General features: G+C 38.3%; 2 protein-coding genes across 9 annotated transcripts in view; one reads left to right on the forward strand and one right to left on the reverse strand.

Annotated features, from left to right (window-relative positions):
* Positions 1-39,502: 39,502 nt before the first annotated feature.
* RAB3C (RAB3C, member RAS oncogene family) lies at positions 39,503-155,934 on the forward strand. Of its 2 annotated transcripts, none has more exons than XM_041414658.1 (5): positions 39,503-39,565; positions 47,251-47,478; positions 96,589-96,707; positions 146,174-146,298; positions 155,747-155,934. In XM_041414658.1, exons 1-5 carry the CDS (start codon positions 39,503-39,505, stop codon positions 155,932-155,934), a joined length of 723 nt encoding a protein of 240 aa, XP_041270592.1. The 2 variants fall into 2 exon arrangements, with proteins under 2 accessions (XP_041270592.1, XP_041270593.1); XM_041414659.1 differs by having other exon boundaries at positions 39,503-39,526.
* A 39,453-nt stretch (positions 155,935-195,387) lies between these two features.
* The window catches only part of PDE4D (phosphodiesterase 4D), a 309,694-nt gene continuing 216,723 nt past the window's right edge, over positions 195,388-288,358 (reverse strand). For all 7 annotated transcript variants that reach the window (XM_041414575.1, XM_041414580.1, XM_041414579.1 and 4 more), the window contains 13 exons: positions 278,273-278,309; positions 275,869-275,942; positions 275,020-275,069; positions 238,614-238,726; positions 208,405-208,498; positions 204,554-204,726; positions 203,503-203,601; positions 203,250-203,414; positions 201,475-201,574; positions 197,677-197,831; positions 197,047-197,169; positions 196,399-196,581; positions 195,388-195,838 (listed from right to left, as the gene is read on the reverse strand). In XM_041414575.1, the coding sequence (XP_041270509.1) occupies positions 195,425-195,838; positions 196,399-196,581; positions 197,047-197,169; positions 197,677-197,831; positions 201,475-201,574; positions 203,250-203,414; positions 203,503-203,601; positions 204,554-204,726; positions 208,405-208,498; positions 238,614-238,726; positions 275,020-275,069; positions 275,869-275,942; positions 278,273-278,309 (1,780 nt within the window). In that variant the 3' untranslated portion in view covers positions 195,388-195,424. The remainder of the gene's footprint in view (positions 195,839-196,398; positions 196,582-197,046; positions 197,170-197,676; positions 197,832-201,474; positions 201,575-203,249; positions 203,415-203,502; positions 203,602-204,553; positions 204,727-208,404; positions 208,499-238,613; positions 238,727-275,019; positions 275,070-275,868; positions 275,943-278,272; positions 278,310-288,358) is intronic.

A 288,358-nucleotide genomic window follows, 5' to 3' on the forward strand; every position in this document is an offset into this window, starting at 1 on the left:
TCTCAGCATTAACATTACCCTTAAGATGTAACTAAAAAGCCATTAAACCACACCACAAAACTCTACATTTGCATAAACTCACCCAGGCACAAGAATTTAATCTGTGCTCAGCTCCAAGGAACATACAAATTCTTTAGAAAACTATAACAGAAAATATGAGCCAGTATTTTCTCTCCCACCAATGTGATGAATATACTTCTTTATTTTTTTTTCCTCTGGGACTAAGTGCACAGAACAGAGCTACTAGTAATTTTCTAAAAACTGTCTTGCCATTATTTATTCTAAAGAGATGTTGAGCACCTCTGTTAGCCCACCCTCCCCTTCTGCAGCTCATCAGAATGCATAGGTACTTTCAAGGTGAGAACACCAGAAAATTCTCTTTCTCAGTACTTGCCTCTGAGCAAGAGAGCCAGACTTCATTCTCCCTCTCTGGCTCCAAGAAACAGTAAGGAAAGATATGCAGCTTAAGCAAAGCTTGAGTACTTTCAGGTGCCTATTTCCAAAATGGAGCCCAACCCATCTCTCCATGCTGTGAAGCACAGATACATGAACAACTGTCAGTCCAGGACTGGAGGAACACCTTATAGAATCCTCAAAATAAAAAAAATATTCCTATGATAGTGAAGTTGTGCTTCTTCTCCCCCACTCTGTGATGTCAGGACTGCTTGTGAGGCCTTCCCTGGTTAATAGCACCTGGACGGGTAGCTCCCCCTGAGCTCATCAGAAGCCATCTATTCCCTGGAACTTCTGTTGCCTGACAAGCTCCTGCTTACCAACAGATAGTCTTGTAATGTTATTTCTGTCTGAATGGTAGCCTGAGTTGGACAATGTTGCTGTTATTTGACTTCTGAGTAGAAGTTTTGGCTTGGATTGCAGCCAGGGCACAGATTGACTGATGATTAAAGCAGCCATCTCACAGCCTCGTAGGCACCTCCAGCTGTCTTGGGCCACAGAGGACTGTAGCCAGCAGTCCCACCCCTCTGGGGTGCCTCTCAGGGCTTACCAACCCTTAGTGATGTGATGCTCAGAGGACTGTTGCCAAAAGCTGATGATGAGGCCTGGTCTTACACCTCCCCAGTCTTCAAAGCTCAATCCTTGCCTATTGAGAAATGCACAGGTATTTCACTAAATTTGATGGGAATTTTTGACAGAAATATTTGATATTTTTACATATAGATATATACACACATCTCCCTGTGTCTGTGTGCGTGCTTGTGTGAATTGATTTAAATGCCAGATGGTGAGTCTAGTATGATTATCATCATCTAAGATTTTTATAATTACTGCTATGCTTATAGTAAATCCTGTTGAATCTTTTCATAAATGTTAAATTAGTCAATGATTAAGTGCTGCTAAATCCTTAGTTTACCCTCAGCCTTTTTATCCCTGGACTCTGTGAAAATTGTTCTAAATTGATTCTGCTCCTATTTTCACTGTGTTCTTCATCTGTGAAATAATATAGTGAACTTTTCTGTTGAACTTCATCACAGCTCTTAAATCTTTATTAAGCCTCCTTTTGCTGACACCTTTGCCAGCGATTCTTTAAGCTACCTCGATCACTCGTTCGTGACTGATGGTAGTCAAACTAACATCTTTAACTCCCTGAGTTCAAATCCATTTCAAGGCATGAAACGGCACCTTTTATTCTAGCTTTTTCTTAGTTCTGCCTCTATACATTCAAGTGGAACATTGCACTGAGAGGCAGAACATGTTGTGCTCCCCACAGGTAGTTCCCTTCCAGCTACTTGGTTGGTAGGGCTGAGGGATGGAACTATATTCTTACTCTAAATACGTGGCTCATTCTCATGTAATTAATAGTCCCAGTGCTCCTGGGTCTGATATGTCTCTAATTGTAATGCAGCTAAAGAGTTCAACTGATGTTATCCATCTCTTCACCTGAATTACGTAAACTGCGACTGATTATTGCCAAAGCAACGTAAGAGTTTACAGTCTTTTCTTAGTCAGTAATGATTATGCGGACAAAGCGGTACTAAAGGAAGTTTTTACAATCATCAGTATTAAAAGGTGTAGCTTAGTGTTACAGCTGTACTTTCGGCTCATAATTGATCACACTTACCTTTCTTAATACATGAAAGATAGTGGCAGGGCTAACTTCTAGTCCTGTTTTTAATATCTGTCTGTCTGAATATGTTTGGTGCTCCAATAGATCTCATATGGTTTGACATACACCAGGAGAAAAAAATACAGGCAAGATTTAGAGGACCTGACACAATATCTGAATATTGGCATCAGGAAGACATGGCACAGATGGAGAGGGACGGTGGACTAAGGGACCCCATGTTTTGGTCTTCATGTGAAACTGGAGTAGGTGGTATTAAAAGGGATTACCTTTTAATATGGGACCAAAACAATCACAGCAGTCACAACAATTATTCTTACATGTAATGACCTTAACAGCTTTTTTTCACCTGTGTTCTCAAGCACTTTGGAAAACATTGACTAACATGAATTCATTGCAATGTTCATGCAATGTCTCTTGTTTGTCAAAACAGAGAAGTTTCAATGCATATTATTAAAAAGATGTTATCTGAGAAGATAATCACAGTTTGACGTCTCCAGTCCTGTTTATTGAGGTAGATTATAAATGAGAATGAGAGCTGGAGCATAACCATCTGCTTTTGGGTGGCCAGTTTTGGTGAGCTATTGAATGTAATGTTTTGCCATATACAAATATTAGTCAAAGATCCAGTACCCCGATGTACTTTTGTGTTTTGTTTTGTTTTGGTTTTTTTTTTCTTTTTTTAATTGTTTCTTTATGTTCTGATAAAAAAATGGCAGCAAAAACTTGTGCCATTTTAGAGAAAATTCTACTTATCCCAGCATGACAGACCCACTAAGAAGTACATCTTCCCTGGTAGGGTGAGCTCAGTGATTCCCATTTGCTAGGACCTTCTGGGAACTGCCACCCCTATCTTTGCCTGCCTGAAGCAACCAGCATGGAGACAGTTGAGGTGGCATACCTGTGAAGGAAATTTGCTGCTCCATCAGTGGTAGGAGGGAAAAGTAAAGCTAAAGTAAGCATCCTTTTTTTTTAATAAGAAAGCTAAGGCAGAAGAGAGATTATTTTTATCAGGCAAACATTTGGACACTGACATAAGAACCTGTTGTTAGGAGAGATACACTAATATTCATCGTACAATGTTCCTTATCAGGCTTCACATTGTTTAACATCTGCATTTTAAAATAACACTTTCCATCATGTTTACTCAGCTCTTTCCTTCACAATTTTATCTGTTATCAATTACAATTGAAAGCGATAAAAGCCCAACAGCACAAAGAATACTTTTCAGTCGTCAACCACTCTCCTGGTAACAACATTCCCCCTATATTGCGTGGCAGTTAGTGATGTCCAGCAGATTGCTGCTCCAGAGAAATAAGAAATAAAGCAGCCTTCAATATGATCAATGTCTTATCACTGAAGACTACAGCTTGCTTTGTTAAGAAAGAAGGAATATAATACCTTTCTGATGTAATTTGCAGTAAGAAAAGGTGGTTTAAATGATGCTCCAGAAATACAGTATGCACAACATGGCTAATCTCTGTTCTCTCTGTACATGCTCACAGAAGGGGCAAGGTTGGAAGGGACTACTGCAGGTCATCTGGTCCAACCTCCCTTCTCAAATGGGGTCCCCCAGAGAACATGGCTCAGAAATGTATGCAAATGGCTTTTGAGTATCTACAGGGAATTCCCTTGGGGCAATCTGTCCCAGTGCTCAGTCACCCTCACAGTAAGGAAGGGCTCCCTCAAGTTCAGGTGAACTATTCCTGACCACCTTCTTGTCTTCCCTGAGCTTAGAAATGGCTGCTATGAACCATTCCATCACTTTCCAGAGACTTAGGTGAGACTGACTTGCCAGTACTACCATGGGTCCTCTGTCCTGCCATTTTTTAAGACTGGGGTGACAATTTCTTTCTTGTAGTCTTCAGGAACCTCTCCTGACTGCTATGACCTTTCAATGACGATTGAGTGTGGTCTAGCAATGACACCTCTGAATGCATTCCATTAGGGCCCGTGGACTTGTAGTTGTCAAGTTTGACTAAATGGTGTCTAACCCTATCCTCATCAACCAAACCAGATTTCCTCCTCTTGCTCCAAACTCCTTCCTGGTCTTCTGAAGCATGGATTACTAAGGGCTGGCCTTGGTAATGAAGACTGAAAGAAGGAAGATATTCAGTATCTCAGCCTTCTCTGCAATCTCTGTTGAGAGGGACCTTGTTGCATTCAACTTCCAGTCCACACTTTCCCTGGTATTCCTTATGTCATTGTTGGGTTGGTAAGGGAATCTAGAACACCAGATTATACTCTCTCCTGAATTTCCATTTGAAGGCAGCTACACAGAAAGAAACAGATGTTTTGAATCTATTAATAAATGACTCCATGGCTGGTGTCACTGGAACAATTTTGGTGCTTTTAACAATGGAATGGTCTATGTAGCACCATGCATGGTGCTTTTCAGACTGAACTCACTTTACTCACTAGGAGAGGAGAGTCTTTGCTCAGAAACTAACAGGGCTCACTGGCAGAACTTTAGATCAGGTGTGACAGGGGATGGGGGGCAATATCAGACTTGTCCCTGGCAGTCTGTGGGATGATATACAAATGTTAGAGAGACAGGGTGGTAGTGAGGTTCCTCTGTCAGTGACTCTGAAATTTGTTGGTCACACTGGAACACACTTATGGAGATGAGCAGAGGACTCCCAAGGTAACAGAAGCCAGCAGGGAAAGATCAGGGAAACTTATCAAAGGGATTAAGAGATGCTCCTCTAGGGAGGTTACATGGCTGACAGCCCAGCTGAGGTTGAGAAGCCCAGCTGAGGTGCAGTTTCCAATGCAAACTGGAAGACACCATGTTGCTAGAAAGCAACAGAAACCTTCCTGCCATTACTGAAACTGGTGGGATGAGTCCCATTGCTGGAGTGTCACTATCAATGAGTATAGGCTGTTCAGAAGAGAAGGGAGAGGAAGGAGAGTTTCAGAGACTGAAATACTTTGTGCCTCAAACATTGATATAAAGTTTTTCTCATTGTAACAAAAATTGTATAAAGAAGCTACAACCAAAGAAGCCTCCCTGAAGATACCTGACTGGGACTTTGGACTGAAAGTCAAAATGCTGAGCTTAGACAAAGGGTAAAAACCCATTCTTCAATCGCCTGAAACAAATAAGTAAACAAGGAAAAAGAAAGTGAGTGAAACCCAGCAGCCATGCTAAGAATCATCTTTGGCTTGCTTTGGGGTGGGGGAGGCCATAGCCCTCAGACCCCTTTTCTGGGAGCAGGTCTGCTCAGATTTCCACCCCAGCTGAGGTGGGGGGAGGAAGTTTTAGTGCATTGTAACCTCTCTTCAGGGGCAGGGAACCCATCCCCCATTACACAAACTGCTATGGAACTCCCAATCCTGGGAAAGCCACATCCATGGGACGTTGACATGAGCGGAAGATGAGGGAGTGCCTTAATCCATCAAAGGCTACCCTGAAGTGCCCCCAGAGTCATTCCTGAGGCCTTGCACCACAGTACTGCACATGATGCAACAAACCCAGTCTGTTGTAAGAGACAGTGGCAAACTCCCCTGTCCCCCAGGGAGGTGCCTGGATTTTCCTACCTGGCCTGAGCATATATTAACCCATAGGATTCTATGCTTTTTGAAGGGGGACCTCCACCACCAAGAAGACCAGCTGGAGAGAGCTAATGGAGCATTACTGGGATTCAAAGAGTGGTGATGTTTTCCTTATTCTGTCTCTGTCAATCCCTTTCTGTCTCCCCCCATTCCCTTCTCTCCCTCTTGTATTTACTATCAAATAAAATCCATACTATTGTCACTGTTATATGGTCTCATTTGCACCTTAATTGAGGCAGAGGCATTTCTAAGACCTTTAATAACCAGATCCTAACAGGGAAGCAGAAGGGTTGCCCTCTACATCAACAGTGGGATTGAGTTTGGAAAATTGTGTCTGAAGAACATCCATGAGCAGATTGAAAGCCTGTGGTAAGAATCAGAGACCAAGGTAGAAAAGGAACCTTGTGGTCATCATCCAGCAGTATGACCAGCAGGGCAAGAGAGGGAATTCTGTCCCTCTGCTCTGGTGAGACCCTACCTGCAGGGCTGCATCAGCACAGGAAGGTCCCCAGCACAGGAAGGACATGGAACTGCTGGAGCAAGTCTAGAGGAGGGTCTGAAAAAAACCAGAGAGATGGAACAAATCTCTTATGAGGAGAGACTGAGAGTTGTAATTGTCGTTCAGCTTGGAAAAGAGAAAGCTTCAGCATGGTCCAATTGTAACCTTCCAGTACTTGAAGGGAATCTACAACAAAGACGGAGAATGGTACTTTACCTACCAGGGCATGTAGTGACAGAACAAGGGGGGATGGCTTTAAACTGAAAGAGGTCAGCTTATATTGGATATTAGAAAGATGGTTTTTACTGCAAGGGTGGTGATGGACAGGAACAGCTTGCTGAGAGAAGGTGTGGATGTCCCATCCTTGGGAGTGTTCGGGCAGGGATGGATGGGACTTTCACCAGCCTGGTCTAGTGGAAGATATCCCTGCCCATAGCAGGAGGGTTAGAGCTAGATGTTAAGGTCCCATCCCAAACCTCACTATAATTCTATTTGAAAAAAACCCTACTTGTGACTGTTGACATTCTTCACCAGATTTAATTCCAGACTGGTCTGGGTCTTCTTCATTGCATTTCTGCATACTCTGAACATATCCCTATATTCATCACAGGTGGAACTGTCCCTGCTTCCCCTTCATATATATCCCATGCTTATGTCTGAGCTTTGACAGGAGCTCCTTTTTCATCGATGCAAGCCTCCTGCTCCTTTGAGTCTCTTAAATGCAGTACATCATTTAAGTCAAGGAATTCTCTCTGCAAGCATTAAAGGTTTAAATGCAAACATGCTTGGTCAGTTGCCACATGACACTGACCTGAGGAGACAGCTCAGGCAGGTGCTATTCCTGGCCTTGCTAAGCTCACCTGTGTTCTTCTACTGATTGCTGAAACATACGTACCTGTCTTTTGCAACTGCAGCTTTTAATAAAATAAGTTAATTTATTAATGGATAAATAGTCTTGATTAAATACAGAGCTGATATAATGTTTAACAGTAACATAACCTGCCAGGATGCCTCCAGTATAATAATTCTATGTGGAGCCTATTAAGGGAATTTTAGGTTTGTCAGTTAGCACAACTGATGTTTTTCAATTAACAACTTAATAATTAGTACATGCATGCAAAGTAGACCTATAGAGAAAGAGAGCTTGTGAGCAGGTAAGTTGGAAGATGGTGTCTGCTATAGAAAGAGAGTTGGGGGGTTGTTTTTTTTTTGCTGGGGGAATTTAGCAATGTACTGATGTGCATTCTCAGGTGGATTGGGTTACATTTATGATAAAAACTTTGAAGAAGAAAAGAAGGAGTGTAACATTTTCCTTGGGCAAGTGAACCTTGGAGAAAAAAAGAAAAAACTTCTGGTTACATCTAAATCCAAGTCTAAAAATTTCTGAAGTGCTGTGTTTCTCAGAATGTGCTAATACATGGGTTTTTTCTTCTTTTGACGCAGAAGTGACTCATAATCTTTAAGACAAGATGGTGTTTGCGTTCACAGTATTAGTGTGTACCCTGCATGGGAATAAACATGGTAAAATGAGCTTTCTATTTGTCTGCAGTATAGACTATGTGTAATGAAGGAAGCGCAGACAGAAAGCTACATGCTGCATCAGTGACTGTTCCAGAATAGCTTGATTGTTATTACTGTTGCAGCCCAAGTACATAAGTTGATTATCTTGATAATACTAAGAAAAATCAAAGACACAATGAGATTGTTTTTACCGTATTTCAAAGGAACTGGGTATAAGACTTTCTAGCATCTAAATGAGATTGTGGGAATTGGGAAACAGATTTTTTTAACTACCAGCAGCACCTAGCAGGAGGGTTATATGTATCAAAACTGGTTTATCTGTTGCCTTCTTCCAAAGCCTTGTTGCCAGAAGCCAAAAACTTTATAGCAGTCTGAAAGGTACTTATAACCAACAGCACTTTCTGTTCACAAGGATGAGCCTAGAGGTTTGAAATCGATGAATCTTGCTGTGAGGGAAATACAAACCTAGCTTTGAGCTTAAGCAATACTGGTTTTATTCTTGCATCAATATTGACGTGTTGGCTGTTGTGGAATACATCTAATGCAGGTAGCTTGGTGCACAGCTGCAGTATGGGCTGCAGATTGAGATCTGGGGGCCCGGAGCCTGAGGCAAGGGGTGGTGAACTGGTAATGACCCTTTGCAGAGCAAAGGGCATGGTGCCTTGTGGCACCAGCCAGGTGACTGGACACCCAGAGGCGCAGCAGGAGCCTAAACCTGATATTGTCACACACTTAGAGGGTGAGGGTGTAAAAGTTTAGGGTCTCCTTTTTTCTGGGCTCCTCCTTGGAAATACCAGCTTGAGATGTTATGCTGCTGTTGCACCATGGTTAAATTACTCTAAGGATCTTGACATATGAGACTCTGATATGGGAAAGCTGGGGTTGAGTGACAAAACTTTGTCTGACACAGTGAGAGCAGGGTGTGTAGGGAGCTAAAGTGGCTCCTGAATGGTCAGACAGAAAAGTTTCCTTAATACAGCATTAACATTCAGAGAGTTTTCCCAGACTGGCTGGGAGTTGCAAAAACAGTGTCTCTTTTTAACACTGTGCAACGCCATGATTTATTGTCTCTGCATAATGATGTTGAATCCAAGAGTATATTTTTTAATGGTGTATTGTGGCAGGGTAGAGGTTGGGCACAGAATCATAGAGCAATTTTTGTTGGAAGGGACCTTTAAAGGTTGTTTAGTCCAATGTCCCTGGAATGAGCAGGGGCATCTTCAGATAGATCAAGTTACTCAGAGCCTAGACCAACCTGATCCTTAACACTTCCAGGCATCTAACATCTTTCTGGGCAATGTACCATTGACGGTGGTACCATTTTCATCACTCTCATAATGAAAAATGTCTTCCTAATATCCTAGTCTGAATCTACCCTCTTTAGTTCAAAGCTATTACACTCTGTTGATACCTTGTGAAGGCTGACCTAGTACAGAGGCTGGATAGAGTTAAAGAATAAAGTAGGTATTTATTAGAAGGCCTCAATGGATACACATTGGGCAGTACAAGAGCCCAGCCAGGGCAACACACAAGATGAACCCAAAATGGTCAAAAAATATATGACATGAGGTCTCTCACTTTTACAAGTTCTGGTAAATTTGCATATTGGAGTTATGTGACATGAGGTCTCTCACTTTTACAAGTTCTGATCAATTTGTACAATTTGTATATTGGAGTTAATTGACCAGTTATAGCTTTAGGTTGTGAAGTCCCATCCTTCTTGGTTTTTTCTCTTCATTCTGCCATTGTTTATGCTCTTGGGCCTGAAATTTGGGTCAGTTGTCCTTGGTCCCAAGCTAGGAAAGGAATCATTTTTTCTGCCAACTCTGTGAAGAGAGTTTACCATCCTTTAATATGAAGCTCAGAACTACACATTAAAGCAGCACAAAATCTGAAACATATAAAAGGTAAAACTTAAGGCAACACTGCCCTACCACAGCAGGGTTTACTAAAAAGTGAGTCTCTATCTTTCTTAGCAGACCCCTGTGAGTAATGAGAGACTTCAAGAAGGTTTTCCTCAAGCCTTCTCTTTTCTAGGCTGAGTAATCCCAGCACTCTCAACCTTTCCTCCTGGGACAGATGCTTCTTCTCTCTAATCGTCTTTATGGCCTTCTCTGGACTTACTCCAGCAGTTCCATGTCCTTCCCGTGCTGGGGTCCTGGAGCTGATGCAGCAGTGCAGGTGCGGTTCCACCACAGCAGAACAGAGGGGCAGAATCACCAACTTCTCCCTGCTGGCCATGGTGCATTGGATGCAATCTAAGATACAGTTGACTTTCTGTGCTGTGAGCACACATTGCCAAGTCCTATTCAATTTTTTGTCTACCAGTGTCCTTCAAATCCTTTTCTGCAGGGCTGCTCTCATTCCCATCTTCCCCCAGTCTGTACTGATACCAGGGGTTGCCCTGACCCTGGTGGCAGCACCTTGCACTTGACCCTTCTCAATATAAATTGGTTCACATGGGCCTGTTTCTCAACCTTGCTCATGTCTCTCTGGATGGCAGGAAAAGCTGACTTAACCCAAATGACTTTGTTTAAGACAGCTTTCACTCACGTGAGGAGTCTTGGTTTGCTCAGTGCTTCAGAAGGTATCTGTGCTATAGACACTGATTCATTGCCTTTGAACCAGCTCATCTTTTCAGGGAAAAAACAGCATTACATTGAGGTTTCTGTGCTCACATTGGAGTGCTCACATTTCTGCCTCTTACCCTGGTCAGGGCTCCTTCACTCTATTGTTGCGTGTTGTTTTTCCAAGATGGTAGTCATGCTGTGAATTTTCAGTGCTCTCATAACAAGGTAACAAAGGGAGATCATATTTCTCCTACATGGACAATGAAATAAAGCATGAATATTGATACTTCTAGGCTGGAAACACTAAATTTATGTTTTGAACTGCATATTCTGTTGTTCTGAGCAGTTTGTGCATTTTGTTGTATTTTAATATTAAAAAAACAAACCCAACCCTCAAAACACAAAAAAAACCCAACACCAAAGATAGAGATATTATGTTAATTCTTTTTTCTTTTTGATACAAAGGCAAGGCTGTATGTGACTTATCAAACTGTAGGAAGGAGGTGCATAGCAAAATGAGAGAATAAATCTGTATGTCACAAGTGCCAGGCTAGCACTGTCTTTCTAATGTTCCTCCTGTGAATTACACAACTTATATTTTGAATAATTAACATAAAAATGTATTTTGTTATGTATTTTGTATGTAGTAGTTGAAGCTAGGCAAGAAAGACATACAAATTCAAAATATTTCCCTGATTTTCTGATACAAATACTCCTTGAGGAACTGTCTCTTATTTTAAGTAGACTTAGTAAAACCAGTCTCCAAATTGAGCTATTGCTTCTATCAAAGCATGTTATATACAATAGTTCAGGCATAACTTGAATGTCAGCTGTCACTACTATTGTGCCAATACATTGGCATGCTTATGTTGTCTTCACAAGTTAAGAAAGCAGCACATAACCTACAGCTGATTTTTTTTTCAGCAAGCCTTAAATGATTGAAATGTATTGATCACAAGCTGGGAGAGGACCCACCACATGTGCCTTCACTAGCTGGAAATCTTATTCAGAACTGCTCCAAACTCTCTCTTTTGCAGAACTAAACAATTGGTGGACAGCCAGATCTACCATTCAGGTAGGGTATGGTGCCTTGTTTGTATTCCACATGGTGCACGGGGATGCAGAAAGTAAATGCTGTGGGGAGTTTTCAGAGAATGCTGATTTTTAGTACAAAAGCTACAAGATGAAGGAGGCAGAGAGGGGAGCACTTGCCTCACAGATCACTTGCTGAAAGTGCCAAACACCTGAAGCAGCAGTTAGCAGGAGAGCACAAGGAAAAGAGAGGTTTTGAAGCCACATTACAGAGCAGAAGGAATGTAATCAAAGAAGGTCAATGTCTAACACTTCTAACACTCAGTTGTGTAGAGGTTTTTTTTGTTGTCATAATACAATGAATTTTCTCAATAGGATTTTATAGCTTGTGAGCATTCAGGGTCCTGTGGATGTAAGTTTACACTCCCATAACATTATAGAGGAAGGTTTGGCATTGATTTTTGCTATTCCAAGCACATCCTCACAAAAACAGCAGTTGTTGTATGACTGAGGACAACTTGAACAGGTTTGAGAGTGAAATGGAAGTTTGTGAAATAATGGATATATTCCCAAGAGGAGAGATTGGATATGTGCAGAGACCATCAAGGATCCAGTGACAGAAAGTGGGCCCCTTGCCACTTAGCCATGACAGGCTCTATGCCACATCTGGCTAGATGCCACATCTGGCTAGATGCCAGATCCTCCATTTTACGGATATTTACTCTATTTCTTCTAGATAGAAATGGTTTGAGTAGCAGCTTTCATGCCTGTCAGCATTTGTCTGATATCTTATTTCCAGCTGACCTCTGAAAAAGTCATAAATATGTATATTTATGTATAAATGTATAAATGTATAAATATTCCAGTGTTTCACACTGGATCCATATCTACAGCATGATTTGGTGTTTTCACCCCATGGAGGTGAAAGTCACTCAATTGAAGAATTTTAGGGTGAAATCATATGAAGTAGACCAATGTTTACTTCAAAAAAAGGGCAGCTGAGCCTGAAGGAAAGAAAAAGGAATTGTCTAAACAAACCTTGGATGTAGTAAAGCATGCTGTCTGCATGCAATAAACAGATCAGAGGAGAGAAGAAAGAACTGATAAATGAATCTGGAAACAGCTTTCACTATGATGCCATTATTTTTTTAGCTAGTTCAGTATTTTGCCTGAATTCTACAATGTCTAAAAATATAGGTCCCAGATCAAATCTCTGGATGTTGAGACATTGAAATCTTGTGTCTATAATGCATCCACCTCCCCTGCCGCGTGTGGAACAGAAGGTATCAGAACACAGAAAGAAATCTTTGGTTGGGAAAACCAGGCTATCTGGATGGTCTTAATTAGGTAGGAAATGAAGGTTTTATCATCTGATTATCACAGCAGATGCAGTGTATGTTAGGCATACATTGTTTCATTTAGCAGGATTAGTAAGTACCTTACTTAAAATTGTATTAATTAAATTAATAGGTAAATCATCAGGAAAGAGTTGCTAGAAGATTCTAAACTCCAATCTATTTCAAAATATGGTGTTAATTGGAAAATTAAAGAGTAGAATACATGTGTTTTTGTAATTTTCAAGTGCTACAGTTCTCCTGCATGCATTTTTTTGTTAATAATTGCAACACTTGGTACTTGAGAAGACTCTCAATAGCAACAGGTCTCTTAAGAGCACCATAACCTTTCCTGGGCCTTGGTTCCCTTCCAGTTCCTGTTTCTAACATTCCTCAGCACCCTAGTCTTGCCAAACACCAGCCCTTCACAGGCATTTCCACAGTGCCAATCAGTTTAAAAAAGAAGCTAGATCTTGTTTTACAGTGCATGGTGATTTAGCTATGTCCCCACATTATACAGGTGCAATCATCAGTGGTATCTTTATTGTTTGACCTGTTCTAATGGCAGAAATTCACTGTTTATCAGTCCCTGAGCTTCTTCCTAAAACATCCTGGGTGCCACCACCAAATCTACTTTCTGACATTGCACACTTGGGCTGTGTATTTAGGCTGATCTGCAGCTCTCAAGAAGAAATTTTCTTTTTTTTTTTTCTTAAAGAAGTTTGATAATTGTTGCAAATATTCATGTCTGAGCTTGCTTTGAAAGGAAAAGCTCTCTGCAGGGAAAACTCAGCTCAGACGTTTTGGTAGATTTGCTGGTACAAGATGGACCTCTGATGCAGAACTCTGTGACTTGCAATGGCTAAGTTGTTTATTCACAAGCAGCTTCCAAGTCTCTGATTACTTTGAAATCATTGGCAACTATGAAACACAATTAAGTATATGAATATTCAAGTCTTTTATTTCCATTGAGAATTTTTCATTTTTACCTAAACCCAGCAATGACCCAGATTCCTCATTGGATTTACGTTTGCTTTTGTTGCCTGAGAGGTGGAATAACAGCTACAACTGTGAGGTGCAGATCATGAGCCCTTTGCCCTGATTCTAGATGTTTAAAAAAATTCCAATCCCTTGTGGGAGCACTTTTAGGACAACTGTGCCAATTACATTCTTTGGTTTTGCTTGGCATATGGAGAAGAGCAAATGATATTAAAATGGGTTTTGATGAATTCACCCTGAATTAGACTTTGCATGTTCCCCAGACTTCCCTGCATTTACATCTACAGATGGTACATGTTTGTTTGATGCTGAAAGACATAAATAAGATATTCGTCTCCTCCTCTTTGGAAATTCACAAAGAAGTACTGGACAAAAGAGTGTTAGCTGCTTTTGTTGGATAGAAATTTCAATAGAGCATTTGAAGACAGCACCAAGTCTGTTTTTCTCAGTTTTTACTAAGGTTACAAAGTGACTCAGATATAAAAATTATGGCAAGGACACAACTGCTCATATTCTATGTCAAAATGTGATAAATAGTTTGACCTCTATCTTGGATAGTATACTTCAGCTGTGTGGCTCCAATTGTTCCTACTGTGTGTGCCTTCCTTTAGGGTAAGGGAAAAATTGAGTGAGTTTGTTAAAGTTTCAAAACATTGACAGTGATGAAGAACCACTTTAACAAGCAGTTTTCCAAGCTTTCAGATCATAGGCAAAGAGTACTGAGGCAAACTTCTCATTACAAGAGAGTAAAACAGGGTTAGAAAGGAAATTTTAAAAAAAATTGTTTGACCTTTTTGACTATTGACTAAAACAAATTTATGTTATTTTCCCTTTGTATATACTAATTTGAGACAAAATTAATAGACATCCACTAAAGCTTCATTTTCAGATTCCAGAAAAAGCATGGAAATCACAAACAAAGGGATTTTAACCTAAAGATCAGGGACTGAAAGGGTGGCCAGTTACTGCTGATCTTTCACAGAATCTTTCACTCCATGACAAGAGCAGTCCTGGTTGAACACTGCACCTTGAGGGCTCTTCCTTTCCAGTCTCAAATGGCAAGTCACCCTTTGGAGGAATACAGACATCTTTTCCCTTAGTCTACGGTGTGGAATACTGTAAATACCTCCTAAGGGTAAAAATAAGGTTGGAAGAGGCAAGTAGTGATGTTTTTAATGTGAGTGTGTCCAGGGTGCCATCTGTAGAGCACATTTCAAATTTGTGCCTTGTGGGAGAGCTGTAGTTGGTAACTCTGGACTAGAATCTGTTGCAATTAGGAAGAGAATCGGTGACACCAAGACTCTTCTTTGGAGGTTACTGTCCATCCTATTCATAGACAGGTATTGCTAATGCTTCATTAGCCTTCCATTAGAGCTTTTCTTGTGGTCAGAAGTTTGCTGCAGTATAAACCCATCATTCCAAAACCCGTTTCCTGTGAATACAGAGAAGTATTTCTAATTTTACTGCTTTTCAAATATTTTAAGAATGTTGCATTGTCTTCCACTCTCTTTTTGGTTAAATAAATCTATTTTTTTTTTTGTTGTTTTTCCTCACACAATTTCTACAGCCCTGCCAGTATTTGTTGTCTGGACCCCTTTGGACCAATTTAAAGATGCAATGTCAATTTCCCTGGAACCAAACTATTACAGAACATGATTTTTCTTGCATTTGCAAGGAAAACCCAGAGTGACTTGCTCTAAGAGTGCACTTAGCAGCCATTAACCATCTAAAATCCCAGAAATAGGTATAGGACTGTTAAATCCCCTATAGTCTGCCAATTACTGTCATTCCTACTAAGAGCCATGCTAGTAATTTAGTTTCTATAAAAGACACTGCTAATTCAGAACACATGCAGAAAAAAAGGACAGAAAAATGTCCACGCTGAAATGACAAAAATGTCACAACAACCAGCTACCAGATTAGAAAATGAGAATTTATTTTAACATGTAAGTCCATTATGTCATTTAGATTGTGCTTTTTGGAAAGAAACAGTAGTTATGGACAAGAAAATTTTACTGAAACCTTCAGGATTTCACATCATGGCTACCATAATACCTTATTCATCCGTAACATATATGCTGGTTTTTAACAGGTACTGCATTCAACAGGATTCTTTCTCTTTTTAAGAAGAAAAGTTCTGGACTGGAATGACCAAAACATTTGATTAGAAACAAGTAATAATTGTTAAACTTCCCTTGCCCTTTTGTAGTGGGTTGACTCTGGCTGGATGCCAGGCACCCACCAAAACCTATCACTCCCCTCTGCAACTGAACAGGGGAGAAAAAATATAACAAAGAGTTCATTATTTGAAATAAGGTTGGGGAGGGACTCACCAAATACTGTCACAGGCAAAACAGGCTAGAATTAGATATATTTATTGGATTTATTACTAACAAAATAGGACCAGGTTAATTAGAATAAAATAAGATCTTAAAAACACCTGCCTCCCACCCCTCCCTCCCTCCCTTCCAGCTCAACTTCTACCCAGTGGTGCAGGGAGATGGGGAATGGGGGTAGTGATCAGTTCATCACACAGTCCCTGCCTCTGCTCTGGGAGAGGAGTCCTTCCCCCGCTGCAACATGGGCTCCCTCCCACCAGAGACAGTTCTCCAAGAACTTCTTCCCTGTGAATCCTTCCCATGGACAACAGTTCTCTGCAAACTGCTGCAATGTGTGTTGTTCTTCCATGGGGTGCAGACCTTCAGCCACAGCCTGCCACAGTGTGGGTCCCTTGGGGTCACATGTTACCCAGTTCCTACTAGGAAGTGTCATATAATGTGGGCTCCTCTCTCCATGGCTCTGCCAGGACCCTGCTCCAGCACAGGCCTCCCACAGGGTCACAGCCTCCTCTCAGGCACCTGCCTGCTCCAGCATGGGTCTCCTTCATGGGCTGCAGGTGGATCTCTGCATCCCTGGGCTGCAGGCCCACAGCTGTCTCACCGTGTCTGCACCATGGGCTGCAGGGGAACCTCAGCTCTGGCCCCTGGAGCACCTCCCGCCCTTCCTTCTGCACTGACTTGGGTGTCTGTAGGGCTGTTCCTCTCACAGGTTCTCACTCTACTCTTCTTTGGTGGCAATTACATCTGTGAAATAAACTTTTTTAAAAATTCTTAAATATGTCATCATAGGGGCATTACCACCATTTGTGATGGCCAAGGCTTGGCCAGTGTCATCATGTCTGTCCTCGAGCGAGCTGGCTTTGAATCAGTGGGAAATGAAGGAAGTTTCTCACAGAAGCCACCCCTGTAGCCCCCCCAACCAAAACCTTGACCTACACAGCCAATACACATTTCAATTCAAATGCCTTTTGCAAATGAGGGAACAATTAAAACAAGTCTAACAGAGCCACTTGCTGCTTATGGTTTCTTCATACACTTTTTGGGTAACTCATTCAAAGACTGCCCCAGAGCAGCTGTCAAGTAAAATCATCATGTGTGAAAGGTTGAGCTTATCTCAACCTTTATCAACCTTATCTCTTATCTTAATGTCAATAATGGCAAAAGGTGAGTTCTATTTCTACACTTTGACCTACAAGACATTTACATCAGATTTGTTGACTTTTGTATCTTAGGGTGATGAGTCCTATAAGCTGTCTTGAAGTGAAGTAAATGCCCTTCCCTGCATAAAACAGTGTCTACCATCCAGTAATGACATCCTGAAGCCTTTCTCAGACAGATGGTCTTGTGTCCCCTGTGTTTTCATTTTCTTCCTCTTTTCTTACGATTGATCTCACCTCTCAAACAATACTAACCATTTCTTAAATGATTTTTTAGTCCAGAGGAAGTAATTTAGTCTCTTCTGTCCTAGAAATATGGATCAGAGAATTTCACCTAGTGATGATACATTTAGCCCTAACTAACTTCTGCTAGACCTGCTGGGTTTAATGTGGAAAGTCAACCAGTGTTGCTGCTTGTTTTCCACCACTTGGAATTCTCTGTATCCTGTTATCTCCTTAACTGTTTAATTGTTCTTTCTGTTAATCTTGCATTATTTTCAGTGTGAGCCTTGCTGACTTCAGCTTCAAACTTCTTACATCTTGCCTTTCTCTGCTACACTGAAATAAAGTGCTGTTCTCAGCTGTCCTTTAGCAATATCTGCATAGTGCAAGTAAAGCATTCTTACCCTTCTCACAAACTAACTCAATTAGGAATCTGTCAACTGTAAAAAGAAAAAGCCTCATTTTTTTTGACCTTTCTAAGAAGAAAGGTCTTCTAACTCTGTGTGATTGAAGGATGTTAAGGACACAGGAAGAATGTATAAAGGAGACACATATGTCACTGTGGTGACCTTAAGTGGCAAGGCTCAGTCTCTGACGTTAGATAGCACTCTGTCATACATGGAATAGCATCAGCATCCTATGGTTTAGTATCCTTTTACCTTTATTTATTAAAGCTGCATAAAAGATGATATACAAAGCATAATTTTAAAATGCCTGATGTTTTAATACCTTAAAAGCCTGAGTTATGAGTCAGTTTTAATAGAAGAAGAGCATCAGCCACTAGAGGCCCTTCATGTCTAGGAGACTGGCTGAACCAAGAAACCACAGAGCACATCTCTGGTTAGATTTAGTACACCTAGGAGGGAAATTATAAACCACCCAGCTGAGAAGCAATATACAGACTGTCAGTATTAGGTACCTCTGAGTGAATTTGGTCTCTTCTCAACTGGTGAGTACTCAAAAAACACTCTTGAAATTAAAATACTTTCACTCAGGCATATATTTTCTTTCCCTTCTCTTAATCTAATTTTCTCAGCTGCTTAAACTGAAATATGGACACTGATCTTTTATACTGGTTCTGGTCTTAATGCTGAAGGCACCTTGTCTAAAAAGCAGAAGGGGACCCTGGGACCCAGGTGAGAGAAGCTTCAGTAGGGCACAGAGGCCACAGTGCTGTATGTATGTGTCCCCCCAGTTCAAACAGACAAAGTAAATTAGGTTAGATCTGCCACTAAGAGGCAGAGGACTCGGAACTGCAAATATTTGTTGTTATCGCTTAGATGGAAGTGTTACAGCTCTTTCATGGCTCTTTTTATATCTTCCCAGGAAAGAGCATTCACAGTGAATTACAATTATTTATGTTACTACTTTGCCAGAACTCCAGGAGGAATTAGTTTTTGGTGGTTTTTTTGGTACTTTTTAAATAATGAGTCGTATTGTCAGCATATGATGCTGGTCCAGCTCGCAACTCTAGAAAGCAGGGCTTGGATATACTGATATATTGAGAAAAGTGGTTGCCAGAAGAAAAATGATCCTTTCCATTGTAAAAACTCATATATATTCTGCAGATCTGCTTCTTGAAGGTCAGTAGTGATGCCTGGCCCGTTGCCTCTTTCACAACACCACACAGAACAATTAGGATAACCTGGTACTGTCACCTGCAGAGTTTTTTAAAGTGTGTTTATCTCTATGGCAATTATTTACCACTGCTGTGGTCTTTGGTCACACAAAAATTAAAATAATAGCATCTCAACTGGAGAACTAATGACATTTCAAGACTGTAGTTAAGTGAGAATGGTGTTCTTTTAAACAACTCACACCTTGCTCAGGAACAAAATAACTCTTTGAAATAACCTAGCAAAACTTTGAAAGGCTGGTAAGATCAGAAGAGTTCTTGAGCTACTCAGATGATCAGTAAGGAGCAGAAGAGTTGTGTGCTATTTGGAATGTTGTAATGTATGAACGATAAAGCCAGTTCTCAGCGTGCTAACACCACCACAAAGGAAAGCAGATCTGTGTGAAATGAGGACACTAAGTTTCAGAAGGACAAGAAACACATTGTTCAGTAACACTCTAAGAAGTTGTAATGAATCAAGGACTCTGTCTAGAGTGTACAGACTGTGAGCTGTAAACAGAGTGATTAATATGGAGAGCCTCTTAGAGATTACCAGCTTTAGAGCTTTACAACAAACAAACGGTTCTGTGACTGTGATGTTCCCAGCTTTGTGTTTTTCCTTAGTCTAGATTCCTTATTTACACTTTTAAAAAGAGCGTACTTTAAAGAGAGTCTTTTCTTATACTTGCCTATTAATGTGATGCACCAGACGCTGGCTGATTAGAAAGGAAGACAAAATGTTTAATACTACTGCAGAGTAATGGGAAGAAAACAGAAGCCACAAAATGGACTATGACTTGCCGAAACATACTCACTGGCTGAACAGAAAGCAGTGTCAGAAAATGCATAACTGTGGGGAGAAAAGAAAGGCAGAGAAAAGGCTTTTGATACTTTAAAACTTCCTAATTGCACATGAACAAATCATGGTGGAGGATATCTATCGGTGTTTTGATTTCACTGCAATGTACATCTATGCAGTGCAGCTCTACCCTAATCTTTCTTTTTCCTTTCCTTTATTATGTTTCTCTTTGCATCTATGAATTTGCAAAAGCAGGGGGAAAAGTTTGTGAAATAGTGGGGCTGCTCTCCAGTTTTTCTCACAGATTACCATGGCAGGGCATAGTTGGAGGGAGGGCATGAAATAGTTGAAGGACTTCTAGCACTCCTGCTTCAGCCTTGGCAGTCAGCACAAAGCCCTTGGCCACTCAGTGCAGGAGCAAATGATTAGATGTGGCAAACCTGTGTGTGAAACTCGTCATGAGCTGAGAAGTGTTGGTGCCTGGAGGGCAGTCATCAGATCCCCAGAGAGTTCCTGAGGTTCATACCTCAATGAAGGCGGGGGCGGCTCTTGTGTTTTTTTTCTTTGCTTTATCACTCTGTGACCTTCTGAGGGACATTTTCCTGGAAAATCAAGTCGATGTGGCCTGATGAAAATTCAGGCCCTTAGGTGATGGAGTGGACTATTCATTCTTCCTGTATCATTATAAAATCCATCAGTGCCTTGTCTCTGCTGTGATTTTCCACTGCAGGCAGACATGGTGCTGTGAAAGAAAGCCTGAGATAATTTTCTCCAACCTTTTCTATCTAGGTGCTTTTCCTTGCCCTGAGTGTTTCTATGTAAGTCCAGCCTATGGAAAAATGAGCACAGCTTAAGGGTGTTTGAAATCTTGGACAAATTTCCTTTTATCCTTTGGACTATTTTTCAATGCAAGTTGAGGTGTGGGATGTTAATATTGGGCAGAAGAACTGGGAAAAATACATATATTGGCCTCACAAGATCTCCTAGAAGAGAGGTGACAATATCTCGTACAACATTTGCACAAAATAATTGTTACATGGTGCTCACTGTGGACAAGAGGAAAGGACCAAGATTCGCTCTCTGCAAATAAGTCTTTTTGAGGTTCTGGTATCTCAATGGATTTTATTTTTCCAAATTGGTTTGTACAAATGTATATATTTAGGAATATTTGCAATACCAAGTTGCATGGAATGAGTACCAGAAAACATTATTAGTAATAACATATAATGTACTCCAAAATGGCAAAATTAAGGCTGTCTATACAATATCATTCAATCTCTTTGTGAAGCTCTATTTATGATAATCTTCTGTTCTTGTGTTTCTGACTGCATGTTTATTTTCCACTCTCTTTGTATAGGATAGGTGTAGGCAGCATTCAGTTAATGATCTACCAAGTAGTAATTATAGCCCACAAGTCAGTCCGCCCTGAAGATAATAAGATAATATAGTGAATTTTCTCCTTGCTTTTCAATAGTTCTTGTCAAATTACATGAACCTGAGAAACGTAGCCGAAAAAAAAGAAAAAAAAGCTGGCAGAATTTAGCCATTCCATTCCCATTTTATAGCTGGTAGGACAAAAGCTCAGACAAGAACTTTTTTTTTTTTATTTTTTTTTTTTTTTTTTTTTGTATAACTAATTTCAGATCTTTTAGATGTAACCTAAAGAAAAGTAGCACTATTCAATTCTTGTGACCTAGATGGTTTCCTCCAGTTAGTGCTGCTGCTGAGCAGACTCTATATTCATGAACTTAACAGATAACTCTGTTATTCAATAGCATTCAGTTTTGACAGCATCACCGTGTTACTGGAGAACACCAGATTTTTAATACATTTCAACAGGGAAGCATAACTTCATTTTGAGATACTTTCTGCCCACAGAAACTGGAAAATTTAGCAGAATTTCCTGAAAATTAGAAGCTGCTGACAACTGTCCTAAAATGTGGGTGTCTGGCAGTACCAGAGTAAGCTGTCAGTCCTATTTCCTGTGAGTGCAAAACTTGCTGTGAAGCAGGGAGAGTAGCTTAACTTCCCTTATTATTATTTTTCTCTTTTTTTTTTCTTTTTTAAAATGGTTATTCTAAGTAAAAGAAACATTAGAAAAGGAGAAAAAATCAAGAGTGTGATCAAAAAATTGATTACCCTTTTATCATAATCTTGCTAGATGCTTTCTGGGTAAGTTGCACTTTAAAAAACTTGCTACCTGTTGTGAAATCCATGGTTGTTAGGAAGGAAAGAATAGAAAGATTTTTATTTGCAAGCTCCCAGTCCTTATCTCTTCAAATTACTGCAGCTGGTAGAACTGAACTTTGCTAACTCGTGTCAGACTCTTCCACTTATGTTGACATCTGATCTTTAAGGTATTTCTTTTAAAAACAATTTTCCTTCACATTCTTTCCCCAAGGGCTCAGATTTACATAAATTAACAATTACTGAGAATGGCTTCATACACATTTGTATTCTTGCATTCAGGAACAATATTGTTCCTACTGTTTGTTGATAAAGCTATCATTTAATTGAACAGTCTTTTAAGCAGCATATTTAATGACCAGTTAAAAAACCACATCAAACCCCAAATCATTTTGCAAAGTCCCTATGATCAACAATAGCTGTTAAGTAAATGAAGGTGTGTTTGTTGTTGCCAGCATGCAAACTGCAGACAGTGCTCTGAAAATTGTAGGAAATTAGATAGATTTAAATCCTTTATGATCAAATGAATATAAGGATCTTCTTAGCCTATCTTTTAATTGTCTAAGCCTTTTGACTTGCTAAAATGATAGATTCTGAAGAGTTAATGGTTTTCTATTGAAAACAAATTCCTTGTCTTATACTAAAATTCTTGATCAGCGTAAGAAAAGAAAAAAGGATTATCCCTAAAGAATAGAGCTGATCATCTTTACCTTTCAAATCTTTTATGTTTCAGACCATGTCAGCATTGTTTAATAGATGGTTAAACTGCCTTACAGGGAGTTAAAATCTGCTGTTAATTAACCTTTTTTAAAGAGATTCTCTTTTCCAAGAATTGTTGAGATACACTTCAGGTTGAAAAACATGCACTAAGTGTTTTCCTGGTAAATCTATTTTGAGCTAGCATGTGATACATGTCCTGCCGCATAATGGTTGTATTGAACTATTTTGTCTGAGCGTTTCCGAGAAAATGGTGTGCATAGTGTTTTGCCTGTTCCTCTGTAATTGACTTCCTGGATTTTCTTGCAGGGAGAAATGATTCAAAAGTTTCACTGTGTTACACACCTTTGGATAAAGTGGCTAATTCAGGCACAGGCCTGGAAGCTTACAAAGGGCACAAAGGAGGGGCAGAATCAAAGACTCAGATCTGAAGCTCAGCCAGGAGGGAAGAGAAGTTGTGTAAGGTCTGTGGTCAGAGGAAAGTCAAGGGAAGAAAGTAATAAGTATGGAGAGCAGAGAACTGTCTGTGTAGAAGGTCAAGGTGCAAGGGCAAGAATCAGTGTTTAAATTAAGAAAGCAAGTCAATAACTGAAAAAGAATAAAGATAGCATGGACTAGGTGAGATTGGCATTTTTAAAGTTATTGAATTAATTGTGATGAGGAAATTAGAATTAAAAAATTTAATAAAAGGTGTACAAAAGACAGTAGGAAGATGAGTTTGTCAAAGTTAACAGAACTAAAAAATAACTGGAATCAGTGTATGAAGAATTAGTGTATTAAGAACATATGAGGTCAACCATGAGAAATGAAAGGAGTGACAGCAGTCAATGTAATCTGGATTGGACTTCACAAAATCTTAAAAGAAAACTTAATTAAAAACACCTCAAAAAGAGCTGTGTTAAATGAAATTGTCTTCATGTCTGTAAAGAAATTATGGTGACAATAGGGGGAGCTGCTTGGATGAGAGTGCATGTGAATATGTGAGTGTATGAAAAACATTCTCTTCCAAAAGAGTGTTATGCCAAGCCAAACTTCACTTCTTTGTTAGTGATTGATCTAGGAGATGGAGTAATCTTTTAACAAGTATTGTACTGCCAAAACTCCCTCTGCACATTTAACTTCCAGTAAGAAATTAATAAACCCAGAAAACATTTACTAATGCATTTGTGAAAAATCAATTTCCTAACTAAGATTCACTAGAATGGTAATTACTCACAAAGGAGAAATGAGACACCACATCAACTGCAGGAGGAGAAATAGAAGAAAGGTACTGAGGTATTAGGTTGCTGCTAAACTAGTCAATTAAAGCATATGAAGAAAAGTGGAAACCCAGCCAGTAAAGCCTTGCATAATATGTTAATGTGTTTTCCCAGTTTGGAGTTTAATGCCATTGATTTTCCATAAACATCCTCTGTGTTGAGATTCGTATCTTGATCCCATTTTAACTACAGTAACATAGCTACTGGAAAGGAGAGCTGAGAAACACTGTTAAATTGGTCACAGGGCATAGATCTGCTCAAAAATCCAAGAACTCTTGGATTTTAAAATGTGATGTGGTGTCACAGTACTAATATTGATCTTTTAATAAATTCGAAACAAAGAACAATGAATAAGAAATAGGAAAATATTCTAAATTAAATAATGGGGATTATTCTGAAGAAGAGAGTAACATAAGTATTTGAAAGTAACATATGGCAACAGAAGGGTGTAAATAGCACTACTGAGGATCTTAATTGCCATGAAACCTGAGTATTTAAAGGGTATATTTTCAAGATGAAAACATTTGTTGTGTCGCTAAAATGCAGTGAATGTTAGCAGATATATTAAAATTGTGTTGGAGATTAGGCTTTGGTTTAGCAAGTGTTTAATTTGAAACAATGTAAACAGCTTGGATATTGACATAGAGTAAAATATAATGGCAGGCTGTGGGAAGCCCCAAGAGGCTGTGCATTTGGGGTCTTCTGTGCAGAAAATAACTTATAAAGCCACAAAATAAGTTAGATATGAAGCCCTAGTGAAAGAGATCTCTGTGGTTTCAAAGGGAAAAACAATATGAACAACAGGAATTCTGTAAAATTATGCAGTGCTGATTAGAAGTAAAAGAAAACAAGTCCTGAGTCCATTTAAAAATATGCTGTTCAGCAGCAAAAACATGGAGAGCTCATGGAAATTAGTGGAAAAACAATTTGCTTTTATATACTTGAAATTAGTTCAGCTGCCTACCTGAAGTAATTCTTGAACTAGTTCAAAAGCAGAATGCCATATGCTTTTTAACTCTCCTTGTTAAGACAACAATCTCTGCATAACAAGCAAACCAAGGGGACTGAGGCATATGAGAAGTCAAGGGGCCAATTGTGCCAAAGGCATCTTCACAGCCATTGACACTGATGATTAAGATTCTGACAAATCTTGTCCAAAAAGTATTTCTAGCCTGGAAGAGTCTCTAACCAAAGAAGGATCTAGTAGCTTGAGGAAGCAGTGCAAATCATTTTTAATGTCCAAAAAAGCTTAGTAGAAAAAGTGGAAAGTTTTTGCTTCATTTAAGTGCGTGCCACTAGCACAGGAGCTAGAGGGGATCATCGACAGAACACTAAACTAGCTTGGAAGGGAAAGGGAGAAAACCAGGCTTGCCAGTGGTGGTGTGCCAAATCTTGAGGAAATGAGCACTAACTGGAACCCTCAACTTGCTTCACTGTGTTTTGGCTACAAAGCACCACATGTGGAATTGTTTCTACACTAATGCATGCAGGAGATGAACAAAGAAGAGGAGCTTGAGGCTTTGTCAATCCCACTCCCAGGGATTCGGCAAAAGCAAAACCTGGTGGGATGAATCCTGTGACTGAAGTGCCCTGTTGGATGGTTACAGGCTCTTCAGGAGGGATAGGTAGGGCAGAAAAGGGACAGAGGTGGCACTGTATGTAATGGAGGGGGTAGAATGTACGGAGCTCACAGACGGTTTTAGCAATATTGAGAACCTCTGGGTAGGAATCAAAGTCCAAACAAGTAATCTGGATGTCATCAGGGGAGTCTACTATAGACCTCCTGGCCAGGACAATAGCACTGATTAATTATTCTTTGAGGAAATAAGAGATGCTTCCATGTTAAGGGTCCTTGTCCTTTTGGATCAATTTAGGGGAATTCAACTTGCCAGAAATCACCTAGGAGTGTTAAACAGCTGGTACAACCTGAGCCAAAATGTTCAAAAAAACCTGGATGATAACTTTATTTATGGAGCTAGTTCTAAAGGAGTTGACTCAGAAAGATGCTGTCCTTGATCTGCTTGTTGGGTGGATTTGTGAACAAAGTGGAGATCTTGTGCACAACAACCACAAAGAGATTAAAATCTCTGTTGACAGAAGGAAAAGTGCCAGCAAAACCTCAACTCTGGACATGAGGAAAGCAGACTTCAGGCTGCTCTGGGAGCTAATAAGTAAAGTCCTCCTGGGAAGAAGTTTCTGCAGGTGCAGGGGTCTGTCAGCACTGACCATTTTTTAAACATCACCTCCTTAATGCACAGGAGCAGGAAATTCCCTAAGGTCAGAAGTCAAGCAGGTGAGGCAGAAGTCCACCTTGGCTGAACAGGAATGTTCTCCTGGAAATAAGGCAATAAAGGAAGACTTCTGCCCAGTGGAAGCAAGGTCAGGTGACATAGGAATAATACAGAGATGCTCACCACTGTAGAGAGAAAATTCATGAGCCAAAGCTCAGCTGGAGTTGAATGGAAAAAGGCAGTGTAAAAATCATTGTAGGATGAGGATGGTCACCTCACAAACAGGGGCATGGATGAGGCAGAGGTGTTTGGCACATTCTTTGCCTATTTCTTCAACATGGATGAAGGAGCAACAGGGTCTCAGTGCCCTGAGCTGGAAGACCATGACTGTGAGAATGATCACCTGACCATGAAATTGTGCAAAATCTGCTGCTCTGGCTGGATCCTTACAAATTTGTGGGTTCTGATGGGAAAAATCCATGAATCCTTGAAGACCTAGCTGATGTCATTACTAAAACTCTCTTGATGATTTTTGCATGGTTTTGGGAATCCAGAGAGGTCCCAGATGACTGGAAGTGTGCAACCCGAGCTTGTCCCAGTTTTCAAGAAAGGCAAGAAAGAGGACCCTGGAAAGTACAGTTCTGTCAATCTCAGTTCAGTGCCATGTAAAATCACAGAAAAAGTCATCCTGGAAAAAACTCATCAAGTCTTAATTCCTTCTCTGACAATGTACTCCACCTACTTGATCAAGGGAAGCCAGTTTATGTGATCTTTCTGCATTTCAGTAAGGCTTTCAGTACTGTCTCTCACAGTGTCCTGTTCTGCTCTGCATTGGGATGGCCTCACCTGGAGTGCTGGAGGACTTTTGGGTACCACAACATGAGAAAGACCTTAAACTATTAGAGAATACCCAAGGGAGAGGCAGACACTAATCTATTCCCTGTGCTTACCGGTGACCAGTGCCAGGACCTGAGGGGATGGCCTGAACTTGTGTCAGGGGAGGTTTAGGTTGAATATCAGGAAAAGGTTCTTCACCCAGAGGGTGGCTGGGCACTGGAACAGGCCCTGGTTCCGAGGACAGTGGTCACAGCAGCAGCCTGACAAGAGTTCAAGAAACATTTGGACAATGCTCTCAGGCACATGGTGCGACTCTCTTGTAACCTGTGCAGGGCTGGGACTTGAAATCAATGATCCTTGTGAGTCCCTTCCAATTCAGCATATTCTGTTATTCTGTGATTCTAGGAGACATCCACCAGCTCTCTGGGCAACCTGTTCCACTGTTCCATCACTAGATAGCCAAGCCAATATAGTGTGGCCTATATAAACCAAGCATTCACTCAGCTCATACAGGCAGGATTCCTTGGGTAAAAAAGTGTAAACAAAGCAAACTGCCAAACTGGGATCTGAAAAATAGTGTTATACAACATTTGAACACCATGTTCAGGATCCTGGAAAGAAAAAGTCATCATTGAAGGATAATAAGATTAAAATACTCATGGATTTTTTTCCTCTAGCTATCTCAGTTTCTGGAGGAAAAATTTTCAGCAGAGAAAATTTTGTAGTGCCATAAATTATATTTGTTAGCACAAGCCAAGACTTCACTTGCCTGCTTAATATTTTCTTGTTCACTGCTCCAACTAATTCACCTTTGGCAGCGATGAGAGAGTCTGCTAAAGGAGATACAGCATTAGAGGTTGAGTTGCAGCCATCCAAGGCACACAACAGATAAACATATTTGCTGGACATAATCACATATGAGAAGTCAATTCTGATTGCATGGGGTGAATGATATGTGGATATATGAATGACCTGGCCTGCTAATTTGCTGAGAATTAAGGTAATGAATATAAAGAAAAATATTTAATTGCGTTCAAGAATACTAATATTAAGCTCCGTTTTAATTTCCTGCTGGGTGAGAACATTTAAAGAAGCAGCACACATGATCCAGCACTGTTTAATTCCATTTTTTTTAATACATGAGATCTATGCTGTTGACACTGTTTCCTCAGAAAAAGTAATTGAGAAAGGACCTCCCAGCTTTTCCAGCATCCATTTGAAAGTATACACAAATATTTTCTGTTAGCAAATGCAGAAAGAGATGGTAGAGAAAAAGGAAGTAGGAGTCTGTGAGCAATCTGAAAGAGCTGTATCATGATATCAGCCAGCTCAGATGTGGCATCACCCTTTACCAGAGCTCTGGGAAGAAGTGCACAGGAAGCAGGAATGTGGAGGATAAAGACTGTGGTTTAAAGTATCCTAAAGAAGATAAATTTTCCTGCAGTTGCTCCATGAGGCATAAATAACACCAGACTCTCTTTCCTTAAAACAATGAGGTTTTATGCGACAAAAAAAATACTGATACCACTCACATGTTTATCATAGTGTAATGGCTTGGCTCTGACCCAAAAAGAGAACCCCTTTTCCTTAGTCACCTATAATTTTAACCTTAATCAAAGTAATTCTAAGAGAAAGGAAACACAGACTTTATTTGTGTACCTAGTTGTCCCATCTTTAAGTGAAGTCAGTTTAAATGATACATAGTTAATAGAATTGCCTTTGTTCTACTAAAAATTTTAGAAAAAAAATTTGTGTGATGCCTACATATATATTTTGAAAGATATTGCTGTGAGCAATCTGAAAGATTTCATATGCTAATAGTAATCAACATTTTACTAATCTAGCATAAGCATTAATTTATTACCTTAAAACAGACTACTTTTATGGTTTTTTCTTGTGTGTACAAGGGACAATTTTTAATATTCTCTATAGTTTAATCTTGTCTTCAAGCAGTTGAGATTGTAATAGATATATAATACAACTACATTATTATATCATATAGAAAAATGAACTCTAAACAGTTAAATGTTGTAAATCCTCTTTTCAACTTCTTAGTGCAGATACTACAACATTCTGCAGCATAAATACAGCACAGATACAGTATTGTATAACATGGAGATGCCAACTCTGACTTCTGTCACTTAAACTTATAACTGCAGCAGTCAGATATAAAATATATATACAAATTAATACTGCTGCTGTATCTGGTGAAAACAAAATATGTGGTCTATATGCAATTCTGGTTAGCACAGAGAAAAATCTTCCATACGGAATACACCTTTAGAGTTTAATTCTGACTGTACTCGGTGCTTTTACCAAAGAATCACTGAAGGTGATTATGAGGGAGAGATGATCTGGTAGATTCATGAGAAAAGCCAATAGATCATGGCTGCAGTTCACCATTTAGGCCAAAGAGGCTGAGGGAAAGTAGTCACTCATTCTTCTCTTGTCAGTGCTAAGCATTCTTCCTGTGCTCCAATACTAAGTGTCTTTTATTGCTAAACATACTCAACAAGATCGTCTACACTGCCTAGGGCCTGAAATATTGGTATAGACTGCATGTTAAAACCCTGGAGAACAGAGCCAGGGAATTTGGGAAAGTGGACTACTTCAGGTAGGTGAAGTAGTCTGAAGTGGCTTTGCAGGAGCAAAGGCAATGCTGGGTAACTAGATTTGTTCTCTTATGGAAAAGTGTTATGAAGCATGGGGCACTAGTGTAAGTACTTGGATTTGAACCTGAGTTGGTTTTACTTATGATGTGTGGCACTTAAAACTATGTTTTTGTCAGCTTCAACTGGTATTATTTTGTTCCAGAAAGCATTAAAGATTCTTTAGATTCTAAAGTGCTCATCAGTCTCTGGGAAGGAAAGTTTCTGTCCTTTTTTCCTTGTTATTCCCCCACCCCGCATGCATATACACAAAGGCAAACAAAATCAACTTCTGCCTGAAGTCATTGCAGAAAATCAGTTTCCTGATTGTCCACTTTTAGATGAATTTCTAGTGCCTCAGTTGCTTGTGATGCTGAAGCATGTGCTTATCAGTCTTATTGTTATCCAGAGTCTGGGCACTGCACCACTGTACTTTCCTGAGCTGTGGAAGCAGGTCAAAGAGGTTTCTTGCAATTCTTCCCTGTGACCGCCCCCTCTTCAGTAAACATCATTGCTGCAAATCAAATAGGCTATATAGCAACTTTGTACTGAGGAATAGAAGCAGGTGCCATCTCTGTGATAAATCTTGACTCTAAAGACAGAAAAGCCAGCTTCTTGTATGCTTTTTGAAATGGCTGACTCAAGGGCTGCTACACACATGCAGTGTATTGACTGACCCACCTGCTTTTCCTCTGTATAAAAGGAGTTCCTGTTGGCTCTAATCTTCACTTCCTGATGCATTGGTTTTAGAAAGCAACCTTATGTTTGCTCCCTGGGAAAAACATACTGTTCATGCAGTGAAACTATTCCCATTTGAGAAGCACATGCTGCAAAAGTCATTAAGTACCCATGTGACCAGGGGTGACTTCATGATGTTTGTATCCCTATTCATCTGTTTAGCCCAGAAATAAGTTCTGCACCTTCAGGACTGGTTCTGAGAGCTGAGGGGGGAGAAGAAGCACAGAGTTTGTTCTCGGGGACTGCCCTTGCTCCCTGCATCTTCCTCACAGGCTGCACTGTCTGCAGCACGGACAGATGGGAGGACGGAGATCTTCTTTGCTTGAGTTAGTTTTTAGCTAGCTGAGGCAGAGAAGTTCTGGACTGTGTTTTTTGTGGGTTTTTTTGGATCTATTTAAACCTGCTCTGAACACCCAAAAGAGCCCTGGCAGCTCACACCTGGGGCCCACTGGGCCAGGCCAGGTCTGCAGCATTGCAGCACTGGAGGGGCTGAGCAACAGCCATCAAGGGACTTTCTGAATTTGTCATCTCTTTGGATTGGCAAGAGGTTTAATTGTTTAATATTGTTTGGTTTTTGTGTGTTTTTGTTTTTTTGTTTTTTTTTGTTTGTTTATTTGGTTGGTTTTTTTTTTTTTGGTGATTTTTTTTTGTTGTTTTTGGTTTGTTTTGTTTTTTTTGTGCTATGAATGCTTTACCTGTTAAATAAACAGTTTGTTCCCTCTTTTGTCAAGGAAATATTTTTTTCTGAACCAGCTGGGGGAGGAGCCACTTGAATCTGCTTTCTGGAGGGACCTCTTTGCAGGTTTTCTCCCAGATTTACCCTAAACCAGGACACCATGACAGAATTTACATGTATGTAGGTCTCAGGCAGAGTAATAGGTTCAGCCTTCTCATTATTTCCAGTAGAAATGAAATCAAAATGTTTAAAAATACATGGAAAAAATATTTCTGCACTCCGAGCTTTTTGATACTAGATATTCAAAATAAAATATATGTGGCTTTTTTGTCATACTTATTTAGATAAAAAATAACGACCATCTGGGTCTAACAGATTACTTTCTCCAGCTCCATTCAGAGGAACAATTTGCACTGTCTTCTTGCAAGTCATTAGAGTCAGAAGAATGGTGCCGAAAGACCAGTGCATGAAAGCATGTGTTTGTCCCATAAATGCATTTTTCCTTCCTCTTTACCAATGTCTGACACTGCACTCTGACCACTCTAAAAATACATATTTGAACATTAGAGCTCTTCCTATAATTCTTTGCCTGCATGTCCATAATCAGAGTGTTCATTGCTATTTTTGGTTGACTGAACTTCTTATATATTTAAGTACTTGTCATAGGGCTGGAATAATCTGGTACACAGGATGAATACAAAAAAGTTGTAATAGGAAAAAGTTGTAAGGGAAAACATTCCTTATGTTTTTGTTTTACAAGATTTATGGATGAGTAATTATGAAGGCAATCCTAGTGGCAAATTAAATTATCATGCACAAACCTGCACTTCATATTCTTGAAACTAGAGCCATATGACCTTGTTTTTTTGTTTCTAACCAGATGAGAATATACTATACTAAAATCTGAGGAAGCAGGTACTGCCTAAAGTAATCCTTCTTTCTGAATGTACCTAAACCAAGAACATAAAGGGTAGTTCTTAAGTTACGAAAAATTGTAAACACAAGCCATCAGGCCCTGCTAGAAGCTAACCAGAATAGCTCAGTGATAATTTTTGAACTGTGTATGCTATAGAGATTTTTGTTTTCCTTCTGCTATGCAGAGAAAATAGCTAGAATTAAAAAATATAATATTCTCTAGAATATTGAATTTTCTTGAAGTAATATTTTTACTTGTAGTTATTTGAACAGGCAAAATACTGTTTGAAAAACTACAACAGTGAATGCTAGAGAATCCAAAGCAAGATTAAAATTTATATTGCCAGCACAGCATTAATTGTCATTCCTCTGCATTTTGTTATGGTTACCAGAAATATGGGCAGACGCTTCTCAGAGAATATAGTTCCATCTGAATAATTAATTTCTCTTCTTCGTCATATATAGACATATGCTTCTTTAGGAGTCATTGTCCATTTATTTTTTCTGTTCTTACTTTTAAGTATCTCACTTTTGTTGGATCATAATATCCACAATTTTCAAAGAATAGAACTTAATTCTGTCATACTTTTTTATTCCAAATTTCAGGTTTTTTTCCCTGTTCCTATCATTCCTATCAGAGCAGCAACTATGATGAGATAACAATATTATTTTATGAGAAAAGAAACAGGGACCAAGGGACTTTCTTAAGCCAATGAGTCAGCGGGAAAGGCAGAATCCAGACCTACTTTCAAGCAAATCTGTGACCATGCTTACACTTCCATAACAAGCAGCTTGGTGTTTTGATTGCACTTGTGAGAATGTATGCAGATTAGATTTCAATTAGGAAGGTTAAAAATGAGAAACATGGAAGCTGACTGTAGTGAGAGTTTCTCTGCATTATGGCAGGGTAAGGGATCATTCCCTGAGGATTGTCTGTTACTTCTCCGTGCTAGAAAATGATACTGCAGAGGAACAGCTAATGAAATTACTTGTGACCTACATCGACTCTGGTTGGAAACTGGCCTCCTCCATGAAATGTCTTTAAATGACACACTGGTTCGACAATGAACATCCAGCTGTGCACTCTATGGCCAGCTGCCAGAATTTTGCTCAGTTCCTTATGCAGAGGTCATGATAACAGAAGGGGTTCACTTGCAAACATAAATCCAACACATCCTGTCTTTATCTACCTGCCTTTATGCTCTCATTTTCTGCACAATTTGCAAGTTCCAGAGCACTTGGGAGAGACTGTGCAAACAGACTGATTAATTCCCTTTCTGACTAATTCCTCTGCACTGTCAGCCCTGCATAAAAAGGCACATGCCCATAGGAGTGCCAGGCACAGTGAGCTAAACCAAAATACTATGGCTGAACTTTCCCTTATGGTTGTACTCAGTTTTTTGTTTTTTGTTTTTTTTTTCATTTTGGTGAGGTGTGTAAAATTTTGCCATATGTAAAAGTAAGAGAAGGAAATAGACATCCAAAATATGAATGCACCAAATAGATTAAGAGGCAGTTCCAGATATTTGAGATGGGATGTGATGATTTCACTGAAACAATGAAAATGTTCTACTTTAATGGAAATAATTGCGACTTAATGCTAGGGGCTACTGCCAGGTCCCTAGCATGGTAATGTACTGCATATATAACAAGGATGACAGGGAACTGTGGAAGCATTTAATTTGGAAATAAGGAGTAAAATTAAGATAGACAATATGTCATTAATCATGTATGGAATCTGCCAACCACTCAACATCTCTACTCTGGTGAACAAATTACTACCTGCTTTTAAAGACTCAAGAATAATCATGAAGTTGATCTGACATTAAAAGCCAAGTTGGAGCTCCTTTCTTGGTTTTGATTTTCAGCCTAAGTTTTCAGATCTGAGAGAGGATGAATGCCTCTAACTGAAAGCTAATGAGATCTACAGGGTATCAGCTTCTCATAAAATTACATCCTCACATTTGACCTCCAGAAGCTTATTCTTAATATCCCTGATGAAATAAGACTGATGTCTGAGTAGGTCTGATGATTGGTGTTTTAAGTACCTATGCAGAAGAGAAAATCAAGCAATAATTCTTTTTCTTCCTGAGTCATGCATAGCTAAGGGACCCAAAAATATCTATTAGGTTGTTTCCTGCCACAACAGCCACTTCTAACACAGCTGCAGAGTATTCATGGGAAGTACTTGATAAAATCACCATGATATCATTAGTAGCAACTGTGTTTCTGTCTTGAAATGCTTATCAGAGGAGAAGCAAGAAAAATTAATTATATTAGAGCTAGATATGAATATATTTATTTCCTCATTTATTTTTATATTTCTGGCTGAAAAATATACAAGCTGACTTGTATATTTTTTATACGTGTTTTTTTCAACTGTTTCTTCTTTTCACCTTTTTTTTTTTACTTAAGTCTATAGTTACTATAACAGAAACTTTCAAAATAAAACATAGGGAAGTGTAGAATTAATGAACTGTAGCTATTTCTGTAATTTCCATTAATTTCTGGGAGGTGTATGCTAACATCATATAGGGAAGACAGACAAGTCAGATGCAAAATGAATGAACACAGCATCCACACACCTCACTGACTGTGTGTATATCTGATAAAACTGGTCAGATTCTTTCTTTCTCATCAAGAGTAGAAAAAAAAATCAGACTGCTTGGTTTGAGAGCCTAAACCCCACTGTTTATGGCTGCTAGTTCTCTTGACCGTTCTGCAAAACCTTAAATATATTAATTCATTAGAGAGCATTTGTTACTATGCTGTTTTAATGATCCTTTTGGCAGGACAAACTGTGAAAATTCCTACCAGAGCAGTAGTCCTAGAACCCCCCTCTCTAGGCCATCTGATTGATCTGAGCTGTTGTCAGCACTGAGCCACCAATGCCATGTAGTAACCATTCAGATTGGTGATGTGGCATATCACAGACCTGACAAAACTTGGCCGTGTTTAAGAACTTCTCTGCTTTATACAAATTGATGTATGCTCTTTTCTGTTATCAGACCTTCCTCTTGTCTAGGCCAAATCTTGTAAATAATGGTATAGAAATGCATGGACAATACAAGAACCATTCATCTGACATACAGAAAGTTTATTTTGATGACATTTCACCATGAATAGAAGTCCTGTTGCAAAAGCATTACATGGGCAATACATTTGGCATGTAATTTAAGTGCATTTTCTAAATGCACTTAAAATGCACTTTTGACTATGCACGCACTGCTAGAAAACATCTCTACAGGTATATGCACAACTCCAAACATGGACTTTAGTTCCATAATTTCTATAAGCTTTAACTACAATCTGCCCATCATGATGAATACATCACTTTGAACTCCTATTGAATGGTTTGCAGACTCCAAGGGTTAAGTCCCTTTTTCATGAAAGAGCTGAGCAGATATTTTAAAGATTTTTGAAGTCGGAGTTGGTAACAAAATCTGTGCCAGAAGATGTGTTAGTGCCACCTTCAGCTCTAGGTGGCATTTTCTCCCTTGCCTGGACAGGTCACTGGACAGGCAGACGCATAGTGGTGTGAGTGCTCACTTTAGGTGGCGGTGAGTCAAGAGTTAGATGTTTCTGTTCTTCAGCCCAGGGACCCAGAGCATAGGGAAGTGCCTTCAAAGGGAGGAGTGTGAAATCTCCTGTTTGATCTCCACAGACCTGAGTGACCTTAATGCAGACAAGAGCATGGTGCTGTGCAATAGAAAGTGAAAATCACAAGTTCTCCCTTTTCTACACAGCAATGAAACAATTGCATGTAGACTATGAGGATGCATGAAATGTTATGGTGTATGTGGTGCTGTGACCCAGTAGCCATGACAACAAGAGTGCAAAGAGAGATTAACCCAATGCTCTTTTCCACCAACAGCAAAATTGTGGTGATTTGTGCTGGTCTTTATCCACAAGATGAAAAGCTGCTTTTCAGTTCTATGTTACAGGTCTTGTGGTTGCAAAGTTTAATAATGAATAGACCAACAGTATCTTCTGTTCTGAGAATCAGAAGAAGTAAAAAAAAAAAAAACCCTGACAGAACTGTTTGCTTGTCTTTCATTGTAATGCAGGCCTGTCAAGTCTCATGTGATGAGCATCAGACTTGGTCTTTTACCAGCTGCTTCCTCATTCCCTACTGTGGCATCTCCAGTTCATGTATCAGCAGTGTGCTGTCATGCAGCCTGACATGTGAGTCTGGTCTGTTGGGATTTTAAGGATTTGCAGAATCTGCCAAAGTCACAAACCCAAGTATCTATACAGCAGTGAAGAATCATCATCTGTTGCAAACACAACATGGTTTACCTCATGACAAGATTCTATGTACTTTATCTGTCTTCTAGCCTGCAAGAACTCCCCGCAGATTTTTTTTTTTCAATGGCTGTGTATTGGAGATCTGTGCTTGAGACAGATCTTGTCTCAGTGCCAAATCCACTATCAATCTCTAGCTTAATTACAGAACGTTATTTTGTTAATTTATGATTGCCTTCATGATGAAATGATGTTTAAAACTGGAAAGAAACGTTCCTGAGGTCTCTAATCACCATTTTCTTGCTCTCTACATTTCCTGTTTACCTAGTCAAAAGAACTCATACTTTTTTTTTTTTCTTTTTAAAGAAATATCAAAAGAAGGCATACCTCAACATTTACCTTTTACAGTCATAAGCCAGATTTGAAAACATGACAGGCTGAATGAGAGTGAATGACCTTTATTGCTTTGTGAAATACTCGTGACTCCCTTTTTTTTCTGTTCTCTGCATCCAAAGTCCAATCTCAGGATAAGCCAAATGGCATTCTGGAGTAAAAGAAACACTGTTTTCTAAAAGGCCAGCACAAAAAAAGAAAGCTATTTGACCTTGTGGAAGAGAACATGACAGAAAACTTTGTCTAGTGGTACTGATCTTTCATAACAGTTAAAAATATGTAAATAGTAAGAACATCTATTTTCTTAAATCAAAAATTGAAAGTAGTTGTATGTTGATCTAAGAATTACAAGAAAGGAGCTATGATCATTAGTTAACTTTCTTTGCCTTATTATGCTCATATTAACTCAGATTTCTTCTACTTCTGAATCTCACTTACTTGCTATTATTACAGCATGGCTGAAACTTTGAAAGTTTTGAAAGCACAGAGAATATTTGCTCCCAATGTATGCACTGAACTTGTGAAGTCAAATTGCATCTGTGTTATCTTTACTTATGTAGACCTCTAGTGCAAAACTGAGAAACAGCTTTGTTAATATTCTCCATCATTTCAGAGTCCATACATTCAAAACAACTCACTTGGTTACAAACCAGCTGCCTCCTGGTGCCTTTATTATTACACATTTTCTTACATTTCATATGCAGCTCTGAAAGTTATTGTTATCTTCTATGTGCTGTAGAATAATGTTTTGGGTTTTACATGTACATAAGTCTTATGTGCTATATACAAATATATTCACACCCAGCTATAACTATCTTACATGCAGCATGTTCATTCTGGGTTAGCCTTTGTGATGACTTATGTTATTTGAATGACTTTTTGCCATAACCTAAGGAAAACTAATACTTCTCTTACTTTCTTTAGTTTCAGTTAGCAAATAATAACCAGCTTGTTCTGTGAGACCCATTTGGTATGGGGAAAAAAATAATGTGATTGTAGGAAAAACAAATGAAAAGGAGGTAGTATAATCAATACACCTGAAAATCTGAATTGATATTCATGGCTATTCCTCTGGTGCTTCTACTACATCTGGTTAAAAGAATAAGGTACTTTATTAAACTGGATCCCCTTTAGGTTAACACCCGGTGAAAATACATAGTTCATAGAAATTAGGTTTAAAAGGGAGCTTCAAGTATACTCCGCTTCAAAGCTCTCTGTTTTTCCCTAACTGCAATTGATAACACAGACAATGTGCCCTGTTTTTAGAGGGAAATGGGTTGTTACTCATGATTTTTGGTAGGTATTCACCTAACATCAATAGTAAGACTGAATTGCACGCATTAAGAAAACCCAAAAGTGATTCTTAGCACCCATGCAGGTGGGTTTAAAATACTGAGCAAATTCAAGATATCTACAATGGCAGAAACTGCAACACTCTGTGTTTCCTGCTGGAAAGAAGGGTGAGCTCCAAAAAATGCACACCTTTGAAAAATACTTCCTGTCTTTTTGTTATAGTGGGGTAGGTATAAACAGCTGCAAATAAAATTTAAAACTTGCAAAGCTAGAATGAAATTTCTTCTGGTATGCACTTTAATCCATATTCACATCTCTATGACACAATTTGTTTGTATCACAGCTCTTATGGGTGCTTCATTCATGCAATATATACCACATATGTAAAGTGGATAACCCACAGGGCAAACTGCTGTTTCCAAGCTGCCTCAGCCAACACTGCTGCCTTCTCCTGCCCTTTCCTCTGCCTGGTATATGTCCACCTCTCAAAACTTGGGCAGACATCTCCAGAGTCACCCATGGCTCATCTTCACCCTTTCATTAGAGCAGAACTTGCCAAATCTTAAATCTGGCTCCAACACCCTTTATACATTTTTCTACCCTGTATGGACCTGTCCATTTTAACCTAAGGTAAGTGGACTCATCCAGTTAGAGGATGGGGTTAAGCAAAAGTGCTGAGACTGATATTTAAAACATTTTTGGATGATTAAGCACCACCGCATAATGACATCAAAAACGGTTGCCACCATCCAGAGGCGATGTCCATATGTCCACGCAGGGCTATGGCCATGGCTCAGCAGCACAAGCTGCCCAACCCTGTTTGTCAGCGATCGGACAAAAGCCAAGCGAGACAAGAGAAAGCAGGACAGAGGTATGCGATGAAAAGACAGCCCAGGGATAGTCACTGTGCACAGCAAGGTCATTGACCAGCAGTCCTACAGCTGAAGGGTGCTCGGTCGCCCAGCCCCAGTCCTGGAGGTGGGCCACGGGGCGCGGCCGTGAGAACGGGACCAGCCCGAAGGCGGGAGCGGCCCCGCGCAGCGGAGCCTGCGGACCCGCCCTCCCCCTGCCCGCAGAGGGCGCAGTGCAGCCCCGCGCCCGGGCCCCGGTGAGCGGCTTCCGCAGCCCCCCGAGCGCCACCCGCGCTCCCCCGGCCGTCGCTGCTCCTCCTGGCTGCGGGCGGTCGGGGCGGGAGGGCAGTGTATCCGCCGAGCCGGCGATGCCTGCTCCGCCCGCCCCGTCTCCGCTTTCCGCCTCAGCACTGGCACAGCGCGCCGCGCCCCCGCCCCACCACAGGACCCCCGCTCCTTGGCCCCGCCGCCCTCTGCGGCCTCGAGCCGGGATCGCGGAGCTCCGCGCTCGCCGCGCTGCCCGCCCCGGCCCCTCCCGCTCGCGGCCTGACGCCGAGCACCCCGGGAGCTGTAGTCCCTTCTCCTAGAGCCGAGGGCGGGGGACCCAGGCAACAGGACTACGACTCCCGGGAGGTCACAGGAGAGAGGGCGGGGCAGGTCGGGGGCGGAGCGGGGACAGCTCCGGTGCTGATCTCGACGCGGGTTTGCCGGCAGAGCCCGGGCGGGCGGCGGCGGCTGTTGGCGTGCGGGAGCGAGAGGCAGCGGGCGGGCGGCGGGGCCGCGCCCGGCGATGAGGCACGAAGCGCCCATGCAGGTCGGTCCCCGGGCCGGAGCCGAGCGACGGGTGCGGCGGGCGCGGTGCAGCCGAGAGCCGGGACGAGGCAGGAGCCCCTCCGGCCGGCCGCCGGGCCGGCTCTGCTACCGGGCAGAGGGTGACGACACCCCTTGCGTGTAGGGGGCCCGGGGCATGTGCGAGGGGTCGTGTCCCCGGGAAGGAGGGCCCGTCGCGGGGCAGCGGGCGGGTTTCGAGTCACACTCGGGCACATCGAACGGTGTTTTTCAGATACTGCCCCCGGAGCGCCGGTCGCAGCTCTCCTGGGACTGACTGGCTGTCAGGTGTTGGATGGTGAGCTGTACCGAGGTCCTGCCGAGGTGCGCAGGAAGTTGGCACGATGCCTTCACCTGTGTGTCATGGAGCAGTTGTCCATCTACACCGGGCAGAGGTGGCTCATGGCTGCAGCTGGGGGTAGCAAAGAGGGGCCCCTTCTCAGCAGTTTTTATGTATGGAAAGATTGTTTCAAAGGTGGCTGAGGGGAGAAAAAAAATTAGGAAGTGGGACATAATTTGTAAATTATCTCCTTTCCCAAGGAAAGAAAGGAAAACAATTTTCCTTAGTTTTTCATATCCTGTTGTCACTGGCAATAGGTATGTCTAGACAAGGTACATTTATAGCAGACACATCCAAACACAATGGAGAAGGGCAATAGCAAGCCAAAATGCTGCTTACAGATATTTAAGAAGCTATTATAAAATTATGATAAAAAAGGCCACAAACAAAGCTATTAAATACAGGAGTTCTCATGACAATTCAGCTCCTATCACTCAGCAAAATTATTAGATATGTCATTGTGAGTTCATTGTAGAAGCATTGGAGTACAAGAGCCTGCCAAGCCACTAAGTGCACAGAGAATCTCATATACACCTTTTAGTTAACTGATCTAGCTGCATCTGGAGTCTGTTGTCCTCCTTCTGCCACTCCCCCTTTTGGAAGTGTATACTGTGGAAGCATGTTCAGTTACTGGTTAGATACTCACTAACCTCCAGCTCAGAGGCACTCAGTTTATGCTATTGATAAGATCCAGTGTCTGCTCCAATATATATCAGTCTAAATAGCTCTTATTGCACCATGACCAGATTACTATCCAGAGAAACAAGCCATTGTTTTGTTTGCTGTTTTTTGTTTTGTTCAGTTTTGTTTTGTTTTTATTTCTGCCATAAGATAAGCTTATATTTCTTCTCATCTTCCTGTTAACCTTTCTGGGTGTTTTCCCATTTGAACTTGGCTTTCATAAACACACTTGAACAGAATTTTCACTAGTGCTGTCTCATCAGTGTCCTACACAGTGGCATTAGTATTTCACTTAGTCTCTTAGCCTGATGCAGCTTCTCTAGCAAACAAAAAGGTACACAGTCTTTCCTAGTCTCATGACCCTGAGTGCTGTACTAAATAGAGTAAATGGCAGAAAGCTTTAGCCATCTAATTTTCATTCGTTCATATTCCCTAGAAAATCTAAATGTATTTTTTCTGGACTACCTGGGCTGACACAGCTTTTATTTTTTCTTTTCATAGCAGCACTATTTTGTGGCCTCCTAATATCCTGTGTTATACTAACCCTCTTAGGACTGTATCTCATTTTGCCACTAATGCTACCTAGAGTGGGAATTAGAAATATGCTTTCTAAGGTACTCTTTTCATAGACAAAGTAAATTTAGGTTAAAGAAAGTGAAAATATGGATAATTTGTGAGCTCACCACAAGAATCCAGGTGCTAGAGCCTTGTAAATACTGTTTTTTACTACCTTACATTCTACTGTCCTGGGCTGCTCCTGGCAGTGTGGCCATATTCATGCTAGCTCTGCTGATATGAAGCAGGTAGAGCTTCTCTGAAGTATTTTAACATCTCAATTTCTTCTTGGTATTGCCCAACTTCGCCTTTCAGTGTTCTGCTTAAAAAAACCCTTGCATAACAACATGTTTCTAATTGTGCTGGGATACATTTACATATATACATGATTCTGACCCCATAATACCTTGAAGCAGATAGGCTTTTCCTGATGCTGCCAAGTACGTTAGTTTACAAGCTGTGCTCTGCAGATGGCTGGCAATCAGTAAATTCCAAATAAGTGGCTGGTGCATTGTCTACTGAACCTTGTTAATTCTTATTAGTTGGTTAAAAATAAATGATTAAGATTTGTGAGAATTGGCTGTGGTCTGCATCTGTGGATATCAATGTTAAGATCACATCAAAAATATAAGACAGTAAGCAGCTTGCCCAAGGTGTAGAAAAGAAGAAAAGTCATAGGATGCCTCTGAAAGAGTTAAGATCCAGTCACTCGATTAGTCTGATATTTCACCTCAAAAGTAATTAATTTATTCATGGCTGGGTTATTTGTCACAGTGTTCTTATACATAAGGATTTTGGTAATATTTTAACTACTCTGATGATGTAAGTTGATCTACACAGGAAAGACAACTATGTGCAATGAGTGCCACTCCGTTGCACATCCTACATCCCGTTTGGTAAGTTAGAGTAATTGAATTTTTCCATTGTATTCCATTGTTTCAATATCCATTGATTACGTTTGACTAGTTATGTTTTGCAAAAGACAGAAAGAATGCCTTGCAAAAGGCTGCATATGCAGGAAACTCTGTTTTTACTAAAATATCAACTAAAGTCAGCTGCTGTATAGAAAGAAATAGAAGTGTATATATTTCTACCCTGTATATGGGAAAGAACCATTTCTCTTTCCACTGCAACTATGTGTGTATAAACACTGATCAGTCAGTGCTGTTCCACTCTTGTCTGGCTGAAGTGATCTATTAAAAAGGACCTCAGTTACCCCACTTTCAGAGGCAGGCTGTACAACACTAGACAGGAAGAGAGTATTGCTCTTTTAAACAACTTTAAGTTCACTAATCAGTCTCTGTCCTCACTGTACATAGAAGGAAGACAATTTCTCTGGATTAATGATTTTTCCTTTAAGACATGGCTGTTATTAGAGTCTTTAAAAGGAAACAACTTATTTGCTAAAGGTGTGAAGGAATAAATCTCAGTGCTTTCAACGTCAGATTTCCATGCCTTTTGCACCATATTTTTCAGGGGTAAATCATCCTACACTAAGCATGCAGAGTGGGGTGCATATATAAGTGCAAACTAAAGTTGTGTGCAGACCAGGGACATCACAGCAGCCTGCGCTGCTCAAGTAAGAAATCTGTTCAAATTGCTTCTGCCAAAGAGTGAGGCCTGCCAACGCATAAAGAGTCACATAGCCAAATGTTTTGTTATGATCATGAAGGTGGCAGGTAAACACAGTTTTTTCTGACATTTGTTCTCAACCCTGCTCTATTTTCACCTCTTCTTTTGGGATCAAGGAAAATGCTGAACATGAGACTTGGAAAGCACCTGGGTCTGAACAGAAAACTCTGCTTAATGATTGAACTTGCCTATGCCCTTAAGTAATCCATGTTTAAGGAGATGAGAGATGTGCTGTAAGCAGGAAAGCACACAAACTATCCTTTATTTGTCCTTGCACCATATTCAAATTGGCAACATAACTCCTCCTGGCTTTGATAAGGAGCAAGCATCTCCTGTCTATAGGTTTTCTCTTCATTGTCTTGAGCTTAGACTTCTCAGTTGACTCTCAAGTCTGTCCCAAGTCCTGTAGGAAATGTCTTGAGACTGCTTTTGGTGCTAATGAATACAACCCTGTGCATTTTCTCTTCAATTTTACCAAATAAGGGCAAAATTGTACTGAAGAGAAAACTCAAGAGTGTTTTGTTGAAAGTCATGGTTAATATATCCATTTAACCTTTGAGAAAAGAACTTTGTCAAAATAAAGGGGTGCATTTTACTTTACTGGAAACAGAATATCATAACATTAGTGAGGTTTATTTGGTTCTCATCCATGTATGTAATAGTTAATTACAGGTGGGATCACTGCATTCCTAGTGACTGCTTCCAGCATAACTTCCAAAGGCAGAACATAGCATCATCACCATCTTCATATTTTACATATGCCTCCAACAGCAGGGAAAAGTACTGTCAGGAGTGAGCTGACATATTAGTACCTTGGGAAGTGGATTACATACTTAATTTTTAAGTCAGCAGCTTGCATTTAAGAAAGACAAATGCTACAGGCTTATTCAAAAAGTTCAAGAGGACCAAGCATTTATATTTCCCTTACAGTCAGCAGAAATACAGGTGTATTTCCTTAGGGTATCATTTAGATTGTGAGCACAATGTGGATTGCGCTTGGAAGAATTTGTCTGTTTGCTTACTACAGAAGGAGTGAGTTTAGGAAGTAATGGCAAAGTCTTAGCAACAGCACAGAGTTTGATGTTTCTTTACACTAGTGCAGGCTCATTTGGGTTTGGGACAGGAGAAAGGATCACTGTCAGTAGTCCAGGGAGACTGGTTCAGTAGCCTAAATTTAGAGTCTCCAAACAGTTTCAATTATTACCTCACTAATCCTCTTGAAGAAATTAGTCCTTTCCTATGCCTTTTGCATCCTGTAATAAGTGGACATACTCCTGCCCCTGAAATAGAAATAGCTTCAATTCTATATTCAACATGCCTGTAATTCTGCCTATGATAATGCAAGTAATGACTCTGTAAGTTTATGGCACAGTGAAAGTGTTGGGTTTTAATTTTTTTTTTCAGAAATGTTAAGGAAACTGCTGCATGAGTAATGCACATAACCACACTAATTTAGAGGGGCATTGAAATTTCTGTGGGTGAAATGTGTATTTAAAACTATCCACAGGAAACACACTATTACTCAGGAAGGCTACACAATGTACATGGTTTAGCAGGACTATTATTAGAATCCAGGTCTCCTGATTTCTCTGCTCACTGAATCATACTGTTTCTGAAGTGTTAGGCATTAAAATATGTGGGGATGAGTTGGAAGCTTCATAGGATTCAGGGCAGCAAATGGATGAAAGCTTAAACCTCTTTTTGTAAATCTGAAGCTGGTTGAAGAAGCTATGTGAAAGGCTTCCTAGGAGATAAAATCAGGAAAGAATATGATATTCCTCCTTGCTACAAGGGGTAACTACTGCTTTCAGCTGCAGCACAACAGAGGGGAGCCACAAGGGCAGTGGAACAGGCTGCTGTAGCAACACACAGTGGTCACAGATCTGGCACCCACAGCCACTGCAGTCTTTGATCTGATAGACCTTATTGACTTGTTGCGAACTCTACGCAACATCAGCATGCCCTGTGTTATACTGCTTTACAGCAACTTGGAAATCAATATTTGATTTCCTTTTGCTCTAAGCACAATATCCCCAAATAGTTATACAATACAGGACAGTAATGAAAGTTTCTCTTTTTTCTATAGAAGTAATAAAGCTGAAAGATTAGTCATGTGTATGCTTGACGATATTCAGGTTTTAATTCTGAATCTTCTTTGTTGCATAGCTGTGGAAGAAGTGAATAAATTTTAAGGCCAATGCAAATACTCAGGTTGCAAGCGTATAGGTACCCAATACTACGTTTAATGAAGAAGGAAATTCTGAAATCGAATTCTGAAATAAAATGTCCTCTAGTCTATAATTTATGAAATATATGTCTGACACTGAATTCTCTATTAAAAACTTGCTACTTCCAATGTTTTCTCAGAGATTTTTGTCCCCACCCCTTTATGCCTCTTCAGTAGCCCAAAGAAGCTGGCATCATGTTTTTGATGCTATGAGATAGCAGAATTATCTAAAACATTATACAGTAAAATACTAAACATTATACAGTAAAATACTAAAATACTAAAAATTTCCTGAGAGTGTGGGTTAGTGCACAGCTGTCATCCTGGTTCCAGTTGTCCTTTCTGATTGCCCAAATGCATTCTGAGATTCCTAAATTAGAAAGCTTTTACATGAGCTGCTTTTCTGTAAGCCTTTGTGTTACGTTATGGTGTCTGTCGTTCTGTCTCAAATCAGCATGCAAAAGTGTTGTTCTTAGAATAATCATAATCAAAGAACTTCCACAGGCTCTCAAAATTCTTGGTAATTTACTTGAAAACTCAGCCAAAACATTCTAAGTTCTTTATTTTTGCCATTTGTTTTTGAGCAACCTAGGTAGAACTTTGGTCACATTTTCCCTCTAATCTCTGCAATTTTTTGTGAAAGCCTAAGGTGTACTTTTTATAAATAGAATCCATGATCTTTGAAATCTCTAGAGCAAAATAGGTTGCTCTTTAACAGTATTCAGTAAACTGTGCTTATTCAGGTGTTTTATATGGGTTAAAACCTGTATTTTAAGGACTCAGATTTCAAAATGTTGATTCATCCAGCAGGACCTTGACACTGTTGGGAGTGCCACTGCAAACCTCAACAATGCCAAATACAAGGTCTTACACCTGGTTCATGGCAATTCCAGGTACACCCACAGGCTGGGCAGAGAAGTGCTTGAGAGCAGCCCTGTAGAAGAAGGTCTTATGGGTAGTGGCTGGTGGAAAACTCACCATTAGCCCACAGTGAGTGCTCCCAACCCAGAAAGCCAAGGAAATCCTGGGCTGTATCCAAAGCAGCGCTGCCAGCAGATTGAGAGAGGGGTTGTACCCCTCTGCTCTGCTCTGCTGAGACCCCACCTGGAGCACTGCATCCAGCTCTGGGGTCCCCAGCACGATGACAAGGAGTTGTTAAAACAAGTCCAGAGGAGGGCCAGGAGGTTGGTGAGAGGGCTGGAGCACCCCTGCTGTGAGGATAGGCTGAGCGACTGGGGCTGCTCAGCCTGGAGGAGAGAGGATTGTGCGGGACCTCACAGACACCTTCCAGTATCTGAAGGGGCCTACAGGGAAGCTGGAGAGGGATTCTCTGACAGGAACTGGAGTTCCTCCAGGGCAAGGAGGAATGGGTACACACTGAAAGGAGGGAAATTTAGATCAGATATTAGGAAAAAATTATTTACTGTGAGAGTACTGAAACGCTGGCGCAGGTTGCCTAGGGAAGTGCTGGATGCCCCAGGCCTGGTTCAAAGCCAAGTTCAATAAGGCCTTGAACAGCCTGGTCTGGTGGGAGGTGTCCCTGGTAGCAGGACTGGGACTAGATGACCTTCCAAATCTTAATATTCTATTAATCTAAGTGCCACTTATGATGATGTTGCATTAATATTACAAATTCAAAAAACTACAGAATATACTGGTACTGGAAAAATATCAAGACTTAATTTCTGAGGTGTATATACTCACTATTTAATGGTATGATAACTAAAAGCTGGTAAAGGAAAAACGCTTTGAGTAAATTTTTAGGGATGGTAATAGATAGCAACGTATTTACATAAAATGAATGGTTCAAGAATTTTATTAGATGTAAAAATTGCTAAGCTTCTGTTTGAAAATATACCTACTGTGTCAAAATGAAGCATTGATTTCTTATTTCTCTCTTATACAAATAAAGTGTCATTGCATTTTCACCATGTATTCATCACATTTTCTGAAAACAAGTATTTTTAATGATATACTCAAGAATTCTCCCAGATTTTTAGAATTATTTTTTTGTTTTTCTATCAGTCACCAGTCATTTTTACATCCTCTATTGCTAGCAGAACTACTACTAGATACCAGAATCACAAAAAATAATTTGATCTCTGTGCATTTCTTGAAGTTCACATTGAAGCATACACATGACTAACCTTTCAAGAAGATATTCTTCTTGTGCTTCATTGATACCTGGTATGAAAAATTCCAATAAAATCTAAATGTTTCAATTTTTTATGATAAAAGAGACAATAAAATATTTCTTTTTTATTTTGAATTACAGATGGCATCCGTTCAAGATTCCAGATATGGCCAGAAAGATACATCTGACCAGAACTTTGATTACATGTTCAAACTGCTCATTATCGGCAACAGCAGTGTTGGAAAAACCTCCTTTTTGTTCCGATATGCTGATGATTCCTTTACATCTGCATTTGTAAGCACGGTTGGGATCGATTTCAAAGTAAAAACGGTTTTCAAAAATGAAAAAAGAATTAAGCTACAGATTTGGGTAAGCTAAAAAATAATTCTGTGAATTAAGCAAACTTTAGTAGTTTTGATAGAATTTACACAACTGCAGGTTTGCATTGAGTGTCATAACCCTTATATATTTAGAGAGTGAGAGCATAGGAAAGAAATAGCAGTTAATTTTTTCTTGCATAGTTTTTCTGCCTTGAATATTAGAGTGCAAACAGCATTTTTAAGGTATTGAAGTACAGTTCTTTATCATTATTTGAATTCCTTTTAGAAATAATACAGGTTGACACATATTAATATCTGTGTAATGAGCTATAAACATCTGTACAATATGTAGTCTATTGAAAATGACAGATGTTATATCAAAGTACCTCGAAACACTAATTTTAAGATCGGGTGTCTTGCCTTAAAAAATTATGAATGCATGCGTGAGCTATAATAGTTGATGCATAACAGAAGGCATAATTTTTTGCACTGTCATCCTGATCACCTGAAACATCTTCCATCTTCTGCTGAGGAAGGAAACTTGTGCAAAGAGATAGTGTTACCCAGGCATACAAACCCCCTCATTCCTTGCCTATACCTTAGAGACAGTAGAAAGATACACGGTGGAGAAAAATGTGATGAGAGGGAATAAGTTTCCTTTTCCACCAGTTCTCATCAAAAATAAGTGATAGTCAAAACTTATTCCATAGAATCATAAAATATCCTGAGTTGGGAGGAACACCACTCCTGGCCCTGCACAGAACCAACAGAACAATCACTCCATATGTTGGATAGTCCTGTCAAAAACTTCTTGAATTCTGGCAGATTTGGTGCTGTGACCACCTCCCTGGACAGCCTGTTCCAACACCCAAGCACCCTCTGAAAAAGGTGAAAAACTTTTTCCTAATGTTCAACTTATATTTTCTAATATTCAGCTTAAAGCCCCCATAACACAGCTTCATGCCATTCCCTTGGGCTCTGTCACAGGTCATAGAGAGAAGAAGTGAGTGCCTGCCCCTCCTCTTCCCCTCACAAGGAAGTTGTAACTTCCTTGCATGAGGTCTCCCCTCAGTCTCCTCCAGGCTGAACAGACCAAGTGACCCCAGCTGCTCTCCATATGGCTTCCCCCCAATGCTTCTCACTATCTCTTTGGATGCTTTCTAATACCTTTGCGTCCTTTTTTGTATTATGGTGGCCAAAATCACACACAGGACTTGAGGTGAAGCTGCCCAGTGCACGATGCCTTGTAGTGGCTACCTGGAACAGAGGCTAGACCAGATTAAGAGAGTAAAAGCAAGTATTTATTAAAGGCCTTCAACAGGTACACCTTGGGCAGTCAGAAGCCTCCGAGAGGCTACACCCAAGATGGACAATGGTCGGATCTGTTTTTCAGACAGATATGTTTGGTCCATTTACGTATCACGGTTAATCCTCCAACTGCAGCTTCAGGTAATGAAGTCATATACCCCCAGTTTGCTCCTGCCCCCAACTCATTTTTGTTTGCACTTTTGGGGCCTGAGACAGTAAGGTGTCCTTCACCTTCAGGCCTAGGGGAATTGTTTTCTCTGACCAAAATCTGAAGATAGTAGCTAACACTCTATATAATGTTTTAGAGTTATACGTTAAAGTAGTACAGAATTTGAAAAATTTAAAAGCTAAAATCCTAAGGCATCATTCCCCTGAAAGCCACAATTCCTCTAGGCCAGAGGAATACAGAGCAAAGTAGGAGAATCCTTCCCTTGCCCAGCTATGCCTGGTGCACTCCAGGACATGGTTTGATTTAGGACAGATTCACTGATACATCCCCTCATTCTTGGGTGATAGGGTGATACTAAAAGGAGAGGGAGAAATAGCAAGACCTTTAGTAATATGGAGCAAGAGCTGCAGGTGTTCCTGGTGTGCTTGAGGACTTAGAGCAGTGTTTCCTTTATGAAATGTTAGTAAGAGCCTTAATCCCCAGATTTTCCCTTTTTAAAATGTTGTTTTTTTTTTTTTTATGGGTACGAATAATTTAAAATTCATTTAATGATGGGCAGCCATTAAATCTCAGAAAATCTTGGTTCAAATCTGACCAGTTCATCTAACATGATTTAAACAGCAGATAAACTGTATATTTTCTTAATATAGTACAATGGAGAATTTCCCAGGGTTCTCAAGAACATATCTCATTAGGCTTCAGCCCTTGGTATCTCAAATAATTTATTGTTTTGTCCCCTCTAGGAACTAGAACATAAACTTTTTGCCTCTCAATTTTTTATGCATATATATATAAAAACACTTCAATAACATGCTGATTTCATTTTAGTAGTTTAATGTTGAAGACCGCATTGACAGAACCTTATTATTTTTTATAATGGAGCAATAAAATTGTGTTCATATTACAGTTTTTACACAGTTCTTCTTTTAATTACCAAGTAACCGTTACAGTAGGTTTTATTGTTCATGTCTTTCCTAGCAAAAATAGCAATGTTGGTTTACAAGGTTGTCATGTCATTAGTTTGACACCAGTATATTTTTTGCCTCTCCATGTCACAAATATGTGCTTAGCTCAAAGGTGTCCAGTGATCTAGATGTGTTATGGTCTATCCCTGGCATAGATGGGTTGTAGCAGCTGTATTCTTCCCAGTTATAGCAAAATGTATTTTGTTGTTCTTTCCATGGCATTAACATCAGAGTCCAAAGAGGCTCTGACAGTTCTTGCCTGAAAAAACCAAAATGATTGAAACAAACCCAAGAGCTCTGTGTTCCTTGGGGAAGAGGAAACAGAGGGTCAGAGCATAGAAGAGACCTTCCTGTTTGCAGAGTCATGTGCTGGGACGTAGGGTTAGAGACAAGACTTCAGATCACACTTTCATAGGAAAGGGGTTTTGCCAAATTAACTCAAATTGCAACAGCTCACTTCTAGCTGTCTGTGCTTTTTAGGTGGAGTGTTCTGTGTTGGAGCACTGTGTTGCAGTTAAGCTTGCTAGTAAATCCTTTGATTGTTGCACCTCTGAGACCTTCAATAAAATTAGTAAGGGATCTCAGAAAGCTATTCTAGTGCACAAAATCTGAAATAGAGCACTATTATCCTGTCTCCTAATTTATATCCAGAGGAGAATTGTTCTTAGTAGGCATTGTCTATATATGTAGCTAGTGTCTATATTATATTATACTTTGTTTTTATTTGTTATGCAGATAACATTCTAAAATGAATAGTGCTCTTGTAATATCGATTTCCATTTTATTTATTTATTTGTTCCTTTATGAAAGACAATTTATATTAGAATATAAAATCAAATTAATCATAGCGAGTGTGAGTTGATGTTAAATCTGAGTAGAAGCATGAGGTTATAATACTTGCATGAAGTTTTAACACTTCCCTCAAAATCAGCAACAAACTATTTGGTGGCATCATGTGATAGCTGATATTCAGCATATATGAAATAAATTATTGAAAATCTCACAGTTTTGTAAACTCAGACGACTGCAGATGCAACTTTAAAATGTGTTTTGAATGACAAAATTAGAACTGAATTACTTTGCCATGTGCTTAAGTGAAGAAATACATGGAATGATGCTGCTCTGCTATTCTTGCTTGACAATAAAATGCAGAAATATATAAATAGTAAAGCTTTTAAGTAACTGAAATTCCCTACATAGACACACAATCAATCAAATCCAATTTTTCCTGTTACAATTTTGTACATATTCTTCGAGGTTAATGTTCCTGTTTAATAGTACATTCAACAAGATACTTTCTGTTTTACTTGAAACCTGTAGGAGCTTGCAGATTCCGTCAGAATAAGATTCTCATATGCTTACCAGTGAAGGTTACAGGTTTGTTTAAAGTCAGCTTGGGCACTCAAGGAAGCAGAGCCATTATTTACTAATAAAATTCACAGTGTATTATCATGGATCAGCTAGGAAGGGTTATCAGAATGAGGTAGGTGTTGTTTACATACTGAGATGCCCTGCAAGTCTTTTCTTTAAGGTTTTTTCTTGCTTGGAGGCAATAGTGTCTTATTCTTGAACTGTCTTCTTTCATTTTTCAAGTCAGGGAGAATGGGCTCCATCTAGTACTTGCTGTAATATAATTTTCAAAGGGTGAGAAAGAGCCTGCTGGGAGCACTGTAACATTTGCTTCTTTTCCTTCTGAGCAAAACATCTTCTTTCCACAGTATTTACTACTGGAATTGAAAGAAGCTCAGAGTTCAAGTGCTATATTGATTAGTGGTAGCACATTACTTTGTCACAGGACCACCATCTGGCCCGAAATTTTGTTTCACAGCACATTTTAAGTGTGACAATCTGCTATTGATATTAGGAAGACAGAATATTATCATGTTTCTTACCTTTTAGAGGACAGGAATCCAAAAAAATTGTGCTTTACCTAAAAAGGTATTGATTTCTCCATTGAAACTATACAAAAATTTTGTAAAGAAAAGTTGTCTGTATGCAGCACATATAGACACAGGATAAAAGTCCATTAAGGGCCTTTAGGGTGTTTTACAGTGTCAAATAATTAAAAGTAATATATTTTTCCTCCACTTGGTTTGAATTGGTAATATTAAAGGAAAAAGCTGAAACTAGTAGGCTATAAGATTTTCTCACTTTCAAACTTACACTGAATTTTAAAAAATGATTTCTCAATATTAATTCAGACAAAAATACATTATAACTAAAACTATTAAAAGCTCAAATGTGTGTAAATCAGAAAATAAAAATAAGAACCTTTTAAATCTATCTGTAGCTGTAGTGTTGTAAAACCTTGCATTGCTTTTGTGAACTGTCAATGATATAATACAAATAATAGCCTGCAATAGTTTATGGAGAAATTATAGGCTTATTTGGACTGTAGAATTTGTTAGCTAACATGTCAAAATAAACCATAGAATAGGGAGGAAAAAAAATAAGGAAATATAAAGTCCAGATATTGTCTCTTAGAAGAAAGCATAAAATTTTCAAAGAGAGGTATAACATATTTAACTGGCAGTTTATCCATATCTTGTCTTTGGCTCATTTTTAAAATTTACTTGATCAGAAGCCTCAGTGATTTCAAACTGATTTCAGTACAAGTTTTGATTGAGGAATAAAGTATCAAGTTTTCCCTCTGTGATCTGTGTATTGTACAAAGGAATTATAACTGTATTCATACAACAATATCTGATTGTAGCACTTTGGTGCAAATATAAGAACAATGCACTGCCTTTTGCTGCTTAGGTGGCTTTTCCCTGGGACTAGCTGTAGAATTCAAGAATTGGGTGCAATGAACACATAGAAAGATATCCTCCTAGAGAAGACAGGATAAATGATGCTTGTGTCAGCATTTCCTTCTCAGAAGTGTCTGTGACAGTTTCATTTGATACCCAAAATGTTGCTTCCTTCACATCAACAGCTTCTATAAATTATCATAAGGCTTAGGGACTAAGTGAGGACTAGGTTTGTAAGCTGACTGAGAAAATACAATGTCATCATTCAAAAACTAAAACTATTAGAACTATTAAAAAAATCTATAAATATTAGGCATCTGATTTTTCCTTTTTTTCTCTACAAGCTTCCTAACAGTCCTTTAGCAGTATATAGAATTCAAATTTAAAAAAAAAGAAAAAAGAAAAAGAAAAAAAGAAAAAAGTGTGAGAGAGTGTGTATGTGTGGTAGAATGGTCTGTAGAGTACCAATATGCATGAATATTGTCTTGATACTGAGGTCTTTGGGGGTATTCTGCAGTAACTTAAAAGTATGGAGGCAGTGCAGTGTTGCAGAAATACCCTGAAACACTGACTGGGGCTATAAGAATCAGTTCAAGAATCGCTAAATACACTGGTTCAGTAGAAAGATAGTGAAAGCTGAAGCAATACAAGTAAGAGGTAGAAATAGTATATGGAGAAAGAGGATAGCAAATGTAGCATGTATTTCATCAGGGATTTTCAGTCACATCTGTCTCTTCTGAGTGTTTTTAATTCCTATGATAGCCAGTGCAAACTGTATTTCATTATTCCTTCCTCAGCTGCTGGTGACAATGTCTAGCTGCTACTTTGAATACACAGTTTTTTTAGATGAGGATAGTAAATCTAATTTTGAAAATTATACTTCCTCATCTCAGCATGAAAATCAAATGTGTATACTGTAATACATCAGACAAAGTGATTTGAAGAGAGTAATGTAGAATCATAGAATGTGCTTAGGTGGAAGGGACCCATCAGGATTGTCAAGTCCAACTCCTGGCCCTGGACAGGACACCCCAAGAGTTACATCATGTGCTTGAAAGCATTGTCCAAACGGTGGAGTGACCACTTCCATGGGGACACTGTTCCAGTGCTGGAAATTGAGATTTCTCTGGATTCAGCTGTATTGGTAAACAAAACATTCTAAGACTGACCTTAGGCAGTGGTATTCAGCTGATATGGAATAGTTTTTGTCCATATGTTTAAACTCTTTCAGTCTCTGAAAGAGAATGGACACATCCCAATCTTGTATGGGAAAGATCTCTGTCCTTTGCTAAGTCCTGGACTCTGCCCAGGAACTGCTAGTGCTTGCAAGCCTGGGTCAAAGCAGTTTGACAAAACATGATGGCAGTTTCACAGCATAGACAAATTTGATAGCCTTGAAGTGCTTCTTGTTACAACTTAATTTGCTGTTACAGACCTGGTGTGAAAGAGCAGCACACACAAGCAGGGCTGACCGCTCCACTGTGATAAGCAGTGCAATATGTTTACAAATGCAATATGTTGATCTGTTAGAAGGTCCTAAAGGAACCATTCCCAAGAAAAGATGGTTAATGAGTAATGTAGTTTTGATAGATAGAATGCTATAGTCGTTATGGACTTTTTCAGAAAGATTAGCTGAAACAAAGGCAAATTCTAGAAAGCTTTTGTTTCATTTTGAAGATACCCTTCAACAGGTGAATGTTATCCAGTTGTAGTTGAATATGGTTTGCCTGAATTATTTAATTTCTCCTATTTTCCTTATTTTTACACAATATAAATCACTGAAGAGCCTGAAAGTTTTGGGGTGGGATCCTCTTTTCATACATATGCAGTATTATTTCATATGGTGCTTCATACATATTCATTGCACTTATGTGCAAGTCATATTTGGTAGACTTTATCTCTCAGAAATACTTGTGAAATTTATTAATGATTATTCTTGCTTAATTGTTTTTTGCCTTTATTTTTCATAGCATCTGGAGTTGTCAACAACAGATATTGAAAATTTGTACACTTAAAAGAAAGCCTATTATAGTACAGAGAGAACTGTATTCAGATCTAACAGAGAACCACCAGGAGTTTTTAATCTCTGTGTAGCTTTAAAGGAGTCTTAGTTAATTTCAGAAGTTGTATATTTCCTGAATTTAGGGATCATTAGTGGTCTCTTTATCTTGCCCTGTTTATTCTGTATTCTGTTTCCTGTATTTGTTTTTCTGTTTATATTAAAGTTGCACCCATGGATCCAATGCAGCTACAATTTTCCATCATCTTAGGTAGGTACCTAGAGAGAAATTGCTGGAATATTTCGTTTTCAACCATTCAAGTAGTAATGAACAGTAGGAAGGGGAGATACTGCTTACTTGAAAGGAGACAAGACAGTTTGTCTTTTCTCTAAATTTTAGTAACATACTGGTAATTTAAATAATCTATATAATCTATATAATAATCTATATAATCTATATATAATCTATATATCAATATAAATAACTACTGTAGCTTAAATGTTAAAGGCAGCAGAGCAGAGAGAAATATACGCAGAGACGGAAAAGATAATATGTGTGCTGCTATTGGAAATTCCACTGCAATTGCTGATACTATGAGGAGGCAGGATGTGAGAGAAAGCACCAAGAATCTGAGTGAAAATGGGACCAAGAGTTTATGATTAGAGCACCATAAGTGGTGTGGAAAATGAGATACTATATGTGATAGTTGGTATTATGTCTTTGCACACTACAAAACACTACAAAATCACACTATAAAAGTGCTAAAAGATGTGATACTACAGTCCTTTACTGGAAAACCCAGAACTGTACTCATTAAAAAATGTTTGCAAGAAATGCTGCCTTGGGAAGTATTCAATGTGTAAAAATATAGATGAATCCAATATAAACAATATACATCTAGTAAAACTAACTGCATTTCTTGTATGGAGCCAGGGTTCAATCTTCAGTACCAAAGACCCTGACGATGTGAAAGCCATGTTCCATTCAGACTTCAGTGCAAAGACCACATGTACACTTTGTGGGACAGGCCATGTTGGCCAGTGATTGTACTTTTAAAAATTCATATGCTATTTATTTAAAATGCAGCACTAGCTGTTCAAATATTTATGAGATATTACAATTTTATTGCTATTAAAAAGTGCCTGTCTTGAGGGTTTTAAACACTGTCTTACAACCCAACTCAAAAAAAAGGATGGTGACTGTAAGTTCAGCACCTTGTCTAGGCAGTCTTTTGTCCTGATGCTGCATGTTTGCTCTAAAATGCTCACCCAAGTGGTTGCAAATTCCTGACCTCAAATAGTTTGGAGAGGAAATGTGAGTCAGTTCTGTAATGTCACTTCTGCAACTGCAACCAGCATTAAATTCCACTATTTTTCTCAATATTCCAACCGTATTCTTGAAAAACTCCTGTAGAGTCTTGGGTCAAGGATTTCACTCTTCTATGAAATCCTGTGCTTTACAGAGCCCTCCAATGCTTACTTCACATTGCTGGGCTTTAAATATTCTTTGACAAAGACTCCTGTTATTAGAGAAATGATACATCTGTATTCAAAGGCATATATTAATTGGAAAGAAAAGGTTTATAGCATAATTGAGATTCCAAATAAGGATTATCTCACTGTTTAACTTCAAGCCTATGTGGGAATTCTTTAAGAGAAACTCAGCTAGTGTAAGATCCTTTCCAGAACAATTTCTGGATAGTGTGTCTTTGGAAGTTTTCTTAACTGGACTCCAGGGAAATGCATCCTGCCATGTTCTAGGCCAACAAATCATCAAACTGCACACTTTAAGTAATTGCAGCTCCCCCTGACCTGTGACCAGACTGCCTTCTGGTATAACATTTTTATAGCTGCCTTTGCCTGCCTCATAATGGTATACAAGTCACCATCTTGTGACTGTCTGAAAGCATATACCAGTGGAAGAACTGTCATGAACCAGCACTTGCACACATACAAATTTCATAAAAATGTTACATGGGCCCCATAAAAGCTGGTAATGAGAAAAAGAAAGAGAAGATAGAAGAGTATTCATAGATGTGTGTCTGAATATCAGGATTTTTGTTTTGTTGGGTTTTTTTTCAATAGAGGACTCAGAGTGGGAAAGAAATAATAAAAGGATTGATTTTGCTGTGGGATCTGGATCAAGAACAGTTATATTGGACTAAATTTGAAAAATAAATAAGCTATTTTATTTGTGCAAGCTCAACTGAATTCAGGGAATCTGACAGTGTACTTTTAAACTGTCAATGTAACATATACTTACTAAGTTATCATTTTAATAAGCAAAACTAAGCCTATTTTTAAAATGAAATTAATGTTGGCAGCTTTCCTAAAAGTGAAATCAACTGTGCTGTGAGATCCCATGAACCACTTTAGCAGCAAATTGATGACATCTATACAGTTGCAGTGAATCTACAAAGAGAAACAAAATAAAAGAAGCCCATACAGGCTCTTTGCTGAATTTTAATAAGATTCATGTTGTAGATTAGAGCAAAATGTTGCACTCTTGCTGTGCAGTTGTTGCTTTGAAATCACAGGACCAGAGCCTTGGACAGGGGCCATAATGTAAATACCATGAAAATGGGAGTGTAGAGATAATATTTAAAGCTTACTTTTGCCCTCTCCTGCTGCTCAATGCAAGCTGTTTCCCTGAGCTATGTTACAACATCTTGAAGTCATTCTGAAATTATTCTGGGTTAAAAGGGATGCAAGTGACTGAGGGAGGATATGGGGGTGACACAAAAGAAACTAATTTCTATTTAATGCTAGTCAATTTGCATTTTTTTCAGGAAGTAAGCTTAGGTGCATTTTGTAAGAGCACAGAGCTATCAGAGTCTCTGAGTCACATGAGGATGTTTGTAGTATCTTATATAGTAGCATATATAATAGGCAATACGTGTAGATTTTACGTGTGAAATTATGATATCAAACAAAACAGCATCTCTGAAGAATTTAGCTCTGTATTTACATTGATATCTGTTGTTCAGATAAGAAAAAATGGTTAGTATATTGGTTGCAATTTTTTTTTTTCTGTTAAGGAAACTGCTTTTTCCACTTTTCTTTCTTTTCAGTGTAGTTGAAGGCTAATCTCCTTCAATCTTTCATGAATAAACATATTGTTCTATTGTAATCATCTTGGTATTTTCTGGTTTAACCCAGATTGTTTTATTACTCACTCTTCATAAACAAATTCTTTCCCCAATTTTTACCTCTTATGACTTTGTATTCGTTAATTGCAGTTCGAGAAATACAGAGGAATTTTATCTCAATAAATTCAGTAAATAACTCAGATGGAAGTTGACAATGGTGCAATTTGCTGACTTCTTTACTCTAAAATTAGTATGGTATATATCTATATATGATGGTAGCTGTATATATATAAAGACAGTTCTTACTTTCTGGCCATCAGGTTATTATTTTGTGTATTTATAGAAAGAAAAAGGAATTTAGGTCTGCCACAGGAAGTCAGTTTTTCTCTTGTGATAGCAAGAATGATACTCGGTGGGTATAATTGTTGCCCATAATAGATTGGAAGCTATTGACTTTGGTTTATTTTATTTGGAAATGCAGGCCACTCTGCAAAAATTAATATGAAAAGAACTCTCATGGGGCTTTCTGTTTTTCCTTTATAGATGGTTTAGTTTGTGATGCTGACTACTAAGACCAATATTTGTTCATCTTCATGAAGCATTCCAGAATGAGCTGAGCTAAATAAAAAACACCTAGATATGTAATATCTCAGAATTCACCTAAAACTAGGACATGTACTTTCTGAAATGTTCTTAAATCTTTTGGGACTGATTATTTCTGACCTCTTCTCCAAAAGTTACTCAAATTCTAGTCATCTTACATGACTTCTTAACAGCCATTAGCGCAATTTACTTCAGGCGCTATTTCTTCAGAGAATTCTGCGATTAGGATGTCTAGATTTCAGTGGATATGATCACACATGATATAGTATCACATCTGCTAACAGTGAACTAAAAAGGTATGATCTGAAGTGTCACAGCATCTCAGCTGACTGGATGTAAATGTAAGGTTCTTCAACTGTATGAACAAAAGGAATCAAAGTAATTTCCTGGAGAGCAGTGATTTCAGTACTGGAAAGAAGAGTGGGTGAGAAACTAATGACAAGCTGTTTTGACAGGAGAGGACATCAGACTTCAAATGCATTGTGTAAAGGTTTTAGACTCAAATAGTTAGTAAACTTAACACATAGTAGATATATGCTAATAATTGTAAATTATGGACAGTTGGTAGGTGTTACCAGTATAGAAGAGGAGATCGGTATATAATACATTAAAAACCCTACTAGCTTTCAAATGTCAGGTAATAGAATTGGAATTTAATTTAATGATATCAAACAAGAATAAGAAAGTACTTTTTAAAGTGTAAGTTGTTTGGTTAACAACGACTGAATAAAGGTCTGATCTGGGTATATGAGAAAATTATAATGAATTACTACTAACCATCTAAGGAAAAACAGTTAATATGGTTTTTGCATGTGCTGTATGAAATATTTCCAGAGGAAATGGGACTATTTCATTATTTGTTGCACTGGAGATACTTCATATGTAGAAAGAAGTTCAAACTGACAACAAGTAAAGAAAAAACCCTACTGTACTACGTAGAGGAACTAAAGGAAATAGAAGGAGACAAATAATTTAAGCTTCTTTCTCCAGAAATAAAGGCAAGACTAGTAATTTAGTTTTTTATAAAGCTTGTGATTTGGTTTGGTTTGGTTTGGTTTAGTGTGTTTTTTTTTTTTCCCACACACAGTTTTTTCCAAAATGCACACTCCTCCATTGAGAAAAAAATGTGCAAGCAGGCCCATTATTTACATCATGTCAATGTGCTAAAGAAACCTGTAACAACTGAACAGGCTATGCACTGATCATCGGTATAACAGACAAAGACATTCATGGTTTGTCTTAGAAAGCTTCTGTGGATTTGGGCTGACGAGTGGAACTTGGACCTTTCTGAATGCTCACAATTGCTAGTTCCCCAATTGTATGCTTGTATGATATTTTAAATATGGTGGTAGTCTTGTGTAGAGTACCTAAAGGATTCAGGTATTTGTCTTGCTTCTCTGCTTCATGGGACAACAACATTTTTTCTGCTCTTGTTTCGACCAACTCCCTTTCAGCATGTCCATCTGTCAGATACTAATAATGCTTTCTTTTCTTAGCACTCTGCTTCTGGCAGTTTAATTTATTGAGTGGTTCAAAATAGTGTCAGTAGCTAGTTGCATCCTATAAGGTAGAGCTGGTGGCATGTAGCAGAATCACAACAAAAGCTAAAGTGTTCAATAGGAAATCAGTTTGGTCTTTGGACATGATGTGTCTGGTAGACAAAGAAGCTCACTAAACAGCTTCTGACATGTCTTTTGCCATGATGCAGGTAGTATGGAACCTGTCAAGGCAGAAGGACATTAAAAAGATCATATAATGGCAAGGGGGGTTATAGTGGCTTTAGCTGGGGAAATGGAAATGCTGGGATAGCCAGTATTGTGCTAATCAGAGGAGAAGAGAGAAAACAAAAAGAAAGATGCGATGGAAGCATATATGAGGAGTCCTGTGAAAATGAATGTCAAATCTTAAGCAAGATTGTAATTAGCAGCCTGAAGGATGAAAAGACGTTACAGAAAAGTCAGATAGTCCAGCACAAATTCCTCTATGGTGAAGGTGATGAATGCCTTTATGACTGTGCAGAAACAGGAACCTTAAACTAAGTAGAATAAGCAATGATAGAAGATGGCATTTGTACACAAAAGAAGCAATGATAGAAGGCATTTGTTCAGAACAGACTTAATTGGACTTCAGCTCTGGAGATTAAATTTACATATATTTAGAGCTAATTTTTTTTTCTTTCTGTAATTGGAAGGTGAAAGCACTCTAAAGAAATATCCTGTTTTAAACCAGCCATCTTAATAGCTGGTCTGCATGAGAAGAATGAGCCTGTGATTTTAAATAGATAGAAAGAATAAAACCTGGAATTCTTCATAAATTTTCAGTCCCATACATGTAGATTAGCAATGACAGTTCTTGGTAAAAAATTTGTGTGACTTAAGAGAAGTCTGGGCAAACTCATATTAAGAGGTACTCACTGAGAGTATTTATAGACACAGAAACTACTTTAGCTCAAGAAACTGGAGAGCTGTGTGTGGTTGGAGATTGAAAGCATATTAAAAAGGACTATCATATATGTCCATCTTGTTGCTATTTTCCCTAAATATTTAATAAACACTACTGGAGAGGATACTGACTACATGGTTTTCATTTGACCCAGCAAGACTGGCCATACATGTAGGTGTACTATCTACAAAACAAATCAGTTTTTTGCCTTCTTCCAGGCAAATGTTCCCTACTTTTTATGAAACTGTATTTCCTATCTAGACAAGTGCAAGACAATTCAGTCATGGACATTTTAGTGCTCAGGCCTTTGTTACAAATGAGGCAAGTACAAGTGAGTCTAAATACTTTGGAAACGATGGGATCCAGGGAAATCCCTGGCCTGTCCCTTACAACAAGGGAGCTGTGTGGTAGCAGTTCACAAGGCATAACAGAAGAGGTTGAAGGTAAGGCAGGGCAGGACTTTGGTCTTCTTTTTTCACTGTGGTGAAGGATGCAGAATGAGGAACTGGATGGATTCGAGGAAATTTTCTGGTAATACTTGTGCTTTGAGTCCCATTTTAAAATATTACCAAGAGCTAGATTTTTTATTTTGTAGTGTCTGATAGATTACATACTAGCTTTCTTTTGCTAAATTATATTTTTTTTCCTTCTTTTGAAGTGTCAGATATCACAGACTATTTCTATCTGAATTCTTGGCTCCGAGGCAGTGGTTCTTAGCCATTCCTGTTTGGGTCAGTGGTGTCCTCTAGGACAATCAGACAGGGTCTGTGTAAGGAACGCAGATATAAACTACATTCTCACACATGTAAGTAAGGAAGGAAACTGAGGGAAAAGTAGTAGTTTACATGATTAGCCCAGATAATACACAAATACACTAATACACTAGCCTAGTATATTTGACTAGAAATAAAGACTCTTGTGGGGGATCTTGGAAAAATAAGTTGAGTAACCTTGACTTGTAAAGCCCTATTTTCCCTGTGTAAACACAGGAGCACTACTCTATCCTATGCTATTTTGAATAAACTGTGGGGTTCACTCTGACCACTACACAGCCCTTGGGACCTCGTCCTGTAATAGTTTTCATTTTGTGTTGCTAGTTAGGAAGTTAAATAACATTGCATGACTTTTCTTCTCTGGGTACAAAATAATAAATGAATATATACACTTTCTTTAAGAGTAGGAGATATTCAGGCAAGACTGAGTTAAGTGTGGATCAGGAGACTGTCTCCTGAATATATTATTTTGAATATATTCTGGCAAGATGCTAGGGGCTGTCTCTGTTGATAATGATGAACTTGCATTCATCTTACACAATTTTGTCTCAATCACTGTTCAAAGCAGTGTTGCCATCACACAGTATGGTACCACACCAAGGGTCTCTAACATGAAGCAGTGACACGGGTACAGCATGACTGCATTTTTGAAGTTTGGGGAGTTTTTTATTTGACCTTTGGTTATTTTACCTGATTTACTTACATGTAAGTAAGTAAACAGGGTGAACATGCAGAGTACTCAGTGGTTTGCCCTAATTTAGATACCAATGCAGCTAAATTGCTGAATGTAAAAGTAAAGTTGGGGTTTTTTCCCCTTTGTGTACATAAGATCTTAGAAAATGGGGTTCTTTATGCTAGGAGAACTCACTTCCTTACAGATGTTTTTTTCTGATCATGTAGAAGAAAAACTGAGTTAGTGAGTTGCCCAAATATAACTTTCAACAGACCAAAATGAGTGTTTGTCTCTTGTGAGAACTTAAGTTTTCAAAAGTAGCACTCACCTTCTACTGTGGTATTTCTCTTGGAAGCACACAGTTAAATCCAGTGATACTGGAAAATCTTTAGTGTAGTTATAAACATGGCCTTTTAGAATGGAATTTTAAATGCTGGAAGTTTCTTTTATTTTACAAATTTTTATCCACATAAAATGTCCATTAGTGTATTTTCTATTGTTTTTTTGTCAGTGACTATAACTACAAACCTCAGTAATTGTTTTTTGTCAGTGACTATAACTACAAACCTCAGGGTTTTGTTTTTTTTTCTGAATGTCTTATGGATTTTGTCAGTACAAGGGTTTTAAATGTAGTTGACTGCTTCACAGGTTTTGATCACATATGGCTTTTAATCACAGAAAAAAATCTTCCTTTATGTCAAACATTTCCAAGACTGAGAGAACTAATGTTGGATCACTGTGATTGATCCCCTTGGTAATCCAAATTGTATCTCAAGGGCTGCCAGACTTTTAGCATTTAGGAGATTAATAGCCTCTATTTTCTGTTTCTGAAAGGGTTGTTGTAGTTGGTCTTTCAGTAGGTTAGGGAGAAACAAAATAAATTTAGTAGCTTTTAATGTCCTTGGAAGTCTTAATTCAAGTGATTGACTGTACTTCATCTAGAACCAAATCACCTGTAAACCTAACTTAGCAATTAGTGCAGGAACCATTGTGATTAAGTCAACAGCCAGCTTATATCAAAGATTGACTTCTAACTATTACATCAGAAAAAATTCTTACAAAACAAAATTATTTCCTGGACCTATGATGAGATTTCCACTCAGATTTCTAAATCTGATAAATTTATGGACAGAAGTTCTGACCTGACAATGTTCACTTTTGAGTAATTCAAACAAAAATGCCTTCAGAAAAGTGTACAGTAGCAACTACTTATTTAATGTGTTCTGAAGTTGTAAGTAACTCTTACACAAAGTGACAGGTTTTCAGTTGGCACACAGTTGGTTCTCAGTGTTCCCCCACGGGTGAAAAGAGCCAAGTTAACAAACAAGCTTCATTAGATGGAGATACAGGTGTAAGATTAGAAACTGGGGGAAAGGGAGGTAATTTAGAAGTGGAATCAGAAACTCAAGGACTTAATAAGCTAAAATTTAGGTATCTGTCTGAAGTTAGTAGTCTACCATGGCTCTATGACTGGTAGCCAGAAATATCTATATTCAGAAGATGCTTTATTTCTCTACTAAAAAGCGTCTCTGAAACAAAAGTTCCATCTAAAATTTTCCACTCTGGAAATATATATTCTATTAAGCAGAGAAAGAAGTGGGCATAAATATAGTAAAATAGATGCTTATATTTTTGATGTCTGAATCGCACCTTTATCAGCTAAAAAAAAAAAAACAAACCAAAAAAAGGATGCCTTTGACAACAAGAACAGCCAATGGATGAGAGAGTAATTTCAGTTTATTCATGGCTTTTCAGAATTTTGTAAAAAATCAGTGTGCTATAAATTGATGACCACCAGAGCACTTTGGGCAGATTATGAATAGCACAAATGATATTATGGAGACAGACATGATCCAATGAATCAGTGTTATGCATGTAGAAGCCTCCTTTAGCTGGATGCCATTGCTGAGATGATGCCAATAGTTAATAGTATTACAGCTTTTTGTTTTGTTTTGTTTATTAGAACCAGGTGCCTTTGTTCATATTCTGAATTTCACTGGTGAATAAAAAGGATTTTTTTAAGAAGGAATACAAGGATGTATGGTAATAGTTGTCAGTCAGGAAAGTTTAGAACTCAAAGATGTGAATATGCCAGCTTTGTTAATTTTTCAGAAATGCTTTGAGAAAAAAAAAACAACAACATAGCAATCAATGCAGAAATTTCAAGTGAAAGAATACATCCTAATCCCACTGTGTATGTATCCATTTTAGGGAAAAACAGTAGAGGTATATTGATTATTTGATCTGATGTCTCTGTGGAGATCAAATGATGTTTTGAATTTTATTTTATACATGGATATTTATCGGAAAAACTTTGCAGCAGAATCCAGAATATTCTAGGAAATCTATACTTTTTGGTCCAGGAAATGGTGCTGATGCTATATTTTTAAAAATACCCACCAATTTGTTTTGGTGTGAGGTTATATTTTCCTTTGAATTTAGGTCATAATACCTGTTTCAGACTGATAGGTTTAAAATCTTCTGTAGACCACGTATAGTTTCCAAAAGTGTTCATAGAACCATGGAATGTTTTGGGCTGAGTATTTGGGAAGAGACATTTAAGACCATCTAGTTTCAACACCTCTGCCATGGAGAGGAACACCTGCAACAACGCCAGGTTGCTCAAAGCACCATCCAGCCTGGTTTTGTTTTAAACAATTTCAGGACTTTTCTGAGCAAGCTGTTCCAGTGCCTCACCATCCTACTTCCAAAGTAAAGAATTTATTTCATATATCTAACCTAAATCTGCCCTTGTTCAGTTTAAAGCCAGTGTTCAATTTATAGTCCCCTTGTCCAATCACTACATTACCTTGTAAACATTCCCTTTTCAGCCTTCTTATAGACTCCCCTTTAGGTACTGGAAGGTGCAATAAGATCACCCCAAAGCCTTCTCCTCTCCAGGCTGAACAACACCACCTCTCACAGCCTTTCCTTAAGAACAGGTGCTCAAGACCCTTGATCATTTTGTCTCATTTATACTTGCTTCAACCAATCCAAATCCTTCTTATGTTGTGGCCCGAACTGGGACTTGCTGTCCACACTTCTTTGGATACAGCCCAGAACGTGTTTGGCTTTCGGGGCTGTGAGTGCCCGTGGCTGGGTCATGTCCAGCCTCTCAACCACTAGCACCCCCGAGTCCTTCTGCTCAGGGCAGCTCTTAATCCATTCACTGCCCAGCCTGTATTTGTTGGGGTTGCTGTGGCCCATGTGCAGGACTTTGCACTTGGCCTTATGGAACTTCATGAGATTCCCATGGGCTGTCCTGCCAAGCCTGTCCATGTGCCTTTGGAAGACATCCCATCCTTGGGTCTGTCAAAAGCACCACTCAGCTTGGTGCCATCTGCAGAGGGTCCACTTGATCCCAATGCCCATGCCACCACATGTTGTTTGTGATTGACCCTTTCTATGGAGAAAGAGGTTATGCTTCTTTAAATTTGATATTTTATAAACATTTCTGGTCATGATTTTTCGTAAGCAAAAGCTGCTTTATCATCTCTAACACAGTGCCTTATGAACAACTTGCTGTGGAATTTGCATTATTGCTTGAAGTCTTAGAATGTTTGATTGGTCACTTTTTACAATGCTTTTAAAATTTGTCTTCTTTTCTCAGTATATTCTAGAAATTTTTTTGCTTTCATGTATGGAAAAGGACTACACAGACCCTAATGGGATGTGGTCCAGACAGCAAAAGGTCTCCTGGGGCTATATTTTAGATCAGAAAAGAACTTCAGAGCAAACTGGCAAGAATGTCTTTGTTTTCTCCTGTTGTTTATGAGGGCAGGAATCTCTGCTTTATAACCATAGCTTAGGAAAAAGATACATAATTAGTTTTCTCAGTAGAAAGTTCTGCTCACCAATCCATTTTCTCATTTGTTTATATTTGTCAGAGAACACTGTGTAATGCTTGCTGCCATTCCTCTTACTGTTAATTATCTGGACTTTAATTTAATTGTTGTTTGTAGTGTTCTGTATTAGAAATCTTAAATAGTTTATTTCCTAAAAGCCAGGCATTTCCCTTGAACCCAAGCCAAGATTTTACAGCATATGACTTAAGTAAATGAGCTGCATGTGATACTAATCATTTTGGTTTTGTCTCTTTCAGTCTCTAACAGGCTTTGGCATAAATCTGTACTTTTTCATGTCTTTTCAAAATTATTTCTGGAGTTCTTGAAAAAGGGGAGTCATAAGTGATTTTTGTGATTTGGCTTCCATGCCAGTATGCTGCTTATGTGCATGAAAATAGCATTCTTTCCTTTACCATGCACAAGAACACATTCAGAAGAAACTCAGTTCTTTGTCTTTGTGCTCCTTCCTGTTGTCAGGAGCTTCCAGAATTGAAATCACTTGCAAGTGAAAATCTTAATTTTCAGCTTTAGATCTTAGTTCTGCATCCTCTATGAGAGTGATTCCTGCTCACCCAAATAGAGCTATTGCAAAATAGTTAACTTGGGCAAATAAAGACTGACAAACAGGACTATATTATTTACTCACTGAAGAGGGGTCCTCATTGAATGAAATCATTCAGCTTCAAATGTTACCATCAGTTTATCTCATGGCTAAATATATCTCTCTCTAGTAGCAACTAATTCCTAGTGGCAGCTGCCTGTTCTCAAATCACATTTTGTACCCATGTGCCTGTAACACATGTAGTTAATTATGACAAAGGACCTGGAAATGTTATTAGAGTCCAACCACTCAGAAACCCTCATTAATTGTGTGCAGGGCTACCTGTGATTGGTTGCATTGGACAATGAGCATCATCTGTGTACTGTTGAGTCTGCACAGAGAAAAAATAATGAGAACTAACATGTAGAAAGAAAGCATCTACATTTACTCTGATAAGGAGAATATTGCCTAAAGGATCTTCAAAAATGGGAGAAAAATTCATATTGATATTTCAGAAGTGTCTCATTTGTGGTGGATATCTGAAATACTGATGTTAGATGAGTGCGTATGTTCCTTTCTTCTTGTTATAAAAATTACCGTGTCATAAAAAAATTGCTGTTATTTCTGAGGAGCGTTAATGCTCTTTTGTTCCCGAGGGAGGAAGGAAGGAAGGAAGGAAGGAAGGAAGGAAGGAAGGAAGGAAGGAAGGAAGATGAATAACATTAGGTGAAGGGTGCACTTACAGGCTTAAGAAACCTCCTGCTTTTTACAGCTGAAGGCCATGTCTTCAGAACTTGTTAGTCTTCTTGTTTGTATACACATCACCTGTTCTTGTGGAGTAAGCTGAGGTAAGGGCTTTTTTCACAAAAAGAGGTAAATAAAGTGGAAATAGCAGCTAGGGTAGGATTATATAAGAGAGAAAAAATAAATTTCGGGTTAGAGGCTTACTATGAAAATTTTCCTCTCTTAAAATATCCTTGTGTATTGAAGTGTCTCCTCTCTTGTTACTATTTCTTCTATTAATGTAATGACATGTTACATTGGATAAGGAGAGATTATCCTTGTGGTTGCTGGGAATGTGCTTTTGGTAATAATGTGAATAGTGGTGTCTTCCCCACAACATTTACAAACAACAGAAGAGTGTCCATGACTTGCATCAGGATTACAGATCAAAGATGTAATTCTTCAGCTTTCCTTTTGCTTCTTGAGGTTTCTTGTCTCTTACCATAAGGTATCAGGAACATCTGTGAAGAAATCAGCATATATGGCCTTCCTGTATGCTTGCAAATAAATTTATTGAAAGCTGCCACACAAAATTACAGTTGTATCACATTTTTGCCTTACTTTACACTGGGATTTTAATTGCAATATATCAGAACTTAATAACTTTACAGTGTTATTTTCTAATGTTATTTTAAAATAGGGAATTCAGTGGGCAGGGTGTACTTAGCTTAACAAAAAAAGCTGGGTAACTTTTACTTAAAGTAGTGTTTCTCCTAGGATCTTTGCTGTAAAGAAATGCTGAATGACAATCCTAACAGTAAAACAATAGATTCTGTAGAAGTTAGGAGTAGCAAAACAGTGTCTAGGTTTTGGGCTAGCTTGTTGCATAGGGATAAATATCATTCTTGTATCTTAAAATGATGCCTTGATATCACAGCATATTAAGGGACTACTTAAATCATAAAGAAATTCTAGCAAAATTTCCAAAGATTTCCCATAGAAGAAGTCACTTAACTGTTTTCATAGTTTAAAAAAACGCACAAATACTATGTCTGTCACTACTTGTGAAAGAGGGCAGCTGGTAAACTGGAAAATCTTGGTCTTTCTAGAAAACAGTAATTTTGCATTCTTGTGTTTTGCTTTGTTTGAATTTGTTTCTTTCCCTTCTGGATTTCAAGACTTCTTAGTGTGTGATTCAATTTAGTTTGGCACTTCACTGTAAGCTAATCGTGATTGTTGTGCCTCATGTTTTTCCTTCTTAAGGGCCAAACTACACACTGGTAAGAATTAACTGGGACTAGCAGCAGTAATCATTCCCCTTGGATAGATACTAGGGGTAGCTGATTTAGTCTGCTCCATTTTCAGTAATTAGTTCCTTATGTTCTTCCTCCTGTCATTGTTCTGATAGCCATTACATCTCTGCATTTGCAGTGACTGGATTTTAATCAGGGAACTTAGCACAGGTGAAAGGTCACAGCTAGTCATTTTAAAATTATCTCAGTTTCTAAGCACAGCTTTCTTTGGTTTTTCTATGAAGACTGTCTGTCACTGGGGTATGGAATGATGGTTTCTGTGAACTGTGAATGACACAGGTACATTTTTGTATTCACTGTCTTCAAAGAGGCAGCAGCTGGAACAAACTTGGTGTGTGGATGCTTCAGTGGTACTGTTGCCTCAGGATGTTTCATGGCACTGTGGAACTTGGGACAGCAATGTACAGAGATTAGTTCAAGGCTGCTGACAACTGGGAAATAGCTGTTTTTATAATCTAAAATTAAAAAATCAAGGGATAGTATTGCTGAGTATGGTGCTGGATAAGCCTCATCCATCACCCATCCAGTATGGATTGCCTTTCAGTGGCTAGGAAAATCCTTTAGGTTCAAGTGGAACTTAATTCCTTAACTATCTTCAATTCATTATATCTTTTTAACAGCTAAAATTACTTTTATCTGTTGCTTAACTTAAATTGCTCTATATAAAGCCCTTCTATACACATACATGTTGTGTGATCTTTAATAATATACATATTATATTCACTCTTGATGCTGCTGGAAAATTTATAGAAGAATTCTGTAGCATTGGGGATTCTTATTAGCACAACCCTCTTCATTAAACTGCACACATGATGCTGTGTTTTCCCTGCCCTTCCTCCTTCCCCATGGATGACATACTGGAGCAAGTTCAGCAGAGGGTTTCCGGACTGCCCAGGAAGCTGGAGTTCTTGCATTGTAAGAAGAAACTGAGTGAGCTATCTGGAGTGTGGTAGGTTCAGAAGGACCTTAGAGCATCCTTCCCATACATATAAGGAGGTAACAGGCTGTATGTCACAGAATCATAAAATTGTTAAGGTTGGAAAGACCTTTATGTTCATTAAGTCCAGCCATCGACTGTCCACCAGGAAGAAATCTATGTCTCTGTATAAGGAAATAAGGAAAGGTTTTTTCCACAATAGCAACAGTAAAGTAGTAAAAGAGATTGCTCTGAGAGCTTATGCAATCTTTTTTTTTTTTTTTTTTTAAAAAGTTCTTCAATATCCAGTTGAATACAGCTCTAAGCAACCTGATCTGTTCTTGGAGATGACCCTGCATGGAGGTGGAGGCTGGGTTAGATGATCTTCCAAGGAGCCTTCCAATCTGAAATAGTTTATGGCTCTACAATTAAGTTATGTGTTTAAAGAAAAGGGGCCTGGTGAGAGGAACAGAAGAATATCCAAATACTTCAACAGTCAGGCATTCAACACAAGAGTTGTAAACGTGCAGGCAATAGCAGAGAAAGTTTAAACCACCTGCCCTGCTGATGAAGATCTCTGCTAAGTTTCCATTTACTTCCCTTTCTTCACTCCTTATTTAATGTGGATTATCTGTAGGCTTATTTCAGGTTAGGGTATTTTTAAAGGCATTAATGTTGTCTTTTGTAGTGGTTTATGCAGATGAAAATGCCATTATTTAATGTTTACAAATAAAAACATTCTTTCATATAAAATATTTTCCAAACTTCTCCCTCCCAGCGTGTGTTCTGAGGTAGCATGTATAAAGCAAGAAGCAATCAATGCAATCAGTCAAAATTATGTTCTAAATCTTTGATTGCATCATTGGCCCAGAAATAAAGAACACTTTATTTTTTGAATAAAGTAGTCATTCTGATTAAAAGACCTTTTTTTTTCTTCACACTACCTGAATAATTTTTAATGAATTGAAAGCAGTTAAAAATGGGCTTTGTCTTCCTTTTCTTTCCACAGGGATCCTTTGAATCAAAAGGGATCCTTTGAATCAAAAGTATTCAGCTTTCTTGTCTCATTTTTTTACTCTAGATGTTTTTCTAGATTATCTTTGTATTGGTGGAGAGTGATTGATTTTTCCTTTTATGAGACTTTTAAAATGTTTCCCCTTTTCTAGTATATGCAAAAAGTACTTTTCATCATGGCAGCTTCATTCATGCTGATTCATCTATGCTCTCTAGTCACTTTTGAGGCAGAGGCATTTATTGATGATAATGCTGCTAAAAAATGGTCTTTTGGGCACAGAAGGCAAATCCCCCATTTTATTGCATTGGTTCAGATGCCAAACATTCCCAAGAACACTAACAATACAGACCAGTGATGTCTGTCAAAAGCTACACTTTGTACATATTTTTTGGTCCAGAAATATATTGTGCACAAGCCCTGTTCATAAATAGATGGAATGCATTCTGGATAATTAGTGAAATTGATGTTCCTAATTCACTATGAGCAGAAATATGCTGTATGTATTAAATCTCTTTCCTTGACTGATGCTATCTGCTCTTCAAACAGTTCAGGTATATACTCAGTAACCTCCATTCTCTGTTTGGCAAACATTATTCCATGAGGCATCAGGACTGACAATAACTCAAAAATTGATTTGATTTATTAAATAACTGTTGGTGTCTTCTTGGCCACCTGGGCACTCCCTGGCTCATGTTCAGCCGCTGTCAGCAGCCCCCCCAGGTCCTTTCCAGCCACTCTGTCCCAGCCTGTGGCACTGCCTGGGGTTGTTGTGACCCAAGGGCAGGACCCAGCACTGGGCCTTGCTGAACCTCACACCATTGGCCTCAGCCCATGATCCAGCCTGTCCAGAACTTCTTCTCTTTCTGAGCATGTTCTTTTTTTTTTTTTAGCTTTTGGATTTTTTCTGGTGGAGTTTTTTGTGGGGTTTGTTTATTACGGTTTAGGTTTTGGGGTTTTTTGTTTTTTGTTTTTTTTTTTTTGGGGGGGGCATTCTTGTAATTTGATTTTGTTTGGTTTTGGGTTTTTTTTTTTTTAATTTGGTTTTGTTTTGTTGTGGATTTGGGCCTTTTGAGGGGGGTTTGTTTTGTTTTGCTAGCTTGTTTTTTGTTTTTGCTTTGCTGTTTTGTGTTTTTTGTTTTGTGATTTTGTTTTTTCCAGAGGTACTGATAAAATTCTGCTTTTCTCAAATGGTTATTTTGTAATCAGGACATGACTGAAGACACAAATGTAGCTAAGAGAACAGTGACATAGTTCATATATAAGCAATCTTTTCCCGCACATATTCCTATGTGTCCTGGTTCACGGTTGGGAGAGAACCTCCAAAAGGGGCCCCTCCAGAAAGCCAACCCATGCGTCCCCACCCCCCACCTGGTTCAGGAAAAAATTTCCTTGTAGAGAAGTGGAAAGAACCTGTTTATTTACCAGGCCAAGCACTCCCCAGCACAAAAAATGAACAATACCCAATGACAAAACTCATTCGCTGCTCTGAAGAGATGACAAATTCAGAAAGTCTCTCTCGGGGGTGGTCTCTCTGTTATCAGTGCCTCCGGCGCTGAGAAAGGCCGCTGCCCAGAGCCGGCCCCGGCAGGCTGCAAAGTGCGAGCTCCCGGTGCCCCCCAGTCCTAGTCCTCAGCAGGTTTGAACAGTTCCAAGAAAATGGAAAGAAAACCAGTCCAGGGAAAACTCAGACTGCCTCAGCTAGCTAAACTAACTAACTAACTAACAAGCAAAAGGGGCATGGTGTTCTGCCCTGTCTGCGCCCAGACAACAACAGTGTTTCAGCAGACTGTGGAGGAGTGAGTCTAGTTCTTGATAACAAAACCCCATGCTTCTTCTTCTCCCCGCCATCGCTCTCAGCAAGTCTTGAAGGCACAGAATAGAATATCTAGCATAAGCAGAAGACTTGATTGGGGATACAAGCATCGTAACATCACCCTAGGACACTATTATACTGCATTTTTTTTTCATAGCAATGACATTTCTTTTCCCCAGAAAAGTAGTTCAAGGTCGTGTGTGGAAGAAGCAGTAAAAGGAGAAAAGGAACAATTACATTCCAACCAAATTAAACGTAACTTGTTTTTGAGTAACTATTTTCACTATTGTTCCAGATCTGCTTGTCAGTAATTAAAAAACTGAGGAAATTCCTAATCTTTTAATTAATATTACAGAATTGAATACTAACACTGCATGTGCAGATGATCATCTTCGTTCTGAACTGTTACGCTTTAGTTTAAATGGAAAAATAGAGAATAATTCTCCTAGAATATAAATGTCTTTGTGGACACTGAGATTACAATAGTTGTCTTTCTGGCATAAAGGAAGGTAAAACTAATTATTCATGTCCTGTGAGTGACTGATATGAACAGGAAGCAGAAGATCCTGAAAATTCTTCTGATACCCAAGACTGAAAGTCTCAAAGATCAACTGATGTTTTTGTTTGCTTTACATTGCAGACCCACAAGGTGAACAAGAGCCCAAGTTTGGATTTCCTAACTTTGGATTTCCTAATTTAGTCCAACAGGTCTCATACTGGTGGGTTTGACCCTGCTGACATAAGTGCCAAGACCTCCTTCCTGGGTAACAGAGAGAAGGAAGGGTTTTTCTCGCAGTCATGGCTTCCTACAGGATTAAAGCCACAGAGTAATTACTGAGTTTTAATGAATCATAGGTTCCTATTGTTATATTTGTATCAGAATTTCCATATTCTGTTTTGTGTCTTCCCTTGAGTCCTAGGTGGAAAATAATTTGCCTTACTAAAGAATCCTCCAGATGATACTTTCATTCTGTTTCTATGTTAAATTTAGGTTTCTCTTCTTTAGAGTATATAAAGGAATATGACTTAGATCAGTTTTAAAAAAGCCTGTATTTTAGCAATGCAGTATTTATCAGATTTCTTCACTTCTTACAGTCCTACAGGACAAAAACAATGAGAATCTAGATTTATAAAACACTTTTTTATCTCTATACTTAGATAATTTCAGAATTGTAATGTCAAATCCTAAGTGGTACATGAAACAACATCATAAATAAGGAGTGTAATTCTCACAAGTAACTGTGTTTAATAGTTTATGATTTAAGACAAGTAACAGACTTTTTTAGCTGGGAGAAATCACATGAGAGTCATGACGATTTTTCCTTGTTTTTCTTCGTAATGAACTCTTTCCTAACTTAGCTGTTTTACATGTTATGGACTGAAGTATTGCTTCTCTATGCTACTGCTCACCTGCCATAGCTTTGACCCACTGAGAACCTGTTATGTACAATACTATCTGGACATTTTATGTCCACAAATTTTACAATAACATCATAATGTGCAACTCTTGCTGCACAGATGAGTTTATCAGCAAGGCATACGCTTAAACTTCAAAGTCAATGAAAACTTTGCCTTTATTTCTGTGGACTAAACTTCTCTGCAGAGTTTTTGCTGCCAGCTGTCTCAATGAACCAGGACCTTCTCTGCCCTTAATATTTTGCATATGATAGTCCAGCGGTCCTTTTGAATCACTAGTTAATATGGGGCATTCTTTTCCCATAAGAAAGCCAGTGTATGGACCTTAAGAGGAAACAGCATCATTCTTTGAAGTTAATGGAATAATAGGATATGATATTGTCTTTATAGAGCATCCTTGTTTTATTACAGTAATAAAAAGAAGCTCTCAGAATAATTTTACAACACTTGGTGGAACATGAAAGCTGTGTGTCATTTAAAGACTCTCCATCAGGCCTTAATTCAGCTGTCAGGCTTTCAGACAGCTTCAGCTGGCATCCTAAGCAGCTGACAGTCTAGCAAATATCTGGCCTATATTCCTGGCTTTTTTTCCCTACTAAGGGAACCTCAGCTGTTTTCTATTGTTATTCAGTCAGTTGATAGTCTTTTCAGATTTTATTTTATTGCCCCTGTCTTTGGCTCTGTCCTGATCTGTGTATCATCTTCTGCAGTGTGTTCTCTGGCTGACTTTGTAGCCTTTCTTCTGTCACACATGCTTCAATCTGGGAACATGTGTGATTCTGTGGTTGGCATTCCTCTTGTTTTACCTGTCTTCAAACTGTAACTTGCCTTGGAGAATGTGTTTACTTCTCCTTGTGAACCTAGCCAGACCTTTCTTAAATCTTTTGCTCGACCTTCTAGGTGTTCTTTCTGATCTAGCCACACTTTCACTCCTGCTTCTTCTCCTTACACCCTCTGTTAAAGTTGGAGAAAAATAAAACTCAAAGTTTCCCATTGCAAAGTGCTAACTGTGTTTTCAGCTAGCCTCCAAGACCCAACTCACAGTAACTGAGGATGAAAATCAGAGAATGTTAGTGTTTAAGAGGTAGACCAAGTGTATCAAATTTGTGTAGAGAAGGAGTGTTTACATTCATATGTCTGTGAATTTACTAGATATTCATGAGATCTTTTTCAGGCCTTTGTATTCTCATAGCAGCAAGTGCATAAGTGTTCTTAACATTTCTTCTACAGCTTTGTTTTTCAGGCCCAGCAGGACCTGGGCAAGACAGTCTTTTAATATGGATGAGCTCTTAAGCATTTTCAGTACACTCCAGAGCATATTTTAGATGAACTTCAAGTGAACATCTAATTCTGTTTCATTGGGAAAATGCTTCAGGCACTGTGAATTTCTGAGAATACAATTCTCTGTGTACAGCATGGAGTTTTGAATCACAGTCACGACCACACCACTGCATATAGAAAGCACTGATCTTGTATAAACTTTCACAGTATCAAATTTCCTTGATAAATGTTTGGGATCCCATTGCATGCAACAGCTTTATATCATATTTACCCAAGTTATTTTAATCTTAAACTAGATCAATAATGTCTGCCAACCTGCAAGTTACATACAACCATGATGTCAAATTAATTTCTATAAAGGTACATTCTGGGTAATTGAGTAAAAGATTGCCAAGGTGCCTGTTCTGGAACTGTATCAATTTTATACTCCCATGTGTTCTCTTATATTTATGGAAGCATAAATCTCATTAGCAAATAACTCAGAAGTTCCTAAAATAGAGCTGAAAAAGACAAAATTTCTAGCAGAATCCTGTTCTTCTGATAACTTAATGTATTTTCCACAAGTCTTCATTAGACATGCTTTATTTAAACACCAAGCTATAATACACTAAAAGACTACCTTTTTAGTATTTAAGTTGTTTCCACGGAAGGCAGTGGAAATGTGTTAATTTGTTATTATCCTTGAGACATGAACAAATACAGAGAGGATGAGTATTTTCCATGCTGAGGTATAATACAAGTTGTATCGCCTTCAGGAGTTTTGTCTAAAACAAAAACAGCAACAACAACGCCCCCATAAGCAAAACAAACAAACAAAGAAAAAATCCCAAAACCCTCAAAGCAAAAAAAAAAAAAAAAAAAAAAAAGGCTTCACATGCATATTGTTATCTTAAAATTCCTTAGATAGAGGTTTCATTCATAAAAGAGAAATATAACACTTTGATATTTCAGTTAAATAGCCATAATATTAAAGCTGAGAATTGTGTTGATGTGTTTTTCATGAAATTGAAGCAGTTTTCAGATTTTTACCTATGAGCTTTTGAGGAAGTACTGAATTTGAATAAATCATCTATATTGAAAGAAGACTGTCTAAATAAGTTTCCTTTTCCTTAGCAGGAATCTATGGGTAGATACCTTGTAGCATGAAGAAATCAGTCCTTGTCTCATTTTTGTAGCAGTTCAAGATACAGAGGTAGTAATTTCTTCCTGAAAAGGTGCTTTCTGTTTTTCTTGTCAGATGAATTTCTCAGGATAGATAATGTGGGAATATTACTACAAATGGTTGTAATTCTCTGATGTCTGACCTATCATATGTGGCTAGTCTAATGGACATGAAAGGCTCTTTCTTTAAATGTCTGGTGTTATGATAATTTCCTTAGTGATTTACACAACAAAGAGTAAATAAGTGATATTTGACAATTAAAAATACATAGTTGGACCTTGGTAATGCAAATGTTAATGCAAATGTTTTTATGCAGATCCCCCTTTACAAAAATTCATTAGGAAAGTAAAGAATTAAATGTGTGCTTTTCTACTAGAATTCACATTTATTTGATGTGTTGCTGGAGGAATTTGAATATTCTAAAAGAATAAAAGATGCAAAGCAGTTGGTGCTACTTCAGTTTGTCATCATTAAAATTATTCTGGAGGTACTGTAAGCCTAATTCTACAGCCCTTACAAAATGATCCATCTGTTGCAGCAGGCTTGAGGATCTTGCTAGAAATCCATATAAATATAAAACCTTGCAATAACTCATGACAAGATGGAAATTAAAAATGTGGAGAGAGAAAATTTTAAATAAGATAGTCTGTCTGTGCAGTGTTTAGAAACATAAATAATTAAAATTCACCGCTCTGAGTGCCTAGGGCCTCCACAAAGAGAAAAATAGTGGACTCTCAACTTAAAAAGCAGAGGTAAGTATTCTTTTTTTAATCCTGTAAATTGTAGCAGACTTGGTCAGTGCTTCTTAGATGTATGTTAGCTATATGGCTTAAATCACAAAATTTTCCCTTTTAACTAAATGGAAAATAAATCTCTTAGTAACTGTTAGAAGAACTATACAGACAAGAAACAAAGTGCCCACTTAATGTAAGTGATAAAAACCTGCTTGCTAACAGAATAGCAGCCGTGAGGGTCATGAACAAAACTAAGAACCAAGCTAATATTAGCAGCTTAGCTCAAGTTAGAAACATTTATTCATTATCTGGGTTCAAAGTGAAATTCCTATACAAAGTGTGGAATTGCAATTACATAAATTAAATATGTTACAATATTTACTTTTCACTCAGTTCTCTTCCTCAAGGCACAGTGAAAAGTATCTATTTGTAGTAGTTTAGAAGGAAAGATGTCAATCAAATGAATAATAATGATTGTCTTATGATAGTTTACATATATGTTGGAAAAAGTAACCTTCTTTATTTTAGTTCATTTACTGGACTCTACAAAATAGTGACTTACAGACCTCTTTAGCTCAGGGTAAACTTGCAACACAATATTTGGAGTGCTAGTGAAGTAAGTATCCACCATGGAAAACAATAAATATCCAAAACGAAACAGTACAAATCCAACACAAAATAATAAGAAAAAGGACCGATTTAAGAGTTCACCTTCCATACAGATTTTGGGGTTTTTTTTATCCCTAATGTTAAAAATCAAATAGGTATTTTATGAGCTCATATTTCTCTAATTTACAAAGAGGTTAAACTCAGAAGTTAGTCTATTTAAAGAATAAATAGTGAATTCCAATGCTTATCCAGAATTGGCAGCTCAAATTTCCTATTACAAAACAGAAGTTCCAGTAACACATGTCTTTGTAAACAGTCAAAATATTGGTCTCCTTTAATTTTATTTTTTGGGGTTTTTTTTGTAAGCTGGTGGTGCTGTCAAATATTCAAGATCTACTCTGCTTTTTTTTTCCTGATTAAATAATGGACTGGCTCCTTCTGCTTTTATTCAAAATTTAAATAACCATGGTACAGTAGCACATGTCAGATGTGGTGAAAACATTGACCATTTCATGAAGTGATTATGAAAGGACTCTGTGCAAAGCTCAGTGGCTATTCACCAGCATATAGATGACAAGACATGCTATTGGATTTTTGCTGTTAATCTGCAGCAGAGGTTTATCACTTTTTTATAGTGTTTGTATTTATATGAATTTTTTACACAAGTCATAGCATAGAAACATAGAACCCTTAAAAGATCATCTGGTCTAACCTTTCATGGTAAAGAGAGCCTAGATCTGGTAAAAAAAAAAGTATTAAATTGTTAAGAATAAATTGAGGGATTGGAAATATAATGGAATTTTATTATTGTTATTATTTTTAATTTTTCCCTAGAGTCCTAGAATTCTCTGTAGGACGTATAAAATAGTATTAGTATTGGGAACAGATTTTTTTAAAAGCAGATGTCAGCAAAGTCTAGCTCAGAAATCCATTCCTCTAACTCAATAAAATGCATTAAAATATTTCTAGATTTAAGGGACTTCTATGTTCTTTTTCTGTGTGTTGAATAACTGGCTTGTTCCTAATCTATGGGAGTCAAATTCAGTGCTTACTGCTGCCGGAGTCAGAGCCGCTGTTCTCTTCTTCATGCAAAAAGTCCAGCCTGTAGATAAGTCTTGTGTTTATCTGTAGAAGACATAAGTCTCCTTTAATGTCTGTCTGTGTTCCTAAGGCCAGAGATGAGAGAGGGCATTCACTAGGTGTGGAGAGTCAAGTGATGAGCACTTTCCTGAAAGGTGGATATTAATTAACAGTCTTCAGCCATTGGACTTGCTAGGCTTTGATCTCTTTTATGTCCTGCCTGGATCCAAGCTGTATCTGTGAGGTTACCATATAAAAATGGTGACTGACACCATAATCACCACAGAACTGAGGTTTTCATGAGAAAAGTGGCAGTAGCTGCAGTGTTTTGTGCTCAGCTCAATACTGTCAGCACATCAAAAGCTGTTGTTGAGGGAAACTCCTTGGGGTTTAATTACCTGCCTTTCTAGTTTGCAATTTCCAAATATATTTACCATAACAACAGTGCCTTAACCTAGACATTAGGGGCACGCTTTACACACATATAATTGCATCATTAAGAGGGCTATTAAAAGTGTTAAGGAGGGCACATGTATTGTTAGCCAGGCAAGAAAGACGTGGATTGTATAGGTGACATTTGAATTCTCTATCATACAGGTCCACACAGCAGTGGTACAACTGAAGAGATACTTGATGGTCCCTGGGTTTTAGGAGAGAGGTCACAACCATGTATTTGTGTGATGCATCTACAAAAAAGAAATGGGTAATAGCAAATACTGAAGTATTAACAAATAAATTACCACAAAACACATGAATGTGTATTTGAATATCCAAATAGATATCATCTGTATGCACAGCTGTTATTAAATGTGGGGAATTTCTTAAAATTAGGCCATCTTTTTTGTGTTCAGCTACACATTGTGTAGTTCAAATGACCTTATTTATGTTAATGTAATTTATAGATTGCCTTCTAGCAGTATTCATCAGGGGCTGGAAAGAGCATACAACTCACATTAGATCACTTTCAGAGCACCACTTCATATGACTCATGTTGCACACCTTTGCACAGAAAATATGAATCACGATTATAGTACTGCTCTTTATTTGCAGCACTCTCCAAACTGTGCTTCCTGTTTTTCAGGGGTGCCCGGCTCTGGCTCCAAGCAGTTCAGTGTGATAATAGAGGTGATAACGGGGCACTTCACAACAGGTGACTCTGGGAGGCCAATGGCTAACAGTAAGCAGTATAAAAGAAGGGTACAGCAAAAAAACCGAGGTGGGATAGGGCTAAAGGCAGAGCTAAGGAAGCTGCCTCATGCAAAGTACAAGAGACACAGAGAGAAGGAGATGAAAATAGAGTAGTGTGGATGAGGGAGTCGATGAAGTGCCTTAGCTAGTGAACAGAAGCTGGTTATGCAGTGGTGCTGTGCAATGCACAGCTCTTCTCAGTGCAGTGATGTGTGATGAACAGCCAGAGCGGAGCATCCAGCTGGCCATCCCCAAACTGACAAATGCTGTGTTGTCACGTGTGAGCAGTGGCTGCCAGCTGGGACAATAGATTCTGAAAATGAAGAGGGTAACTTTGAGCAGGCCAGAAGGCCTAAGATGCTGCAGTGGAGCTGAACCAGAAAGCCTCATCAACAAGATGTTTACAGTTTGCCCTTCTGCCAATAGGTCTTGGATTCACTCTGTAACACATCCTCATTATATGGCTGGCAATCACTTTTTGATGATACTAATTTTCGTGCTAAATTTTCAATTTTCAGCAACTTGGGTAAATGGTTCTTTTGATTTTCATTGAAACACATGAGAATCCCCCCAAAAATATGCAGCATTTATGATCCCTGTCCATGCTTAAGAAAAAAAGCTATTTGAATGTGATAGGTTTTTATTTGGAAAAGAAGTCATGATTGATTCTTAAAAGCTTTGAAATGTAATATAATCTAATCTTTATCTAAATTTTTGTTGAAGTTATAGATTGAATTTATATAGAGTGCATTTTTGTATACTAAATATCAGAGGACATTAACACTGTTGTGTCCTAATGACACAGACCCAATTTATAAGGTTATTCTGTATGGTATGTAACATACAGAACACAGATACTTATTAGATACAAAATACAAGATACTTATTAGAAAAAGTTATCTATATTTGCAGCAGTAAAAGCTTTTAACTGTATCTTTCATAAAATCCAGTCCTTACCCCTATGTCAATTAATTTTTAATAATGCTAGAAATTTTTCTTGAGTACTAATGAAATACCCATTACACATCTCTGAGAATTCAAGTAAGTAACATAATACTGTGAGCATCCTTTTTTTTTTTGCCGCAGTTAGACATTGTGTTGCAATTGTTTTCTTTATGAGGAAAGGCATGGAATGATACTATACAGCAGATTTTACTATTTTAGTGGCAAATGAATGGTGTACTAAGGATATAGTCATTTCTCAATAAAAAAAGGTTGGAAGGGAAGAGAAAAACTAGCACAGTTATAAGACAGCTTGGGTTTAATATTCTGTGTCACTCTACATGGATTATTCATTCAAGATATTCTGTGTTTCAAACACTCCACCTGGGAGGTATGCAGTTTGCCTATTTCTTTGTTCTTTACAGATGAACAGGTTATAAATGCACAAGGAGCTTTAAGAGTCAAAGAGAAGAGAGAGGGGAAAATGCATCATGTTTAAAAGCCAAGTATAGGAGTTGTGTTGAGCACGGAGAAAGAAAAAATGCAGCCTAAAATGATTTTTCTGGCTTTAGGCTTCAGCATTCTGTTATACAAATTAGAGAATTAAAATATAAACAAACAAACCAACCTCCAAACAATTCTGAACTTTCTCAATTAAGTGAAGTTTTGATGAGAGACCCACAATAAAGCATGAATGATCTTAGGTCATCAGTCAGGACCCCATTTATTGTCACTACTGCATCATGATCTCAGACCCTTACTCACACTTCCTGCCACACTTGAGTCAGATCAGACTTCACTAGCCCTGATCATGCCACCTGGATCCTGGGGTGATGCTCAGCAGAGAAGAGATATCTGTTTGGATATCATGGGTTGAAAGTGTATCACCCATCTTAAATACTGTATTTTAGCCCTATATGCTTTCTTTGGTAAGATTTAGTCTAAAATGTCCTATAAAAAATGGAATTTACATTTTTATACTTGAATCTGTATACATTTGGTTTTTTAAAGGAGAGTTTATATTTAATGTATAATTATATATAATAGATTTGTTATTAAACACTTTTGTGGTACACATTATTGAAATGGATTTAATGAGTTACTTTCATCAGTGTTTTCAAAGACTTATTAATTCACAAGATGTTCTGATAAAATACAGGGTGAGTCTGATGTTCCAGTTATTCTATTTTAGATAAGCATATGGCAAGTCTAATAAAATATTTGAGGGCAGAGAGTAATTTTTGTGGTTGGTAATTTTCCTCCAAGTCCAGTTAAAATGTTCTGTGCGATTAAGATCCTTCTTGGGTGTACGAAGTGACTAAATTGAGTGTATTTTGTTTGAATTTGTGATTTAAAAATATTAATTAACTGTTGATTGAATTTAATATTTCTATACATTACATAATAAAGTACATGTACTGCATTCTGAACCATCCATGCTGGAACCACCTGAACCTGTTCAATCGTCTTGACCACCTAATGATGACTTATGGAGCTGTCCTCATTCACAGTTTTGAAGACCAAGTACCTAAAGCACTCAGGAACTCCTGTACACTAGAGAAGTTTGGTTTCATAATTTTGGAGAACATATACTTCCTGCAGCATCTAGTAACTTTGATGGCAGCTGGCATCAAAGAAAATTTCATATGAAACCAAAAGATTGTAGTATATCCATTTAGACAAAATTATGTGTCACAAAGAATACATTTTCATCACATTGAAGATTACAAGGGAAAGAATGGGAAAAAATGTCATGTGTTCTTCATATTCATTTGTTGCTTCTGCTCATCTGTAAATGTGACTGTGAAATCCACAGCGGTTAGATTTAGGAAAATTAATAACTTCTGTTTGAGCTGTGTGCTGTGGGCTGAAACAGAGACCCCTGGGATCCTATATGGAGCCTCCTAATAAACAACCCTGGTAAATTATCTTCAAAGCAGCAATCTTTGAGCATGCTTACATGTGAAATGAACAGACTTTTTCTTCCCATCACAGTATGGTAGAAACTATATATTAAGAAAAAGCTCCAACCCTCCTTTCTGGGATCAGTTCTCACTTTGATCTTTATTCAAGTCTCTCCTTTGGCTGTCAGTCTGCCTTTTCAGTCACAGAAGCATTTTGTCAGCTGATGGATGATAATTCAGTTATGTCTGCACAATGAAATAACATGTCCCACAATTTAATCAAATCAGGGTAGAAAAGATCTCTAGTTTTTATCTAGGATCAAAGAACACGTGGCTTAATGTCTAATAATGCAATTTCCAGTTAATATGCTGATCAGTCCTATATTCAGTGAACAGATTGCTGGGCTTTCTATTCAGATTGCAGCAAAGGCAGAGTTTGCATCAAGGGAAAATACAAGTCCACTAAAAGGTGTCTTCTGCAGTGAAAAAAGCCTGGAGAGGCATTGTTAAGGAACCTTTATTGTTCTCTGCTCTGTGCTGAAAAGCTGCTCTATCAGGGCATTTATTGGCATGGCTTTTCAAATATTTTTAGTCTAATCTGTATTTGAAAAAGTCATTTAATTTGCTATCATTTACACTTAACTTTGAATTTATTTGGTAAATAATATATGAATCCAAAATAATTCCAATGTCTTAGTATGCTTGCAGATCTGATTCACACTCCTGAATTTAGCTCTCCTGTTAGGTAATTCCTCTCTTTGTGATTAATGAAATGCAAATGTATAAAGGAACAATTACGGAGAAGTGTATTTCCTTTTCCTCATGCTTTGAGGAGGTCGGTTAGAATTCTGGAACTGTAGACACAAATTTGCAATCTGAAAAATTTGCTTTCTTCTTCCCTAACACAAAGGCATAATATATGGGGCATGTTTACAAAAAACCATACCTCTTTATATCACAATAGGAATAGTGAATATTTATGATTTGTGTTATATACATTTTGTCATGTTATATGTATATATACTTATGAATTGCTGTATGTACACAGGAAGACTCACCTCTGGGGCTATATTGTTGACAAATCAGGAAATCCTACTACTACTCCTACTACTACTACTACTCTAAAACCACTGTTATGTGAGAGTTATAAGAGTTTTTTCTGAGAAGGAATGGGATAGAGATGTAGTAGAATATGGTGATTTTCAGGAAGCTGTCTCTTAATTTTACCGATATTTTAAATTTCAGAAAAAATATCACAGTGTATAAATTAAAGTAGAATTCTTGTGATCAGACATCCACTACTTCAGTGTAGTCAGTGGTGCACTCTAGGCAGCAAAGCCCTTTGAAAGTTATTTACACTCAATTTGCTTTTAGACTGTTCTTTGACTGTATATAAGCCCGATGTCTGGTTTTGAAGTAGCTAGTGCTTTAATGTAGCTCTGATTATAATTATACTTGCTACAGATTTCACAGCTGGTCATTTTTCTGCTTCCATTAGACAGTAATTTCCTATTCCTTTATGGTGCATTAAGACAGAATAATTCTGATTTCTGAAAGAACACCTGTCGTTCAAGAATCTCAGCTGAAGAATAACACTAATTATAGTTCATCATATATGATCTAAATTCTACCTCTAGAAATTATTTATACCAGCACATTTTATTTTATTGAAATGTTTGCATTCAAAACTTCAAATAAACTGTGGCAATCATTCTGCCTGCTAATAAATACAAGAATTATATAATATTTAGGAGGGAATTATGCATTTCACTCAGGCCTTCTACCCTGACAAGTCTGTCTCTTCATTGTTTTGATTTGGTATTTGATTTGTTAGCTCTTGTAAGGATGGATAGGATTCTAACCCTTTACTTATATCAGCATAAATGCCTTTGGATTTTTCTAAAAGGTTAATTAATTTACTATTAAGGATCCAGTTTTTCTCTCTTTAAATATACATTTTGTTACCAAAAATAAAATTAAGAATGGTGCAACTGTGTATTTACAAAAGCAAGGAGACTTTTTTCTCTTACTGTGTTCTGCTTGAAAATTTCATGTTAATTGGTCTCATAATTTACTGTTTTGCTTGCTTAAAAAATAAGGCAAAAGAAGATAAAATTAGATTTGAGTAGTCCAGCATTTTCCAGTGAAATAACCTTGCATCAATAATCCCAAGTGCTAATATTATTTCTTCAGTTAATTTAGAAGTAAAATAATGAACTTTTAATATGATCTTTTTCATGTCATAGGGTCTTATTATTTACTGTCTGTGAGTCACAGCAAACTGTTATTCATATGTAAAAGGTAAATGTGTTAATCACTTTTAAATGATAAAGAATTAGCAAGTTCATATTTCTTTTTTCTGAAATTCTAAATGCAAAATATTAGTTTTACAAATTTTGTTAACTGTGATCTCTGTTTTTTTAATTATGTCTAATTAGACATAAATTAGACTTTCTTAAAAATCCAAGGAGTAATGTTAGCTCATCTAATATTTCATTCCAAAATATGATTACTGTTCTAGCCATCATCCAGCAAAGCACCTGAAGGCTTGAATTCCTTACAAAAATTACTTCTCTTCATCAAGATTTCTGGAAATGTCTCTTTATCAAAATGCATCAGGCTACCTATGCATTCATAAAGTTTGTAACATGCTTTTTTGTTAGGAATTAGTCCATATTCTCTTGCCAGGTTCCATGGACGCTTCTAAAACTTCACTTCTTCCTTGAAGTGTAGAGGTCTTGCTGCTGTTTGGTTTGCCTGGTGCTTTTTGAAATATAAATATAGAAAGAAAATTTCCTAGTTAAGAAACTTCATCTTTGATACCTTTTATTTGCTTCACTTATTGCCCAGTTTATTGAAGAAACTCTTGAATAATATTTCTTTCTCTCCTAGAGATGAGGTCCATACCCCCAAACCTGTCCGTGTTTAAGAGTCATTTGTACAATGCTCATAAGATCATGCTGTAGCTTTTGGTCAGCTCTAAAGTGGTCAGACAGTTGTACAGCCTCTTCCCACTGAAATTTTATTGGGACAGTCCCTTCCAAATGAAATTTCCTTTGCCTCTGCCTTTGCCTTTTCCCTTTCCCTTTCCCTTTCCCTTTCCCTTTCCCTTTCCCTTTCCCTTTCCCTTTCCTTTTTGTTTCCCTTTCCCTTTCCCTTCCCTTTCCTTTTTCTTTCCCTTTCCTTTCCTTCCATTCCTAGGCTTGGCAGTTATGCTTTCTGGTAAGATTGGTTTTTTCTCCAAAGTTAGATTTTAAAATTACAAAGTCATTAGAATTGCTAAATATGCTTATGCATATGCTAGGCACACAGCTCTCAAACAGTCTGACCTAAAAGAAAAAGAGAGACCAAGGGCCAAATTAAACTGCAATTTAGATGATATTTGATTTAATTATGCCACTTTATGGCAGAATTCCCTACAAAGAGAATGCAAATATAAGGGCACTGTACTTGAAATAATTCAAGATTCATAGATTAATCACACCTGATATATTTAACTTATTTTTACAACTCACTCTTTAATAACTTACTGTTTTAAACCATAACAAAATAACAGACATGATTGGTGGGTATGCATTAAACAGTGTCAGCTGCTGACACATTTTCATGCTAAATAACTATTTTCTGGTTAGAATAACCTGTGTTCTCTTCAATTACATGTCTCTCATCAAAGACGAGGACAGTAGAGAAGTGTTCTAAACATGACCTCTTGATGTGCAGCCATAGTTCAGAGGTATTTATGACAAGCAAGAGAACACAATGTTCTTTTGCTTTGGATGAAATGTATATATTTTTGAACAAAACCCCACTCTCATATAATGTAGTAGATTAAATTGTTGGATCTAATGGGCATCTTTAAACTTTCTTTTCTTAGTGAAGAGATTTTAGGAGTGCTTATAGTGTATCTAAGACTTCCATCTTTCTTTGATGAGACTTTTTTTTTTTTGTGACTTCGATCCAATTTAGAGTTTCCCCAAATTAGCAGATAAATCTTACATGTAGATAATTCTAGCAGCATATTGATATCAAAAGTATCTTTATGTTATATGTTATCTTTATGTATATCTTTATGTAATATCTTTATGTTATGTGTCCTCTTAATTCTAGCACAAGGAAACTAAAATAATTAAGGGTAAGGAAAAACTGTTTTCCAGCATCTTGCAAGATTTGATAAAGATTGGCTTTGAAAGAACTAGAGTAGTCATTCTAAGTCTAAAAGACTTGGAGCCAGATTCTTGGTCTTGAATCACCTTTGTGTCAATAACTGTCTGAAAGCCATGGTGGACTCCTGTGCAGTAAAAAAGGGATAACAAACTGTTGGAAAACAAATGATTCAAAAGTGGAAGCGAGAGGTTGGTGGAGAGTGTCCTGAAAACAGAGCTCTCAATCGTTCTGTGTCAGTGGAGGGAACAGTCCCAGGAAAGACGTGAAGGAACTGTATTGCTGGAGGAAAGAATGGTGCACTCTGTGCTTTGGATAAATCACTGGTGAGGTTCTCCAGAAAATAACAAGTGCTTTTTCTGCTGAGCCTTAGAATATAAAATACCTGCCTAAGTTGTGATAAACAAAGAACTTCCAGAATTTCCTTTGGTATCTTTATGCTTTCCTCAGGAAACAGTTGACACAGACACAGAAAGAGCATAGAGGAGTTATCTATAGATCCTCCTACAAGGAATCTTCCAGATAGCTCTAAAGCAGCATTTTGTTCTCAAGGTGGAAAGAAGCTGTTGTAGCACTAGCACTGTAGCCCAGTGTTTTTATTTACGAGGTATTCTAAAGCACAAAGTTCTGCACCTTTTACCAGCCCTTATGTAAGTTCTGGATGGATTGGACTGCTACCATTCCTGAACCCTTCAAGAAATAAGGCATTTTTAGTTTCTTACTTCAAGTGGGTAAAATGTGTCTAGTTCTGTGTTGGAAGTTGTGTTCTTTTTTGTTTTATGGATTTTAAATTTTAAAGAAAATATGGTAAAAGTACAAGACTAGTAATTCCAATGAGCCTTTAAACATGTTTTTAAACGTAATATTCTGACTAGAAGTGCATTCATTTACTCCTGGGGAAGTTTGGAAGGTTATTAATATTTAATATGAGTGTTTCTGTAATTTGTTGCAAATGAGAGAATCTTCACTGCAGATTTAAACACAGAGGCTTATCACCTCTGTGTTTAAATCTGCAGAAAATGTAGAGGTGGGGAGAGAGTTTCTGGCAAGATTGCTTGGTTTATGGTTTTAAAATGTTCTTTTTACTATGAGGTCATTTCTCTCTTAGAGTTGGAGTGTTATAAGGCTTTGCATCTAAAAAAGACCCAGAACAAAATGTGCTAAGCTCACTGTTGTCATGAGGAAAGAGTTATTTTCTTAGCTTTCAATAGCCAAGAGATGCTGTTAGCTAATCAGTGGATGAAGATTTGCATAATATTGTAATATGATGGCACTATTATGGAAATTTTTTCAGTGCAATGAGCCACTAACATAGAACTGTTATCAAAATGGCTGGTCAAACTTTTTGCTATCAGTGGATCCCAATTCATCCTGAATAATAAGTGTAAGTTAATTAAATATGAATAATGAATATTAATAGAGAAAGCTGTTAGAGATGCAGAATAGGAATGAATAACAAGGGGAAGAGAAAGACGAAAGGTTATTATTTTGTGAACAAAAAGTTCTAGAGAGAAGCAGTTAATTAAAAAGATTTGTAAGTATATAATCAAAATACAGAAATGGGAAGAGCAGTATACTCTGACATTCCAATAACTCTCAGTATTGTTCTTTGTTTTTATGATAGTTGTCAACTTGCCTCTAAGTCTGTTAACTTCCAATATAGATCAGTGGTATTTTTCTACTCACTGCTAAATGAAAGGCATCTATGCTGCTGTATGTTTCATCTGTGGATGAAACAGCTCTACTTTTTATTTTTCTAATAGGAATAGGCATAGGTCTCACAGCATTAGGAATGACCTTTCCAGCTATACCCATCCCACTGTAAGTGTGACAGCCACTGTTTAGTGTCCAAATTACCAAGTACAGTCCTGGAGCTTGAGGACACTTCCGCTGAAGTCTGAAGGTTGTCTCTAGTTGAGTATGAGGTTTTGAAGATTACTGTTCCTTGTAATGTTATCATAGATCTTATATTTCTTCTTCTTTTCATTAAAATGCAGCTTGTTCTGATCCTCTCAGGTTTTTCCAGAATTCAGTGGAATTTCAGCATTCCAAAATTATTTTGGCTTTAGTAAAAATTTTATGGCTAATACATTAATTTCAGTTTATATTAAAAGTTTTGTTGGGTTTTTTTTTTGGCTTTTTTTTTTTTTTTTTTCATTATGCACCAGGATACATTTTTGGTCTCTGAATATAAAAATTAAAAAGAAGAAAAAAAGCCATTGCTGTTCTCCTACAATCTCAGGACTAGGAACAAGAGCTGTAAAAAACAAAAAATGACAAAACTAGGAATATCACATTTTTTTCATGTGCTGCTTCCCGAATGGTAATAACTGCCTGTAAAACAAAGATACTTGTCACAGCTTTGCTGGTTTTGATTGTATAGAACTGGGGGTTTTTTTCAGAATGGGTCTCTGTTGCTTCATTATTTTCCTGAAAAATGTGAGGAAATTTTTACATTTTGATTTACAAGTATTTCAAAATAATACAAATAGAAAGTTATCTCTTTTTCTTTCTGTAGATGTGGTGACAAACTGCACTTCAATATTAATTTACTTTTTAATGTGACTCCTAAAATGTATTTGCAATATATACATGAAGTGAGAATTAGATTTTATAAGGTCATTATTTCCACTATGTGGTTTCTTCCTGAAAGAAATTCTGCTTAAGACTTTAAAGGAAGTTTGGTAAAAATATAAAGGAGTTTTTAAATTTGTTTTACTTTTATGGATAATTCCAAGTTCTGCTGATCCAATGCATGTCCAAAGATGAGGAAGAAGGGCAAGAAGAATTAATCTTCATATCCAGCAAATTAAGACAGATGACATTCAAGGAGAAGACAGGACCAGGAGAAAGCTACAGCCTGTGGTGGGAAAAGAGGGGACATGCATGAAATGGCAGCAGAGTTCAAAAACTGAGCCAGAACTGATGGCAACTGAGATCAAGTTCCACTGGGCTGGAAAGGAGACAGTGCTACACTGCTTTCCTAAATTTTGTGTGTTAGGAAGGCATGATAGTTGAACTGCAGAGAATGGACGTATTATGTGAGTCTTAAAAATAAGGAGAGAGAAGAAAGAACAGGAAAGGAGAAATATATATATATATATATATATATATATATATATATATATATATACACACATATATATATTTCAGGTGCAATGAGCAGCTCCATAGATGGAGTGAGAGAAAGTTAATCTGTCAGTAAAATACTTTTCCAGTGCTAGCCCGACCTTTCTAGGAGCCAGTGTCTCAGTGCAGGCTCTGCTGTACCTTTGTCCTGCCAGGACAGCCCCCCCAGGCCCCTTTTTGCCAGCTACATTGGAATAATGTCTCTCTCCTCTGCTCTGACCCCAGATATTTTCAGCTAGCCCCGCCATGCTCCTGCATGCCTCCTGTTTGAGGAAGTAAGTGTCAGCTGTGATTCTGAGGCAAATTATAAGGATTAGCACATAAGGTTAGCAGGTATGTATTGGCAAGATCAGTAGCTGTCTTTTCAAGCTCCAAATGCCTATATGTATTTCTACAAACACATGCATGCATTCACAGATACACTCATATATTTTTACATGTATAAATATTTATGTGTATATATATACACACATGAATATTAGAGACAGACTTCCAGGGAGACCAAAGCCGTGAGAAATTTGGAAAGAGCTGCTGACGGAAAATAGGTGCATAAGCGAAGACTGAATTGGCAATATATTGTGTTACATCTTTTTTATTGTATGTTAGCTAAAGTAAGTGTTTCAAACTGTGTTTTCCTTTCAAGTGCTTGTCTGTCTGTGTGCCTAACACTTTCTGTTGAAAGTACTGTTTGCTGAGAAACAGTGCTCCTGGGATAATCAGCTCCTCCTGCTCCAGCGGTGTTTCTACCTGTCCTCCTTGTCTGTACCCTGCCCAGCTGCTTCTGATATAAACCCACAGCTGCTCTTCCTAGGTGTTATCTCAATAAGATTTTTGCAGACATCCTCTCTTGCTCCTCCTTGAATAACGTCTTCAGGTTTTGGTGGTTTTTTTTGTTTTGTTTTTTTGGGTTTTTTTTTTGGGGGGGGGGATTTTTTGTTTGTTTGTTGGGGGGGGTTTTTTTGTTTTGGTTTTTTGTTTGTTTGTTTGGTTTGGTTTGTTTGTTTGTTTGTTCTGAGGGCGGTGAATATTTGGCTTTTGGGGTTTTTCTGATGGTTTTTGGTTGTTTGGTTGGCTGGTTGGGGGGGGGGGGGGGGGGTGGGGGGGGGGTTTTGGGGGGGTCCTGGGAGGAATTTTAATTTTTATCCTTTTTTTTCTGAGACCCCAGAAATACCTGAGGAGAGATTGGAAAAATTGAAGAAATACATAATCTCTTTGGTTCAGTATATAAATAACCTTAGGGTAGCAACAGCAGGAAAGAAAATGAAACTCATTAGGGAGCTGAGATTCTTCATTGCTGTGGCAGTTTTCTTTACCTTAACAGAAAAATTTGGCCTGCAATTGAGGATTCACCCCACTCACATTTCTAATTTACCTTTCTATTTGCCTTGCCATCAAATGGTGTGGATGTGAAGCAGAGGTATAAACACCATTCAAGAAATCCTCCTCTACTCTTGCCAGGTTTATGTAGGCACATGGAATAAGCTGTATTATGATATGAGTAATACTTGTAGTGAGAAAGTGGATCTAAAATATATATTTGTATGTTTGGCATACAGAACAGAAATGCAGAGGCACAGAGTCATTTAAGCACGCCAAAAAATACATTTGTGTTTTGCAGGCTGAACTCTCATGATAGGCTCATTAAAAGTTCTTGCTGCCAAATGATGTTTGTTTCCACCTTCAGAACTGCCTATGTTGATAATGAGCAGCTCCCCTTGCAAGTTATTTGCATAACGTATTGTTCCTGTCAGTGGTGCAGTGCTAGGTGAGGGTGAGAGGGAGGGCAGACAGCAGATTAATTCAAGTGTCTGATTTAACCCATTGCAAAAAAATAGCATAGTCTAAGCTGGTATGGTCACATTCTCGATGAAGTCTAGCTTAGCAGGATTTAACAGTAGGAGGGGTTTACTTCTGTTGAGTTGGATAACTGTACTTTGCAAGTAAGATACAAAGTAGTATCTCCAGGATTGCCTTCAGGACCTTGGTTTGTTTTGAAACTTTCCAGCCCCCTAAACTCTTAACTTCACGTGAAACACATTATTTCCTCTTGAGTTAGCCAGCTTCCTGTCCTCAAGTGTTTCTACTTTCACAGATGGCTATTACATGATATCTCTCCATTCTTCTGGGAGCACTGTTGTCAGCAGCTTGTGCATTCGCCATACAATAAAGCCTCCAATTATATAGTAGTTCCACAGTAACAATCAGATCTTTCCATGACATTATTAGAGAGGAACACAGGACAAACACTGATTCAGGTAGTTACTCTACAAACATCTAACATATCTTTGCTTATTGTTTTATTCTGTGTCAAATTTCACAGCTTTAAGTCTAACTCAAAGGAAGAGACAAGGTAACACGGTAATTATTTGTCTGCCTATCATTTGATATATATGTGATCAGGAAGAATGAAAGGAGAGTTGGCCAAAAGCATACTAGATTGCTATCTTCATCAAGAGGCAGAACCAAATATTGTGCATTCAGTCTATACCTCTATCATTCTTCTTTCCCAGTCTACAGATGTATGTGCCCTCTTCAAGACCTTCACTGATAGAAAAACTTTACTGATCCTTTTAGCTGTTGAATCACTCACAAAAACCAATGAATTTTTCTAATATGAAATAATACATATCAGGATCTGGAACACAAAAATATTTGCAGATGACTAATTTCTATTATACATGAAAAAAATCAGTTAAGAAAAGAAACCCAACAAAGCATACTAGAGGCATCAAAACATGAAAAGGAAATCTGTGCAAGTATCAGAGTCTTCAAATACTCAAGACTGTGGGCTATTAGCTGTTGTGCTGTATACAATGCTCAGAAATTGTAGAAATACAATTTCTAAAGTACTGTGACCACTAAACCTTATAATAATGTGATTTAATAATTAAAATCTGATGCCACAGATCCACAAAGATAGGATCAGCTAACCAGAAGTGAATAGAAGAGTGTAGCTGTATTAAAAATTGAATTTGTGGAAGTGAATGTAATATTTGAAAATATTTCTTGTAGCTGCTGAGATTTCTCTGTGTGTGTTTTGTCTAAGATTTCTAAAATACCTCTTTTTGTCTACTGTGTGTGGTAGTTTTCATAAAACATTTCCTTCTGCATTTCCAATCTAGACAATCATCTGTTCTTACCAGACATTAACTACATGAATGAAGAAGTCACCAACAGCATCTATGTGTCTTGTTTTCTGCTCATCAAAGATAAAAATGAACTGCCTTGTTTAAAAGGCCAGTCAATAACAGGCCAAATTTTATTCTTCCTCGGGCTTATTTTATTTCATTTGATTAGAAATTAAACATCAGTCAGTGCAAGTACAGATATTATATTTTAGAATTTAAATCTAAGAAGACAGTCATCAGATCAGTTCTGTGGTCTTGCCAAATAGACTAAGAAAACAGCAACTACCTGAATTGGAAAAGGTTTTCTTCAAGTACAAGTATATAACAATACCTGAGGATACAATCATAGTGATTTACAACTATAAATATGATAACATTTGGAAATCAATCATTTTCTCCTTAGTTCTTCCATAAGAATAAAAGATAATAAACAAAAAGATCATGTACATAGTATTATCTGTTTGAAATAAATGAGTGTAGTAAAATATAATATTTAATATTAAAGTTCATTATTTTTCTAGTATGCTATCTCTCCTATCAAATGGTATTTAAGTTCCTTGATGGTCATATGAAAGGACCTATCCTTAGGGCAGTTATAAAGATATTCTTGTCTGAATATAAAGAACATGCTTATGAATGTGTGGGACACAAAAGTTTTGAAACATTGGTTATTTATATTTGGGTTCATTTCTTACAGGATCATAAAAACTTTACTGCATAAATTTGGCATTAGGCCTATTAAAATTTTAATTGCTTCTTCATAGGAAGTGAATATAAAATAATAGAGAGAAGAATGTTATTATCTGTATTTGTAACTAATGTACTGCCCTTTATCAATGGTCATCCATCTATGTCGTGTACTGAAATATCACTTTAGGAAATCTTTTTTTTATCACCCTATTAACATATCATTACCTGTGAATTTAGAATTATGAATTAGAATTTGAGAACAACTCCAAATACCTAGTTCCTTCCCAGACTGACAAATTTGGGTCTAGAAAAACATCTTCTATCCCAAAGTCAGTCAGTGTTTGCATCTTTATCTGCAGCTTCCTGCCTCTTTGTAAAAATCATTTAAGGATTGTCATATTGATTTGTCATCCTTTAAACCCATTTTTTATCAAGAGTTTCGAAGCCCACCCTATGTGGCTTTACACTGAACGGAAAATAGTCAGTGTCTGGGACAGAAAGCATCATTGACTAATGGCTTTATTGCTAGGGCTTTTCACTCTTATCTGTAGGTGGGACTCAGTGGAAACCACTGAGCAAAATAAAATTGTCTTCGGTAAGAGCGTCATCTTGCTTGTCATACTATCATACATTCTAATCAAACATGTCTCTAACTAAAAACCAAGCAGATAGACACTGATAAAATTTGTTTGAAAATCCTCTCCTGGACAGGCTGAATGTTTGCTGTGGGTCATATTTTGCTTCTGTCCCTCCCAGAAGTTTTTTCTAATAAAAAAATCAAATAAATGAAACCAACAACAACAACAACAACAAACCCCCTCAAACCCAAACAACAAACCAACAAACAAAAAAAGAAAAAGAAAAAAAAAAAAAGCTTTTTTCATAAATGAAATATGTACAGGTTTAGTGCACTTCTTAATACCTTAATATTCAGGAACACCAGAACACCAGAAAATCTGGGAGCAGCTATCCAAGCTCCAGACCACAGCTGGTAGAGGCTCAGCCACTTCAGAGCATAAACAGAAACAGCTTAGGTCTGTCTGGCCTTTCCCACAAAGATGTAAACTAACTTCATGTGAGACCTGCTAAAGTCTAACTACTACTTTAGCTTTCCATCTTGAATCACTGAAAATGCATCAAAGCAGCAGGCAGGATGAACAGGAATCATATATTCTACCTAATGTTGTTAGTTGCAGTGATGACCTTGGAAAATTTTTTTAATCTAAAAGTGTTTTCTATTGCAGGTAAATTTCCTTTTCTTATTTTATTAGTTTATGAAATAGGAGGTATATATGCAGAAATGGAGGCCCATCTAATCTATTTTCCTTTTGTTCACAAGGGACTACTTCTAGACTAGAAACTATTTCAAAAAACATACCAAATATGTTTGTTACTGGTTAGTCTTCTTTGTAAGAATTTAATTTTCATGTTTAATTTTCTAGATATTGAAAAACCATTGGAAATAATGATATTAATTTTCAAAGTTTGTTAAAATTAAATGTGCACAGATGATCTGTTAATTACAGGATTGCACTGAAATATGTGTCCTGTAATGCTGTTAATATTAATGGTTTAAAATATTAAATAGGTACGCTGAAACATGAAATAGTTATGCATTTCCTATATTTCAGTTATTTCTGTTGTGTCTCAATTTTAGTGCAGACAGAGGTAGTTGTATTACAGAATCAGAGAATATTTAGTGTTGGGAAAGACATCTGGAGATCACCCTGTCCAACCCCTGGGCCAGTGTGGGGTCACCCAGAGAAGGTGACACAGGAACACATCCAGGTGGGGGTTGAGCATCTCCAGAGAGGGACACTGCACAACCACCCTGGGCAGCCTGCTCCAGTGCCACCCTCAATGTGAAGAAGTTCTTCATCAAGCTGAGGTGAAACTTTTTGTGCTTAGTTTATGGCCATTGTTCCTTGTCCTGTCACTGGGCACCACTGAAAAGAGTCTGGTACCATCCTCTTGGCCTTTAAATATTGGTTTATATTAATAAAAGCATTAATGAGACCTGCTGCCAGGCTTCTTTTCTCTACACCAAACACTATTCTGGATATTACATTAAATATATTAAAAGCTAATTGCTACTCTGAAAAGTTTTTAATGGAAATAAGGAAAGCAAGAAGTAGGAGATAAGACATTTCTACATTCTTGCTTTAAAGACAGTTGATTAAGATTATGGAGAAAACTGGGTTGAGGTAAGGGACTGATAGCAAATTTTTTTTTCCAGATATCATCCTTGTTTTATGAGCACTGCCATACAGGTTTTTTTTGTTTGTTTGTTTGTTTGTTTTGGTTTTTTTTTTTTTGGTCAGCAAAAAGCTGTATTTGTGCTCATTGACATGAGGACCTGTGGATTAAAATCATAAGAACAGAACAATTAGGCATTGCCTTTTTGTTCCAGATGTTTTCTGACTTCAGGAACCATCCTGTTCTTGTAATGAAGGTCCTAAGGATGCTATTATGTTCCAGCATTTTACTGAGAATTTACTTCTGTCTTACTGGAAAGGTACAAGACAGGATCAGAAGAGGAAGTTCTTACCCAACTCAGGATGAATAAAATGAATCACTAATGACTCAGAATCTATGGGTTGACAGGGGACCATGCCTTTCTGCTGCTCTCCACTCTCCCCTCATATGTCCCTCCTGTTATGATCCAATGCAGAGTTCTCCCATTTCTACTTATCTCAGGATTACAGAGTTGTACAATAACTCTTTGTTTTCTAGAAAAGAAAAGGAAAAAAGTTTTCAATTTATGTGCAATGTAAAAATTTTGTTTGTTACTGTTTCAGGACACAGCAGGCCAGGAGAGGTACAGAACAATTACCACAGCTTACTACCGGGGTGCAATGGGCTTCATTTTAATGTATGACATCACAAATGAAGACTCTTTCAATGCTGTGCAAGACTGGTAAGTAAAAATTGGAATTTGTATTAAATAAATAGTCAGAGAGTATTGTGTGATATCACTTATTTGCTGTGACAGTATAAATTGTTTTGGAAAACTTCCAGTTAAATGCTAAAGCATTCCTATATCTGAGTATATGGTGGTGGGGTTCTTTTCAGTCAGGAAAGACAATGAATATTTTAAAATGTTTTGCATATAATTAATTTGCAATGATTGTGTTTTCTGTAATTAAGGTTCATGTACATTATTGATACTACTGAAACCAGAAACATGCTGTGTTGGATGTGGAGACTAACTGCTGAGATACCAGAAAGTGTTCCCATACTTTACGGGAAAAATTAGATACCATGTTTGAGAGTAATTTTTTAATTTAATTTTTTTATCTGTAGGTGGATATACATTGTTCTGTCCATCCTATGAATCAAGTGTTAAAATGAGTGAGCTTTATCAGAATAGCAGAACCCCAGAATGCATTGAATTTGTATTACCTGGTATTATGTGAACATACAGATGTCTCCATGAAAGTGGAGATATCATTTTAATCACACGAGTCAGTCAGCATCCAGACAATCTAAAGCTTTTTTAAGTAAAGCTAATTTATGAAAATAATAAATTGAAAGCCAGAGTTTCCCTCTGTGATTTTTTTCCCCCTTTATGAGTTATTTTGATATCCAAGACCCTTTCAGCAGTTTTCTGAGTGATATGAATAACATTTGTCATGTGTGGTCCACATGCTCTCTTGCATGTAGTTCCCACGGGACAACTGTGTTTGAAAGAGGATTTTGTTTGGAGTTTGTGTGGTTTGTTCAGTATATTTCTTTGGCTTTTTAAAATTCATTTTAAGGTATGTTCTAGTGTGTACTTCTTTCAGGACAGACAGGGTCGGAAGCATGTTTCACGCTTGAAAACTAATGATGCTGTGATGCCTTTTTTTAACAGAAATTGCTATAAACATTAAACCATCCAAGAAAAATAATTTTCTCTCTTTCATACTCTTCTACTTATTATTGTGGCAGAAGGTGCCACTGTACTCATGGAACACTTTCCCTCTCAACACCTGGAGTTTTTCTTGGTCTCTGTAAAATGAGATTGGTCATTTATCACTCTGAAAATAATAACTGAAAACCTTAGCTTGACTCTGCTGCAGTGAAATGGGACCTTGGGTTGCCTAAAATTTCCCATATAATCACCAAGGATGTAGTCATTTACAGTTCTCCAGAGGAAAGGGGCAACTTCAGACTGTGTCCCACTATTCCTCCATCAAGTTGTCTATATGCCTCTACACCAAATTGCTCTTATGAGCAACTCCTTCAATTTTTGAGAGAATCTATAAGCTTGCATGAGTATAGTTTAAATATCTTTGGGCAATTGAATGTATCTGAGTGGAGTCTCTGTTTGATACTCCAAGAGGAAGGAACCTTTGCTCCCTGTGAGTTGTGACAAAGGGATGTTTTGCCGATGGTTTACAATCTGGAAACATAGTATAAGTACTTGCTATTACACATTTGCGACTACTGCTCTGTTCAACAGCATGAGACACAATCTCCTACCTAACAAGAGGTAGCTGAAAGTGTTAATTCACAGGGCCTGCAAAAGTTTAACAAAGACAGGAAATCAAGAAGTACACCAATCTCCCATCTGAACCTGCAGATGTGGCTGCCAATGGCACTGCTTCCTGCCACTGTCAGATAAAGCACTTTTTTATTTTGTCCTGTTTTTCATTGTCCATGGGCTGATTCTATTCTAGCACTGAGTTGATAATGTCTTGTCTAAGACCAGCTGTGATCTGAAAATTTCATTGTCCCATCTCCAGGCAAACCAGATGGCATACCATATATTATCTCTCTCCCTCTACACAAAGACTCCTTTTATAGCAAGTGTAAATATGAGTGCTTATTATTAATTTTCCCACCTGTTTTTTTTTCCAGTCTCCTAGATCTGTTATGTTTGGCACTCTTTGTCCCCTGGTAAAAAGTAACTAAGTTTCATGCTAATTAAAAAGAAAAAAGTCACTGTAAATTGAAGCAAGAACATATTTTAAAGCTATGGAGCTCTTAAATAGATTAATTATGAAATATGATTTTTCAACGTTTTTTATCTAGAAGTTTCACAAAGAGTTGATAGCTCTTGGTAGAAATTTGGTAGAAAGAAGGCATTGCAGTATTATGTGTCGAGAGCTACTGAGAAGTAATCTGCATGATGAAAGGAATGACAGATATGCTGAGTGCCTCACTTGTCAGGATGAGACATAGATTTGCCTGTTATTTGTATTTTTAATGTTGTAAGCCCAGTTACTGTTCTTTTTTCCACTACTCCCATCTCACAGCTCATAATTAATTTTGATCAGCCCTGGCTTCAATTTTGATAGTAATTGCACAGCTTGCTTCTGAATGTGAGAAAAGTTAAAGAAAACTAGCAATTACCAATGCTACAGAAAAGCAAGCATGGCTATCTGCAGGTGTCTGTGTCTTTCTGAAAGTTACAGGAGGAGAGAACAGGGGATTTTAAGTCCTTTTGGGGCTGAAAATGATTTTCTCTGTGATAAATGTGCCTCTCTAAGCAGTAGTGCCTTTTCATATGCATGGACAACAGGTCAAGTCCAAGTTCAAATCACATCACATCAGCTTCAAGACTTGATCTAGAAACTGCCCTGCAGTCAAGACAATGGATCCTTTTAGGTTTGGATAAAGGACTTTGGTTTAAAATATGTGATGGGATGATTTTTTGTATTAAAAAATATTTTTTGCAGCCTGAAATATGATTGACATTTCTCCTATTTAACTACAGATATAGATAAATAATAGTTGTACCTCTAGATAACATATCTAAGTCAGCATATATCTAGTCAACTGTGAAAAATTCTATAGCCAATGTATTAACATTTTACATTTAAAAAATCAGTATTCATAATTTTATCTAACTCTATTAGCACTTATATATGTAATATGTAGCCAAGAATTCACAGAGAGTGGATTGAAAGTCTGTCTGCTAGCAATAAGAGCAAATCAAACATGCTTTGACTCAGCAGTTCTTCTATGGAACTCTCCCCAGGGTCTGAAGCTGCCTTTACTAAGAGGCTTTTTCTTTCAGCAATGCAGCTAATGATGCAAGATGTATACCTTGAAATAGCTTGATGCACTTTGTTCATGTCATCCTAAAAAGATGAAGATTTTGGGAATGGATGTATTTCCTTTAAATAAGAAATCATTTGTAGGGCATCATGTCCTGTTTGCCTGAGTTTTAAAGGAGAAAAAGGGTATAGCCAAATAACCAGAACTTCCCATTTAGCTGAATTCTTAAGACAGCATCCACATGTTTCAAGAAAGTGGCCTAGTGGGATCTATTTTCTCTAGAAATTCTTTCTAATTAAATTTGAAGGAGAAATAGTTGAATGTTGAGAGTGGCTCAATGCCACCACAATGAGTAATTTTTAGTTCAGCTGTAATTTCACAGTGCTTGCACTGATTCCTGTTTTATACTAGCACCTGTAGCATCTACATTTGTTAACCTTTTCTCTCTATATGTTTCACTTGGAGGTGCTATGCCCCTTTTCATTTTAGTGTTTCAGTGCACGGAGGTTGTATCCTTAAGGGCAGTGGTCCCTTATGGTAGAAAGGAGAGGGTGAAGGGTATTATTTTTGCAACTGGTACCAACTCACTATGCTGAGCCCTGTAGAAGTTCCCAAGAAATAAATGTCTCTGAGCTGAAGTTAAAACCTGTTTTTACAAATACTTTTCTAGACATCTAATGAATGAATTGGAAGGAATTGAAATATCCTCGTACTCAGCATGTTTCTATTGCAATATCTTACCTAGGTCAGAAACAGCAGGTGTGTAAAACATGATCTAAATAGCTGAAATTTTATGTTCTAGTTTGAAACCCTCTGTGTGAAACTTCTGTAGGTCTGAAGGATGAATGGGTGTAGAGCACATGGTATATAGTTTTTTACAGTCACTCTAAGTTTCTCCTTTGCACCTGAAAATGTTCTCCCAACTACAAATATTTGTCTAGCAATATTTTTATCACAGTCTGATGACTGCTGAAGACACCGATGTGGAGGGCTCCCTTGTGCATGAATTCAAAAACTGAGAATTTCAAATTGCTGAAATCTCAGATTCAGGGGTGCTTCCTCAGGAAACACATAAGGTTGAAGGAGTCTAAGAGACTTTGAGATACTGATGATCTGTTTTGTAAACCTGTCAAGGCGTAAATAAATCAATTTTTCCTACATTTTTTGCTGAGATCTATGGGAGCAGGGAAGAAAGTATGCTAGGAAACATACTCTCACACTTTTCAAAGGCTGATTACCCACACCCTTTAAAAAATATAGCATTTGTGAAAAATCATATGATGGACGTTTTTTAATGTCCCTATTGGAAAGATAATTGTTACACATCTTAAAGAATTCAGAGGGTCTTCCATGAAAGATATTTCTCTTTCCTTTTCTTCTTTGCTTTTTCTGAGATGTCATTTTAATTGCCTCCTTCTCCCCTGCTGCAGACTACTCAAGCTAATGATCTTTGAGAAGAAATCAACTGGCAGAAGATATTATTTCATGAGGTGACAGAGCCTCAGGTCCCAGCAGACTGTTCATGGTTTTAAGAACTTTATCACACTCTGTTTACTTCTGTATTTAGACAGAAATTATTTGCAGAATTTAGTAATAACCCATATGCTTAGAACAACATGAAAACAAATTTAATTTCAAATTAAAACCAGAAGTAAATACTGATTTTGCATCCTTCATCTTTGCCCATAACACGTGGGATGTAGTTATTGGGAAGCAGGTCTAGGCAAAGACCATGGGAATGCTGTAAGATAACAACAGAGCATGTTCTGAGCTGTTCAATATTACTTTAGCCATTACTACAAATATATGGGGGGTATGGGGGGCTGGGTGTTCTTGTGATACACATATCCTGATTAAATTATTCAGGGTGCCATTTTAGATGGTTACAAAGTAGAACCTTAAAAAGAGTCTATGCTATTATCAATTCAAGATAACACAGAATTAAGGCATGAAAAATAAGAAAGTTTTCACTTTCACATGACATTTAGCTACTGGATTTACTAGATGTATCAGTAGTAGTTGTCATTCTGTAACAACATTGTGGAAAAAATTCTTCCATTTCTTTGAACTTTTTCTGTCCATTCAACACCTCAACTGAACTAAAAGTTGGCATCTACAGCTACAGTACACTAGAAATTGAGCATTTATGTATTCTTTTGTGTCTTGTAATGGAAGATATGATGGCATTTTTTAATAGTCATTGAGGGAAAAGAAAAAAAAAAAAACTGGAAAGGACTTTAGCATGTTGTGGGCCAATTTAAGAAGTCCTCAAAACAAACGAATCCATTAAATTACTGTCAGCACTGCTGCACACATTTCTAAAGGGCATATGTTCACACCTTCTTGCTTCCACATCTAAAATTTTAGTCTAATATTGCTTAACACAAGTCTGATATGCAGATAGGCTACTTTTCTTTTACCTCTTGATACTGTACCTAGTTCTATCATTTAAGAAAATTCATTATACCATGCTGTATACCGGGGAAAATAACTGGAAAATACCTCTAGGCAAATTTAGCCTCCACCTCTTTTTGCCAAAGCACATGAGCTGTCATGCAGCAGCTGATGGGGTCCTGCAGCACAGAGGACAGCCAGGTGCCATGTGTGTCAGAGCCCTGTCCCTGGGGACACTGTCTGGACAGAGTGGCACTGTGCCACTGGTGACCTCTGCACTGGCTGAGTGTCTGCCATGGGGCTGGCAGCAACCTCAGCTGGAGCAGACTGGTGTTAAATATGCATACAACTTCTACTGTATTATAGACACACACACACACACATATATATATATATATATACTTGTGCTTGATATCAACATACATTTAAACAGATGCCCTTCAGTTGCTTTTGACATATTCATAGTTTTCAGCCACTGAGGAGCAAGGAAATTCATGCTGGTCAATAATTTCATGTAATTTTCCTGCTTAAAACAAAAGACACACAAATTATGTGCTGTGGAAAAAAAGAGTGAAATTGATCACAGTTTGGTATTATCCTTTCATTTCTTTCTAAGTCTTTCATCTGCACACTGGATAAGGGGAAAGATAAATGGTGTTATTTATGGACTTAAATATAAGAAACAAAAATGCATTCTTCAGTTGGAAATATTGATAGTATTTGCAATTACATTAAATTTACCATTTTCTTTTTTAATACTTACTATTGAAAATGTACTTTTGTTATGCACAAAATGACTCTAAATTTTTTTTTTCACTTTTTATCTTCACACTTACTTTAAGGAGGACAAAGACCAGTGACAAACTGGATTTTTTTTTCTGAAAAAGAAATTTTCTAAGTTAAAATATTTTTAAAATAATTGCAAAAATTATATTCTTGGGGAACAAATGTGTTTTAAAACTCTGTATTCCAGACCAGTTTGCTTAGCTGTTTTTCATGAAGAGTTTGCTACAGAATTCCTGGGGTAGGAAAGTGCATACATGAAACAGTTCTCTGAGGTGACATCTTTTCCCGCAAAAGTCTATCATCAAACTTTGTTTCACAAATGCTAAATTGCTGCTAGCTCAAACTGCCTACATGCTTTCCAGTTTTAAGACCCATTCCAATGTCTTCCACAATGTTTCTCCCAACATGTAAAAAAAATTATCCCCACATTTCAAACTGAAGGGCAGGGTATAGCCCTGGATATTTGAGGAGTAATATATACTGCAACTGAGTTTTCCTAAAAGAGAAAAGAAGCATGTATTTGGTATGGAAAGAAGAGAAAATCTTGTAAATAAATAGTTTGGGTTTTTTTACAGTTCTATAATTTTCAGGAGATCACTCATGATAGACCAGCAAAAAGCATTATGTCATCCAGAGTATTTTCATAAAATATGTTGAGTTGGAAGAGACCCCTTGGGGTCATCAAATTCAGCTCCTGGCCCTGTGCAGGACACACCAAGAATAAAACCCTGTGCCTGACAGCATTGCCCACACACTTAAATTCTGTCAGGCTTGGTGCTGTGACCACTTCCCCAGAGATCCTGTTCCAAAGCCCAGCCACGCTCTGCGTGAAGAACCTGTTCCTGATAAACTAAACTTTCCCTGACTAAGTTTCATGACATTTCCTCGGATCCTGTTACTGGTGGCAGTGGTGAAGAGATCAGTGTCTGCCCTTCTGCTTCCCCTCATGAAGATGTTGAAACCACAATGTCTCCCTTCAGTCTCCTCCAGGCTGAACAAACCAAGTGACCTCATATGGCTTCAGTTCCAGACCCTTCACCATCCCCTTGTCTCTCCTTTGGATGTTCTCTAATAGCTTTTTATCTGCTTATACTGTGGGTCCCAGCACTCAAAGTGAGGCCGCCCCAGTGCAGAGCAGAGCAGGACAATCCCCTCCCTTGCCCGGCTGGCCATGCTGTCCCTGATGCCCCCAGGACACGCTTGGCCCTCCTGGCTGCCAGGGCATCGCTGACTCAAAGTTTTGTACATGCCATAAAATATTACCATTTCTTATTACTGACATTGCCAATGCATGGCTTTAGGAAAATTATCCATGAAAAAGGACAAACATAACCTGTTTTTCTAAAGGCTTTTCATGACAACATTTGATGTTAGGATCAATCTAGCCTGAACTATTTACTTTGATAAAGATACTTCTATTTTTCTTCCTACTAAAACCTGAATTTAAATATGTACATTACAAATAGGAATCTCTGCAAATCCTTATCAAAGTGGTGTCTTGAAAATAGTAAATCTTTGATTTAAAAGTACAAATGTCATGAGAAAATGTTTTCTGTGGGTTAGTTGTCCAAAAGCTAATTCATGCATTATCACAGTTAATCAGGAAAGACAGATGTTAAGTTTTCATGGCATTTTTCATTCTTTCCTGTCTTGATGCCCTTAAGTCATAGAGAGAAATATGTTTGTGGAACAGAATTTTTTTGTATGTGATCCTTGGTCCTATTGGCTCTTTCTCACACTTGCTCCTTTCATTTATTTTGTTGTGGGACTAAGTGCTTCTGTAGGTTTTAAACCACTCCCTTGAACCTCCTTCACTGTAAATGTGACATTTTCTTAGATTCTAGGCAGCTATTCAGTATCAGGGTGTCCATTCAGCTGTCCTCAGCTGCATCAAAACCTACTAATGCTGCCAGTGGGAAGTCTAATAAAAAAGAGGAGTAAATAGTGACAGAGTTCCCTCAGGGTGTACTATGTCTTTTTTTTTCCCTCTAATGTGAGCTCAGGCAGTACAGTCAGTAAGTCACTGACAGCAATCACACACCCAGGTCCTATTCAGTCACCAAATGATGAGTGCAGCTCCTCAGTGGAGCTTGTCTCAACAACATGCTTCAAGATTATGCCACTCTTGACTTCCACTGCACCTAATTGGCTTAAATAACTATTTATATATCTGTATCTGTATGTATCAGCTGGCATGCTTGTTGATTAGGACAGCTGTTGGCCATAACTGGACATGAGCTAGTACCACCACATTGCAGTCTCCTTGTTAGCATCAGCTGCAGACTGGCAGCTACATCGTAAGGGTGGCTGCAACTGCTAAAAGCTGCACCTTTCTCTACAGTTACCACCCCTGCAGATAAGGGCTGAAGTTCTGGGGATTGATTTCTTCTCTTCTTGTTATGCCTGGTCTGTGGTAAGGAAGGGTGCATCACTCCTTTCCTAAGACCCTTTTCCTCAGTCATAAAAATGTGGAGGTCTGTCTGATACGAAATGGCCAGGATCTTTTAACAGGGAAAACATGACAAGCTAGCAAATTATGCCTTGCTGCTACCTACATCTGGCAAGAGGAGAGCTCTGGCTTAACTTGCTTTGTTGGACTGGAAATTTCACAGTGAAGATTTATTGTGCAGTTGATGAGGTAATGCAAATACTCAGCCATTCAGAGAACTGTTGTTCAGTGTCTTCCAATCTGTACCACATCCTGCTCTTCTTCAGATATGATCACTGGGGGTTACACTGAGGTGGATAAAAGCAAACCAGATGATCAGATAAGTATCTGAATGCTGCTAGGCTGAACTTCTATCCATTAATTAGATCATGCTAAGGTACTCTTAATGAGATTTTCAGTTTTGTCTGGTTTTTCCTATGATAATGCTTTTATTTTTAAAAAGGTTAAAGTGGAAAATACGTCTGATAGGCTCATGGTAAGCTGCTGGAGATTATCAGAAAGATAAACAAACTTAGAAATGGTAAGATATAATAGTATGCTGAAGAAGGTACATGAAATGCTGAGTTTAATATTTAGCAAGTCTGTCCATTTTATAGTTACACACTGACAATAGTGAAAGAAACAAACATGGGTATATTATAATCAACTCACAATGATTATTTTTGTTAGTAATAAAAGTCTTACAGTCTTGTGACAATAATATTTTTTATTGGCTGAGCAGTAACTAATACACTCTTCTTATCTCCCTGTAACTGTATATTGACAGATTTACACAGTTGCTCAGCATTTCCAAATGAAAACTGCTGCCAGCCAACACAAGTCCAATCAGGGACTTAATAATGTTCCTGAACAGTTTCTACTCTCATCTGAAGCTGCAGATTATTCACTATTCTCAGTACTCTATTATTCTGAAGCTGTTACTCTTCAGAGGAATATCATGATCCCTGTACCACAGTCAAAGCTTGAAATTTGCTGATGGAGGTGTTCCTTTGGGGTTTCAACTTTCTGCATATATCTTCTGTGAGTTGGGATATCTCAGGAGCATTAAGACTGCAGTTTCTGTCATGCAGCCTGGATGACTTTTGTTCAAAATCTAAAGAAAAAAAAAAAAACAGACTGTGTGAGTCTTGCAGAGTACAGCTTTGTGGGCAGTGTGAAGTTTAACTGAGTCCTTCTTCCTCATGAGCTTTCTCACCTCTGTTCCCCTCTCCCCTCCTTTCCTCTGCACATGATTTCAAGATGCCGTGTTTTGAGTGTCAAGCCCTGGCAGCTGTGCAAGTATATTAGCAATGTGAGGTACAGTCTATATGTGGGGGAGTACAACAAGATTTATTGAAATTGATCCCTCTGGTCAAAAACTGCCATTAATGTTCTTGTATTGAAAGGCAAACTGCAATGTGACACAGCAATACGACCTGCTGGTAGTGGTTATTTTCAAAGCATATCCAAATGCTAGTTTGGTGATTTAGGTTGTCTTTCATCAGAACATTGCAAGGCCTTGACCATTAAACCAAGGCATTTATAGTAAATGCTTAATAATGGTGGTTTTCAGCCTTCTTTTTAAGTCAACTTCTTTCCTAATCTCTTTTGTTGTACTGTGTTGTGCGAATAATAAAATTCTTCATTAAGAATACATTAAGAAAATAAAGCCTTAATTGTAACTACAGCTTAGTACCATCATCATTCTGCCAAGGATCCCTAAAAGAATTTGTCTCTCCTCTTAGTGTCAGGTAGCAGCATGTTAAAGTCAAATAAACATTTCTGATTGGGTAGATTTATGAATATAAAGTCACTATAAAATAAGGAAAAGAAAGGGAAAAAATATTTTCATTCCAAATTAGTTTCTACTTTTACCTGGTGCTTGCTCTTATTTTCTACAATACAAGAGGCATTGCAGTCTCTTTAAGTAAGTCAAAAAACCTGCCTGCTATTTGGACCAAGATCTTGGATGTTTATTAAATATGCTTTAGCAGAAAACCTACTTTAAAAGCCCTGAATTTATCTAGATATTGTGAGAACAGGCAGTAAAAACTGCAGCTTCAAGGTCACAAACTGGTGTTAAAACTCCCCACAGGGACCAGAGGAGGGACTGTCTTTCATCTTTAATCCTTTCTATGCTGGCCACCAAGCAACTGAATGGCTTCTCAGTGGCTGAATATGTTAAAGTTGCCTTTGGCAAATAATGCAGCAGCACAGAAACCTGCAACCAAGCTGAGATGTCCCAGAGAGAGTCTGGGATAACAGTGTTTCCAATACAGAAATTAAATTGTCTCACCCATACTTGTGTATCATGATGCAGTGTTCAGTTCTGCATACATATTCTTGCAAAGTTACATAGTTGTCCCTAACATTAGACTCAGCACAGGTTGCTTTAGCAGTTTCGGACTGACCATCACAAGGGGTCAGGCACTGGCAGCTCAGTGATAACGTGTGAAATAATCTCTACAGCATTGTTTTAGCAGGAGATTGACAGCTATAGTTTTACTGGAGTCGGGGTATGGTTTTATTTAAGTTCGGGAGGTGGAAGTAGAAGGCATTGGTCTGTGCACAACTCTTGGAACTTGGGAAACAGCAAGGAAAGTGTGGAAAGGCAGACACTACTGCACAGCAGATTAGTTTTAACTCTTCCAAGGACAGCAGTGACTTTATCCTTTCTTCTTTCTTGATAGTATTGGCATTTTAAAAAATCAAACTAGAAGTCAATTCCCACATGAAAACATGAAGAAAATTGTACCTGTCCAATGTTCATAGCAGGGAAGGCTTTCCTAAGCTCTTCACTTCCCTCTCTACTTGTAGCAAACATGCTCTGCCATAAGTTCACATCATGAGGAACTCCAAGGAGAAAAATAAATCAATGTTTTTTATCTTCAATTGCCTTCTCCCACTCACATGATACATCTCTATTTACAGTGCTTTGTACACAGCAAGAGAAAAGAAAATGTTATATCAATTAAAAAGCAATTCATATGAAAGAGCTCCCTTGGAAAACCATAATACTGATAAAACTGATTTCAGGCCTAGTTTTGCAGACGAATCGTCATGATATTTTCAGTTTTTCTAGCTGCATGATATCCCTGGTTTTGTTTTTTAAAAGAGGCCATTTAGATAATTCCTGGAACAGGCTTATGTAGAGACAGAGGTGAAACAAAGTTAAAACATAACAACAGATATATTTAATGAAGGACCTTCAGGTACATTAAAGGCAGACAAAGCCTCCCCAAGGGGCTACACCCAAAATGGACAATGGTCATGAGTTTTTTCAGACAGATATAAGTTTGGTCTATTTTCGTATCAGGGGTTCGTTCTCCAATTATTGCTGCAGGTAATGAAGTCATGTATCCATAGTTCCCCCCCCCCCCCCGCCACCGCTATTCTCTTTTGTTTATACTTTTTAAGGCCTGGGGCAGAGGGTGTCCTTGGTTCTGAGGCTTGCAAGTGTTGTTTTGCTTGTCCAAAATGTGGAGATCTTGCTAACACTCTATGGAGTTCAGAGTTATATACTAATGCAGTACAGGATCTGAAAGATATAAAAGCTAAAATCTTAAGGTACACTGAGTAAGAAAATGATCATCTTTCACCACCTCATCTGTCATGAGGCATTTGTTTTTTCCTATTGTTCCTGGAAGGAAAAACTCTGTAACAAATCCATATTAATTGAACACATTAAATTCTTACTTAGATATGTGTGTAGATTAGCAGAGCCAAAGTGTGTTAAAGAAAGCAAAAATAAAGGAAAAGCATTACGTAATTTCTGCTTTGAAACAATTCTGAAGACAGGACAAGACTGTAGCAGTTTCTTTTGCTGGTCAGTGAGAGGAGCCTGTGTATTACAGCTCACTTGTTACAAGCCAGGGAGCAGCAGAACTGACTGTTACAGCCTCTGGGAGAAGGAGCAAAATATGAGCCAGGCAGAATGGACGGGAACGCAAACCCTCCTTTGATGTAATATTTAGCATTAGTCCTTTCAGTATAACAGAGCTGAGTGTTACAGCGTGTGGGAGAAAGGGAGAGAACAAAATACGAGCCAGGCAGAATGGATGGCAATGCAAGCCTTCCTTTGATGTAATATTTAGTATCAGTCCTTTTGGCTTTGATTGCTTGGAGAGAATCAGCAAACATACCATTAAGACTCAATGACTAGAAACCTGCACCTGCAATTAAAAAAAAAAAAAAAAAACTTTGGGAAGACAAAATAAACATTTTAGGGGAACATTACATAGATTAAAATTGTTTATGTAGGCTTGGGTAAAGTTGAGAGAAATAATACATATTTTACTTATTATATATATATTTATAAAATTTATATATATATATATATATATATATATTTATAATAGAAATTTTCATTATATTTTAGATGCATGAAATTTGCCATTTTAGCCTCTCTCCTTATTGAGTACATCCTTTTAAATCAACATATTTTCTGAGCTTTTAAACTACAAATACCCAGTTCTTTGCATAGAAGTTAAAGTTATAATTCTAAGCAGATTTATAGACATTTCCTTCATAGATCAAGGAAAATCAGTACTGGTAGTTCATCTGAACTACGAATGCTTATTCAGTTTTTATAATCTCAGAGTTTTGTTGTCTATGCATATTTGAGTGAGTAGAATACAAAAAATATAGAGAAGTAACTAAGAATTATTAGGAAATGTTGCCTCTAGCAACTCATATAATATCTGGTAATAGAGATTTATATTCTGAAAGTCATGGGTGTTTAAAATGACTTTCCAGTCTCCATGGAAACTCTACTGAGTTAGTTACTGCCGTTGCAGCTTAGATATATAAACAAAAGTGAGGGTATGATGGCTAGAGGGAAAGTCTGCATTTATCTGAGGTTTTTAAAGGGCTTTTCATAGCCTTACCTTCATAGCTATGTGTCTACCTTATGGTAGACACATAGCCCGTGTCTACCATAGCAAACCAGTCTTCTAATCCAGTGGAAGAAATCTAAAACCTAATCTTTTTCTCACATTTCAGTTAAGGTTTTATATTTTAAATAGTTAATTAGGTGTCTTCAATTTGCTTTCCCAAAAGAGAGACCTCTCAGGACTCATATTTTCAAGAATTTTGGGATATGTTACAAGCTGTTTTATGAGACTATCTAAACTGCAAGCTTTGAACTAAAGCTGAATTTATTTTAATGCCAGTTCTATTCTCTCCCAATAAAGTTATACAAAGAGATCTATTTAGAGATTACAAGAGCTGTCCTGCCAGTTGTATTTGAAGTATTCCAAGAGGAAGAAGGGAACTGGGGAAGAGAGTGACAAAACTGTGATTCTCCTTAAGATTCGAACAAGTGATGCTGATCTACTCAGCAAACAGGGAGTGGAGACAGAGAAAGTGAATCGTCTGAGGCCCTGTGTCCTTTCTGGAGAAGATGACAAAATCCCAAATGAACAGAAAGGAAATTTTTAAAGAAGGCATCTTGTCTCCGTCTCTCTGGGTGCCTCCCAGTGAACCCCGGCCAGCCCCGGGTCGGCAAACAGCGGGGGGCAGCCCCGAAGTGACCGACAGCGGGGGGACACTCTCTGGTGCCCCGAGGGTACTGAGGGCAGCTAGGCTAGTCACCTTTGCAGCAGAAGAGACGCTGGAGACATCGGTGGAGGGTAAAAGGCCGACTCTGAACAGGGGGCCAATCCAAGGTTTATTCGGAGCTCCCCAGAGAGCCCCACTCCTCAGGGGGCGCCGTGCTCAGAGCGAGACAAAGGAGTCTCGAGGTTACATTTAAAGGGGGGGAGGAAACCGAGGGGAGATACATTTGCTGACCAATAAAGACCCTCCAGGGATGCAGCCTTAGGGGATGGACATTTGGGATAGCGTATAACATCATCCTTGGGGGGCTGACCCCTGGCTTTGGGCTAATCACTCGACAGCTTTGACCGAAAGATCTAGATAGAAGGGATGGGATGCTGAGTGACTGACAGAGAGCCAGGGGGGGCTTTGGGGGATGATCTCAACACAGGAGAATGGTTACATAGGTAGAGGAAGGGGGTACAAAAAGGGGTACCTCATCTGGGGAGAATAAGGGGGTACAAAATCCAACTATTACAAAGTATAAAAGCACGCTGCAACAGCATCTGAAAAAATAAATAGGTCCTCTAAGTCAGCGAAAGGGAAGCAAAGACGTTTGTCCAGAGTGAGTTATGTTTAAGAGTAGTTTGATGGTTTTGGTTTTTGTTTGTTTGGTTTTTTTTTTTTGGTTTTGTTTTTGATGGTTTGGTTTTGTTTTGTTTTGTTTTGTTTTGTTTTGTTTTGTTTTGTTTTGTTTTGTTTTGTTTTGTAGGGAAGAACTGGAATGCAATCAGATATCCTTCTGAGCTTTCCTCAAGCCAGGTTCTGCAGCAGGTGGAGGGCAGAAACTCTTGCTGGGGGCCACAGTACTTGCAGAGGAATAGGGATCACAGATTGTGGGAGATATCGTGGGGACCTGTGGGAAGCAGAAAATGCCATTAGTCAGAGGGAGTTTAGTGAGAGCTGTGGAATGAGGCAGTCTGAGCACCCACTGTGACTGGGATGAAGCAGGTGGCCTCAGACAATAAAATCACTGAGGAATGGTTGCTGGAAGCTTGTCTTTGGTATTTTATGATTGATTTTTATTTAATTCATACGGCCCCTCATGCTGATTTCCCTCCTTAGTCTCTATTGCATCAATTTAAAAATAATTTTTCACTGTTTTCTGGCTGCCTTCCATATCCCCTGTTTTTGTTACTGCTAGTTTTTCTTCTGAGTCCAGAGCACCAACCTCTTCTAGAGAAGCATCTTCCAAAAAAGGAGTTTATCCCCTCCCCACTTAACTGGTGAAAGACGGTGGGAAGGCTCAAAGGCAGAAGGAAAAAGGCCTTTGCTATAAAGAAGAATACTGAGACTGTGAACACTTGATAAAGTAGAAATAGATTTGTAAAATACATTTAAACAAATAATGAAATTTTTCTGGTTTTACTTAGAGTCTGCCAGAGCCCACTTGTGAACACATGTATTGCTGGAAAGTTTCTGACACAGATTTTTTGCATTTCAGTCTGATTTTTTAAAATAATAAATTGCTGAAGTTTATTTTTCTAATTGCAAAGGTTATCTTGAAAACAATGCAACAAAATACCAAACTACAGTATTTCAGTATTGATCTGTTACATTCGTATCACAAATCAGAAGCTGATAATGACAGTCCTTTCTCCACAAAATTTTTTCCTGAGCACTGACAGCTAGCAAGCACTTTCAAAGAACACTCAGCTCCAAACTACAGAGAGCTGTGTTCTCCCAGAAATGCAGGAATGGCTTGGAAAAGCACAGCTATCCCCACTTCTATGGGCAGCTCCCTGCTGTAAGAACATTGTCAGCTCTTCTCCCCAGGCAATAATAACCCACACTGCTCTGAAGGAACACTTTCAAATACTAGTGTTCATCTCATGAGTTACTGAAAGGTGATGAACACAAAGGCTTGTGTTAAATAGCGTGTAGCTTAGTGCAGTTTATATTTCCATGAGGTTTGCTAAGTGACAGCTGGACACTGTCTTCTCTAGCCTATTGTCCTATGCAGAGGAAAAGTTTGCTTTTATGCATCTGGAGCTACCTTATTCCCTAGGCACAGATAGAGCTTGCTATTTTCTCTTGCAGCTCAGTGAGATGGAAAGAACTGAATGTGTTTTGAAATGTAAAGTTGCATTGTATGCACATGTTGGATTAAGATGCTCTTGTAGCACTCCACAGATTGCACAGATTCCTGTCGCTTCATTTCCTACAGGTGATTTTTGCCTTTGTAAAGGCAAAAGTCTCCTGGTGTGCAGCATTCTCACCAACATACAATATACTGAAACCAGCTTATAGATTTATTTAATAGAGATATTGGAGAAAATGAATAAAAATTAAGCTTTACAAACTGCAAGACCTGTCAAGGTGAATTAAAATGTAGACTGATTCTTGTTTCGTAGAATATTCAAATGATTACCTTATTCTATGATGTATATATATTGTTTTTCCCGGACCAGTTCATATAAGCCCTAGAAAAACACTTAATACACCCAAGGATAGCTCAGCTACTACTCTGGGGGCATAAAACAAGCAGGATGGATTCTGCTGCGGTGTTAGAAACAAAAAAGATTTAATAAAAGGCAAAATAACAAATAGGAAAACTCGAGCCAGGTACAGAGGTCTGCTCCTGGTAGAAACACTTCACACAAAAGCCCCTCTTCTCTTTTGTTCTGTTCTTTTCTACTTGATTGATCAGACGGGACTTTTTGGCTTCTATCCAATTAGATGTTCTCTAGTGTTTGATGAAGTCCCTGAGGCCCTATGAGGTGGCTTTTCACCTAATAGTTGAGAGAAGCTTCTGGGCTTCTTTCCTTTTTTGGGGGACAAAGGTTAGTTTTGCCACTCTGTCATTAGGGGGCACGTTCCTACATATATACGTGTACAATATATTTCTATATTTTCTATGCTTAATCACCTTTTTAATAGTCAAGCAGAGTGAACACTGATCTCTTCTAGACTTGGGTAGACATGGACTAATATCTTGACTTCAGTTTTGGAAAAAAAGAATAATATTCTAGCAGTAAAAGCCATAAGGATGTGAAAGGCATGATAAAGTAACTATTTTGATATTTGAATATATATAAGGTTTTTTATTAGGGATTACTCATATTACTATTAACTAAAACCTCCCAGAAAAGTGGAACTGCTTTCTTATGTGGTAATATTTCAACAGAAGAACAAGCTCTGTACATTCTTCATGAGAATCCTGAGAAGGGAAGAACTTAATAACAAAAATGTTTAGATTCACTTTTCAGCATTATTAAGTCAATCATTCAATACAGATTTCATAACCTTCATTTTTCATTGTATTGGTTTTTGGAGTTTTTTGTTTATGCTGAAGGCATTGTTGCACTTTCCTGGGTTGATTTAATTGAAAACTATTGATTCATTACATTGGTTGCTCTCCTTTTTTAATTTTTTCTTTTCCACAGTCATGGCCAGTTCCATACACAAAAACCTGGTGTAGAGAGAGCTGAAGTCCTCCACACTTAAAAAACAAGTCTTAAATATCTTTTGCTCTTACTTTTTCAGCTATAACTGAGGCCATCAAGGATGGAATCAGCCAATCCTTCTTACCTGAGTGCCTGAAAAATATGAATGCTTGGAGTATTACTTATTTAATAATTAGCATTTAATCAGCATTTTTTGAATTTCCTTTGATTGCCATTCATTATTTATTATTTTTAATTGAATTCTGCATTCATAAAAAACCTCAGGAACTAAGGAAATGAAAGGAGAGATTATTTTCATTTCTGTAAAGAACATGTACATACCTTACCATGAAGTATGTAATTTGTTTCTGAGCCTAAGCAATGAAGTCTGCTGTGAATGTCCTCTGGTTTTGTTTAGTATCTACAGCAGGGGGAAAATGGTGGTGGGGTGAGAGGAATCAAAAGACATGAAAAAATTGAGATAAATCTTTGCTGTTACATAAGGTGACTATTTTGTTGTGGGTTTTTTTCTGATTAATTTCTGTTCACATAAAAGTGTAAACAAGGATATTTGGTGTATGAAGATTGGTTGGTTGGGCTCTGGCTTTTGGGAAGATAGCTATATAATAAAGAAGAAAAAAGTCTGACTGCAAAATAAGAGGCCCAAAAGAAATGTCTAAAGAATGATGGTGGGGGGTGGCATGTGTGTTAAGAGTGAGAATAGTGAGAACTGTACTTAAGAAGGATAGGAGAAACATAGTAAGAATCACTCTTTTGAGGAAAGAGAATTAAGAAATAGAGTTGTTCTGGTGAGCTTTCATCAGGGCAGCAGCACTGCCTGTTCTCATTCCAGATACTCCCCATTTTGTGAAAATCCCGTGTCCCCATGGATGTCTGCACAAGCAGTGCACATTTTGTGAATTTGTGCACCCTTTGCTCACCATAATGCAAAAAGGCAGTGCTGCTCAGCCTGTAGGGCAGGGACAATTTTAAGCCAGAGCAAGCTGTCATATTTAGAAGCCATGAGAGTTTTTCTGTTCAGCCAGGGCAATGCCAGGACTGGTCAAGCTTCCTGGACTGGCAGCATCCTTGAGGCCACCCCCTCAAGAACTTTAGAACTCCATGGAATGAGGCTTAATAATAAATCAAGGTGTAGATGAATTCCAGAAAAATTATATGGAAAAATGTAATGTTCAGACAAAAAAAAAAAAAAAAAAAAAAAAAAAAAAAAAAAAAAAAAAAAAAAAAAAAAACAAAATATATGCCTCCTGACATATAAAACTGTGGAGATGAAAAAGAAAGATAAAATATAGTGGAGCTGAGCCTGTTTCTTTCTCCAGGTATTTTTTCCTCTTCTCCATGCATTAATTCATTGCAGCAGCAGCGAATATTCATTTATTTACCCACAATATGTAAACATGTGTCTGCAACTTAGTGAAAAGCTAGCAAATGTATTATAAGCTAGTAACACAACAAGCACTGGAGAATGTGTTGAGCAAAGCACATCCAAACATTTGGTGTCTTACACACATTAAAGAGAGAGACACTGGGTTTTAAAGCATCTAGAAAAACTGCAGCCAGCGTGTTACTTTTCATGGTAAACAAAAGGATGTGGCCACATTTCTTCCACATTCTTCGTAGGTCATTTGTAGTTCAGCATTAGTACTGTTCAGTTTTTTTGGCTATACCTCATTGTTGTGAAAGAGTGTGATGTGAATGATGCAAGGATTGCATCCAGAGTGCTTCACTGTTATTATGAAGTATCTATGACTGTTAGGAGTACTTGGAAAATTAGCAGTGGAACACCATTTTTCACTATCTAGAATTGAAGAAATAATTGTGCTTCATCTCTTCAGCTTAAGTAACTCTGCTTTAATGTGCAGTATGTGCACAATCACTTTTTCCTGATACATTTCAACATGATTTTTGGTGTTGCTGCTCTGTAGTGAGCTATGAAAAAAAAAAAAAGTACAGGGAAGAATGGGTTCAGAAGCATGAAAATAAAAATTATGTTTTACGTAAAATTCATACACCATTGACAGATGTTCTAGGAAAGAAAGTATTAATCTTCAGTGAGACAGATTTAATTAGACTAATAGAGGCATATGAGAATGAGGCTCTAAAATATAGTACTTGTGCTTATATGTCAATACATAACAGGAAAAGCAGATGAACTTTGGGACGCTATGAACTGCAAAGAGATTATAGCCTAATTGCTGACACTTTATCCATATGAATGATTTTTATTATGGATTTTCAGACCCTTTTGTAAGAGTGTCAACAATTATCTTGTCTAAACCCAGTACACAATGAAGAAGAGCAAAGAAATAAATGCTCTGATAATAACTTTAAGTTGTGCTCTGCCAGATACATGCCCAGTGTTTTAAAGACAGATAGGGAGCACATCCTATTAGACTAGCAGCTGGATACATCACTGGGCTGGGAAAGTTCTGATTATGACCAAACTTAAAAAAAAAAAATAGTCTTTCTGAGAATCTTTATACCTCCAAAAGAATATTTTTATCTGAGTAAGATCTGAAGGGAAGAGTGGGGAAGGGTTGGTGGGAAATACCAGAGTGAAATAAATATTTTGTTCTCTCTTAAAACTATAAATACTTTTTGATGAAAGGGATTGTGTGGCTTGCAAAGGACTCAATATTGTTTTGTTTCCACAGGCTGAGGTTCAGAAATACCTTTTTTTTTTTTTTTTTCATTTTAAATTTTTTCAGACCTATACCTTGACAGCCAAAAATATCCCCGTTTTAAAAAAAACACATGTAATGTCACAATCTCAGGAGCAAGTATTTAGAAGGAAATGCTGAGGTTTATAATATTCTTAAAGAGAATGTGCAAAAAAACCCCTTTAATATATTTCCTATTAAGAAACACACCCTACCACAAAAAATTTATCTATTCTCCCTTGAAAGTAATGAAAAATATATGGCTTCAGAAAATATGATATATACAATGACCTTAAAAATTACTCAAGATTATGTTATCATTAGACATGATGATATGAAGTAACTTTATGCAGTTTGCAATGATTTCCTTCCCTCTACAGGTCCAGATGAATTTAATTTGTGAGTTCCTTTGCCTTGTTTTCTTTCTGCTCCTTGCTTGCTTAGAAAGCTTGGGCTTTCAGTGATGCCAAGGAACACAGAATAAATACACCCAAAATAGTTTGGACCAGATAACTGATGTATGCACCAGGCAATCTGACTGTTCTGGGATTCAATGTCATGTCCCTTTGTGTGATGCTGTATTGCACTGTATTATTTAGACATCCAGACTATCTCAGAGGCTCCCTAAATCAGTAACACATGATGCTGTCCATCTCTATTTGTGTGTTTATCAACCATACAATAATGATCCTTTTTCCATTTTCCTATATCCTGACGTTTAGTAGAATGTGATGAGAAAGGTAGATTGATTTAGTTGCAGTTACCCAGTTACCCCTCTGCTGCTAATGCACTGCATTCAAGGTCTTCACAGATCTGACTGCTGGTTGTATTAGGCTTCATGAAAAAATGCTGTGTAAAATGTCAGTTCTCACAAAAATAAAACAAACTCTTGGAGCTGAGGTGATGGAAGACAAAATAAAGCTAAACATCTGCACTTATCTCAGGAACTCCATCTGTAGTTTAAAGTTGTGTAGTGGGATGGGGAGTGACTGTTTCCAGGTAACATTTTTTTACCTATATTAACTAAATAGTTATTTGAAAGAAGATAATATATTGACCAATATGTTTTTAGTGTTCACAAGTAGTTCATATATATATTGGAAACAAATTCTTGTTGAGGAGATGATGTCATTCTTCTTCCCTTTTTATTTTCTGTTCTCAACTATTTTTTTTTTCACTTGAAAGGCTTAGAGGTATAGAGGAAACAAAGTAATGCATTTAATTAGTAAATAAAGATTCAGTGTTTATAGGAAGACTTTTTTCTATAAACTTTGCATATATAGTTCCACCTTAAATCCATACAGCAGCTGGAAACAGGTCAACACTGAGCATCTTGTTGTTTGATGAAAGAATTCAAACCTGTTTCCAAGGTAACCAATCCCATCCTCTACAAATCTCTGTCGTGCTTCTACCTGTTTTGTAAAGCTGAATGCTTTTCTCATTTCCTGAGTTATAGCTTGAACTTTAACACACTCATGTGCACACACACCACATGCTGCTTTGTTTCCACTGTGATGAAAGAGACAATAAAAGTAAATAAGAGTTGGTTAATATTTAAACTGTTAATGCAGGTGTCTCAGTAGCACATTCATAGAGCTTTTGTAAGTGGTGCCAAGCAGCCCTTGAACAAACAGCTTTTACAGGAATGGCAGATTAATTTTGGACAAATTTCTGTGTACCTGGGCATGAGGTCAATATTGTCTCCTTTGTTCTCTGCTTTCTACACACACTAGGAAGGATACTCTATTCTGTGGAGAGTAATGATGATGTGTCAATAGAGGCAAATGATGTTCAGTAATACCATTTAGTGTATAGACTGCCATGTCTCTATCACATTAGGTAGTTGCTCCACACATCTGCATATAAAGACAGAACACTTATTTTAGCAAGTTTTCTTTGCACATTCCAAGTGCATCTACACACATTAAAATGTATTCTGCAGAAGTTCAGAAAGATAATTTTTTGTTTAAAGTTGCATTTTATTTTGAGACAGTAAGTCTTTGAGAGGATTGGAACACAAAATACGTGGCAGTAGAACATAGAAGAGTACAGAGTAAAGGAGATGTGTCAGGCACTAAAAAGCTCTTGCAAAAATATCTTTTATGTGGAAAAAACTGTGAACATGATACCTCACTGAGGATGTTCTGACTATTCCCACTATATTGAAGAAAGCATATTCGACTTTATTTTTCTTTTGCCTTATTTATTTATATATTGACCACACAGGCAGTTTATAGTTTCCTAAATGGTTGACAGAGTAAAGTAAAGCAAAGTAATTGCTGCAAGATGAAAACTACTCCTCCTCTCATCAATAGGATCAACTCTACAGCTGATTTTTAATGAAGAACTTAATAATTATATAGAACATTGTTGGTCTACTAATCTATTAATATAATAGTATTAATACTAGTATTAAATCAAAGAATTTCTGTCTGTCTTTAGTTATTGCTAATACACTTTCCTGAAGCATGATACACACTCTAGGTTTAGCTTTTGGAAATTTAATTTGTTATCTGAAATGTGACCAATTGTATCACCTAGACAAATAAACTTAGACTCCCTGTGACAGAGTGTCTCAAATGAAGGAAACAGGCAATCCACTAAATTCAATTCTACAACTACATGAGTGAACACACTGTTCTTCCATGCCTTGCATTTAGTTTGTAACACCAAGGATGATCTTAAGGTTTGAGAGTGTCCTGGTTCCAGCCAGGACAAGGGTTTTTTGTTTTTTTTTTTTTTTTTGCAGTAGCCAGGAGGGGCATAGCTGACACCTGGAATTTATTCTATACAAGCTCAGGTCATTGCTGGGGGCATCTCTTCTAGGGAGAAGAGATTCCCTCTGGTAAAGAAAACACAATGGAGGTAGCTGACCAGTGTTGTTTATTATTGGTTGGTTTTGTTTGGTTTTTTTTCCCCCCCACGGACTTTGTTTATTTTCTTATACCCTCTGTCATTAGTATTGTTGTTCTTGTTCATTTTCTCATCTCATTTCTGTTTCCAGTAAATTGCTCTTATCTCACCCTGTAACCTTTGCCTTTTGTGTCTCCAGTTCCCAACTCCATCCCACTGCAGCAGGAAGCAGGAGGTGAAGGGATGACAGAGACAGTGATGTGTGGTTTTGGTGAGTCTCACTGAGAGCACTGAACCTAAACCACAGCAGGGAGGAAGTTATGATTAGTTTTCTATTGACAGAATCAGGAGCAGAAAGCCGCTGTCATAAGTAAACATCAAGACCTGATATTGCTCTGGGTAACTCTAATGAACATGACCTTCAGAAGCATTTACTCTGGAATTGAAGCTGTGCACAGTTCAAGGAGAAGCAGTGAAGTTAATTCATGTTAATTTTGTAAAAAACATATTTCTCTCCCTCTTCTGAAAAATGTGTTTTACCAATTAGCATGAAACACATGTGCCTATATCATTGGGAATGCAAAATCCAACATTCTACATAGGCATATTTATTTTAACATTATTTATTTTGCAATTTTATTTAATTAAAGCTGTTCACCATGGCCTCTTTATGTCTTGTATAATAGCCTTACACATTTTGGCCACAGGACACATTGTGTTATTTTTAAAAACTGCTCATTATCTTGGTCATACAGAAAAATGCAATTTGTGTTCAGTAAATTCCTCTTTTAAAGAAGTTTCACTGCTTACCAGTAAACATTTCTCTTGGTAAGTACTCAGGTCACTACTGGATGGGGTTTTTTTCACTTTTGATCTCTATTTATATTTCTAGTCCAAAGTTAATTTTTGTCTCTGCTCATGTCTAGCACCTTCAAACCCATAAAAGTCTATTTACATTCTGTAGTTCTTGCATATTAATCGATGTTCATTTGTCTTTGACCTTCACATCTGTGTAAATTTAGTTGATTAAGCAATATAATGTGCTGGTTTTCTTAATAATAGAATAAATCTCTCTAAATAATAGAATCAATCTCTCTTAACTTTGAATCTCTCTTAATTTAGGTTTTAGTCCAAGCCTGCCACCAAGTCTCTATGATAATCAAATGAGAGAAATAGGAACTGGGGAAGGTTTATAGTGACTATACAGTGGATTCAACTGCTATCTTTGCTTTGACTGAGGACTGAACTGTGCCTATGCTTTGTCTGAGGAAGGACTCAAAGTGTCTGGATTACACTGGATGTCTAGGCTTTCAGACGTTGAAGTTAAAAGTATTGAATTCTAGCATTGCCATATTTTATTTTGGATTTAGGGTTGCTCACAGCTCCACATTAAAAAAAAAAAGTAGACATTCAGGATGAAAATATACATCTGAAGCTAATTTTTTTTATGTTCTTTGTATGTGATTGGAGTTTTTAAAAATGTCTTAGAGTATTCTCTACTGTAACTTTATCTACCATAATTTCTAAATTAAGACTATAAGATTATAATCCTTTATTACTTTTTCCCAATATTCTAATCCATTGTTTCCTCTTGTTTCTGTCCTCTATAATCTCCTAATTTGTTTCAAAACTGTGGCATTAAAATGTAGCAAAAGTCAAGAGAATGCTGAGTGGAATGAATAATCCTTGTTCTTTATAACACCTCTTACTTCTGTCAGGCATCAGATTTGTTTTGTCACTTTGTAACCTGCACTCAGTTTTTGGTCTGCAGCCCCAGTCTTTTCTTTAGAAACACTGTCTAGTCAGTTATCTCAAAGCTCATGTTTATGTATTTTGTCTCTTTTTCCAGAAGGTAGCATCTTGCACTCACTTGTATTAAATTCCATCTCATTGATTTCAGATTGCTCCATCAGTCTAACAAAACCACTTAGAATTCTGATCCTGTTCACTGAAATCCTTGCAGATAGTTCCCTCCAGCATGGTCTATACAGAATTAATCAGTGTATTTCCTATTTTGTCATCCAGATCATTAATATAACAACAAATGGAATTGACACCCCATGTTCAGACTGCCTTTCTAGCTTCAGTGAATAATTCCTAGCTAACCTGAGAGCAAGTTTTAAGTTTTAAATTTAATTTAAATTTTTTAATTTAATTTTTTTTTCAGAATCTTCTCTGCATGTTTACCTTGCTGCTATACAGAAAATGCCTTTCACATGTTAATCTTACTAAAATCAAGAGGAATCTCAGTCATTTCCTCCCCTGTACCTGCCAGGTTATTTAGGTTATCAGTGAAGGCAACAAAATTAGCCTGGACAGACTTTGTTAGCAATGTCAGTAGCAGTCTTCAGGTGTTTTTTTATTACCAGGCATTAAATGGAATTATTTGCCTGTAATTCCTCAGATTCTGCTTTTTTTTTTTTTTTTTTTTTAATATATATTATTTCTATGCATTCATGTGTTTAAAATTCTTGGGTGCATACTCTAGGAGTGCTCAAAGCTAATAGCTAATAATTTAGAGATCTAGAGATCACTTCAGTAAGTTCCTTAATGCCTTAAAAAGAATCATACTCTGCTTACTTAAATATGTCTGTAAATATCCTAGACATTCATTAACATCTTTGCTGTTTTGACATGCATTTCTCTCCTGTTACTAATCTTGTTTTATGCATGAAACCTAGTCTTTATTTTAAGTATTTTAAGGTATCAAGTACAATATATTGAACACTTGGACTTCATCAGGCCATCAGTATAGAACAGTTTCTGCTTATTTCTAATACATATATAGATTTTTTTTTTTCTTTTAATATTCCCTCCCTTCCCACCCAAAGCTACTCATAGCTTTGTTCCACAGAAAACACCTTTCTGTTTATAACCAATCATGTGGGCTTAGTTACTGTTCTTTTTGGCTGTTCTGGAAAACAAATTGGGGAGCTAAGAACTTTTACTAAGGTACACCAGAATCCCCATGGTGTACTACCTAAATTAGGAACATTTTTATGTCTTCAGAGACACAATGACAACTCTGTGCTGTGTTTAATTCCCCAGCTAACAACTGTTTGCCTGAGTGACTGAGAATTGCCTCATCTGCTATTTTGTGAAACAATATGAAATTTTTACTGTAAAAGGGTCCTATACACTAAATCTTAGATTCATAGGTTTGGGTTGGAAGGAACCTTCAAGATCATCTAGTTCACACCATCCTCTGTGGACAGGAATGCCTTCCACTAGATCAGGTTGTTTAGAGCCCCATTCAACTCAAAGCCCCATCCAGCCTGGCCTTCCATTTCCAGGGATGGAACATCCACAACTTCTCTGGGTGCCTCATCACCCTTACAGTAAAGAATTTCCCCCTAATATCTTATTTGAACCCTCTTTCTTTCAGTTTGAAGCCATTCCCCTGTGTCTTGTCACTTCATGCTCTTGTAAAAAGTCCCTCTCCCTCTTCCTTGTATGCTCCTTTCAGGTATTGGAAGGCCAGAATTAGGACATCATGAAGCTGTCTCTTTTCCAGGCAATACAAACTCATCTCTCTCAGTCCTTCCTCATAGGAGAGGTGATCCATCCCTCTACATCAATTTGGTGGCCTCCCCTAGATTTGCTCCAGCATTTCCATGTCATTCCTGTGCTGTGACCCCAGAGCTGCTGCAGCCCTGCAGGTGGGCTCTCAGCAGAGCAGAGCAGAGGGGCAGAATCCCCTCCCTCCCCTGCTGCCCACACTGCTCTGGATGCAGCCCAGGACACGTGTGGCTCTCTGGGCTGGGAGTGCCCATGGCTGGGTCATGTCCAGCCTCCCAGCCACCAGCACCCCAAGTCCTTCTGGGCAGGGCTGCTCTGGGGCTGTTCATGCCCAACCTGTGTTGATAGTGGGGCTTGCCCCAGTCCAGGAGCAGTGCTTTATGCTTGGTCTTGTTAAACTACATGCCCACATCTCCAGCTTGTCCAGGATGACATCCCATCCTTCAGGTGTGTCAACAGCCCCTCTCAGCTTGGGGTCACCTGCAAATCTGCTGAGTGTGCATTTGATCCTTTTGTATTATGTCACTGATGAAGATATTAAATATTCTGGTCCCAACACAGCCCCCTGAGGGCACCACCTGTCACTGATTGTCACCACTTGTCACTGATGTCAACTGGGACTCTGCATCCTTGACCACGCCCCTCTGGATGAGACCATCCAACCAATTTCTTATCCATCTAGCAGTCTGCTCCACAAAACCATCTGATTTAGAGACACATATTTTTCATTAGCAGATATCTTCACAAAAAATATGAATGGGCTAAATGCATTGATAAAAACAGATTTTGACTGAGACGAAAAAAAGGTCACACTTTCTACATAAATTCTTGACACAATGTAAAACCTTTGAGATGACTGATTTCAAAGGCTCCTGCCAAGGGATATCATAAAACAATGATGTGTGATGGGTTGGGCAGGACAACAATGCCTGGAATAGTGTGTATTGATCACTTATCTATGCAATACTCTTTAGGTCTGCAAAACTTAATGATATAACAAAGACAATTTGACCAAAATGCTGGAAAAATTTTACATACCAATTACGACAGATTTGACATTGTTGCTACATCTCTCATCATCCTACTATGAGTTTTGCCTTCAAAAGTTTCTCTGTGTAGCAATGTTATAACCTAAACAGAAATAACCTAAACAAATAATTTTGGGAAAAGTTTACATATGTTATATCAAAATATTAATTTCAAAATATCTTACTCCTCCTGCAGATGATCTCTTTTATGTTTGTCTGTTCCCTAAATCAAGTGGGGAAGGAAGAAAACAGCTCCTAGCTGAGCAAGAACCTGCTTCTCAGACTGAGGAACAGGAAACAAGTGCACAGCCAGTGGAAGCAGGGACAGGTACCAGGGTGGAGTACAGGGATACAGTTCAGATGTGTAGGGAGGGGACAAGGAAAGCTGAGCCACAGCTGGAACAGAACTTGGTAAAGGATGTGAGAATAAAAAGAAGGGATTTTATGAGTACATAGGGCAGAAGAGAAAGGCCAAGGAGAGCGTACTCCCTCTGATAAACAAGAAAAGAACTGGATACATTTATGGAAGAGGCTGAGAGTGGGTGAGTTCTTCAGCTCAGTATTCACTGGCAGCGAGGCTTCCCAGGACTCTCAAGTCCCTAAACTGGGGGAGTGATGTTCCTCTCACTCTAAGTGAAAGACAACTTTGGTTCCAGTTGATAAAACTGAATGACTACAAGGATACAGGCCTTACATCCCAGAGTTCTGAGGCAACTTTGATGGTCTAGTTGATGTTGTTGCCAAGCATACTTGAAAAGTTACAGCACTCAAGGGATGTCCCTGGAGACTGGAAAAAGGGGAAAAAATTATTAAAAATGAAGAATGGAAAATTCAGGAAAGTACAGAGCAGTGAAGTTCAAGTCTGTCCCTGGGAAGATCATAAAGCAGATCTTCATGGAAGAAATGTTAAGGGACATACAGAGATCTGAGACAGCCAACACCACTTCACTAAGGGAAAATTGTGTCTGACAAATCTGGGGGCCTTCTATGATGGAGTGACTGCAATGGTCAGCACGTGAAGACTGACAGATGTCATCTGCCTAGCCTTCCCTAAGTCCTTTGACACAGTCACATACAACATCCTGATCTCCACACTGGAGAGATATGGCTCTGAAGGGTGACTTACTTCATGGATAAGGAATTGGCTGGTTGGACACAGCCGGAGAGTTGCAGTCAATGGCTCTGTGTCTGGGTGGCAGCTGGTGATGGATGGTATCCCTCAGGGCTGTCTTGGGGCCAGGACCCTTTAATGTCTTTGTACATGACACGTACAGTGGGATCAAGTGCACCCTCAGCAAGTTTGCAGGTGACAGAAGCTGAACAGTGGGGGTGACACAGAAGGACAGGTTGCCATCCAGAGAAGTGGACCCACAAGCACCTCATACACTTCAACAAGGCCAAGTGCATGTTGCTTCACCCAGATCAGGGCAATCCCAGACATGAGTAGAGAGTGGAGAAGAACTGATTGAGAGCAGACCTGAGAAGGACATTGGGATTGTTGTGGCTGAAAAGCTGGACATGACCCAGAAATATGCATTTGCAGCCCAGAAAGCCAGTTGTGTCCTGGGCTGCTTCCAGAGCAGTGTGGCCAGTGGGGCAAGAAAGGGGAGTCTCTCCCTCTGCTCTGCTTTAGAGAGACCCCACTTTGAATGCTGAATCCACCTCTGGAGCCCTCAACATAAGAAAGCCATGTACCTGTTGGAACAGCCCAGAGGAGATCCACAAAGATGTTCTGGGGCTGAAGCATCCTCTTCTATGAGGACAGGCTGAGAGCTGGGATTGTTGATCCTCGAGAAAAGAAGGCTCCACCAAGGCCTTTCAGCAACTTTCCAGTACATAAAGAGGGCTTATAAAAATGCAGGAGAGCAACTTTTTACATGGGCATATAGTGACTAGACAAGGGGAAATAAATCGAGAACAAAAGAGGGAAAATTTAGATATTAGGCAGAAATACTTTACCATGAACATGGTGAGGCAATGGATGGTTTCTCAGGGAGGTTGTGGATGTCCCATTCCTGGAAGCGCTGGATCAGGTTTTGAGCAACCTGATGTAGTGAAAGGTGTCCCTGACCATGGCAGAGCAGTTGGAACTAGAAGATTTTTAAGGCCCCTTCCAACCCAAACCATTATATGATACCATGATTCTTTGCATAATTAGTAGAATAATTTGTATTATCCAAACTGAAAAACAAAATCCTTTAATTTTTATACAAAAATCAAATACCAAAATTGCCATCATGCTCAGGGGATGGTGCAAGTGGTATTGTAATTGTGATGATCTAAAGACATAAGCAGAGAGACATTGATATGCAAATATGTTAAAACAGAGAAGACTTTTGATTGCCTTGAATAGGCTTGTTGCTTGAAGTCAAGCCACAGTAAGGTAAGATACAAACTGATATGTTTAAAATGCACAATATTGTTACAAATATTTTTATAGGGAAGGGTTGTTGAACAGAAAAAACCCAAAACATACTTTGTCTGCTTACACAACAACTAGATCAGAAGGACCTTCTCCCACTACATATTTTTTTGTGCTGTAAAGCACCCTAAACGTGTTCTGGCACTGAACAAGTCCCCACAGGATGTATTTTGCTGTGTTTCTCTGACCCCATAGTTACCTATGAGAAATGGCTGAAGAAGGCACTGACTAGCCTCATGAGTTGTTCAAGCTCTCCTTCCTAACATCTTCAGAGAATATAATGTTTCTGCTGTGCATGGATTCAAAGACTAATAAACATCCTTTTCTATTAATCTACAGTTAATTGCAAACTTGTACCTTCAGTGTTTTGGGTTTTTATAAGAACTATTTGGCTATTGGGGGTTGAAAACATCGCTATTATCTACATTTGTCAGAAAACCTTAATTTACTTAATTATGTACCCAAGTAGACATCTCCACTTTTTGTGTGGCAATTGATATCAGATTTAATGGGAAAATTACATATTGAGCATGAATAAAAGTATTCATGCCATGTGAAATGCTGGAGTATGGAAAAAAATTTAAATACTTTTTTTTTGAGGCCTATAAGTTTTTAAGTCTTATATGCTTTTCTTGGATAAAATGATTGGATTTTGGTTTCCATCTGCTACATTTAATTTCTTATTTGTTGTCATTATTTCCATCCATCAGTTACAACAAGTTAGCTTAATTAAGATTTTTGGCTTGTGCTCATGTGCCCTAAACTGGACATAATTCTGACTTGCAGCTAAGACATCTGAAACCCCAGAGCAGCCTTTCATCCAAGCACCAGGCATCTGCATTATACTCAGCTATTAATTCCACTCTAAGGCAACAGAATGATTTTTTTTGGTACATTTTGAAAACTTGAAAAATAGCTGAACAATTTTCAGAATGAATAACACATGCTTCTGTCAGTAAAACTGCTAAATTAATTTATTTTAACCAATATTTAATGCAAATGTACTAATCATTTGTTATAGATATATAGGACATTAACAGTTCACAGGACACAAAAATTCCAATTTTCATGTCATACAGTGTGCTTTTTCTCAAGTCTTGTTTGTATCTCAAGGCTGATTTTATTTACACTTTTTGGTGCCAGATGGACTGTTCTGAGCAAGCTTCTGCAAAAAGTTTATGTATTGGAACTACTGGGCTTTTACACTGTAAATATCTCAGTTTAGGCAAGATGGAGCCTGTTCTATGTATTTAAAGACAGAAGACAGAGAAACAGCCAAAACAAACACTCCCCCCACCTCCAAATATGAAGATTTGACCTCTAAGAAAATGCAAGGAGTTCTTTGAGTAAGGATTTCTTTTGGTAATAGGTTGGGTTTATGACATTTGGCAACTGTGAGAAAAATAAGTATCTCCAATTTAGTTTCTATTGTACCTAATCTTTGAGCACATTTTTTGTATGTAAAGAAACTGCATCAAAAATACATGAGGTGCTCTCCTACAAAAAGAAAGAAAAAATAAATAAAACAATAGAAACACTCAAAAGAACACTGCTGACAAACCCATGAAATTGGCTAATGACCTTGGACAAGAGGATTTTTTTTAGTATTCTCAACCATCTTATGCATGCAGCTAGAATCTTGCTTAGTTATTTAACTACTGCACCATATTGAACACTGGTTTTTGTTAGGCTTGCTTGCAATGACACTTGACACGTTTCCTAAGTGATTGTAGTTCCTTTAGACTTCATTAGAGAAGGTCAGCAGTACAGATTATCCCTTCTAATGTACATGTTTTAAAATTTAGAAACACTAAATTTTAGTAACCGTGACTGTCCATTCATTTTGGTTCCTTCATTCATGCAGAAATGTCTCAGTCATTTTTCACCCTGACAATCTAATCAGGAATTTTCCATGTGTTTTCATTTCATGTTGTTTTTCACAATGTTATTTTTACTGTTTCACAGTAAAATTGGAGACATTACTGCTCTTTTTTCACCAAATTAAATATTTTCTCTTTGTTTTGTGTTTCTTATCCAGCTCTTATTCAATAATGGCATTTTAGGGCTTGTACTTTAGTAATTTACTTGGGTTTACTGCACAAACATCTAATAGCCTGAGATGTTACTTCTCTGCATCACCTATTTTTAGCTGCTCTTCCTTTATATTTTTGCTATACACAATTCAGCAGGACAACACAGCAACTCAACCAGCTCATAGCCCAGATTCGTAGTTATCCTCCGTTAAGTTTATATATTGCTGTGGGTGAAAATATCTGAGAAAATATCTATTATGTTTAGTCTCTTACACTAAACCTCCAGCAGAAAAATAGCTAGGTGAATGGAGTTTCATGTGTCCAAATTCTTGAACTTCTTTTAAAAGTTTCAAAGTTTTAACAGTCCAAAGAAAGTGTGCCAACCAAATGGTTCATAACTAATAGGAAAGCAATTACTGAGCTTTATGAATTTCTTTAGAGTACTTCAACTGCATATAAATTTTCGTCATGGTTTATGTACAAAAGAAATCTTATTCTATTTAATCCTGTAGAATCTGACATAGCATCCTAGAAAGTACAATAAATATCAAGAGTTTACATTCTGCTTTTATTACCAACAGTTTAGAATGCTGTGAATTAGGGGGTGTGTGTATGTGTATTTTATGATGCCTGCATAAGCACCCTGCATAGCTTATATTCAGCCTTTAGCATGGCCAATTCTCTGTGATGCAGAGATTTGTTCCCTATTCAGGTGTAATAACTATTCCATTTACAAGTACTCATGAAGTGTCCTGTTTCCATGAATACAATAGAAGCAAGCAAGAGCCACAGTTCCTCATGTGCGTCAGTACATGAAATTCCCCCATCTTCCTCCTGCATCTCTATCTGGCTCTGATTACCTCTCTTGTTCCTATTTGCCCCTACGAACAAGACAGCTACAAACCAATACTGTATTGTACTCCCATGTGCTTTGCTCTAACCTGCAGTATGGCTTAGTCCTTGGCCTTTTCTTCAGTGTTTGCAGCTCTCTTTGTTATTTTCAAGTCTGATGTAGTGTGTGACATACCATTATGTTAATCACTGCACATTAGTTTAAAAAAAAAAAAAATCTGACTAAAAGAGTCTGAGTGAAGCATGTGAACAAGCATACAGGAAAAACACAGGATGCCAGTGAGACAGTAAGAATTAGTGTAATAAATTCCTAGCATGCCAATTGGCTATTCATTGAAGAGGGACATGACTACACAGGTTATTTATCAGCAGAGATTTAAGGAGGATAATGTAATGCTGGGGTTTTTTACAAAAGACAGATTGGAAGAATGTCTGGAGGTTACTATTAAAATAACGAAACATGTTGCCAGTCCAGGCTTCTGACTCATGTCATAGGTGAGGTTTGATGGCATCTTTACATATAAGAAATGTGAGGGGTTTCGTACAGAGATATTCCAACCAGCAGCAGTTATCTGGGATTTCAGAGAAAGAACAAAATCTTTCTTCCATTTGTTTTGTTTTGTACCTAAAGATTGAGCCAGGTCCTATCAAGATAATTTCAAGGTCAAATATGTGGATGTTTGATGTCCAAATATCACACAAAGATGATATGCTAAAGACCCTCAGGAAGCTGTGAAATGAGAAGCTTGCAGTTCTTCTCATGGCTTGTGGGCAAGATTAAATGGAGGATTAAATGGATCTATTCTAGTTGATAGTCCAAAGATAGATTCATAAATCCATATTGAGACACTTGAAGAACCAAGCTAGTTTAGCAGAACACAACACCCAAATTCACAGCTCAGGATAGCATGACTCTAAATACTAGATGTACTTTTTCTGAAAATGTCATCAACTTTCAAGAATTGCAGCACAATATACATTGCAACCAAACACTGTTAGGACACCACAGTTAACATCTGTCAGTGATTTATACAGTAATACTTCAGATTACAAACAAAAATACTTCTCTTCCTCTTGTCCTAGTCTGAGAATGAAGAGTTATGACTGAGAATGAAGAGTTATGATGTGTCTGCATTTTCTTTGACCTCTCTGATCAAAGGTAGTAGACCTCCTGCTTCTCACAATGAGACCCTAGGGACTACCTGTGCCACCTTACTCCCTGCCATGAATTTTCAGGAAGCAGTAACACCCTGTTACATACAGAATTAGAGCCCAGATGTCCTGATGCTTGCAGACTGACACTTTGCAGGGCAAGCAACACTGACTGTTTTACCACTAATCTTTTAGCTAAAGATCTGCACACAAGGAATGAATGTGCAGCATACCTGAGGTATGATTTGGGAGAAAAGCTGATTGCACCATTTTTCAGAATCAGGATAGAGGGCATTGTTCTCAGTTTCCTTTTGTGCTATTATAGTGGACAGTGTCTCTTCTCTCAGCCTTTTAGCCTTTATACCTGCATTAGAATGTATTATGTATTCTTTTTAGAACCCTGAACAAAGGTAAGGGATAGAGGCCTGTAGGGATCAATTGTGCATTACCTATTGTTTCTCTGCATGAGGCTTTTATAGCATAAGTCATTTATTTGATTGCTAGGTATGCTTAAAGTGGTTGGCTAGAAAGCTTTGAACTTCAGTGAAGTAAAAGAAGCAAGCTGTTCATTTAATCAGCACATTTAATTCATCCTGCTTTGCATGCTGTGCCACACTGTCTTCTTTCCATATAAGGATTCTGTGGTATCTTCCTGCAGCACCCCTGCCTCTCTGCAAAGATGGCTTTGTGCATATTGCTTATATATATGCTATAGGCCCAACTTCTTTTTGGTATGCAATGTAGCAGCTATCTCCTTCTTGTATATCTCTTCTTTTCAGGTGAGTTGCTTATATTCAAGGTTGCTTCTTTTCTTCTTTTTTTTTTTTCTTCACACTGACTGGGAGAATGTTCTTAATTTATCTTGCTTTTAAATATTTATCTTTGCACTGTGTAACTAAGTGGGAAGAGAATCAGCAAACTGAGGTTTTGTTATATTAAGAATTTAATACATTTTTAAGTGTATTCTACTTTTAGATATTTCATTTTGTCTATTACTGTTAATTCATCAGATTTCTCTTTAAGCGGCCATTGTTTAGAGTTCAATGAAGATTTTCTAATGCTATGCAAAAATTTTAGAAAAACCTTCAAGGAATAACAAAGGAGAGGGGAAAAATATTTCCTAATTTAGCAATCATATTATATTAAGAAAAAATAGAGCATATTTCTCCCAAGATTAAGGCTATCTATTTTTTCTCTCAGCCTCACTTATTCACACGTGATGCACAAATATTAACAAGCAATTTTCAAAAAAAATTAATAGGACCTTTTGCATCACTTTCAGTAGTCTTTTTTTTTTTTTTTAAATGTGGTTTACCTTCTTATTCAAAATTGTTTAAGTGCAGTGAGGTGCTTCAGAGCCTTCAGAGATTATCTGCCACAAATGTTAGAAATAGTGCTTGATTATCACTTAGTATCTCTTCATGCATACCCCTTTTTCAACTGAATGGCTTTCAGATAATTCATAATTTGCTTCAGTCACATTCTCTCTTCCATTCTAAGTCCTTCCCCTGCCATATACCCAGAGAAAAAAAGTCAAAATTTGTTCTATTGATTGATCTATTCAGTACTGCTGTGACAAATGGGAAAGAAGGATACAGATTTAAGCCTTGCTGTTCAAATTATCTTCTCTTTTTCCAAGTGGAGGACTGAAGCTATCAATGCTCACCTAGAGGTCAGGGGACTGCCACGAGAAGAACTAGGTCCATGAGACCAGCCTTGTTTCTCTGAATGTACTCTGCATGTCCCCCAGGGGCTCTGTGGCTCTCAAGAAAAGAGAGTATCTCAATTGCATTGCAATTGAAGTAGTAGTTCAGTTGCATTCTGCTTCTCGCTCCCAAACATCCCACATCTTCACGTGCTTCAGGTTGGCCTTGGAGTGCATAAATGCATTTATATAGACTGTCTGTCTGAGAGAGGTAGTCATCATTTGTGTCTGAACACAAGCCTTCATAAGACTGTACATCCTGCTTGAAATTTCTTCTCTTTTTGATTTTGTTTTTTTTTTTGTTTGTTTGTTTTTTTTTTTTGGGGTTGTTGTTGTTGTGGTTTTTTTGGTTTTGTTTTTGTTTGGCTTTTTTTGCTTGTTTGTTGTTTTGTTTTGTTGCTTTTTTTGTTTTGTTTTGTTTTGTTGGGTTTTTTGTTTTTTTGGGTTTTTTTTTTGTTTTGTTTTTTTGGGTTTTTTTTTTGTTTTGTTTTTTTTTTTGTGTGTGTGTTAAAAGACCACCATTGATCTTCTCTTCACGCCTTGATGTGTCCCACTGGCAATTCCCCAGTCTGAAAATCCACAATCCATTGTACAAAAGCCTACTCAGCAAGGGCACCTTGCGTCTCTGAGCAGAGCTATCAACAAAGTCCTTGTTTTAGAGGACACTCTGGAGGTGACCTTTTAGCAGCCTTAGTGAAATCTTGAAATCTACCCTCACACTGCAGTAAAATTTGGCAGAGCCAAACTGAAGGAATTGACCACTTCAGCTTTAGTCAATGTCTGTGATCAGCAGCCCCCATGCTCACAGGGTTTAATGTGCTCAGAGCAGCACACATTGCTATGAAGACAGTGAGGGCTGGCTAAAGTTTCTGAGGTGTAAATGTTTTACACCCAATGATTTCCTACTCTAATCCCAGCAGACGCTGTGTATACATACAAAGGCACGCATAAATGAAACCAGGTTTGCTGTAACCTCTCATTCATCTGTGAAAAACAGAGACCTCACTTTTAAATGTTGCTATGCAGATTTTAATTTCATTGAAATACAGGAATTTTTCTAGATTACATCAGCCAAAACCTCTCTTTGTTGTGGGACCTGGTGGTTAATACCATATGGCTTTTCAGATTTTATGCTCTTCCTTTTCAATCTTTCTTAGCTATGCTGGTCAGTGAGGAAAATGCAGGGCTATTCCCCCAAACATGCTCACTGTGACTGAGGCACAATTTTGGGCAAAGGGATCAAGTGATGAAAGGAGGATAGATGGCAGGAGGTTGCCTTCCAAAAACCCTGCCACAGTTCTGCCATGCACACAGAGGTGTACTCAGCTGACCTCAGAGTCTGCCACAAGCCAAGCCCAGCATTTTTCCTTCTTCCTCTTCTCCATACCTTATAAAGACCTGGTGCAGCTCATTCATTCACAGTTACTTGTTTGAAATTGCAGACATTAATTTCTGGCCATACATAAGAAATGTTTTATTCTTTTGATCTTTCAGTACGGTACTTCACTCTACTCCACAATACAGAGCAATTCTGCTAATGATTTTTTTTTATTTTCTGACACTTGTCCTTATAATATTTCCATACAAAGATTACTGCCTAGTCAATGAACATGTTTTGTCCTCTTAGAGGGGTGTTTACCCACTGAAGTCAGTGATGAAGTCCCAATAAAAAAAACATTAAACTGGGTGGTTTTTTTTTGTTGTTTTGTTTTGGTTTGGTTTGGTTTGGTTTTAATTTTTTAAATTTTTTTATTGTTGTTGTTTTGTTTTGTTTTGTTTTTGTCATGGGTGGTTTTTTTTGGTTGAGGGCTCTAACTTGTTGAAATGCCACTGTGTTCAGTTTTCAAGTGTTAAGAAGTTTTACATCGAGTCTCCATGTTTTATTACGACGTTGTATTTTTGTCTGCATGTGTTACTGTTAACTTCTGCAACACTCAGGCTTTTGGGGTCAGGGAAAAACACTATACTTTGGTTTGCAGGACTGTGATGGAGAAGAAAATCCCAAATATATACTAGCTAGGGCTTGAAAGGAAAAATATATATATGTACCCATATGTATCTATAAACCCAGTCTTTTGATTTGTGAATCATGTAGCAGTACTACTGATATTCTGAATGAACACACAACCAATTTTTTCCCCTTAAAAAAAAATCTCACTTTCTTATTAATCCTAGAAATAAAATCTGAAGTCTCCCTCCATCTTCTGTGAGTCAGCAGGAATAAACCTGCAGTTTACTTGCTTGGAGTGTGAGTCAGCAAGACAATCCTGCCACCCTGTGCCAGACAGGATGTAGACAGGGAAATGGTTTTTACTGTTGTCTTTGGCTAGTGGCAGCCCTCACAGAATGAATTTTGATCAGCAGTACCCCAAAACAAAATATGGTCAGACAAATTAAAAATTTACTCTCATGACCTCAAAGGAAAAAAAAAAAAAAAAAAACAACTACCAAGCCCCCCAAAACCTCCAATACCACTGCAGAAGTCATACTCAACAAGTTAACCAGTTAGCGTCAGTTAACCATGAGATAAAGATAGTTGCTATTTTGCCAATCCAATTCCAGGTATCTGTGACAAAAGTCAGAAGCTCACAAGTTCAACTGAAAACTAGGTCACATTACAAAATTTCCGACCTCAAATCCCTTGTGTTTTCAAGTGTATAGCCACACAGGGAAATTACTCCCAAAGAGGTATGATTGCAAGGACACAGTGGGAGAATCAAAATTTAATGCCTAGTTCTGAATGTTTCCATTCCTCTGCTTCAGGGAAAAACAGGGTAAACAATCTTAAAGACAAAATGTTGCTAGGATTTATATCAATTTTGTGTAAAGTAATAGTAACAGAAATATAAAAGAAATATATCCTTGATGTTTTAGTAAAACAATGCTGTCTCTTAACAAGAAGAAGTAAAATAATTCACATGATTGCTCTGATACTTACAGGCTTCATGAATCTTTAAGAAGGATAGGTGATGATAATTTATCACAAGTGGCTTCAATAACCTGGTAAAATTTTTCAGTGATTACATTTAGGTATGATTTGTTTCAATTCCATCTCTCATACTTAAACACAGGCATTTCAGGACTCAATTTATGTGCATATAAGACTGAATTGTTTGTGAAAGAGTTAATGCAAAATACCAAATGAAAAATATAAACAAAAATTATCTAAGACAACTGGACATAAGAGAAGCACAGTTCATTTAAACTTGAAAAAAAAAAAAAAAAGCTAGACAATAGAGGAAATGAAATGCAAAGAAGGGAATTTGATAAGTGAGAGAAACTTGGAAATCATTCCTCATGAAATAGGTAGAAGGGATTAAGAGAGACAAATGTGCAATGCATTTCATAATGAGATTTGACAGAAAAATTCAGGGTCAACTCAGAGTTCCTGAGAGTTGATTAATCAGAATTTCCTTAAAATAGGGATGTCCTGTTGGCAGATACTTGCCATATATATTGTATATATTAATCTGGATTTGCTATTTAAAAGAAAAGATGGAAAAATAAGTAATCCTGTGTGATCCACCTCAATGATTGCTATAAAACTCTCAATATTGATATAAAACAAAAGTACTTGACCATGTCTTTAAGAACTTCACTGCTCCCAAAATGCCACTGTTGGGTAGGTGCTCTTTGGGGCTGGAGATGAGACACTAGTCAGTAATCCCAGGTGCAAAAGCCTTTTTGGTAGGCAGTGCAGTCCTGGGTTAGGGGACTGTTGTAGGTGCAGTGAAGAGGAAGATATTAGATATGAAAGTCTAGGACCAAAAGAACTTGTTCAGCATCAGTATTGCTTGCTTAGCTATATTTTTTTTTATATTATCAAAAGCCCATCAGTGTAAGAGAGAATAACAGAAAATGAGGACACATATGTATCTGTCTGTATCAGTTCCTTTATATATATTCTTATATATAAAATCACAAAATAGCAAGTAAAAAAATTGTGACAGCAAATTGCTCATTTACTTGAAAGTGCAATATACTCAAGCAGATGCTGTAGTTGTTTTAGTAAATTCTTTCATAACTCCCTTATTTTATATCTCTGTTTTTCAAATACCAGAGTTAGGATCAGCTGGATTGATTAGGGTCATTACTTGGAATTCCATCGACAGTCTGGGCAATCAACATAAATTGGTGATAAACAGAATCATTTATGTGGAAGCATCTGGAACATGAAAACAAGGGGATAATCAAAAGATGTGCAAGTGCAGTCTGTATTTTGTTTTTTATTGTTTCCATGAATATTATTTTCCTATAAAGACTTTTTTCCATCTCTTTTCAAATCCCTTTTTTTTTTGGATTGTTTTCACTGTGCATGTGTGGTAGCAGCTTTGAAGGATGATAAATTAATGGTGGGTTTCTCAGTGGGGAGAAAATTAAAATGTACAGCCTTTTGTCTGTGTGGTGAGTTGTTAAATCACTTCCCACAATATGACACAGCTTGTGGCATTATACATGACATAAAAACTCTTCATTAACATGTGCCCTACTGTGAAAAATGTACTATATTAGTTGGTCTGCCTATAAGTAAACCTTGTTGCAAGAGAGGATTTTGTACTCCTGTTAATAAGAATTAAATATTGAGATGTACTTTATATTGCTTTATCTTGACAAAAAATATAAGAAAATTGCTTGGAAGATCTCTTTGCCCTTAGTGTCTAACACACTATTTTTATCTATTATTCATTGGTTTTTTTTAAATATCCATTCTACTTTTCTAAGCAAAAAGCCTGTGAAGCCAGTATGTACTACACACCAGAAAAGGAAGAAATGAGATTGACTGTCAGGGAATTTACTCTTTCATGAATTCAGCGTACCTTCAGCCAAAGCCCACCTTGCCTTGAACTCCTCCACAAATTCTCTGTTATATGTCTCTGTGACAAAACAGTCTGCAGTGTGTGCAGTGCCAGGTGTACTGTGTGTGGTTACTCTGCTGAGGGCTGAGGTGTGCTGGCTGTGTAGGCACAGGAAAACAGCCCACCTGGAGAGCTTTTTATCTAAGGAGAGGACCATCAGAACTCAAGCACAGGAGGTACGGGGAGGAGGGATAAAGAATACAGTACTAACTTAGAGCACAGTCTTTTTTATTTTTATTAATACAATAATTTCATACTGGGCTCTGGCTACACTGGTATTGGAAAGTAGTTTCAAGGTGTATTTCACAGCTGTAAAAAAAGCAGTTTGCAGATTGTGCCAAAGAAGCAAAAACTGAGGACACCTACAATCTGATTAACACAAATTGAGTATGCCCTGTAGGCTTTTGGTCCTTCATTGTAACTCGAACTAAAGTATGTAAAAGACAACTTTTGTTATCTTCTGTTATGTAAAGTATGGGAAAAAATAGAGTTTAAACTTAATGTCTTTTGCCAACAATATATTAATTTGACATCAGAGATCATTATCCAATGGATTTGAATTTTAATGTCAGAAAATAATTTTCAGACAATAACAGACACTTGGTACTCTTATTTGAAACAGCACTGTACAGAAAAGGCACCAAAAATAATACATGGACTCTTCCAAAAAATATTTGTATATTACATGAAAGGTGAAATGTAACTCAATAAAGTACTCAGCAGAGAACTCTGGATGGGATGACACTTCCACAAGCACAGTAGGAACAGCTAGAGATGGTTGACTAGAAAGACAATTCTGATTGATATAATGCCTTACCTCTCATCCTAATTACCACACAGAATAGTGTGATTATTATTGCTATGTCAGTTGTTATTGCATTCTACTAAATGCAGACCCAGAGTGGACATCATGGGGTAAGCATATACTTCCCCATTACAATTATGGTAATGGAATATCACCAAGAATAAATAAGAATAAATAAGAATAAATGACATAAACACACAAAGAACAATCAGCTCTGACAACTGTTATCCCTGCTTTCTATCTTCTTTTTTTGTTTGTAGGTAACTAAACTTTTTGCAAAATGTTGTATTTCCTTGCATAAGGTTATAAAAATGCACATATTAAAGATCCGCTCAGTTTTATCTCCAAAAGAACTGGATTAATTTTGAGTATCTTTACAGCCTGTCAGAACTGAAATGTGACACCAGGTTTTCTAAAATGAAGTTATGGCGTCAGAAGCTTGTAGTGAAGGATTTTTTTCATTAAAGTAGATCCAGAACAACAAAAACCTGTGATGCTCTGGGTAATGTGCATTTTAACTAGCTTTCTGGCTGATAATGAACCAGAAATTTGTTAGTGTCACACCTGTCAAGCAGCTTCTGCATCATCAGTCTATCTTCCTCCAATGAAAGGTTAAATGTGTAGCATTTCTTTGCACAGTGTGCACTCTTTTGCTCTGCACAAGGAAGATAAAGCCTGTCAGAAGAAGTGGTGAATAATTGGCATTGTTCTGGTTTCTTCAATATCAGTGGTTTTTTTCACAATCATAAGGCATTTTTCTTCATTTGCCCTTCAATCCAGACAGAAAACACAGTACTGTATAAACAACAACTGACACATCAGATACAGTCAGTCTTGGGCAATATTCATATATCCTGCTCTTTTGCAAGCATGGAGGGGTTGATGTATCCCATTTTTGCTATCACTTGTGTAAAGGAAACTTTCTTGTCCAACCATCCAGGAGCAAAACCTGCCTCACCTGGGACCAAAGCCTCTTCACAGCGGGTGGCTCCAGTGACCCTGCAGGTGCCCCGTTTGACTCCCTATACATCCCACACTCCCACAGTCAGCCAGGTTTCCTCGCTGGCTCTCCCACCTTTCCCATAACAGGGTCTCAGACATCCACAGCAGAGGCTCAGACCTCTGTGTCCTTAAAATAATTTAATCATGGTGCAGCAACAAATTAACAACTTGAGCTGGTGCCTTTGAGGAGGGACGCCCTAATAAAGATGAGCTGGGCTTTTATATCCTCAGAGCCTAAGCTCTCAAAAGTCTGGGGTCATCAGTTCCCACTGTGTCTGATTGTCCAGTCATCTGGCAGACACCACAGGTTCCTGGGCCTTTTGTTGTGCAAAGAGTAGCTCAGGTTTACTTTTCCTTGAGCTCCTGCTACCCAGAGTACAGTCTGCAGCTCGAACTGCGCTTCTTACCAAGCTATCCACACTGAACATATCCTTAGCACATCCACTTCTCCCCAGATCCTTTTTCTTTTGCTATGTTGTGATATTAAGGGTGGAGCAAATTTATTTTCCTTATTTATGTCCCCCTTTCACTGCTCTTCTCCATCCATTTTCAGTACTCTGTGTTGCTGGGATGTCTTTGTCTATTCTCTATCATACGTTAATAAGCATTTGCAGTCAGTGGGTGCCAGTGCCATCACTGAAAATAAACATCACAAATTCAATATATCATGAATTCTGGAGAGAAGTGAAGATGCTAGAATGTCCACTAGGTTTTAAACCTGCCTTGAGAATGACTGAGCTGCAATTTTCTCATTCTGGTCACATGTTCATCTACATCAGCTTTTTATTTTGATAATTATTTCCTTTATCCATTGCTTCCCATGGTTTTCATTAATGGCTTCAATAATTATTCAGGGGTTCATAAATGGAAGAGATAAAACTATTTGTATTAGCCACAATCCTGGAGGTTTTATGGCTTGCAGATAGAGCACACCAGAAAGATGAAACAAATAGAAAGATTTCAAAAGTTGCAAATATCCAGGTTTCCCTTGTCAGTAGAGGAGGAAAGATCCTGAGCAGTTTCTTAGAGATAGTACTATTTCTGTGTATGGCTCCAGCTATTCATCAGTTCAGTTAAAATCTGGCAAATGTTAGCATATTCTTTTTATTATTAATGACATTATTACTAATTATTTCTAATATATCCCTGCTATGTCAATAACGGTGGCCACAAAAAGCCTAGTATTCAAGTACACCAGGACACTTTGCCTTGTTTTTTTGCTAAGATTGCTTCAAATTTTTTACCTTAGTACTCTCTTCAAAATTCCAATTAGAGAGCTGAGTTGGAGTTTTGGTTGGTAGGTCTATATATTTTGAATGGCTTGTCTCCCACTAATACTAGATTTTTTACTGGAGAACAGATGAAAAGTCTGAGGCCAACTCTCTCCCTGCCCTGCCTGCAGCAAGGTCTAAGCACCCAGTGCAGAGCAGCTGGTACAGAGCCAGATTCCAAATGGCCATCAAGACTGAGCATTGCAGTCATTTAATGTGCCATACAGAATAATCCTACATATGCCCTGCTTTCACCATATCCAAAAGATAAGTGTGAAAGAGAGAGGCGAGAGGTAAACTCCAAGATGCTGGGACATTCTTAAGGCATATAACCTATCAGTATTGCTGGAAATAATAAGAGTTTAGGTGATATAGAGGGCATGGGAAAAAGAATGGAACATATGGTGTACACTGAAGTGTAGAAAACACTTGGTTGTACGAAGGAGACCTCAGACTCACTCTGTGGAAAAGCTGGTTTGAATGGGAAATGTGTCAGAGCTCCTCACCGACAAGGAGGGTGGGAAAGGATTTGTGGCATAATTCCATTATTTGAAAAGAAGTGAATGACAGAGCTTCCCCTTACCATCCCTGGCTGTATTAGGGGTTTGAGAGGGCAGTGGTGTGTCTTCCCACATCACAGGATGGAGACTGGGGGAAGAGGGAAAGAGATCCTTCCTTGCTTCAATTACAGAAGGAAAATGATGTCTCCTGACAAAGCTGGAGAGCAACCCTTCCTGCTCAGTGAGTCATGGACACTTGGCACACTCTTTAGCAAATAAAGGCATGAAGTTCAACTGGGGACACTGAATACTTTTGGAAACCCCTCCAAACTCATAGTTGCTTCTCTGATACTGCCTCTTACCAAATAAATAAACTGAGAAAGAACAGATAACCTGGGCTCTACCTGAGATCCCACCACTACACTGTGACCTCTAATAATTCAGCTAATGGACTTTGCAGTCACCATGCTGTAGATAAAGACAGGAGAAATTTAAGAATTAATCAGTGCAGTCAAAAAACAGTAATTAAAAAAAAAACACAAAAAAAAAAAAAAAAAAAAAAAAAAAAAAAAAAAAAAAAAAAAAAAAAAAAAAAACAAAAAAACAAACCAAAACCAAACCCAACCAGTTTGGTAGAGTGGTAGAGGTTTCTTTAATTTGGTTATGGTTTGTTTGAAGTTTTTTGCATAGGTTTGGGGTTTTTTATTTCTTTCTCCTGGCAAGGTGATGCACCCCAGTTCATTGAGTACTCCTTTCCTAAATCAAAAGATCAAATACACAACATGTTTCCTAAACTTGCTGGAATGAACATTATACATAGCCCTCTTGAGAGCATTTTGGTTAAGGGGTTTATCTTGCTGTTTGTGCATGTGACTTACTACATAATTAATCTAAAAAGCCTGTGAAATCAGCGTCTGTATGGTAGGCAAGCCTCCTTGGAGGACTTGGTTCAAAGAGTGGTGAATAGATTGAGGCTATCTAAAAGTTCATATTCCTGATATATTTACTCTATGAACATGTCTTTACTGAATAGATTTGCTTGCCTTCCATGCTGTCTGTGGGTGAAAATATACTAGAGACTATTCCAGGTTATATGAATATTTGCTCTGGACATAGATGAGTTAGTAAAAAGTGGTCATCTGAATGGGTATTCAGAGTAAACTGAAGGTATGCCAGCAGCGGGTGCAACCCGAAATATATTGAGTAGTGAGGTTGAAGATCTATTCCCAGCAGGCCATGTGCACATAACTCACAAAGGCACAACACATATGTATATATATGCATATACACTTGACCATACACAAGCACATTGCAGACAAAAACACCCAGGATCCCCCAGAGTGCTCCCACAAACACCAAAAGCATCATCATCCTCACACTGCTCCCCACCAAAACAGTGCAGCATCGAGGTCCATTCGTGAGCACATGTATCTGTGCAGACATACACATTGTGGCTCCCGCCATCAGCTGGGCTCATAACCCCAGTCTGCCCAGTAGCTGCCCCTGGATCTCACACCTGGATATAAGCCTCCAGTGTTGACTTGCAGTGATGGGTTTTATGCTGGATAGTGAGGCTGGGACTTTCTTGGAACAACCCTGGAAGGGACCTGGATGTGGTGTCCTGGTATTTTTCTGAGTCTTAATTTGGTAACCTGCTTTAGCACACTACTGCTCCACCAGGCTAGTGGACATAGGCTTTGGATAATCTGATGTTTCCTGCAATAGGCCTGAAAGCAGCCAGGGCCAGGATATTATTTGGGCTCTCTCTCCTGCCATAATCTCTCTGTGCTTCTTTTGTATGTACAGATAAGCTTTTATCACTTAATCTAATATGAACAGTCTGGTTTCCACAGCAGTGACATCAGAACACCTACCCCATATTGCTCTGTGCTATCTACCTTGTCTTCCAGCATCTCAGCCACCTCAGCCAGCTGGGGCTGCATGTTCCTGAACCCCACTCTGTCCCACTGCACAGCATTCCTTACAAGCTGACCAACAGCACACACAGGCTCCCTGTCATTTTTGCCTGGGCAGTTATTTGAAGATCTCTCTGTTTTATGATAAGTCAATAGCATTGCTTTTGTTTGCATTCAGCAAATGCTCTTTTCTGACAAGGGGCTGGTAGAACTGCAGTACAGGGGGAACAAGCATGGTGTTGATCATGGAAAGTAATGGATCATTGCACTCCTCCATTAATCTGCCCCCTGGAGAATATACCTTATAAAAATTCAAGCATGATGCAGGTTACATGCCAACCATAAAACTAGAAAGGGAAAGACTTATAGGGTAAATTACTACTGACATATACCAGGTCAATGAGAGTGAACAAGAACTGTCTTTTTCACCTTACTGCAAACACCATCTTTGCCTTTTCATGTCTTCAATCTTCCTGAAGCTGAAGTTCTTCACAAGGACAACTGTTTGTGTTTTGGATTAATCAGAAGCCTCGGTCATTTGAAAGGTCATGTATGCAGGGAACAGCAAAATCTCTTTTTTTTCAAGTGACCTATGTGTTGGCTTTGGTGGAGAATTGTGGGAATCAAAACCTACAGAGGCCAATAGTGGGACTATATCTCTTAAAGAAAACATAATAGTAATAAGCCTATTATATCCTTGGAATCAAGCTTCTGCTGATGTGGTGTTGGGTGTGAATACATTTGACTAATTTTCAGTTATATTTTTGCACTACTAAGTTGTTTGCAAAATGTAAGCCTTTGGGTTTGTTTGCAAGGGCAAGATCTCTTCTTGTTACTTAAAAAAAATATAACTAGAAGATGAGACGAAAGCAAGACAGACTAAATAATGTCTATGAATAAAATAAGTTGCTTTAGTAATGAGAAGAATTTGAATGCACAGATTTGTAGTTGTAGAATAAAAAATCACATCTGGCTGCAGTAAAATGAAGGGACCTTACATTCTTAATGAAAGAAACTCATGTAAAGCTCTGGAGGCAAAGTCTGCAAAACATGGCTGAATGAATGCTCTTTACAGTTTCTTCAGGCTGTATTTCTTCATCAGTTTATTCTATTTCAACTTTACAGATTATGCAAGTAATTCCTTCTGTAAAGCTTAATATCTTTACTGTGGATTTTGCTTTTGAAATGTATTTGATTTCCTGCTGACATTAAGGGAATAAATTGGCTCCCAACTAATAATTGTTCAGAGCTAAACTCTTTTATAGCCCTTAATGGACTAACATACTCTGGCACTTGAGGTACTCGTATTTGCAAAATTGCTGTGGTGACAAATGTAGTTCGGGTTAAAAAACACAATAATAATTCTACTTTGCTTAACCACGCAGCATGATTCCAAAAGGACATTTCAAAGTGAATGCATGTTGTTTCTGAGAAATGGTATCTTTAGTAAAATATAAGTGTATGGGGAAGTTCTTTTTGGTCACAGTACCTTACACCTACTCAAATTACTATTAAAAGAGATTAAAAGTAGCACAGAGTCCATTTCTTGAAGAAGAGATCAGGTCAGGCCCAAGGGAACAATCTGTAGCACAAAATGCCTGGGACTTCCCTCAGCTTCTTTTTGTTGATTGTGATAAATGCAACATTCCTAAAAGCAGTGTTCCTCCCCTTTCAGTTTCTCTGCCTGTCACTGCAAACCCACCAGATGTGGCCTAGAGGTTTTTGACTCATGCAGGGAACCTGTAGGCAATGGCATTGGACCCAGAATCATAGAGATAGCTAAAGCAGCTTTTGCCCATGGCCATCCCTCTGGTTTTGCGGTAAGCAAAGCCAGCTGGGGAGGTTTGATCCATTTTCTGTCTTTCACCAGAATCAGTTGACAGAGCAAATTAGAAAAGATCATGATCTTTTTTTTGAACGTAAGACTTTGCAGACAGGGGTCTCAATAAGTAGAGATGATGGCTGTGTTACGAGAAGGGGTCAGTAGTGAATGTATCCATGCAGACCAGCATTGCAAGACATTTAGGTGACAGATTTTTTTATTTCATCTTTTGTCAAAGAGACTTTGAGAAAAAAAGTCCATCATATGCCACAGGATCCCTTTCCAGGGCGTCTTCTCATAAATGTGTAGTTATAGAAATTAGTTTCTAGTCTATTGCTACTTTCCTGAACATCCTGTATTGTCCAAGGAGGGAGGGAGGGAGGAAATGGTGTGGGACAGGCTGGCAGAAAGAGCTATGCTCTCTGTCTTCTTTTCTCTCCACTGATCATTGATCCCACCAAAAACTTTGAGCCTAGAGCCAGACTTAGTCACAAGCTCAAGACAAATCATAAGTTTCCTGCATCCTGTGTTACCTTCAAGGGCACATACTGCTCCCAGTCAGAAGGTGGTAACCAGCAGCATCACTCCTGGCTGAGCCTGGAGCCATGGAGCTTTCCTTCTACGGAGCAGATCTAGTACCAGCAGAATGGTGGCAGGCAGAAACTGATAGGTACCACAAGTATGGTTCCAAGTCACCCATTATCTGCTTGCATTCAAAGAAAGCACCGTGAGCTGTTTCACCACCAGCACTCATGGTCCCTATGGTGTTTTAAGGCCTCCGATACTTCCATTCAGCTGCAGTCATGATTGAGGGTTGTATACCTTAGATGGAAGGTAAATCAGAGTTCAAACTCAGCCCCTGTCCATGGCTTAATGCACAATGTAAGTGCTGCTGACCTTCTGGTAGATCAAAGACCTGAAGAGGAATGTGCTGGAGAGAAACAACAGAAGGAAGACAGACTAGCTCTGAAATTTTTGAAGTTTTGCTGCTAAATTTACATCCTGATCTCAAAAGTAAAAGATAAGAAATGAATACGTTGCTGATTTTCTTTCAGAGCTCTGTTTTTAGATTATGAGGTTTGTATTAAAATGTGGAAACAGGAGAAAATATCATCTCTTCTTTCTAAAAGTAAAGGAAGAATGTTGATGGCAGGAGAAAATATTATTTTTAGCAAGCAAAAGTAAAACCTGTGTTGAAACAAGGAGTTCAAATGAACTCTGTAATAGTAATACCTGACAGATAATCCTTAGTTTATTTGAAATCTGTAATTAAACAGAATCATGTTACCCTAGTCAAAATCAGTATTGTCTCTTTCGTCTTTTTGCAGCTCTGTTTGAAATGAAGGGGAATTTGCTTTGCTTTGACTCCTCTCTCTCCCTTTGTCTTTTAAGGTCAACTCAAATCAAAACGTACTCTTGGGATAATGCCCAGGTTATTTTGGTTGGCAACAAATGTGACATGGAGGATGAACGGGTAATCTTTGCTGAGAGAGGAAAACATTTAGCGGAGCAACTTGGTAAGAAATGACACAACAAAAGCTTTGTGGTTGCTTGTGAGAATGCACAAATTGATTTCATTTATTGCTACAGTACTTGCAAATACATGTTCATGACACATTCATTGTAAAGGAATAGTCACACACTGCTTCCCTTTTATTTCTACAGCCTTTTTGATATGGAGCAAGGAAACAAATCAAAAAACCCTAAATACTGTCCCCTCAAAAAAAAAAAAAAATGGAAAAGGGAAAAGGAAAAGAAAATAAAAATAAAAACAAATTAAAACAAACAAACAACAACAACAAAAAACACCAAAAGAGAGAAAAGGAGATATTGCATAAAAAGCTTACTAGATCTTTTTGTAACTTGAGTAGATTTGGATTATGATTAGCAATACCAATACTCCAGAACAGAAATATGCTGCTGTCCAGCTCAACTCCCACTCCTAACACTTCATCCACTGATCTACTGTACATTCACAGAACTGTAGATATGAACTTGTTTCATAAAGTCTCCCTCTGGGAAGCAAATTCTGTACACACAGAAAATTGCCAAACTGTGAGCACCTTTTTTGTTTCTGTTTCTACACAACTGTGTTATCCTTTCATACCATGAAGTGGTTTTGAAGTTACAATGGCCAAACTTTAATGGAAAATCTCCAGAGTATCATTGTAATACCCAGCCTCTTTTTTCCTTCAAATTTCCTGACTTCTGGAGAGTAAGCTCAGCAGGTGTGTAAATCAAACTCTGGGATTGTTAGAGGTCAATTTATGCACAGGGAATCATAAATTATGGGCATGGATTTGTTATTGTTTTTAAAATTAGGTATGGTAAAAGCTCAGTCTGGTCAAAATAAGTGTAACCAAGATCTCCTTGTCACTATCCCTATATAGGTAGGTAGATGAAAGGATGTTTTAATAGGGAATCTAATCTCATTATGTGGTTCTTAATTTGCGTATATTCACAGGTCAATGACCTTATTTTTTAAAAAAATACTGTTTTCCACTTGTACAATTAGTTTTCCGGGTAAACAATTTCATCAAGTAACATACCTTCCTATTGTATCTGTCTTAATAAGTGTTGCATATGTGTAAAAGAACTCCTTGAGTGAATACATTAATGATTACTGTAAGTTAATCTTTGAAAGATGACACGAAATATTTAACAGAAGGTTGTATCCAAAAAACTTACCAATATTTGTAAAGAATTGAGTTTCTCAAATTGCTTGCAACCAAATCATTAACAGAGGATATTTATCTTTGCAGAATACCTGTTGTATTTTTATATATATTTTTCTATATATGTTCTTCCCATTTCTAATGTTTACTCATTGTACTAGGAGATAGGAATGTGTATTCCTTGTACAAAGAGATCCCAAAAATCTAACTGTGTACTTTCACCATGAATTTTGACAAAGTGCTGAAATGTTTAGCAACAACCATAAATTTTCACTATAGAGTTTGAATTTTTTTTTTAAGTGACATAAAAAAATCTGAATTTCTATTCCTTGAACCATATTCCTATTAAAAAAAAATATGCAATGAATTGACAAGGCATCCCCAAGGTCATGAATTTATCAAGACAAGACGGAACTTTATATGTTTTACAGTCAAGAATCCTCAGATGTAATAACCAATGCTTGAAAAAAAGAAAAAAGAGTAATGAGATAGATAACAAAACTCATGTTTCAGACTTTAAAGCAAATTCTAACTCCTGGGGTTTAAAATTCAATCTTTACGGAAGAAGATTATCCTCTATTTCCATATTTATCTGCTCAGGGGGTTTCTTTTCTCAGATATATATCCTGTGGCTATCTCAAGGGCAGATTATTGTATTAGAAAACTTGTGTCTCTGATCTAGTCATTTACTGTAGTCAGACTGCACACACAATTGTTTACATGTTTCCTGTACAGCTGCAATAATTTCATAAATCTGCCCAGAGACTGGGTGAGGTGATGTAACTGCAGTAAGTGCACTGGCCTTGCTGGCTGGTTTGGAGGGCACCCATTGTGTTTTACACATGGGACTGTCTTTTGTTTCTCTGGCAGTAAGTTGACAACATCTCTTACAGACAAGCTTTAAAAATAACAATATAGATTTTTCTGTCCAGCCAGACATTTTAAAACTGTGGGCTCTTTGAACACAATGCTGATCACAGACACAAACCAATAAGATTCATGAGTGCTGTTCAAAAACCACACTGTAACACCCTCTGTTCTCAAATGTGGTTTTATTTTCAGCCCTTGTTTATTTGAAGTCACTTGAAATCATTTGAAGAGAAAATGAACACATGCACTTTCTGGGGTGAACATTCAGAAGGTCAAAAAGAGTGCTGGGAATTAAACCCTCTGGGGAACATGGTGTTCTGTTGAGAACAGTGTTATTGGAAAATGGGGCCTACTTTTGGCTCCTGACCTCTCTGAAAAGTGTGGCCTTAAAGTTTTTTAACCAGGTGTAATCACTAATTTCTTTAAATCTCTGTGCTGGCTTATTTCTCCAAATAAGGAGTTCAAATGAACCAACAATAAGTCTCATTACTGTTGGAGGAGGTTTGCTGAACTAGACAACTACCCTGTGGTACATCTGCAGACCCTTTTCATGGCACTACTCAAAGTTCAAAAAAGAATGAAAGAATAGTTAGAAATGCAGACCTGACCTTGAAGCAAAATTACAGAATCTTTATGAGGTCAGAATCTGTCTTGTTTGCTTTGAACATTTTTTTAAAATTTATTGTTAATAACATGACACTGGCAACACCACTATGGATCATAGTGTTTCTTTTCTTTTCTTTTCTTTTCTTTTCTTTTCTTTTCTTTTCTTTTCTTTTCTTTTCTTTTCTTTTCTTTTCTTTTCTTTTCTTTTTTCTTTTATTTTCTTTGTTTTCTGTCTTTTTTCTTTTCCTTTCTTTTATCTTTTCTTCTTTTCTTCTCTTTTCTTCTCTTTCTTCTCCCTCTTCTTCTCCTTCTTCACCCTCTTCTTCTCCTTCTCCTTCTTTTTCTCCTTCTCATTTTTTTGTTCTTCTTTATTTTGTCCTCATTTTTCTCTTATTCCTACTTCCTTTTTTCCTCTCTCCTTCTCTTGATTCCCAATGCTTTGAAAATAATTTCCAAAAAAAAAACAAGTAGAAAAAAATCGTACTTCAAACAGAATCATCCTTCCCTGACTCTTTAGGTTTCATTTTCTTCTTGGCTCATATATTTATGTAGGTAATGGTTTTGCCAGGGAGACAACAGAGACAGGATTGAGCTGTGATTGCATTTCTTCAAATTAAACCATTTAGCATGCCAGTAGGCCTGAAAGTGGAGCTTTTGCCAGTGTTGGTGTCAGGTCTTACAGAGGGTGCAATTGTTTGTGGTCTGACCCAGCCTGCAAGAGCAGAGCTTCTGCTGAGGTGGAACAGGAACACGACTGGTTTCTGAATCCTTCCAGGGCTGGGGCACAAGGCAGCAGCTCCCCAGCATCAGGACTGGGATGCACCTTCACGTGCCAGGGGCAGGAGCCCCATGGGGTAACACATACATTAGGCATCTGTGGGCATGCTGTGTGCACTAGGCATCTGTGAGTCTAGGCACTGAACTGAAGAGGCATTTGTAGTGCTGTAATTTTGGCATGCAAATCAGGAACCAAGTGGGAACTGACACCTCAGCACACAGTTTGCTGGAACAGCAAGTTCTCTTTTGCCTCTGTGGCTGACTGGAGGCTGCGGTGCACAAGGCAGGGTCACCCACAGCTTAGAGAGCACTGACATATGGCTGCATCTAAATTTGCACTAAAAATGAAAATAATTGGGTTGTGCCACAATATGCCCGTTCAAACTTTCATCCTTCACTGTTTTTTAGCTCTTTTTAATGGGCAAATGTTAGTTCCAAGGGAAAGAGACAGACTGACAGCACTGACAAATACCAGTCTTCTGTTTAGCTACAACACAGACAGGGTATTGGCAGAGCAATTACAGACTCCTGTCCCCAGGATGTTCTTTTACTGAGAGGAAAGCCAGCCTGCCACTGCTTTCACATACTGGGAGCTGCATTACAGCAAAGTTATTTAATAACAATGAGGAGCAAGGATTTGCTCACCCCATGTCTCCTGTAAACACACAAAGAAAATCTTTGCCAGGAATCTAATTTATTGTCCAAATGCACTCATTTAAAAGGTATTTTGAAACAACAATCAAAATCAATACAACTGGAATTTATATGAAACCTTCTGTTTGGAAAGACTGGAAAACGAGATGTTAGCTAGAGCATGACCAGTAACAGCCCCTTGGGTCTCCCCATTCTGCCACAGCTGACAGTCCCCCTTTAGCTTTGTTGCTATTATTAAATTCAGCCATCCTAAAGACTGGATAAATACCTTAGCATTTCTGTTAATACTGTTTATCTTCCTTTTAATTCTCTATCTTGAATGGTGATAAATCACTGCTCTTCACTGAGATAATACCAGCAGAATCCTGTTCTGAGGCTTAATGTTGTTTTAATAATTTTCTGACTATAGTCCAGCACCTGGGCTTGTTAGGTCAGCAGAGATCCCATCCTATTGATCTAGAGAGCAAAGCACAACAAGCCAGAGCTGCTGCCATAACCAGATAGTTGCTGATGTAGAAGATACTTTGAAGAACAGCAGTGGTCTCCAGCTACTTTCAGCCTAGTTTCCTAGGAGAGATGACCTTTGCAGTCATGCCATGTGTGTCCTTTCTCTCTTTGACTAAAAAATATTGACAGTTCTGAATAAGTGGACATCTGAGCAGAGGAGAAAGGTCTTGCAGTTGCCCTGACTGACAGCCTGTAACGTGAATGCAAAACTTATTAGATACTATTCATAGCAGGCAAAAAGGTAAGTACCTGCCAGTGCCCCCTCAGAACTACCCACAGGATGCAATTTTAAGAAGATAAGGCCTTATTAACTCCTCTCCTTTATATACAATGATATTGTTAAATTATTAATTCCCATGACTTCCTGGAGGTTGCCTTTTACATCCTACTCTTACAAAGGGAGCAGCTTTCTGCAGCCATTTCTTGCTCTGGTGCTGCAGTCTCCTACTACTCCTCACAATTCTGGATTGAACAAGACACTGACAAAAAGCACTAAGGACCACAGTTCAAGCTTGTCTTCATGAAAGTTTAGAAGGATAGTTATTGAGGGAGCATACACTTGTATCATCTGTAAAACATAACATCGGGGTGATAAATTAAATTGGCTTTATTGCAGAAAGACACTCTGAAACCAAAATGCCTCCTGATCAGCTTGTGAAACATCAGCATGGATCTTGTCTGTATTGTCTGTGGAAATGTTCTTAAAGTCTGCTGTCTGGCCTGTGCTCTTGATGTCATGTTTTCTCAGGAAGATGAGAGGGTGCATAATGTTTTTCTCTTTGCACATGACTGTGCTTTCTGGGCTTTGTTCTTTCCTGTGTTTTGAAAGTAGACATAAACAAGTGTTAATGAGCAGTTATGAAGGAGCCTCTACAGAACCAGCACATATGTGAGGCAGAGAGGGTTCAGAATCAGTAATTCTGGCTGTGTGTATGATTCAGGAAACCCATCTAAATGCTCTGTGTGCATTGTAGATCACCAGGTGAACAACAGAATCGAGCCAGTGCTCTGTAGGAGCTGCCAAGAGCCTGCCAGCTTTCTTTGAGTCAGTAGTAGGGAAAGAGGGAATCAGCAAAAGAAAACAGAATTAAACACAAAATAAGCATTTAAAATATCATATTCCATGTTCCACACACTTTGTACATATGTTCAGGCAACACTTTGATGTGTTGGATTTTCTGAGTTTCAGCTCTTACCTCTTGGGCTTGTCATGTCTTTGCACTAATCTCCTCTGCCTGGCCTCATGCACATCAGCACTACAGATCATCACAGGTGGTGGGGACATGCTGTTCTTTGAGCTCTGCTTCCCTGGGCAGCACCAGATAGCTGCCTCGCTTCACAGTTATACCCTCATGGAAAATATTTTCTCTCAATTAATAATGAGCAGTGGGAAATAACCCTGACAAAAGTATTAAAAGTCATAGAACTTAGGCTGTCATACACAGGGATTTATGAAGCTTAGGGTATCTAAGAGCCATTAGTAAAATAATTGCAAGATGAGTCAGGAGAGAAGAAGGTGTCATGGGGAAAAAGGATTTGCAGAATATTCCATAAGAAAATTAAAACAAACACAATTCTAGTGCTGATTTCAAGCACACTCTGCTAGGAAAAATTCTGTGTAGCTCCTTGAAATTGTTCCACAGGCAGGGCTTTTGTTAAACAAATGAACCAGCCAAAAGAACAAATCTAATTTGTTGGGGCATCTTGCACAAGGTAATAGTCCCATGAGAAACTGAATCCCATGCCCAGGACAATCCGTTGTTTGGGTGTCTACAGGAGCCTCTCTTGCAGGAGTCTTTGTAATGGTGTTTTGGCTGCATCAGATGAGAATCTGCACTCCTGTTCTGCTGATTTTTTGTAATCCTAGCTGGTCTTACTTGCTCAGTACATACCAAGATGCTTTGACAGTTATTACCAGAAACTGCACAAAGGTTTTCTTAACTGTGTTAGTTGGCTTCAAAAGATTCTTCTGTGCTAGCATTTCTGCACCTGTGAGAACAGTGTCTTACCTGCATTTGTTTTACAGCAGGAGCTGCCTGGAAGGAGCTCACATGTATGCCCCATTCTCTTCTTGGGAAGATGGATATTTATTTGCACATTCAAGCGTAGAAAAAGCATCTATCATAGGTCTATACATAGAAGGAGCTGTTTGGGCTAATTTCCCAGACTGTTTCCCAACTGTTCCCTACAGTTCTAGTAAAGAATATAGCATTAGTTTTATTGTGGAGGCAGTTGGGTGCTCAGCCACTTTCTCTCAGGTCTGTTCATTGCTTCATCTATGCAGCAAAGCCTAGCCTAGCAGGTCCCAGCAATTACCACCCTCATAGCCTGATATCCAGCTACATCACTGCTATGACTGCAATTTCCTTCTTACATTGAAATCATACCTGAAATTCCATAGAAATCCCCAGAGTATTTTATTTGAATCAATTTTTTTGTGCTTGACACTCTGTAACCCTCCATTTAATCTGGAGAATGGATGCCTTGTAAGTTTTTCATTATGTTCTTATGCAAAATATCCTCACCAAGACAGTGGGCCTATTTTCTTGATCTTATCCTTGTTACAGTAGTTCTTGACATGGGCCTCCTCTCTGTGACTCTTTTCCTTTTATTTTCTGCTTTTCTCTGTCTAGATCTCTTACCTAGATATCATATCTGCTATTTCATGATCATCTGATGTGCTCATTGTTCCATCTTTATAACTGTAAAAACTCTTCCACTCCTAAGCTCTTTAGATTCAGAGTTCTTTCTGCCATCTCCAAAGCTTTGGTGCACCACTCCCCCATTGTTACCCAACCCTTCTTCCCTATGATTCTGCTTGTTCCTCTGTGGAACAGCAGCTTTCCTCCTCCTTCCTGTCGAGAAGACACTAAGAGCTGTGGAAGATTCTTGACTGCATTGCTGGGCTAGAGCTGCATCTGGGTTTCAACACAGCATCCTGAAACTGTGGAGGATCTTCCTTTCCCCAGGCAGCTCCCAAATGATCTGAACAGCTTTCTCTTGCATGGAGATCTGCAGGAGGGCCAAAGCCACCAGCAAGTGAGGCTGCACTGTCTTTCCTCCTTTTCCTTCTAGTTTAGAACAACGGAAATGTGCAAGCAAAGCAAACTAAAGCAATATCTTATAGATTAAAACTGTATCTTTGTATGTAACTTTTGTAGAAGGCTTTTTATTATTCACAGTTTTCCTGCTTTGCAGAGAAATGTGGAATGAAAAGTTTTTATGGCAATGCATTCTCTTACTAGTGAGCTTTACACTTCTTTCTGATACTCAGAGAAGTCATATGACCAAATAAATCCCTGTACAATATTTGTAGCTTTTGTTATCAAATCTCCCTATGAACACTAGCTTTTGCCAGTGCTTAGCTCCTATATATTTAAACATTTTAGTTCTTCATGACACTTCAGTCCAGCACCTTACATAAATTAAAAATAAAAATAAAATTAAAAAAAAAAAAAAAAATAGAGAAGGGTTGAGTTTGTACATTGCTTTTTACTTCTTGCAGGGTTATCACATCAAGCTAAATATAATTGTCTGCAGTAATTCTAGGCTAGAACTCAAATTGCAAAAGCTGCATGGACAACAGTTATAGGACTGAATGTGTAGATTACATTCTGTTTAGATGGCATACTGAATACATAATACTAATGTGACCAAAGAACTAGCATTTCAATATCGTGTGGCCTTTCAAAACGGAAGTAAAAAAAAAAAAATTAAAAATCAAACCAAACCACCAGACCCACAAACATTTGTTTTCTGTCCTTCTGCCAGGAATTTCAAGTAATTGAAATTTTCTGACAGGGACTTTTCTCATACTTAAAGACAGTGCTAATTGCACATTAATATTCAGATTTAATCAGAAGGAATCAAAAGAGTTATGCAAAGGGTAAGCCAGACTGTGCTTTACAGAAGCTACCAGTGAATCAGATGTTTTGTAAACTGTTTCAATATTCAACCTATAGGTAGTGGAAAGGCAGGAATGGAAGAAAGTTGTGAATTATCAGGTGAGCATTGTCCTAACTTGGGAAAATGTGGTAAAAGTCCTAGAAAACAATAAATTAAAGAACAAAAAGGCTTTGCAAAGGAAACAAGCATGCGGGAAGACCCAGCACTGGCAGAATATTTCAAGATTGCAGGCTGACCACCAAGCTGCAAACCTGGCCTAGATGAATGAGACACATGTGGGAGGTGAGATGTGGTACAAATGGAGGCAGAGAAGAGAACCTAGGAAAACTGTCTCTGGAGGGCTTAGAACAGCTGTCTCTGCTCTAGAAAAACTTCCAGTGTCCCTTAAAGGCTAAGGATAGCTATGTTTTTTGCCTTTGGGCTAATTATTGGGAATGAATAGATAAAAAGTCCTTCTGTACAAATTAATTGTTTTCTTTCTTACGTGCATTTCTGTTTGTTTGGTTTTTTTTTGTTTTTTTTTTTCTTTTTTTATTAATTCTGTTTGTGGAGCTGGAAATCCCTTTGGTCCCAAGGATTCACATCCAACTTTAGTAACTATCAAATTGCAAAAAACTTTTCTTGTCTTGTTTGATTTTTTACCTGTACTTTTGCAAGTGTTATTTGTACATGTAAGGCTTTCCTAAAATATTTCCCTGAAACAGGTATAAAGTTTTAGAATAAACTGTGTTAAAGTAGAATTTTTCTAAGGGAATATATTTGGAGTGGTCCTGACTTCACCCAGCCTTGTACAAAGCCAGTAGCACTAGTGTACTTACTCTGATTGTGTTATAGTTTTTACTGCTCTTCTTCCACATGTGTGCTCTCGTGTGTTTCCTTTCTGAGTGTCTCTTGCTCAAGAGAAGTTTGTATGTTTATTGGAGATACCAAAATATGCCTAGAACATAAACATGTTCTTTTATTTTCTTAGGATTTGAATTTTTTGAAACAAGTGCCAAGGAAAACATTAATGTCAAGCAGACGTTTGAGCGACTTGTGGATATCATCTGTGACAAAATGTCAGAAAGTCTGGAGACAAATCCCACCATTGCTGCCAGCAACCAGAACACACAGCTAAAGGACACCCCTCCTCCACAGCAGCCCAACTGCAGCTGCTAATGCAGCTATCAGCAAAGGCAGCTCCAGTGTGTTTATTGCCAACAGAGTATTTATGAATGGTCTATATGCCTTTATTTATACTGTCTTATTAATTTATTTGGGAGAACAGTCTTGTTTTACATCAGCTGATGTAAAACAGCTGTTCAGATAAGCATATGGGGATGGATCAGTTTTTAGTCTGAAAGGTTGATCCATATTTTAGAACCTGGCTTTTGCATGCAGGGTGTATATTAATTTCTCTTTTCTTTTTACTCTTTTGTGTCATACTTCAGCTGGTGCCATGTCCTCAGACCATATTTGCCTATAACTGTCTCTCGCTTCATCAGTTTCACGTTATATAATTGAATTTTTAGGGTAGTGGTCAGGGTGTTTGGACTTAGCTTCCTGGTGCCACTTGTATATTTTCCTGACTAAAAATGAATTTAGAAGCATTCCTGTAGTGAGCAAATCCCTCATTCTGCCAGATCACTTGTACAAGGGACACTTCCTGGGGCACATCCTTCCTTGGAAAATCCACACTCACAATGTTACACATCCTGGCTGACTGAAAACTGCAGAAATAGGAAGAAAGTTAGGTCCTGGGCCCAAAGCCATCAAAATTCCCAACTGTTCATCAACAATTTCCGACTGGATGTGGATATTCAGTCCAGAGCCTCAGAGATATTAGGTACTTCATCCTGTTTGGACAGCTAGTGTATTTGCTTTTACATTGGTGCTGCATGTCTAACTAATAATTTTATGAAACTGGACTTAATTTCTCATTCCATCATTATGGAGATCCCAGTCTTACCTACCCCTGTAGCAGAAGGCTAGTTAGCTGCCTGCATGAGACATTAACCACACAGTCCTCTGTTATGTCTGACAGAGCCAAATCCATTGTGTTTGGTTGTTCACAGCCAAAAGCTGCCTTGTCACATTGCTGTCAAACCTGCGTGCTTCAGTTCTCAGAAATTTCATCTCCCATTCAGTCACTAAGAACTAACACCACAGTGGCTATAAATGTCTGTATTTTACTCAGACCTGTTGCAGAAATGACTGTTGGTGTCAGTGAACTGAAGTTTGGCCTGATTTTTTTTCATTTATTTAAGAGAATTAGGATTTTTAAAACTTTAGGAGTAATAAAAAATTGTCAACATTTCTAATCTTAGGCTGAATACATTGAAAAGATCAGCAAAAAACTGTGAAGATAGCAGAATAAAGTACACAAATTTTTTTTATGGTAAAGTGTTAAAATAGTTATATTTTACAGTTTTTACTCCTCTAGTAATTGGTGGAAGTTTCTTACATCTGTGCCCTGAAGAAAAACTGCTTTACTTGCATCATAGTGACCTTTTTAAAACTAAACAGCATAACTGAAGAAGCCATGATTATTTAATTTTTCCAATTAGACATAATTTAAGACAAGGCTTAGACTGTCAATAATGGAAAAAATCTGAAAAATAAAAAAAGGAAATAACACACAGTACACTAAATGACTCACAACTGCAGAGAAATCCTTCTTTACAGTTTATGTTTTTTGAAGGTAACTTATGTAACTCCTGATACACACTAAGAGAAAATGGCTGCTTTTTAAAATTTGATAAAATAATCTAAATACACTTTGACACAATGAAAGTTACTTCCAAACAAGACATATAGGCACATGTAAAGAGGATATACCAGGAGGGTTCTACCTGGGCTGCCTAACTTATCCTGTTAGCTAGTTTATTTAAGCAGTTTTCCCCCTATCAGACATGGATACCGATTTACCTCCATGAAGAGAAAGCACCCTCCTTTTCAGAGTGGAGGACCAGCCAGGTAGAAGAGGTATGTGCTATCCAGATGGTGAGTCTTTCTCTCTCCAGGGTGCTTTATTTCTCTCCCCCATTTAAGAGAGCATGTTGCTAAGTGTGCTGAGAGATTTCACTAGTACATTTTCACATCCTAGGTGCCAGCTGATTGGAAAAAACAGAAGCAGTACAAAGTTAAGCAAGCTTCCTTTGAGATGGCTGCTGGGCAGTTTTCTATGTGCTTCTTGTTATGTCAGTGATTCCTGCTAGAGAAGAAGGAGCAGAAAAGCCTAGAGAAAGAATTCACCTTCAGTTCTCAAATTCTTTAGACAAGTCTTAGGTTGTATTATTAGTCTCAACAATCTCAGGCAAGGAGGGGACAGACATAATCACATTGTCAAGAATCTTGGGCATATCCTGAATCATGCACCTTGGCAAGAAGTGCAAGTATTCTTCCAGCTTTGCTCTGAGATGTTTGATGTGAAATTTTCATCTCCTGTGCATAGTGCAATAAGGAAAAAAGACTTCAAGGTGTCCCTTGCTGCACCCACACTTTGCTAGTATTCCTTTGCAATGATTTAAAACCCTCCCTGTCTGGTCATGACTGTTTAGACTTGGTGGTAGAAATACATTATTAGCATATATATTTTCAAACAAATTGAGGGATAGATAAAAAGTTCTTTACATAAATGGGATTAATTAATTGCTTTTCATTTTGCATCAGGAGACTGGGTGGAAGAGTAACAGTAAAATCTAAGGAGAACCCCTGCTTCAAGTTTCTGAGGCAACTAACCTGCTAGGCCTCCACACTCCACATACTTGAACTTCTGCATGAGATGGGGTGGCTGGGGGAAGCAGCCGTCAGAGTAGTGTTATTCCTCAGAGTGCTAAAAATGTGTTAAAAGGAAAAGGCTTATCTTAAACACAGATGCAGAGAATGAGTCTGTATCTAAAATCTCCTCAAAATTTTGTATTAACACTCAGACATTGTCATGGAGTTAAGAGATTAATTTTTAAACTGTTCATATAAAATACTTGGAGTTTTTCAAGATGCGACTAAAACCCTGTGAAAACCACTCAGCCCTCTCAGTTGACACTGTTTTGCGTAGAAGTTTGGAAAGGATGACCTGCTGTGGTCCCATCAAACCAAATTTATCCTATCATGACTTTTTCTGAAATTGAACATGTGGAAGTTCAAGCAGACTTTATCTTTCCAAACTGGGTTACCTACTGTTGGAAAAGTAGGCTTTGATTTTCTATCACAGGTTGGCTTTTGCAGTCACATGCTTCACAGCCATATTGAGTTTTCTGCTATAAAGCTGGTCACATTTAGATCATGAGCATCATGATCTCAGTATCTCTCTCAAATAGAACTTACCTTTTCTAGAGAAACAGTAAAGACAGAACAGCTTTTCAGAAGTAACTTGTCATGGCTTCCTCAAATATTCCAAAAATTCTGAGGGGACTAGCAGTGTTAGAATTTTCATTCTATGTAAAATTATTCCTTGGCCTCCTATGAGACAGAATATCCAACATCAGCCTGTGTCAATCTGGTTCAGTTCCTCTTGACTTACAGGACAGAACTGCAGTTTTCTTAAATTCAGGTAGGCTGAACATTTTTGAAGTCACAACTTGAGCAAGGGCCTAAATTTAAACTATCAATGCCTTGTTCTTCACATGTATCCAGTAGTCACTGATTACAAGTTCCTGGAGGAGACAAGCAGGTTTTGGTTATATCCCTGATCTGTCCAGTGCTGTGGCACAATTCCTTCAAGTACCAGGCAATAAAGCCCCGTGTTTTGTGATAGAAGATGGGAGGGCTCAGATGAAAACTGGGATAGCAGAAACAAAACTACTTTCAGCCTCATCAAAAGTGAAAAAGTTCTCACACACCGTGCATTAATTTTTTGTGCTTTCAACATAGAAATAAGACTGAATGTCACAGCAAATCATTGGTCCAGCCATAGATACCCCCTTCAGCAGAGATTTAGCCATTTGGTGAGATACAGCAGTTAATACACAGAATATGTTAAATTTCTGAGAGATGAGATGTCTTTGGGCAGAGAATCCTGAGCTACATAGTGCCAGCTGAAGCTGAACTAATACTACGCAATCCTTTTTCCGAGTTATGATCTAGACTAAAGCTTATAGCAGCAAGCTAATCCTGTGCATGGGCCACGCACCAGCCTTATCGTGCTCTGACAATGTGCTGCTTTCTGCACCTTCAAGCTGCTGGTCAGAAAATACTTTGGGAGCACCCAGGAACATGGGGATTGACTGGTTCCTGCGGTGCCTCTGGCAGCAACCTGCCGAACAGCTAGCCAGCCCTGCTGGGTTGAACATTCACATGCCTGCTTTTGATTCTTTTAAGAGTTCATGTTCACAAGTTACAAGTGCAACTGACTTAATACTGTGTCTGTTATTTTTTGGTGGTGGTGGTTAGTTTATTTAGACTTGTTCATTGGGTGTTTTAAATAAATATTGACTAGCTTAATTTTCTGTCAGAAAATACTCTTTCTCTCTGAACAGCTGTGTAAGTGACTGTTAGCTGGAATTGTTTGTTCCTTTGTGCTTATACTTAATGCAACGCCTAGAGAAATTACCTGAGCAACTACATCTATGTGGCCTTTTCCAGAGCACCAGCCTGAAAGATTAAATTTTCTTCCCAGTCTGCTCAGCTCAGCTGTACCACCTGTATCTTCTTTATATTAGAAATGAAGTGTTATTTTGGGATGCACACAAAATTTGCTGGAGTTTGATCCCAACATTAAGAATGCATTAAATTTGTAATTTTTAGGGAAAAAAAAAAAGTAGCAAAACTTCTACATTTGGTGATTATGCATTTGTTCCTTTGGAGCAGACAAATGATGTTGCAATTGCATTCCAAGAGAAACTCCCTTACAAACTCCACCCCTCCCAAGCTACTGTTTTCTGTATTTGTTTTTTCTGAGAAGTAAGATTTATTATTTACATTTTTACAGGCATCAACTAAATTTCAACTGATTCCTCCTTGGCCTGTTTCATATAGACTCACAATATATAAGCCTAGTTCTTCTTTAGCATGACAGATTTAGCAACGTGAAACCATGAGTTTGAAGGCTCATAGATACATTCTCAGGGGGTTTAGCAACATATCTTCACTTATACCAACAGGGGAATAAGTCATGTTAATTTGCACCATTGATCCATACATTCTGACTCCAGATTCTCCAAGGTTGATCACTTTTCCAGTCTCATTTAAGAAGGCAACTTGTTTCAATTATTTGAATGAACTCCACCAGTTTTATTTAGGGGTAAATATAGGTCACCTTTGCAAATTCAGCTTTTTTTTTTTTTCCTTTTGTTTATCCACGGGAGGTCAGTGAAGCAGAATTTGTGACTACACACATATTACATGCACATATATACAGAAGTACATCTTTGATATTAATTTCCCACTGTTACTTGTTTATATTCAGTGCCGCTTTTCCGAAATTCATCCTTAAATTGTCACTACTGCTGGAAATCAAATGCGTTACATTTGAAGACCATAAGTTTATTAACCGGGGTTCCAGCAGAGGTAGATGGCTTGTCATTTGTACAATAAGGTACTTGGTATTTGATTCTGGGGGGGGAAGCAAAAGTCCCAATTTCCCCTTAACTTCATGTTCACCTATAACACACAAAAGTGAAGGTTAGATAGACATTGTTTGCCACTTCTGGTGATAAATTTCCTCAAGTAATTCTGACATGTACCTGCAACTAGTGATATATGAAATGTTTGTGGTGTAACTTCTGTTTGGTATTTTGTAAGTAATGTCAGATGTGTTGTGACTCAGTTGGACCATCACAATGTGTAACTTATATACTAGCATTTGTGTATTTCAAATGTCTTACATGTTGCATGAAAAAAATGTTATAAAAATAGATATTTTTTCTATTTTTGAATACCTCAAGACTGAGGAATCATGGGCCAATAAGTGCAATATTTAATTATTTACTCAGTGTATATAAACTTGTGTGAAAGGGAAAAGCATCATGTATGTGTGATAAGCTGTTGATGATGCCTGTGTGCTTAAGATTTCTAGTAAATGTACACGTCTTGTAGAAATATTATATAGGAAACACTTTACCAGTGTAGTGTAAGAATATTCTTAGATAACTTAAGCTATTTTTCATATGTATGACTATAGTTAAAGATATTTGTATGTTTACTGCAAGTGCATGTCAATTTTACTTTTAGAGTTTTGAGTATCCCTTTTTGAGAATTGTCATGTTACACACACTAGTGGGACAGGCCTTCCATGAGAAAATGCTTTAAACCATTTATAAACTGTCTGCCTATATTTTTTAAAGCATGCTCTCTAGAAGCATTAAAAGAACCTCTTAGAGCTCAGCATTTATGGTGAGTTAATTATTTATTCTTAAAGAGTCAGTTACATGCTCTGTCTGCCTGAATTGCATAATATGTGGACATGTTTTCTTTAATCAGGTACAGTTAACTCATAATACTTGCCTGAAATAATAAACAGGGGTACCCAATATTCTTGCAGATGACTTGTCAGACTTTGGTTGGTGCCCTGGTTTGCAAACAGCTTCAAGGTCACTGTCAGCAGCACAGCAGAGTGGAAGGTGGCCTTAATTGGCCACTTTTGACAATTAAGTTTCTTAAGTTCTCTAGATACTAAAGATGGAAGATACCTCCTTAAAGATACTGACCCACAATTTTCACTCCATTTTACAGGGCCTTCAAAGTTCAACATTTCCAGTATTAGGAATAAAGCTGAGGTACAAATGGAAACAAAATGCAGACCAGAATCCAACCATGAAATTAAATGGAGACATGCAATAGTTTATTTATTTCTACTCACTTGCATAATTCTAATGGTTTTCTAATAACACAAGCAAGGCTATCAGTACTCAGCAACATCCTTGGGTACATTTGAGACTTTAAACTCTGAATTACTGATCTGCCATGGGTTCCCAGCTGTGCCCATAGAGCCTGCAGAAAAGCTCATTCTGTTAATTTTTGCTACATCTCCAGCGTCAAAGGCATGTGTCATCTGCACTGGGAATTTACTAAACAGAGACAGGCCACTGAGTCTGGGCCATGTGGAAGAATTGGGGAATTGGTTTTGCCAGACAATTTTCCTAAAAAAAAATAAAAAAAAATATATATATATATATTCACTAGTACCATGCTAAAAGGTACATAAGTAAATTTTTTTATTTTATCTGGTGCATTTTTGTGGCAATATATGAGGTTGCATAAGTTATGGGGTTTTTTTGTTGCTTTGTTTTTTTAAAATTTGCTTGATCTGGAAAAGAATGAAATTCTAAGGCCTACTGGAAACCAGTACCACGGGTTTCCTTTCTGATGTCATCAAATACATTCTCTGAGAAAGCAAAGTAGCCAAATGACATTAAGTAGCACAAGACAGTACTTGCAATGATATGAAAATTCCTTAGAAAAATTTTTTTCTACCTAATGCCATTAAAACTTCTGCAAAATTATATAGATCAGAGTGAAATGAAAATGTATGTGTATAGAAATTTGGGATTGATTAACATAAAAAGGAAATTCTTGGCATCATTGTTGCTGAGAAACAAAGTAACAGTCAGAATATGATTTACCACTAAAATGGAAATGTACAGCCTGCTACAGGACTCGCTAAACTTTTTATTGTTAAGTGACCTGACAGTTCAAGGGCTGGCAGACAATTTTACCTGGCGTTTTTATAATTCCTCACAGACACATGATTACATGCACCAAAATAAATGCTTTCCTTGATAACATGCAGCTGTTCCGGTTCTCTCAAACCAACTTGTTTGCTGAACTGTTCTTGAATTAAAATTGAAGTATGTGTTTAGGATACTTTCGTAAGGGGGTGAGACTCAATCTGTGCCTTCACCCCCGACTCTTACTGCAATATAGCTACTGTGGTTTCAAAAAATATGTTAGCTAAAATGCTGCTGAGTGATAAATTTTGTGAATTTTCTCCATAAATCCATGTAAGCTCTTGTCTGAATGTTCAGTACAAGTTTTATCCACATGGAGAGTTTTAATTCTGTGCTGATGTAGCAACCATGTGTATTCCATTGATATTCTTTTTGTATGTGACTTCTGTATACTAAGTGCATTTTGTTTGTTCAATTTTTTTGCTGAAAGTTTTTTTTTTCCTTTTGCAATTACAATAAATATTCAAGAGACTATATTCCTGAATATCTCAGTTGTGGTGACATGGTCTTACACCCCACCCCTATACCTTCATTTATTTCCTTTAACTTCAAAAACTGGAAAAGAATAACTTCATTTCTGACTAAATGATTGACAAAGATATCATATCTGCAATAATTCATTTCACTAATATCCTCTCAGTAGCACTGGTGACTGTAGCTCTGTATGAATTCCACAGAATTCACTGGGGACTCTGCCCTAATAGTCTGAAGGAGAAAGATTTGTTGACATTTTCCTAGCAAAAGCATGCTGCCTCTAAGCTGACCCTTTAAAATAGGGCAAGGTTTTTTCTTTTGATTTTTCACTGTCTAAACTGCTTAACAGTATATGTGCTTTTTCGACACTGTTATTACTTCATCATGTAATTTTAGTTCAAATGCACCATCTCAGTTGTGGTGGGTGGTTATTTCACACAAATTACGAGGCATCAGCGCCTAGTTTATGCTTTTTCCAACACTTACACACACACTTGTTCTAGTTTGAACCCTGCTCCTTATTTTCCCTCCACTTAAATCCTAATCTTCAATCAGTCTGTTGATCAGGTTGCACCATCCCCTGTCCCCCACCCAGTTCCAGAGAGTCCGTGTCTACCTACAAACTCCTTTAGCACTTCCCTTCTCACTGTTCTACTGTGTCCCAGCCAAGTCCCCCTATTTTTTCTAATATATTTACATATCATCTGCAAAATATCTCATGAAAATTGCTTAATTTTCTCTCAACAGTGAGTGCTTCCTTGCTTGCTGTTTGTGATCCTATATCTCTAGACAGGTTTTTGCTGAAGGGTCTATTTGTGCATCTCACTGGCCTCACACATAGAGGAGGATGGACTTTGTAGCATGGACTCGTCATCAAATCACCTCTGAGAATGAAACTCCTTCCTTCCTTCCTTCCTTCCTTCCTTCCTTCCTTCCTTCCTTCCTTCCTTCCTTCCGCAAATGTAGTGTCTTTTCATCTACCTCCCTCATTCCACTGCTCTCCGAGATTGGCTCTAATGTACTTGCCCTGTGTATTAGTGAGAGTGGAAGGGAAAAAAATGAGGTATAAGAGGGGAAGGATAGCAGGGAAAAAACAGATGATTTCTGATGGATACCTTGGAATGACAGAATTTTTGAACCGATTTTATTTTAAACATGCTGAAAGAAAAGTTTTAAAGAACTAGACTAGGGAAAATCACAGATGGGTAAGTGAGAACAGTGATCTACCAGGATAAAACCTCTCTCAGCAATAGGTATTTTTTGCCCAAGTAAAACATTTTTTATCCTATTTTCAGTCAGAAGGCTGAAGACAAAATGTTTCTAACCACCACCACCACCAAAAAAAAAAAAAGGTCAAACAGGCAGAATATCCCAGTGAAGTAAGAATGAGTGACTTAGCAATATGATCTACCAAAACTGAGAAAAAACAAACTCTGGCTTACACCCAAGTAAGAGGACTCAGCAAGGTAATGGAAAACTGAGGGTTAGCTGGTTTTTATATAAATCTGTGTAACTCTTGAGCTGCAAAGTGAAAAACAGAGGTGCCTTCAAAAATCTGAAGTGTCTTTCTACACTGTGTACCTGTTGGCACTAATGCAAGATCCTGAAGAAATTAACTGTAGGGCAGAAGATTTACACCTTAACTGTCTCATGCAAGAAAGGGATGTGCTTTAAACCATGGTGAACACAGGTCATCAGCAGCAGGCACGGGCTGTACGAAGCTGGCATGAGATCCTATTCTCTATGATATCCCAGCCACAGGGTCTTCCATTGGACCTGGTCCTAATGCTCCACTGGGGTTGGAGAAGCTGGAGGTGCTGAAGGAGTGACAGGATGGAAAGACACTCCAGCCCCGGCAAAGCCTAAGAGTGAACCCAGGCAGCTCTGTAACCCACTGCAGTGCAATGAAAAATGAGAGACCATTCCACCTGATGAAAAATTGTGTGAAAGGTCCAAAACCCACCCAAACTCCCAGTTGTTAGGAAGATAAAAAACAATGTCTTTGAGAGTTAGAAACTCTGGTATTACACTCTTCACTTCCCAACAGCTGCCCCAAGGAGGCTATCTGGGGCCTCCACAAGCAGGATCATGGTTTCCTGAGGAGATACAGTCTTTTCTGTGGGAATCCATAAAATCAGAGGGTTTTAAAAAAGCTGTGAAAGGCAGGCCTCAGAACTGTGATTATAGCTAAGCAGTAGCCATAAAATAAGTTAGCAGAAAAATTATGTAAAAAGTAGAAAAGTAAGGACAAATCGAACAATGGTCTGTGTATTAACACTTGTCTAGAATAACTCCCTAACTGGCAGACAAGTATATCTAGCAAGATATTAGGAAGCTCTAAGCTTAACAATGGAGCTCTGTGCATTGTGTTTTAAGGCTTACAAACAGGTATTGTATTCAAAATATGCAAGCACTATTTTAACTGAAGGTATGTGTGCTTATAGTGGTTGGATAGAACTACTGTCACTATGCTTTTGCTTTGTGTGATTGGTCAAAAAACTTATAAAGTAAGTTGTAACATTAAGTTCTTGGTCTGCTGCCTGGGATGTGAGATGCTGGCATCTTCCCATTGTCATAACCATGTAATGAGACTGATGCTGGAAAATAAAACGGCTCAAGACACGTTCCTAGCAGTCCTGTCCTGTTCGTGATTTGTACATAGCCCCCGGCCGGTGATATTTTCCTCATGTTCAAGCACATGTGAAGAGTGACCTTGAACTGCCAAATTATCACCCCTATCGAGGCATTGTAGCTAACCCAAAACAACTGTGCCAGGTGCAGACAGTCAGCACACTCACAGCAGAGCAGCTTCACTCTGGGGCCCCTAGATGGTGTTCTGAGGCCCCAGGAAGTGCATTCTCTCTTGTTTCAAATCAATGCCTGTGGTTAGAAAATAAGCCCATGAATAGCGTCAAACATCTGGGGATGTCACACAGAATAACTGCATCTAACCACACTAGAGATTTTAAAGTTTAGATAGGGTTCTAGGAATGAAAAACTCTGCCCTGCTTTTCTTTCAAGAAGACTGCCCTAAGAGATGTATCTTCATTTTTACTGTTTTCTTTAATACTTACCCAAGCAGGAGAAGACTTAGCCCCTGACCCCAGCAGCTCCAGGCCGTGCGCAGGCCGGCAGCACAGCGCACACAGCCCAGCCAGCTGTGCCCTGCAGCCATCGGCTCAGGCAGCGTCTGCTCAGTGTCTCGGGTGGAACCTGCCTTTGGGCCATCTCTTTTATTTCTGTTTGGGAACAACACCATAAATTGTGTGGAAAATAAAGCCCACTTCAAACTGAAGTTTGTCCCTTCAGTAATTAACAATAGGGAGATGAGTTTTCTGACGCCTCTACTGCAGGAGGGCACATAACCATCCACATGCCACCTGGCATAGCAGAAAAACACCAAGGTTTTACTCTATAACTGTCAACATGGAGTAAATCTTGCTTTGTGTCTATGCAGGATAAAAATATCTTCACTAACATTACAGACAAGCTGGTTACATAGCTTCCTTTTATCTTGCTGGGAGTGGGGACCATCTACCAGGATGGAGCTACTTGGTGTCCAAGTCAAGTTTACAGGAGGTCATTGGGCACACACAGGATTTCAGATACAGTCATTCATTCATTCATTTCAGGAGTCCTGTGCCTTTGGTCAATAGTCTGGCTGCTATCTGCTTCTATTGTATGAGTGCTTTCTGTACCATGGTATTAGGGGAACATAAGTATATGGTCCTGGGATGAACATTTCTATCTGGAAATTGTCTAATTCTTCTTCTGCATGTGATTCCCAGTCTTCTTCTACTAATTATTTTCCTGACATGTAATAATAGAGATTCCCAAACCATTAGAGAGGGATTTCTTCCTATTTCTTTAGCAGATAATATTTTCATTATTACATTTCAGAGGAAGCCAGAAAGACAATTTATTAGTCTGCTAAGCCTTCTCTCTTGCCTTACCAGTCTTGTCTAAATATAATCCATGTCTGTACTGTCCCATAATGCACAAATCACTGACTCAGAGTGGCAGGTACCTGGCAACTGCTAACCAAGAAAAAGGGAGAAATCACAGAATTACATTTTGGAGATGTGCTGGCAACAGGCATTCCTCCTGCACTGGGCTCATTGGTGGGCTGGGTAAGAAACCTTGGTGTCTCAGTGCTAAGCAAACAGACTCTTTCTCCTTCATTTACCACTTATATTCCAAGAGAAACTGACCTTTTTATGCTGGGATTCTGGGATGTGAGTCTTCTTCTTTTTTTTTTTTTTTTTTTTTTTTTTTGCCATATAACCAGAAGAACGATTAATTGTACCAGGAAAGCTGTACAATGTGGATAAATGATGCATTCATATAATATGCATACGTGAATGACAATCATGACACACAAGCCACAGGGAAAAGGAGCTGGGTCTGGATGGTTTTGGCGACCACAGATACCATGCAAAGCTACTTCCAAGTATGAGCAATGGAAACTATGATTTTGTGGACAGCCACATTTCTGGCTATTTGCCTTCAGCCACCCTTCATGATCCAGGCACGAAGTTTCTGAGTACTGCATCTTCTCAAAGGGGCTGCTTCAGTGCAACAGTGGGGAATCACACAGCTAGTGGTCTTATAGTGCTAAAAGAAGGTATGGGGAAAGGGAAAAAGGAGAGTGTGTCCATAAGACTTGCAAAAAGTCTTGGTATAAGGCGAATACTCTTCAAGAATAGGAATAAAATTAGTAAATCAACAATGACCTAGTCCTTTTGTCCATTTTAGCAGTCCAAGTAGTTATGGTTTGTCAGAGCCCTGACACAGCACTTCATAAATCTTGCTGTGCGTCCTGCACTTTTGGCTATGCATACCTAGGTACAGAGATCCCAGGGGATGGTCAACAGAACTTGCTGCTGGAGCCTCACTCTGCTGTGATCCAGTCCAGTAGTCTGCTGCTGTGATCCATGGCCAGTTTTCAAACTAGCTGTGTTATTTCATCATAACTTTGAACTGCCTGGTAATGACAGGCTCATAAAAGACAATCTTGCTCTCCTTCCCTCTTCTTCCTTTTCTTTGCATTGAAATGAAAATCAGATGCCAGAAATATCTTTTAACTCACCATCTTTTCTGGTCTCACAGCAAGAACCCTCCTTTGTGTTGTTCCAACACCCTGTATAGATGCTACAGTTTAAAATCTCCCTCAACAGCCTTCCAGTCCCCTTTCCCTCTGCCCCTTGGAAGGAGAGGTGGGTGTCTCTCTGTGCAGCTCATGATTGCATTCCATAGCCCTCTAATGTGTTTGCGCCACAACCACACTGTTCTGTGCAGTGCAGCTGCTCCCCACCACCTGGCAGGGACCTGTCCTGTCACCTGTCACCTGCTACATACCAGAGCATTTGGCCTTGGGAGCAATCTTTTGTCATTTCAGCTTTCATAGGAAGTAATTTCAGTTTTTAAGACACTCACTCAACCCCAGGCTGCTGCTCAGCCTGGTAAACATATTGAGCTACCTACCCCATCTTGTGAATCCACTTTACCACTTCCTTTATATCTGTAGTTGAATGTCAGGCTTGAGAACTAAGCCTCACTGTTTTTTCTGGCTGTACATTCCCTGCAAGACACAGGGCAAGCAGGCATGCAACACAGTCTGTTGGTATAAGAGGTATTGATCCCTAAGATCTGCCCTCCTAACCAGGGTGAGAGCTAAAGCGAGGCCTTGGAGAGCTTGCAATGCACATTGCTGCACCAGTGACTGAGTACAGTCCCTCTGTCTTCCTGACCCCTGGTTGACAGCGGCTGAACATGAGCCAGGCTGTGCCCAGGTGGCCAAGAAGGCCAATGGCATCCTGGCCTGGATCAGCAATGGTGTGGCCAGCAGGGCCAGGGCAGGGATTGTCCCCCTGTGCTGGGCACTGGTGAGGCCACAGCTCCAGTGCTGTGTCCAGTGCTGGGCCCTCACTGCAGGAAAGACACTGAGGAGCTGGAGAGAGTGCAGAGAAGGGCAGTGGGGCTGGGGCAGGGGCTGGAGCACAAGTCCTGTGAGGAGCAGCTGAGGGAGCTGGGGGTCTTCATCCTGGCGAAAAGGAGGTCACTCATTGCTCTTTATAAGTACATGAAAGGAGGTTTTAGCAAGGTGGAGGTCAATGTCTTCTCACAAGTAAAATGCAACAAGAGGAAATGGCCTCAGGCTGTGATGGGGAGGTTTAGATTGGGGAGTAGGAAAGATTTCTTCTGTGAAAGGGTGGTTAGACATTGGAATAGCTTGCTCAGGGAAGTGGTGGAAGCACCAACCCTGAAAGTCTACAAAATACACGTAGATATGACACTGGAGGACATGGTTTAGTGGTGGACTTGGCAGTGCCGAGTTAAGGATTCGACTTGATCTGAAGCATCCTCCCAGCCTAGCTGATGCTGTGACTCTATTCTGTGATTCCCGTGCCTCGCTCCATCACAGCCGTGTGCTGGAGGATAGGCTGTACAGTCCTACAGCGTCACTACATCCTAGGGACAGCGCAGCTCTGAGAAGAAAAGGGGTCATACCTGAGAGATGCGCACTCTGCCCAAGCCGTGCCCGGCGGTTCCGGTTCCGAGAGCAGCAGGACGGGATATCTCCCGCCTGGAGCTGCCGGGGCCGGCGGGCGGCAGGGCCGGCAGAGGGAGCGCCGGAGCCGCGCATCCGGCTGTCCCGGGCCCGGCACGCCGCCGCGCTGCCGGCCCCTTCCGCTGCTCGCAAGCCTCTCGCTGGGTCCTGCCTGCAGTGTGCCTTTTCACGAGTCCCTAGCTTTCCCCGGTTTGCTGCTGAGAAAGAGCAGGTAAGGTAGGAGGGCTGTGTTACCGACGCCAGAAATGAGTGGCCTCGCTTGGCCACGATGTGGCGACAAGGCTTTTTTCTTAGCTTGTTGCCGTCTGATGGATCCCCGAGAGATATCCTAATGTGCTACTTTTAACCTTCGTGGATGCAAGCGTGAGAAAAACTTCTGCTCCCCTCCAGCCCTATCCTATTTTTTCCCATGCGTTCCCCATCCTGCTCCTCCCACCACACATTTTGGTGGCAGCTGCTAACACTTTTCAACTCTGCATTTAATTAAAGACTTCAGTATTGTCATTCTTGTAATTTCCCCAACCATGAGTCTGACTCCGGGAAAACTGTGAAATAGGCGCCTAAAACCCATATAATATATTGGCTTCATCCCTTCTATTGTCTGGTACATAGGGCTTCTTGTCAGTACTCCAAGTGCGTCTGAAATGTGTGTTTAGATGTGTGTGAGTGTGTGTGCTTAGGTGAAGGACAGAAAGAGCAAGGAGAAATGCTTCATGCTGTCAGCTCCCATGAGAAAGGAAAACAAGAGCCTCTAAATAAAAATTATCAAAGATGGTCTCCTTCTATCCCTTGTGGGCGCCCTGGTCTGCAGCTTCCCATTTCAGCTCAGCACGACAGTGCGGCATCTGCTTATGACATCTCCCACATTGTCAGCCTTTCTACACGCGCCAAGGGCTAGAAATTCCCTGGAGAATTAGTGCCAAGACACTTTTTAATTGTTTCTTACCAACTCTAAGGCAAGAAATTATAGTTCCATTGCCAGAAACAACTCAACATTGACAAGTTTGGAGGCTTACTCAAAATTCTGTGGTTTTTTTCAGGCAAAAGATTAGTTGTGCACTTGCCAGCACTTCCAGATGGGTTCACAGGGCCACCCTAATAGGCTTTCCTGTTCAGGTTCTGCAATTCAGCCAGAGGCAGGAGCTGCTGCTGCACAGGACACACAGACTGTTGTGGCCTGGGCAGGGAGCTAGAAGGCAAAAAGAGCTTCTCACCCACAGAGAGGGCGAAACACACAGCTTTAACGTGGGCCCCATAATCACATCTTCCTGTTTGTGTAAGCAGAGGTTTCATGTCTCTCCCTAACATTTTTTGTCCCTACCTTCTGATCCCAGGTTAGTAGTAGGGCAGAGCTGGTTCCAGTGGTGAAACAGGAAACATCTTTTTCCCCTTCCTTGCAAGTTAATGCATCTCATTTTCTAGTACTAAAAGTATCCTGACATAACATGGGAAGAGGATTCACCAAGACACCAAAGCAAGGAAATTCCACTCAGTGTATATGTTTAGCACACTATGAACTACCTTGGTTTGCCATATGAGAGGCATAAGGCATAGGAGGCTACAGTCTATTAAAATGATGTATTCTACTGCTAGTTCACATGATGTTATTGCAGTTGATACTTTCTGGAGTTTCTTTAAAACCCTAGCTCTAACACTAGCTCTTCAGAAAGTGCTCAAAAAAATGTTGACATTTTTCCAAACATTTATTATGCAGGTAGGTTCCCAAACCTCAATTTTAAAGGCTACTACACAGACCCAGTAGTGAAAGGGCAGGAACACCAAATATGTTTCTTATTAACGCATTGTCCAGAAGAGCTCCTGACTGTGCTCCTCTACCTGGGCAGTACACTACATGGAGATGTGGAGAGACTAGGGACAATCTGGCCCTATTCTTCATTGGGCACAGACTGTGGACATCTCAGGCCTCCTCATCCTTTTATCAACCCAAGTATGGGGCCACCAGGTTTGGAGGCCCAGGGCAGGAATTTAATTGAGTTCAGGCTTGTAGCTTCTAGAGAGAGCAGAACTGGCTGCAAGTCCTCAACTGATCACCTTCTAAAATATCAAGGGCTCCTACCCCATTCCTGTATGGGAGAAGTGACTGATTCCCTGCTCTCATCCCCCACACCTCAAATGTGCCCCCAAGCAGCTAGAAGGCAAGGTGAAAAGATGCTCAGTTCAGGCAGATGATGCACAATTATTCTGCCCTCACTAGTGAGCCACGCAGATTTCCAAGCCCCAGTTTCGTGATGTCAGCAGGAAATGTGGCTAAGAACACAAAGTCTCCCTTCTGTGGTACCTGGTGCTGTGCCCTCTTAACCTCTCTTGTATACAATGCAGAAATATCTCTTAAGAGATCCACATGCAAAGCAGTGTTGCCTTCCAGAGTCATCACCACTGGAAAGGACGCCAATCTGATTTCTGAGGGTTTTAGGGAAGGAGTATGTGCTCTTGCCGTTTGTGACTAAGTGGAAGAGAAGGATGGCTGAGGGAAAGGGTACTGCCAATGCTGCTGCCCAAAAATTTGCTCATGGAGTGGGGATGGAGGTGAGAATTTATGTTCCATTCAATACCTACTAAAGCTATGGGTTTCTCCCTCCCAGGTTTTCCCTTCACTTCTCATTTAAAGATGCAACTCCTGTAATAGTTTTTTTTTTCCCCAGGGAGACATCTTGGCACAGCATACAGCCCTCAGACAGCTTTGCTGTGCAGGGTCTGTGTTCTCAGATCACAGTATTCTGCCTTAATATGCCTGCAGAAAGCAATTAGGAGAAATACTTCAGCTCTAGTTTATATAGCAATGCCAGTAATCATTGCTCACAAGAGCATGAAGCATTAAAAACAGGAAAATAAAACCCCAGAAATGGAGGCACAGCAACTCATTTGAGGCATGAGTTGGTTCTGCGGTAGCTTTTCATGTGGAGGGCTGCTGTGACCTACCAAGGGACTTTCCATGCCCACGGTCACTCTCTTATGCCCTTGTCTTGGCTGTCACTTGCTTGCTCTACTGGCCAAGGCTTTGTCCCTGAATGGTGTGCCTGAGAGTGAGAGAGAGTGGTGTTATAAACATCACACTTTCCTAGCAGGTCAAGAGCAGCCTGGGAAGACTCATCCCTGCTCCCAACAGACCCTGGTTCTTGCATCTTCTACAGTTTCCACCCTCTCTCACTTTCTCAGTTTAAACTGACTGGGGAGGTCCCACAGCAGAGCAGGGTCCCAGCTGTCAGACAGGGAAAGGTGCTTGCAGCTGTAAGAGGCAGCACGGCAGAGGCTGCAAATTTAGACCTTACTGAGACATCTGGAAGAGAATAAAGCCATTCATTAAGTGGTTGGGCGGAGGAAATGTCACATAAGGATTAGGAAGTATCAGGTTCAGAAAAGATTTTGAAAATTTGCAGATACTGAGTGAGAAGTGAAAACAGTAAGAAAAGCTGGAGCAGAGAACATGGATGCAAACCATGAAAGCATCTTATCTTTCCTACCAGGAAGCTCTGTTGCTGCTTCTTTTTGAAGATACTGCCCTGGTGCCCTTCTCAAGGGGAAGCAGAGCTTTGTAGGCCAGGGAGGGCAGGATGATCAGAGCTAAACATTGTGTAACCTGTAGTTATTCACAACCATGTTCTGCACCTGTATTTGATGAGCAACCTTTAATACCTGCTGGTAGTCCCTACAGCAGACCAGCCCCAGGGGAGCACCAGAGCTCTTACAGGGTCAGTTGCTCCCCTGCTGCCTGCCCTAATGTTAGGTGAAGAATACTTTGGTGCAGAACTAGAAATGTAGAGGCCCATTAGAGACTGCACAGAACACTGCAACATGGTCCAGTGTCCAAGAAGCTGGAGAGCCATAAAAATATGCTGGACTTGATAACCACATTTGCAGTGGGAGCATAATCTGCTTCTGCAGGAGTGCTTTTGTTGATGGCCAGACGACACTGATACAGTCATAGAAAATATTCAGTCAGCAGTTCCTCCCAGCAAAATCCTCAACCAAGAGGAGCCTTACAGAGTGAGAGGTATTTCTTGTCATTTTAGTGGAAAATCTCTTCCCCAGACATGTCATGGGTTTTACTGTTAGCTCTCTCAGATTCTCTTAACATTAAATCACACACTGACATATGGAGGAAAATGAAATGCCTTGGGCTTTCCATGGGGATCATAGAATTGCTGAACTATAGAATGATTTGAGTTGGAAGGGACCTTAAAGATCATCTAGTGTCAACCCTGCCCAATCTTGGGCAGAGACAACTTCCACTAGACCGGGGTGCTTAAAACCCCATCCACTCTAGCCAGGAATTTTTCCATAGATAGAAGAGCTAATGCTGATTCTTGCACTGGATCTTTCAAGTTCCTTCTAGATGCATAAGCAGACCCCCTGCCCCCTGCCTCCACTTCCAGCAGATAGAATTTGAAGTGACAATTGTCTAATGAAAACAAGTTATGAATCTCCAAATACAAAATAATTTCAAGTATCTGCTTGCAATCTTATAAATATTCTACAGTCTCTTTAATTCCTCAGTACCCAAGCTGAAGCCTCTTTCTCAATTTGTATTTTAGGCTTTTGGAGATTATGAAGTTTTACCTGTATTATAGTCACTTAGTTCTCATTAAAAATGCCACTGTTTTGAGGTTTAAAACAAGAGGAACTCTACAGTGAAAATATGTTTTTACTGTCGAGTTACTGTAATGACTCTCCCTGGAGCAAGTCCACAGTGTCTCCCATTTTCACCTCTCAGCAATGCAGAAGAGTCAGCTTCTGTTATGCTGTGCTCCTCTGGCCCATCAAACACTTTTCATAGAACCACAGTGGAATGAGGAAAGCAATTTATAATATAAACTAATAATATAATATGACATGACTTAAAGAAATATTTGTTGAATGCCAAGTACTTCCCAATTTTTTTTTACATTCCTACATGATTTTTTTTGTCCAGCTGGTTTTCAGGGTTTTTAAATAGCTTTGGATCAGCAGAACAACAGAAATCCAAGTCTGCTGTTACAATGTGCTATCAAAGTTACCTTGCTCCTTGCAAAAAGGTCAGAATTTACACAAAAAGAAGAGAAAAGCAGCAGCATGTATAAATAGATGTGTTCAACAAGTAACAGCAATTAACACAGTAAAGCACACAGTGCTTAGTAAATGTGTGAAGCCTGATTCATCTTTTGAACAATGTTAAACATGAGTATCTCAATAAAACTTCAAAGTTATCTACTGCAATGCTACCAGTTCACAGTGTGTTATTTTCAAAAACGGCATTTTAGTGCTGCTGCATGTGGAAGGAAGTCCAGCGTGTGCAGGCCAGTAGGAGTGTTACTTGCTTCAGAACGTGGTAGTGATACGATGGCTAACCACAAAATCCTTATTAATTTAAATTCTCACTCTGCTATTTGTATGCACTGAGATGCATTGGTGTGCCTGTGTGCCTCAGGGGAGGGAGAGGGAGAGGGAGAGGGAGAGGGAGAGGATCAAAAGCTGAACTCTGAAGAAGTGCTGCCGAAGTCTGTGCAAAAGCAAAGAGGGATGCAGAGAGAGAGAGAGAGAGAGAGCGAGCAGCATTTCAGACAGGTGCACATGTATGATAACTTCAGAAAAAGCTGAAGCTATTGGTGGTCTCATGTCTCTGGTCTGCCAGAAGCAACCACATTGGTATTAGTTTTCAAAGATCTGTTGGCTGTATCAGCTCTCCTCTATGTCATAGAGCGTATGATCAGGTACCTGTGCCATCCACTTCTTTTCCCAGGGCCATTTACACCAAAGCATTACCTGTATATGCTTAGTTGTGCCCCTCTTGCATGCCAGCAAAGCTTTCTAGGAGCTCACACCGTCACTGTGCTGTTACTTTAAGGTTCTCAAAGATCGCTCTCCTTCCCACACAGAAATGCTCTGCAGATTTAGGGGGGATGTTGACCATGCTCATATACTCTTCGTGCAAATGAAGCCTGCTCTGATGGGCTGCTAAGCAGCACTGTGACAGCCACACTGACTGATTTCTCACTCAGCATGGAAACCTGGGCAATGTCTAATGTAGACACTTGAGATGGGACTTCCTTGTCCTCAGTAGTACCCTTGAGCCCTTGCTCAGACACCCAGGAGCTTTCCTGTCTTACCAGTTCAGACAGAGCTCCTGCATATAAGCAAATTTCACTTTAGAAGATGATGATTAGTAAAAGAATAAATTAAATTGCAGCTGGGAGGCCTGTTAGTCCAGCTCTGACAAAAATTGCCCTATAGAGAAAGAAGTCTTTTCACAATAAACAGTTTCTATGAAATAAAGATAGAGCAGTTTGGAATAGAACTTAAAAGAAAAGTATCCAACTACTTGAATATAGTACTGGAAGATCTTCTGTTTTTAGTCAAATTGCTTTGAATAACTACATTTAAGTAAATGAGAGGGGAGCAGGAGATTTTGGCTCTTCTTAGCTTAACACCAAACCCACAAAGAATTCCTGCCTCCACTTTCAGTAGCTACAGTGCTTCCTTCCCCAGGACTGACAGCTTCCTTCCCCACCAGATCATGTCACTGGCTGTCACCAGTGGACTCACATGTTGCTTTTTTCATATGTGACATGCTAACTAGAGACCTTCTTTAAAAACAGGCATTTATGAGTCACTTGCTATTCAGCTATGCTATCAAAAAAACAGTTTGAATACATAAGGGCACAAAATAAACACTCTTAAAGCACTGAATAATTTTCTCTGACACTATCACTCTCAAGATGAAAATGCTGCAATTCCTGGAGCAGCGCAGCCTGGTTTTATCACCACAAGCACATCCGAACACAGGTCAGGGCTATTTTATATTTTATATTCCTCAACCTCAACCTGTACCTCTGGAAGCACGAATCACATCTCAAGGAAATGTGCCCAGCTTCCCACTGCTGACTGCTGGGCTGGAAAACCTCACATGTTTTTCTATTGCAGGAGCTGCTAAAAGGTGCAGATATCTACAGAGGGAAAAAAAAGAAAAGAAAAATACCTCTTATGCCCATAAATGTGCATGTTTTTGGCTTTCAACTTGTTTTCACATCAGACAACATATTTTCAGTATTTAGAGAAAATAATTTCTTTCATAAATGAATTTACTGCCATCAGCTTCCTGAAAGCAAGCTTAAATCAGTTATCCGTAGCAGTTATTTAAAACTCTCCATGTTTCTAAGCCTGCATAGCTTCAGGTAGAAGAAAAAAAACATCCTTAAGGCATGTAACTGCACATGGCCTATGAGGTCTACAGAGCAAGATTTTTACTTTCAATTGTCTAAATTATATTATGACCAGGTGGCACTGCCATTCCTTAATGCAACATGTGATGCTTGTTGCGTTGGAGGTGATTCAATAGAGGCAATGAGCTAAAATTATAGCACACACTCTCTGGTTCCTGTTGTTCTCATTAGCAGCCTAAATTTCCAACGTACATTTATGATTCTAGTTATAGGAGAGCTAGATGCAATTCGCACCTGCGTAGGAGGTACAGGAAGAACAGTGCTCTGCTTACGTCTCACTTTTAAGCAGTGTTTTGAACAGCTTACTAGTTTGTACGGATTCTTGGAAAGAATCACACCTATTTTTGAAGAAAGCAAAACCACTGCACACACGGTGGTTTACAGTGGCCCTGCCAGGTGACAGCACAGATTCAAACCCAGCCATGGCCTCCTCTTGAATGTGGCAAAGATGTCAGCTTCATCTCCCTATTCTGTTCGAAACATCTTAAATTGATGGGTGGAGCATGGGATTGTGGCCAAGCCAGAGACTTCAAGCTTTTGCAGGGTATCAAGAAAAATGGACACATCAAACCAAAATATCTTCTGCTTATGCTTGCCCATACCATCAAGTCATAACAGCAGCAGGAACTTAAGGCTATGTGTTACCCCTTGCATATTCTTCATCCATTCAAAATTTTCAAGTGCTGTGAGAGAAAGTTGTGAAATAAATATCCTCTGGCAGAATTCTTGCTTTCATACCACGGTACCATCTGTGTGGCTGAACTAAAAGCCTGGGTCAAGATGTAAGCTGCTATGGGAAGTCTGAGTCTGTTGTGAAAAAAGGGTTTGTGAAGTTGGTCAATGGATGTCAATACCATGGAGCTTTGGGAATAAACTTTTCTCCACAGCAGGAGGAAGCTGGGCCTGGCCAGCACCAAGTGGCCTGGACATGGACAACCCAAGGCAAAGCTCTGCTGTGGTCAGATTGGTAGCCATATGCTGCAGAAAAATGAGAAAAGGAGGTTCTGTAATTTTGCCTGGGACAGGCTGGTTCACACTACTTTAATGGGAATTGCACACACTCACCTGAGAGCTGTGCATGACCTGTGCAAGGCAAACGAGGTTACACCTGTTGCCTTGCCCTGCCACTGCTGCTTCTTTACAGATTTCCATAATCATCAGATGTCACAATGAGAAAGCAGAAAACAATACTGCTTTGTTTTTCCTACCTATAAAAGGCATGATTTCATTAGAATTTGTTTCATTTCCCCTTTTTATGGCATGCTACATATACTCTTTCAGAAGCTGGAGCTGAGAAAAGAGGATGGGAGGTATCAGTCATTGCTCTGAATGGTTTGGTATTAAGATGTCACCAGCGTATCAGGGGATTCATCAAAGTCAGGAATAGCAGGTGACTCACAGGCAGTGTCTGTACTTTTTTACATGTCTGGTTCAGGTAATGTATTCGCTCATTAGATTTTGTGTGTCATGCAAGTGAGATGGGGGATTTATCAAGGCTGGATCTGGGTTTGGCTCTTGGAGTAGAGCCTCCACATGGTGCAGCTCCCTGAAATGGCCCTAAGGCATATGTCCTTCTTGTAGTTCTGAATGGCTGCACCCAGGACACTGAAGTGCACAATGTGCATTGTCCCAGGAGGAACATCCATGGTCACATAGCTGTGGCTCACTGCACAGACACACCCTCAAAGAGATTTTTCAGTGGTTTGTGCTGCACAATTCCCGCCCTAACACTTGGACTCTGATCTAGGTCAGCAAACTTTTTTGTTATGGTGGTAGCTGACAGAGACTGTGGGAAGAACTTTGTGCCTTGTAGTCACTGCTTTTCTACATCCCTGAAGGAAAATGGAATATCTTTTCTCTCCCCCACCCTCCACATTTTCTATTTTCTTCTCCAGTGTGGCAGATGGAATCTTCTCAGAGACAGATGGGATTCCCCAAGGAGTGCCTTGCTCTGTGTCAGGTGTGAGTGAGTTACGAGTGTCCTGGGGATCTGGTGGAGTGATCTCTGCCTACCTGGAAGCTGCCTGTTCATTTCAGCAGCAAAGACCAGCATACTGTTTTCAATGCTGTCTCTAATTAAATACTGGGAAGATGACCAGGACAAGCACTAATGCACCAAGACACAATATGGCTACCATGTTTCCCCACGTGCCAGGTACAACTCAGTCTGCAGAGGAAATTCCTTTGGTTGGGAGATACCTCTATGGGATTGGGCAAAGCCCTGGACTTTCTCCACGAGCCAGAGGAAGACAGCTTGCACAGCAGTGCCCTTCAATTTTTATTTACTTTTCTATTGCTTTGCAGGTCCCCTCCCCTGACCAAGGCTCCTGTCAGAGCTTGATGCCCTGTGTCTGGGTCAGCCACTGTTCTCAGGCTTTGTTCTCTGCTCAATAGACAGAGAGCTGTGAAAGAGCTGTGAAATCTTGCGAAGAGCTCTTTGAAGCTATTCAGTGGCCCCACTTACATTTTGGTGCCAGATGAAATCACATACGCAGACCCAGCCAATGGACCCCTTTGCCAGGCTGGAGGACCAACCTGTACTGATTGCCTGCATACACCAACTTCCCTCTAGAAGGAGAAAAAAACACTCATCTTAGTCATTCATGCAGACCTGGTTCTGGGCGTGCCTGGGCACAGCACTCCTATCTAGACAGCCCACAGTAAGGCATCATGTAGGCATCAAAACTTCTTTTTTCCCACTCAGCCCACTTCTGATTGTGGCTATCTCACCAAGTGTAGTGTGAGGAGAGGTGGAATCAAACAGGGCTTCATAGCATGGTCCAAATCCTATAACCTTAGATTTAACAGATATTCTTGCAGTTAGCATTAAACTTCTGCCCTGTCTCTCCCAGACAAATGCAAATAGCTTCACTGCAGGCAGATATTCTTTACACAGATGCAGCTCAAAATATGGGCTTGAGACCAGGTTTCATCCTTTCCCAGTTGGATCACCAGGCACTGAGAACCAGCCTTTAAAATTTTTTACACTGCTGGGCTTCCTTGACCTATCCCATGATTAAACCCGGGTACTTGAGTATGTTTAACTTTTCTACTGTGCTAGCACCTGCCAAGCTCAGCTTTTTACCTTCTTTTTTGGCTGTTGTTTTTGTCACATTTCTCCAAGCAGAAGGAAAGTCTGCTGAGTGGTTCAGTGCAGGATATCTTCCTTGGTCTGATGGACCACAGCCTCCTGCTCCTTGAACAGCAGAGAGCCTGCACGTGGGCACAGTGACCCTTCCCACTCCATCCTGCACAAAGACGTGGATAGATTCAGTGTGAATGCAGCTACACCTACCTGGGAGGGTGGCAGTATGTGATGACAGCACACCATTCACAGTGGGCTGGCTGCTACACTCTGACATTTGTCATTTCCACTGTTTATGAAGATGCCTTTCCTGTGCAGAGACACAGGAAGGGAGCAGGCACCAAACATTAGCTGCTTCAGTGCACATTTCTGTGTCTTTGCACAACACCTCCAGTGTCAGTGTCATCAGTGATGCTGGGCTTTGTGTAGCAATGGTTGAGTCATGGGCAGTGTTCCCTGAGTGGGACTGTGCTCTGGGAGAAGTACCTTCTCAAGGGGTACAGGAGGCAGATCAGAGATCCCACATGATCTGTGTGTACTTCATCCAGAGTAATCGGAAGGAATCAAGCACTTCCTGCAATCTGGAGTGAGACAGCTTACACTTTGATGAGAGAATGGGGCCAAAATCTTTTGCTTACAAGCTGCAAGAGTTTATTTTTAATACAGCATCCAAGATACAATATATGGTTGAAAATACCTGTTGTTGAATCATGTTTACCAGGAAGGAGCATCTGAAGAGGCTGTTTCTGGGAAACTCAGAGCTAAGAGAAGAATGTTTGTCTGTTACATACCAGTATCACTCACTTCAGGTTGCCATTCCAAGCAACATAGTATGATAGAAGTGAGTTGTCCCATTCTGGCAAGCAAAGAGAGCAGAACCACCACCTTCATAGTGCTTAACCAAGGAAGCTGAAAATGTGAGAGTATTGAGATGATGACATGTGAAATACAAAGAAAGAAACCTCATGGAACCAAGGAAAACCAACAGTGAATGCTCCAGCCTAAGAGGAAACACCCATGTGGTGTTGCATTTCAGTTAAATGGTATGCTGTCTCACCCCTCAAAAACACATGGTTTATTCCAAGCTGGGTTCCTCTCCTGAAGTCTCATGTATCTGCAATCCCACTAGCCCAAGTCTTACTCTGTGCCCACTTTGAATCTCCCTCTTAAGCTGTGCGAGGGAGACGAGACTCTCTCTTGGCTCGTTTCTCTCTTAGCTCTCCCTCTCTTCCCCTCCCTCCCCCTTTCCCCTTCTCCCTCAGAAGCCATGCTGTTCCCGGGGATGGGACCCCCAATAAACCCTCATCAATCAGCACCCTCAGAAGCCGTGTGGAGTCTCCTTGCCTGCTGCCAGGGCACACACAGCCTAGGGGGCCCTCCAGGGACACCCCAGGGAGCCCCCTCAAACAAACTGCAACAGACTCACATGCTCAGCAAGGCTGTGAGAGCACAGCTGCTGGGAGGAAAGATGTGAGAAGTGATAACGAAATGTGATGAATATGATGAACTGCATGATATGCACGTGGTAACAAGAAGTGGTGAATATGATGAGCTGCACTTGGTGGCTTAGTTCTGTGGAGCTGTGAAAGAAGTGGATTTAGAGTGTGGTCAGAGTCTGTAGCTCCTCCTTTGACTCTGCAACCTCTTCCAGCTACTCCCCTCCTGGAGGCTGTGAATCACTTGGGGAAATGGGTTTTGTTGCACCCTAGCTACTGGAAGAGGAGAATATTTTTAATCCCTTTTTCAGTGCCTGGCAAGAAAAGAGGTAACATGGAGTGTGTAAGCTAGAAAGATGAATATGCTGCTAAAACAGCCTTTGCCCTCTGCTCATAGCACAGGATTGGTAAGACAAAAAAAAGCACTGTTACAAAAAGTGCCCCAGTTCATATGCATTATTTGACCCATAGTGGGTTGGGATAAGCATGGATTTGGGCAGCAATGCTGGCAATAAATCCCTGGAGAAGGGTAGGACAGGGGTGCCTACTCTTTACCACAGTTACTGCTGCAAGTTCCAGGCTTGCACAGGATCCCCACTGATCTCCAAGAAAATTACAGAGCATTGCAGATGAACAGATACAGACTTCGAGAGTTTTTAAGATGGCCCTATCAAATCTTACTGCCAATAAATTTGTCATTAACAAAACCCACGGATAAACAGTGACAGAATTCTGCAGTTTTGTTCTGTTTTTATCAGACAACTAGTTCTGCTTTCTCTCTTCATTTAAATTAAAAAGAAAAAAAAAAAAAAAGAAAAGGAAAAAGAAAAAGATTAAAAGAGGAGGCAGTATTTTATCACTCACTCTATCCTACACAGCCAGATTCTGTGACCACTAGGTCATCTCATTTTTTCTGCAGCTAGGGTGAACCCTGAGCCAACAGCAGTGTGAACTTTTCTTATTTTTCTAACTGAGTGTCAAATTTAAAGTCTATTTTAAAAATTGAAAAGCCACTACCTGTTTGATCCTTGAGACTTTCTTCACTGTCCCAATATGGAGTATGTGATATGCTTTTAAAGTGCAGGCAGAGTTCAATCTGTTGCATGATTTCCCCGTGGCTCTGTTACTGTGAGCCATCTTAAGCAATGTCTGAGCTCTGTTCCTCAGGGGTAACGCAGAAACATCTGTGCTTGTACGTGCCTCTGTGAGTGTGTGTGTTTGTTACTGACTGTGCTTGGCTATGTAACTATCTTAAGTCTTACTTCTAAGCCATGTGCACTTTGCTGCTGATATCCAGAGCAAGGGGGATGGTGCCTCAGGACTGTGCTCATGCCCCAGCCCTCTGCCCTCCACAGCAGAGCTGGAGCTGTGGGACCAGCCACATCAGTGCACAGCCCCTGCTGCAGCCTGTACTCCTGGCAAAGGTCAGGTCAGTCAGAGCCTGCAGGACTTGCGTTGCATCTGTCAATAAACATTCACAGGTTCCCTCTCGCTGATGTTTTTTGCAAGCGATGTCCTTTCTTATAGCAGTCTGACAAGAGGTTAACTCCCGGTAACTGCTGGAATTGCTCTAGGGCACACCCACCAATTAGCTATGGAGGGCTCCTCTTTTCTGCAGAGCACAGCTGCTGCACTAGAGTATCATATTCATCCATACATACATAGAATTTCCTCTTTTCAACTGTATCTCTAGCTGTACCTAGTCTATAATCTATAGGTACAGCTATATTATCTATATCATCTATCTATTTATCTATCATCTATATTTATCTCTATCTGGGTGTATAGCATCTATATGCTTTTTCACATCAAGCATAGAATAGAAATACAACAATCTTCCCTAAGGAACTAATTGCAAAAGCTCACTTAAGTATTAGCGATTTCTGTACTGTAAAAGCTTTTCAGAAAGCCCTAACTTGCAGACATGCACCACTTCTACCAAACTAAAACTTTTTAACAGATGTCAAACAACCAACCCACCACCTTTATATGGATAATTGCTCAAACTAATCAGGCATTAATTCCCCTCAGTATTGGAGAAAATTGCTTGTTTTTGTTGGTGAGAAGAGGTAGTAAAATAAGTTGTAAAGAAACTAAAACAGGATCCTGATCTGCCATGCTAGTGTTCACCACAGATGTGCCAGGGCCTGACTTACTTCACACAACCTATCCTGTAGGCATTCCTCCAGGAACTCTTTTCCTCCTTGCACCACAAGTGTGACAGGAGAAGGTTTCTCCCTCACCCTGTAAGTATGCTGTGGCCTCTGTCTCTCAACACATGCTGAATGTGTAGCTTTACTGCTACCCTAAAGGTGTCCCAGTATCCCTTTATCCACCATTTTCCTCTGTGCTCAGATACTCACTATAACATAATTCCTCAGCCAGGATTATGCTCTTGTGCACCTCCCTGCATCAGCCATTCTTGAGAGATTTCTGTGTGGGAGTTTGGGACCAGGCAAGCAGCAGAGCAAGGTACCTTTACCAAGTGGGCTCAGGAGGCTGCAGGCACCAAGACCCAGGCAGTCCTTATTTTACTGCAACGTGCCTCATGAAAAATCTCAGGATTTTTCGCTGTTATTTAAGACATTCCCAGAAACCTCATGTTTTCCCCTCCAGTAAGAAACATGATGGTGGCTGCTGTGCCAGCCTTGCTGCAGATGTCAAGTGTTGCTGTGCCCCTCCAAGTGTCCACTTGGAGTGTCCCAGCTCACTCCGGCACAGCGAGCAGCAGAGAACACTCTCCCGTTCCTCAGGAGGCCAGGAGGGCGGCCAAGGCTCTCACCTTGCACGGATAAGACACTGAACAACATTGGTAGACGTAAAGGAGCGGATTCCTGTCGCGGGTGAAATCCACGTTTATTGGAGGATGGTAGCAAAGAAATCCACAACCCAGAGGAGCCAACACACAGAAGACCCTGAGCTGGACTGTGCAACAGTTTATAAAGTGGGGAGGAGACAGGGGAGGCGCCCATCTATCTACCAATGGGGGTATAGGGGGTGTGGAGATTGGGATCACAGGCCGTTGGGAGAACCAATAAGAGCTCAGGGGAGGGACCCCAGTGCCTGAGCTGATCACTCAACACCCCTGGTAGAAGTTTCTAGAGAGAAGGGATGGGCTGCCAGGTGACGGACAGGACACTGGGGAAGAGTTGAGGGAATGACTCAGCAGTTTTCAAAGGAAACCAGGGGGTGAAGGCGAGGAGATCGACAGGGAAGAGGAGAGGGGAGGCAACAGGGACAGAACTATTTCAACATGGGGAAACTGGAGCAAATCAAAGTACAAGCCATTACAACAGGACATACAAGAACACAATACAGCAATCAAGGTTGTGTTCCCTATTATGCATTTGTTTTCTCTTCCTGGAGAACCTTCATGTCGCCCTCACTTCACCTTGTATGGTGCCTTCACCTTTTGTCATCTACCACTAATAGGTACGGTAAGAAGCACAGATTTCTGTTTTCTTACACACTGAGCAGTCCTTCCCAAAGCCTTGGTGTTAGAGCAGCTGTGTGGATCTGCAGACATGCCCCTTGGCTGTGACAGAAGATAACGCGGCTGAGCCCCGCTTCCCTGCTGTATTAATTATTAATGAAGCTGAACATAAGAGCAGTTCATCTGAAGCAGCACAAAGAAGAAAGGAATGATTCATACCTACCCTTGCTAATGCTTTCAGATTTGCTGGATTTCCAGGGGCCCAAAATTAAATCCCCATTCCCTCCCTTTTTCTTTCTAAATCAGGTACAAAGCTCTATCTAGCTAGAGGAAATTTCAATTTATCAGAAGCAGAGTGGTCTCTATATGACACCATCAAGTCACATACAAAACAGTCCAATAGCGATACCTGGAAATGCAACATGGGGTTTTGGATAGGAAGTCTACTTCAAAGGGCTTTCTGATCTATTTTTCACAATAGCATGCTGTTCTGTACTGAAATGAATGTGTAGATATTAGCATGTGCCCAAAGCAGCGATTTCCTCCCACCATGAGCACAAAAAAATCCCATTGCATTGGCCAGTGACTGGCTAAGCTGCTCCTCTGCAGTGCTGTGGCAGCAGCACAGTAGCAGGATGTACAGCCCAGGGTTGTGGCACAGCCAGCAGCATCCCTGCATTGACGGTGCAGCACCCCTGCATTGAGGGTCCCTGCAGGACCCTTTCTGCAGGGGCACCACGTGTCCCCAGAAAGCAGTGGGAATGCACTACCTGCTGTTGGGTAGTTATTGAAAGGGTGGGGTCACTGAGTGTCACTGGGATTTCATCTGCATTGCTCCTGAATCCTGTGCAGCAGAGGAAAGTTTGGGTACCACTGAGAAGATACTTTTTTGCTTAAAGGAGCCAAGTTCTAATGTCTGCTCCCCTGGGAAATAAATACCATTAGTGATGCCAGGGAGAGCTGCAACTACAAGGAGATCTGCAGGACTCTGCAGAAATACATGAGAAAATTGTTCAAATTTATCTAAAAAAGACTCTCCAAATTTTTAGTTTGGTTTTGAGAAACAACAGTACCGGCATCCCAAAACATCACCCTGGCTGATGTGCCACCCCCCACCCTCTACTGATCCCCATGAAATAGTGCCATTGCTCTTGGTTATGATTTCCACCACTCTCCAAGCACTAAGCCCTGGGGATTCTGCAGCACATTAAAACTCTCAGAGAAAAATCCTGCACCACTGCTCACAGTTTCTCCAGCCTGGCAGCTTGTGCAAGCTGATCAGCAGCAGAGGAGCTCCAAGACTGCTTTTGCATCCCACAAGGAAACAGTTTTGAGGGCTCCACTCCTCCTGACTGGTGGAGCAGTGGAACAACAAACCCAGCAGACCAGAGAGTCTGAGTCTTTTTTGCCAACTTACTCAGACACAAAGGCTGAATGGTTCTGTAACAGCATATTTTTAAAGGGAGTCTCCACTAGTTTCTCCAGACAGCAGTAGGCCTAGGAGAAGCCCCAGAAGGTATTCATATTTATGGAGGGAATTCTGGTGAGGAAAAAATGGAAATGATATCAAACATTTCTAATGAAGCATGAACTTGAGAGTTATTTTACTTACTTGCAGAGAAAATACACCAAACCAATTCTAGTTCAGTTAGAAGTCATGCTGCTGAAGGCTTTTTCAGCTTGGACAGAATAATGAATAAATTGAATACCAATGGTGTTCATTATTACTAATTACTGACTGTGGAGGAGGGTGCTAGGAGACAGCCCGTGTCCTGTGCCCCTGCTGGGGACACTGTCTGCATCTCACATCTGCCCTGACTTTGCTGTGCTCTTGAGTGTTGCAGATCAGAGACTCCAAATGGTGTAGCACTCCACTCCCATTTGGGAAAAGAAGATTTAAAGGCCTTTGAAATTTACAGAGTGTGCCAGCTACTGCCGGCCGGCCCCAAGCGAGGGGGGCAGCGATATTCCATGGCAACCCACAGGAGCACAGCAGGTTTCTCTCTGGGACAGCAGCACTTGACAGCACTGTGAGAGTTTTGGGGTGTATGTCAGCCTCAGGGCACTGGCAGTTTTCAGGGATATCCAGCTCTCTAATGACTTCAGAGCAGCTGGCATTGCAGCCTGCGTGCCACACTGGGCAATGAGCGCTGAGCCGACTCTGGCTGCACAGCTACATCGGCAAGGAGCAACTGTGCAGCCCAGAACATCAATGTGTAACAGACACAGCTCACAGTGATGGGTTTTGGTTGTGACTTCTTGGTGTGTTGTTGTGACTTTGGTTGTTGCTCCTCTGTCTTCCCCAGAGCAGCAGTGGCTGCGGTTGAGCCACTCCTTGAGTGGTTTTTTTCTTGCTTTCCTCATGTTTCTCCCTGCTCTCACTTCACCAGCCTGTCCATTGCTTCTCAGTGTAAAGGCCTGTAAGCCTACTGCACAGAACTTCAGAGAACACAGTTGGAGGTTGCACCCGTGCTAAGAAATGTCAAAACCCTGAGCCAGATTGCAATAATCTCTTATGCAAACATTTTTTTTTGTCCTTTTATCCCCACACATTTCCTTAAAAAATTTCCTCCCTCTCTCTCTTCACTTGTGTGTTTCCCTGGTTTCATAATCTTTCATACTTCAAGGCAACGCCAGACAGACCACTTTTGATAGGTTTCAGTGAGATCTTGTCTTTGTTTAACCCCAGCCATCAACCAAGCTCTACAAGCTGCTCCCCCACATAGGGGGCTGGGAGGGAATCAGAAGGGTAGAAGCTGGAGAACTCATGGGCTGAGGTATAGACAGTTTAATCGGGAAAGCAAAAGCTGTGCACGTGAGCAAAGAAAAAAAGAGAATGAATTCACTGCTTGTCATGGGCAGGCAGGAGTTCAGCCATCTCCAGGAGAGCCAGGCTTAATCATACACAATGGTGTCTTGGGAAGACAAACTCCTCACTCCAAATGCCCCCTTCCTCCTTCTTCCCCTACTTTATATTGTAGGCATGATGTCACATGGTCTGGAATATCCCTGGGGTCACCTGTCCTGGCTGTGTCCGCTCCCAGCCTCCCAGGCACCCCCAGTCCCCTCACCACCAGGGCAGTAGGAGAAGCAGAAAAGGCCTTGGCTCTGTGTGAGCTCTGCTCAGCAATAACAAAAACATCTCTGTATTGTCAGCCCTGTGTTCAGCACAAATCTAAAACACAGCCCCTGTGAAGACAATTAACTCTACCCCTGACAAAACCAGCACATGGTAAAATAATGAATTGAAGTTAAGTTTTAAGAGATTTGGCTATTAGTTTTCTGGATTCTCAGAAGCTGTGAGGATTTTAAGCTAACTTCAACTGTCTCTGCCCAGCCCCATGCAATGATGGCTTACAGGCATTTGCTGCAAGCCAAGTCCAGCACATGTACAAAGTATGCCTCTGTAGTTTGACTACTACATGCTGCAAAACCTCTGTTTTGTTTTCCAGACTTCTTCAGATGAACAAAAAATGGTCTCTGCTGCATAATAGAAATGCTGATATTGTAGGGATCTGAACTCAATGGATGTTAGAGAAGGATGGAAATAAGAGTGGAGGTAACATGATTGATTAGTTTTTGATCTCAGTATTTTGCTGTCTTCCCAGCTCATCAGCACTAGTTAATTAACACTGTCTGGAGTCCCATGTCTTCTCCCTCTTGCTATCACTAAGGGCTGTTTACTGAGGTGTGATATCTCCCACGCTAAGGGCTTGTTTATCTGAGACAGTCATCCCACATTTTTAGTCTTTAAAGCTGAGATTAACTCTGCATTGTATTGAACAATTTTTAGATTTATATATATATATATATCTTAATTACGTAAACAGTTTTTACCAGTAACTTCAAAGAACTCAAAATATTTGCTTTGCAAAAAGGCAAAAAAATATAGCTTTGTACCCAAGGAACTGAGACAAAAATCAAACTCAAACTCAGTTCTCCTAATATCCATATTCAAACTATGGGATATCTTTGATGAGATGAGATTATTTTAGTTGGAGAGTATTTCTCCCTGCTCAGGTTTTACTCCCAGTTTGTTACTCTGGTATCTGTTTGGACTTTCTATCCCCCTTTATTACTTTTGCAGATTTCTCAACCAGTTTGACAGGAGGAAGCTAGAGATTTTCTTTATTCTTCAGACAAAACGAAATTGAACTAACTAAGGCTTTTATAACATCTTTGAACTTTTTTCTATTTCATTTTCCTGGAAAAACCTAAGCAAAATTAATCACAGCTGGAGAGAAATTGGACTGATCATTCCAGTAAACACTACGTGTGCTAGTAGCTGTGACTTTCATTTTCCACACTGCAGAGAGATTAAGCAAACAAAGCTGCAGCTATTCAGACTATTTGTCTCATTAGGAAATAGAAGAGTCATTTGTTCATAAATACATTGAACTGTTACAGCAGCAGCTGTTTGCACTGAAACACGGGATACATTTTGGTTTTGCTCTGAAACTTCTCTATTCTGATTAATTATTTCCATGGGCAGAGACTGACAAAGTAATGCAAGAGGATGTAGAAGGAAGCTATGAGCTACTGCTGCCAGCTTCAGGATTATGCCCGTCTGTGGTACCTCATCTGTTTACTGAAAAGGTTTTAGTACTGTCAACAATAATTTGGGACTCCTTCTTCCTTATAATAATAGCCATGATGTATGCAAGCCATTTTCTTATTAGGGCTGCTGGAAACATGCAAGAAGGAGCCTGACAGGAGTAGCAGACACTATCTAATTTATCCATCCACTGCAGCATCCTTCATCTTCCCCACACCGAACTTACCAGCATTTTCTGACACAAAGGTGTGAATGAAAAAGTACTAAGAATTCATTCTCCTTGCAAACAAATTGCTAAACCCGAAGAAGGACCTAAGAGACTTAAAGAAAATAAATGAACATAGATTTGTTTTTTTTTTTTTTAGTTCAACCATGAACTATTTTCAGTTAAGCAAAGAGTCATACAAAATGCCACACTGAACCTGAAAGCCAGGCACCTAAAAGGTGCCTGAAAACCACTTTAAGATTTGGACTCACATAAAAACCATATTTCTTACTCAAGAAAACACTATAATTTATGAATTTTATTTTTAAGAGCAATTTCTTTTTATCATCCATTTGGAACAGAGATTGTGACAATGTTTAACTGTGGTACATTTTCCTTTTTTTAGTTTGTTTTGTTTTGGTTATGTTTCTTTGTGGTAATCCAGTATATTGCTCCTCTAGACAACCTGTAGACATCTCGTTTCTTTAAAGCCATTGAAGTGGTAAAATTTTCTGACAACCAAGAGCGTATGTCTTTCTAATATAACTATAAGTCATACCTTTGTGGATTAGGCTTCTTAAAAAATACCATATTTGATTGACTTTTCTGATTTGCTCGTATTTATTTTCTATTATCTATGCAAAACACTATTCTGACAAAATGGTGGTAATCAAATTATTCTGGAAATGTGTATTTTCTTAAGCTGTCAAAACTATGGAATGCATGTAAAAAAGTTAACTTTCAAAAAAAAAAAAATCAAATGCCGTAACTAGGCAGAATCAACACATGCTTTTATTTCCATTGCATATAAAATTTCATATGAAGGTATTGATGTACAGTACTAACCCATAGGCTGTAAGAGAGGCTAAGAAACCAGTGAAAGAATAGCCATGTGCAATGTTCACACAAGTTGCCACTCTCAAGACATCCCCAAAGAAAATACCGAATTAAAACAGTAACAAGAAATTGTTCTGGATTTCTGTTGTTGTAGTGTCCCTTTTAGACCATATAAAACAAAAGCATTCGAATTCCTTTGGGCCAGGGCTGCTAAAATCTACAGTTTGTGTCAAAAAGGAGATTCTGTTTTTTCTTGAAAAAGAATCTCTCCTTTCATGAATAAGTCGCAAGTTACAAGGGCTGGGCATCACTGGAATGGAGAAGAGGTTTTTACCTCACTCTGTCAAATTCAATGATACCAGCTCCAGGTTATCTGGAGCAATGTGACAAGTCAAACAGCAAGAGTTGCTCAGTCCAACCTGCAAACCTAGTAGTAGTGTTATTAAAACATCTAACAGTTTACTGCTCTTCTGGAGAGCTAGTGCACTATGCTACACACACCTGCACAAAGCTTTAGCTACACCTATATAAAATAAACTTTGGCTACTTGTAACACTAATATTGGAAAGCATTTCCAAGACTGAAGTTGTATATCCTACTATGGATTCTGCTTATACAGTGATCATTTGTGCTACTAAAGAAGAGACATTACATTGTAAAAGTGTATGAGTTACACCCTCTTAATTCTGATCATTCCATTTCACAATATGCATTAAAATCAAATGTTTATTAGAGATGCTTTCCAAAGCTGTTTCAGTGCATTTCAGCACTGAAATGCAGCATCAATTATTTATCTTTTTTAGGAACAAAAAATGGCTGCAATAATCCCCAATTACAGGCTGTAAAAAGATATTCAGAGACAATACAATTACATTACCAGAAGTCTGCAAGAGCTTGAACTTCCAGCAGGGTCAAGAATGAAAATTTATTGTAGTATTACACATATTAGCTCGTAAGAGTATCCCCCATCAGTTAGCAACTAAAAATGTGGTAGAAATGCCCAGCCCCAGCCCCAAGGCTACCTTACTTTCAAATGCAGCTAAACAAGAAAATATTGTTTAAAGTTAAGGCACAGCCCTGGGACCAAAGACCTGCAGCTTTTTTAATTGATATATCTTTATGTATTTTATACTTTTCTTGAATCTTCCATAAACGAGCTCTATGGTGACACTGAATATATTACAGGAGAAGAAATGTACAAGGAATATGTATACACAATAGTCATTCTCTCACCAAGAGTTTCCAGATACAGCAACACCATCCTGACAAGGATGATGTTATAATAAGAACTGATAATTTACAATTAACATTACAGTATGTACATTACAATAAATACATGGTTGTAAACAGAGACAAACAAGACTGTATTACAGGTAAGGTCATTTGGTGAGAAAAATGCATGGCACAAAAAATAAATAACACATTTGAAAAGAGCTGTCAAAGCTTTCTATAAAATCCATTTCATTCAAGTTTTAAACTTCTGAACGCTATTTGTTCTATCTATATTCTTTCATTATCCTTTTTTAATGACACAAAACAATTTAAGAATTTAAATACAGCATTACTGAGTACAGCAACTTGCAAGCTAAAGTGTACAGTTATAAACAAGGTGATTTTTCTTTTTTCCTCCCACTCAATATCCACTCACTGCATTTTTTATGGCAAAAATATTCACAACACGTAAAGCCACTTGTAAATTGTATTGTTTTAAAGCAGTGTACAATGCTAAAACACACTTTGGCAAAAGAGGAAAAAAAAGATTGTACAGTGCATTATATCCCCAACTCTAAGAAATGGTATAATTTTCTATGATTTGATTGTCCACATGTACAGGTGTATATCTCACAATATGGTTTATGTTTATTTACTTTCAATTAGTGCAGAAACAAAACCTTCCAGGTCCTACTGGTTCTTCTGGAATTTATATTGCTTTTCCACTACTGAGGTTCCAGGCACTCTTGGGGGCTGAAAGGACTTTTAGATGGATCAGATTCAGAAAGAAATAATGAAAAAAAAAGGAATTGAAAAAAAAGTCAAAACACAAAAACCTCAGTAGTTATCTTCATTCTTTTACTCCTTCTGCATCTTCTGTGCTAAGGCCCTGTAAGGGCTAATGGTAAAGAAAATTATGACCTGGATGTAGAAGAACGCAAAATTTATTTAAAAGTTGAACTATTAGCCAATTTAAAAACAGGTTGTTATTCTAGATCTCTGGCAATTTAAAAGTACCTGCATTCATATCTGCAAATTTGCTACAAAAAAAAATCCAAAGGGAAAATAATGGCTGCTGCTATCACCTTTTATTAAGAAATTATCTTGATATTGTCATTTTAACTGAATTTTGCAGTGTAGGAGTCTGTTAGCCTCCCTAGGCAACTATTTCCCATCTTCTACACTCAAAACTACAATTCTAATGAAGAGTAAAGTAGAGGAAATAAAATCTCTTCTTCCATGTGACCAAACATCAAGACTGAAAAATGACAAAGATGAACTCCTACCTCCCTTTAGCTTTCCAAGTTATGGAAGCTTTCAGTACCAATGAAACTGAAAGGTAGGATTCCCTTAGCACAAACTGGATAAAGGATGAAAAGATATAAGACTGAAAGAATATGGAGAAAACTACAACTCTGATGATGCACTGCTTGCTTACACAATAATATAAAAAGACAAGACTGGCCGGCTCTTCTAGCAAGAAAGACATGAAAAAATAACACTAATCATCACTTTTATGTTGTACACCTCTCAGATTAGCAAATGCTTTAACTAGATAGCTACCCAGATTAGAAGTTACTGGGAGTCATAAATTGGAAATATTACACTAATGATTTTTTGCACCAGAACAAATATTTCGTACATTGTATTAGTCTGTTCTGATTTAGCAGTCTATAGCTCCCAGAAAAAAAGCAGTCTGAAAAACCATGTTTCAGAGGAACAAAATTGATTAGAATAGCAAAAGAGATGCTTTTGTACTGATGACAATTCATTACTCTTTTCACAGGCTCTGGTCCTGTAAATTCTAATGTTAGTGGTCCCACCTGGTATCACCAGGACCACTTCTTGTAGTAAGACAGAGTTGGCAGGATCAGGCTACTATGAGGGCAAAAGCACTGTATAAGTCCACTAACATATCTGGGAAAATTGTGATGAAAAAACAAATAAACAAAAAAAGCTATCCCACTGAAAAATTTAATGTAACACAAAGAATACTCATGGAACTCACTAATATATAAAATAATAGACATTTATAGCTCAATATTACCATGACATTCTAAGGTGCCAAAAAAAAAAAAAAAAAAAAAAAAAAAAGAATTAAAGAAAAAGCCCTACAAGTATTATCCAGTGTAGTACAGATTTGTACTGAAAACTTGTAAGTTACTCTTTGGAGAAAAAAAATACAACAGTGGCAGATGAAAGTGGGATTTTTTTTTTAAATATAATACCTTGGTATATTTAATAAAAGTGAGCTCTAGAAAAGATCTCTCTTTCACATATTATACAAAATGGAGAGGTTAGTGCAACCCACTGGGTCACATTTTTTTTCAGTCATGTCTCAGAAGATTAGAAATTAGAAAATAATGTAATTTTCACAGCTTATCTTCATGTTGGTAACAGAATCCATTTGTGTCCCATCATTTTTGTGAATTTGTTTTCCAGTAGGAACCTCAATGTTTTTTCTGTCTGTTTCGTCTACAGATGAACGTTATCCACTGTCTTACAATACAATACAATGAATTCAAAAACTATCAAAGCACACCAACATTCGTTTGGCAGGCGGTACTCCTCTGAAAGCATTTGCTTTATTTAATGGAATCTGCCAAATAGGGACCTTATTAAAATGTAATTTATGGATGTTCTCCCCCTGCTTTCTGACAGCATGGAGGTGAAAATTCTGTTTGCAATATTCCTGAGTGCCAAACTGAATCATCAACTTCAGTTTTGATCAACAATCATTCTGGCAGATAACACCAAATTCTGACCATGGTTGTAGTATGTGACATATAGTTTGGAAATCATTGCCTACCTTTAAAAAAAAAAAGAAAATAAAAAAATCCGTAACAAAACTGAAAATGCTCCAGCCCCCCCTGCACCCCGCACCCCCCCTCCAAAAAAAAAAAAAAAAAAAAAAAAAAAAAGAGAGAGAGGAAAAAGAAAGGGAGTGAGCAAGAGAGAAAGAGACTGCGTTTTCATTGTTATGTGTCAGGAGAATGTTCTTCTACCATACAAGGCTCTGCTGTTTGGTTCTCCTCCTCTTCCACTTCTTCCCCTACTTGCTCATCAAGAGGAATTTCAGTGGATTCTGAATCCTGGGTGCAAAGAGTCTTGGAGTCACTGAAGCTGGTGTCTTCTTCTACTTGACTTCCACTGTCCTTTTCAGTGTCTGACTCACCGTCTTCCTCCAGCGTTAATTCAAACTGGAATTTTTCAGTCTGACCCTGCTTTCCCTCTTCCTTTTCTTCAGGAGCAGGAGAGGGACTTCTAGGGATTGTGCTCTGGTACCATTCTCGATTGTCCTCCAGTGTATCTAAGATATCCTGGGCATCCGGGTGAACAAGATCTGCCCATGTCTCCCACAAAGGATGAACAATGTAGTCTATAAAACCCACCTATTTCAAATAATGCAAGAATATGATTACTCACAGAGAAATGAAAAAGTCATGCAAAGTATGAGAAATATAATGCTAGGAAGAGAGACAAGATACATTACCCTTAGAGGTGGCTGAAAGGAAACCATACTAATTTATATAACAGATAAGGTCTTTTACTTTTCAGAAGTCTGATTCAGGATATTGGATAACAGCATGGAAAGGATTTGTTTTCAAGTGAACTGCACATTTCAAAAAACTCTACTGCATCTAGTGAGCTAAATACCTGCTTTATATTTAACTACATTATTGAAGGAAACCCCAGTCAGCTGTACAATAATCTCTTTTGGCACGTATGCTGCTTTTCAGGTCAGGACAGTGATGGAATCCCTTCAGCAAACATACTGCCACGCTCTATGTTTTCACAGTAAAAGTCTCAATTTGCCTCACTTACTACTGAGGGGCTGAATTAATTAACTTAGAGGAAGAAAAGTAAAAAGTGCATTCAGAAATTGTTCAAAACATGACTATGTAGCATCCTTTTCTTCTAAAAGGTTTAACTGCCTTATAAAATCCATTACCTGTGATTTTTCTACAGATGCATTGTGCTTATCACACATGGGACTTATCTCCATTCCCCTCTCTCGTTCTCGGTCTCCCTGACGGAAAAATTCCTCCATTATTCTATCTGTCCATTGGCGGTAGAGATGGAGTGGCTTGGTAGGGTTGCTCAGATCTGCACAGTGCACCATATTCTGAAGAACCTAGAATACATTGAACACCTGTGGTGTTATTGCACTGAAGACAAGCAGCTCCTTTTTTATTTACATTTCTGGTGACTGTAAAACAAAATCTTGAAGATACGCGTAATGCAAAATTTATTCTAAACAGCCAAAAATTAGGTACTTGTGTGATTTTCACACTTGCAGTAACAGCCATGAATTACCTGGTTTCTGCCACTATAAAGGTCACAAAATCATTGTGAGAAAGAGAATCACTTTTTGATAATTTGAAGGGAAGGCCAAAGCCTCATTTAGTCCTGAACTACCCTAGCACTTCATTAGTCTCCCAGAGAATCACTTAAACCATGTCATTAGACCACAGAAGAAACAGAGGGAAGCAGTGAATCATGGTGTGAAAGAGACAGCTCTAATCCATGCTGGAGAATGGGGAAGACAATGTTATTACGTGTGTAATACAAGTGAACATTTTCAGATGCATTTCCTTACCTGAATCCTGTCTGAATAGTTATCAAGAAGCAGGACACCAGAACTGGTCACTTTTTTAGTTTCAACCATAGTTTTTAAATCAGCCAGTAGATTCATGTGCTTAGACATATCTGTTGCAAGTACCTAGAAAAAAACATAAAAAAGAACACTATGTAAATTATTCTACTGAAATTTTTAGAAACATATATATTGAACATATAAATCAACATTTTTTGGAAGGAACCCATAGCTTCTATGTCTGAATACATGATACAAGTAAGAGTCCTGTATGTTCATAACAGTAGGTCCTCATATTATTTTTTTTAAGAATTATTGTTCAACATTGCTCAGAATGAACTGATCAGCCCAAATTCATTATTAATTCAGTAACAAATTTCTGCCTGTAGTGGTAGAATAGTGTCATGTCAGTACAAAACCAGCTTGAAACAGAAAAGTATGCCTTCCAGAAATGCACAGAAAGTGAGAGAAACTTAAAAGGACCCGCTATTTGTATTTGGCTAAGATATGACAAAACTTCAAACTTTCACTTTATTGTTTACGGGCCTGATGACATGTCATTTATCATAAAATGCTTCCGTGCTTTATTACTCAATGTCCTAGCTCTATGGAAGACACAGTCTCAAAACTCACAATGTCAATGACCATTTTCCTCAATGATTGTCTCTGTTTTTTGGTCAAATTCTGGAAAATGTCACAATTTTCTTCCTGCAGCAGCTTGAAACCCACAGCCAAGTGATGATTCTCCAGTACTGATGAGTCATTGTACATCAAGGCGAGTTCAGAATCTGCAATAACAATTGCAGGGCAGAACGTTACTAAAGCCTGTGCTTTTACCAAATCCCTTAAGATCTTTTTCAAATTCATTGCATGCATTACACATAGTAAATCTTGTTAGATTTATTGATAAACTTTTAGAACATTAGAAGCAGCCCTGAAAGTTACAGAATTATTCACTGAGTAACTTACTAGGTCAAGCCAAAGTTGAGCAAAACAAAGAAAACGCTTTGCAATGATGCAGGAACACGTGTCTGGAGTGGCAAGTTAGAAAAAATATAAGAAAGGCAATTTTTAGAATAAATTTTAATATTTGCAAGAGGTAACTTAGAAAATATTATATGCATAATATATGCATAAACACACCTCAGCTAAAACACACTGATGTCTTCTCATGCCTCTCTTCGTCACAACACCTAAAATTCTACTGCTAGTCAAGTTTCAGCTTCCCAGCACTTTGACCTTGGAACACACAGCTGAGGCTTTTCTGCAGGTCTGTTGCGGAGCACAAGCTTCTTGATTTTCAAATCGTGTCTTTCTGCAGTTATCTAAGATGCTAAGATGCCTAGTGAACTAGGCTTACAGTCGTTAGTCCATGACAACTGAAGGCTGGTAGGATGGTAACAGCTATGCTTGTCTTTTCCATGTAATGTCATGTGGTGTGAAACTGCAGGCAATGGCCTTGAATGCTGCCTTTTGTGTTTGGGCATGGTGAGTCCCTGATGCTGTCTGTAATAGTGTCTTCACCAATGGAGTTATTCTTACCACAGTCACCCATATGGCTGTGAGAATAACACACACTTCCCAGCCATGCCTGTGCTAAGGCACACATGTAAGGTCAGCTTAGACCTGCTGAACAGACAGCTCTGAAAAATCAAAGCAGTTATGAAACTGTCTGCACAGCTTTAGCTCTAATCCAGGAATACTGCACAGTCAGCTTGCTTATGCTTTAAGATACAGCTTGTAAATAAATCTACCACAAAAAACTCAATTAATTTTTATGTGATCATACTTTTCCTGTGCTATATTATCTTCTGTTTATTGCAGCTGTTCTAGCCTAAGTCTAAACATACATCAGTCTATTCCACTCTCTGTCCTCTTTTTTTCTTTTACACCAGCTATATTTTAAAATGCCTCTGGTTCAAGGGGAGGTCTCTAAAAGCTTTGATCTTCAGATTTCATTAATCTCATTATCTATTCTCCTGCTGTCTTCCTCTCCTGTCTTGAATAAATCGATCTGTTGAATCAGGAAAGTCTTCCTCTGCCTTTCTTTATCCCAAAGACAGCAAAACCATAATAGCAAAAGCAGAAAGAAAGCAAGTTTGTAAAATGATTTTTGTCTTTCACAGAACACATACAAAGCTTGCATACTTGTTTTTCTCATGCAGAAATAAGACACTAGTTTATTTTCCTTTCAAACAGCCTTCTGGTTTGCTACAACTGCAAAACACTCCACATTGCCAGAATACTTTGGAAGAGCTGGAGCTACAGACACAGCTAAAATGCACTCAACTTCAAAATGGGTATAAAAATGGAAGAAAGCTCCCCCTTGGTAACCTCTGTAAGACATTGTAAGATTCAAGAATATTTTTCTGGAAGGACAGAGTTACAGTGGTAAAATAAACATCTCATCTGATGCTATGGTACTTCATATTTGTTTGTTATTTAATAACATTCAAGAGGGATTCATTTAGTCAATAACTCTGTAATAGACTTTATATAGGAAAATAATAGAAAAGTCATAAGACTAACTATAAAAAAAAGAAAATATGGGAAATATGTACACACTTTAAGTAACTAAGTCTATCATGTTTTTTTAAAATGCATTCTTATATTTAGTGAAATCTTAATACATTGTTTGGTTCACTGGAGAAACAAAATTAGATGGAAGCGAATTATCTTCTAAAGGTTAAAAATTTTGGATTTGAGAAGTCAACATTAGACAGATCTTTTTCTGTCTCTGTCCCTGCAGTTTCTTCCTTGTACACAGAACAATTTAAAATAAACAAAATCTCTTTGTTTCTTTCAGCCTTGCAACAGCTGAAAGCTTCAATTAGTGTTTTTACTTGACTGACACATAAGCCTCCTTTATCAAAAGCTGAATTAAGAGAAACAAGATGTATTTTTTAAGCGGGTAATTATCAGCATGAGTATGACTCCTACACTAGCTGAATTTCAGTCTGTCTAACTAGAAGTAAAGTACCACTACTCATCCCTTCAACTAAGTCAACACTCTTAAACCTAAACAATTCATTGGTTTCCTCACAGAACCCTGGAGCCACCAGTATAATCTGGTACTCAGTTTCTGACTCAACAAGCAAGGAAAAAGCTTTACCTACATGCGCCCACTCTTAAGATTCAATTAAGAATTCTTTGGTTTTGGCACAAAGCTTGATTCACTCTCTGCCTGCACTGCTGAACTGTACTGGTCCTCCCCAGTAAAGCACAAAAAATACAGAGTCAATCTTAATCCTCTTTCATGAGGATGAGTCATCAAATTCAATTTAATTATAGGATGGCCCTTAGGCCATTGAGACAAACAAAACTAGGTGCAGGCTAAACTGAAGTGCATGTCTTATTTGAATACACAACAGCAATGAGTCAGAAGAGGAGCTCCCTTCTTCAAACTCTACTGTTGATTTGGGGTCATTCTATTTTAATACCTGTGAAATAGATTCTGCCCATGTGCAGAAGTGACAGTATCCATAAACGTGCAACCAGATGGGTCAAATACACAACCCTTGCATGTTTCCATTTCTGCTGCTTTTTCTTCTTTTATGCTTGCATAATTAGTATTTTTTAAACTTTGCACTTCTGGGTCATAAAAGGAGTTCTCAGAGAGCAGAAGAATTAACATAGTATGATGGAACTGGTACTGACCTTCAAAGGGCAATAATAGTGACAGAAGGCAACAAAATCCAAGCAAGTTGCCACTAGGGCAACAAACTATTGAGTAAATATGTCATGATCAGGTTCAATAAAGTTAACATTGTTTTTCTTTCAGTAGATGACTGAGGGGATAGAGGTTCAGCAAGGCTGCCAACAACTGCCTTGAGGAATGCAGAAGTACACTGGGTTTCAAATTTGGAGATAACATTGGGGTCAGAAAAAACCAAACATATTTATTATAGCTGCAGAAACTGGGTGAGGAAATTCAGTCTACAAAGCATAAGAGATCAAAAGCCAAGTACAGGATCCAGGCAGAGATTGTTCTAACTGTCTGTTTGCTAAAACGAAACTTGCTTTTCTGATTTCTGAATTTCTATCCTTAATCACGTCATATGTTTCTAATATAAACACATAAATTCTTGTCTTGCTTTTCTTTTTTTTTAATCTTCCTTCATTCTCTTCCTAAAAATTAAACTATTTAATGTAAATCAACTATATTTTCAGGAGATAAAACATGCAATATATTGAAACAATGCCAGTTTATAGCTCATACCTTAGTAATTCTTGCAAGAGTGTACTATGTAAATCATTTCTAAAGTTAGAAAAAATGCAAAGTAATATCAGGTGTAAAATATAAACATCTATCTATTTACTGAGAAAAGTTAGAGGTAGAAGCAAACAAGGAATGAACTGGTGGTATTTTTCAGGTGCTATGTGCAGACCTCACAGCAAAGTCTTGAGAAAACCACTAAACATCAAACTTACTTGTGTTGATAAGAAATTGGTTTGAAACCCCAGGATGATCTACATCATGTATTGCACTGGCAAAAATTGCTGCAAGAATCTCTAAATCAGTGAACACCGCCTAGAATATAATGAAACAGAAATGACAATCACCAGTGGGAAAAAAAAAAAATTATTTTCAATAAAAACAATACTACTTGAGTCTGGATGTGAGCAAGCAAAACACATTTAAAATGTACCGAGATCTCCAGAGACTTTACATACAAGCTATCAAACCCTTGTAAAATCATCAATTATGTAGAATTTCATAAATATTTCAAGTTTGGCCAAAGTGATTTGTAGTTCATACAGAGGGCATCACTAAATTCTGTCATAACTGAAGTATTTTCAACTTCAGTCCGTAAATAAATCTACCTTTATTAGGCAATTAAGTAGAGGTTTCTAAGTTATAGCACAAATTAAATATTTCAGCTTGACTCCTGTGTATCATCCTGTACTTGAAAGATGCACATCTCCTATATAATGCTAAAGGAAATAGTGAGAGACTACACAATATCTCACTTAGCATTTACTGATTTTCCATTTTTATGAGATTATTAGGAAGATAGGAAAAGAGGACTGCAATGGACTTGGAATGTCACTGAGCCCAGTGTGCTGAAGTCAGAAGCACCCACATGAAGCAAATGCTTTCAAAATTGATCAAGAACAGTTCAGAAGTGCAAAGACCAGCAGTGGCACTGGGCAGACACTGCCATTTCACCAGCTAAAGCTCTGCTGAGAAGAAGGCCATGAAAAAAAACAGATCTGAAAAAAAAAAAAAAACCCAAAATTTTACTGATGACTAGCTCAGCTGTGTGGTAAAGCCAGGGATGTTTTAAGAACATTATTTGATCTTTCTTCTTGAGAACAAGAATATTTTTCTCAAGAGATTTCCAAGTCTTTGAGGATCCAAACTTGCCAAGGTCCACTTATAACCCTCTTTTTAAGAAGGTAATACAGATGTATTCAGTAACATGACATATTGACCATTATAGGAGAGTCAAAACGCAGCCCTTCTTGAAAATGAAGGTAAATCCTTTTGAACTAATAAAATTCCTACTGCTTCCTTTACCTGGATTTTCCTAACCATTTGCAGGGATATATCAACATTAACATTTTCTATGTTAAGACCTGAACTCTACTTAAAAGAGGGAAAATCTCCATCTTTAACATCCTTCTACTTCAGAGATTTAAGGTCTTTCAAGAAGAGAATTGCTACAGAAAGAGCAGATTAATTGTTTTCCCAAAAATTTTTGAAATATTTGGGGTGGGGGGTGGGGGGGAGGAAGTGTAAAAAAGAGCTAGTTCAGTGAAAATTTAGTACATGTTCCAATCTGTTTTAGAAATAAATACAAAAGTAGTCTTTCTGGATCAGAATAAACCTTCCTAAGAAATTCCACTTACTCACTTACTGTGGTTAGGTAGAATCCCATATGGGAAATAGCTACAGAACAGGACGTAGCATTAATAATAAGATGGTAAAAACAAGATATGCATTGGTTTGCAATGAAAAACATTATGACAACAAAAATTTCCATGATTTAAAATGAAAAGAAGTGACATTTTCTGCAAAATATTTACATGTAACTTTGATCTTCACAAAATATCTTTAAAAGAACAGAATTAATTAAAGAAGTGCTAAGATTTCTTATTCCACTACAAACTTTGTGGAAATTAAGATCTTTAATATTTAGTTTAGGAGACTCTCAGTGCATCCCCTTCTCTCATGACTGCCACTTTTCTTCAGTGTAATTTACCTCTAATGCTGGGGTGGATAGTAGGACATGGGTTGACTGAACAACATCTGCAGCATGTATGTTGTTGTGGTATGCCACATCTGCATGGTAATGGTCTTCCAGGGTCATCAAGTAAGTTATTAAAGTATCTGCTGGAATCTTAAAAGTTTTTAACAAGTCCCGCTCCTATAAAAGTAAAGGAAAAACAATTAGGTTTCAAAGCACAGAACAGTCTCCAAGATAAGAAAAAAGCAGCATGACTGCTCATACTTGCCTGAAAAATAGTGTGCATGATGACAGTCAGAGGTCTGTTTCCAGATAACTCTGCTACTCTGAAAACCTGAAGACCCCACTTGTTCAAATCTTCAAGTTCCTAGAGTAGAATCAAGCAATGAACAGGTTAAAATCTAACACAAAAATTCCTGCAATTTTTCAGAGAAGTAATTACAAACAGAGGGCTCATTAAGACCTGGCCACTATGCAAGTTACTTGCTAAACTTTGCAAGGGCTAAACTTTAAACTCTGCAGCTGCTACTAATCTTGGAATATCGAAATTTACATCTACCCATTTTTCAGATTTCATTTTACTAAGCAGGAAAGACTGCCTCTTAAGTGGATTGGCCCAGAGGGAAAAACTCTACAGTATCTTGAATGAGTTTAACTGACACACTTTGCTATCTCACTGTCCATTGACAATGAAGTTCAGTGAGGAGGAAACCTCCAGAGATGCAGCAATTCTGCTGCTCTCTCCCTGGTTCTCAGAAACACTCTTCAAATAAGATTCCTGAAAATGTTAGGAGAGGCATAACTCGATCAAAAATCCCTTTATATCAATTTTCTGTTATTACCGAGTAGTTAAGCGCTGGTGCAAAAAATAATAAGAAATTTCATTAAAAAATAAGAGAAAGAATGCACATAAAATGATAAAGCTAAAAATAGGAAGGGTAGTTCTAATGCTGTATACCCTTGTGCATTTTTTAAAAATAAGTTTGCTATCTTACATTTTCATTCATGTGATATTATACAATATGTTTATTCTTCAATCTTCAGATAATATTTATGAATAGGAAGCTTTCTTAATGCATACACAAATGCTAATTTACATTCTATCTCCAGATGAAATTATCTTCATGCTGAAATTAACCCTTATGGTCTGTTTCTGATTTTGCTTGCTATTCTTCTGCTCCAATAAATTTGGATTATTTCAAGTGATATAAATGCCTGGTGCTGCAGCTTGAAATCAATGTGTATAAGCAGAGGATGAACAATACAGAAAAATCCACACTCTGCTCAAATAATTTCAAGGACATATATATATTGTCTACCTTGGCAAGGACATCTTCTTGGTCTGTTTTAACTCCAAACCTGGGAATACTGGAATTAGTTAGGCTGGAGCTGTGCATGAGTTTTTTGACTCCACTGATCTGGGACATTGGCCTCTTCTTTTTCTCTTTCTCTTTCTGTGTTGGAGAAGGGATTTCAACTTCATGTTGCTTGTCTTCAAAAGAATGAATAAAAAGAAAATAATTTATAAAAGAATTATAAATATTATAAAATTCACTGTTGAATTGCACCTTATGGACTTTTTAATTCTTAGAAGAACCTCTTTTAAGATTTAGATTCTTTCTATCAAGATCACTAAACCCATGAAAAGTTAAATATAGACCTATACTTCAGTAAAAGCAGATCTCTTTTACTCAAATTGTCTCATTATTTCTGAATTGGCTTTAAAAGCAACTTGTGACTGTCTGATTACCACTTCTGCCATATCCCTAGTGCTGTAGAAAGGGTCAATCATCTCAGTATAAAAATGTTATTACAACTGCACATGAATACACTTCGCAAGAAAAAATAATTTTCTTTCTTTTTTTCAGGAGAAACATTCTCTGAAATTGTATTTCAAAACGTGTCTATGTGTGTCCTCATGTAAACCTTTAGAAAACTTTTTCAAGACTTGAAGACTCGAAGAATTTAATACTTGTGGACTGGTCCTGTCTACTAGGACTGTACAACCTGGGAAGCCTTTTGTGCTTTCCAAGCCACATTACAAGCACTTTGGATTGCTGGCAGCTCACACCACCAGTGCAGCATTTCTGCAGCTCCCAGCTAGAGTCAATAATAATGACAAAATGAGAGAGTGCTTTGTTAACCTCTAAATTTTGCTGTGGGCTTTTAGCTCTGCAGCAGTATCAGCAGCATCACTTAATAAAATTTATCAACATACGTGCCAGCAAAACTTAAGACAAGAATTAAACTGAGAGTAAAATATATTTAGGCAACTGCCACAGGATTGCTGTACAACCAGTATGGGGTCGTGGAGCACTGCAAACACCTGCTCCAAAGAAACCCAAGTTTGTGCAATGAAGGGCTTTTCTGAAAAAAAAAAACCTATTAGGAACTTGAATTATTTTTTGCTTCTTTTATTCTTACTGTATTTCAACCAAGAGTTTAATGACTCCCTTCAAATTACCTCTTTTTCTTTGCTGAAATGTACCTCCACCTTTTCTAGACCTCAAGGAATATATGAGTAAAACTATAAAAATCCAGAAAATATGTTTCTGACACAGGAGATGAGCCAAAACAGCTAAAAAAAACCCCTTAAGCCAAAATAAAATTTGAAAAGAAAGTAAGAAAAGTTGCGATTTTTACATTGTATTTCTTTCCTTTCTACAATATTAATTTCCAATACAGACTTTGAAACCAGATGAGGTTAGCAAGTCCATTTCTAATTATGAGCTCTTTATATGGTTGCTTCTTCACTTTTTTTCCTGCCTTTTTTTTTTAATTGCCCTTTAGCAGATACATTTAATGGACACCTCAAATTCCAAACAAATCACAATGAAGAAGAGACTTTGGAAATGTCACCAGGTTGTAGCCTACAGCACTGAGTCCCTGGTACTTCACCACTCTCCTTGTAAGGAGAAAAGGGGAGGCAGAGCGTGGCAGCTCTTGTCTGGTGCAAACTGACAACAGATGAGGAGCTGTGGCTTGTGCCTGTGCTTTGATGTCTATGGTTTTAGCCATATGCACAAAGTTTAGACCCATCAAACAGAGGTTCATTAGCTGAGCTGTCAGACTAACTCAAGTGAAAGGAAGTGTCTGTCTGAATGACTTTAGATCTCCAGAGAAACTCTATGGGACTGCCTCTGCTTTTGCAACTTTGAGCACACAGAGCTGTGCCCATCTGAACATCCAGAAAAGACAGCTTGCCGTTTTCACCCTGTTTATGCTATGCTCAATTGCAGGTTCTCAAACATTTTCCATTGATAGAAACAGATTAATGATGCTGAAAAAGGAATCTTTGCATATTATTATGCACAATATAGGAGCCTTATGTCTTATACACAGATTATATTTCTTATCATTGTAAATAACTTCAAACATTCATATAGCCCTACAGGAAAACAGTTTGATTTTTTGGGGGGTTTTTTTGATTTTTTTTGGGTTGTTTTTTTTTTTAATAAGGAGAACAGAAAACCCTGTTTTCTCATGACACTGTCCTAATTTACAAATGTGAGTTTGTAGATATTGTGGAGGTAAGTTAGATATAAAAAAAATAAATTTGATAATAAACTCATTAAATACTTCCAGGGAGAGAAAGTTTTATCTTTGCATAGATGTTCAGAACCTATATATTTAGACTGCATATTTTGAAACTATACAATACATTTGTAGATTAGGTGTTTTCACTATTGTGCTGGTCTTATACCTACAATTCTAAGTATCTAGTTTTTCATGCAGACAGAAAACAGTATCCATGGTCCAGTAAATTCGAAGTGATTGCCTTTCCAGCCCTCTTTCTGCTCGTGACTGAGATCTCATGCGAAAGGCTGACGGATGCATTTCTTTACCCTGTCAAAGTAAGTCTCAAGCTTTCAAGTGAAAGCAAGCAGAAGCTGGCGTCGCAGTCTCCACAGCCTAAGTGGGTCATCCTTTCAGGCAACTGCACACTGTGGTTTTCAGGGCACATGAAGCTGGGCAATACTGCTTGTCCATGACAGGGGCTTATCCCTCTCCCACTGTCTGAAACCCTACTGTGCTGCAGCAGTTGGCACACTGCTGCAACCATGGGCCAGCTGAACAGACACATTCAGCCATCCATTTTGGACAGGAGGACAGGATAAAATGTACTTCACAGGAACCCCACTTCTTTCAAAAAAGCCCCAAAAAGCACCAGCTATGGTATCTCACACAGAATAAGATGGATATTAACATGTATGACTGTCACTTTTTAAAGCACTTGTTACCCTAATTTAGGTGTATTTGACTGTGCCTCTCTTATTACACTGTCTTTATGAACCAATGCTAGTTTGCTCAAAACGTTTTGAGATTGGTATAGTAACTTTATCTTCATGTTCACAATCAGCAATATGAAAGTTTTCTTGATTTTCATGAATTTTAAGGGAAAAAAAGCGCCATGGTTAAGGAACCATATTGTTTGTGATATTGTGTTGGGTTTTTGTTAATGCTCACATCCCAGCATGCCAAGAACTTGAGCTGCAAAAACTTTCTGGAAAAAGTCTGTTCAGATGTTTATTTAGTCACATGCACCTAACTGTGCATGTGCAAACAGGGAATACCAAAATATCTTAACTGCTTGCTGTAAGATTTCATGAGGTTGCACGTGCTTATGTGCTTCCAGCCTACTGAAACCTCTGCAATAATTCCAGTAGGAAAATAATAGTGGTAGAATTCTCTTTAATACATAAATATATCTATAATTACCACTCTGAGACTAGCCAGTTGTTTAGTGCATGGTGCTAATAAAGCCAGGTTGTAGGTTTGAGCCCTGTATGGGTCATTCACTTTAGAGTTGGACTTGAGGATCCTTGTGAGTCCCTTCCAGTTCAGAAGGATATTCTGTGAATCTCTCTGATTCTCTATAATTCATTATATTAATTTCTTAATAGGGCATCAATATAGTAGTTGTAATATGTATATGAATATTAATCTGCAATTACACACACGGGGAAATCACCTACACAAATTAACTGAGCTGTGAGGAAGTGGATCTAACCTGATCTCTGTGCACAAATGCTGACAACAATATGCTAAATGCACAGTTTCTGAAAGCAGAAATTAATATGGAAAGCCACTTGCATTTAGGCTCTAACAGAGCCCAGAGAGATATAAAAACCCCCCAAAGGCAAAAAAAGTTAGCTCTTCATAGTCTTACCTAAGAAAGTGTTTGATATATATTCTGAGACCTGATTGCCTGACCTGCTCATTTCAGAGAGGTGGGTTAGCTCACGGTTCAGCATTCTTTTAAACTGGAAAAGAAAACAAAAAAAAAGTGAAAAGTTAGTTACATCAAGATATATTTTAGTTAGAATAAGAAAATACAGTCACTTTATAACTGGGGAAAGAACATGGCATTAAGAATATATACTAAAGTAAGACAACTGTGAAAGCAGAAATCACATGTACCAATGATCTACCCAACCAACTTATTAATGGATTGGACAATGTCATTCTTAACCTCCTAAAATACACCACAGTGATTCAATGACTAAGATACAGTGTCCTACTAGTAACTGAAAACTCTTAAGGCATTTGCACACACACAAGTTACAATATTGTCTTTCCAATTTTTTTATTTTAATTTGGAAGTAAATATAAATGTATTTATGTTGGAGCAGTTCTCTACTAGTTTTCTCACAAGATTTGCAAATTAATCTATTTTTGCATTTTTTGCAATTCATTAGGTGATATTTGAAGTCTATCTTACCTCTCATCGTTAATCTACTCAAAATTACTTGACAACATTGCTCCAAATAATCCAAATATCTTATTGATTTCATACTAGCCAACATGAAAAGAAGTAGGTTTTGTTGTCTCTGAACCAAAATTATTGTATTCAACCAATGACTTGACCATTCCACTGTCTCAGAAAACTGCACACATCTCCAAGAAACATTGGGGTAGAAAATACCCATCTGTGGAAACACCTTCCATTTCCCTCTTAGTTAGCAATTCACTCTAGGCAGTCTATAGGATAGAAGCAGATACTAATATTCCATTAAATGTATAATTGATTAGGTACACATCACTGAGCTTTTCTTGATTCCTTCGAGACTCCAGGGTGAAATGATATCCTGTGGTATTATGCTTCACAGGTTAATTGCATAATACAGCTCTCACTGTCTTAAATGCATTTTCATTGACTATAGCTCTGCCTTGATATTACCAACAAACAGAAGGCAGCAATACTTACAAATAATTCCAACTCTTGCCAATGAAAATTAGCATGCATCTGTCACTATTGAATTTTGCCTCCTATTGTGCCATCCTTTTATTTTATTGTTAGATTTCTCAGTCATCTTTTCTCTTAGCAAAATCATTTGTGCTGCTTTCAGAATCACCTTTTACCTTCTTCATGCAGTCATGACTATCCATTATATCAAGGAACAGCCACCCTTAGAGTATACACATGTAAACATTCCTGTGATGAAAACTGGTAATTTATAGTTTTTTTCTTTTTCAAAGGAGATAAACCATTGTAGTAAATATTAACCATCCCATTTCCATACCACTGAAATCATCAAAGCTATTTCTTCAAAGTAGCCTTGCATAGTGAAAGGTGTTATTTTCTTCACAATATCTTTGTAAGCCACCAATTACCATATTGCTCACAATGTGCCCAACAAAATTACCTTTAATAAAACATTCTAACCATTAGCCACTGCATTTTCCTGCCATCTTGACAGGTCATCAGCTCAGGAAGTTCCAGAGCTACAAAGACTGAATCCTACTTTAGTCACAAGCCAAAGGCTCAGCTTTGATCTCAGATATATATGTGCTAGGAAGTGCTCAACACATGTCTGAAAATTACAACCATACTGCAAACACAGCCACGGCAAACACATACTATGAGAACTACAGAGCTATGCATTCTAGACAAAACCAGTCTCAGCCTCTTCAGCAATGTCTAATGTTTGTCACCAATGTCAAATGTTGAAAAATCAAGCCAAGTTTACCAAGCAATAAAATGACTGGTCCAAAAATACCAAGACCTTTTTTTAAAAGTCTGTTTTTAAACACTTAACATACTTAAGTCATGCTTACACACTTTTTCTTCTGTTCCCACAAAAGGTGAGAAACTGTAATATATAAGACAAAAACTGAAGATGTCATGGAATAGCTTGTCTCTGGATGGCATTCAGAGACTGCAGCTTCAAAGTAAATATTGAGTATAGGAATATTAATGAAATGTCAGGAGTTGACAAAACCACATTAGCTTCCAGGCATATCATCAGTTTATCCATTACTACTTCAATATTCTCTCTTCCTTAATTTAATTAGCTAGTTCACTGGATCCTAACTTCAACAGATCCTCATTTGCCTGGTTGTTTCCTAGTAAACACTTCTACATAATGCTCAATTTGGTGTTGCTGTTTTTGCTGCAGAAAAGCACTAATTGTGTCATGTTCCACACTCTGGAAAAAAAGGCCATCTAGCTACCACACAGCATGTACTCTTCAGGATGCCTTCTTAAAAGTTTTCCAGTTTTGAAAGAGGAACAAATCACTACTTGCAGGTACCTGATACAGGAAATAGGAAGGACCTTCCCCCTCCCCTCCACCCCCCCCCAAAAACTTAAATGCCCCAAAATAGTAAATTTAACTGCAGGGAGTGGGTAGAGAGGTTTGTAATTGAATACTGGGAACCATCTTATGGAACTTATGGAGCACATACTCTCTAAGAATTTTCAGTTCAGTATTTGCTATATGAACATCCACAGCAAATGGAAGGTACGTAACATTCTTTTCTAGTGGTATGTTCCCCACTAGTGTGATGCAAACCCTCATCTTCCCACCTCCCATCACCCCACAAATCAGTAAAATATGAAAACTCAACCATCTGCGAGAGAACTGCAGAACAGTCTGTGTTACTGCTGAACAAGGGTGTAAAGTGAAACAAGTCCCTCAGCATCTGCAAGGCCCTCCCGTTGAGAGCAAATTCAATTGGAGATGCCTTTGGCTTTGAAGAACTGTAGCTGCATGATTTCCTCATACTCTTTCACATGTTGCTGACACCACAGGACCAAAACTTGAATTGACATGAAAACTTCTGGACTAAGCAGGAGTTCAGAGAACTGTTTTGATTTTTCTAATTATCTGACAAAGCCTTACAACCGTCATTGCCATTGAATCAGATGAAGCTGAGGACCATATGCAGACAGCAGTTGCTGATGCAGAACAATAATGCTCTTTGAGAACATTAAAAAAATCAAACGAGAGAAAAACAGCAATCAAGATATTCAGGCATTTTTTTGTTTATACTCTGTTTCACTGTATCTGTACATTGCTCAGTCCCCTTACATTTCATAACTTGCCTTTTGAGGAAAAAAAAATACTTTTTCTAAGAAAAAAAGCAATCAAAACAGCAAAACCAAATTTAACCCTATTATTTTTTCCCAGTTTTACCTATTTCTCAAAGATTTAATTTGGGCCCAAGTGCACCCATACGTAATAACTGTTTCAAAGATCCACATCTTACACAGCTCTGCAAAATTACTTTATAATGAAATTTTGCCTCTCACATGGCTCCCACAAGCTCTTATTGCCAACCAGAGAAAATGGTTACATCGGTGAACAAACAGTGTTTCATTTATCCAACAAACACCCCTAAGTGCTTGAAACTTAGCTAGAATCCACAATCTCATAATTTGGCCTCCTGGAAATAACATGTTGCATGTTATGTTCAAAACAAGTCAAAGAGGACATAAAATCACCTTGTTCCTAACAGCAGTAAATATTAAAGATGATATTTTGAATAAGAATTTTAAAAATCTGAATGCCATATACTTTCCAATTTCAAGAAAATAAATCATAAATATCAAAACTCTTGTTATTAATAAACATTTAAACCATACAATTTAATTATGATATTGTGAGCTCAGCATGGGGAGGAAGCAGGGGGTTTTGGCTGATCTATGTGTATATTGTATTTTTCTCAGAAAGAAAAATTTTCACACATCCCACTAGGCATTCTTATGTTGGAAAAATGACACATACATCCCTCTGGAATACAACAGTCCTTGACTATATCCTTCGAAAATCACCCTGAAAATGAACTGGCAATAAAATGCCCATTAAGCCAATTATACAGTTCTTCACGGCCAACTACTGATGTCAGAGCAATGGAGCCATAAGCTCTTTACTAAAAAAATCCTGAAAATATTTTCTTAAGCAGAATATTTATAATTTCATTTTTTTAGAATTTAATATCTGCTGCAGTTAGGGGGATGGGTGGAATAAGAAGAAGCAGAGCCCTCAACACAAATACAAGCAGAGCATTCAAATGACATAAAAAATGTCACTAAAGTGAAAAGAGTAGATGTGTACCTTTATCTCCCTTTATAAACCTAAGAAGTCTGCTGTAGGAAAAACTGTTATACATGAGAATAAAGTTACATACTTTAATGATAATGAACTGAGAATGATTTCCTAAATTGTTTTAAGTTTCCAAGAAGAGGTTTGTAGTTTAGGTCTTTCTGGGCTAAAGCCCAATGTGTGCACATCTCTGTATCTATATTACTGCTGTCAGCCTAGGATAAGCATACATGGAGGTGTTTTTTTGAAAAATAAGATACTTTTCTGATGCCAGCAAAGACACACAGAAAAACACAGACAAACTTTTGGAGTAACCATGTTCCTAGATAGCAACCAGAACATTGATACATTTTTTTAGAAGAATTTGAATGTATGTTAGAAAGAATCACCAACTCCAAGATCCAAATAGAGCTGATTTATGGCTATGAAAAAATTCAGATCACACGCTTTATATATATATACGAGTTATGTTTACACTCCAGAAGATTTTACAAATTTTGTGTAAAGTTCTTGGCTCATTAACAAAGAGCTTAAGTAAAGACGCAAGCAGCAGCCAGTTGTGTCGAGAGGAAGCACACAGAACCACTCTTGCTGTAGAGTCCCTTCCATGCAGGCTTTCTGTTCCTGTAGGGAAACCTGCTGCATCCCGGGCACTGTAAAGAGGCTGCCTCCAACACAGCCTTTGGCACTGATACTGAAGGTGAAACATGCACCAAAAAGCCCAGTCCTGCCTGCCCTTCAGTTTGAGCATTCATCAAGTTCCAAGTCCAGAGGAGGATGGAATGAAAATGCTCAAAAGTGACAGGGGACTCTCATAGCACTAGCTCCCAAACCCACAGGGCAAAGATCCCAGTTTCACATGTGGCTGCCTCTTTTCTAGGTAACATTTCTAAAAACTTAAATGAAATAGAATACATCAATGGAACATACTATTAATACTTGGAACATTCAACTTACATGACTATGCTTTGTTTCTGAAATACCTACCAATGTTATTTTAAAAATATTCTTGTATCTCAAAATGCATAAACTATATTATATTACTAGATTTGAAAAGCTTCTAATCTACAATTCTAACTAGGAATTTTAAATAAGTCAGCCTTACAAATTAATGTAAGCCTTCTGTCTGTACTGCTAATCGATGCAAAACTATCTTTGATTTAGCAGCATTCTAGATACATAAACAGCATTCTTAATAGCTAAAGGTTTGTGTTGGAAGCCCATGGGCTTAATTAGTATCAAGGCCAGGCACTGTTTTTTATAATAAGCTACAGAAAGGCAGATATCTCTAAGGCTGTCATTGTGATAGTGGTGCTCATTTTTTTCAGTAAAAAATACTCAACAAAAACCAGGGGTAAGTATTCCCATTTTCCAAAATATAATTCACAGAAGATAAAGTACAGCCTGAAGAACACAGAAATATGTATATAATAAGGGGAAGAAACATATACAATGTTGTATTACAAACAATGAAAATAAGATACATCTTATATCTTGTATTACAGACTGAGAATAAGATATTTCAATCTTCAGAATTTCATAAATTGTCTACATCATTGTTTTGAATGTCAGAAAAAACAACATCTTTGCTTCTCCCATTTTTTCTCTCAAAAAGCACAGTAAAATAAAATTGTGCTCAAGGACTACTTAGCTTCTAACTAAAATCATTGTCTCTAGACAGTATAGGACATCCTCTATATAAAGAACATTTTTTCCCCATGTGTACTCAATTCCACCATGGTCTGCTAGACTTCAATTAGAAAAAAAATGGTCTATGAATTCTAAAGGCTTAACATAAAGAGTAAACTTTAATTTTTTTTTAATTGGTGACCGAATTTTTCTGATTTAGCAAGAGGAACATGACAACAGCTGCCTAGAAATGCAGGAAATACTTTCTAGTAAATTACAATAAATTACTTTTAGCTGAAATGCAAAGTAATTTCATCTTATTGGTTTGGCAAACAAGAAAGTAATCTACCTAGCTAGCATAATGGGATGAATTTCTTCACAGATGACTGATCAAAATCCTTGATTATATATTGTAACAACTCATCATTAGCTGAAAATACTCATAATTGGATATAATCAGGCTTTGCACTCTATTTTAAAAGACACATATCTATTGTAAAAGTAGGTATTAATAAAAAAAAGTGTAAGAAATTCAATCGTGCTAATATAATACTTGTGCTATTTTTAGTCATTTAATTCAACATATGCCTTATTTAATTCAGGAGAAATCAGAATTTCTTTAAAGCAGAATGATTTGGTACACTTATTGTATGTCAAGCACAGGATTTTTTTTTTTTTTACACACTCTGTAACAATTTTAAAAGTATACAAGCAGCAGCATTTTTCTTAAGCACAAACATAATTTTTTAGGAATAAACCAAAGATCAGATGTGGTTTTCTATTAAGTGGATTTCAGTACTGTGTATTGACAGGCATACTGATTTAACTCCTTGATGCAAAACTTTTCCATAAAAGAGATAAAGCTTATTTAATTCTATTTTCTAGCAGTATTGCTATTTCAAGCTAGTTCACACTGCCCCATGTAACAATATAGATCAGAAGTAAAAGATGGTAATTTCCAGTGTTTTAATCAATAAGCTCACAGAGGTTACCAAAAATCCTGTTGAAGCACAGTGTTCATCATTTCACCTTTCTTCAGCTATTAAAATCACTCTGAGTCATGCATCCACCCATTATCCTAAGCTTCTTTACTCATGCACTCTTCTATTGTATAGTATGTCTGTTTGAGATATTTGGAGTTTTTTAAAACATTTTAGTGGCTAGAAATACAGCTTTGTAGCAACCTTTTTCTGAAAGAACAGAAAACTGTTCTGAATTTCTTTGGCTTTAGACTTGGTATAATCATTCACTGAAGTAATATTATTTTAAAAGTCCCAGCACCGTTTCTAAGAAAGACTATACTGTGCAGTTCATTCTTCTTGCTGAACAAAGGCTTGTTGTCTGATTTTTCACTTCAAATTATTCATAATCATATCACCCACAAATTCTCATGCTATCCAGTGATCATTCAATCATGCATCATAAATCAAAGTTCTTAAAAGGTAAAACAAAATCCTACCTTTATGTAGCCCCAAGAAACTGAGAGTAAATAGTTTGCCTCAGGCATTTTTGATTTTTTCTATACTACCAGTCTAAGCTATCAGTTCGTTGCTATCTGACACTGCAAAAGACTTTGAAGAATAAAGATTCTGTCTCCCCTCTCCTAATTCTTTTTGCTGGTCTTCAGGTTCTCAGGAGGCTGTGTGCTCAGGAGGCATACTGAAATGAAATCCAACCGTGTGGTCTTCCGATTGTATAAATGCCATTTGTGAAACTCCAAGCATTCAGAGGCAACATTGAAGACACATATTGTACGAGCTGAAGAAATTTCTGAAGAGCTAGGGATATGCATATTTCCTGAACACCAGGATTTAATGAATAATGTATGTCAAGATGCTCAGCTGCTCAAAGACTTGCTCTATCAACAGCTACCAAATAAGGACCTGAAGAGGAAGCCACAGACAGTGGCAGCAATCCCTCCCATAGAGCCACACTAGCAGCCAATAGTGTGTCACCCTAAAAGATATAAATCCGCAGGGTTGGTGTCATGATGTATGGTAATTTCCCATTGGCTGATTCTGAGGACTCTCCTGGGCATGGGATATTTCTTTTTTTTTCCTTTTTTTTTTTTTTTCTTCCCTGACAGCAAATGCCCTTTCTTAATGGCATCCCTGCCTGCAGCATTCACATGCCATTCAAAAATAATTGGGCTAAAGTCTCATCACTTCAACAGCATTTACCAGTTTTCCATGGACACACCATCCAAGCAGCCAAAATTAGTTTTGGGCATATGTCTGTCTGGACTGCCTAGTGGGTTTATTTTTTCATATGGAAGAAAAATAGATTTTGAGGTGTTTTTTTATGGGGAAGAAACCCAACATAAATAGATCTATCTCATTTATTTAGTACTTTATGATGTACTTTAACAATGAAAATTTTTCAGCTTTTATGCCATCTACATTAAAAACTGATCTACCTCAGATTATTGGGCCAGGCTGCTAATGTTCTTTTATTTAAAGAGATGAACACAGTTTTAGCTAAAGCAAATCACATGTCTTACAATTCCCAGTAAATGTTAAGCTTCCATGGCGATGTAAGAAGTGAGATAATAGGAGTCCTCAAATTCTCACTGTATTTATTCAACTTTTGCTCTTTCTGCCTCAGCAGATTATTATAATCAATTACAGCTATACATCATTGAAAAAAAAGAAGGGATTGATTGAAAGTGGAGTGTGTCAGTGAGCTGACTCAAGCATTAAATAAAAGATCCCACCATCTGCCACTCAGAGACCAAAACTTGAAAGGAGGAATACATTATGCCCACGGCAGGGGGGTTGGAACTAGATGATCTTTAAAGTCCCTTCCAACCCAAGCCATTCTGTGGTACTCTGATTATCCTGCTCCACTCTGTGCAAGGCACTACTGCAGCATATTTCTGAGTCTTTGTTGTGTCAAAAGAAAGGGAGAGTGACAATGGGCAAAAGCCTAAGGACAAGCTGAATGAGGTGAAGCGTTCAGCCTAATCTCACACTGCTGATTCACTGGAAGATGATGACTGAGAATGGTCATAAGAGAGGTTTTGGCTGAAGCAGTCAGCAACACTAAGTGCTTCAAAAAGAATTGAACCAGTAAAGATCAATAGGGCACAATATGATATCAACAAATCTCTTCCTTACAGCAGAGAAACCTAGAGCAGTATGACAACTGGATACAATCAACAGATCATCAGTACTTAAAGTATTTTCATGTGGAATGCTGTTTTCCTTAAAGTAGTTAATATATAACATTTCTGACACATTTTAATATTCACAGTTATATTTGGTCTGAATCTATGAAGCTAGATGTATATAAAACAATTAAGTTTTGAAAACAGACCTGGTGTTACTAGACACTCAGCAAGACATTAAAGAAGTAAAAAGGAACTTGTAGAAAATATTTATCTTGATTCTTCCAGCTCAACTTCATAATGCTGAATATAAAGCTTCTCTACATCAGTGTTTCTTTGTCTTCTTATTATCCACAAGAGAGCACTGCTGCCATCTACCCAGCATCAACACAGAGCTAGAAAAATGACACTTTTCCACAGGAGGCAATTTCAATGACTTAGAAAATGGTAAAATAACTTTTGGCTACTTTAGAAATGAAGCATGTGGGTATGAAATTTTGGTTGCAATAGGTTGTATGAGAAGACATGAGAAAGTCAAGTTTTTAATATTTTTTCTTACTTTGCTACTAAAGGCTGCTTCCTCATTAAATATTAACAACTCTTCCAAAAGAACTGTTCCAAAAAGAACTTGATTCAGATAAGAAATATTTTAAATGGCTGGTATGTAATTTATACCAGCTGTTAAGTATGTATTAAAAAACCAACAATTTTTTTTTTTATTCCTATTAATGTATGAGACAAAGATACATCTATAAGAATTACTGGGTTACAGTTGGTAGACTTATTGAAGAATGGTGTCTATCAAGTTATTAGCTAGGTCATTTTGACATAAAAACAGGAAAAAACATTTGCCTCCAATGTAACTATACATTACATCAATTCACTCTAGCTCAGTATTAACTATACTGATAATAGGCAATTACACCTGATACACACTGCTTATTACTGACTTGTATTACTTTTTCAATATTCATAGTCTCAGCCTCATAAAATTAATAATTGCTGTAATAGACTTTAATTGTATGACTTCACTGATTTAGAAATGCCTCCTGACTTTGGCAACATGATCTGAGATGTGGAGAGTCAGGAAATTCACACCAGCTCTGATTTACAAGAATGGTTTTGGTTGATTTACCTCCTGAATTCCCAGGTTACAATCCTTGAACAACTAGCTTTAGAGGAGGTTATGGTGGCATGGGTGGACTCACAGATGAGTGCATGGCAAATAGCTGCCACTAAATAAATACCTAGAGGAATTCAAGATAAGAAAAATAAAATTTAGAGATTCTTGTTTTTTATACAAATATACATCCATGAAGATAAAACATGGAGGAAGGACATAATGACATTTTCTACAATAGTTCAAATCAATCAAAGTATATGGAAATGGAAAAGGTGTAATTCAAAATTATAGTAAGTGAGTAATAAAATAATTCAGAAAAAAAAAAAAAGTTTTTAATGAGCACTGTTACATGTTTTGAAAGAATCAAGGCAATGAGCTTGAAAAACTCATAGATTATGAAGTCCCTTAACACACTTAGCAAATGTTAGCTATATTTAATCAATGATTCTGGACAACTTCCTCCAAAGAAGTCATAAAAAGAGGTTGCAGGGATCCCAGAAGCTGCAATGTTCAGTTTCAGCATACTTTTAAAGACTTTTAAAATGTTAATTTGTGCTAATTAAAATCCACAAGCAGAATGGATAGGTACATACAGACCAGTTCATGAAACCTCAGTCCTGGGTATAATGGCAGAAAAGCTGATATGCATATATTCCATGTTTTTGCTCGACAAGGAAGTGAGATATAAAAGCATAATTAATGCCATTCAGTATCATGTATGTGTTTGAACATGTAATATTCTTGTACTGTCAAAGAGCATTTGATTTATAACTAAAATATTCTGCACCACTCCCAATGTTGAGAGAAGGCACATTGAGCGGGCTAAGATTATAAACTCATTCCTAATGGTCATAAACAGGCTGTCTCCATCTAATGGGACTGTTTTAAGAAAGGTATGAAAATTTCCTGAGAACAGAAACAATTGGGAGGAGGAGTGGTTCATGAGATAAACTGTGAGGATATGAAAGTCACCACCAGCAGCCTCGTTTGTTTAGAATATTGAATCATTCATGTAAACTACACCTCAGGGAATTTAAGGGGAAAACTACACAGAGTTCAGGGAATTTAATGTCTGCAAGGACACCATCAATAAGGAACACAGTTCACGACTAGGTAAACTACACTGAAAAAAGCAGGAACCCTAAAGAGTATGTAAAGTCACAAAAGGACATTTCATAGTGATAGTCACCCCCCAAAAAATCTGTGTCTTCTGTGACTCTAAATAAAAAGAGAGGCTCTAAGCCTCTTATTCTGGCAACACACAAAATGGAACAATGAACACAGCTTTAGTGGATCTTTTCCTAATTTCCATTATGTACACTGTGTAGGAAAAAAACCTTGCAAATATTATTAATGTGGCAGAGAAAATCTTCTGTAATAAAAGAAAAAACCTCAGTCTATTTAACTTATAACCCCACAGCTACTGTGGAGAATCATGAAACTAAGAAAACACAGCACACCAGACCTGAGTCTCTAGTACCAAATAAACAACAAGAAGCAACAGAAGGCAGTTGTAACTGCTTCAAACCAACTGGGCTGAAACCAACACACACTACAAGATGACATAGGGAAGGTCAGTGGTACCCTGGGTGTACTAGGAAAAACATTGCCAGCAGGTCACAGAGGGTGACCCTGCCCCTCTACTCAGCCCCTCACCTGGAGTGCTGTGCCCAGTTCTGGGCTCCTCAGGATAAAAAAGACATGGGACTCCTGGAACAAGTCTGGAAGATGGAAGCAAAGATGATTTGGGGGCTGGAGCATCTCTTTTCCAATGAAAGGATGAGGGAGCTGGGCATGTTCAGCTTCAAGAAGAAAAGACTGAGAGGGAACCTCATCAATGTATACAATATCTGAAGAGAGGATGTTAAAAGGATGGAGCAGGCTCTTCTCAGTGGTGCCAAGCAATAGTACAAGAGACAATGGGCAGAAACTGATGCACAGAAAGTTCCGCTGAACATGAGGGAGAACCTTACTATGTCAGTGACTGCACTGGAACAGACTGCCAGAGAGGTTGTGTAGTCTCCCTCACTGGACATATTCAAGCACCATCTAGACTCAATCCCATGCAATATGCTCCACGATGGTCCTGCTTGAGCAAGAAGTGGGACTAGATGACCAAATAAGGTCACTTTCAACCTTACTCTCTGATTCTGTCATTGCACTACTACTAAAAGTTGCAGTACTTTCATGAACTGTCATCACATGGGAGAATTACCACCTTGGTCTTTCCTACTACAGATAAGTGATGGGTAATACAAAAACGTACTTAGCTTTGAGAGAAGAACAGTGCTCTCAAATGCAACCCCTTGGATTGACTATGAAATTCCACTAAGAACATTTTGAGAGATGTCTGAGCATCAATTCTGAATACAAGTGTGCCGGATGTAGTACATCTTGTCTAGTAAGCAGCAAAAAGTAAACCAAAGAAGTAGACATATCACCAGTTTTAGTTTTCAAGGTTGTATGCATTACAAACAAGAAAAGATAGCCTGAATAAATCTCATAAACCAAATGAAGAGCTTTTGAAAACATAAAAAAACAAGGCCCGTGGCAGGTGGTTAGAACTAGATAATCTTTAAGGTCTCTCCAAACTTTTCTATGATGCTATGATTTTTAGACTGACCTTCACACATCAGAGAACAGCAATAATCACCCATGTCAAATCCAGCTCCTACTCATCACAAACACAGCACTGTTTCCACAGCATTAGCCAGCTCCATCTGTGAGTTGTGCCGGTATGTACACCGCCAAAGCTTCCCACAAACTGGAGAGTCTATTCAGTGCTGGAAGACCACAGCAGAAAAGAATGGTCATTTCATCCAGCAAGCAAGAGCATATGGATGGACTCAGCCAAAACCCAGAGCCGGACTAGAGGAAGCAGCAGAACAGCTAGGGACAAGAGAACTATGCTGAATCAACCAGCCTCACCAAACTCTCTGGGTTCCACACAAGAATCCAGGATAGGAGAGAAACTGTAAGATCTGAGTAAAAAGTCCCAAACAAAAATTAGTAATTTTACAAATATGAGAAGCTGTTTCATCTGTGGCAACCAGCTGCCACACATTAAGTGAGCTGCGGGGACAGAGACAAAACTGGGTCTCATGCTGATACCAAAAAGAGATGAACTTCACTGGTGGCTGAGAACTGATGACCATGAGTGGAAGACATCTCCAGTTCTTTTGAAGGAAGTTTTAAGTGTGCTAACTGCAGCACAATTATACTGCTATAAAAAGGTTTTCTTGGAAGCCTTTGGCCTGTCAGAATTACATTTGTTAAAAATTATGAACTAGCCAATGCAGTATAATTTTTCAGGTATTTTTATTTGGAATATATAATTCTTATGCATAAAATACAAGAATTTTATGTTGCTAAACAAACTGAGATGACGAAGTTCCTTTGAACTATTTTAGGGGAAATATGTAGTAAAACCCAGGAGCTAAAGTGTTCAATAAAGAGTAAGGCTCCCTTATTATTTTAAATTTAACAAAAAAAAAAAAAAAAAAAAAAAAAAAAATAATAAATAAAAAAAAATACATTCTGATAAGATACGTAATTCAGTGTTTGTATTTACTGCCCTCTAGTGATAATAAAAGCATTAGCTATGAATATGTAGGAACAGAAAGCTTTTTTTCAGATTATAAATGTCACAATGCGGTTCACTGATTTTCAGCCATACCAGATGAGAGTCTTTACAGGTATTCTCTATAGCTGCAGCATTTTCAATAGACACTCATGAGCAATTGCACAGGCAACAGAAACAGCACCTATTTCAACTCTTATGCTGATGATCACTGTCAAACCTTTAAGACACAATATATACTAATCATTCTCTGGAAAGTTTTCCACATAACGACAGAGTACATATATATGTAATAGTCTCTAAAAAACACCCCACGCTATATGGAGTTTAATTTCAACAAATATTAATCCTTTACAATATTCTGCTATGTATTTATTTTCACCGGAATATGATCCTATCAAAACTATGTAAATTACAGAGAAGCTACTGTTAAAAGCTAATTTAGATCAGAGAAAGTTTGACCAGGGTGTGACAACAGCTGCAGTTATGACAGCAGGTTTGAGGAGACAGAAAGCAGTAACAAATAGTTCAGGTGGTTATTGCTCTGACAGAATATTGGCAACTGACATATCAATGACCCTAAAAATGCAGAATTGTATGAAAATCTTACTTCTATTTTTCTATGTAGATGCACCCTGCAAGTAAATAAGGACCCTGTAAGTATTTACCATAGCATAGCCATGAAAGAAGTTTACACCCACATTACGCATTTTTGCAGATAGCTATATCTAGGAGAAGTGCAAAGAGGTGTAATACTTAATTTAGAGAGCTGCAGTGGCACACTTATCCTAAGACTGATACAGCTATATCACTACAAACTAAGCTTTACGGGATTCCTAGTTCATACATATATTCTTACATCGCTGGTGTGCTGTGTAAGAACAAGCCTCAGTTTTTTACAGGTATTGCTGGATTAATCTTACTTCTCCTGTAACATGGCATTCTTATTTTAATGATGTGTTCCTACTGCAGACCTTGCCAAAGTCAAGCTTCAACAGTTCATCAGAAATACTGCTGAACAATTGTAATTTCATGCTAAAAGAAATGAGTTTTTCATCCATCTTTGTACAGCTGTGAAAAAAAAAAAAATATTCCACAGACAAAACCAGAGATTTGTGGAAAATGAAGTGATTACTAACACTGCCACAAGCTCAATACAGCTTTGATAAACATGCCTTAGCAAATGCCCACAAATCACACACTGCAGATACGAACATTTTTGAAAGCAAACGGCAAGTTGTTTTATGCAATTTTGTTGGTTCACACTCCAGTTCTTATTAAACCATGGCTGTTGTATTTCATATTAAGGTGCATGTGATGGCATCATTGTTCTTTCAAGGAAGAAATTATAATACTTATTTCAATGTGTCCTTCATACCTTTCTTTTGATTATTTATTGAGATGCTAGAAATATGCTCCACACCTATTCACAAAATAATGAATATCTATTCATCTGCAACAAGAGAAACAACTAGTCTCATCCATTACACCCTTGTCTCATGCATATAGGGAAACAAAACAAAATTTCATGCTTGTTTTTCTGTGTAAGTGAGCATTTCACCTGAATGCCTCTAGGTCAAATTAAGCAAGCAATCACAAAACCCAAGTGGTTTCCAGTCCCACATTCAGGCATACTGTGAAGTTGGGTTTATGGCTCCACGTGAGGGAGATGGAGACATGATAACATAACCAGGCTAAAGGCAGCTCTGTAGTTTCCTGAATAGCATGCTTATTACCTCTGTGATTTAAATCTCTCTTACAAGAAGTCTCAGTAATTGCATGAGGCAGCTTGTGGTATGTTTCCTTACTCCTTGCCTGTAGATACCAGCAATTTGCCTCTCATGCTACACACAGAAACTGAGTGCCTTTAGGGTCTCTGCTTCTGGCACGGTGGTGACAGAGCATGCTGGGTGCTGCTGCATTCCGATCACACGCGCCAGCTCTGCTGCACTGCCTGGTGCTCAGTTCATCAGCTGTGGATGAGCTCACACACAGCCAGGGCTCAGACCAGGCCATGCTAGGAGATGTTGGCCAAGTGCTGATAAGAGCAAGCCACGCACCCAGGCCTGACGGCGAACAGTCCTCACTGTCCCAAGTCACCATGTCCCCTTTTGAGGCTCTTCCACGAATGCAGACTGGCATCACTCCATCCCAAGAGCGTTTTGCTCCTTCCTACTCCACAGTGTAGGTTGTTGTGAGACAGAGTTATTAACCCACAACCATTCTTGTGCTACAAGGCCCAAACTTCCCCAGCTCAGAGTCCACACGCCCTTCCAAATACAGCCATTTTTGCACCAGGTTTTAGCTAAGAGAGCTAAACTCATACAACCCCTACATCTATTAGTCTCCAACACAGTTATCACAACAGTAGAAATTTTGTAGGAGTCCTCTCACCTTGCATGAATTGCTCTTCTTTTTGTGAAACTAATTTAACACCAAAGCAAGCACCACAAGTATATCAAGTCACACATTTGAGTATAAACATACACATTTCTCATTAATATTGTAGAAATGGATTTTAGGTGAGAGGCACCTGTTTAGTCATCCTCCAGGGGTAGTTTTTCAATACTTTTATATTATTCACAAAATACTGTTCAAATGTAGAAAATGCTTTTATGCTAATTTTTCTACAAGAATTAGTGCTGCTCCTGAGAAACCTCAGTTTGACAATAAATCCATATTTCCAAGTAAACAGTTTGATGGTTAAATCAATATTTTCTTTTAAAATACTCCAATGTGGCTTGTATTTAGCAGTTTCCACTATGTACTGTAACACCATACAGTAATCCCCTTTTGCCAACACTGCTTTTATGCATGGTTTATAATCAGTTAATATTTAATACTTAACAATCATTAAAAGTACATTCATAACAAATTAATATACTTTAGCTTTGATAATTTAGTTCACTTATGAACTTACATAGCACAGAAAAGCCTTAAAGAAAACTTCATTTAAAATTAAAAACCTCTGTTTAACCAATGATAACCCATAAACGATCACTTCTTTTCTGAACACTAAACTAATGAATCTCATCATTCATACAAAATTTGAAGTGAAAAGTAGATCAAAAACATGAAAGTAACATCACATACTGAAAACTGATTAGGCTCCACTAACTGAAATATATCAATAGATTGAGCTATATTTTCTGATGGACTTGCAAGTATGGATATCCATATCCAATATGGACACAAAATGCACAGACATTATTCAAGTAAAAGAATTGTCTATTAGTCTTTCATTATTATTGGGTATTTTAACAGGAATCAATGCATTTTTCATACTTCAGTCCTCTTAGATAGATACTCTTATGTCTCTATGTCTAAAAAACATCCCTAATTTGAAAAAATCTTAAAATCACACAAAACCAATAAGGACTAAATAGGTATGGCACCATCATCTTTGATGATGATGATCTTTGGCTCACATTTTCATTTGTTAAAAAAAAAAAAAAAACAACCTCGGAAACTTTGTGTGTTTTTGTGCCCGTTTACATACAATATTTGGAGCAGCTAAAAAAGCTCGGAGCAGCACACGAAACACCAGAAAGACCTCGGCAGATGCAGAAAGACATCAGCCTATCCAATTATATGGGCACACATGCAGAAGCCCACTTTTGCCCTGACAAGGATAGAAATGTTAAAAATGCTCACAGTCTGCATCTAAATAAGCTTTCTCCAGTCTTCCAAAGAAGCTCCTGTGTAACAGCTGATTCTATCAGCTCTTTATCAAAGTGACAACAATGACAAATAAAACCAGCTTTGGGCTCCATTCCCAGCCTGATGAAACAAATGTAAAGACTCTCACCAGCTCCAGCTAGTTGAATTCACCCAAAGTGTTCAAATGTCCCAGACAACAGGAGTGATGCCCTCGTACATCAGTCCTGCCCACTCCTGTCCAATGCCATCTTATGTTCAATCTCCAAACCAGAGGAAAAAACCTGAAACTGTGTAATAAATGCAGTTCATCCGTGCAGGACTGTAAAGTTAGGCAGGAGTTTATGTCTCATCGAAGGCAAATTCCATTCAAAATGAGATGCAATATATAACTTCAGTGAATATTTAAGTTAATTGTCATACTTACTTCACAAGATTGAAATGCCTATATTGTTAATTGCTTCTTAATCTACTGCTACACATGTAAAAATCATAATCTTAGCTTTTAAAAAAAAAAGGTTTCTCATTTTAGACTATTTTCTCTGTGCATCACATGATGGTGAGAATTCCCAGTATTACCCAGTCAAGTGTAAGCACAACATATACTCTTCATGACTAAAATGAGGATTTGCCTTGGCTATTGTCTAGTGCACCACTATATTAGTCACCTCGTATTAAAATAGTAGTATAAGTTCCTAATACCAGTTAAAGTCTCAAGTCCTGAATTTTCTGAGAGAAAAAGGACTACGAAGCAAAGCAGTGTGATTTGTCCACATCTGAAAACAGACTTCTCAAAGACCCCTGGTAGTCTGGTAGAAGAAGTGCAAGTCAAAATGGACCTTATCCCTTCCAGTGCTGTCCCTGTGAGTCCATCAGCAACAATCAGCAGACACAGTACAGGTCAGTGTGACTCTCACCATTCAAAAAAATTATGTGCAACACCCAAAGGTGAGATGTCACTGCTGGGCAGGATGTAGGGGTGGAAAGAGATGCTGAAGAACACAAAGATTCGTATAAAGCATGCTATTTCACAATAGACAAAACATGGTAGAAAGAAACAAAGAAAGAAAACAAAAAAAAAACCAACCCTGTATAACTCTTGCCTGAAGAGTAATTAAGGCACTGTTTCCTACTTAGCCATACTACTGAAATTACAGATTGTAATAAGATTTAACACTCAACGTCTGTCCTTTCATTCTGCCTCTGATCAGTAAGGCAGCTTTAGTTTTCTACAAGTGGGACATTTTTCAAGCTCTGATAGCAATTTCAAGAACAAACCAAAACTGCCTACATATATCAGCATGCTTTTATTTACACCACATCTATACAATCTAAAAGACACATGAGCACAGGAATAGTATCTAGCTGAAAAGACAAAACAACACAACATAGTTATCAAACTATTTTTCTTCCTGCAGATTTATTTTATCCCAACAGCACAGTTTTATTTTGTATTATCATTCCTACAACCTATCTATTTTTCACAGGCCTGGGAAAAAAGATCAAATTACAGATGTATACTCCTGACCACAAAAAAAAAAAAATTGTTTTAGCTTCCAAATGCCAAGATTTGTTTTTGCACAAGTTTTTAGAGCACTTTATCATCTTGGATTTAAAACTTAGCTGCTGAATTTTTAAAATAGATGTATGTACAGAAAGCTGTGCTAGAAATGCCAAGCTCTAACTACATATCAAAAACTTCTTCATCCTGAAACCTTTTCAGCAACAACTAAAAAGAGCTGCAGAAAATCCCAGACAGAAAATGCACATCAGTTTTTAAGAAAAAAGGTGGGGGGGGGTGGGGTGCGGGGAGGGAAGCTACCAAATTTCAAAATGCAATCTTACCTGGGTCCAATATTCAGGCATGCAAAACTTTGGCCATACTTCAGAGTACAAGAAAAATACAGTAATTTTACTGAGAAATCTGGGTGTTGGCCTTTAAAGTTTAATGTAGCCGAACAGATATTCAATGATTTGTCAAAAAATTTATCACATTAACACCTCTAGGACTTAACATGCTTATAAGTGCTTATAAGTTCTCCACCTAAGACTTCCATTGCAAGCAAAACAAAAAAAACAAAAAAAAAAACAAAAAAAAAAAATTAATTTAAAGGCATTCTCTACAGATTTAATTTCTTTTTTTGTTTGCTTTTTAAAGCTGTTTTCCTGCAAGCAGTGTATAACAGAAAGACTCTGACATGTACACACAGAATAGTTTTGTAAAAGCATCAAGGATATTTTCTGGCTACATTTACTACTAAATGGCACCCTCATCTCTGCTTGTTGCTTTGGCCACGGCATAGGTCAGGCTTGCACTTTTCCCCCCGGACCTGCTAGTTTAGGACAGGCCCAGGCGCTTCCTATGGTGGTGCCTGGAGCAGCAGGGCGAACTTTCACAGCAGCAGCAGCAGCAGCAGCAGGAGCCGGCACCCTCTGCCGAGGAGATCAGCAAGCAGCAGAGGGCAGAAATGCAGAGGAATCGGAGCACTCTCCCTGCAACACCAAACACAAGTTCTGCTTCGACATGCCTTACATCTCATGCTAAAAATGCATCTGGATTAGGCTGCAGAAGTACTTTTAAGCTTCAGTTCTCTGTGGCAGCAGAAGCTGAACAGGGGCTAAAGCTATGAGGGAAGAAACAACGATAACTACAGGTTTAGAAAGCAAAATAAACACTGCATTTTGCAAGGTCTCAAGTATCTGTTGTTCCCCTTTGTTCTGAGATGCTGCTATTGAATCTCAAAGAAGTGAGCAGTTTAATTCAAATAGCAAGAGCTCAGTAAAGAAACATCCTTACAAACGTGTTCATAGTTAACATTCAAATATAATTATTTTATTCATTCATTTCAGCTACCACACTGAAAACATTGTTTCATGTGTAGTTGTACAGGAAGTCCCTTTGTGCATGGAGAAAGCACAGCCAAAACCAACGTCTTGGAGATTCTCATACTATCCACGCATCATTTTTAAGGTATCAGGGTGTCCTCACTGCACAGGAGGTAACAAATTCCCCAATGCCACTATTGTGGCCACAAAACTTACCAACAGTAGCCAAGAACCACACTCATGCTGACATATTCAACAACATCAACCACATGTAAAGCCAGCAGTAGCACACCTGCATAACCATTTGCAGAAGCAAAGAGCAATTTTATTTTTTTTTAAAGTTATCAAATCATTAAAAATACAAATTCTAATGTTCCTTGTATTTGTCATTACTTATCACGGATGCCAATATAGTTTGGCAAACACATCAACTACTCAAAACATTATTACATGTGTAAAAAAAGTCTGTTTTCTAGTCTGCCTTGACAATTTTTCATTAAAACATACTTGAAGATGCTCAGGTCCACAGTGTCTATCCAGCAGCCTGCTTTTTATTTGTTTTTGTTCCATAGACTGTTTTCTACTCTATTTGTGAAAGAGCACTGTCCTGCTCTTTCTTTTTTTCTTACTCTAAGCTATACTGTGCCTTCTCCTCATTACAGTTGGGCTACTTTTTCCATGTATCAGGGATGAAGTTTGTAGAAATACTGCTAAATAGCATAAACTAAATGAAACGTAGGATGTTTACCCTTTCTTTGTTCTGATCAACTCTGAAAATAATCAACTGCTTCCTTGTGTCAGCAAGTACATGTGAATCACATCCTCACTTATTAAAAATTGTTCTTCATTTCTATGACCCTTTTAAGCACCAAAGCCGGGGGCGGGCGGGGGGAGGGGGGGGCAATATATTTGAAAAGTCACGGTTTCTACATAAAATAATCCTTCCATTTATATTTTACAATGCTCAATATAAACTACTACACTGGGAAAGAGTAGGAAAAAATATCTTCATATCTAGTCCCTGTAACTGAAATAACTTTCTAAGTACCAACTGGTGCAGGGGTTCTGAATCTATTGACAGATATTGGTATAGAACAAGAGAACCATGTTTTATTATAAAATTCTGCCTAGCCAGTTTAGAGTCCTCTCCTTAGAATTTGATTTAATGGCAACAAAAGCATCTTTATTGCTATTTATTTTACTCTTGGTCTTTAGAAAATGACATCTCTGTTATAACAGCTGATTCTGGATCACAAAAATCATGCTTATGAAAATGTTAGTATCTCAGCTGGCAGTATGAGGTTGTCTGTAACCCTGGATAAAACTACTGCATTAAGGCTGTACAGTGAACCTTGAACACAAATCAGATAGCTTGGTTTAAATACATTGACGCCTGCTTTTACAGGTCCTCTAAATCATATAAACAAATTCAATTAAAAACCACACATCTTTACATACATCAAAAAATACTCCTGGACTTACACATCTGGGTAATATGACTGACATAGTGGAATGGTTGGAAGGTTGAAGTTAACCTTATGTATTTCCTGTAAGGCTTGGCTGTTTATTCCAGAATAAAATTAACATTGACTTCATTTTGCATAAACCAGCAGCAGTTCTGAGTGGAATGTTTAGCTGATGGTACTGTCCTGCTGTATGATCTTATACAAGTATTCAACCAGCTCATTTTCATCAGCTAGCCATATATTAGTGGACTACAACTTAATAAAAGCAGCAAGCTGTTTAAATTTTGTTTCTAGAGAATCTTGTAATCAGGCCTGACACATTAGCTTGATTCAGTGCTGCTCCTCTGCTGGCAATTGCAGATGGTTCTGCTGTCTGTGCAGCTCCTTTTCAACACCTGGAGCAGGTAAACAGAGAGAACAACAGCACAACTTGAACTTGCCCTAGCACAGCAGTGTCTCCCTTGGCTGTTGATCCAAATGGCCAGCAGTCCCCCACGGCAGCACATCGCGCCCACCAGGCACGTAACAGGGCAGTCAGAGGGCAGGCTCACCTCTCACCTGCTCCGAGGTGAACAAGCTCCAGAGGCGGGTGCTGGCCACTGCCCTGCTCACATGGTTTTGAGGCAGGATGAGTAGCATCACTTTCCATCAAGCCTTAGCTTGTCTAGATTCAGTTTTGCATCTCACATGGGGACCGGCTGTGAGTTAACTGGGATCAATTTCTACTGAAATAAGCTTTATTAAAAAAACAAAAAAACAAAGCAAAAAATCACAGACTGGGAAATATCATCTACAATATACTTAATCCTGTGGTGAGTCTCCTAAACATGTAAAATTTTAGCAGATTATACCAAAACCCCTACTAATATAACTGAAACAGAAGAACAATTTCTTAGTACAGTGTCTTTATGAGACAAAGTCTGAAGTGACATTTTAGCAAACACCACATTTGTTGTACCAAAACTTCATATAATAGTAGAAGCTGCCTCTTATTAGAAACACAAAATGGATTTAGGGGAAAAAAAAAAAAAAAAAAAAAAAAAAAAAGATGGCCACTGTGTTTCCTAAATTCTTCGTACTTTACAGTTCATATGTTACAGCTGACTAAAGCAGCACCCTACCAGGAATACAGTGACAGCATTCTTGGCTCTAAATACCATCACAAGGAGACACAAGTATTTACATACTTCTTATACCTTTCAGTTATCATGAATACCACCTCACTACTAAGAAGGAAGTTATTAGATATGCATACCCATGAAAAACCTTTCCAAATACAAGTTTTTGGGAAAATTTTTTTTTTTCGTAAATGCCAAAAAAAAAGGCATAATGGTGTTTGCTTCTTAAATAAATAATTCAATTCCTGGAAAAATTTCATCATTTTAAAATCTGTTATTATGGTGGTTGAAAATAATGTAGTTTTCCCATATTAAACCCTAGTTATTTACTCTGTAAAATTTTGTCTGTTTTTTCTGTCCCATTATGCTAAAGGAAAGAATCTTTCACACTGTGGTATTTCCTATAATTAATGAGGCTAAAAAAAGTCTATTTGTTTGTTGGCATGGATCATTTGTTTATATTTATAAACAAAAAAGAATTATCAAGTTATTAGGTACCGAGAAGCTCTGCAATCTTAGAAGCAGCTAAAGAGCTGAGAAGTGTTAAATAATAGCAACCCTCTGAGAGGCATAATGCCTCTTTTACACATCTCTTACATCCAGGACCTTTCAAAAAGCAGTGAATTAGAGATGCAAAAACATATTTTTCCTCTAAAATTTAACATAAAACTGAATCTGTGAGATTCAGAGTTCCCATCTTGTTTTTGAGCCTTGAAATACCAGTGTTCTTTCTATCAACTGTTATGTCTATGAACTCTAGGCTCCTTTCCACTGGTGCAGAACTGGATAGCCTGTGCTGGATAATTCTATTGGAGAAGAGTCCCAAAAAATGTGGAAGAGGCTGACCCTACCACAGATTTAAGGTGTTTTGAAATCACAACTGCCTGCTTGTCATGGCCCGAGGAGGCCAGTGATTGCCATTACGCACCCACACAAGGAGTAAGGGCTGCTCACAGCTCAGTTGCCTTAAGCCTCACTCACTACATTTACTTCACTATCCTAGCAGAAAAACTATGTTTCATGATATTTCTAATTTGTCAGCAACCCCACAACGCATACGGAAGCAGCAGGATTTGTACAGAAGAGATTCAGCCACAGCTGAAGTGGCACCACTACTGCATCCACTTGTTTCTGAGAAGATGGACGTGTCCATAAATGATAAAGAGCGGCTGGTGCAAAGCATCTGCAGGAAGGCAAGTTTCACCCTTTATCTTGCTGCAGCACATCCCTGTACAGTACAGCAAGGAAAGTGCTATCTCCATTTATTTTTTTATGTATACATATATGTACACCTCACTCATCACTGCAGTTACTCCAGAGCAAGCCTGCTGCTCTCCGGAAGCATGAGAAATCTCACATGAGAGCAAGTAAAGTTGTGTACAGGGAACTGCACACAAGCCCAGAGGTCTTAAAATTCTTTCAGTCTGGCTTCAGTGAATGGAGAGCAAGCAGTTTTCCTTCAAAACTAGTCCCTCCTTACCTCCACAATACTCTTGCCCTTTTCTTTTGCTGTGAAAAACAACACAATTGGGGAAGCCACACAAGTATGCACTAACCAAAACTGAGGCTTGCCACTTATCAGTGTACCTTTACTATGTCACTGTACAAACTGAAATCTTTAATGAATAAAAAGTTTCCTGATGCTGCACTGAACAAGCAGTTTCTGGCTAAGAGCTGCCCTTTAATCACAAGCAGTACTCTAAAGAGCTAACCAAATCCTCAGATTTTCTTAGAGAGATCTGAGAATTTAAGACCCAATTAAACTATAATGTCAGCCAGACAAATGCAATGGCATTGCCAGAGGACTGCCACAGAACAAACGCTATATTTACTCATGAAAACAACAAATTTCTTTTGTAGTGTTATGTTTCCAGTACCTTTTTTTTTTTTTTTTTATATGCAGTAGCTAACCCAAGTGAATGACCGATGTTTAAATCCTCTTAAGTGGATATGACATATTATCTTGTCCCTTAACTGAAAACAGGTCAATTTAACCAGTAGCTGTGACACAGGAGAAAATTTTACTCTGGCTGAGCTCCACAATTGGAAAAACCATTGCAAAAAAATTATGCTTTTACATACAAAAGGTAATTTCTGACGACAAGCTCCTCACTGTGCCATGAAACTAACCCCAAAGCTGGAAGCAAGAACAGAAAAAAGACAACGGTAAAATCTAGCCTGTTAACAAAAGACTCAGTCACGTTGTTAGTTCTAGACACAGCCAATCTAGGACCATACAAAAGTGCTGGCCACCACAGCACTTAAGCTTTTTCACAGAAGAAGACAAAGATAAAACAGATGGATGGACTAAATCAGAAGTCAGCCTGTCATCAGCTCCATTTATTCTGGGCTTTCTGGGTAAACTCTGGGTTACTGTCAGCCTGGGGTAACACGACAATGCTTCTCCGTTCAGTGGGGGCTTTTGTGTAAGAGCTGCCAAGGGGGCTCTGTCCCTGTTTTTTCCACCCCAGCAAGGGTCGTGCTGGAATGCTGGCAGCAAGGCTTTCCTGGGAAAACATGGTGAAGGTGACACAGCACCTGTGTTTGAAGCACTTTAGGGTTTATACATAGTCCATTATTTGACCTAAGTAATAAATTTAGCCTCACTCTTTCCCCAGATATTATGTTAGTCAGCCACCCATTACCTGTGTGAGCTTTTTAGTGCTGAAAAGATGAAAGGAAAAATACTTTTTAGCGGTAAGAATATGTGATTACAAACCAGCTCAAAGTAGCAGAAGAGGAAATGTAAAAAAGTAACTGAACAGATTTCAAGTTGCCTTCAAATATCATTTTGGATTACATTAAATATTTACAGGTAAGTAATTTTTTAAAGATAAAGTATCATTAAGACTATTGTTTAAATGTACATAGTATGTGACAAGTTCAGGATCATAAATATAAGCCCTGTGTTACATTAGGGTCGGCTTTGGACACTAGCTGGTTGATGAAATTGATACTTTGATATTTTCAAATCACCAAAAGAAATCTCAATTTTTAAAAAAACCCAGTAAATAGCACTAGTAACTGTCTGTAAATAGACTTCTAATCTGTAAGCATTTGCACATACTGGTATAGAAACTGTACAATTATAAGAAAGTCTATACTTAAAAAGTAGATTTTTAATTAATGTGGTCTGACTAAATGAAATCAAAATTTTCTCAGCTGTAATACCTAGAAGAGATTCCTGGACAAGGGTATTCACTTGCACTTGTAGGGAAGGAAGTGCCCTATGACTGACATCTTCTAACCTCTTGCTCTTTACCAGTTATTAGCAAATTCTGCAAAAAAACATCATCTGCAGGAGAGTTAAAGCTGAAACAAAAACAATTGAGTTTGAAACTTTTCCCATGTCTAAGTTCAGATACTTAGGCACATAAAGCACCCAACAAGAGATGCTTGCAAAATCATGATTACAGAAGTGAAAATACACTTTTGCAAACAAGTTTCATTATACATACTCCTGCGTGTTTGACTAATCTGCAAATAATGCTGTCTAACATAGAGGAGTTGTTACATTTTTATTACTGGAATTTTTAATTTGTGTATTGTCTGTCACAGAATAATTCTCAGATCCATAAACTAGGTAGTGGTAAACTGCACACTGAAAGAAGAGAGTTCTTCTCCCAGACAATTTAAAATCTATTAAGTATTGCTTTAATCTTATTTAGCAGGACCAAAAAAAAAAAAAAAAAAAAAAAGGGAGGCACCCAAAAAAAAAAAAAAGAAAAAAAAAAAGAAAGAAAATATTAAAAAGAAAAAAAGCAAACAAACATCACTCTGCAACTTGGAAATTTTAAAATATCATTTGCTTGTAAATGTGCATCACAAGCAACAAGTTAGTAGCCTCCTAAACCACATATTTTTCAGCAGATACTACTCACAATTCAGTTTAACAAAAAGTGGTATGGGTTGGGATATGTGGAAATCTGAACAGTTAAACAATGACATCTAATTATGCCTATATCTCCAATTACCCAGATTTGTAAACTATTTCCTAAAATTGTATTTTATCTGTTCAAGAAATTATTACTCAGAAAAATACAACAATACTACAGTCCACTAACATCAGGCAATATTAACAGTACATGATACAGAAAACCAGTCAGTTCTCCAAAAATGAAAGACATTTTAGTAAATTTTCTAAATTTAAGGTGCTTCTTATATGTTTGCTTTGGAGCCTTTCAAAACTTTAAAGGGTTCCTAGAGGAGAACAAAGATGACAAATTTCCTGCACTTTTAAAAAGCTGCTTTTCTCTTGCTAGTACCCAATTTCAGAAGTTAGAAATGTAAGTAAACACCACATGCTGTAAGATTCATAACAACACAATGACAAGTGAGAATACAACTACATACTATGTCCTTTCAAAATCACATTGATTTACAAACTATGCCCATGGGTGCACCAGAAAACCATCCATCAGTTACTTCACATGCAATGGCTGCAAGCATTTGGAAATCTTTGTATGATGGGGATGGCTGGGAAATGGGAAATCATCTGGATATTTCAGTCATACTGATGTAATGTAGGCAGCAAAGCATCACCAACAGAACAGACCTACAGCCTGCTTTCAAAGTTTTTGGATAACGCTTAGTCCCACAACTTACCGGGGCACATCCAGAGGTTGTGTATAGCACCCTGTCACTACTGCTTTAATCAATTTTAAGTAGGGAGAAGAAGGATCTTCTTATGTATCTGCGTCATTCCACTTTCTGTCATCCAAAGCCGTGAGCTGGCACGTCATAGACTGCTGCTAATTGAGCATGAGGGGCATCTAAACAAAATAAATATCCCTGGATTGGGATATGCATTAGCTAGTCCTACGCAAGCATTACAACAGTAAAGGGATTCCAAACAGATGAAGCCAACAGTTCAGACTGTCAACTTACTGCACAGAAGGGGACTGGAGTTAAGGCTCACTCCCTGAATTACTCCAAGCATTCAGGACATGAAATACTGCTCCCACCCTGGTTTTTTCCTCTACCATGGCAGCCTTTCCACAATGGGCAGAAGTTCTTACCTAGTCCAGAGTTCAATTCTTACACCATCCCTTATGTCTTGCATTTGTTCACAAAAATAAAGAAAACTAATACTGATGAAAATGCTGTTGCATACAAGATAAAGGGGAGAGAAATAAGGAAGGGAAGTAGCTGAAACTCCAGGGAGTAAAAACACCACACCAACAATCAATCAGGCTTGTGAGTTGGTTCTTTGAGAAAGCCAGACAAAAGGAAAGAGAGAAACACTGTGAGAAAGTATGTTCTTCTGTACCACCAACATTCTTTTTCCTGACTTTCTCATCTGATTTTACAGGACCTACTCTTCAGATAGAGAACAAAGTATGCTTGCATGTTCACTTCTCTACTGAAGTCTATGTTCTCAGCCTTGAGCAAAGCTTTTCTTCTTCTGTTTCTCGATAAAGTAAAATAGTATAATTTATCTATATGCCTCACTGAGAGGTCAAAGTTTGCAGTTATATTACAATAGGAGGTATTACATAAATGCTGGGTATGTTTCAGTAATAAAGAATTATTCTTTAGAATAACCAGCTGTACCCCAAAATGAAAATCCTCCTGCATTAATTTTTCTCACAATATTGTATGGGCTTGCTGGTTTATATTCAAGATTGTTCATGTGCTGGTTAGTGGCACAGATTTACACTTTGTTGTTGTTTTTGGATTTTTTTTGGTGTTTTTGTCTGTTCTTTGGGATTTTTTTAAATTATCTTACCAACCAAAACAAAAACCTCCCAAATGAATGCTGAAAGATGACACAAATGAGTATATACAAGGAGTTAGATTTCTGAAAAGAGAGTGAGAATGCTTACTTATTCAAACAAGTACAAACAAAATATAGTATCAAACTCAGGAGCACCTCTGAGTCTACTTACAGAATATAAGAATACTAAATATACTTGGCAAACCCTAAAAAACATTGATTTGCAATTAACTTTACCTCATTATAGAAACAGCTTACCTTCACTGTTAATAAAAAACACTGCATATCTTATCTATTATAGGGAGGTAGGAAAGAAATGCTTGAAGAAAATGCAGCATTTTGTGAAAGAATGGTTATACAAACATCACAAGTCAGGTGTTCAAATTTGTTAGCAAGAAAAGACCAGGTTGCATGTATCAGTCTGATCTCACTCCCTTTGGAAACAAAGTCTCAGAGTCATACAGAGCTGAAACAGCTTTGGAAACTCTTGACTTTGTAGCTCACAAATGCATACACAATACATACTGAGTAACAACATCTTCCAGCTGCAATAAAAACTGAAAATGCAGTTCTGAGAATAGCGTAATGCCAGGCAGGAAACTCCTAAAACAGAGATCAAATTGGTGCTAAGAGTCTCTAAAGCTGAAGAAAGCAAAGGGAATATTACACTGTGGGATTCAACTGCACAAGTGTGCAGATACTTCATATCTCACATGCAGGCACACTTCAACAGGAACTTAAAAACAGTCAATAACAAAGAGCAGATACTTGGTAAGAGCAGTCAAAGCAAAACAGTAGAGTATTAAGAAGGCATAAGCTGAGTCAAAACAACTATCCTGCAACTTAAAATATTAATTACAACTGAAATGGTGAAAAGATGCTAAAACATCATCAGCTGCCTTTGCAGACACAAGAGTAGGAAAACTATCCTGTTTAATTAAAGCTTTCTTATAATTTCTAATTGCATATGTTGTTCAAGTATTCAGTTGATGAAAAATACAAAAATAAATTTTGAAGTAACACAGCACTTTTATTAATTCACCTTAAAAAAAAAAAAAAAAAAACTAACTCTAGAAATATACCTGCATATTTCTTATAAATCAAAATCAGGAAAGAAATTTTACTTATAAATAAAAAGATGTGGAAACTCAATTTCAAATTGCAAAACCAAAGCACATACAGACCATAGCAGATCCCGGCACAGAGTTCCCAGCTAATGCAAATCCTCAGCTTCCAGGATGAGAAGGAAGTGCGCACTCTGTTGCAGAAGCACACCTCTAGATGTAGGTGTCTATTGTGATGGCACTTTGGTTGAGAGCATGTTCTTTCACAACAAATAGCATTATGAGAGCTGTCATCATCATTGTTTACAAGCAGAATCCACCATACAGATCCTCTGGGCTCAGGAACTATCTTTATCACCTTTCATGCTACTTTCTACACCGTTTCTAGGAAAGATCCCTAATTCTGTATGGGGTTCTGTGAAAAGGAGCAACTGAACAGATAATTGCCAGCAGCTCTGAACAATCTCTTTTTGTTTTCAAACTGACGCACGCAAGAGAACAGTGTAGCTTTACAAGACCTGCATCACTTTCACAACTTGCATTGAAATTTAAAAGAATTGGTGTATAAAACCACAACAGAACCAGCTCCCGCTCCCCAAATTACGTTTGGACACTGCTTGACCAGGTCAAGTTTCTCCGCCCGGGGCCGCTCCAGCGCCCGGGCCCCTCCGGCCGCCCCTGACCCTGCACAGCCCCGGCTGCCGCGACCCCCGGCCCGCGCTCAGGGGGGAGCGGGGCGGCGGGGCCGAGCCCGCGGGCTCCTACCTTGTTCGAGGCCATTTCGCTGACGGAGTGCCTGGTCTGCAGGGTCTCCAACTGGTCCAGACACCAGTCCAGCTCCTCCATGGTCTCGCTAGCCAGTTTTTGGTAGGCCTCCTCTGCGAAAAGACAGGGAAAGGCGCGCTCAGTTTGCAAGCGTTTCACAGGGCTCACCGGGAGCGCCAGCGCGCCCATCCTCCGCTGCCCGGTGCCCGGACACGGGCGCTGCTCCCTCATTCTGCGGGCGCGGGCAGCGGCTCTGCCCCTCCGCTGGGCCGCGCTCTGCGGGGACACCGGGGCGCTGCGGGCAAGAAACTTTGGTCCTGCGGGCTCGCCCCCAGCCTCGGCTCGCCGCCCGCCCCGGGGCCGCTGCTGCCCGCAGCGCCGCCCCCTCGAGGGAGGCGTCCGGCTCCGCACCGCGCCCCGGCACCGCGGCGGGGCAAGGACGGGCACGGCGCGGGGCACGGCTGCTGAGGGCACCGGCACCCACCCGGTCCCCGCCGGCAGGAGCGCTGAGCCGTCCTGCCCGTCCTTCTCTTACCTACCGACCGCGGCACCATCAGAAATTGACGGTGTAACCTTTATAGGAGCGTGGGGGAAGGCGTAAGAGCACATGTAAGTGCTCCGAACAACGCCGGCCCGCCGAAGCGCCGGCTGTCAGAGTGCTCCAGTAACTGCAGTAGTATTTGTTCTAACCCAAAGTCTGTGAGTGTGTGTGTTAGAGCAGACTGATGTATCGCGTGTTGGCTGTAAGCACAAAAGAACCGATGAAAAGGTTTTGGAACTGGACATAGGAACACAAAATGGGAAATGAACCAAATAATGGTATGGAAAACCATGGTTTTACCAAAATTGCTAAATATTCAATTGGAACTAACTGTCTTGCAGAAGTTTCAGTTACAGACAGGAAGACATACCCTTCTTCAATAACTCCCTAACAACAGGAAATCTGTCAGTATGCAAATAATTTTAGAAAAATAATCCTATATACAGAACGCAAGCCTCACCCACCAGACCTGGCTATTTTTTATTCTAATGTAGATCTGAAGGCAAGAATACTTCTCCACATTAAACTCAGAGCTGAGTGAGTTTTAGCCCAGGTATCCCATCTTCCAAGCTGTGTATCTGAAACATCAAATTTTGAAACTCCTGGTATAGACATATCTAGATCAGCTACATGCAAACATTCCTCCAAGGCAGAGAAATGTTTCTTCAATGGGCTGGTTATGGACATCTGTAACATCTCCCTTGACTTGTTTCACATCTAAAACATCTCTCTTAGCTTGTTTCACATCAAATTAACCTTATTTTCAAAATGTCAGACAAGCAAAAAAATCAGGAAAAGAAATTAACTAAAACTCGTTTTCAAATAAAACATCCCAGCATGGACTACTGACAAATAGCTCAGTGCATTACTGTACAACATCCTGGATGATAGACCTGTACCTTTTTCTGTTTCTGAGCACATGCACAGAAACTTCAAGTTCCCTCACAACTTTTAAACTTCACATACTTGTGGCTATTGCAAAAACACCCCACAATTTTGAATAAAATTCACTATCATCCGAAAAAAAGTAGCACAGGAAGATTAACTGGCATTTAATGAAAATTTTGCAATGCTTGCCACTTCAGTAAACACATTAACCAACACTTCCTATTAAGTTGTAAACTCTGTCATTCAGATGCATACTTACTACAAATGCTGTCTCATCCAAAGGAATTCCCTGGCCAATAAAATCAGGATTTCCAGCCTGTTTATCTATTGAAAGAGAATCCATGATGGTCTATAATGCAACATACATCACAGATCACTAATTATTGAACTCAGTAAAACAAATTTGTATGATCTTATTTTCCTGCTAGCCTGAAGACTGCCCAACAGCAATTCCTGAAAAATCAGATACTGGGAACCATGTTCTTCTTAACAAGATCTTCCTTCTTAACATCCCTTCTAATATTTAAGACTGTATGTAGATAACTTTTTTTCCCAAGTATGAAAACAACAAAATAAACTCAAGGGATACAATATTTAGGTAAAACTAATAAAATGTTCAGTTTGCTATTTATTTAGCAAAAATACATACATTACCAATGGCACCTTACATTCAGGAATCTTTACCTACTATTTACCTTACCAGTACATCTCAAAGCACATTAGAAAGCAGAATCCATCACTCACAAGTACCTCACCCTCAGGTTGCTTCTCACAATCTCCCACTTCAGACTGCCACACTTCAAGAGTCTGTGACTGCTGTGGAGACCCAACTGACCACTCAGGCTAAGTAAAATTCTGATGGCCAATGCCAGGCTTAAGACTTGCTGGACTTGGCACCTCCTGACAATTCTTAGAACTCAGAGCTGTCAGACCAATCTTAAATGGAAATAAAAGGTTTTCTAAATGATGGCAAAGTACCCATCAAACAAGCACACCTGCAGTTCTGAAGGGCAGAACAACCGTAGGAAAGCTTTTTTCTGAACAGTACCAAAGCTCTAAATTTGGCCCACACTTTTGTTGTTATACAATGTGGTGGAAAATGTTGAGGTTAACAGCTTTTCAAGTATAACACTCTGGTGCCACTAAGCTAAGAATAAAAGAATAATTATCAGCTGTGCAGCTTTGAGAGCCTCACAACACTGTTTCTGACTTCTCTGTTACCTCCAAGATAGCACCCTGTAATTAGATCCAGGACTGATCTACCAATTGGATTTCTTTGTTTTAGACATATGATCAAGCTTCCCCACCCAGATTATGAAGTCTTAAAACAGATGAACTTCTGTAAATGAGAGGCATCTTGAAATGTCAAAGGTTCTTTTACATCTCATTAGGCTCTAATATGAGGAAGAGAACATTTTAACACCAGCTGCCTTAAGAATTTGCATGTTATTTTGTATATGCTTTTAGAAAAAAGGAAGTGACAGCAAGTGTTCTCTTTTCAGTTTACAGATTACAGGCAATTCCAATATATGTAGCTTTCAGTATGGCACATAGAAAAAAAAACAACCAACAACAAATAAAAGGCTAGAAGAAAGAAAAAGCTCTACCATAATAATTTGGCACTACACAGCTATTTTTCAAAAGAATGTTCTACTGTCCGTGTTTATAAAAGACTTGATTCTTAGCACAGTGCCTAACACACCACCATAGATGGCTGCACTTAAACTCACATGGTTATTTGGGAATAATTTCTATTCAAAAATTTTGAAGGGAAAAAATTACTATATGGCAATACTTATGTAGAGTGTCCATTTTACGTAATGGTTTGTCATGATTTTCATACAGGTTATTCTGCTACTCCTGGAGAACAAAAAGCAATATTATACTTTTCCACTCAAGTAGAAAAGCACTCAAGTGTATTTGTACTAATCTTTGTAGTATTTTAATGAATTTCAAAACAGCAAAATCAAAAAAAGAGTACAGATTCTTCATTATTGTCTGATCAGTTGAGATCATCTAAGTGATGCAAAGATCCTGGAAAAGAGTTGACTCAGCAAGCACACAGTGAAGGGCTTTGACAACTTGCCTTAAAATGGGAGTGTCTTGGAGACAAGAACTCTGCTAAGCAGTGATGTGATCCAGAGAGTCTTGGCGTGTGTACTGTCTTTTGGAGCTGTGGGCTGCTGGAAGAAGCTCTGAAAACCTTCAGGCTATTCTAAATGAACAGAAGATCTAACCAGAAAAGGAAAGCAAACAAGGTGTGCAGCCCCCGATAAACAATGCTAAAAATTAATACCAGATGAAAAGAAAGCTGAGGTACTCAACCCATTTTTGTCACAATCTTTTCACAATCTTAATTTCTCTATTTACACACCTCTTGAGAGGACAGATGGATGGGGACTGGGATAGCAGAGCCATTGTAAGGGAGGATAGGTTTGTGACCACCTAAGGACCCCTAATGTAGATAAGTTTTTGGGACCTAATGGGATACATCCCAGTGTCTTCAGCTAAATGGCTGATATAGTTACCAAGCCATGATATTTGAACAGTCATGGCAGTCAGGTGAGAAGCCCTTTGTGACTGGAAAAGGGGAAACATTGTGCCCATCTTTAAAAAGGGTAGAAAGAGTGCCCTGGAACTACTGACCTGTCAAGGTTACTTCTGTGCCTGGGAAGATCACGGAACAAATCCTCCTAGAAGCTATGCTAAGGCATATGGAGAACAGGGAGGTGATTTGAGAGACCAACACAGCTTCACCCAGGGCAGGTCCTGCTTGACCAGTCCAGTGGCCTTTTGTAGTGGACTGGCTGCATCGGTGGACAAGGGAAGGGGTGTGGATGTCCTGGACTTCTGTAAATCCTTTGACATGGTCTCTCACAATATCCTACTCTCCAAATTGGAGAGAGATGAATTGGAGAAGTGGACTATTAGATGGATAACAAATTGGTTGAATGGTTACATCCAGAGGGTTGTGGCCAAAGACTCAGAATCCCAATGGATATCCGTGACAAGTTGTGCCCTGAGGAGTCTGTACCGGGACCAGAGTTATTTAATATCTTCATCAGTGACGAGAAATGGATCGAGTGCACCCTCAGCAGATTTGCAGATGACCTCAAGCTGAGAGGTGCTGTTGACACACCTGAAGGGTGCCATGTTGTCCAGAGGGACCCGGACAAGCTGGGAATATGTGGCCCATGGGAACTCCATGATATTTAATAGAGCAAGTGCTTGTGCTGCATCTGGGTTGAGGTATCAATCCCTGGTATCAATACGGGCTGGGGATGAACAGATCCAGAGCAGCCCTGGGAGAAGGACTTGGGGATGTTGGTGGGTGAGAGGCTGGACATGACCCAGCCATGAGCACTGGGTCACAGCCCAGAGAGCCATACGTGTCCTGTGCTGCATCCAGAGCAGTGTGGGCAGCAGGGGAGGGAGGGGATTCTGCCCCTCTGCTCTGCTCTGCTCGAGCTCTGCTCTGCTGAGGCCCCACCTGCAGGGCTGCATCAGCTCTAGGTCACAGCACAGGAAGGATGTAGAACTGCTGGAGGGAGTCCAGAGGAGGCAACAAGCGTGAGCCACAAGCATGATCAGAGGGATGAAGCACCTCTCCTATGAGGAAAGTCTGCATTGGGCTAATTTAGCCTGGAAAAGAGAAGGTTTTGGGGTGATCTAATTATAGTTTTCCAGTACCTGAAGGGAACCATCAAGGAAGATGGAGAGAGACTTTTTACAAGTGAATGTAGTGACAGGACAAGGGGGAATGGCTTCAAACGGAATGAAAGTAGGTTTATATTAGCTGTTGGGAGGAGGTTACTGCAAGGGTGGTGAGGCACTGGAACAGGTTGCCCAGAAAAGCTGTGGATGTCCGATCCCTGGAAGCATTCAAAGCCAGGCTGGATGAAGCTCTGACCAATCTGGTGTGGTAAAAAGTGGCCTTGCCCATGGCAGGGGCTTTAAAAGTAGATGATCTTCCAACCCAAACCATTTCACGATTCTATGATCTACTGTGAGATTCAGACCCTGGACATCATCCCTGAATTTTCTGTCCATCTTTTTGCTGCTCAGCCTTCAGAGCTGCAGAATCAAGATTTTCAGTTTCTTTTACAGCTACCATTTCAATAAAATCCTCAGAGGTTCAAATCAATATTTTTTTCTGTAAATGCAAATGTTCATACTTACTGACTTAACTGATGGCCTAAAATTCAAGTGACTGATATATTTAGCCAATATTGATAGTTTCTATTAATTATAGCCATGTTAGCTATTATTCAGCATAGAAATAGCATCCATTTTCTTGCAACTTCATTTTTTTATGTCTACTAAGAAAAATCACACATATTGTGACTTAAAAGGTTATCTTTGTGGAGTGTTCACATGTGTTACTGTTGATAAAGTTGATAAAGTATAATTATGAAAGATATTTTTGTTCAAGAAATTTGTGTATATCTCTCTACAATCACAGGCAAACCAATACCTTTGATTAGATTTTAGAATGAGCATCTGGGAAAACCACTCAGCTGCAGCAGGTTTCTCAGCAAGTGTTTTTATGGTCCCACTCATAACACTCGTTTTTCCATGTTAGGAAGATCTCCAAGTTTCTTCTCAAAGTAAAAAAAATTTCCTTGTACATGTTAGTAGCCTTACACATACAGAGGCTGTCCAAATGACAAGGATATACTGCTTTATACAAGTAGCACTAGCCTTAGGCTGTGAAAACTGCCTTATCTCCTTGAACAGAGAAGGTAGAAACTTTCAGGGTATAATAGGAGGAAAATGATAAATTCCAGTTATGCTCAATTGTCAAAATGCTTTATTATAGTTACATAATAAAAAAAAGGAGTGCATAAAGATTTGTACAAACAAAACACACATTAAATTAAGATCTATGGAAAAAGTAATTTTTATTCCTGAAACAGATTTTATTTCTCTCATGGTCTTAGAACAAACCAAATATCTCATGTAACAATATCTCTGTGTACTAAGACTCTATGTCAAGGGCAAAAGGATAAAAAGTGTGCATTTATATTGTTATGAGACCAGGTAACAGGAACACTGCAGATATCTAGGAAAAACTTACTGGGCTCTTGAAACAGGCCTATAACAGTTAGTTTAGAGTAAATAAAACACTTCTGATTCCTTTAAATAAAGAATTGTATCATTAGGCTCTCACTATATGGTTCAGTTTCTCTGTGTGGGACTGCTAACTTGTGCTGGCTTTTTTTTCTGTAATAATTTTATTAATTTCTTGGAAAAAAAAGGTCTGGAACAAAGTTATTCATACTGATGTAATTTGCCCCAAAGTCTAGAAGAATTTCTATATGAAGTATTTGCAAATTTGTCTAAACAAACAATCTTGAGACATCATAGTAAGGCAGAATATTAAAAAAAAAAGTGTTTTCAGTTGAAGCCAAGCAGGAAAAATGCATTCAGTACAGACAGTATATTGAAATAATTTACTGCCTCAATGAAAAAGCACACCAAAATTTTGGAATATGAATGTTAAATCCACTCCTTGCTATTATCAAATATCCAGCAAGGCCAAATACATGTTGTTTGGTTAACACTCATCCCTACCAGTGCTCCTTTCCCCTCTGACCAATTTGGCAAAGTACTAACACATTCCTTACTCCACTGCCTATAAGAATTTGCCAGAAGGACCATTGTCACTTACTCACTGATGAAAAGAAGCAAGCCTTTGCATCACGCAATCAGCCTTGCCCAAAATGAAGAAAAAGGGGGAAGCTCTTGATTTTCAAGTAGCTCAAGTAGCACAATGTCCTTTTAATGTATTTTCATTGCTTTTTTAATGAAAAACTTAATTTTGAGAAAAGGTCTGTTTCGTTTTAAAATCTCTTTTTCTCCCAAGTTATGAGAGAATTGTGTCAATTCTATTCTTTTGTGGACAAGGAGTTCAATAATGGATTAATTGCTCAAGTTGCTTTCTTATCCTATTTTTATATCATTGAAAAAGTATTTCTTCTAGTGGAGAGCATATATCCTCAAATCAGTTTCCCCTGTAGCTGTAAGTCAGTTTCTTTCCAAGAAGGATACTGCTGTTGATTCAACATAATGAGAGTAGTGAAAGATTTTCAAAGCGGAGCAAAATCAGAGGCAACAGGCATGAACTAAACAACAGAATCTTCCCTCTGAACATGGCAAAACTTTCACTGTGAGTGTGACTGAATACTGGCACAGGTTGTTCTGTGGACTCTCTATACTTGCAAGTCTTCAAAAGCCATCAGGACATAATCTAGGCAACCAGCTACAGCTGGCACTGCCTAAGCAGGGGGATTGGACTATGTGGCCTGCAGAAGTCCCTTTCAGTTTCCACCATTCTGTGATTAGATTAGCAGTTGAGAAAATAAAAGATATTTTTATAAAAAAGTGGGTGGCTCAAATGATGATGCTGTCATGTTTGCATTCTGTAATAGTCTTTGTCCCTGCTAGAAGGGATCAAAGGATTTTACACTGTTCTCATCAGGATTTTGCTGAAGAGCTCTTTTCATGTATATTGGTATGGATATTATGATGAAAACAAGAAATAAAAAACACTAAATGTAAATGTGTAAAATTTCACTGTTAAAAAGAGCAAAACACAGTTTTGTTTTCCTGCTTTCGTAGGACACATAATCTGAACACAAAGGAGCAGCTCAAGTTTTTATCAAAAAGTGCTCATTAGAAATCATCAGCTTCACTTTCAAGCAGATTACTATTGGTTTTGCCTGACATGTCAATAGCTCCAAAAACCTAGCAACTCTGTTCTGTAGCAAAATGTTTATTATCAACTGTAACTTGCTTATATTAAGCTGAAATGTGAAAATTGGGGGTGTCATCTGGGAAAGAATGTTATTATATCTGTTTGGGTTTGAGTGTCCTTCAGAAACTTTACAAATACATATTCAGATATCACTGTGGAACAAAACAAAAATAAAGTTATTGGTTAAGTATCAAAGCAGGTAAAGTCTGTTTCCTTAAGATTTTTTGTCATTGTGTAGTTGACTTGACTGTTGAGCTCCCTGGTATGCAATGAGGCAGACTGAGCTCACACTATATTAAAAAAATATAAATGCCAAAGTCTAAAAAAAGCCTAATCTGTCTTTGCCAAAAAATCTGAGTGGAATTCCTGGTGTCTGATAACATGGGAAAACTGAATGAAAGCTTTTCAAGAGTTAAGGCATTCACTTTGGCTGTTCTTCATATAAAATCCTCTGGTGTCTAATAGGATATGTGCTCAAACTACATGTTGTGGGTGTTTGTTTGAAGACAGTTTTAATAGGCACTTCTATAAATTCACCATTTTTGCAAGGTTTATACTTAATACATTTAATAAATTACTACCTTGCTATCAGATTTAGCTGGCAGTGGTCAGTGATTTCAAAAGTTAATAGGTGGCTGTTGGTAATACACACCTATTTCCTAAGGGAAGCATTCTAAAATGTCCCACTGTTTTTTGGTGTTAACTCTAATTTGAAACAGAGATGCATGATATTGCTAAGATAAACTAACTTAACTGATGGCAAGAGTGACCAGAGGGAGGCTTTATCTCAGAACCTCAGATGTTGCAGGTGAACAGAAAGTTCTCAGCCTTGCCCCAGTTGTGTAGCAGGAAGGATGCTTTCTTTCCAACAAAGCAAAAGGAGAAATACAAGAACACACAACTTCAATCATCTTTATTCCTGAAAGCAGAAGGTAGGGCAGTAGCATGAATGAAGTTTCCTTCTTTCTTTTTGTGAAACTGTTCTTCCCTCCACACACAATTATCTGGGTTGTATTTACATAGCACAGAGAAGCTACACTTTTGCACTCTTCCCAAAAATAAAAACAGAAGCAACTGGCAAACATCTCTTTTAGCTTCAATATTTATTTAGTTTTTAAATCTTTGTTCCCAGGTCAAGGGGTGTCTGAATCAGTCTTTGGGTTAGCAGCACACTCTTTATCACTGAACTCTCACGCCCTACTAATGACAATAGAAAAATGTGAAATTATTGTCTGAAGGCATACTCTTGACAGATTACTCCCAGTGAATATGTGCTGAATCAGACCCTTACTCTACGAAATGTACATCCATCCATCACTTGTAGAATTCCATACTTCTCTGACAGGGCTGAAGAAGTGAATAATCCTTTTGCCTACAAGTGTAAGACGGTGGAGAAACTCTTGTTTTAGTTAGGTAATTCTAACAGAACTTTTACTACTGTCATAAATATTTTTATTATCTCCTTGGTTTTAGCATAACTACTTATAAATATATTCAAAATATTATTCTAGTAGTACTCAAGAGACATATTCAGGATTAGATGGTACAAATCCATCGAAACTTCTCCCCTATTTTTTTTCTGTTAATGTTTTTCTGATATGGGTAAATAAGCTTCTCCCTTTCTAGACCTGCAAGTGACCACTATAATTTTTTTTCTCATTCTGCTTTTTGTCAAACCACAGGATAATATAAAATACAAATAACATAATAAATAAAAATCAAAACAAAAAGTAAAAAATCCCAACCCAAGTATATTTAACATACAAAACACAAAACTGAACCATTATCAAAGTTATCAAAAGTTATCAAATTTGTTATCAAAACCTTTTTTTTTAAAGAAGGGGGAAAAAAGTAACAATTTTAGTCCCAGTATCAAAATTCATGTGTGGACTTCAACATTTCCAATGATTGCATTTTAAAATCAAAATAAAATATCCTGAGATCTGGGGGCCAACACCATTTTCTCCTGAAGAATTGGAGCATCAGCAGCTGATTGGAGCAGAGCTCATGTACATGTTGCTGGTGAAATCAGTTCACCCAAGGGAAATACAGCATTTCAGCATTTTTCAGGGAAACATAGGCATTTTAAAGGTCATCAGTCATCAGTTAAAATGCAAGCATTGGAAAATGAGATACATACAATTTTTAAACTATATAATTAAGCAGTGCCAGGCAACACCAGGGTGGACCCACCACGGGCGAAGGCTGAGTCTGTCACTGAGAGCGGCAATATCTCTGGGATAATGTATTTGAGAGGAAAAAAGTTATTGTGCAGAAACAAATTGTGGCCAGAAAAGAGTGGGGTGAGGATATGTGAGAGGAACAGCCCTGCAGACACCAAGGTCAGTGCAGAAGGAAGAGCAGGAGGTGCTCCAGGTGACAGAGCTGAAATTCGCTTGCAGCCCATGGTGCAGACAGGGAGGCAGCTGCAGCCACTGCAGGAGACCCATGCTGGAGCAGCTGGATGTCTGGGAATCAGCTATGACCCCATAGGACACCTGTGCTGGAGTAAGGTCCTGGCTAGGACCTGTGACTCTGTGGGGCACCCATGCTGGAGCAGAGTGCACCTGAAGGACTGCAAGACGTGGAAGTAGCGTGTGCTGGAGCAGTTTGTGAAGAACTGCAGTCAGTGGGAAGGGCTCACACTGGGGAAGTACACAGAAAACAGTCTCCTGTGGGAGATTCCCGATGATGGAGCAGGTGAAGCAGTCCTGTCTTGAGGAAGAAGGGTGACAGAAACAATGTGTGTTGAACAAACCATAACTTCCATTACCCAGTCCCCTGCAACACTTAGGGGGGAAGAGGTAGAGGAAACTGGGAATAAATTAAGCATAGGAAGTAGGGACAAGGGTGGAAGGGTGATTTTAAGATTTTGAGATTTTAAGATTTGAGTTTTAATTCTCATTATCCTACTATGATCTGATTGTTAATAAATCAAACTAATTTTCCTAAGTAGAGTCTGTTTTGCCTGTGATGGTAACCAGTGAGTAATATCTTTCTGGTCTTATCTCAACCTGTGGACATTTTGTTATTCTTTCTCTCCCTATCCAGTTGAGGGAAAGAGTGATAGAGCAGGTTTGGTGGGACTGGTGTCCAGCAGCATGCACAAGCTTATTGTACCTGCTAGTGGGTAGTTCCTGATTTGAGGAGTTAAAAAATACCAAATATAGTTATGATGAACATTTTCTTTGATTGTTTTGGAACTCATTCTGGTAGATAATGAAATTCAATTAGAAATATAGGAGCTGATTGAAAAAGATAGAGCTTAGCTATAAAACAAGAAGAGATGCTCAATTTGGTCAGACTCCAGAATGAGACAATGAATTTTCCAAAAGGGAAAATGTTATAAATACAGAATAGTCATTACATTATAAAACTTTTCAACAGGAAAAGAACAGCAGCTAAAACCACAGCTCCAATGAATTCTTGTTTATAACTCCCACTGACTGCAACAAACCAGAATTTCACTGAAGTGTCACTCCAGAGTTGTCAGGAGCGATACAAGGAGTGATGAATAAAGGTTGTAAAATGACAGTGGTGGTTGTGTTTTCTTTTTTGACCTATTAAGATGTGGCCTCACCAGTGCCCAGCACAGGGGGACAATCCCTGCCCTGGCCCTGCTGGCCACACCATTGCTGATCCAGGCCAGGATGCCATTGGCCTTCTTGGCCACCTGGGCACTCCCTGGCTCATGTTCAGCCGCTGTCAGCAGCACCCCCAGGTCGTTTCCAGCCACTCTGCCCCAGCCTGTGGAGCTCCCTGGGGTTGTTGTGACCCAGGGGGAGGATCTGGCACTTGGTCTTGTTGAACTTCATACTGTCAGTTTCAGCCATCTAACATTTCCAAACCCCTCTCTAAAGCCTTCCAGTACTACCATCCAACATGATGTGGTCCCCAAACTTACTGAGGCTACACTTAATCCCCTAATTCAGATAATCAGTAAAGATACTGAACAGGATTGGTCCCAATTCTGAGTCCTGAGAAACACCGCTAGTGACCAGAAACAATTGAAAACTGACTATTTTTAAGGAAATGTGTGCTCATTAGAAACAAATACATAGCAAGCTAGAACAAGTAGCTCAACATTCTGCCCTAAGAAACTTTAAATCAGGCTTTGACTATCAGGTAAACTCCCTTAACCTCTGTGACACAACTATTGTTGTGACTCTACATTGCTTCTTAATGGGTTTTGCAAGCTGTTTTAACCTTAAATAAAGAGGAGTGTTCTGATTTAAATTCCATTTGGTCCAGTGTAAAGGTCACTCTTTTTTAAGACGAGGAAAGTGTTTAGAATGCAGAGGTATGGTTTTAACACCTTATACCTTATCCTCTAAAACACAGTACATCTCTGGAAAGGAAATAATGGAAAAATAAATGGCTACATCTTAGCTGATAGGTAGACATCAGATTTTAATAGTGACACACTGATTTATTGTAGGTGAGGATGTGGCCTGTAACTTACATTTGTTTATACAAATTAATTCAAACTCAGGAGTAAGAAGGTAAGTCTGTAAAGTTAGTCAAGCAAACAGGACAAGCTATGTGTTCCAGTGAGTTTGGACAAATGGTCAAGGCAACAAAATGTGAAAGGCAAAAATGAGTGTTTTACATAAACTACAAAGTTACCTCATATAAGCACAAATCTTAAAACAGTTCATTGTCAATACAGCATTTTTTTCTCAAAGAGAAGCAACAGTCCCTGAGCTTGGTTGAGTGCTGATGGCCTTGTTTGCCAGGCACAGGAAGCTGGTGAACTACAGCTTGGGCCACCCTGGTGTGTCTAACATGGAGTGACAGGATGAGGCCATGCTGGACTGTGTGCTGGATTGTGTGCTGCAGGGCTCATGGCAGGAAGGTATGTGCTGTGTACAAAATCAGACAATCGGACAAATGATTTTCTCCTCTGGGATTGGGATTTCTCATCTGGAACCAAGAAAGAGTTCCCTGAGGGTTCTCTGCTTTTAACCCCCTGTGTTCTCAGGGCATATCCATGTCTTCAGTGGCCACACCAGGTGCCAGTATTCAAATCTGAGCACTGATTGGTGTGACCACAACCTCCCAAAAAACTCACTTCCTTATCAAACCAGGACACTAATGATACAATGCAGTCATCCACATGCATCTAACAGTCATCAAAGCTGCATATTTTTTTACCTCCTGCCAGGGATGCTTCATGGTTTCATGGAATCATGGAGCAGTTCAAGTTGGCAGGGACCTTTTAAAGGTTGTCTAGTCCAAACCTCTTGCAATGAACAAAGACATCTTCAACTGGATCCATTTGTTTAGAGCCCTCTCCAACCTGCATTATTCCTACAGAAATTCTGTCCTGTAAAATTCTGAGGAGAACTCATAACTTCTTCTAGATTTTAGATGATCTTTGCTTGGACTGTGGATAGGTAAAGACCTAAGTAGTTTAAAATGTTTGGGCTTTTCCTTGAGGATTAGGAGAAATGCACCTTCAATCTCTCCCATCCCTTCAAGCTGAAGAAGAAAAATATCAGAGCAGAGTCTAAAGGAATATGTATAGACAAAGAGTAGGAGAAGCACATAAAAAGTGTTTGGAGACAAGAAAACAAGACAGATTCAACAGACCAAAGAACTCTAATGTCTCTCTATGTTAGAGATGACAAATCTGAACTGGCAGAAGCCTGCTTTTAAGAACTCTGCTAAATTTTAATAAATAGCATGTATATAAGGATATAACAATTCTTTTATCAACCCACAGAGAGCTCCACAACTATTCTTTCCATTCACCTCCATGTGCCAGCAAAGAAGTTTTTAGATTTAATAGAAAGCCACAAGAATAATTGGCAGAATATGACAACCATTAGAAAAAATAAAAAATAAAAAATAAAAAGGAAAGAAAAGAAAAGGACTAGGATTAATTTCTTTATATTCCAAAGAGAAGTCTGTCCATACCTGAAAATGACAATCTTTTCTCAAGTGCTGCATGTAGCTTGCTCAGTAAATATGTAAGGAGACAGCCCAAAGGAAGCTCAGCTTGCTGCTGCAGATTAATGAAGTGCTTTGAACTACAGGCAATATGCACGCCCAAATTACATACTGTAATACAATATTTGAGCTGCTCCACACAGCAGAAGCCAATTATTCTTGGCAAGCAACCTTATCATACCTTCCAGCTCCTCATCCTTAACATGTAGAGTATCATCACATGAAAAGAACCCAGCCAAAAATTCTATAATCCCTTACAGATGAAGATCAAGTGGAAGAAATATTCAATGTTTTAGAGTAAGATTTCACATAAGAGTAGCATTCATCTGCTCACAGGTGTTATCAGTATAGCTTTTTGAAAGCAAGAATAACAGCTGAAAGTTCAGTTTATCTAAATTTATGATGCCTATCAGTCTAATGACTTTTTGTTTTACTACAGAAAAATAAAGTGAGGCAATGGGAAATATGAATTATATTGCATGAAAAAAACAAATAAACATAATTCTTTTCATGGACTTGTACATTTCTACAGAAGTTTGGTCACTAGTTGGTTTAAGATGGATTAATTATGCATACTATAGTAATGCTAAAGATAAAAAACTGAACTTCAAGTCTCTACTGATACTTACTGAAAACACTGCATTAAGACACATTCCACAACCTAAAGTATTTGTATTCTGGCAAAGAAGCACATATTAAGGTTTAGTAACTTTAATAAGTTATTAAATCTATACCATCTACCTTGCTTATCCACAACTGTGACCAGAAGTCAGATCTCTGAAATTCAGCTCAGGATTCCACCCAGGAATCACACTTATATGGAAATAGTGTGATGAAAAATGATTCTCAGTTACCCTGTTACCTTCAAAATCTTCTATTTTTTCTTCATACAACAAGAATAATTTTGGGTCATAATTTGACTTGCATCACCAATTACATAAGAATAATTTTTGGGCAAAATATGACTTGCAGCTAAAGTTAATACAGTAGTGATAGCAAGATCTCAGAGAAAATAAAAGACATATCTAAATCAAGTGTTCCATAACACTGCACCATCAAGGGCTGTGACACTTCAATGACAGTCCTCAGTGCATCCAAAAGAGCAAAATGTTATTCTTGGGAAGGGAGCAAGTGTTCCATTTATATCTGCTGCAACAAATAAAAACATAGGAAGTTTCCGGTTGAGTCTGCTAGGGAAGCAAATTAAAAAAAAAAAATAAGGTCTTCTTGCTTATCATAAGAAAAACTTTACTATTAGCAAAGCAGTTAGGTGGAAGAAGAAATTCATGATGGAAAAGAATGTGAAAAGAAATGCAACCTCCCTAGCATTCAGGTGGAATATGGTATATTTGTGGATGGCTCTGTGCTAACAAAGGTCACGATTTGTTGGTACAAATACAATTAGTGGCTTACAAGACAGTCATCAGTCATGAGTCCTGCATCAGGTCTGAATAAAAAAAGCAAAGGTTAGGCAAAGCAAAAAAACCCACATAGTTGCCACATTGTTTAACATGATAAGGAGGGCTGTGCAATTAGCACAGTGAGAAAATGAAACTTATTACTAAGAAGGAAAGGATATCAGATGATAATGTTTCTAATCAACATCATCCACACAACAGAAGTCCTGAGATCATTGAGCTTGGGCATCAGTGTGACAGGCACAATGTGACAGAGGAGGATTATACTGAAGGAAGTGTGCTCCTAAAGGAATTTTGTTGTTCCATGGAGAAATTTGGAGTGCCAGAAAACAGAGAGTTCTGTTTTATTTCTTTTAAATTCTAAATTATCATTCCACCAGAAATAGATTAAACGTGTTTCAGTAAAATTCCTAATGTTTGCTACACTTTTTAAAATATTTAAGTATAAAATTATATTTTATAATATGTCACTTTAGCGGGTATGAAATTTTGGATGGGGATAAGAGCATACTACTCAACAGTGAAGGACAAGTCCAAATCAAAAGTGTTTCTTGGAACCAGGGATTGTATTTACCTAATCCATCACAAATGAATCTCCTACCTACTGGAACTAGTCCTGAATTATGTTGCTGGAAATAGAAACTTTTATTATCCTACAACAAATTCCCAAATGATTCAGTCCTAATACATAGCTGAAGCACATCCATGTGATTAGTAGCTCATATTTGGAATGATTTTGGAAATTTACAGACAACTGTTACTCAAAAGGAAAAGGTTGTCATGCTAAGATCAGTACCACTGTATCTGACATCAATTCCCACAGATGAGTACAGCAATGGGGTATCTCCTTAGATTCTCACACTTGGTGATGTCCTGAAAAAAACTAAGATAAATTTTCCTTCACTCATATTTTCTCTCTTATTTTAAGATACATGAGAGCAGTTTTGGTTTATTTATGATTTTAAATAATTTTGATTACTTCTGTTTACTATTTTAGATGCAAATAATTCAGCTAATATCTACAACAGATCTAAGTTGCTCCCAAAATTCAGCACTGAATTTATAGTTTTCTTACTTTGCTTTCTTCCTGCTTTTTACATAGGCATTGGTTTATACTCCCTCCATATAAACAAGAATTTCAATGCCCTGCTCTACTTGACAAATACCTATTGAGAAGCACTTTACAGTCTGCCCAGATTAGCATTTTTAATCACTATAAATAGACTGGTGTAAGGATGGTCTATGAAAGTCTCTAACATGCATAAACATTCAGAATCACTCACCCAAATTCATGACATCTGTGGCAACAAAGTGCATGAAGGTAGTCAGTGGTGAGATGTCAAGAAGAAAAAACCTGTGCTCCACACTATCATCTGAAGATTTGAGACCAGTGACTTGTTTTATCTGCACAGTAAATTCAGTCTGCCCTGCCAAGTCTTTCTAAATCAGAATCATAGAAGCACAGAATAAGCTGAGTGGAAAGAACCCAGAAGAATTATCAAGCCCCACTCCTGGCCCTGCACAGCACCATCCCCAAAAATCCCACCATGTGCCCAAGAGCATTGTCTATATAAGCCTCCTTTACTTAAACATTAATTGCAAATCTCCATGAACATCCATGAATAGTGTGTAGCCAAGTTTGACATTAATTTCCCCTTTGCCTCAATTATGAATATCCTTTAAAAAGGATTTTAACTTCCATGATTTAATTTATTTTTTTTTGATGAAAGACTGAAATATAAATTCTCACCAAACAAATATAAACTATTCTTTAAAGTTCCTGCACTCCAGCCAGGTGATGCTTAAATAAAGGTTTTCTCAAAAGCCTATTTATTTGTTTGTCAGTCAGACTGTAATTAAACAAAGATAAAATATACAACAAATGTACTTTTCTGATTCCGTGTGGTACCTCCTTCATGTGTGAAAGATTCTAACAGAGCAGTGCATACTGCAATATAATTAAAATTTGGAGTCCCACAACAACTATTACAACACTAATGAGGTAAATAATAATGTCAACCAACATCCTCTGGTAAGAAGGTTGAAAGAGTAAGGGATAATAGATGTCAATAGACTTCAAAGAGGATGCCAAGTTCAAATGTAAACAAATGTAAAGCACATGAAATTTAAATTATGGCTTTGCAGTGATGTCATCTTGCAGTATGATGTCAGGCCTGAAGAAAACAAGGTACAGGGAGAAAAGTGAGGCATTTTTGTCCAGAGTCCACAAGAAAGGACTGTGTCTTTCCATTAAAATAAAATTAAATTAAATTAATGCAGCACTCAGGGCAGGATGCTGATTATTTTTTTAAGCTATTACTCTGTAAGTGGCAGCATATTAATTTCTTTCTTCTTCTTTGTCTGTTGGAACTCACTGTCACAAAGGGGATATTTTTGGTACAGTTAATGTAGCTCCGTGCACATAATGTCAACGAAACAAAAGGATGCTACTGATTTTATAGTTTCGTTCCAGCTGTGTTGTTGATGTTCAGATAAAGTACCTAGGAAAAGTAGTTTATTCTTTTATCACCAAGTTAAACGCAAGCATGACCTTTAAAAACTCTCTATAACAACCTTCATAGATGCCTAATGGTTTTTTATTGTTGAACATTTCCTGAGTTATTTCATTATTTCACTGAATATGCTTACACAACCTGTACACTTTGCTTTCATTTCATACCCCATTTAGCTATTATTTCTCTTATTGGAAATTATGAAAAACTCATAATGATTTACAAGGAATTCCTGTATTTAACTGTCAGAAGTCACAAATAAACATTAAATATGCAGTTTTATTCTTAGAGTTTCCTTGAATTCAAAGGACTATTTAATAAGAGCATAGCCCTATCCATTATTATCTTTAAACAAAGTCACCAAGGAACTTTAAATTGTACACCTGACTAACAATGAGGCATGGCCTTTCTAATTTTTCTCAAAATATTGCCCAAAAGACCCTAGATTTTATTGTTTATATCGATTAAATGTAACTTACTTTATGCTTTAAAGCCTACTGCTTTTTCTTTTCATGTTGTTAGCATTGATTTGCAGAACCTAATAGTTCAAGCTTGTACAGGCAAATCTAGAAAATAAATAGCTCCTCTTATGAGCTATTACATGTGTTAACCTGATCAGTAGGAGACCTGTAAACATCAATGCAATTCCAGTAAAAGTAACAAAAGCATCATTAAGGTACAAAGAAACATGTTTATTAGATACTTCTTAGAAACAATTTCAGGGCTTGAGGAAGAATATACCCAGCAGGTGCTTCATGGCAGCAGGATCTGGCAATTGGCATGACCTTGGTCATAACTTTCACCAAGAAAATAGATAACAGAACAGTTTTAAAACTTTGTGAAAACATTAATATAGACCTGATCTCCCTAACTTGCTCAGTCTCTGTATGTTCACATTACCTATAACACCCCTCTTACGGCTACTTTTTTTCTAAGGTGCCAAAAAATTAGCCATTTGCATCAGGGTTTAAGTATTTTACAAGCTGTCTCTTGATCTCATTCCTGACTCAGTCCTGAGACATTACTTATCTGATCGCTTCGCCTTTAAACTGTGACATTTGCAGTTCTACTGCAGTTTCACTCATGCAGGGTCTTTTCTATATGTTAGCAAGGCTATACCATCCTCACTGAAATTATGCCCCTATGTTCCAGTTGCTGTTATGTATTTAAAACTACTAAAATGAAGATTGCTGCTGTTTTGCTGCTTTGCATTAACTGCCTCTCATGCCAAATAATGCCATCAAAGTGAATTTTTGCTTCATAATTCCATCATTCCTTTCTTCTGAATCTTCTTTCTTCTGAATCTACCCATCTATAGACTTCTTCCTTTACATTCTAATAGTAATAAAAACCTCTTTGAGACACAGACCAGCAGCCATAGCTTATCAGCACAAGCCCTCATCTAGGCCTGAAGCTACTTACTGGTACAGTGGTACTGACAGTGAAAAAGGAGACTTCTCTTTTTATTACATCAGTGATGCCAGCAATCAAGAACATCAGAGTGTGGACTCAAACATCTTCAGAAATACTGAAAAATCCCATTTTAAAAAGTTGATTACCTGCAACTAGCAAATTATTCCAATACAAAGATATTTACTGTTTTTCAGACTTTAGCTGCAATGAGTTGTCCTGACACTGCAAGTTATAATCAGGTGACAAAAATATGTTAGCCTAACATCCTTAGTACTTTGGCTTTTTCACACAGAAGGTGAGTGAATTTCACTGCTTCTGTTACTGCCTTCCTACCTCTGATTGTGCAACAGAGGATAAATTTTCAACATCCAGACTGAAAACTAAATCTTCTAGGATGCTCATGTTAAGTGTTAACTCTGTTCTAACTTTAAAAATCTGCACAGGACAGAACTGGTGGAGGGCAAAATGAAATTATATATGTGCTCATTATTTTCCAAAGCTGACTATATCAACAATATTCTTTCACAGCATTTTCTTCTTTAAAAAAAAAAAAAAAAAAAAAAAAAAAAAAAAAAAAAAAATTAAAAAGTGTTAATCCTTTAAGAAAAATTGAGAGTTTTTCTAAGATTCTGATTCTGAAAGGTAGCAAAACAATATTATGCTGTTTATTATGCTGTTGTGTTTCAAAACATCATTGATACCAGAGCTGTTGCAGAATGAGAATATCCAGGAGGCTTGCAAGAGGCACCAGTTGTAAGAAATCTCCTGTGCAAGCTTCTCTGAAGGTGACTGTGCCGTAGGCGCTGTGCAGAGCAGCAACCACTTCATGCAGCAGTGAAGGCTGGACTGACAAAGACCACGAGATAGAGCTGGGATTTTGTAATATACATCAGTGCTGGATGAATAGTCCTGGGAAACACAGTCAGACCTCTCCTTCTGTGACTCGTGTCTTTATTACAGTATGTATGTTCTAGTTAAATTGATAAGGCCACACTATACATACTATTTGCATATTAATAATGTAAATTTTATTACATGAAGTGATGCAAACAGAACCACTTCCAATCCATGTAGATCTTATACCTTTATGATATTGATAAAAATAAAGTCCTTCATTATGATATTTTAAGCAAATTTATCAGAAATGTGAAAGATAAAAACTACTAATGAATATTTATAATAATAACAAATACTAGATAACCAATCTAACTAATGATAACAGCTATCTAATTCAAAAATTCACATGGTAAATGTTACAATTCAAGGTAGAGTCACTCAATTTATTTCAAGGACAGCTCAATTACAATACAGCTACATTTACAATTAATGTACATTGAAATAGTTCTGACACAGTCTAAGGATTTCATATGGTAAATGCAATCAGGTCAAGTACCAAATAAAGGACTTCACGTAATACCACTTGCATTGTCCTTAGCTAAGTTATTTCATGGAGCACAATATCTAAATGCAGGAAATTTGTCATTAAAGGGATTTGGAGAAATACAGAAAGTATCACTGTAAATTCTCTCTCTCTTTCTCTCTCTCTCTTTTTTTAATGCATAATTCTCTTTTTTATGGATTACTGAACAAATAGATGTGATATTAATACACAGTACCAGACATACGATGTATAGGCTGAGGCTGAAAAAAACTATAAAAGTAACTAGGAAAATTAAATAGGAGCTAAGCAAACTGGGAGTGTTTTACAACGGTTGATGTGTACTCAGCAAACAGGGGCATTCTCATTTCAGGGCAACCACCACTCTCTGGGAAATTAGTTTAAAAGTGTTTCATTTAAGTGAATTCATGTCCACATCCATAAGGCTACAAAAAGCTAGCCAATTTAAGCAGCATTCAGTTATAATCCAGTTAGAGTGCCACAGTTAGGCACAAACTGTCTCTTTCAGCTATGTTTTCTAGACTATCTCATAAAGTATCTACTTTTAAATCTGAAAATGGGAACTGTTTCACATTGCTAGCAGGGGGATTTTCAGAGATCACAGTGACATGTCCAAAGTCAACAGAGGAAAAGGCACACAGTGTTAGAAGATCCTCTAAGCAGATTGCTGACTTCTAGATGTAGGATGAAAGGAGTTTTTTTGATCAGGTGTTAATATTCTAGACAAGGGAAATTTGTCTCTTTCTTTTCTTTGACACTGTTGCTGTATAACACCCTAATTAATGGCTCTAGGACTTGGAGAACAGAATTCTCACTTGTTGCACAGGCTCACAAGATCTTTGGAAAGGTACATATATTCCCACATATATCTTATGTGCAGTGTATAAGTAAAGCCTAAACCAGAAAAAAGTGTCATCCTACTGATGTTGTCTCATTTGAAGCCAATTTTTAAGCACGCATTAAGAAGTAGGGACACTAGAAATATCAAACATCAAAGAAAGGAATAAAGCCATAAATAAAACTAAACAGAATAGCTACAAATTTGATGGGGTTGAATAAGCCATGCTGAGGTTTATTTGCATTTGATTTTGATTTGACACTTTATAGAGAAGTTGTTTATGATTTTTATGAATTTATAGATATATTAAGGAATTAGAGTAGTTAATTAGTTAATTCAGTAGTTAATATGCAAAGAAATACAAAATTATTTTTACATTGTATGAAAGTACATCAGTTACTACCACAGTATATTTTTAAGGTGATTCTAATTAAGAGACTTTGTTTTCTTCCCCATCAAACCACAAATTTACAGAAGCATCTAAATCCTCTCCCTCACAGATCCAACTAATTATGAAAGGCTAAGGGAATTGGGATTGTTCAGCCTGAAAAGAGAGGAATGACCTTATTGTGCCTTTTGTTTACATAAAGGCAACTTACAAGAAAGCTGGAGAGGTGCATTTTTTATGGGCAAGCATAGCTTTAAACAAAAAGGAGAGAGGTTTGCATCAGATGTCAGAAAGAAATTCTTTGCTGTGAGGATGGTGAAGCACTGGAACAGGTTGCCCAGGAAAGCGGATGCCCCGTTCCTGAAAGTGCTCAGGGCCAGGCTGGATAAGGCTGTCAGCAGCCTGGCTAAGTCGAGGTGTCCCTGCCCATGGCAGAGGGTTTGGAAGAAGATGATCTTTAAGGTGCCTTCCAGCCAAACCGTTCCGTGGCTCCACAAACATGACCACGCAGATTGCAGACACGTAAGAGCTCGGCTCCAGCCGCGGGCCGTGTCGGTGGCACAGCTCTGGCTATGTGTGCCCTGTTTGGAATGTCTCCGGGCACAGCCCGCCTCAGGAGCGGCGGAGGAGCGGCTCGAGCCCGCTTGCCGCCCCGCAGCCCCTCCCGCCGGCGGCAGTGCCATCGCAGCCCCCGGGCCGGGCTCGCCCCGTCCAGCCCTGTCCCCGACAGCGCCCGGCGCCGGACGAGCAGCGTTTCCCTCACACGGGCTCCCCGGCCCGAAGCCGGCTCCCGGCGCCGCCATCGGCGGAGAGCGTGCCGGGGGAGAGCGGGCTGAGCAGGCGGCGGGCCGCGGCCCCTCCGGGCAGCCAGCACCACGGGAGGCTCAGTCGAGAGACAGGAAAAAGTTGTTTTCCTAGAGTCCCTGAAGGTTTGAACAATGCGGCTTCCAGCCGAAGTGTCTAAAACCTTCACCCCGGGGGGCTGAGTCTTTCCCCTTCCATCATGGTGTCCTGTCACACCTAGTATCCCTGCCGTCGATAGCACCACACCTAACAACAGCAGCAGGAGGATGAGAAGCACCTGGCACCGTATGGTTATTTTGGCACCATGGGTGATGGGGTTTGACAACTGACATTCCTCAGGGAGTATTTTAAGCTATAGGGATGCAATGCTTGAATGTTCCAGATGATGCTGGGAAAACCATGAGAAAACCATGTGGAAAGAACAGGCATTAAGAAGCTTGTGTGGCAGCTGGGATGTCAAGGCCACTGATATGTAGGCAGGATATTGCATCAAACTGCAGACACTTTGTTGTAGAAAACAAAAGGGAAAAAGGACTTCTGAGAATTTATGAGATAAAACACATTCCAAGCCTGAACTGGTAAGAAACCATGGGAGAGGAGGACAGTGATTGGTTTGTCAGACTGGCTTGATGACATCAAGTCTTACAGGACCTACACTGAAATCTGCAGCATCCATATAGTGTGTCAGTCTGGTGTGCACCTCATAACACCTGACTCGGCTGATTGTCAGGTATCCTTATCAGCTGTTGCTATAAATGTCCCAAAATGTCTGTTCTTACATGCTTTCCTGTCCAAACCCTTACTTTAAACAACACTTTATGTGTTGCTTATACCTCCCCAACATATTCTATATATACTCACATGTACAAAATCCAACAAACTCAATTTTATTAAATTATCCCAGTTTATTTCCTTGAATGTAAAGCAAAATTACCCTTTGAATGAAATGTATTTGCATCATTTAAGCCCCAGGTTTTTTACATACTAATACCAATTCCTGGATTATTTCTGATTTTACAGTCAGATACATTTTAACAAACAGTTTGCAACTGATGTACTTTGAACATAATGAATCATTAGCACTCCCACCCACCTAAAAGTGAGAGCCAAATGTTCAGTCCTAACAAAAATACTTGAAACTCCATTAGTTTTCAAAATAATTACAGCTGCTGGTCCTGTGTATGACTTCAGCCCACAAAGTGGGAAGTGGCACTTTGATGGACTTACAGAGGCAAAGCATAACAGACTGACAGAGCTATAGACACACCTGCTGCTGCTGAGGTTCTTGCATTGTTTCATTGTAATATCTGCACTTCAAAAATATTGTTGTTACTTCTGTTTTAGAAAGCTTTTCTTCAAGTGCATGGTTATGCACACAGAATGAGATAGAAAAAGCATATAGAAATTATACATATTCCTTTTCTGCTAGTAAGCACATCACTCATTTCAGATGCTTTTTTTTTTCTTTTTCAATTACAGGAAATGAGTAATTTCCACAGAAAGTAATAGGCTCAAAAAGGTAGAATTAGAAGAGAAAGGAGTGGAAATTTAGCAGCATTTTCTTAATCTGATAGTCATATATTATTCTTGATCATGGTGACAGCTGTATCTTACAAGAATGAAGACAAATGTAAGGGAAGAAATAGAAAAACACACCCTCTCCTATATCTATGTTCTTCAAAATAGTGATTCTTCCTCAGAAGGTCAGATGTGTTGTAAAATTGTCCTGCTGCATCAACAGGATTAAGCTACAGTTGGCCTTTGCTTAAAAAAGACTGAAAAAACTGTCAAAAATGGTTTGAGGCAATCAGGCTTAATCCGTTTACAGACAGCTCCCTAAAGCCATGACTAAATTCTTTAATTTTTAAAATTGGACTGTTGTTGTCGTCACTCTTCCAGACACAGCAATAAAGGTGCAAATACTGACCAGCCACCACCTTTTTCAATGAAAAGAACTATAATACTACTAAGTGGTGAGTTGTGAGAGGACTGCTATCATTCATACTACCTTTTTAGTGAGGTGAAAATACAGAGAAAGAGAAATGGAAAAAAATAAGTCAAATCTTGGCCAGGCCTGAAAAAATGTAATCAAATTCTACTCACTGGGGTTCTTACTTCAGTCAAACCAAGAGCAGTAACTGAGAAATGAGTGAAATGAAACCCAGGTTTCAACTCAATAAAATATGCTATTAAAAATGGTTAGGATTCATACATAATGGTCAATGATAGAATCTTGGAAAGCAATTTTCCCTGAATTCTGTTTACATTGAACGCAGTAGTTTTGAGATTCAGTGGAACTATCATCTCTGAATGTGGAGTTTTATGCCAGAAATCCATTGATACTGCCTGTGAACTCAAGAGTCTTTGGCTCTGGAAAAATAATGTATTTGTCTTTGTTTATATATAGATATCAAAAGAAATTCAGAAGTTATTGTGAGGGTTCTGAGACTAAGTTTATTAAAAATTCTGATTGTGTAACTCTTTCAAATGAGATAAGACTTTTATTTGTCTAGGATGTAGAATCCATTTAAGATCATCAATATAGCAGCAAAGACTAAAAATGTTCCCTACACCATATCAAGTTCTTTGTCTGTGCACTTACATGAGTAAATAAAATTTTAAAATTTACCCTTCTTATTAATATATTTTAAAAAATAAACTTGTAATGATTTTGAGTCCACCATGAAAGTAGTAGAACATTGAACTGGCAGGTAACTACCTATACACAGTAAATATGTACAGTGTTTCAGGATGGGATAACAATATATTAAATTGAAAGCAAAACAATTTAAAAATTAGAAGCTAGTTTATATTTTTTTTCCCCCAGAATTAGTAGCCAGAGGATATTTATTTCCTCAAGTGTAATTTTTTTCCTGGGTGTTTCTGGTAAATCCACGTAACAGACACATGCACAGTGACAACCACTGATCCATGTTCTTTGCCTTAGGAGTAGCCTTGAAATTCCATTCTCATTTACAGCTGTGGTGGACTACAGTCTGTTGTGCTAACATTTCCACTTCATAGGACAGCCTGACATTTATTCTCAGCTACACATTTCCAAAGTGTTAGTAACACTGAAGTCATTTTTTTATTACATGAGTTGCTGTAATGGCGAGAAGCAAAAAATTGAAGCCTTGAAATATGGCCAGATAGAAATAGTGGCAGTGTTAGTATCAATAACATTCTCTTCATGGAGAAACCCTTTACAGAAGGATACAGGAAGCAGAAGCCCTTCCACCCTCCCCTTCCCCTTTAAAGGACAGTTTCTGTTTCCAGCCTCAGCTAACAGAACAGGCTGTATGAAGTGAACAAAGTCAAGAACACTATTTCTGAGTCCTGTTCCTCTGATAAACCAATTCACAATTAAACATTAGTTGTGGGGAAAAATCTTTTCTAGGAAAAACTCAAGCTTTAGTTCACTGTGCCGGTTGCATAGACTAAAGCCTTTGTTAATGATCCTGTCACCTGGTAACTGCCCATTCTCCAGCAACACAACACAGAGACAAGTTCGAGAACTTCTAGAAGAAATCTCGTGGAAAGGAAAGTGGCTAGTATGGTCTTCATATTTATTTAAAGCTATGTTGCTACTGATGCTAGGGATCTGATTATAGGTAAACCAGCTTTAATGTGCTAGCCATGAATCTGTGAGACTGTGGGCTTTGGCCTGGGGATTTACTAACACTGAGCATTTATACTAGTGGATGAAAGTCACACTGCACTTCACCTCTGTTGGTGTCTGCTCACTAAACAAAATGAGCTGAGAGGTATTTATACATCTTGTAGTCCTCCTTATTCACAAGGTTGCCTCAGAATGCACTAGGGAGGCTCTCTCCCTGCACTGAAATACTAACACTAGCTTCCAAATAACCTTGTCTAAGCACTGCCAGATGAGGAGCTAATCAGTAACTCAGACAGTATAATGGTAATCTGCCTTTTTGACCAACTTGCTGAGCAAATGTAAAAAAAATTACGTAAATTATATTTTATTTGGAGAAAGATGGATTTTTATGGCGTATTTTTGACTGATGGAGTTGCTACTTTGAAAGAAATATATTTTTAAAGAAAATTTTTATTATATTTTGATTTCCTTCTGTGGAATTTCAGCCTTTAGAATACTTATGTAAACCTTTTTTATTTTCCAAAGTGACCATTCTAGATGTTTTGTAATTCAGCTCTGCAGGATTGAGCTGCGATTGGAAATAATGTTGGCAGAAGTACCTCTTACAGAACCATCAATGCATACAGTTTTCAAATATAAATGCATGCGAATAAATTTATGTATACTATGAAGTAGAAAAATATATTTTAACAGCCAATCTTCAAAGAAATTGAATACAATCTTGGAAAATATGTGCAATTTTACTAGCCCTTTTTTACAGGGAAGACTACCACTTTTTTTTGGAGAACAGAGTTTTCAAAGTAGAACTGGCCACTGGTCTTACCACAAACATATTATTCATTGAAGCAACAATTATTCCTTTGAGCATCAACTCTGTCTTTCAGTGGGTATGTTTAGACAATAGTACTTGTGGAACAGAATTGTGCCCTTGTCTTTTGGAGTGTGTACTGAGACTACAAGGAGCCTCTTTCTTCCTAGTAACTTCCCACACCATGGCTTTTCACTGCATCGCATCTTACAGCCTCCCCTATCTCCTAGGGAAGAAATAAACCAAACACAAAACAGAAGTCAAGGGAGTATAAATCTGCAAGGAGGGTGGAACTGCACTAGACCAAGGAAAAGTGTTGTAAAGGACTAATTGGTGCTGCAGTTTCAGATTTTACTCAGCAAAGCAAAAAGTGGGAGATTTCATAATGAGAATCAGCAGAAGCAAGGCAAACAGACTTTGGTTTCACAATATCATACAGTGAATATCTATGGCTGATAGGTAACATGCTTACATACATTTCCAAACAGCAGAAGCATGTGATAACTACATGGTTTAACCACTTGACTGTTGTTTTTCCGTGTGACAGTCATATGCATACTAAGTCAGCTCCTTGCTCTTTGAAAATACCACCTCAAACTGCAAAAACATATATGGCTGTAGGACTAACACTTCTCTGCTCACCTCCTTTGTGTGATAGGTTTTCAGAGTTGAAGAGTGCATGAGGAATGATGAGATTCAAACAAACAGGTCAGATTGTGATGAGATTCATGAGATGAAATTTTATGAGATTCAAATTCTCATTATTTTATATCTGATCTGCAAAAAATATTTTGAGATTCACCCTCAAACACACCAAAAAAAAAAAAAATAAAAGAAGGAAGTCACCAGAGAAGAAATGTATTTCTGCAACTGAAATGCTGAAATAGGTCATACATGCATACAGGGCATAGAAAGGGCAGAATACAAAACATAGTTTGGGGGTCAAGTAGCATTTGTGTTGCTTGTATTAGCTGCAATCCAATGTAAAAGAATTAACCAACACAAAATTCTGATTTTTCTTTTTCCCTTTTAAAAGAAGAGTTCAAACCCAGAAGTATTACTAGTAAAACCCACCACATTCCTTCCAAACCAAATACTGTTTTCTTTCCCATTAGTTGCCTACTGTCATCTGTTGTACCTTCCCAAATCCTGCTGGTAACATTTAGGTAGCTCAGCTTTCCAGGTTGTGAAACTCTTGTTTGATTTTCTCCTTCATTTCTATGGCACAGACTTCTTCCTAGGCTTTTTATTCTAGTAGTCTTTGTACTCCTTAAATTAGACACTGATTAGTCAATAGTTCTTATAGTATGTGCACTGTGTTATTAGCATATGACTTACTTAGTACAAGGGGAATTTGTAAATGCTTGCTAATCCAATAGTCACTTCTGTAACATACTCCTGATTTAATTCACATTTTTTTAGTATAGTAGTAAGCAATATACTGGCTAAATTCACTCACTTGGATATAATCCTACCTTGCTTATTGTAATTAAGAAAATAGACCTTTTATTTTTATCATAATATCCTATGATTTAAGAGCTAGATCCTACATTTTTGTCTCTCATCTGTATTTTTATTTGGTTTAACATCTGTCCAAATTCATATCTAATTTAAATGTTCAAATGTAAATATCACTGCAGAAAATAATTTAAAATATTGTGTGCAGAAGGAATAATTAATCAGATTGGCAATTTTATGCTAACATTTGAATGCAAATATTTGGAAATAGTTTTTAATATTTCATAGCACAAAACTATATGCATGTGTCCACAGCTACTTCATTAACTCAGAATATCATCATAATGGGAATAAAATCAAGATTTTCCTAGTACAAAAAAAGTTTGCCTCTACTGAAATAGAGATAATCTTCTTAACTGTGAGCTGATTAAGGACTATGACAAAAGAACATAAATTTTACAATTCTATTAACAGAAAGCAAGAGTCATGGAGCTATGAAAACCTGTCTGAGCACTATGGTTTGGGTTTGATTAGGAAATTTTAAAGTCATACCTTGGCACACACATTTAACATTTCAAGTGAAAGTTCTCCAGTAAAAACTATTGTCTCTTTCACTGCCTCCCATCATTCCTCCCAAAGGCCCAAATTCAAATTTGGTAAAATTTTCCCTGACAAGTTTCTGGTAAAGAATACTTTAGAATATTTGGGACCGTGCTTAGCCGCCCATTGCTGGTGTTTCTCATGGATAGTTACATCAAAGTAATGTCCACTGGATAACTCAAGATTTTGCATAGGAAATGTTTTGGGCCTTTGCAGAGCATGTGGTTTCCCTGAGACACCTGCTTGCCTCCCCTGACTATAAAGAATGCTTCTGGGTGTTCAGAGGGATTTGATACCAAGAGAGTCATCTGGAAGCATGAAGCACAGGGGCATGTCTGAATACATGCATGCCAACCAGTTGCTTCCATGATGACCAGTTTCCACTATCAAAGATTTTCTGAGCTAAGTTACCTAACATTGGGAAAAAAAGGTCTTTTTGCATGGATATGTTGTAACTTTTGGCCCGAGAGCAGAAGACTGAATTTTAGGTGTTGCTTATTCTTGAAATTTGTAATCCTAGTTCCTGAGAAAGTGCGGCAGGCACAAGTGGATATTTGTACCACCAGACCTGGAATTACACCTTTCAGCTAAGATGAGTCATTTTGCAGGATGTAAAATACAAGGCCAGAGAGAGAAAATACAAAAAAGGGAGACTTTGTTGTAGCTTGTCTCCAGGGCTCTCTGACCACGGCTTCTGGCAGCTCTGATTCACAGCTGTGTTCAGGCTCCTTACTCAGGAGCCTGCATATAACAAAAGCAGAATTTATGCACTTTAGTGGGTGATTTCAATGTAGCACTTAATTTTTAAATGGATGCTCAGGAAAGTGAATAGGCTTGAATAGGCCAGTTTCTCAGTAATCTATTAAAGGAAAAAATATCCACTTTCAAATAAATCTTTTAGACTGGGCAGGTGATAATGTGTCCCTGATCAGAAATGAAGATGTGGAAAGAAGGTACACTCAGACTGCAACCAAGTCATACCAGAAACCACATTGCTTCAGTTTTATTTTCTGTATTCATCAGACAAGGGACTGCATTTGTAATAGGAAGGAGAAAAATGACACAGACAAGAGTCCTATTTTTCTTTCTGATTCTTCTCAGCTCTCTCCTAAAAACTCAACTATGTTTCACTCTTTTCAGTTGTTTTTCTGTTGTTATGAATACAATAAATACAGCCTGGGGTCATGTACAGTTCTCTGCTGTGCTACACTACCAGTGCCTGTAAGGGACAGAGGCTGAAAGGAGAAGAAGCACATGAAGCTTGTCACCCTGTCTCTCTTTCCAGTGAAGTGGACAGTTTGGGTGAAATAATGATATAAGGACTTTTACTGGTGCAGCAAAATATGAGACCAATTTGAAAGTAAGAAGCAAAGATTTATGTGGGGTTGAGTATCAGATTATTGATGTGGAGATTGATAATGCCTCTGATGTTTTCTTTTTAAATGTATTCCTAGTCTAACTCCAAAATATGTGAGTCTGAAACAAAATCAAGGCTCGACTATGCTTCGACTTAGTCTTATGAAAAGTAACCTGAAGTGCTAGATGAAGATAAAAAGCAAAGGTCAGCCCTATGATGGGTTCTAGTCTCTATGGACTTTAATAACCACCACATATTTCTACTGAAACAGACTGTTGAAAAACTGAATTCATACACAAGAACCAAGTGTTGTTGTCTACACACTGCATCTCTTTTTATTTTCTAATTTTTGTTTCAAATGGTTAATTTTAATTACATTAGCATTCTTGCCAGGAATCTTGTAAACTATGACATATATTCCTTTGTTTAACTTTCTTTTTTATGAAAGCTTACATATTTGCCTATCAGGTATCAATGTTGAAGGGTACTATTCAAATATAGAGAGTGTCTATTTTGTGCCCTGATTTTATTCACTTCCTTGAATGTGAGATGATACACGAACAGCTTATCTGGTTCAAAATCATGTCAGTGCTCTTCCTGCTGTTCTGCCTCAAGGTTAATCACTGTTCTACAAACCCACTCACCCTAAAAGAGCCCTATATATAGATTTCATTTGAAGCCTTTGAGTTAGAAAACTTTTTCAACATTAATTAAAACTCTGCAAATCAAGATGAAGAAAGCATTCAGCAAGCTTTCACAGTTGTATCCTGTTAATAACAGTCTCTTCCCTAAACTAATGGGGTTGAACTGGAAACAATACTTTTTGAAAAGGAAAACCAGCTTACTAAATGACTCCATTTAAGCAGCTATTTTTTAAATTGTAGCTCATGAAAGTACTGCACCAGCTATGACACTGTGAAGTTTTTTTCTGAATGCAAGCAAATATGGATTCCATTTATTAATATCAAATGCTCACAAATTCTGCATGTGCAAACTCTGCTAATTCAGCCCCAAAGATGAGGAAATCTCTCTGGATGGGGAGGTGACTGCAGGCTCTCTAATGCCTTACCTGTTAGCTGCATACTTTACTTCCTATGGGTCAGGGGATGTATGAATGAATTTCAGTCTGAATGTAATTTGTGCCCTGTATCTCACAAAGTAATTTGATTTTGTTTGTGTTGTGGCTAACAAGGCTAAAAGTGAGATAACTCTCTGGTGATCATGACCTAGATAAGGACTTTTAATGATTAACTGAAAAGAGTACCTGATGTAAATATGGCTGTTTTTCAAATCTGTCCTATTTACGAAAAATATTATTGATTGTTTAAGAAAGCAATATACAGGTCACTTTAAAGCGCTTTTCACAGTAATGATGGGGAACTGATTCAACTCCACTAGAATTGTTCAACTCCACTACAGCTGATGATTATCAATCCTATATTCAAAACACTTGTTGGAAAAATTGTGAGCTTGTTTTGCAAAAATGAGAGATTAAACTAACTAAACCAACCAACATCTGAATTGCTACTTAGTTACTGAACTTCGTGGGTCAGATGGAAGCTAAATCTAAATATTCTCTGAGCTGCAAATATAAATATTTCTTTTTCTCTACTATTAGAATTCACAGAATCATAAAACAGTTTTGGTTGGAAAAGACTTTAAAGATCATCTAGTTTCAACACCTTCCACTGCAACAGGTAGTACAGAGCCTCTGTTCAAACACTTCCATGGATGGGGCATTCAGACCTTCTCTGGGCAACCTGTTTCAGGGCCTCACCACCCTCAGAATTTCTTCCTAATGTCTACTGTAAATCTGCCCTCTTTCAGCTTAAAATAATTTGCCCTTGTCCTGTCATGACAAACAGTTGTAAAGAGTCCCTTTTCAGCTTTTCTGTAGGCCCCTTTATGTACTTAAGGCTTGTGTTTGATATTACTTATCTAAAATCACCCTTTACTTCTCTGAACAGAGCAACACAAGTCTTCACAGGAGAGGTGCTCCAGCTCTCTCTGATCATCCCTGATCATGGCTTTCTCTGGACTAGCTCAAGCAGGTACAAGTCTCTCTTCGTCTATGCTGGGGGGCCCAGATCTAGGTGCAGTACTCCAGGTGAGGTCTCATGCAAAGACTTCAGCAAGGCCTTCAACACTGTCTCACACAATGTCATCATAAGCAAACTCTGAAGTGTGGGCTGGATGAGTGGAAAGAATTGTGGAATAAAACTGGCAAGCTCAATCGTCAAGTCACAGATAGTTTTGGGGTTTTTAAACAAAATATTTCTATTTTGCTGGTTGTGTTAAGAGAATTACTGTCTGTTTGAAATTAAGCACCAGCAAATATGATTCATAGTGAGAGAAACCTCTCTTTTGGTTGGAGTACAGACCACCAAGCATGAGAGAACTGTTCAGCAAACCCTGTTATTCCAGGCTGGTCTTAGTCACGGGAGAGAGATGGCACTTGTAGGAAATTTGTATCCCTTTGAAGACTTCTAACAGAAGTTTTCTTCTCTGTTTATTCATACTGACTATAGTTAAAATTCATATTTACAACCTAGAATCTAAAGAAAGTATGAAAGGTGTCATCTAAAAATTCTATTGTTACATGAAAAGCTCCCATGTAGTGCCCCCTAATTTGTCTGCAAAAGGAACACAGCATGCTATAGCATAGTTGTCTGATAACGAACATGGTAGTGTATGCCATTGATATTCATTAGCTTCTTTCAACAGTTTCCAACAAGGATTCATGTGGATATACTGAATAGAAAAGACTTTATTTTGATCACGACTGCAACATATTTACATTGAAAAATTACCATAAATTTTAAGGCTACCATGGTGGATGTTTCTTCTAAGAATTTGAACAGATGATTCCTGTGCTGCTTCACTTCTTATTGTCATAGTTTCTTACTTTTTTGCTAAGGTATGGTGCCACAGACTTATGCCTTATGGTGAGTTCTTAAAATAGTAAATGAGAGGATTTTGCTCTTGCTTTTTTAGTTACTTGGCTTTAGCAGATTGCTTTTCATGTTTCCTTTGTTGGTACCCCCATATCTTCTGCAGTAGTTCCCTTCTGTGATCATCCCTTTCCTCAGAGAGAATCTTCCCAGAGACACATCTTTCAGGAAGTTTAGCAACATAAAATCTCCATCTTAAGTGTCTGCTTGCTGGTTTGTAATCAATATAGCTTAGTGACACTGTGCCCTCCAGTCACCTATATTGCTATCTTGCCAATAAGTTCTTGCTGAGACTGCAAGCTGAGCCATGTGGATGACATGATGAGGCTCTTCCCTAGCTGGTGTACTTTTCTGGATACTCCATGACATGAATTATGAGAACAGCAAAACCAGGAGGATTTCTCAGTAGGCAGGATCTCTATAAGCTACATTTTGAATGTTCCCCACAAGAATTCAAAAAAACTTAGTAGCATCTGAAAAGGCTTTCAATTATTCTGTGAATTATAGCAGAAGTGTTTTTAATCTTCCTTCTTAACATACAGCTGTTAAGACATTTTACTAGGATTCTATATGCCCCAAGAACAAACCTATGCATATTTCTGCGCCGATGCCATGAAATTTGTTGCCATGGAAATATCAAAACCAGCTTATAACTAAGAACAGGCAAACCCTTTCATGCAAAATAGTATCCAGCCTCAATTTCCATTCAATAGTCAAAATGAATTGTAGCCATTTTCGTGCTTTATAGTGGCTTCATAGCTTTGTTATATCATTAAAGTCTTTCAACCACTTATATCCAGTGCACACAGGTTCCAGATCATCCATTTCAATGCATGATTAGGGCACAGAAATTCCAGCAGCATCTCTGAGAAATCAGACTAAACTAAATTATATTAAATTATCCTTACCATTCTTTGCCTTTTCTTGCTGCCTTTGAATTTATTGGCAAAGAAGAATTTTCTAGATTAACTGGAGAGCAGACTGAAGTACCTTCTTTCTAAACTTTAAAATTTCAGATTATTCATGGCTGACATGTAGAGTACACTCTGAGGATTAACTGAATGGAAACCTTCCATTCAGTTAATTTAAATTAACTGAATGGAATTTAAAAAGAGCAACAGCATCTTCCAACAGAGAGTGCCTTGGGTCCTGCTGTCGGAACAGCTTCTCCTGCTGGAGAAAAGAAGTTGACCTCAGGCAAATAGCTGTGGGAGAGCATGTAAGGTAGTGTTCACAGGCATGCACATCTTCTCTTCTGGATATAAATTTATTTTACTGTCATGAATTTCACTATGTTTTCTAAAGTTAGTTCCTTCGAGTTAAAGAATGAGCCCTATATTTGAATATCTCTGTCTCCAGTTAACATATTTCTGGATAACTGTGCTATGAGACAAAACACAAAATCAAAAATAGATATAATATCCATAACTGAAATGGTTTATAGAGAGCAATTTGAAACCAATGCACAGAATTACCTCTTCAAGAAATATATTAACAAAGGATCATTAATAGAATTTGTCTATATATATAGCTATATCTTCTTTCTATTATTTAATTAACATGATGCTTTTCTGTTTATAGTATAGATTTAAACACATAAACTTCTATCCCCTGATGAGCCTACACACAAATGTTCATACTGAATGAGTTCCTAGAAGAATAAAACTGTACAGAACTGCCAAGACTGGGTCCTTTTAAGGTGAGAGGTTAGCTGAAAAAAACCCATTGATTTTAACACATTCCAGAGCCTAAAGGCAGAAACTACTGAACATTGAAAAGCTACACTGCTCCTCAAAATTGCTGAAGTATCATTTCTTATTTAGAGATACAAATGTATAATTCAATTAAAAAGATGAGGCATTTTGAAAATTACAGAAAATTGCATTTCTGGTTGTTTAAATGATAATTTGCCTGTTTAGTAAGTGTCTGTATACTTTCATCAAGAAGAAAAGCAAATGCTCTTTCACTCTGACAGAATATGATAGAGAAAGTAATACCCGGAGAATTACACAGTGTAAGTTGTGAATTAACACGATGTAAAAAATATGGGGTTCAATAAAGTGTATTTCCATAAAGACATCCAAGATGAAGTTGTCATCAAAACAACCAAAAGTAGCGTGGGGTAAAATTTTCCAAAATATTAATGTAATTTACACTGCTAGTCTTCTTTTTAAGTCAATGTTTACTTAGAAATAATACTATCTTTTAAAAGAAAATTTCTTTCTCATACAAATGTTATAAAAATAGGACTTACAATTCTAAATCAGAAAATTCCATTTTGAACATTTCTCTTTGTAGCATAAGCACTTTTAAAGTGAAGATTTTGTGTCTGCATTGCTACATAACTCTATGTCCCAAAAAGAAAGATTAATGGATTACTCATATCAGTTTTTTCTGCTAGATTTCCTTGCAAAAAGTTACTAATAATTTATTAATAACATGGTCACATACTGGTATATAAGGAAAGATAATTGGGAAGGAATTTAAATTAAAACAGGAATAATAAAATAGAAATCAGAAGTTAACAGGACAGAACACTAGAAGTCACCAGTTTGAGTCACTGTGTGACTCAAAAACTCAAAGCCTTTTTAATAAAACAGATATAGGCATATTAAGGGATGTAAGTATATGAAACAATATATATTTACTGTTATAAAATGCATTTTTCATTTAGATGCTTTCTATAAATCAATTATTCTTACCTGTTATAGTTGCTTTGTTAATAGATGGTTGGCTACACATTGGTGATCTTCTGTTAAAAAGGAAATGAAAAAAGGTTTAAGCCTGAAAAATGCACTGATCACTGAATTCTTGAACAATACAACAGAAAATATATTACCTGGGAATTTATTTGGGAACTTCAGGACAGGAATATTTTAGAAACTTACAGGTTTATTAAAAACCTGCCTAATCACATCTAGAGCAAATGCATAGCTTGAAATGTGACTTATAATACAATGACATTCATTTCTTTGGAATGCTAATTACTTCTAGGTCTCGAGATGCATGCTTTGGGTGAGGGAAGTAACTTCTCTACATTTGCCAGTGTAACTAACATTAGTGTTAACTGTGATGCTGTAACATGAGTGGAGAGAGATAATATTTATGCTGCCTAACTTATAGTTATGAACTACTGTGTATAGGTAGGGTATCACTACCTTGAATGAGTGGAGTTCTAGGTTCAGATCATGCAAGCAGATCTCAGTGAGCGCAGCTGTCTGCTCACTCTGTTTCATTTGCAATACTCAGACTGTGCCTGAATGGTCATCTTTGAATGATCTTAGACATATCACTATCTAAAATCACATAAGGTGAAAAAACCTACTCCAGGTTTCTGCAAGGACAACAATTGAAGGATCAATTAGAAGGCAAGGAAGCTATTGTCTCAGCCACCAACTATAACATCTTTAGGGAATTATAAACTTATTCCTCATCATTGTTTTATGCAGATTTGGTGGCACAGACTGAAATCTATAACTCCCATTTGTCTCCTAGCTTACATTAAAAAAGTACCACTGCAAAAAGTTCAGTGGCCAAAAAATGACACTCACTTGCTGGGTGCCCGGTCTTGTAAATTGGTTAATGCAGCAAAGTTATTCCGGACAGTACGCAGGCTGGCCAGAACCTGGAACAAAAAAAGTGGTTTCAGTATCAATTTCTGCACAAGTGAGACTGATCTATCTCTGCTCCACTGTGGTGAAAAAAAAATGGAAAGCACGTTGCAAAACCACTGCAAAAGTTTTCCTGGGCACGTTAATCTGGAACCTTTGGCTATTATTTGACAATAATACGCCTGTAATACAAAGGCAGTAGTTTACATCTATTTTTTTGTTCCCCTCACAAACAACTCATTTTCTGTCTGAAGGCAGGCTGACTTGCAGGGGAGGAAAGTTCTTTTTAAATAATTCTATTTATTTCTTTAAAATAACAAGAAAAGCATTTGAGTCTGGAAGATAATAGCCCATTCAACTCAAATATTTCATGCATACAAAATAATCACAAAATCTTAATTTGCAGTTCAGTCCCCATAAACTCCAAAGGACAAATGGAATGAGATTTTTGAGACTGCTAGGAAAGGAAAAAAGCAAAAATGTCTCCTCTAAGAGGCACAGTTGATTTAGGGACTTAGTGCAGAAGGCCAGAAAAAGAGGAAGTTATCCCCTGAGAATGCAGGAAAAGTCTACAGGCTCTTACAAGCTTTACGCATTGGAGAAGACAACATAGATTAACTGCTTCCTTTCTGGACTTAACTTAATGCAAGATAGCAGACAGTGAATGCAGTGAAGTGTCTTCAATTATAAGTGGCATAAGCACTCTCTTCTGAAGGCAGCTGGGCAACATGTAAAAGATTTTGTGCCATGTGAGGGTAAAACGATGAACCTCTCTCTCAGGAGAGAGGTTGTTCAGCTGATGTCAGAGAGGAATTGTGAGTTTGTTGGGGCTAGGCTGGAAATGGGAGAAAGCAGGAACACTAATCACTGGTATGTCTTTGCAGAAGTTGTAGATTTTTTTTTTCTCAGCCCAGACTGGGCTGGGTTCCTGGTGAACCCATCTGAAGAATAACAAAAGCAGCAATGAGAAGCTGGGTTTCAGAGATCTGAGTTGAGGAGTGCACAACCCTCTTTTCATAGCACCTTAAATGTATACTGGAGGTAGGAAGTGAGTAGGACACTGAAGAAAAAAAAAGAATAAACTAATGAAAGTTTGTGACAGAAAGTATTTAAGAATTAGCAATGACTGGCAGTGGTCAAACTATTGGAGGTAAATTCCAAAGAAGTTAAGATAATAAAAATATATTTGGCTAATTAAATAGTATTAATTTTGCAATATTTTTATTTCCAAAAATCAGGAAGCAAACAGACTTATTTTTAATTAAGCATGGATTGAAACCAATTATATATGTCATCAAATCTGCATATTCAGGGTGCAGTGAAGATTTCAGAGTATTTCATAGAAGGCCCTTGCTTAATATTTTCTCTGCTAGTAAAAGATGATGGTTTTATTCATAATAAGGATTTGATTGAGTCTTATAAACACTGAATCTCTTTTCGATATAATGGAATATATAATAAAGTATTTAATTAATATACTTTTAATAACTTATTATTTGACCAAATCAACCTGCATAGTGTGGCTGAAGCTGCTACATAAGTTTAGATGTGACATATGTGTTATATATATATATGACATATGATGTATATAATATGATATATAATATATATGATATATATCATATATATAATATATGATATATTGTATATATTATATATTATATATATTATATTCTTATAATATTCTTATTTTACACTGCTGTGTGACTCAACCTTTTTCTTTCCATTCACCTTCAACCACATATGACTTCATAATTACAGTAATTTGACTTAAATTCCTATCTGTTTTGGAGTAAAACCCATCATCAGGAGTTCAAAGAAAAGCAATGTTAATTTTTCATACTTTATAAGGAAGCTCTCTTGTGAAAAACTGTGGCTTTTTATTCTGAATAATAAAGAATTTTGAACTGGTATTTTATAAACCAGAATCTGAATAGAAAAAACAAACCTGGTTTTGTAAGGGAACATAAGTGTTCTGGGTAAAATTTATCTCATTTCTAAAAATCTCATTGTATTTTATTCATAAAAGATGTTCAAGTGGAGAAATTGTAATTTAAAAAATGACAGAACAGGAATCAGAGATTTGTCTTAATCAAGAATGCCTGCTACAGTATTTGGAAGAGATCAAAGGTGTTTGTCGTGCTGTGGCACTTCAACTTTTCAGATAATCAAAAAGTGCTAAGAGAGGTATAGTTAACAGAGTGGGAGGTTTACGACTTTCTGTTGAAACACTTTTCTTGTTTCAGGCAAACATATATAATATCAACAACAGAAAACAACTGGTTTGGCCATTTTGTCTTTAAATTACAAGGCCACATGAGAAATATGACAAAGCCGTTCCTACCTGAGCAAATGGTGTCACAATCAAGTCATCTCCATGTCTGAAAAAAAAATAAGCAGAATTGTGAGTTAGGTATCACCAAAAATTTGCTGCTTTAACAGAAAGAAAATCAGGTTTCACAATGCAGTATAGGTAATACCAGTTTTCTTCTTCTTCAGTTACACTTTATTATTGCTCCACACATATTTTGAAAAGCAAGTATCAACTTAGTTATTACCCAACTGCCTTGCAAGTCTATGGGAATGTTCACAGACCAGCCTCTTTCTGTGCTGTGGGTATGGCAGGTGACTGACCATCCGGGATTAATCTACAGACATGTCACCCCAAAGGATAGAGGTGAATGTTCCAAAAATGACCCTGTGGAGGGTTGTCACCAGGCTTGTGAGGACAGAACAGGTGCTGGGAGGCACATCACAGATGAATAAAAACCTACTAAAACTTCCAAACTGACTGAGACTTCTGCAGTTATAGGGTCTGTGACCAAGGATGTGCTGTCACTGTGACAACCTCACCTCCACGGGAGGGATGCATGGACAAGGTGCCAAGATGGCCCACTGTAGGACAAAAGGCAGGAACAGAAAATAGGATTCCTACTCTTCAGCATGAAAAACTACTAGTTGAAATGATTGTCAAAAACTACAGTCCTGTAAACACAAGTAGACAGAAGGGCACAAAAGTGGCATCTGCAGCACTGAGGATATAGAGTCAAAACATAGGGACATGAAAATTTTAGCATTTTTAGTTATCCTATCCAGTACATGGCAGCAATCAAGGTGAAAAGACATTTTCCAAAGGCAAAAAGCCAATATGTTTTTAATTTTCTTGTACTTCCCTGTAGTGAATTTATCATAAGTAGCAAGTTCCAACTTCTAACAGAAACTACCATTGATTTGGTGCTATTTTACTGTTATTTAAGTTTAAGCATAAAATATGAGTTTTGAACATTGGATTTGAAGTCCATGAAAATCTAATCAGAAAAAGGGTGATAAATGGAGAAATGTGACTTGTGGTTGATTTGCTACAACACTATTCCTATAATTTGCATACTGTCCACAAGACAGCAATGGTTTGCAGGTATTGCAAGAACCTAATTAAAAAGCAGTATGTGCAATCTGTACAGCAGTACAATCAGTCTGTAAGGATGAAACAAAACTCCCCAATATTCAAGATCATCAGAATATTTAATAACTCTGTAACCATTTTTATTATGGTTACACTCTTTTATTCCTTTTGTAATAGAAGAATGGATTTTTAAACACCCTGTGGAAGAAATCTGCACTTTGAACATATTCTTGGCAGGAGTGGTTGGAATAGGGTGTTGCTTCAGGTGAAACCAGACTGGACAGAAAGCATATAAGCCTGACTCTTAGAACAAATCAAAATAAACGTGCCCTCCATAGGAGGAACTCAGAGGTATTAATTGCTCAGGGAAGCCAAATCCAGTCGGGTATAATAGACAACATGAATCAGCCCAGAGCATTAGCAGGGGAGTTAATGACCAGCTGGGTTTAGTACCTCTTTATGTTTTCATTGAGTCAGGAAAACATCAGCAAATGCCCTACACTATAATTTTAGATAAGGGTTGCTTAATGAATTACACAAAGGCTTTAGCAGAAGATAAGCCAAGTGCCTTTTTTTCTTTTTTCTATCCTGTTCTCCACTGAAAGAGAGTGTGACTATGCTACTTCACTTCCAGGAAAATTATGCTTTTTGTCTTCGAGTTCTGTGAAATGGCATTATCTGATATGTGACAGCTGGCTTAAATGTTTCTCAGTAGTCCTTTAATTTCTTATCTTTTATAAAGGATATTTTTATTATTTGCATAGAGCTATTCAATTTTTTGCTTCTTTTTTGACATTTAAAGGGGGCCCAGTTCAGAACATAAAACCATTTTTTTAAACAGCACATTTGAAAATTATGAAAGGACAGAACTATGAAGATGAAAATGTTTACAGGTAGCAGCAGTGCTGGACAAAGAACAAAAATTCAATTGTTTCTACCTGTAAATAAGACAGTAGAGACATGAAGATGGTTCTTTCTATCATCTGTCAGTGGCAAACACTCTGAATGCCCAATATATGACACAAATGCACAAAATATTCACCAGTGCCTCAAAGTACCAGACAACTCCTGAAACATAGTCACTACCAGTTAATTTCAGATTGGCAAAAAATATAAAAGTAAGATTGTCCTCCTCAAAATCTCTTGTGGGATTCTTTATTGTAGATGGTACTTCCTCTCCTTCCCATTTAGTCCCTGTTTGCCACCCTGTAGATGCTGAGGCACCCATAAAAGGCAACAGCTACAAGATCCTGGCTTTCTGTCCTGGAGGATCTTTTATTCTTTTATGTAAAATAATATGATCCCACTTTTTTAATTTTCAAACTTGAGTTGTTTCTGGACTGCATTTCATTAAAGAACACTGATGTCATACTGTAGCTTGTTATTCTTTAGAAGGGGCATGAATAAGTAGTAATTTAATGTACTGAAATCAAGCCAGGACTTAATTTTCACTTTTCAAATCCCCCTCGTGTCAAGAGCAGCAAATTCAGACATTATTATTATTTTGGTGAATCTGATACTCAAAGTACAGATATCCCCAGCTTTTGCAAAATAGTTAAGCACTCACCAAACCACTTGTACTGCAATGCAATCATAAAAGGTGGTGAGCAACCTTTGATCCACATTGGGTCAGAAAATGTGGACAAGGTGAGAGGGTTCAAAAATAGAGCAGACATGTCCAAAGAAGCTGTGGTAATTTTAATACAGAAGAGCAAGAGCACTTGATTCAAAATGCCATTGACACACAGTGTACTACAGTGTGATAAACATGACAATTTATCCTTTCTAGATGACATGAAAGCTGATGGGTGATTTGTTCTGGATTCCCATCAGAAGGGTAGTGCCACTCATCTGTATACAGAAGCAAGTGTAAATACTGCAATGTCTCAAACTTCTAAATATAGACAGAGGTATTAGCCTCTAAAGCTAGAAGAAATTGTTCACATCAGTGTTACTTAACTAGAATGCCTGGCATATTTGTTCACATCTTCACTTTTCAAAGGAAATAGAGGTTTGCAAACAGAAATTTTTTCACAGACCCTCCCAAAATTTAAAATGATCAGTTCTCCACCACCAAAGAACATTGCTAAAACATGCACCAGCCCACATGAGATTAATGATTGTTGCACAAAACACAAGCAAAATTCTCTTTAGCAGACTGAATATTACACACCACATTGCAAGCTATTAGCCACAGGAAAGTGGTGAAGCCTAAACTTCTGCAAATTTCTGACTTTTTCTTCATAACATTTCCTATATGACACTTGAACTCACACCATATAACTAAGGCTGATCCCCACCCTGAAGAGGAGATGAAAGTTCTCTATTAAGTCAGAAGCTAGTTGAACATGTTCAGTACAAAATTCTGCTATGTTTCCTCAGGATTTGCCTCAATTTGTCTCTTCTATCCCAATCACAGAATAGTAATTAACTTTTCCCCTAATAATAAGGAATTTAGAGATGCATGGACAGACAGAGAAGCAGGTAGGAAGATTAACATAAGGATAAGACAGGGTGACTGCATAAACTTTACTTCATAATTAAACTGTCATAATTTAATATAACATCTAATAGAGAAGTAACTAGAGAGATGTTCTGCAGACCTATCAGGATACACTTAAAAAATAGTGGATGTTCTTTATAGTGGTTAGAAAAAACTCATTATATCTGTTAAGGAGAAGGAAATCCCAGGCTTTAGAAACCACAGGGAGACTGAGCTCCTGTGGAGCTCCATAGAGAAGGTCCTCAAGGTTTGTCTTTCTAAAGGCCAAACACAGATTAAAGATTTTCTAGGTCTTTCTAGACTTTCACATGAATACCGACTGAGTGATCTTGAGGACATGCATTGAAGTTATGAGGTATAAACAGGATCAATAGGAGCTCTGCCTTATATAAATAGAGGGGAGAAAACATACAATACATATTTATACCAGTTTGCCACAAATGTACCAGTTTAAATTATGATTTTATTGGTTTGCAACACTCCTCCCCTTGAATCAAAACCTTACTTATATTCTCAGAAGAAGTACTGGCTGAGGATGCTGGTGAGGCCTTAAATCCAACTAGTATAGTCCATGTTGTATTCTCTGGCTAAAACTTTGGACACAGACCATTTGAAAGAATAAAGCTGCCAAATGAATTGAAAAGCCCAAGAGGACAGTGGCTGTACGGAATCCCTGAATGAAGTTCCACATCAAGAGCTGAAGCTTTCATCACACTGTCATATGAAATTACTCCATTTTTAAAGAATTGTATAAGCAAGAAGATGGACACTAAGGTAGTCTTCTGTTTGGGTCAGAAAATACATGGCAGCTGCCTTTTGCAGTGTAAACATCTAGATTTGGATTAAACATTGCAGCCACTCATTTCTGTATACAAGGCTGTATACTTACTGTCCAATAGTGTGTCTCAGCTTAGATGAGACATTTGCATTTTGTTTACACATATACTGGAACACAATTATACCACAGACAAAACCACAAATGAAAGACAGAGAATAAGCTGATGGAGTATCCTAATTGCCAGGATTTTCTTTTCTGTCCCAATAACATTTCACAGTTGAAGCCAAATATGCACCCACAAAACATATGAATTAAGTATGCTGAAGTATTCACGTTGCTCAGGTTCACATTTTAGCAACAATGAAAGCTGATTCTAGATTGCACTCTGATATGGCAATGGTAATGATACTAAGCTGCACTTTGAGGAAAGTGAGCAGCAGAGGCTGCTCCATGCAGCTTGGTATTTATCATCATCATCTACATTTGAAAAATACAAATGGGTTGGTTTGCAAAAGTGATTTTGTGAAGTCAGAATCACAGTGTTCCAAGTCAGCTTATTCTGCAGGAACAGTGCTTAAGTTATATCATCTCAATTTTTAGGCTTTGAGAAAAAAATCTTCTAGCCTTGAGGTAGCTTAGGCCTTGCTCAAAAAGCCAAGACTAAATGAGTGTAAGTGGCATCTCTTCATGTTTTTTCCACATTACAAAATGGGGTTACACCTTTTCCTAGAAAGCCAGTGGGTTATTAATGATTTGCATGTCTTTGAAAGGGTAAGCACAATCTGGGGGATGATTGGGCATCTCAAGCAGGGGATAGATATGACACTGTGAGCAGGCTGGGATTTAAGGTTGAGGGAACAAGCAATTAAAATTGTTATCAGAGCCATGAGCTATAGAGTAGGGGGTTGTTTTTCCCAGAGCATTTTATTTCTGCGAACATCTACATAAGAGGATTGTTAAAAAGAGCTACTTGAAACCACAGAAATTAGACCCTGAATGAAGCAGACTCTCATCAACTATTGTCTGAGTGTTTCAGAACACCACAATTTTCTGTAACACTGTGCAGTTATGTCCTTCTGATACATCTGTCTAATTCAGCAACACAGCTAGCCCTAATTAGTGAAAAAGTATTGCTGTAATATTGGGAGTTCAGTACAGTTAATTTAATCGAGCTTAACCAGATGAAGTAGGATTGGCTCCGAAAAGCCACAGCACTTGAGAAGTCCATTATCCCAGCCAAAAGAATGCTGGTTATAGTAATTCTCCTTGGACTGTCTAACTAAGCAAGTGAGATTTAGAAAGACAGACTAAAGGGAGAAAAAAATTTTTCCAGAATAAATGTCACTTGTAAAAACTTCAGATATGTGGTTCCAAAGACCCCAATTGACTTCATAGGGAGCATAAATCAATTTACTCCACTATGATGTTCATTAAGAAAACAATTCTTGTCTGCCTTACAGAGATCAAAACACCTCAAAAAAAAGTTGAATTATTACATTTGGCTAATACACATATGTTATGTACTAAAACACCTGAAGTTTTCTAGATACAACTTGTATTTTATATAGGAAAATATTTTTTCATGTCACCTTTATAGCATCTCAGGTCCTGAAGTTACACTTGATTAGGCTTGAAAGAAGCCTTTGAATTCTTGAAATCTACCCTGTTGCAGTCATCAGTGCTAGGTTACCCAAACTGCAATCTTAATTCAAGCTGAACTGCATTAGCGCCAAAAGTGAGAAGCTCTCTCAAGACTTGGAAAGACAAAAGGATCACATCTCTTACAGACTACGGAACTGGAAAGGAACAGTGTTAGCAATTCTAAATCAGTGTTTTGATGTTTAATCCAGGGACTATCAGGTAGGTACTATCTGGCTATGTGTACACCTCACTGTGCATTAATAGCTCTCTTTCATAGTGTTCCTACTTTTGACCAGACTAAAAAAAAAAAAAAAGATTTTGCTGTGTGACCTATTTTAGGTCTCAGTGACAGTGATCTGAATGAGGACCCATCAAATCCAGAAGCTTCATTCAGAATTCCAGCTAGATGAGCTGGAATCACAATTGGCTGACTATCTCAAAAAAACAGGAATTATTACTATTTTTTCCCCATCCAATACACTGTGCTGTAGGAACACTACTAGGCTTCTTACATCTACCAGAAAAGTCTCCTAACAGCTTTGGAAGAGTTTGAGGACCACCAGGATCTCTTATGTCAGTCCCAACTACTTTTCTCAGAAGCTTAAACCTTTTCCAAAGACATTGTCTTTTCCAAAGACATTAACTTGTGTAATCTGCCGTAGGAAATCACGTAGGTAATGATGTAGTGGACCATCACAGTAGGATGCTAGCATGATGTGTCGCATAAAAAACCACAGATAACTCAAGAAATCATTTTTATCATATTGGCCTAGTCATCCACCAAGCTTCAATGCTTTAATCCTGTCATTATATAGCAGAACATTTAGATTACAGAAGAATGGTGGGCAACTAACTGAGCAACTGGCCTCTATTAAGTCTGACAGAATTACTCAGTCCTGAAGGGAAACAGAGCATGGCCTTGCCAGAGACCACTGCTGCAGGTGGTTTTCCTTCTGAAATCACAAGGCAGTCTGCCTGGGGGTCACTGAGGCAATGGCAAGGGAAAAGAAGATAAAGCAGTGTGTGGTTGTTTTGTGTGTTGAAGGAGAGGCTGGATTAAGCCAGAGGAGATAGGACTTTGAATGAGGAAAATGCTGGACTCAATCAGAGGAGTCCACTCCAACTCAGCAGTGCCACTATTGGACTGTTCATACAACCAAAATCATAATTTAGCTATATCAAGGCTGAAAAACAAACAGGCTACAGCATAGTTCTGTTTTCCTCTCAAGTTTGAGAAAATTAGTGGCTGGGTTTGCATACATGACTGGAAGCAATCATGTTAGTGCCACTTAATGAGTTACTATTAGTGAGTTTTGATTGCATTAGCTGACACACATAAAATTTTACCTTGTAGCAAATTAAAATAAAATGTGTTTATTGTGCCTGTTACTGCTTTTAATCATCAGGTATTTGGTTGCTTGCTTGTCCCTGTCCCACATGCTTAAGTATTTAAAACTGATATGGGTGTGTTATTCCTGAAGAACAAAACTACATGACTTTTCATGTGAGCCTCCTACTGATGCAGGCTGAAAGATTCCCTCCTTAAAAGAACAGCAGAGCTTCTGAGAACAAGGCACTCATGCAATACAACCAGCCTGAGAGAGCTTGCTATCAGCAAGAGAATTTCAAGGTTTATAAGAAAAAAAAAAGTCATCCCTCAACTAAATTCAAAGGTTCCTAAATGTATGTAACAAGAAACAAGCTGACTTCAAGAAAAATAAGAAAAAAACATCAGATTTTCAGACTGTACACTTTCAGGGATTGAACTCTACAACTAACTGAGCATTAGTGCCATTAAAAGAATTCAGAGCATTCAGTTTGTGCCCTGAAGAGTGGAATGACAGTTAATGTTCTTCTGGGTTTTGAAATAAATTTGACCTCTGCATGTAGGTGACCACTGAGCCAGAAAAACAGTCCAAAAGATATCCCCCCAAAACATTGAAGTCTTTTTTTACAAAGCTGCCTCTCTTCACACTACCCCTATCCTTCAGTACTGCAGGCACACAAAAAGCACATGTCCACCCTCCCCTCCACTGCTGATCAGTGTTGCAAGCCCAGGGTGTTGTGATGCACCTGAAATCCCAGCTAAGAATTGGTTTTGGTACCATATTTTTAAGAACATGCCATCTGTGACTGAAAAGATGTAGGAATTCAGTCTGTTTTGGTTGTAACTTCAGTAATAACTTGTTCTTTTCCTTCAAACATCCATTGTTTCCAGAGAATGGAAGAAAAAAACCTAAAACATTAAAAGTATTTAAAAGAGAAGTGATGTGTTTAACAACTGAGAACTATGTTTGGAAAATTGTAAGGTTTTAGCAATCTTACACAAAACCAATCACGATTCTGTACTGATTGAAAGTAAATAATGATGAAATATTTGTATTTCATCAACAAAAAATATCCCCTGAATTAAAAGCAGATAAACTCTTCTCCATGCAAAAATGTTTTCTTTTTTTTTCCAACATAACCAATTTCCTGATCAACAAAAAAAAGTTAACATAAATAAATTAGAATAATAAATATTCCTGAAAATAGAATAACACATTTTCCTGACAAATTTATTATTCAACTTTAAGCTAGTTGCATTCTAAGTTGAGCTCTTTGTTTTGAATTCCACCTGTAAAATGTGTCAAACAACCAAAAAGGACAGTCATCTTTTTTTTTTTTCTTTTTTTTTTTTTCCATTTGTAGCTCAAAAAAATTGTAAGTGACTTGAAAATTATTTAGATTAATTTAAGCTGCAACCTGGAACTTCATTTAAGGCCCTTAAAAAAAAGAAAAATACAATGAAGCAAAATATTTGTCTGCTTTTACTAAAGTGAAGTAAATACATTTCTTTACATGAACAAATAAATGTCTCAAGCAATTGAATGTATTTTTTAAATTAAAGATTGTTTCTAAACAGTGTCACACATAGAAAATGCTTCTTTTTTAGATCAGGCTTTTTTGAAGTTTAACTGTTCATTTTCAGCTAGTAATAAACATGAAATAATAATATCAGAGATTCCTACAGAAGAATATGATTGAACAGAATTTCAGCTGCAAATTTTCTGGAGAATAGATAATTATTTTTAATTTTTTTAACTGAAGTACAATTACTTCTCTCAGTAAATACATGTCTGTTGTCCTAGAATCTTGGCTAGCATCTTTCATGAAAAAGGTGTGTTTTTTCTCTGTAACTTAAGATGCATAATCACAATATTTGATTAATAAAACCAGGCCATACTGGCTCAGGAAAAAAAGAAAAATCTTGCCTTAGAGGATGAGAAAATATATCCTCTGTAACTGTAGCTGTAGGGAAAATGTCCTAGAGAAAACTTCATTCTCTTGATATTTCTTTTATCACAGACAGCAGCAGAGGGATGCTGCTGTCTTCAGAAGTTACTGACTGAGTAGCAGTAGGTTGTCCAGGTCAGGGAATGGGTGTCTGGTGGCCATTTAGCAGATCACCATACCAGTGACCCTGCAGTTCCCACAGTTCCTTGGCTGGGTTCTGCTCCTTTAATGCATACAAGCAAGTTTTAATAGAAATCAGCAAATTCTGTGTAATAATAGAGTTGGAGTTTATAGTGATAAGCTGATGAAGAAAACAATGCTTCCTTCTCTAAAGAGAGCTGTAAAACCCCACCAGTAGTTGCTTTTTTATGAGAGAGGTTAAGCTGGCCAAGTCCTGAGAAAACCAGGATGTCTGTGCTGTGTTCTGAGAGCTAGTGGAAATGGGAGAAGAACAGACTTAAATGAGAGGTCAGAAGATGTCTTCTTACACTCAGAAACACAGTGAGCTTGGACAGACTTGTCTACTGAGAATGTCTTGGTCCTCTGGTCTAGACTGCTGTCCTCTGGTCTGCTTTTCAGACTCACTGGGAGACTACACACGTTTTTGTCCTTCAGAGAGGCATAAAACATGGGCTGTGATTCAGCACTGGACACCTTATTGGCTTTTTATTTTCTAGGAACTTATTTTTTAACTTGATTAGAGACCTGGGTTCTGCTAAAACAGAAATTCTCTACTAATTTGATCTCTTCCTCCATTAACCAGGGCAGTGATCCCTTAACAAGAAGGAGTATAAAAAGTGTTATCACTTCAACCTCTTCCTGTATTTGC

Source organism: Onychostruthus taczanowskii, unplaced genomic scaffold, assembly GCF_017590055.1.
Source record: "Onychostruthus taczanowskii isolate IOZ18803 unplaced genomic scaffold, ASM1759005v1 scaffold46, whole genome shotgun sequence".
NCBI classification, from domain to species: domain Eukaryota; kingdom Metazoa; phylum Chordata; class Aves; order Passeriformes; family Passeridae; genus Onychostruthus; species Onychostruthus taczanowskii.

Coding starts and splice junctions, on each gene's coding strand:
- RAB3C (XM_041414658.1), top strand. CDS start 39,503: ATGAGGCACGAAGCGCCCATGCAGGTCGGTCCCCGGGCCGGAGCCGAG. Junction 39,566..47,250: donor CCGAGCGACGGGTGCGGCGG/GCGCGGTGCAGC, acceptor TTTGAATTACAG/ATGGCATCCGTTCAAGATTC. Junction 146,299..155,746: donor ACATTTAGCGGAGCAACTTG/GTAAGAAATGAC, acceptor TTATTTTCTTAG/GATTTGAATTTTTTGAAACA.